General features: G+C 41.9%; 5 protein-coding genes and 4 pseudogenes across 8 annotated transcripts; 4 read left to right on the forward strand and 5 right to left on the reverse strand.

Annotated features, from left to right (window-relative positions):
- Window positions 1-5,974: 5,974 nt before the first annotated feature.
- On the reverse strand, window positions 5,975-6,119 carry LOC138993567 (small nucleolar RNA SNORA48; annotated as a pseudogene).
- Window positions 6,120-16,966: 10,847 nt separating this feature from the next.
- VXN (vexin) lies at window positions 16,967-49,383 on the reverse strand. Its single transcript, XM_070391833.1, has 7 exons — window positions 49,299-49,383; window positions 38,902-39,337; window positions 33,377-33,432; window positions 27,529-27,679; window positions 22,703-22,764; window positions 19,893-19,990; window positions 16,967-18,099 (listed from the first exon to the last, which is right to left on the reverse strand). The coding sequence occupies exons 2-7, from the start codon at window positions 38,966-38,968 to the stop codon at window positions 17,916-17,918; spliced, it is 618 nt and encodes a 205-aa protein (XP_070247934.1). The 5' UTR covers window positions 38,969-39,337; window positions 49,299-49,383; the 3' UTR covers window positions 16,967-17,915.
- Window positions 49,384-53,853: 4,470 nt separating this feature from the next.
- Window positions 53,854-83,945, reverse strand: ADHFE1 (alcohol dehydrogenase iron containing 1). Of its 3 annotated transcripts, XM_070391830.1 has the most exons (14): window positions 83,877-83,945; window positions 79,313-79,350; window positions 77,498-77,544; window positions 76,196-76,249; window positions 75,641-75,795; window positions 75,303-75,499; window positions 73,749-73,826; window positions 72,180-72,285; window positions 69,202-69,354; window positions 67,327-67,425; window positions 64,401-64,479; window positions 64,139-64,235; window positions 61,371-61,528; window positions 53,854-53,950 (listed from the first exon to the last, which is right to left on the reverse strand). In XM_070391830.1, the coding sequence occupies exons 1-14, from the start codon at window positions 83,930-83,932 to the stop codon at window positions 53,867-53,869; spliced, it is 1,401 nt and encodes a 466-aa protein (XP_070247931.1). In that variant the 5' UTR covers window positions 83,933-83,945; the 3' UTR covers window positions 53,854-53,866. The 3 variants fall into 3 exon arrangements, with proteins under 3 accessions (XP_070247931.1, XP_070247933.1, XP_070247932.1); XM_070391832.1 differs by lacking the exon at window positions 69,202-69,354; XM_070391831.1 differs by lacking the exons at window positions 77,498-77,544; window positions 83,877-83,945 and adding an exon at window positions 82,618-82,904.
- On the forward strand, window positions 71,417-72,044 carry LOC138992874 (small ribosomal subunit protein eS8 pseudogene; annotated as a pseudogene).
- Window positions 83,946-85,271: 1,326 nt separating the features above from the next.
- On the reverse strand, window positions 85,272-86,935 carry RRS1 (ribosome biogenesis regulator 1 homolog). The gene has a single exon (XM_070391841.1). The coding sequence runs from the start codon at window positions 86,839-86,841 to the stop codon at window positions 85,741-85,743; it is 1,101 nt and encodes a 366-aa protein (XP_070247942.1). The 5' UTR covers window positions 86,842-86,935; the 3' UTR covers window positions 85,272-85,740.
- Window positions 86,840-126,597, forward strand: LOC138993485 (large ribosomal subunit protein uL4 pseudogene; annotated as a pseudogene).
- On the forward strand, window positions 87,081-235,069 carry LOC138992989 (corticoliberin-like). Of its 2 annotated transcripts, XM_070392047.1 has the most exons (3): window positions 87,081-87,163; window positions 152,079-152,227; window positions 234,093-235,069. In XM_070392047.1, the coding sequence occupies exon 3, from the start codon at window positions 234,103-234,105 to the stop codon at window positions 234,679-234,681; it is 579 nt and encodes a 192-aa protein (XP_070248148.1). In that variant the 5' UTR covers window positions 87,081-87,163; window positions 152,079-152,227; window positions 234,093-234,102; the 3' UTR covers window positions 234,682-235,069. The 2 variants fall into 2 exon arrangements, with proteins under 2 accessions (XP_070248148.1, XP_070248149.1); XM_070392048.1 differs by lacking the exons at window positions 87,081-87,163; window positions 152,079-152,227 and adding an exon at window positions 233,130-233,307.
- On the reverse strand, window positions 188,365-188,812 carry LOC138993181 (large ribosomal subunit protein eL32-like; annotated as a pseudogene).
- A 44,829-nt stretch (window positions 235,070-279,898) lies between the features above and the next one.
- Window positions 279,899-281,389, forward strand: LOC138993077 (corticoliberin-like). Its single transcript, XM_070392160.1, has 2 exons — window positions 279,899-279,955; window positions 280,736-281,389. Exon 2 carries the CDS (start codon window positions 280,746-280,748, stop codon window positions 281,322-281,324), a length of 579 nt encoding a protein of 192 aa, XP_070248261.1. The 5' UTR covers window positions 279,899-279,955; window positions 280,736-280,745; the 3' UTR covers window positions 281,325-281,389.
- The last annotated feature ends 1,554 nt before the right edge of the window (window positions 281,390-282,943 follow it).

Consider the following 282,943-nt stretch of genomic DNA (forward strand, 5'->3'; position numbering starts at 1 on the left):
TGTTCTTGAATGTATCCTGCGCCCAGTGAACAAGAACACAAACCTTGGTGAGAAGTTAGAATTTAGCCTTTGTCGCCATTATGTTTTCTTGGCACCGTGATATCAGAAACTCCACTCATGTTAGTTGGCAGGGTAGTTGACTTTACAATATTAAATGTAGAAAAACATGGAAGTGGTAGACTTCAGTGCAGCCATGCTGGTGTCTTTTTAGGTTCTGTGATGAAAGAGAAGTTAATCAGCAATTTTCAACCCGAAATCCTCATGTAGACGGATGATCTGTGGCAAAGAACAAAAGGGGCCCATGGGAAAACAAGGCCCATTGCCTTCCCAGCAGCTGCATGGGTTTTCTTCTCGTATAATCCAGAGAAAATGGCTTTAAATGGCAAGGCGTTTAGTAATAACCACAAAGCTCTGTTTGAGTAGCTGGCTGAGGAGGTGGGATGCTTGGGTGAGAGTGATGAGAGGAACCCTAGAGGCAGAGCTCTAGGCCATATAATTAACAGATGTCAGCTATCCTCTTTTTCCCATTTTATAAGGAGAGCTATCTTCTCATTTATGATGATATTTCCCCCCTTTTCATGAAAACATAAGGCGGATTGTGTCCTGGAAAAATATATTAGTGTCATGCTCAAGAATGAGACCATTATTTTATAATTCCTGTTTATTAAGAGTTGAGATGAAGTCATTTTCTGAGATAAATTATTACCAAAAAAAATAGGGGACAGGGGGAGAGAGAGAGAGAGAGAGCGTGTATGTGTTAGGGAGTGTATATTTGGGGATGAAAATGAATACATTAAATAATCATTTTTTTAAAGAATAATTCTTTATTGTTGAAAGTATTAATCATTTTAATAGAAAGCTCAAGGTATGCGTAATTTTCCATTATATAAATGATGTAAGTATAAAATACACATAATAAGAAATAGGAAGATGAAATCAGCATAAACTTATTATCCAGAAATAACATCTTGGCATATATATCTTTTCTTCATACTCCCATACATGCAAACATGTAATTATACATTTATATTTATATGATAACAAAATAGAATCACATGGCACATATTTTATAACTTGCTTTTTATACTTCTTGTGGATTTCCTTTGGTGCCAACATACACAGGTCTCCAGCATCATCTCTAATCACTACTCAGTATTTGGTAGTGTGGATGTTTCCACGGTTTGACCTGTTCTGAATTGTTGGAGCCGTCTCCAAGTTTTGCTGTTACACGGAAAGATGGTGCTGCGGACCCCAGCAGCTCTGCCACTGGGCCTTTCTGAATTGCAGCCCAGGACTCGTTCTGAGGAGCTGGGAGCTGCTGAGTCATAGGCCCCACGTTTTAATTCATATTGTCAACCTTGATGGGTCCTAGGGCTCGAGCATCCGCTTTCTCTGGCTGAGGGCCAGTCCACCGACATCACCTGCCAGCCCTGGGCTGACAAAACGTCCTCGGGGCCAACCCCAGAGTGCAGGGACCCGGCCCTGCGGCCTGGGCTCAGCCTTTGTCCTCCTCCCCTGAGTGACCTTGGATGGCGCTGGGCCTGGTGCCTGTCAGCATGGGCCCTGTCCCGCCTGGCAGGGGGCGGTCACAACCTGGGCCCCTGAAAGCACAAAACGGCCTGGAGAAAGGCCAGGCTGGGCGGGCCTCGGCTTTGTGTGTGCCAGACACCAGATGGTGCACAATGAGGGGCATGCGAGGGGTCAGATGGCAGGCTCTCCATGGGCCTGCTGCTGTGGCTGGTAGTACAGACATTTTGGCGGGAAGAGAAAATTATGGGGGGAGAAGAAAGAGAGAGAACTTTTTATCAGTGACAGGCCCTTTGGACAAATGTCTTTTTGACTTTGTGTGTGCTTAGGGGCGGGGTTGCTGCTCAGAACTGGGCTCTTTCCTTCTGAGATTAAAGCCTTTTGCTCTGTCAGCTGTGGGCCAACAATGACCGGGAGTTTCCATATGGCCTTTCAGGGAGCAGAGAGCAGGGTGACGTTTGCACTCCACTGAGCATGCTGGCCATTGTTAGAGCTCTTTAATACAAAGGATGCCAGAGAGGAATGGGTTTGTGCTGGGTCCAGGGTGTGTGCAGGTGCAAAGAGAAAGGATGCTGGGAGGAGGGAGGGACACAGGACCCCCTCTCCACCCTTCTCCCCCAAGAGAATCCCCCAGTTTACATCTTTGCCCAGTGTTCCTCCTGGGCAGAGCAAGACCTGGCAGGTAGGAGATGTGGGTGGGTTCCTGACCAGGTGAAGATTTGTATCTCTTGTGTGTGTGTGTGTGTGTGTGTGTTGGTAGGACATAGGTTGGCAGAGCCATAGTCTATCTGTCACATGCCCCAGGGCCTCTGCCAACTGGGGTGGCACTATCTCCAGGTCTGAAGCAGAAGTGATTATAGTAAAAATGACTTACGCAAGCCTGAAGCTTGGGCACCATTTGGATGAAATGCATTTAGTGGTAAATGCCCTGATCAGATTTGAATGGAGCGCTTAGTTCTGGAACACTGCTTAGTTCTGGGCCATGTAAAAGCCCTTCTATCTCCCCAACATTGCCCTGCTGACTTGCCCTCTTCAGGTCTGCGTGTTCTCTCCAGAAGGCCCTCCCCCCTTATATCTACAGCGGTGACCCTGGGTCTAACACGGTAGCACAGCTCATCACCTCACAGAGAGCAGTGTATGCAGGTGGTGACACTCCGCCCAAATGTACTACAGGAACATGAGGAGCTAAGAGGTGTGTAGTGAGCATGAGAGAGAGGACAGACAGACCAGGTGAGAGTCCAGCAGAGGGTCCCTATTGGGGGGGGGGCGGGGAGAAGGCATTCAAGGCAACTCCAAGAGCCACTTCTGACATGCTTGCCCATGGCTGCCTGTTTTTATCCTGCCTTCCTACTAACCCCATGTTATCCTGAATAATACCCAGATGTCCATCTGTGTTGGGTGGTGTGTCATTGGTCTTCTCCAAAAGAGTGAAATCTGTATGAGACCAGACAGAACAGAGCCGCAGAGAGAGTCCTTTGCAATTTCAGGAATTGTCCCCAAGGCTCTCCCGGAGCCCTGTGTGGCCAGCAAGAGGGTCAGGATCCCACATCTACTTCTCACGGTGTGACCATGGACCAGCCCTCCATTACTGACCCTGTTTCCTTATTGCTAAGACAGGGTCAGGATACAAACAAGCTCTGTAAAGACTATGGTGATGATGACAATGGTACTCTTTTCAATACTTATGGTGACATCTTCCCCGAGAACCAGCCTCCCTCTTCTCCCATTGCAACAGGCAGGCTGCCTCTTTCTAGAATCCTGGTGTCCTTAGATTACCATTTTCATTTTTTTTTAATTTTTATTTTCCTCTTTCTTTTAAAAAAAATATTTTTATTGATTTCAGAGAGGAAGGGAGAGGGAGAGAGGGAGAGAGGGAGAGGGAGAGAGAGGGAGAGGGAGAGAGAGGGAGAGAGGGAGAGAGAGAAGCATCAACGATGAGAGAGAATCATTGATCAGCTGACTCCTGCATACCCCACACTGGGGATCGAGCCTGCAACCCAACACTCAGTCTGCAGGCCAACGCTCTATCCAAAGAGCCAAACCAGCGAGGGCTTTTTCATGTATTTTTAATTTTCTGACTCTGAGGGGTTCAATACTGTGGCCGTTAACTACATGTGGCTATTCAGCACTTGAACTGTGGCTGGTTTGAACTGAGATGTGCTTGAGTGTAAAATACGTACCAGGTTTCGAAGATTTAAGACAAAAGAGAATGTAAAAATACCTCACTAATAATTTATATTGGCTACATGTTGAAATGCATTATTTTGGATACATGGGGCTAAATAAAAATATTAAAATTAATTTCTCGGTTTCTTCTTGCCTTTTAAAATGTGGCTTCTAGAAAAATTAAAATTACATTTGTGGAATGCATTATACTCAACGGGACGCTACTGCCAGAACTACTAGGAGGGTGAGCACATTTTTACTGTCCAGCCCTCATCCGCCTTCACCAAGTTGGCTGGCTGGGGGACAGAACACTCTGGGGCACAGAAGACACTTGGGGAGCCCAGTCTTTCTGGCTTCTGTGTTTTCTGACATGAGGTTGCTTTGACACTGTGGATCTTGCCTCGCTTCTAGAAATCAGTGGCCAAAGTAAGCCTCTGCCCTCAGGTTGACCAACCTGTTCTGGAAATAGGAGCTCTGGCTTACGTGTTTGCAAAGCTGGCTAGAGGAAGTCCAGGCAGAGGGAGATCTGCCAAGGACTTGCAGAGTGCAATGCCCGATTCAACTGGCCATCTCCTTTCTCCTTTCTACGTTTAAATCAAAGCACAAGACAGTGAAGGCAAGAGGGGATATTTTGATGTGGTGAGACCTGTGGCCAATGACTTGGAGAGGGTGCCTGTCTTTTCCTCTCTGAGCGGCAGCGAGCCCTGAGCACTTTCTCCTCAGGGACTAGCACTGCAGAGAGAGAATGACTCGACTCCTTCTCACCTCCAATGGGAAGCAACTGAGCGTGTGGCGTGTCTCAGTTCCCGTCATCGAGAAAGTGATTTCACACCAACCTCTCTGTATTTTGGTCTAGGCCAAGCAGAATAAGTTGCATGTTCTTAAGTTAAAATTCTCTTCTAAACGGTTTAAAATGCCATGGCATTTTTGTTTTTTAGAGTGAAGACTGGATGCAGGTATGTCAGCTGCTTCTGCCATCAGAGGTGCTGGGACCCTGGCCCTCACTCTAAAGGCCCTCTCCCTCTGGCCTGCAGCCCCCAGTGAGGCTGCGACTGACTGGACACATACAACTTTGTAGACATGTGACAGAGAAGCCCCTACTTCCAAGGGTGGGAGTATGCTAGGGATCCTTCTCCAGCTTAAAAAAAAACTATACATATATACTAATACATGTTCTCTCTCTCTATATATATGCTCAATATATATATACATGATTATATATCATATATATATGAGGAAGGGAGAGGGAGAGAGAGATAGAAGCATCAATGATGAGAGAGAATCATTAATCAGCTGCCTTCTGCTTGCCCCCCTACTGGGGATTAAGCCCGCAACCCAGGCATGTGCACTAATGGGGAATTAGACCGTGACCTCCTGGTTCATAGGTCGATGCTCAATCACTGAGCCATGCCAGCCAGGCCTTCTCCAGATTTTATGTTTATATATTTTTCAAAGGCTCTATTCTAGCTTGGCAAGCTGCAGTTGGACAAGTCATCCAGCCTTTCCATTGAATGAGGGAACTGGCAAAATAGCTCTACAGTTCTGTCCATTTCCCAAGTCTGTGATGCTAATATGACAAATAAGAAACAACTGGCTCGGGGGAATCAGGTTCTCAGAAAAGGGACTGGATGGATGTTTCTTCTTATACTTGATCTTAGCCAAAAGGTGAGAAGCGATGGATGTTTCTTCTTAGAACAGCACATAGTCCTCTTCACCAGAAACAAGTTCAGGTGAAAGGAGATTGTTGTGAAATGGGCTTTTCTAGCTGGTCATCCTCTCCTTTCTGATGACGCTAGTCATCACCACCCCCCAGACTTTTTGATAAGTCTGTGGCTTTAATTTTTTCCATCATCACACACCCGTGCTCTGTGGCCATCTTTCTGGGAACAGGGCTTGTGCTGCTTCCCAGTCTCTGTTCACTTTGAGATGCTTAGTATCTATTGACCGTATGATGGTAGGAGGGTGGAGGAGTAGGGAGATGGAAAAACATGAAAGAAAAGAAAAATACCTATGTCTTCAACCGGGAATTGCCAGAAGCAATAGAAGGGTCTCATAAACGCTTACCTGTTCCCACTCCCTCCCTCACCTGCAAAGAATGCCTGGTGCATAACAACTCCAAAGGACAGATGTAATCGTGTCATTGCTCTACCCAGAACTCTTTGGTCACTCCCTGCTGCCCACATTTGAGCATTTGGGACTATCTTTGGCCTAACTCCAAGCCTTCCTTTCCAGATTGCTGTCACATTCCTCAGTCAGATTCTTTCCTTCTTCTTTTTTTTTTCAGTGTGTCCCAGACATGAAACAGCTCTGGCCACCAACACAGGCATCAAGCTAAGATAAACTAAGGACCGTACATCTGCTTTGCCCTGACTGATAAAGCGCAACACCGCCAATCAGGTGTCTCCTTTACAAATCGCCAGGGGGTATTCAGATTCTTTCATGTCCTCAGAGAAAGCATTCATCTCTGTACCTCCATACTTTTGCTTGGCTAGATGCTCTTTCTAAAATGCTCTAATCCCATATCTACCTCTTGAAAACCTAATAATTATCTAAGACCGAGCTAGTTCTGCTGCCTCCTTCATGAAGCCTTCCTGGATTTCCTGAGACAGGAATGCTCTCTCCCTTAGCTCAACATTCATAGTCTTTGGTTTGTATCTCTCTTTTGGTACTACTTGCTGTCTGTCTATCCTTACAATTATTTCTACGCACCTTTGATCACACCTTTATGCACCTGAGAGCATTTAGCTCATGTTATGCACTTAGCAGGTGGTCAATAAATGCTTCCCAATCCACATATAAAATGAAACCAGCACAAAAAATGCATGCCTTGGTGCCAAGGTGGCAGCACCGCAGGGCAGCTGCAAGGCAAGGTGAAATGGGGATCTAAGAGCAAATGCCCTCAGACCACCTCAAAGCACAAAGGCTTCATTTCCTAGAACTGAATCTGCTGGTAGCTTGCCAGCTCTGTCCCCTCCCAGAGAGGACCCATTCCCCCCCTTCTCTTTTCTCTTTTGAGCCACACACACCTGCATCCCTCTCATACTGAATAAAGGAAGAAAGAATTGGAAATATAAGATGCATAGTACTAATTTTGACAGATTATGTTGTGGTTAGGCCAATCTCACAATACAGGGAGTTTAGTTTTGATCACTTTCGGTTTATTGTTTCCTTAAAAACAAAACAAAAAAAACACCACCTTGTTTAAAACAAGCTTTAAGGCTGCATGGGCTCTAAATCAGTGCTTCACAAACTTGAATATCACAGATATCATCAGAGGATCTTATTAAAATGCGGATCCTGATTTCCGTGGGTCTGGGTGGAGTCTATAATTTTGCATTTCTAACAAGCTCCCAGGTGATACCTATACTCTGGTTCTGTGGACAACACCTTGGGAAGCAAGGACCAATACATAATTTTCAAATTGTGTGCAGTAACTGAGCTTTTCAAATCACCTTGAATTCCATTTAGCCGATTTCATTTTCTTATAGCTACGTTGTACATTAGAAGTCATCTCCTTGAAGACAGAGCCATCTATCTCTTCCTTATATCTCTATCTTTTCCCTTATAAACCTCAAACTGCTAGCATATAGTAGGTCTTCATAAATGTTTGTTAAGTGAATACGAGTAAATTCATGGGCCAAGCATATTCCAGGGCATGGTGATGCTACCTCAGAGAAGTCAGGGTCCAGGAAAAGATATCAAGGTGTTGTGTGAAAACTTGGTTCCCTCAGGATCTGACCTCATTGCCTAAGCCAGTGATGGTGAACCTTTTGAGCTCGGTGTGTCAGCATTTTGAAAAACCCTCACTTAACTCTGGTGCCGTGTCACATGTAGAAATTTTTTGATATTTGCAACCATAGTAAAACAAAGACTTATATTTTTGATATTTATTTTATATATTTAAATGCCATTTAACAAAGAAAAATCAACCAAAAAAATGAGTTCGCGCGTCACCTCTGACACGCGTGTCATAGGCTCGCCATCACTGGCCTAAGGAGAGGGACCATTTTGAATTGACTGGACCAAATGCCCTTTCGGTTGCCTTAGGTTCCCAGCCACACTTTGGAATGTGCCACTAGGAAGGACACGTCTCTTAGCACTCCCCGGTTACCATACACAGAGTTTTAGTATTATGAGTCCCTGGGAACGTCTCACTAGTATCCATGTCATTATTCGAATGCTAATTATGGAGCCCATGAGATATCCGGGCTCTTAGCTTTTCTCCCTTCCGTCTCCCTCCTCATTTCCTTTCGTAACTTTTCAACATTTTGGCACTCTCCAGTGTATCATAGACAGAGCTGCTGGCGAGAGCTTTCTGTAACGGAGACCTCTTCAGAGCACGCTTCTTCCTGTGAGCTCCACATACCTGCCCACTGCCAACCAGAAGCTAAAACATCTGCTTCGTATGGCATTCTAGGCCCTTAGCCACCTGCCCTGTTTTATCTTTCATCCTTTCCCACCAGAAAAATGGGCTCCCTGGGGCCTCCATTTTCCCCTGTTTTATTTTTTTTGCTTTTGCTGTTTGCTTTGCCTAAAATGCCTTCTCTCCACCTAGCAGCCCCATACTCCTGGCCTTGCCCAATTCCACCTTCCCCTGGGGTCCTCCTAACGCCCCAGAAGAACTAGTCAGTCTTCCTCAGGGGGCCCTACCTCTTTGCTCCTCCTCTGTTTCTACATTGCGTTATTGATGAACTCTACCTCTGTCCTGCCTGCCGGTTCTCCTTTGTGTCTTCAGTACCCAGTGGGCAATGAACTCATGGTTGTTGAAGAAATGAAGTCAACAGGGAAATATTTTAGCTTTACCACTATTCATTACAATCCCTCTTCCTCTCTCCTGGCAATCCGGAAGGAATTCACACTGATCCAGCTCCTAGTATGTGCCAATTTCATTACTTCCCTATCCTATTTATTCTTCACAACGTCTCTATATGGTAGGTATTGTTATCCTCAGTTTATACACAAAGACACGGAGGGTCAGGGAAGTTAAATCATGTGCCTCAGAGCTTCCTTGTCTGCAGACTTGAGTATCAGAATTTAGCCATTTGTTGAAAATTGGAGCTCTGGAAGCCTAAGTCCCATTAAGTTTACCCTGAAAGCATGTGCCCCCTTAATAAGGCTATTGGCTAGGTAGGGAGTCTGTCAGTGGCATCTGAGTCACTCATTCCTAAAACAAGACTTCAGATGTGAAATGGATTTCCCCCTTTTCCTGTCCCTGGTACACTCATATGACTCAAGTGGAGGGCACAGTAAGTAGGGAGCTGACTGATTTGGTAGGTATGACATTGAGGGTGAGGCAGTATTTCTTAACCACAAGTAGCCAAATTATTTCCCCTTTCATCAGAGGTTATTGCTGGTCAAGCTCAAGTAGCCATCATTTGAAAACATCTTCAAGAGTGTTTTTTTCTTCAATTTAAAGACAATCGATTTCATGCTTGCTTGTCTAGTTCTTCAGATATATTGCATGTGGAGTAATCAACTAACCTAGGACTGATGCAGACAGAAACACACTTAGAATCTGTGTGATCTTGGACAAGTTATTATTGTACCTCTCTGAGCCTCCACTTCTTCATTTAGCAAGAGAGGTTGCCAGAGAACATGTATTTATGAAAACAGGTGCTGAGCCTGTAATAACTGCTCACAAATGCTTGTGTGAGGAGGCCCCAGCTTGCCTAGTCTTCCCCGACACTGCTATCTCAATCCTGCTCAGGCATTGATTGAAGTGCGTAAGGAATCCTAGAAACAGGTTGGACATAAATTATAAGCAAATAGTCAGTGATGTATCTGAGTATTTAAGTAAGGGTGCCCTTTGGGATTCCCTTTCCTCTTCAGAAAAATGTGGGCCACAGTGAAATGAAGTGAAGCAGAAATAAATTTCAGGGGAAGAGATTAAACAAAGAACTTTATGCATATAGGCATAGCCCATGGACAAACAATAGGGGAAGGCCTGGAGAGGGGGTGGGAGTAGGTCAACAGGGGAAAAACGGGACATCTGTTATACTGTCAACAATAAACATTAAAAAAGAAAAAAAAATGAATGAAACTAACCCATTCACTAAGGATTTAGAATTAATTGGACCACTAGCCTCTGAATCCCTGCTTGTTTGTTTGGTTTTAATGCCCTGCCCTAACCTATGGTTCTGTCTTCCTCTGGGGCCCCTATCTCTTTGCTGCTCTTCTATTTCTGCCTGCTAGAAGCAGAGAGGTTCAGATCTGCGTGGACCCATCCTGGATGGGTATCAAGAAAGGAGATGTTGCCCTAGCTGGTTTGGCTGGTGGATGAAGCATTGACCTGCAGGCTGAAGGGTCCCAGGTTTGATTCCGGTCAAGGCCACATGCCTGGGTTGCAGGCTCAATCCCCAGTGTAAGGTGCAGGAGGCAGCCAATCAATGATTCTCTCTCATCATTGATATTTCTATCTCACCATCTCTCTTCCTCTCTGAAATCAATAAAAATATATTTTAAAAAAGAGAAATAAGTTGCTTTTCTTAATCTAGTAAAATTTACTAACAAAAAGTCTATGCTGGAGAGCTGTCCTCCCTGCTTTGGTCACAGCTGTTCCTTCAGGAGACCCCAGGCCCATGTTGTGGCATTTGTCATATCCCTTGTTGGTTTCTGCACCCCGTGAATGCCTCAACTGTGACACAGGTCATGTGGTTTATGTTGGTGCCTGAGTCTAGACTGTTGCTCTTTTCCAGAGCAAGGCTTGTCGTTTCCTTTTTGCATTCCTAGTGTCCAGCACAATTTCCTGTCTGAAATCATTCTGCTCTCTGATCCTAAGCTTCTTTAAGCTCCCCCCGTTTTCTCCTTTTCTCTCTGACTGCCTTCTCAAATCCTCACATCTAATTCCTAGCTCATTTCTACCATCTCATGCTCCCTAACCTCCTCTTTTTCTTGCTTGTCACATAATTCCCGGGTAGGCACTATTAACTGCTGTTTCCTTAGGATACGTTTTGCTTTTTGTTGTCTTATAGAGAGTGCATTTCAAAACACAATATTAAATGGTCAAAGAGGGTAGGTTTCTTAATCACTCACAAATCCAGGTGTGGGGGGCGGGCTCTCATCCTGGAGGTCTCCAGCACTACAGGAATTACTTAGGTGGGAATTAGGCCTGTGGTTTTATTAACTGTATTTCCAGGCAGAGCGAAGAGCCTGGCATGTCCCAAGGTTGGAAAATGTTCTCACATCAAGAATACTCCATAGGGCCCTCGGCGGTCCCGGCTCTGTCTCCTGCTTCAACAGACCCAGGGCCGCCCCTTCTTCCAGCCTCCAACCACTCTCCAGCGTCTTATCCAGTCACCACCTCAGAACCACTTCCAAGACCAGCCAACTCACTGTTTGTTTTTTTTTCTTTTCTACCTTAACTCCTTATTGCCGAACAACCACGGGCTCCCAAATTCGTCAGCATCATTCCACCGAGGTGGAGACTGCCGTCAACCGCCTGGCCAGCCTGCATCTGCGGGCCTCCCACACCTACCTCTCTCTCTGGGCTTCTAGTTCCACCTCCACAATGAGCCTCTCAAGGGCGTGGGCCGCTTCTTCCTCGAGTTGGCAGAGAAGAAGCACAAGGGCGCTGAGCATCTCTTAAAGTTGCATCTCTCCAGGACGTGCTGAAGCCTCCCCAAGATGAGTGGGCAAAACTCAGGGCGCCTTGGAAGCAGCCCTGGCCTTGGAGATCAACCCGAACCAGGCCCTTTGGGAGCTGCAGGCCTGGTTCTACCTGCGCAGACCCTCATCCTGTGACTTCCTGCAGAACCACTTCCGGGGTGAGCAGGTGAAGCTCATCAAGAAGATGGGCCACACCTGACTCACCTCTGCAGGCTGGTGGGCCCCCAGGCTGGGCTGGGCGAGTATCTCTTCAAAAGGCTCTCCCTCAAGCACGACTAGGAGCCTTTGGAGCCCAGAGGCCTTTGAGGGGCCCCTCTGCATGCCCTGGTGTCTGGCTTTTGCCTGAGCCTCTCCCCAAAACTACTAGCCATTTTTTTAACCACCCTAAAACCCTCTCCCATGCATTGGACCAAATGGAAACAATAAAGCTTTTTGCAAAAAAAAAAAAGAAGCCTACTCCAGAACAACAATGATGCTATTTACTTTGACTGTCATTACCCCTTTCTCAACTCTGCCTTCTGCATTCATAACTAATGCCTCTGTTTCTTTAGGGCACCCCCCCCCCCCCCCCCCCCCCGCCCAGGAAGACACTGTACAACTGAGACATGTGTTACATTCTAAACGGACATGGCATGGAGATAATCTGTGAACCAAACACTGAGTTAATATTTCAGTAAGCAGTTAAATTGTTGTTGTTTTTTTCCTTAAAAAGAAGAAGAAGCAGCCTACCTGCTTTTGCCTGTGCCCTGCCCCCTCCCAGCACACGTGACTTAGGGATTTACGTAAGGGAGCCCAGGGCACTGACCTGCACGCCTCCACACTGTTTGTGCTGTTGCCTTGGACACTGGGACACAACCACTGTCTTTCCAAATCAGCTCACCTGCTGAGTAATGGGCTGGCTGAGGGCCCAGCTGGCTCCTCCTAGCTCCCTGGAGCATCAGACCGCATTTCCTCCCTCTAAAAATTAGCTTTGGTTTTGGTCAGGAACACTGAAGGAGTTTCTACCCTTCTCTCGGTCCTAAGAATGAAAGACTACCCAACAAAGCAGTTAGGTCCTTAGAAATGGAAAAGACACCCACACCCTCTGCCCTGAGCCCAGAGGGGCAGGTCGGCGCAGACGTCCTGGTACAGAAGCTGTGTAGGGACGACACTCTAGGAGCCTAGACATCCCCAGGCTCCATCAGGACGCCACCGTCAGGTTGGCACTTTCTCACACCACCCTCCTTCCCACTGTTAGGTTAGGTGGCTCAGGAGGCGGCGCAAGAAATAGAGTCCAGTGAATCAGAAAAGAAAGGAAAGGAAAGTTTATTCTGCGTCCCCGGGAGACCCACGTACCCCCAAAGACAGGGCACGTGGATTCACGCCAACATGGAGGGGGGCGCTTTTTTTATACTGCGGTTGGGTGAGGGGCGGGGATATGAGCTGAGGTATTCAGTTGAGGAAGCTTCAGCTGCAGGGGGGTATATGGATTCAGGGAGAAGAAGCTGGTATCTGTGTCTGGCACATTGATCTGTGAGAAATTCCAGGGGGAGTCCATTGTCTCATCACATGTCTGCATGTATCGGATCCTGGGCTCTCTCCGACCTAACACCCACAGCATTAACTGGTGTCAGAAAAGCTCTGGCCTTGTGGAGAGGGAACCCAGAGTACAAGGACCATTTCTGCTTTAGAGTGATTTTCCCAGTGCAATCAATAAAGTGACGAGACCTCGATGCATTTTTGCTCTAGGAGTGGTGGGTGGGGCAGGGGTGTGAGCACCTAGGTGATGGAGAACCCAAAGCCCATGACACTGCTCTCTGTGTAACCTTTTCTGCTGGCACTTGTATGAGCAGCCCGGGGTGGGGGTGGGAGGTGGGGGGTGGGGGCTCAGGGCACCTGCTATTCCAGGTATGTCCTGGGGATCGCCAACCTAAGAAGTTTCTTTCAAGGTTCATGTTGTTTGTGCTCATGTGTGTGCGTGTGCGTGTGTGCGTGTGTGTGTGTGTGTGTGTGTGTTTCTTTTAAATTAAACTACTTTTTGAAACAATGCCAAACTTACAGAGAAATTGAAAGCATAGTGCAAAGAACATCTTTTTTTCTCCTGAACCATTTAAAAGTCAGTTGCCTATATATTTGTTTCCCCCCCAGTAACCTATATTTTATTAACCTTTTTTGACTTTAATAATCAATGTAATAAAAGTTTGATAATGCTATTTCTTATTTTATAGTGAGAATTTAAAAAATTTTAATCATTGTTTTCTTGGCTAATTTATTTTTTTTCTAGCTTTATTGCGATGTAATTGACATTTCTGGAGGACTGCATGAGCTAAAGCCCTTTAAGCACAGTGTCCGGCACATGGTAAACACCCAATACGTGTTTGCTCCGCCTAATACAGCTGCATTGACTTTAACGTAAAGAAGTCTACCACGCCCTGGCTGGAGGGCCCAGGAGGCCTCGTGGGGTTAGCCTGTGGCTTCAGGTAGCCCCTGGCACACAGTTCTGGGCACCTGGGGGAGGGGTGTTTATTCAGTTTCAAAGGCAGGGAATGGCTTTCTGCCTCTTTTCAGGCTGGAGGAGCAGGGAATAAACAGCCCGAACACCAGGCCTCCCTTCTCCTCCGACTTCCTACTCCTTCCCAATGTGCACCTCTCACCACATCCTGGGGAAGAACAAAGCAACACATGAGGGGAAATGAAGCAGGACCAGGCTGAGCCGTTTCCCAAGAGCGCCCAGCTCCCCGTGCTGCCGAGGCACCATGCTGGCGTCCAGAGCCCGGCCAGGACCCTAGAGAGCCAAGCTGACAAATGACCTTGGCTTTGTTCTGGTTTCTTTATGTCGTGACAAGAAGGCAGGACCCCAAGGCTGAAAATCTTGCCGTCCCAAACCCTGCCCCCTGGGATGGTGGTTTCTCTAGAGAGCAGGCTAAGCTTCATCCCGGCTCCCAGCCTGCTCCTAAACCTGCCACCTGCTCCTTCTACAGGGCATGGTGCTCTGGGGTTTTTCACGACACACTGGGTCTCCGGGGTTGTTTGGGAACGTGGGGTTTGTGTGAGAGACTGGAAGCCTGCTTTTCTGATGAGGTCACTGTTCCTTGGATTATTACCTCGCTTCCCTTGGTCTGAGCAAGCAGCAGGAATGCCTTGGAGTGGTGTTTGTTTGTGAAACATCAAATCCCTGCCTAGTGACGCCCAAGCAGGCCCACTTGCCTCCAAACCCCGGTCCCTCCCAAGTTCTTCGGCCTTCGGTCCTGTGGGTGCCGGTGTTACGTGCTGCAGAACCAGAGGCCAGCTTCCTTCCCAGGCCCTGGGTGTGTGGCAGGGCCGGTGGTCCCCTGGGCCAGCCTACGTCGTGGGTTTCATCTGAGGGCTAATTTTGCTGGTAGGGAGTGTAGGCAGGAGGCCAGGGCAACATTTGGCAGCCAGCAGGCAGCTCCTGGAGAGAGCGGGCCGTTTGAGTCCACAGTGAAGTCCAAGGATGGTCACCACCCTCCACTTCCTGCCTGCGAGCCAGAGCCAGGGCCGTTGGCTGTGATGACCTGGCCGGCAGTGTGGCCGCCTCAGGCTTCAGGCACCGGCCCCACGGCCACACCAGGGGGAGCAGGTAGCCTGGGGCCCTGCCAGCCTGGCGCCACTCTCTGCCAGCCACTGGTGGGCCTGGCTGGGGCGTCTGGCCCAGGGCTTTGAAATGATTCTATTTTCAGCGCCTGACTCCCTCTCCAGCCCCCACTCCTGCTGAGCTTCCTGAGCCACATCTCCCCACTCCCTGCCCAGCGTCTTTCTGAATGGAGCGGATTATCATAACACCATATGTTAGAAAAGCAGTTCACAATTCATAACGTTCTGTTATGCACCAGCTCTCTTCTGATCTTTCGTCAGTCTGGGGGTCCCAGGGCAGGTCCTTTAACCCATGATTCACAGAGGAGGGACAATGGAGGCTCAAAGAAACTCAAGCATCTCGACTAACATCACACACACACACACACATACACACACACACACACACACACTCGGCAAGTCTGCAAGTCAGTGTGGGGCTGAGTCTTAGAACCAGGCTTCCTGCCTTGAGTCTGGTGCTCATCCCACCACCCTTCATGTCCAGGTGTCCTATTGTATGGCACCAGCGAGTGGGATCCCGCAGGACCACCCGTGGTGGCCGTTTCCTGTCTTCCTCACAGAGGACATTTACTTCTGGGGAGTATTGCCAGGCTGGGCAGAATCCTGAGCTCTGCGGAGTCTGATGTGAGCAAAAGCTGGCTGATTCGAAGCGAGGCCTCTCCCTGGAGAGGGCCTGGGCCCAGATGCTCCAAGAGCAGGAAACTCAATTAGCTTTTCTGTGGATGGAGTCCGAAACGTTGCTCAGCACTTGGCCCGAGTTCCAGCCACCCCTCCCTGTTTGGGGCTGGGCAGGATCCAGATCCCCTGCCCTTCCTGCAAAAGCACAGGCCCCTCCTTCATCCAACTGGCAAAGGCCTGGCTGCTTGCCTTCTGGGGAAGGGGTTCAGCCTCGTGGCAACCTGTGCTCTGAGGGGCCAGCCCAGGGCTGGCGACCTCCGAGGTCTCCTGGAGTGAGGGGTGTGGGAAAGTAAGAGCTTCTCCACTTGGCTTCTCCATGACCCCTGACAAGGACTAGGAATCAGGTTGGCGCAGGCCAGCTGCCCTGTCAATGGTCGTGCTGCACGTTACATTTCTTCTGTTTCCACTCCCTGGGCAGCACACACCTTTCCCCAACCTGTATGATCCCTCCCAACAAAGGATATTAATAGAGAGAATCTCATCTCAGGTCCAAAGTAGCCCCACTCCCCTCCCATAACCCCCTCCACCCTTTTATTTTTCCCTAGGCACATGGCCTTGTCTGAAGAATGAGATCTCTCTCCCCAGGCCCTGTAGTGATGCATTTTCCAAAAACCTCTCAACAGAGGCTGACATTATTATAAGAAATTAAAAACTAAATGCAATTCGCATCCTTAGGAGATTCATCTTTTTTGTCTCTGTTTTTCCTTGCTTGTCCCTCAGTCTCTGCCAATTTAGAGTCAAGGTGTCACGTGATTCCTTTTAAAATTGGGCTCTGGCTGCTGCTGCTTTTCCTACCCACTGCCCATCTGCCTGCTCTAGAGGCAACCGAGTACTGGGAGGGGGAGCGGGGGCTGCCACAGAGAGCGCTCAAGTAAGAACTGAAATATTTGACTGGACTTGGTCCTAGCAGAGGCGATTTTATTACCCTAAATGTCCCGGAAACCCGGTTGCCTCTGCTGTTAGAAGACTCCAGGCTCGGCATTCTCAGATGGCCCTCTGTAGCTAGCCCTGGCATTTTCTGCAAGTGGCTGTGACATGAGTCATAGTGGGCAGTCTCCGGGGAGGCTGGCCATGAGGTGAGCCCAGAGGGAAAAAGCTGCATCTTCCCCCACCTCAGAGGCGAGAGGCCAGGCTGGGGATGGCCACTGGGCCCTTTGTGGTGGGGACGAAGGGGTCAGCCTCAGCAGGAAGGAGGATGAGCCCAGAGAGGACAGGCCAGGCCAGAGCAGGCCCCATCAGAAATGGTCCTGGTGTTGGCTGCTGGGCAGGGCCTGTAATATCAAAACCAGCTATGGCTGTAGGTAAAGAACAATGAGATCCAGATGCATAATTCTGTCCATTTGGGAAAGCCTTCTCTCTCATGCAAGGAGGGAGCCTCAGGCATACTCTTGTGGTGGTTTATTAATGTCACAAACGAAGCATATTTTATTTTTATTTGACTTGGCCAATAAAAATGTTCTGTACAAGGTAAACACTTCATCATGAAATATTTAAAGTAAAAATAAATAAATCAATTCCATCCTACAGAAATCTCCGGCTACCACATACAAATAGAGGACATCAGTTATAAATTAAATACGTTAAGATAAATAGTCTTAGGGTACTCCGATTGATAGGGTCAGTTTAAATCACCTGTTGAAATCATTATACCAAAGCAAGGTATTATTAATTCCACGAAACTATGCCATTTTAGAAAACATTAGCGCTCAACATTTGATTTTTAATTGCTTTTCTATAGAAAAACTGCACATGAAAGAATAGAGAATTCATGCAATCATGCCAAATGATCCTCAAAACCCATGTTGACGATACTCTGGATCAGATATTTGCCCTACGAAGTAAATATTTAGTGCCCTGTTATTGAAAAGCCTACCTCGTCAAGATGAAATAAATGCGATATCAGGAATAGTAAGAACCATCGTGTTCCCAGGTGCCTCAAACATCAAGCTCTTACATTTCCACAGAAATCACACATATGAGAATGACTCACAAGAAAGACAGAAGAATCACCTGCTTCCTTCCTTGGAGGTCTTTAAAATGGGTTGGGACAATTTTTTGTTGTGGTGGTTTTGCTTAAAAATGGGGACACAAACTTATGATCTTCCAAAGTCACTGTCAGACCAGGGGCGTAAGCGATTCTAAGAAGGAACCGTCTTCTTTTGCCTTCGAGGGAAGTTCCTTTTGTGCCTCCTAGGCTGGGTGACTGGGTAGTGAGGGACGATGCTATGATGTGTTTGTACCAGGTACTTGCAGAGGTAAATGTGTTAATTTTTAGCACTGAGGCTCCATTCCAACCCAGCGTTCTCCCTCTGGGCAGCGGCCTTTGGCACCTGGGAAGGTCACCTTTAGTCGGCCTCAAAGGCGCTGTTGGTTGCTCCCACGTACTCAGCCTTCTTCTTATGCCTCATCCACATTTTTCGGAGGATGCTGGGGATGCCGCAGGACACACTTCCTGTCAGTGGTAGGGAGGCTTCTGCTCCCTGGGGAAGGGTTGGGTACTCTTCAGTCATCTTCTTGAGATGCCTGGATCTAAAGAGAAGCCAGGGGTGTGGGGAGGGCAGTCACTTCCCTGAGCCAGACTTTTATGTTTTGCTCTGAAGAAGCATATGGTAGCCTGAGCTCTTATTCCTCCTCTGCTCACACATCCTGTGACCTGGAGGGAGGGTCACTGTTGGGCCCCATGCAGGAATGACACCCCCGGGGGGATCCGCCAATAGGATGAGGGAAGGAGGTGGCCTTGGCCACGCTGGTTTATGGGCCTCAAGTTCTGCTCTCGTCCCAAGTTCCACTTGCCCACCCCTCCCATCTCCACACGATGCTGACTGGATTTCCCAGAGCATTGGCTATTGGGTTGAATCTTGCCTCCCATGTGCTGTGTGATGTCAGGCAAGTGACTTAACCTCAACCAGCCTCAGTGTCCTCATGTGCAAAGTGGGGATGTTTTCATCTAACTCCTGGGGCTTTTGCGAGGAGGAAAATGAGGAAATAAAGCATCTGGCACATTGTAGGCCTCCATACATGTTCCTTTTCTCCTCACTTTCTCTCCTTACGTGAAAGAAATGGCCTTACTTGTCAATAGCCAGGGCCCAGGAGCAAATTTCGATGAGAATGTCTGAGCTTCGAGAAAAGAATCTGTTTAGAACCTTTGCAATGCAGCTATGTGGATTGGTAAGGTCGGCCTCTGTTGCATTGTAGTAATTTTTTACTGGTTGACTCCAGCCGTCACTAAGAGCCATTGTTGCTGAGAACAATTTGCTTCTAGTAGTTATACAATCCAAACGATTGTCTTAGTTTTCAACACTTAGGTCCCAATATGTTGAGTGACTTGGTTTTTATAGTTCTTCCTGGATGGCTTTCTTTCATCTAGAAGGGTTTTGAACCGGCCTATTTATCCTTGAACTCCCACAGCGTTCAAGGTGTGCACCACTGGGGTTGATATTTTAGCCCATGGCCCCCGACACATCTGCCCCTAAAACGGTCCTGAGTACGTGTCTTTCCAACTCCTAAACTGTAAGTTTCTTGAAAAATGATAGCAGTGGTTTATGCTAATCTCTTTATACATTATCTCATTCAATTCTCACAATACCCCTCCAGAGGGCTACATCCCCAGATTTTGTTTGCCTTTTTTTAAAAAAAAATAAACAAGGACATGGAGGTCTGAATAACTTGCCTGAAGTCACAGCAAGGCAGTGGCGTGCCAGGAAAGCAGCAGCACGTGACTGCCACCTGCAGCATGGAGGACGGTGGTAGGGACACAAATGGACAAGGTGAACCGAGTTTCAGGCTCCTGCCCACCACCTTCTTAGTGTACCATTGGAGGCGGGGAGGGGGCTGCTGGGGATTACTCACTCCTGGGACTCTAGCTGCTGGCCCCTGGATCAGAGGTAACAGTAACGTGGGTGGGTGGGGGTGGGGGATAAATTTGGTTTGAAACCTTTGACCTTATGTACTTTTTGACCTTTGGGCAAGGGCCATGAACCCAATTCAGGAGGCATTTCTGACCTCAGCCTGCCTAGGGGAGGCTCTGAATATGGCCTGTGATTACATTTATCTAATTAACCCCAAACCCTCAAAATGACAGTTCTCCAAGTCTAATGAAGTGGCGTTAATGAAGTGGAAACCATCAAACACGCTTCAGCTTCATCCTAGAGAAACAGTTACCCAGGGTTATTGTCCTCATTAAGAGGACATTTGCAGCTGGCATGGGTTTCGTGTTAGCATCCTGAGAGTCTGTCAACCAGGCCACCTGTTCCTCTTCTGCCACAGGGCCCAGAGCAGGTGGGGCGCCCTGCAGGCAGCGGGCGGGGAGGCCCGGCACTTACCCTCTTGTCAGAACAGCTCTGTTGTCAGAGCCTCCCGGAGCCGGCGCCTCCAGGACAGCTGTGGGGGCCTTCACTGAGATCCGGGCCACCGGAGGAATCTGGGTTGTGAGGAAGGGGAAGAGAATGTGAGGATGTGGCCATGGTCCCAACTCTGGAGCCACTGAAAGGGGAATGGCTAGACTGAACCACCACAAACCCAGAGCAATAGTCCTTACACTTGGGTGGGCATCAGACTCCCCTGGAGGCCTTGTTAGCTCCATGCTGGGCCCACCCGGGTATCGGTTCAGTAGGTGTGATGTGGGCTTGAGCATTTGTGTTTCTAACAAGTTCCTATGTGCTGTTAGTTCCAGGACCCCAATTTGAGAAGAAACTTGAGAGAGGAGCAACTCAATCTTACCTGAGAACTCTGTCCCCTCACACTCCCATTGCCTGTGTCCCCTTTGTTGTCAACCCCTGCAGGTTCTTGCTTTGAAACACTGCCTAGATTCCTGCCAGCCTCTCCATCTCCTCTGCTGCAGCCTTCAGGGCCAATCACCTTGGGGCCTCCTTGTTTCCAACCAGACCCCAGACCCCTCCTGGATTTGCAGGGCCTCCACAGCGGGGTAGACTGAGGCCAATTCTGCACCTGCTCTTGAAGGCTCTGCAGAGCCGACTCCACCTCATCTATGCAGCTCCGCCTTCTGTCATCCCCATGGGTGTCAGCAGTTTCAGTCCCAGCAGGGCCACTCCTGCCTTCCTCAACGCTCATGCCCAGCTCCTCATCTTCACTGGGCCTTTCCTTCCCTCTCTGGGCAGAGCCTCATCTCTGCCTGCCCTTCAAGCTCACTTCCTCCAGGAAGCCTTCCATCTGGCTGGTGGCCCATGTTGATTTCTCTTGGTCCTTAGGCCCCGCAGCACTGCATACCACCAGTTCTACCTTTTTATGGTTCTTTACTTGTTTCATATGTTTGTCCAGTATTCTTGTCCCCAGAAAGATTGCATAGCATGAGGCAGGGCCTGGGACTTAAGCCTTTGGTGGCCCTACTCACCTTCTTTAAAGGAGGTGGTGAGACATGTAGTGAAGTATAAATTAACTGGTGGCCTAACCTGGGCTAAGTCCAGAGTTTGCTCTGTCAATGGTCATACGCTGTGCTTTGTTCCTCCACCCCATGGCCCACTGAAGGCGCAAGGTCACCGTATTCCTGGAATTGCTGAGAGATTCCAGGTTGAGGACACCATGATTCACCTCCCCTTTCTCTCCTGAGCCAGCCAGAGGTTGTGGGCAGAGTTACTGTGCCACCTTGTGGCCTCTAGGGAGCTCTCCCTCCCCACCATGCCAACAGCCCCGGGAACATAATACCCACTTGCCTTCTTCCCCACTGTCCTTAGTCCCCTTTCAGTGTTGAATCCGGTTTAGCCATGCGAGCTCTGAATTGCTCTCCAGTCTCTGATGAGCTGTGGGACCCCAGCCCCACTGTCTCAGGCCCAGAGGAAAGGGCCAAGCCTGCTGCCTCTGTCCTCTGCATTATTATTGCCCCCCTTTTGTAACTGGGTTCCCATCACCGCCCTATCCCATCCCAACCTGCTCTGGCCTCCAGCTGCAGCTACTGTCCGAGCCCAGCCCCAGACCTGGGGGCTGGTGATCCAGGCTGTGAGCACCCTCTTCCCTTTAGCGTCAGCCTTCCCCTGGGCTTGGCTGAGCCCAACTGTTCGAACTGTCATAGCCTGACAGCCTTCCCTCTGTAGCAATGGCCCAGTCATCCTGTTTCCCTTGGTACTAGGTTGGGACAGGGGGCTCCTGACAAAATGGCTTGTCCCATCCCTGGCCCTTGTGTGGTTTTCCTAGGATAGGGGTGACTTAGATGAGCTACTCAGGTTAGATTTCCTCTCAGACCAGGAGCGAAGTACTCACCTCTCTGTACAATTTGTTCCATAAGGACAAGAGGCTGGGCCAGACAATCTGTCGGGTCTCTTGTCCTCAGATGGCACAGTCCACGAATCTTGAGGGCTGATACTCATTAAGCACAGGCTGCTTGAGCCAACCTGGCCTCCAGCCATGAACCCACCCCCTACTGTGCTAACCAGAGGGTGCCCGTGCTCATGCCCACAGGGAGATGCAGGAGTTCAGGGTGACTCTGAGCTAGACCTGGACATGAGCCACCCGATGGTCCCCCTTCATGAAAGGACAAGCTGCTGGATTGTGGGAGGGCAGGCGACAGAGGGCTCTCAGCTCCCTCAGGCATGTCTCAGAAGGGCGACATTGTCCGAGGTCATGCCCTCCTGGGGCACCCCACATGCTCTGACAGGGCGAGGAGGAAACATAAAGGCCTGGCCATTTGGACCAAACCAGATGGGCAACACTTGCCCCAGAGCTCCCACCGGGAGGGGTCACACCCGTGTGGCCGTGCCCAAGCCTGCCACCCTTCTCCTGTCACAGGTATTGGTCCCTACTGCACATCGCGTCCCATCCTGAGATGACTGGTGTTCGGTGTTTTCATGAAGCTTGAGACCTCTTATATCTCTTTCCCCTGTAGCTGCCCTTGGGAATTAGTCAGGCATTTCCAACTGGCAGGGGCCAGCATAAACATGCTTCTCTCCTCCCCTCATCCCCGCCGCCCCCACCCATGTTTGAAATGTGTGCTAGGTAACACCTTCTGTTTTCCTAAGAGTTGAATTTCTGGAAAGAAAGACAGCAGCAGCGAGACAGCAGGAACAAAGAACCCTCAGGCCTGCTTTTGTACAATCCTCAGAACTGACCCAAAGGACACTGGTCTCTCATCTTAGCACAGAGAGGGCACAACAGGCACAGCCATCCAGGCTGAGAGACTCACCAAAGACTTTCCATAGGCTCGGTTCCCACACAGATTTGATGATTTGGGTTCAGCAGTCCCCACTGCAAAGGTGAATGAAAGACATGTCACCCAGTGCACTCTGTCCTGCCTCCCTTGGGTCTGCATCAATTATCAAAGTCAGGGATTTCTTCCCTTAAAAAAAATTACCTTTTATATGTAATATTTTAAAATTATAGTTTACATTCAATATTCGTCTGCATTAGCTTCAGATGTACAACACAGTGGTTAGAAAATCATTTACTTTACAGAGTGGTCCCTCCAAAGTTTTAAGTACTCATATATAGTTATCGTGGCACAATATTATTTATTAATTTTTAAAATATATTTTTATTGATTTCAGAGAGGAAGGGAGAGGGAGAGAGAGATAGAAACATCAGTGATGAGACAGAATCATTGATTGGCTGCTTCCTGTATGCCTCTGTACTGGGGATTGAGCCCACAACCTAGGCATCTGCCCTGACCGGGAATCAAACTGTGACCTCCTGGTTCATAAATCAACACTCAATCACTGAGGCACAACAGCCAGTCATGGTGCAATATTATTGACTATATTCCCTATGCTGTAATTTACATCCCTGTGACTGTTGTACTTCTTAATTTCTTCACCGTTTTGCAGCCAGCCCAACTCCCCTCCCCTCTGACAGTTGTCAATTTGTTCCTTGTTTCTATTTTGTTTATTTTGTTCTTTAGATTCTACATATAAGTGAAATCATATGGTACTTGTCTTTATCTTATTTCACTTAGCAGACTACCCTCTAGGTCCATGGTTGGCAAACCGTGGCTTTCGAGCCACATGCGGCTCTTTGGCCCCTTGAGTGTGGCTCTTCCACAAAATACCACATGCGGACGCCCACATACAGTGTGATTGAAACTTCGTGGCCCATCCACAGAAGTCGGTATTTTGTGGAAGAGCCGGTATTTTGTGGAAGAGCCACACTCAAGGGGCCAAAGAGCCACATGTGGCTCACGAGCCATGGTTTGCTAAGCCGCAGTTTGCCGACCACTAGAGTCTAGGTCCATCCATGCTGTTGCAAAAGGTAAGATCTCCTTCTTTTTTATGACAAGCTGGGACTTTCTAAAGGCCCTGTACTGGGCAGTAGGATCAGGCATCAGGGCAACTGCTGAGAGGATCACCTGCACCCCTGGTGCTCCTCCAGGGGCAGGAGCTGAGCTCTAATAGATAGGTGCTCGGAGAATGTGCCCTCAGCCCCTCCTTCCTTCCTAAGGCGCCAGATCACAGAGGTTATCAAGAATTAAGTCTTTACGGCTGGGATCCCGGATCCGTCATTTACCCTGCTGCTCCTGGACACCCCTCTGTGAAAATGAGCAGAGAAGTCCTGCCTGTGGTGGAACGATGGAGCTTCTCCGAGTCCTGAGACATTGGCTATCTGGGAGGTACATGAGAACCTGCTTGCTATGCCTTTATCCCCAAGGCCCCACCTACTTCTGAGTAATTTCTACTCTGAAGCCTGCAGCTTCGGAAAGTCCAGGTGTTGAGCTGAAGGATCTCCTGGGGAGGGGAAAGGAATTGGGGTGGGGAGGGAATTTGACTTTCAATAGCTTCTTCCCTGGGGCAGCCGATGAGCCTGATCCTATCACCCACAGCATATAGAAACAAAGCACCTTCCTCAGGAAAACATCTCCACGCCAATTAAACAAAGTTACAAGACTACCAAGGTCAAAACCATGATGGTCAGTGCTCTGGCATCAGTAATGACAACAGCTCATATTTCTGAGTATTTACTGTGTCAGTCACTGTGCTGAGTGTAAAACACATACACATTGTCTGATTTAATCCTCACGGCAAACCTGACAGGTAGGTGTCATCATAATCCCCACTTTCTAGATGAGCATGTTGAGGCTTTAGTAATACATAACAGTTTGGACGAAGCCGGTAAAGATGATATTGGGAATGGCAAACTGCCCTCTTTGATTTTGCAGGACCCGGGGACCCCTTAACTCAGTCTGGGAGGAGTGTGCCAGGTGGGCAGACACAGGGAGGGCAATCTGCATCGAGAAGAGTGTCAGCGAAGGTCCAGGGAAATAGTGTATAAGGGAGTAGTCACAGGATCACACAGCAGCTCAGGGTTGCTCTGTGTATGGACTGGCAGGGACGGGAGTGTCACAGGAGGTGAAATTGGAGATGTCAGCAGAGGACACGTCCTGGAGGGCCTGGGCATGGTATGGGTGGTTGCAGGTGGCAAGGACGCAGTGTTTAAAGTAGAGGAATGGTATTGGCAGATTTCGGCTTTCGAAGGACCCTTCAGGTAACCTCTTGGAGGAAGGGGGAACTGAAGGTCAGGGTTGGCTGTTACACACAAGGGATGATGAAGGGACACCGAGTCCAGGTAGCCCGAGGTAGGTTCCAAGAGGGAGAGATGAGCCATATCTAGGAGCTGACACTGTCAGTGTTCAGTGTGTGAAGTGGTGGGTGGAATGGGGGTGGGGGAGGAAAGGGGTGTTAGGGAAAACATCCCAGTGGTTTGCCTGAAGGATGCATAGTGGCCCCAGCTGAGAAAGGAAGAGAGGTTTGAACGAGGAAGATGAGTTCCGTTTGAAAAGGTTGATTCTGAGGTGCCTCAGGACATCTTGGTGGAGAGGTTCCACAGGTGACCAGTTCTCCCAGGCTCAGGAGGTGGGGTGTCCCTCTCCAGGCACCTGAGCTCACCTGCTCAAGGCCTCATGGTGACAGCGTTTCTCAGCTGGGTCTCTGCCTTCAGAGTCCCCGCAATTTCCAAGATTCCTCAGGGAATCTTTCTCCCTAGTGAGAAGGCTACAGCATCCAGGAGCCTCCACTGTAGCTCAGAAAAGAAACAAGTCCCCAGATCTGAGATCCCTCTGACAGATCTTAAGATGGTAGTTTACGAAGAGTCTTTGCCCGAGGCTGGTGCCAAGCCCTCCTGTGGAGAGCACTGGGTCTGGCTTTGGTTCAGAAACCCTCCCTCTCTTCCACCCCCTCTAGAATCTATCAGATTCGGGAGCTGAAGGTTGAATCAACGCCCAGCTCAATCTTTTTTTTTCCCCTTCTGAACCTGACTAGCACATTCCCTGCATGAACTGAATGTCACATGTTAGGCAGATTCTCTCCATTTCATAACTTACTGTTCTCCTCTTTCTGAATAAAACACTGACTTGGGTTCCCCAAGCTTCCATAAGCTACTTACAAGGGAAGGAAAGTGTCCCCTCATACGAGACAGCTGGGAAGACATTATTCTTTGGGGGGAGGAGAGCTGAGATTTAATCTCAGTTCTATTGCTAATGAGAAGTGCGACCTTGGGTAGGTCACACAGTTTCCATGGTTTCATTGTCCTCTTCTGTGTGTTGGCAAGGGTGGGTGCAACAGACCAGTGGTTCTCTACCTCCAGTGCGCATTAGAATCACCTGGGCGGGGGATGTTGTTAAAACACAGATTGCTGGGCCCCACCCCAGAATTTCTGATTCAATCTCTAGGGTGGGACCCAACGTTTGCACTTCTACCAAGTTCCCAGATGATTCAGCTGTTCTGAGGATCCCACTTTGAGGACCATCCACTAAATCATCTCTAAATCCTTGCTAATCAATTTATTGTCCTCAGGCCAAAATCTTCAGCATCATTAGAAACATAAAATCTGGGGCCTTACTCAGTCTTACTGAATTGGAATTTGCATAACAACAAGGTTCTCAGGTGATTCTTTTGCACATTAATTTGAGAAACATGGTTCTAAATTCACTTGATGATTTTGTAGTGAAGATATTCTCTTTTTCTCCTGCTACACACATACTGCACCCACCCACCCACCTATATATAGACACAGAGAAAAATTGATCTTCTCTTAATTTGCAAGGCAGATTGTGGTTTTCCTAATGCTTTCACTCTACAGACATATGTATGTATGTAGTCACTTCACTAGAGAATAAATGCTTAATGCATTCCTATAGTAGAATCATAAAAAAAAATCAGGGTGTGAGATCAAAGAAGCCTTAGAGAAGAAGGATAGGTGAAGGGACATACTCAATTGAGTCTTATTTCAATTCTTGTAACATACAAAATTATTGACACACCAAGGCTTTGAGAAAGACATCCCAGACATTTTACTAGGTCTTTTTGGAGTTAAAATATGAATAACTGTAGGCTGTGGGCATAACAGAAATAACCTACACCAGCAAGTAAAGGCAAAATACCATCACAGACTTCAGTGAGCTACAGGAAGATGCCCGTTTCACTGGTTGAGGTGGAAGCCATTTATAAACAGTGTGAAAGGTACGACTGTACTGCTTCCAGCTTTCAAAACAAGCTTGTCCCTGAATTCTTTCATAGATTGTTGAAATAGCCTAAGTAATGTAAGATGGTGAGATCCTAAGACGGTGGTTTACGAAGAGTCTGTATAATGACACACACACTGCCTATAAAACCAATAACGCAGGCTTCTTCTGCTATGCGAGTCATGACTACACTGGTTTTCTCTCCCCAGAACATAAAGACTTTCATCTGAATCCAGCAGGGCTTCCTGCGGAGCAAGATGGTAGATGAAAGTATCTTTGCTCACGACACACACCAGAGCGAGTTTTATAAGTGGAAGGGAGCTGTGTGGGGCTGCTGTAGATGGGGTCTGAGAGCAGGTGCACTCAGAGCAGGAAAGCATGTGTGGGGGGAAAGCGTAGTCCCCACATCACAGGTGCTCTGCTCACCTGGCGTGACCGAGGACACTAGGGAGGCCCACGATGCAGTCAGACAAACCACAAGCCAGGACGCAGACACTGCAGCTGCTGCTCTCAGCGAGTCACTGTCCCCCAGGGAGTACCCCGAGCGGGGTCAGTGCACATACCCGGTCTGGCAGGAGTCTTGGTGGGGTGGGGTCCCTGCTGCCATGAGCTGTGGAGTCGGCTGAACCTGGGGCCCTCGCAGTCTCGGCGGTCAGTGCGGCGTGGCAGCAGCTCCAGGGGCCGCGAAGCGTACAGGTCCGAGTCAATCACCACCTGCGGGAGGAGGAAGGACAGTCAGCTTGTTCCCCAAATCAGATCCAGGGATCCATGGCCCAGGTCAGGACTACAGCTCTGCAGATGGGCCTTGTGCCGACATGCAGGTTTTGGAGCCATCCTTACACCACTGAATGCTAGGGACAGCGAGGAAACATGGGCAAACAGCCCAGACACAGCTGTTTACTGAACTTCAGGATGTCCAGGGGTGCAGGAAAACGAGGGCTTTGGAGGTTCCTTTACCAGCAGTCCCGTCACAGAGTTAGGGTCCTGGGCCATCAGGCCAAAAATCAGGGCTGCTCACCTGTACCCTGGCCTGACAACAGGACGGGTTATTTGAAAGGAGGCTAGCCCTGAAAACTGTCATCTTATGGTCTTTGCAGCTAAATGGATGCCTTTGTTCCCAAGAGGACAGAAGACTTAGGGAAAAGACTTGGGACCCAACTGACTCCCAGATTTGTAAATGTTTTGTTAAAAATATTTTTATTGATTTCAGAGAGGAAGGGAAAGGGAGAGAGAGATAGAAACATAAATGACGAGAGAATCATTGATCAGCTGCCTCCTGCACACCCCTCACTGGGGATCGAGCCCACAACTAAGGCATGTACCCTGACCAGGAACTGAAACATGACTTCCTGTTTCATAGGCTGATGCTCAACCACTAAGCTACGCTGGCCAGGCCAACCCTCAGTTTGACACTTTGTGGTAATGTGGGAAGGAGATATCCCTGTTTGCCTTGCTGTATTGGGGCAGAGTACGTAAGTGCCTCCTGTCACTAGTAGAAATTTTAATAGCATAGCTTGCTTTTTTAGTTCATGTCACATACAGGGGTGGGCAAAACTACAAATTAATAAAGAATAATATGAGAATAAACTCTGTGTTTCACATACTCGCAACTGTAAACCTACCTTTGCCCATTCCTGTATTTATCTACAGTGTCTGTGGACAGTTCATGTCTCCCACAGAGGAAAATAAGGGCAGCTGACACTCTTGGCTTCAGTTTACCACAGATAGTCCTTTGCTTAGAAAATTAATATATCCCAAATTTGATCTTATCTAGGGAAGGAAATGAACTGTTCGGGCCCTTTTTAGGACCCAGACTTATTTATTCTGTGCCTTTGGAGAAAGCTGATCATTCAGGAGCACTTAGGATCACTCCTCTTTCTGCTCTGGGCACTGCGGAAGGTGGTGCTTCTGTTTCAGCAAGCCTTCCGTGCAGGCTGAGAGCAGCACCCTGCACTGGACGCCAGCACACTGGGGCTGTGAGGCTCTGCAGTGGGTGGTCCGGCACGCAGCACCCTGCATGTACATCCCCTCTGCTCTCCTCCTTCTCTTCCTTCTAGCACTGTGCTCTGCCATGGTGTTGCCCGGAGTACTGGACTTCCCTGGAGTAATGCTAGCCCCACCCCCCTGGACACATGGACTGTTTGACCTAAGGGCCCTCCCCCAGAATATGAATTTCCGGGTTGAATAGGAAAGACCCGAGTCTCATTGTCTGACACTTGTAGGGCTCTCTGCTGTTGACCTCCCACTTTATTTTCGTTCTTTTGGTGTTCATCTCAGGAAGGAGAAGTGAGGACTGGTGTGTTTTCAGAGCCACTTTGCAGATGGAGAAGGTAAGGCAGGATGTGAAAGCCTGAGGAGTCCATGGGGGAGACCCAGCATTTCCTCCTCCAAAAAGGGGAGCAAATGTTCCCTGTCAGGAACAAGAACCGCCACCTCCGCAATCCCTTCTCTGCACTGTGGGCCGGGGAAGAGACTGGGGAGGGCGAGAGCAGAGAGGCATAGCGGCTCATCCCATCACTAGATGTAGGAGGTTTCCTGGGGGTGGAGATGAGGCTGGTTCCTTCCCAGGTTCTGACTTACGGCCACGTGCCTCTTCAGGGTATCTTCTCCAATGCCCCTGAAAGGATGCAGGAAAGGACGGAGGAGAGGGGCCCAGCTCAGAGCATTTCCCTTTTGTAGCTGGCCTTGTACTTGGTTCTCACTTCCCACAATAACAGAGGCTCTGAGAGGGCTCCAGGGCTGTGTTAGGCCCACACCAGGGAATGGACAGCTGAACGGATGGTTGTGTCCTCCTGACAGCCTGGCTTATTTTCTGGTCCGTAGGACACAGTCTGGGCTTTCTGCTGCTGCTATGGGTGGTGGTCTGAGAACAAACTGATCTGAGAGTGGGCTCTTTAGCACCCTGAGTACACAGGTAAGATGGGGAACTGGCAGCAGGGGGTGGGATGTAAAAACAGGGAGTTAGAAAGACAGGTAAGACTTAGGTGATGGAGAATCATCATGATTTGGGGCTGATGGAATCCATAGCAATGTTCTAGCCCAACTCCCTGATTTTACACATAGGGAAACCGCCGCCAAAAGAGGCATGTCCCTTTAAGGTCACGGATCCGTCAGGGGCAGAGTCAGGACAAGAACTGTAGTTTTATGACTCCTGAGTGCTCTTTGTCAGACCCACAGAAGTACCTACAGCCAGATAAGAATTTTCCAGTGCAATTGATTGCTCAGTGCATTTTGAAAAATCAGCAGATCACCAGACAAATCCCTCCTCCGCAAGGTTACAATCTGGGGAGAATGTGACATTTGCAATCTCATTTCTCCATCTTTCCTGGATGGTGCCCAAATGCTTATTACAAAGGGGCTGTGAATCACAGTGACTGGGCCTCCGTTGTCCTGGGACACCTAACTGACCCACACCTTCGTGTAAATTCATTCCTTTGAGCTACTCTTATAATGTTGGTGGCATCAGGTTGATCAGGATGTCAATAAAATTGCCTAAGAATCCAAGGGGGCGGGGAAAAGACCAGAGAGACAGTCTAGAGAAGGAACCATATGTGGCTGTGCCCTGGGTTCAGAAAAAAAAAAAAAAAAAAAAAGGAACTTCAGAGGAGTCCAGAGAGAGGGGAAACTGTAACACCAAGGATGGTGCAGAAAGGAAAGAAATATTTGTAAAGGAAGGAAGCTGACATCCACATGGTAGCCAAAGAGGGAGAACAGACACAAATAAGAACTTCAGGACAGAGAGAGTCGTAAACATTGGTACATCAGAGCAGTTGCAAGATATGAATCATTTTCTCGGGAACTCAAAGGGAGAAGAGGGCCAACTGGATGAGGAAACGAGATCAGAGCCAATTCTTTCTTCTTTGGGCCTCTCTTTCCCCGTCTTTGGTGGATTAAGAGACCTTTCCTGTCTTTCCTAATTTGAACGTTCTGTGCAGCTGGGGCTGAGTTTTATAAGCAAAGGATGAGTCAGGCTGTGAGTGGAAATCAGAAATTCAGAGGAGAGCTCAAAGGGCAGAGGGCACTGGGAGGCCATCTCACCTGGAGGAAGACTGTCTATTTGAAGACAGGACCCTAGCTTCTGATTTTTTTTAAAAATCAAAAGCAATTTTTATATGTATTCATATACTTGAGTCATTTTTTTTCTCTGAGTAAAAATATTTTAGAGAGGGGAAGTCAGAAACCATAAACATAGCAGTCTTTCTAAAAAATTTCCACTCCCAGGAAACCTGAGAGCATGGTCTACAGTGCCTGGCTGAAGTCAACGGGATATTCCAAGAGGCTGTGCCCATGCTTTGTTGGCTTTGTGTATCTCACGTCCATGTGGCTTCACCTTCACGATTGAGAATTGTCTCCTTTGTTTAGGTTCTAAGTCCCCTGAGAACTTTCTTCCCTAGAGCCCTAGAAAGTGTAGTGATTTATTTCCATTTTAAAAGTTTTTGTAACCAGTGTTCTGTCCTTATAAAGCCAGTTAATACTGGTGTAAGGAGTGATTCAGACAGGAACACCGTTTAAGGTTAGAAATCCAAGAACTTGGTTGAGAACGAAATATTCCTAATCCCCAAGGGATCATCCCTGAGTTATGAATGATTTGTGGTTCTCTCAAATCCAAGGCAATGCCAAACTCAAGGCCTTGACTGAAACGTCCGTTGTGAAACTTAAACTCTGAATTACCTACAAACAACTGCTACCCTTTCTATTCTTGGGTACACCCACTAATTCTTAAAAGGCAGGAGCATTTTTCTACTAGTGTGTGGGCTTAAGTTTTCAGGGCCCATGACAACAAAGAAATTTTCCATCCATTGAAATCCCCTTTCTTTCTTACTACATAAAACATTTGCAAAAGTTATTTTAAAAAGATATGCAACTGACAGAAAAAAAAATGGGCAAAAGATATGTGTAAGGAACCTGGAGTAAAAAAAAAAAACATTTATAAAAAGATGAATGGTATTAAAGAAATGCAAATTAAAACAACACGATATTTTCACCCGTTAGACAGTCAAAGATTAACAACATTGATACCATACAGTATTGGCTCAGGTGTTCTGGTAAAGGTACTTTTAAAACACAGTTGCTTAGAATTTGGCAATGACTATGTAACTTTTTTCAATGCTCATATACTTTGATCGCTTTCTTTTAAAAAGATATATTTTTATTGATTTCAGAGAGGAAGGAAGAGGGAGAGAGAGATAGAAACATCAATGATGAGAGAGAATCACTGATCGGTTGCCTCCTGCACATCCCCTACTGGGGATCGAGCCTGCAACTTGAGCATGTGCCCTTCACCGGAATCGCACCCGGGAACCTTCAGTTCCCAGGCCGATTCTCTATCCACCAAGCCAAACCAGCTAGGGCCTTTTTTTTTTAATTGAGACATAATTGATATATAAATTGTGTAAGTTTAAGGAGCACATGTGTTGATTTGATAACCCAGAATTTAATATCTATGAACATATCCTTAAAACATTTTCATAAGAATATAAAAAATATGTTCTAGATAGCTAGAAATGCATAGAACTAGAATTTAAGACCAGGCAGTCTGACTCTTAAGTCTACAGACCTAACTACTGTGTTCTACAGTTCGTCAGGACTTATTAATACTATATTTTCTATCTTCATAATGTTTCAATTTTTTAAAATTGATTTTAGCATGAGGGGGGGTGAGGGGGACAATAGGGGGATAAGGAGACATATGTAATACCTTAATCAATAAAGAAATTTTAAAAAGAGGAAAAAAATTGATTTTAGAGGGAGAGGAAGGGAGAGAGAGAAACATTGATCAACTGACTCCCACTGGGGATCAAACCTGTAACCTGGGTACATGCCCTGACCAAGAATTGAACCTGTCACTTTTTGGTGTACCGGACAATGCTCCAATCAACTGAGCCACACCTGCCAGGGCATAATGTTTCAATGGGGACATACTGCGCTGGATATTACAAAAATAATAAATGTACATAAAAACAACGACTAAATCCCATCTCATTCCAAAGACACTTAATTATTTTTAATGGAGAATAAGTTTTTAAAAATTGAGATACTTAGAAAATCAAAATGCTGTTCTATGAAAAATTGTGATAGAAATAGAAATTCCAGTGTAACCAAGGGGAAACAATTAGGAGTTAAAATAAATCTTTTACATTAAAGTACAGAGAGGTATTGACAACTTTCATATAAAGAAATCTGTAAATAAAATGAGAAATTTTCATCACCAGTATTCTCTAAAGGCATGTAAGCTAATTATAAGGTAATGCAGATGCTTACTAAAGTGGAGGCGGGAGAATGCAGCAACAACAACACGGGCTACAGGAAACCTTCCTGGTTATATTGAGAGCAGGAGAGAGAGAGTGAAGACGCTAGACAATGCTTTTCAAATAACAGTCAATAGAGATATCAAAACTGAAGTTTCCTTACATTCTTGGTCAAGAGGTGTTGAGAGCTTTTGACCCTTCTTCTGGCTGGACTGGACACTGTGAAGAGAGATAAAGGTATGGTTTTAGAGAATACCCGAGAGGCTGACATAGCTACAGTAACTGAGAGGGTTTGCATCTGGGATGAGGGAGGGGCAGAGGACGGGGCCTGGGAAGAAGAGGCAGGGTGCAACTGCAATTTTGGATGTTACTTGGTTGAGTGCACCAAAGTGCACAGCAGCATTATTCACAATAGCCAAAAGGTGGGCACAACCCAAATCCCTGTCACCAGATACTAGTAAATGAATAAAATGTAGTCTATATATTCAGTAGAATATTATTCATCCTCAAGAAAAATCAAATTCTGATACATGCTGCAACATAGATGAAACTTGAAGACATTAAGCTGAGTGAAATAAGCCAGACACAAAAGGACAAATGCTGTAGGAGTCCACTATATGAGATACCTAGAGTAATCAAATTTATAAAGACAGAAAGTAGAACAGAGGTTTCCAGGGGCTGGGAAAGAAATAGAGAGTTTAAGGCAGGGATTTTCAACTGGTGTGCCACAAGAATTTTTAAAACATGTTCTACATGATTATTTAGTCAGGAGCACTGACCTCTTTCCCCTTAGATTGTTAAATGAAAAAATGACAACAGTCATCTGGTGTGAATGCCCCCCCCTTTTTTCTTATTGAATTTATTGGGGTGACACTGGTAAACAAATTATACAGATTCCAGGCGCACAATTCCACAACACACCATCTGTATACTGTATTGTGTGTTCACCATGCCATTTATCCCCTTTCTACTTCCCCCTACCCTCTGTCCTCCTGGCAATCACCACATTGCTGTCTGTGTCCATGAGTTTTTTTCTTCCCTTTTAAAATTTTTTTAGTTTATTCTTTTTTTTTTTTTGCTCAATCCCTCCACCTTCCGTGAATGCTCTGTCTTGAACCAAAAATATATAGGTCATATAATAGAGTTGCATCTTATTGGTCCCATTGCATAATAAGGTTGCATCTGATTGGTTAATTCTTGGTACCAGAAATCCTTATATTCAAACTAGAGGCCTGATGCACGAAATTTGCGCAAGGGGCTTGGCCCTTGCAGCCCTGGCTTTATCCATAAGGTTGTCCGGAAGGTTGTTCTGCTGTTCAGTCTAATTAGCATATTAGCTCTTTATTATATACGATTTAAGCACCTGATTCTTTAAAAAGTCACTTTGGAGCAAAGAGTAGGTAATTACTATTATTATTATTATTAATTATTATTTTTGTAAATCATTCAAAACTATACCTATTTTTGTCATATTGGCAAAAAAATATGTTTTTTGGAGTGCCACAGAATTTTAGTAATTAGCTTATGTGTGCCATGAGAAGAAAAAGGTTGAAAATCGCTGGTTTAAGGGGCACAGAGTTTGTTAGGAATGATGACAAAGTTCTGGAAATGGAGAGTGGTGGTAGGTACACTCCAATCTTAATTTTCTAATGGCTACAGAACTGTATACTTAAAAATGGTTAAATGGCAAATTACATATTGTGTATATTTTACCACACACATAAAAAGCTTTAAAAATCAATTAACCATAAAAAAAATTAGTTGGTTGAGAGAAGGTGTGCATTTTGTTGAAAATGGAGACACCCAGGCATCTCTTTCCCACATTACTTCTAGAATGGTTTACTTGGAACCGAAATCCCACCCTGTCACGCCCTGCCTACACCTGAAAGGACCTCTTGCCGCCGGTCAGATCAGTGATCAGAGGAGGGCTGTGCCACCGTGACACCCACCACCAGGCATGCAGTCAGCAGCCAAGGCTCCGCACTCCTTTCGCTTTGGTGTGAATCTGAACTTGACCACTTGCCAGTTATGAGACTTGAGCAAATTACTCATCCTCTCTAAGCCCTCAGTTCCTCATCTGTGAGTTAGGGGTAATTACACCTACCTCAGAGGGCTGCGGTAAGGATTAAACAAACTAATTTGTACTAGTATATAGCCTTTGGCCTACCACCTGCCAAAGAGTAAGTTCCCAGGAATTAATAGCGGTTATTATGATTTTCCTCTTTCTCTGCAAGATGAAGGTTGGTGGGAGGAATAGGTGATAACTTGTAGAGAGCATTCCATTAGAGTGTCTCTTTCTGGAGTTTTCTCCATTTCCTCTTTCCCTTATGCCCCTCACTAACTAACCCCTCCCCATCATTGTTTATCTCCAAGTAGGTTATTCTGAACGCTGTGGTACTATTTACCCCAGAATTAAACCCAGTCTGGTATGCCCCAGGAAATAGCTGCTGGTATAACTTCTTGGTAAAACCACAGTTTTTATCTTTTGTATTTACTGTGAATTGTGGCTATGAAACCTTTCCTTGAAAGGTCTCTCTTTCTCCAGAAAGTAAAAAGACATACTTGTCCTTAGTTACATACAGATTTGTTTTATGTCCAGTGCCTTTAAAATTTTTTTAAAAACTCCATAATATTTGCTGTGGCCATAAAATACTTAAGTGCCTTTAAAATATTTTAAGAAACTTCATAACATTTTTGTGAGGTATTAAGATGGCTCAGCTAAAAAAAAATCACTATTAGGTTGAACCCAATACATGTGTGTTGGAAAGAGAGATATAATACAAAAATAATAAATGTAACAATAGCTCTGGCCAGTTTGGCTCAGTGGATAGAGTGTCCGCCTACAGACTAAAGGGTCCTGGGTTTGATTCCGGTCAAGGGCACATGCCTGGGTTGTGGGCTTGATCTCCAGTAGGGGGCCTGCAGGAGGCAACCAATCAGTGGTTCTCTCTTCTTCTCTGAAATCAATAAAAATACATTTAAAAAAATAAATGTAACAATAACTCCCCATGAAGTTTTACTAGGTGGATGGTTTATTTGCTGTATCTCATTCACACCTCCCAGCAACTCTGTGAGGCAGGTGCTCTTCATTTTTTAAAAAAGTATTTATTGATTTGAGAGAGAGAGAGATCAATTTTATTGTTCCTCTTATTTATGCATACATTGGTTGATTCTTGTATGTGCCCTGACCAGGGATTGAACCTACAACCTTGGCATATTGGGACGATGCTCTAACCAACTGAGCTACCCAGCGAGGACATAGATGCTCTCCACTTTATAGATGGAGATACTGAGGGTTGTGGTTACACAGTCGATGGTGGAACAAGGCCTATGCTGTTAACCACTAGGCATCACTGCCCACGTGGCTGAACTTGTGCTCTGAAAATGTTTTGGTCTTTGGCCATTGAATAAGCAGGGCTAAACACTAGCATTTGGGAAAGGGCATATCAGGGAGGGCTATAACCCTTGTTAGATGAAATCAAACCAACCTATATTTCTGCACTGTCTTCTCTCACTGAGGGCCCTCTGCCTGATGATGGCTTTAGAGAAGCAAGTTGCAAAACAAGAAGAAGGAAGAGGTAGAGTTCTTCCATTTCTGGTCTAATATAAACTACAAATACTCCTTTTCTAGACAACGACTTCCTAAGCAGTGACATGTGCATGAATACCAATGAATACTTGGTTTAGCATCACAAGATGGCCGTGAATAAAAACGGCAAGAAAGGAATATGGGATTAAGTATTTACCTTTGACCTAACATATTCATTGTTGTAAGTATGGAATAAAAATGGGAATCACTTTGTAAGTGATGTACTTAATGGTGCTCACTACATGCCAGGGGCTGTTCTAGATGCTTTATATAATTTCTCTATATTTCATACCCCCCCCTCCCCATCATAACCCTGGGAGGTGAGTTCTAGTTTCCCCTTTTACAAAAGTGAAAACTCAGGCCTAGAGAGGTTAAGTAGCCTGCCCAAGGTCACACAGTGCAGAAGTAGTGGCAGTTTTTGACCACTATGCTAAGCACATGAAGTCAAAGGTCCTGTTTTGAATAATTTTATTCATGGGAAGTATGATATTGCTCCTGAGCTGCATAATAATTTTTTAATTAAAAAGAGCCATATGGCTTTAATTTTTTTTCTCCCTTTAAAAATGTTTAAATGGAAAAAAAGACAGAAAATAGACATACTAACATTTCCTTCCAATTTGCTTCTTTCTCATGTAAAAATAATAAAAAATTAGAGGGCAAGTTTAGGTCCCCTCTGTCTTCCCGCCCTCCCCAGGGATACTAAGATCACCAATTTTATCCATATCTTTCCAGCCTACATTTTCACACTTTTCTCATAATATGTGCCCATAAACAATATATGGTATTGTTTTATATTTCCAAACTTAGTCCTTGTTATCATACATATGTAATTTTTCAGCCTGTTTTTTTTTTCCACTCAACATGATGTTTCAAGACCTATGTCCATACACACAGATCTAGTCCATCGTTGTTGACTACTGTGGAGTATTCCATAGTGTGATGACACCACATTTTACCCCTTCCCCTCCTCAAGGACACTTAGGTTCTTTTCAGTTTCACTGTCATAGCATCAGCACCACCGTGAGCATCTGCATCTGAGAGAGAAGTGGAATAGCTGGGTCAGAGGGTCCTGACCACCTTGCCTCTCCAAGTACTTTTCAGTCTCCAGAGAGAGTTCCAGCTCCTGCATGTGGACTGACTCCTAGCTTCTTTTCTCGCTAGCATTTTGGCAATAGATGTCTAAAGCTTAATTTACGTTCTGCTGGCTGTCTCTTTGTGGCCAGGCTGAGCTTCTCCTCCGTACCACCCCCCCTCCCCCCAGCAAGGGCCCAGGGAAGAAGAAAGGAATTGTTTGAACAGGGGTCACAACACCAGCAAACCCAGCCTGCTTCATTCAAGTCTGACAATGAGACCGGGGCTCAGCCGGAGTCCCGGACTCTCCCAGCACTCAGGGGCTGCGGGGACAGAGCAAGGGCCGCAGGAGAGAGGACAGAGGTTCAACAGACACCTGCCATCATCTGAGCTCTCACTTGAAGCTCCTCCCTCTACTTGACACCGATTTGACACCATTGGCCTTGGAGGACAAGGGCTGACAAAGTCACACTTCTTGGTGGCGCTAGTTCCAGGTTAAGTGTGGGAGCATGGCCCTGCGGTCTGGATAGAGGCCAGCCGGGGTTAGGGCATTATTTTGACCAATTTCTTGGACTTTGGGTCACTGAGGGGAGTATTTCTCCTCATATCTCACTGCACAGTTAGAAGTCAGATTTGTGAGGCAACTGGTTCTCGTTTTAGGACCCACTTGCTCACTGGAGGAGATGAAAGAATCTTTCTAGCTGCTCAGGGAATTTTGTCTTCACCTCTGTTTCCTCCAGCAATGGCTTGCTGTCACTTTCATTCGGCTTAGTGGGTTGCAGGATCGAGTTAAGCGAAACAGGAATATTTAACAGTCCTTCTTTTCCCCTCCATTGATTGTTTCTCAACAATTGATGTTTATCCATGTGCCTCCTTTTCAGAAACAACAACAACAAATATCATCAAAACCGAGAAGGGTCAGAGCTCAGAGACCTGAGGGGGAACCTGAGTAAAACAGCACGTGATGGCCCTCACCCTCCAGCAAAAGGTGCCTCATTAAGGGAACAGTCAAGGACAATTTTACTTACCCTTGGAAGGAATCACAGTGGTGAAAACTTCGATATTTTCGTCACTGCAGCTATAAATCTGATGCATCCTGTCAGCCTTCTCTCCCCTAACGTGCCTGGGAACCGGAGGCCTCTCTGTGAACCCCTAGTTGCAAGGTTTCCTATTCCAGTCTGGCTCGGGGATCATTGTGCAGGTCCACAAAAGACAGGCTGGTGCTGTGAGCTCATCTCGTTTCAGTCTTCGCTGCAACATTTTCTAATCCCATCTGTCTTTTTTTTTTTTTTTTATGAATCCTATTATTGCAATCCTTTGATTGAGCGTGGAGGCTTCAGTCCCCTCCCAGCCAGGATGTATTTAACATTTTTTATTTTGCCGTGTCTGCCTGCCGCAGTGAATTTGGAAGTCTTTTGTGAAGTGATGAAGTGAAATCGCCTACTCGGTTAGCGCCAAGCTTGGCTGGAGAAATTCACCGAAAAGGAAACGTGATCTTTGGTAACAGCAATTCTCCTTTTTCTTTCACTTTTTTCTTTTCGCTCCAGAAGAACTGGATATTCAATAACTTGTCATGTATCAATTTGGCTTCCTTCAAAATTTCTATGTTAAGCAAAAGGACTGTTTCTCCACAGCATTTTCGCCTCCCACCAGTGCACAATAAGGCTGACATTTCTAGAGAGCTGTGCTTAGCATCTCCTTGTACAACCTTTCAGGTGCTTGCAGGAACAAGCAGTGTCCCCACACTCAAGGTGCCCAGTTACAGGATGGCTATATTTTACCCTGTATGTTGCATATATTATACACAAAAATAAGGTTGAAACATATGTGTGTTATGTCCTAATGCACTGCCTTTCATGACAGTATAGATTTACTTCTTCATATTGATAATGATAATGATACAATAATATTAACAAAGAGAGTTGGCATTTCAACTTTGCTAAGAGCTAGGAAGCCCGACATGTAATCTCATTTACTGTCTACAACTACCCAAATAAGACTATTTTTGCCACCTTATAGGTGAGAAAAGGAAGACATGAAGAAATTGAGTAATTTGCCCAAGATTAAAATACCTAGTTCAGCCAGGCCATTGTGGGTCAATGGTTGAGCACTGACCTCTGCACCAGGAGTTCATGGTTAGATTCCTAGTTAGGGCATATGCCCAGGTTTTGGGCTTGATTCCCAAAAGGGGGCATGCAGGAAGCAGCCGATCAATGATTCTCTCTCATCATTGATGTTTCTATCTCTCACCTCTCTCTACCTCTCTCTGAAATCAAAAAAAAAAAATATTTTTTAAAAAAATGCTGCTAAATCAGCTCACCCTAATTCTGTACTTAATTTTTTAAAATGTAAAGGTAGATGTTTTTATTTAGTTCTGTTAAATTTCATCTTGTTGGTTTTATTACCTACAGTCTGTTAACGTAATTTCAGACTATTAACATAATTTTGGATCTTGATTTCTAATACACTGGATATTCCTCCAAATTTTACATTATTTTAAACATGCATATTTAACCACTGTAGAGGTTATAAAATTTATAGACACATCTTTTACACAGTACTCTTTTTAGCTGAAAATGACCAAAATCTTCTTAAACTTGAGCAAAAAGGAGATTGACCTGATGGAGACTGAGGGATCCCATTGACCACAAGACAGGAGTGACTCTAGGCCTGAGTGAGACTGGCAGGAAATGGGAAACTGTTAAGTCAGGGCAATACTCTTACCCTCCCTGATCTCTACCTCTTTATGCTCTTTCTCAATCCCCCATACCCACCCCTCTGTGTTGCAACACTACCCTCATCGCCAAGCCCTCATCTCTCCCACTGGCCCTCACCCACCTGCACACATAACCACAGACACACCACGTATGGGCTGAGGTAAGAGCACCTGCTCCCCTCTCCCAGCTAGAACTTTTACCCTGGATCTGCAGGGGGATAATGTGGCTGGGTTAGTGATGCTCACCTCCTCTCAGGTGAGCATGGAGTGGAGCTGGTCTTTTTCTCTCAATATTTTTTAATATGTTTTTGTTGATTTCAGAGAGAGGAAGGGAGAGGAAGAATGCCATAGAAACATCAATGATGCGATAGAATCATCCATCAGCTGCCTTCTGAAGCCTCCCCTCCCGCCCCCACTCCTGCCTCCCGACCAGGGATTGATCCTGAATATGGGCATGTGCCCTGACCGATAATCAAACCATGATCTCCTGATTCATGGGTCGACGCTCAACCACTGAGCACACCAGCCAGGCTAGCAGCAATTTTTAAAAAAAGAAGTCTGGGGTTTGGTTAACCACACACTTCATAAGAGGCAATATTATTTAAAGGGCTGGGACTAAAAGACACAAATATGGTTTCAAGGACCTGATACTAAATAGAAATTAAGACCCCTTTTGTGTACTCAGTAGCCAATCAGTTACCTGGATTAATCTCAAAGGGTCCAGGCTGGATTAGGCTTTTTCTAAGAAAGCCAAAATTTAATCAAATAGAGCATATTGTACTATGTTTAATGAATAAGCTTGAAACACATAACTAAATGTGTTAAAGTATACTCTGGTTCTCTTCAGATTGCATAAATCTTTCGCCTTTTAAATGGGTTAAAGTGAGGAAACACACCCAGAAAAAACAATTCCTAAGTCATTTTTACCTGTTTGAAATATATTTTAAATAACAAAAATAACACATACTTATTATAACAAATTCAAAAATTGTAGATGGGTATGTAGAAAAAGTGATATATACTTCCCCAATTCTAGTCTCACTTCCTAAAAGCAATCATTGCTCACAGATTCATGGGTGTATTGTGCATTTCCAGATTTTTTCATATATATGTATCTATACAATTTTAAAAAATAGAAATAGTCACACTACACATACACACATACACACATCCATGCACACACTCATGTGTGAATATACAGAGTTCCCAATCTTTAAATAGATGAGCAGAAAACTACATTATAATAATTTATTCATTTCTTTCTTGATAGGCCTATAGCTTACTTCCATTTTTTAAAAGTAGAAATAGCCCGAGCTGGTTTGGCTCAGTGGATAGAACGTCAGCCTATGGACTGAAGGGTCCTGGTTTGATTCTGGTCAAGGGCATGTGCACGGGTTGCGGGCTCGATCCCCAGTAGGGGGCCTGCAGGAGGCAGCCGATCAATGATACTCTCTCATCATTGATGTTTCTCTCTCTCTCTCCCTCTCCCTTCCTCTCTGAAAATCAATAAGAATGTATTTAAAAAAATAAAAGTAGAAATAATGGTGCAAAGTACATCTTTATGTATGTCTTCTAATATTTTAATTGTCTTCATTTCTAGTTGTGGGAGTGTGGATCATAGCATATGCATACTTAACATATTGAGGGCCCTGGCTGGTTTGGCTCAGTGAATAGAGCATCGGCCTGAGGACTGAAGGGTCTCAGGTTTGATTCTAGTCAAGGGCACATGCCCCGATTTGGGGCTCAATCCTCAGTAAGGGGCGTGCAGGAGGCAGCCAATCAATGATTCTCTCTCATCATGGATGTTTCTATCTCTCTCTCCCTCTCCCTTCCTCTCTGAAATCAATAAAAATATTTTAAAAAATTTTGAGGGATTTTTCTAAATTGCCTTCCAAAAATTTTTCATCAGTTGACACTTTCACAATAGGATATGAGGGGCTTATTCCTCCCACCCTTGGCAATACTCGATATTACTAATCTTTAAATTTTTTGCCAACATGATCCGGTTTGGCTTTTATGCTCTGAGTCCAGAATCTTGATCACATTACACAATTAGGGTCCTTTTACCCACGTACTTTACAATGTCTGGAGGGGTGAATGACAGAGTCCTCATTTTGGAATACAAAATCTATAATTCGTACACAATAGTAGGTATACATCACACCTATGAGTACTGTAACAATCTCTGTCCAGGACCAGACTAAGTAAGTAAGGAAGGTCTGTGTTGGCCTGGGGTCTTCTCTGAGATTTGGGAAAGTCACTGCTGAGAGTTCTACACTGTTGGCACATGGATGTTCACTTATAACCCTTTAAAATTTTTGCCATAAGACCTGACTGCCTTCCACTTACCTGCCCTTTCTGTTTGGGGGAAATCCTGCCTCAATTCAGATCCCATGGTAACAGCATTACCCCATCCACAATGATCAACAAGACAACATCAATACTGAGACTTCCTAGGAATGAGCCTTCCTAGTGCTGTGAGACCACACAATCTCACCAAAAGGTTGGTCAGTGATGCACCATTCGGATTGGTTTATTACCAAAAGGGGAATTATGGATAAAAAAGAAAAGGATTTCTATGTAAGGTTACAATAAATTCCTAACTGGACAGGATATGGTGGGAAGTCATGTCCCAGGTGCCTAACTTTTTAGTAAAAGGTTTGTCTTTGCCTCGAGCAAGCTCTATCCATTGTTCCTGTGCATCTATTCTAGGTTAACCCACCTTTTGAAATAACCACCCTCAAGAAAGCACATAATCTTGTTAACTATCCTGTAATTTCAAATGCATAGAAGAAGCTGAAACACTTATTCTCTGGGACATTTGAGATCTTGCTCCCTGGCATATGTTGTCCATTTGGCTCAAGTAAACTCATAAAAATTCAAAATAATCAAAATAAAAATCTGCTTCTGTACTTACTCCAAGGGCAATCAATTAATGTCAATGGAAGCCTTTATTTCTTTACTGTGTACTCTGCAAAATGCTTGGTTACCCGTTTGGCTAATGGGAAGAGCTGAGAGTTGCTAATTCTGTTTCTTTCTCCAACCTGGGAGCTCTGCAGATCCATTCTCTCAAAGGTGCTGAAGAAGTCCTCTCTGAGGAAGTTCTGTGTAGGCTTTAATGTGCATGGGAATCACTGGGGATCTTGTTAAAGTGCAGATTCTGATTCCACAGGTCTGGAGTGGGCCTGAGAGACCGAGTTTCTAAGGGGCCCCTGTGAAGCCCTCCTTGCTAGTCCCAGGGTGTACAGGGCGTGAGAGCAGAGAGTTCGCGTAAGGAGAGCAGATGTTCCTGACCTGGATGCATTAGAATTATGAGGCACTCAAGTGCCCCCACGCCTACCCCAGACTATTTAAATATGATTCCCTAGGGCCCAAGCCTATGTATAAAAAACACCCCCAGTGATTATAATATGCAGGTAGGGTTTAGATAGAGTGAGGCGGTTCTCAAATTGTCTCCAGACCGCAGGTCAGCAGCACCTGGCAACTTGTTAGACAGGCAAATTCTCAGCTCCCCGCCCTCCAACCACAACCAGAAACTCTGGGGTAGAGAGCCCAGCAATCTGTGTTTGAACAAGCGCTCCAGGGCTTCTGAGATTTGGTAGAGATTGAGAACCACTAGTGAACAGAAGAGGATTCTTGACAAAGTGCTCTTCCAAGAATTGGATCTGTTGTTCTTAAGCCTGGCTGCACATCAGCTCTGCTAAGCAGCTTGATAAACACCCCCATGCTTGGGCCCTACACCCGTTCCTTCTGATTCTGAAGACCTGGAATGGTTCCCAGAAGAATGTACTATACATGATTTTTTTTTTTTTTTTTTTTTTTTTTTAATATATTTTATTGATTTTTTACAGAGAGGAAGAGAGAGAGACAGAGAGCTAGAAACATCGATGAGAGAGAATCATCGACCAGCCGCCTCCTGCACATCTCCCACTGGAGATGTGCCCGCAACCCAGGTACATGCCCTTGACCGGAATCGAACCCGGGACCCTCCAGTCCGCAGGCCGACGCTCTATCCACTGAGCCAAACCGGCTTCGGCTACTATACATGATTTTAAAACCATTGGGGGGATGTGGATTTAGTGGCTGAGCAGAGGGGTGGTAGCCTTCAATGTGAATGGTGGTCTGCGGGTTCCTGGCTTGCACCTTGCAGTGTTCATCCATTCACAGCACATTTATAGAATTCATCATGTGCCAGACACTCTCCGGATAATTAAATGTTGAATACCTATTATGTACCAGGCACTTTATACATTCACCCTACAATAACCCTGCCAGGTGGGCCTATTACCGTTTTACAGAAAATAGTCCCTAACCCAGGTTAGTCATGACTCCAAAACCTGGACTCCAAACCATGCCACAGTGCGAGTCTTTGCAGACTTGGGGGCACCAGACTGTGGAGATACACTTGTAATTTTAGCAGGTATAACATCTAACTTTCAGTTCGTGTGTGTGTGTGTGTGTGTGTGTGTGAGAGAGAGAGAGAGAGAGAGAGAGAGAGAGAGAGAGAGAGAGAAAGAGAGAGAGAGAGGTGGTTTCGATCTTTAACTTATGCAAAGTGATGTTCTTTGTGGGTGAAGAAGACTCCTTATATGAGGGCAGGTGCTTGGAGTATATGTAGTCAGATAAAATATACATTACCCATTACCCAGTTAAGTTTTAATTTAAGAAGAATAACAAATAGTTTTCCTAGTATATGTATATCTCAAAGATTGTATGGGGCATACTTATACTAAAATTTATGTTGTTTGCTGAAATTCAAATCTAATTGAGTATCCTGTATTTTATGCTAAGTAAGGCCTCCAAATTGACCTCCTTCTTGGCGGCCACCTTGGAAAGAGGTGTCATCTTGGGCAAGGTGTTTCTCCTCAGTGGAGTGATGTTGGTTTCTGAAAAACCACAGTAGGTGTCACCTGATCTCCCTCTTGAAATGTGTTGCTTTCCTGTTTAGCAAGGATGGCTTATTTGCCTTGTTCAATGCTTGAACTGTTGTGTGAGCATATTTTTTCTTTTTCTTTAAGAAAAGATAGAATTAGGCAACAATGCTTGTACTATACAATGCAAGTTCCCGTTTTCCAGCTTATTCAATTTTTAAAAACTTTTCATTCTGAATACTTTTAAACATATACAAAAGTGAAGAATCCTATATAATAAAAGGCTAATATGCAAATTGTCTCCATGACCCGGAGTTCGACCAGGGGGCGGGCCGGCTGGCCAACTGCCCATGGCCCCTCCCCCGGCCAGCCCAGTGGGATCAGCCTGATCCGGGCGGGCTGGCTGGACCCCACCCATGCACCAATTTGTGCACTGGGCCTCTAGTATAAACCCCAGCTTTCCATAACTCATTTTTATCAATGAGCAACTGACAGGCAACCTTTTTTCATCTATATCTTGACTTACTCCCATTTTATTTTGAAACCAACTCTAGACATCATATATTTCATTTGCATGCATCTGAAAAAGTCACCCCCCCAGCCCCCAGGTAAAGTCATTGGTGTCTAATAGTGTTGTTGTTTTTTTTTAATAACTTAGAAAATGACTCTTGGCTTCCCTTGCTACCTCTGGTTTCTTGGTAAGATCCAAATCGCAAATCAGGTCCCCGTGCTCAACATTATGGTAAATTTTTAGGTATTTAAACGGCTGGCGAGTTAATGACATGAGCAATCAAAGTTGCCATTAGCTTTTGATTTATGAAGCCACATGTTCAGCTTGTATGTCGGATGTCCTTAACATCAGGCATGGTGGGTTCATTCATGTGTCTCTGCCCAGCGTTCTTCAGTCATGACTGCACTCAACAGATGGGGAATTTCATGGCCACAATGGAACTGTTTATCCTCTCATTGTTCCTATGTCAGCAATCAAACTAACTCCATTACCCACCAATAAAAAGATCAGCCTGCTGCCAGTTCAATGGAAGCAGTTGAAGCGATGTTGAGGGGATTTTAAGTTTTAGAGGGGATAACAAAGAAATAAGAAGCCACATAAAAATTAAGACCAGAGAGAAGAATTTGAGTCTCTCATTTTAAAGCTGAAGGGCTTAAGGGAGTTATTAGGGAAGGCCTAGACATTCAATCTTTTCTTTAACATAAAATACACTCTAAAACCCCTGATTATAAATATTGCATAGCTTTTTTGTGTGTGTTGATGGCTTTATTATTTCATTTTAAAAATGAAAAGCGCTCAAACTGGGCTTTGAAGAAGGAAATGTCAGATTCATAATGGAAAAGCTGCTAAGATGTTAATACATTACTACTGGTAGGAAGATTTTCTTTTGTATGGATAAACAGTGTCTGCTTTTTATAAAGTTGTCCCTCTTTGGCTCAGCTAGGGGGTTCTTTCTGCATTGATCTGTAAGAGGAAGCTCCTAAGTTCTGTGAACCACCAGGCTGCCCTCCCAACTTTCTTAATGGTCCAGGACTTTAAAAAGTAGATCCTAGAACACTTTTTGCTTTTTGCCAGGTTGTTCTTATATCAGGATATAACAAGTAAGGGATGTTAGTTCTGATATTCATTGGTTATAACTAAGAATCCAGGGATGCAGAAGTGCATTTATTCACTCATAAAGTTTGAGAACTTGGCCAATGAAAAATCAGATTGAATAAGAAAAAAATCAGAATGGTTGTTTCATTTTCTCCTTTCCTTTCTATCCTGCCAACTTCTGGATAACTTGCAGCAGCTTCTATATCAGCACTTGCTGCTTCATCTTGCACCTTAATATATATATATATATATATATATATATATATATATATATATATATATATATAATTTCAGAGAGGAAAGGAGATGGAGAGAGAGATAGAAACATCAGTGATCAGAGAGAATCATTGATCGGCTGCCTCCTGCACACCCCTTACTGGGGATTGAGCCCACAACCCGGGCATGTGCCCTGGAATTGAACCGTAACTTCCTGTTTCATAGATCAACGCTCAACCATCGAGCCATACTGCATGGGCTCACCTTGCACTTTTATAGAGACTGTTTTTTTCCTTAAACATCATGAACCAACCTCTGCTAGCTTCAAACTTTTCTTCTGCAGCTTCCCCACCATCCCAGCCTTCATAGTACTGAAGAGAATCAGGGCCTTGATCTGGATTAGGGTTTGGCTTAAGGGAATATTATGGCTGGTTCCATCTATCCAAACTACTAAAACTTTCTCCATATCAGCAATAAGGCTCTTTCACTTTCTTATCATTTATGTGGTCACTGGAGTAGCACTTTTACGTAATTTCCTTCAAGAACTTTTCCTTTGCTTTCACAACTTGGCTAACTGGCGAAAGAGGCCTGCCTAGCTCTTAGCCTATCTCAGCTTCCAACATGCCTTCTTCACTAAGCTTAATCATTTCTAGCTTTTGATTGAAAGTGAGAGACATGCAACTCTTGCTTTCACTTGAACACTTAGAGGCTGTTGTAGGCTTATTAATTGGCCTAATTTCAATATTGTGTCTCATGGCATACGGAGGCCTGAGGAGAGGGAAAAAGATGGGGGGATTGGCCAGTCAATGGAGAAGTCAGACACACAACATTTATTAAGTTTTCCATCTTTATGGCATGGTTCATGGCACCCCAAAATAATTACAACAGTAACATTGAAGATCACTGATCACAGATCACAAAAAATACAATAATGAAAACGTTTGAAATATTGTGAGAATTACCAAAATGTGACAGAGATATGAAGTTAGCAAATGCTGTTGGAAAAAAATGGTGCCACTAGACTTGCTCAACCCAGGGGTGCCACAAACCTTCAGTGTGTCAAACTGAAGTGCAATAAAGCAAAGTGCAATAAAATGAGGTATGCCTGTATTATTATTGTCTTTAGTTTATTATTGCCAGCTGTAATAGTATTCTACTAAATAGATGTCTGTGTTTCATAAGAGTTGATTTTTTTTTTCCTTAAATAGAGGAAGGGAGAGAGAGATATGAAAACTGACTGGTCATGCCCCGTATGGCCCCCACTGGGGATGAGCCCGCAACCCAGGCCTGTGCCCTGAGCTGCTGACCTCCCAGTGCACAGGCTGACACTCAACTGAGCCACACCGGCCAGTCAAGAGTTGATATTTTTAAGTGTCAATAGTTTGGTTAAAAATACTACTAAATGTCATGTTCCTGTAATTATTCTCTAGCCCCCTCCAAAACACCCCTGCCTGCAGAACCCCAATTCTCCTCCTCTCCCCAAATCAATGTTTGAAAAACTACTTTTTAAGGTACTGAGTTTATTGTAGTTGTTAAGTGAGATGTAAAAAATGAAAGAAACTAGCCTGTTCTTAATCAGGCTGTCACTCCAGCCTATTTTGACTATTTGGACATCTCTTCAATTATATACTACTAGAGGTCCAATGCATGAAATTTGTGCAAGAGTAGGCCTTCCTTCCCCTGGCTGCTGGCACTGGCTTCCCTCTGGCACCAGAGATCCGGGCTTCCCTCAGAGCCCCAGCTTCATCCGGAAGGGCGGAAGGACGTCTGGAAGGATGTCTGGTCTAATTAGCATATTATGCTTTTATTTTTATAGATTTTACAAGTATTCTTTTTTCATATGCAATGCTTAGTATAAAGTTCAGATTGGTCCCCAGTAAATGTTGCCAAAGCCACCATGGGACCACTGTGCACAGCTGCAAAGCTTTGAGAGATTTTGGATTAGAGAGCAACTTGGATCCTTGGAAGGGATTTTGTTGGGGTGGGGGTGGGGGGGGGTTGTTTGGTGTCACTCACCTCCCTCCCAAGTGCAGCAAAGCTTTCACTCACAGGTGCAAATGATTCTAGAACATCCTTAGAGAAAAGGACACTTATATTTTCATGTGGCTTCCTTGGGTCTTTTTTCTTGGCCAGCAATATTGAGGACCATGAATGTAATAACACAGATCATAGACTTAGGGGCCCAAAGAGGGTCCTAGAAAGAAAAAAAAAAAGTAAGTGACCAAGAAAAATAGACTTAGTGATCTATCTATAGTTTCACTTGAGTCAGTAATATAACACTAAAGTAAGCTTCATAATTTTATTTGAAAATTTTAATTTGTTCATGTGAATTGTTAAACTATGTTGACATAGTAGAAAAACCACAGCTGAAATGTGCAGGTCTACCTGGTCCTTTGTGAACTTTGTTTCATCACTTGTTGTTGATTTGTTCATTTAAAGTTTTATTTTAAATTACAGTTTACAATCAATATTATTTTATATTAGTTTCAGGTGTTTAGCTTAATGGTTAGACAATTATATATTTTATAAAGTGTTCTCCCTGATATTTCAAGTGCCTACTTGGTACCATACATAGTTATTATAATATTATTGATTATATTGCCTATTCTGTACACTACTATTGGTTTTGAAGAGAAGTAAGTTTGAAGGATAGGTAAGCAGCATTTAAGACAATAGTGAGCCCTAACCGGTTTGGCTCAGTGGATAGAGTATGGGCCTGCGGACTCAAGGGTCCTGGGTTCGATTCTGGTCAAGGGCATGTACCTTGGTTGCGGGCACATACCCAGTGGGGAGTGTCAGGAGGCAGCTGATTGATGTTTCTCTCTCATCGATGTTTCTGACTCTCTATCCCTATCTCTTCCTCTACGTAAAAAACCAATAAACTATATTTAGAAAAAAAAAACAATAGTGAGATGTATATAATTTAATAATAGAAATCAAGAGCCATAAAAATGTCCATATTCTACTGTAAAATTTCATTTGGGGATGAATTAGCCTCAGAAATTAATTTAGAGTCTGAAAAAATCTGTATACACAATATTCATTGCTATGGTATTGGGAGGGTAAAATTTGGAAGCAGTCTTGAAGCCCTATAAGAATAAATTAAATTCCTGTTCAATAAACTATCATGCACCTTTTAAATGAATGGTTATAAAGATTATATGGCAACATAGAAAATACTGAAAATGTTAGGCCTTAAGAGCTAGATGGAATGAAAAAGATGGAAAGGAAATATATCAAATGATAACAGCTGTGTTTGGATAATGGCATGGTGGTAGTTTTTTTTCTCATTTTCGCTTGTGATTATTTTAATTAGTTTCCAATTTATGAAATCAAGTAAAAGCACCATAATGCAAAAGCTTAATATTTAAAACCAGAATGAATAAGATGAGGTTATTTTAAAATTAGCTGTCCTCCTCATAGCTTCCTGTGGGATTTCACATGGGACAAAATCACCAACAGGATTGCAATTTGTGAGGCTTATACATTTATTTATTCTGAGAGTTGGTGGGGTGGTTGGAAAGACAGTGGAATAATAGCATGAGAAAGTAGACCCTCCTACCCCCAGCTGCCGGTCATTCAGCCTAGGGCTTCAAGAACCAATTTCTGCTCAAAGGGTGGCTTTTCCTGGTGCAGGCCATTGTGATGGTGATGGCTGGGATGTGGCCTGGCCTCCTCAGCAGGTCTCAGGAGATCATGCATTTAATGGAGGAGCCCCAGCCCAGGCAGCTGTCTCAGACGGGGGTTGCTGGTCATCAGAGACAGGGCGGCCTGTGCGGTATTGACCCAGAGGTGAGCAGTCCCCTCTCTCATACCCACTCCCCAGAGACAACAGTCCCTCATTAGGGTACAGTTTCTAATCCAAACAACCATTAATCTTTCTCAGGGTTAAAAGGCCAGAAAAGCAATTTTTTCTTGCTCTCTATTTTGATACTGTACCTGTCTGGATTTTACAAGAGCAGACTTAGTTCATTGACCACTGAAAACACCCTACAGCTGTGTCCACAGCTACACAAACAATGCCAAGCCCAACACAGCACTCCCTATGCATAGAGAAGGGACAGGAGTGCAAAACCAGTCAGTTATTTATTGTGGCACTTGACAAAAACTGTAGAAACATGACTCATTTGAAACAGGTATTTTGTATCATGAAATGAATTTGGATGTGCATGTATTTTAAGTGAAAATGCCACCATAGAGGATAGTTTTATAAAAGTAATATTTCACAAACTTTTGAATACTGTTCTTTAATGTTCCTTGTCCTTGCAAGTAAATTAACCCATATACGTGGAGCTGTGAGACCTGAGGACTTTTTGATTTTTTAATGAAAATAAAATAAAAAGGATTTTATTTAGAAAAATGCACTCAATTGTCTCAGAAACATCAAAGTGTTCGGTTTATGGAAATGGCCTTAATCTCCTACCTCATACTCTGTTAATAGCTGGTAAGTCAAGAAACATACCTTTTTCATATACTTAAATTGTGAGGACCAAAAGTGATCGGTATTAAGATAAAAAATATGAAGGCTTCCTAAGTCTGTTTCTTCATGCTTGACCTTTAAATCCTTCCTTTAGAGTCATCATCAATATGAATAACACACATTCCTCCTGGTGAATCACATTTAGACATCTGGCTACCGGTAGTAAAGGCATCGAACACTTAAGAGAGATAGAAAATGCATTTTTATATCTCAAATTATTTTATAATAAACATTATTTAAATGTTATTTTCAAAATCTCAAGGAAATAAAGATCTTTATAGAGATAAGGTGGGTCTGGCAAGGTTGAATGGAACAATGATGCCCTGATGTGATTAAATAAAAAGACATTACTTATGTGATTAAAACTTTAATTCAATTTAAAACGTGAATAATTCCACATGTGCACTGAGATCTAGACCCCAAAGCTTGAGCAGACAGACCTCAGTGTGGGAACCCTTGTGGGGAAAAATGAGCCGTAGAAGTTTCTGCAGGTCGGGAATAACAGGGAGGCAGACTATCACGCTCCTTAGATTCCATATGCAAGGCTACCATCTGCAAACTACAAAACTGCTCACTCTTGGATTAACTTATTCTGAGCACCAGGAACATTTTTCCAAAGAGGGAATTACCATGTAAAATGTTAGTGTTTTCTAATTTGAAAAGTTATGGGCACCCCTATGTTCATTGCAGGATTATTTACAATAGCTAAGATATGAAAACTCTTAAATGTCCATTGTCGGATGAATGGGTAAAGAAGATTTGGTACGTATTTACAATGGAATACTACCGAGCCATAAAGAAGTTGAAATATTGCCACGTGCAACAACATGGGTGCTAAGTGAACTATGTCAGCTAGAAAAGGGCAAAAACAATATGATTTCACTCATATGCGGAATATAAAACAACAAACAAACCAAAACAAGACAAAAAACAAATTCATGGATATAGACTACAGATTGGTGGTTACTAGAGGGAAAAATGGAGGAGAGCAAAATTAAAGTGGGTCAAATGCCTGGTGACAGATGGAAATTAGACTTTGGGTAGCGAGCAAGCTATAGTATACACAGATATATAATTGTAATGCTGTACACCAGAAACTTATGTAATGTTACTGACCAATGCTGCCTCAATTAAAAAAAAAGTTAGCGTTTTTCTCAAAAGAACGTTTTCTTTGGCAGAAGATCAGTCTCTAATATTTTATCCCTTTGTATTTGTTTTTACCTTTTAAATATTAGTTACTAGTATTTTTATAAAACAAGATGAATCTGACCTAACACAGGAACATGGTATTTTTCCTTCTTTTCTCCCCCCTCCTTTAAAATTACTTCTTTGCTCGTTGTAACAAATCCAAACAATATAGACATTTATAAAATAAAAAGTGAAAGTCTAAAATATAAAGTATTTTCTCTTAAGTCTCTATACCTCAAATTCCATTTCTCCAGTGATAACTTCTAATATTTTGATGTGCATCCTTTTTTTCTATGTACATATAAATATATATTTACATGTAATTAAAAACATAAAAACCGAACCATACTAATATATAATTGTTCAGCAACTTACTTTTTTCCAACTTAGCAGTATATCATGAACATATTTCCAATCATTTTACTTCATTCTTATTAATAACACAATAGCATTCTATTATTTAATATACTGTAATTTATTTACCAATATATTATTAATGAATATTTAGGTTCTTTCAAATTTTTTGTTAGAAAAAAATGCTGCCAGAAACATTTTTGCCATATTTCTTTACACATTCATGCTAGTACTTTTATAGTATAAATTTCTAGACATGGATTACTGCACATAGGATATGCACATTGATATTTTTGATACTGAGCTTTTACCCAATTGATACATGAAGCAGGGACAGTCTTCAGAATATAGGGAAGGAACACAAACCAGGATCCAATACTTTTGGGCATTTGTCTAACCTGTATTATGGAAGTAGCTTGACTTTTGAGCATCATGGAATCTTCTGCAGGATAAATTTATATCACATTCAAACTGGTAACAGGTAAGTTATGTGTGGAGCTCTGACTAGATCAACTTCTGATTTCAGAACTATCACAGCCAATGCTTTCAGTGAAAATGAAAATTAATACAGTTTCATTGAAGCTTCAAATAGGGCAGACAGATCCTCTTCTGACTGAGGGCGTGGTGCAAGTTTGGTGACCCTTTCCTGAAAAGGTAAACAAAAGGAGTTACTCAGAGCTTTGAAAAGGCAGTTTGTAAAAGCTACTAGGTTATGCAAATTAACTTGGACGCAAGAAACAATGACTTTATAATAGTTCTATCTTTAAAAGTCATATTTCTTGTTTGCTTCATACTAGCTGACTCCCAACTCAAAAGTTTATCAAGTGACGCCTCTTTCCCACAAAGTTTTCTCATTTTATTTTTCAATTACAGTTCACATTCAATATTATTTTGTATTAGTTTCATGTACAGCATAGTGGTTAGACAATCATATACTTTTCAAAGTGATCCTCCAACATTTCAAGTATCCACCTGGCACCACACATAGTTGTTACAATACTATTGACTAGATTCCCTGTGCTATACAGCTTTCAAACGCCTATGCCTTGCCTAATTGTCCTTGCCTTATGCCCTGCCAATAGTCTTCTGCTCAAATGTGCAGAACTAAACCAACCTCAGGAAAAACACCTCCTACAATGACCAAACCGTGTTGGTCAGCAACCTTGGCCAGTTCTCCGGGTGCAGGTCCCAGGCACAGCAAAGAAAAGAGAACTAGGTCATCCCTGACTTCAAAGACTGTATATTTTGCAACTTGGACTTCAGGGATAGTCAAAAGAACTTCATTAGGACATAATTTCAGGCTATGGGTAATAAGGGACTCCTTTTTAAATATTAACTAAGGTTTTATCTCTACCTTTGCAAACGAATTTGGTGACTTGCTTAATTTTTCCATTGATTATTGAGTCAAGTCGGCAGAGCTAGCCAGCACATGCTTTTGCTATTTATACTCTCACCGGTGGCTCCTTGATTTCTCTGGGACAGAAGATTAAAAGATATTATAATGACTACTCTGTGTCCAAATTTCTGGGTCTAAATAAAATTAAAAAATGTATCAGTTTGGGTCTCTCGGTCTGTTTTCTTGTGCTAAGCACTTGTTTGGGAGCACGCCTGGTGGAAGAGGGAAGCTCCGTGAGGGCAGGGCTGGGTGCACTCCATGCCCAGCACCTCCCAGAGTGCTTAGCACAGAGGAAACAGGTCCTCAACAGTTATTTGTTGAATTAATAAAGACGGGGTGGGAGGGGGGGGAGGGGGGGGAGGGGATCTTGGCATCTCAAAATTCACATACAAGATAGAAGAACCTTGCCTCCCTGCCTCCCATTTTCATCATCTCAGAAATGATACTGTTACGAAGGCAAAAACCTAGGAGCCATCTTTGATTCTTCTTTCCCTTCCCTATGTGTTAAATCCATCAGCAAGTCTGTCGGATCAACCTGCACAATAAATCCCAAATCCCACTTCTCACCTCCCATTCCACCACAGTCCAAGTCTAAGTCACCTCCACTCCTGTGTATCTACTTGAAAGGCCTCTTTTCTTTTTAATTTAATAAAAATGTCTTACCTTTTGCTCCACTCTCACCCCCTAGAGAGAGGCAAATGGCTAATGGCAGCATTTCTCCCTGTGCCCCCTCCTCTCCCATCCCTCCCTTTCCCCACACTGTTATAAATCTGATCTACCATTCCCTTGCTAAATGCTCTCCAATGACTTCCCATTGCAATTAGAACAAAACCATAGCCTTTAATGCCACCTTATCTGGCCCTGGTTTTCACTCCAGCTCTACCTCTTCTCTCATGGGTTCATCTCACTTAGCCCCACCATCTCCATTCAGTCCTATGACAATGCTGATCTTCACCCTGCCTTAGCCTTTCCCCTCTGCCTGGGGTGCTTCTCCCAGAACTTCACTTGGCTGCCTCCACCTCCAACCAGAGGCCTTCTCTGTCCACTTTTGTTGGAGTTCCCTCAACACTACACGAAATCACCAAGATTTCTTCCATACACTTATCAGTATCTAAAATGATTTTACTTGTATCTTATTTATAGGTTTTATTAGATGTCCATTGTCTGTCTTTCCTCACTGGGATGTAAGCTCCATGAGAAAGGGGAGGGACTTTCCTTCCCTCCTCACTGTATCCCATACAATGGGTTATATATATAGTATGACTTCACTAAGTCTTTCTTAGGTAACAGGAAGAATGAAAAGAATTAATTCAAAATGAACCTAAATCTAAGAGCTAACCCATAAAATTCTTAGAAGAAAATAGGGGAAAATCTTTATACATTGGATTTGGCTATGATTTCTTGGATGACCCCAAAGGCATAGGCAACAAAAGAAAAAGCAGACAAATTGGACTACATCAAAATTAAAAACTCTTATGCATCAGAAGACACTATCAAAAGAATGAAAAGATAACTAATAGAATGGGGAAATATTTGTAAGTCAGATATCTGATAAGGGATTAATATCCAGAATATACAAATAATTGCTACAACTTAACAACAAAAACTCCCAGACAACCCAATTCAAAAATAGGCAAAGGATCCCTGGCCAGTGTGGCTCAGTTGGTTGGAGTGGTCCCATGCACCCATGGGTTGCGGGTTTGATCCCCAGTCAGGGTACATATGGGAGGCAACTGATCGATATTTCTCTCTCTCTCCTTCTCACTTTCTCTCTCTCTAGAATCAATGTGAGCATGTCCTTGGGTGAGGATTTAAAAAAAAAAAAAAAGGCAGCCTGGCCAGCGTGGCTCAATGTTTGAGCGTCGACCTATGCATTAGGAGTTCACGGTTCGATTTTCAGTAGGGTCACATGCCCAGGTTGCAGGCTCGATCCCCAGTGTAGGGCATGCAGGAGGCAGCTGATCAATGACTCTCTCTCATCATTGATGTTTCTATCTCTTTCTCCCTTCCTCTCTAAAACCAACAAAAAAATATTTTTAAAAAAGGAAGGAAAAAAAATAGGCAAAGGACTTGACTAGACATTTCTTCAAGGAAGATAATATAAATAGGCAATAAGTACATGGAAAAAGCTCACCATCATTAGTCATTAGGAAAATACAAGTCAGAACCACAATGAATTTCCACTCACACCCATTAGAATGGCTAATTAAAAAAAGGAAAATAACTAGTGTTTAAAAGTGTTAGATGTGGAGAAACTGGAACCCTTGAGCATTGTTGGTAGGAATGTAAAATGGTGTAGCCACCGTGGAAAATAGCTTGGCAGTTCCTCAAAAAAATTAAACATGGAATTACCCAAACAAATTGAAGTCAGGGACTAAAACAGATACTTGTAAACCAATGTTCCTAGCAGCACTATTCACAAGAGCCGAGCTGGAATCAACCCAAATGCCTATCTGCAGATGAATGGATAAGCAAGATACGGTATATCCACACAATGGGATGTTAGTCAGCTACAAAAAGGAATGAAGTTCTGAAACATTGAAGACATCACGCTAAGTGAACTAGGCAAAACGACAGGACAAATATTGTATAATTCCACTTACATGAAGTACCTAAAACAGGCAAATTCATAAAGATAGAAAGTAGAACAGAGGTTACCAGGGGTTGGGGGAAAGGGACAGAGGGGGCAATGGTAATATTATTTACCATTACACAATAGAGCAGAACTTCTATTTGGGATGATTAAACAGTTCTGGAGATGGACAGTGGTGATTGTTGCACAAGATTGTAAATGTACTTAATGGCACTAAATTGTATATTTTAAAATGGTTAAAGTAGTTAATTTTGTTAGGTATATTTTACCATAATTAAAAAACTAATTTAAAAAAAAAGGAAGGATGGATGGACAGATAGGAGAAGAATGGGGGTCAATACTGGTGAGTATGGATAAAGCCCAGATAAAATTGTATATCCCAGCAGATCTCCATGGTAGCTCTTCATTTGCATTGAAACTCTGTAGCAAAGTCCAGAGACTTGGTCATAGTGACCTATGTATGCCTTTGTGGCAGGGTCAAGAAGTGAAGAACGCTGTCCCATTATTGGGTCGATAATGGAGTAAGTATTATTGGATGAGCCAAAAGGCCTTTAAAATGATCTTGTTCATCTTTGGTGAAGTAGTTCAGGACTCTCAGAAGTATTTCAGGCCAAGCTGAGCTGATTTCAGATTTCTACCCCCCCCCCCCCCCCCCCGCCAACGACTGGTTAAATGGGGGCAAGGACATAACGTTTGTGATATATCCCCACAAACATCATCGATGCCATATAAAAGCTAAACTCTCAGAATTAAGATGTGTTCTGCAATGTGCTATTATTTATAGACATGTAAGACCGAAGGACAACTGGTTAATATGGGCACTGAAATAAATCCATACTACTTTTAGCACATTCATAAAATAACAACATTTCAGCTGGCCTGTCTGCCAGGGAGTGGAAGTGCTCATTTTGGTAGACAGCTCTCCTCAGTAATGAAATGTTTTGATTTGAAATGTAAATGTTTCTTTCCAGAAGTTTCAGAAATCCAGCTTGGAAGATTAATTTATTCTTGCCCGCTCCCCTTGCAGCCTGGGTATGGCGGTTGGAAGCCTCTGCACACAGGGCTGCTCTTTGCCGCTGCCAGTATGAGCTGCGGTGTTTGGTCAAGAATACTGGCCTGGTTGTTCCTTCCAGAGAAAAACGATCCCTCATTGCTGAACATAAAAGGAGCTTTATCAAATGCTGACTCCATGAAATAACCTTTTTTTGCAGGAACCACTATATCCCCTTCACTACCTTAAATCCTGTGATACTAATAAGTGAAGATTAGTGTGCCCCATGTGTAAAATCTGAAGTTGCCACAGTATTCCTGTAAAGTGTTTACTGTTGCCAAACAAACAAAAAAACCCCATAGTAGTTCTTCATTTGCAATGTAAGTTTATTTCTAAGATTCCTTCTAAAGTCCTGTGAATCTCTCTCTCTCTTTATATCTATTTACAGACCTATCTCTATCTCTATCTCTATCTCTATCTCTATCTCTATCTCTATCTCTATCTCTCTATATATTATATATATTATACATATGACTTTGACTCCAAATGTGATAGTTAATTTATTTTATTACTTTTAAAAAATCTATTTTTATTGATTTCAGAGAGGAAGGGAGAGGGGGAAAGAGAGATAGAAACATCAATGATGAGAGAGAATCATTGATCAGCTGCCTCCTGCACACCCCACACTGGGAATTGAGCCTGAAACCCGGGCATGTGTCCTGACCTGGTTCATAGGTCAACACTCAACCACTGAGCCACACCAGCCTGGCTGATAGTTCATTTAAATTAACAATGTTTCTAACATGATCAAAAGAGAAAAAGGCAGCATACATGTTGGGGCTGCTTTATGAATACAGCCTGAGGGAATCCTACTTTATGGACATGACTTGTATGCCAAAGATTCCATTTACATTGCATCTTTTGTGGAACAAAAAAATTAGTTTTGTCTAATTAAAGTTTTGCTATCTGTATTTCCCAGTATGATATGTATGCTGAGGCATTCAGAAGAATACTTAATTAACTTGCTATTTTAGTGGATGGACTCAAATGTTAATCTGGAACAGCTTCTGAAAGTGGAAGTCTGAGCAAGGTAGAATTAAAACAGGGAACACTTGCCAATGTGTCCTGATGCCTGGAAGATGCATTGCCACCAGCAATTAAATGGCCAATAATATCATACAGTTCCATCAGAAAATTAGGAATACCACCCATAGAGGTTGACTAACACATATTACCAAACACTTTGCTGAGCTATGTAAGCAGAACTTTTCAGAAGACCCCCTGCAGAATGGACACTATCACAGGAATTATATTATAAGAGCCAGAACTACATCAAAATCCCAATAACCATTTGTTCCCTGGTGTCCCTGGACAATTGCTCATTGTCATTGGTTGATTCCTATTCAATCTAAGGAAATTTCTCAAAAAGTTACCACCATTCAGCCATTAAGCTCACCTGGTATAGGAGGAAAGGGTTGCATGTATGTGTTCATTTAACATGTTTTCTGGCCCATGCTAGATGCAATAGAGGATGGATGACCAAAACAGACAGGTTCCAGGCTTTATGGAACTTACAGTCTAGTAGATTTGGATAAAATAATTGGGATGATCATATTTTTTGGCCATTTAGTCCCTGGGATTGTGGGTTAGAACCAAGAGTTTGTGTTAGCGTGGGAGCTTTGCTACTCTATGAGACTCCTCTTTTCTCATTCATTTATATTTTTAGATACAACAGAGTCCACCGATTCCCAGTCTATATCAGGGAAACTGGTGTTCCATGGGCCATGTTTGCTTTGTACATTGGGACATGAGGGAATTCAATACAAACATCCAGACTGTGGATTTTTCTTGAAAACTGGAAGGTCTACCAACACTGGGATCTGAATTTCAACTTGGATATACTAAACTGTAGCTGAAAATAAGCCATGAGTTTTCCAGTTCACCAAAGTCCCCACCACTTGCCATTGCCTTAAATTACTTTGTTCACTGTTGCTACCTTCCTGGCTTCTGTGGATATGAATGAACCCGTACAAATATTATCTTAGATGAGCTGGGGGCTTCAACTTTCTAAGCATTTGCTAAGTGGGGAAGAAGCTAGTGTGAGGCCCTTGCTTAACGGGAGTGGGGTGAGCAGGATGCTGTGTGAGGGGATGTTCCAGTTAACTCTGTTCCCATTTCAGGGATAGAGCCATGAACACCTTTGGGCAGACATGCCTTATCTTCATGTCCTCACAGTGTTCAAGTGCTCCTGGCTTTCCCATTTTGGACAGGAGGACTAAGTGAGCACTCAGCATGGGGAGCACAGTGTATTCCACAAACTGAGCACTCCAGCTCTCTGTTTTATGGTATTGGCTTGTTAGGATCTGATGCTATAGCACAGGGGTATCGGGGTATCTGATCCAAATGGAAGAGAGGTCAATGGGGGTTGAATTCTCTTCATGTGAACCTTGGGAGGGGAAACTCTACATCTATTACAATCTTTCTACCAAATAAAGGATAGCAGTTCAGTTTAAATTCTTTACCAACATTTAAATAAATATGACGCTGATATGCGTATGACATATTTTATATGTTTATGTATAAAATATATAATCCCCCAAATATATAAAACAGTGATTTTGTAGTAGTCTTAATTTAAAGGCCATGTCTATTCTACACAAAATGGCAGGAATCTGTAATTCTTTATAATGGAAAACGGTATTAGTGGCTCTTTAGTAACAGCTTCGTATAGTTTTATAGGGGACTCTTAAAAGAGCAGAAATGGAGAAAAGGGGAATTTTGCCATACCTCGATGTAAATGTGGTTGTTTTTGCCTTGAATTTTTATAAAGGCTCCTTTCAGTTCCATCATAAAAGTTTCACACATGCCCCAGTTTTATGGAAGAATATAAAGGTGAGGGAGCCTTGGCCCCATGGGGGGGGGGGGAGGGGGGAGAAGGGGGTAGAAGGGGAGAGCCGCCATCTGGTGGAGGAGACCTGGGAGCCGCTGGAGGACCCCTGAGTCTTTATCTCCCCTAACGTGCCCCAGGTGGGAGCCTGTCTTTCCTGCAGCAGCTAGAAGGGAGTGAGGTGCTCTGCATCTCTTACCTGGGGCAGCGTTCCTTTCACTAATGCGGGGATGTCAGCCTTGGAGTAGCCAATGGCAGCTAGGCCATCATCCACATCCAGATCGAGTAGGAGTTTCCGGAGTGCGTCTGCCAAAACGGGCCCAGCATCTGCCATCCTGGCAGTGCGGGTGTCGGCTCCTGGAAGACACAAAGCGCTGACTGTAGACAGAGAGGAGGAAGCTGGCCCTGGGTGCAATTCAGTCACACGATAGCTGATATATAACCTACGGCTGGCTCCCTGACACGGAGGACAAGGGCACCAATGTGCCTCCGCATGGAGGCCGGCCCAGCGCGCAGCCCCACAGAAGACAGATGGGCCAGGCCAGTGCGGAGGAGTCCATTGGGGCGGCTAACCGGGCTCTCACCTTTCCAATGGGCTCCTCGCCCCTTGTGTGGGGGGAAGACAAGGAACAGAGCCAAGAAAAGAGGCCCAGGAAGGAGACCGAGAAAGAAGGCTGGTGTTTGAACGAAGAAGAAGGAGCATTTGTGGCAGAAAACACAGCTTATGTAACTTTCAAGGCCTGGAATTTGCTGACATCTAGAGGTATTACATGTTCAATGTCTTTTCTCATAGCGACCTTTAGGGAAGAGACAGACCCTTTGCAACAACACTTTGTGAGACAAGGATCTATGTAAGTACAAAAACGCCAACACTGACTGCCAGAAAGGAAGTAGATGACAAAAGTGGATTATGTGTGGCCAGGGAAGGAAAGTATTTCCTCTCTATAGCTATAGAAAGTTTTTATTTTGGACTCTGTTACCAATGGGCAAAGCAGGTTCCTCTACATATTGCAGAACTAGTCAGACAGAACCAAGAACATGAAGAGTCTCAGCAAACAGTTTTTAACATGTAGGTGGTGATAGTACTGGTGGAGGGGGAAGAAGGTTGACAAGCGTTGGAGATGTAAGAGGGCAGAACTTGGACATAATGAATAATTAATACACAAAACTATAGAGACATCAGTCTGGAAGAGCCAGGGGGCTCTGCCCTTAGGAAGGGTGGTGGTGAAAGCTCCCAGATGAAGGAACCTGATCCCCAAACCTTAGCACCCCTGACTCCATCTATTCCAGGTGAACACAGTCACTGCCTGGAAGTGAAGCACTTTACAAATGGAATGTAGCCTTAGTTATTATCCAGGATGCCTCAAGCTGTCGTCCAAGTCCACTTTCTCGGTATTGTTCAAAAGGAGACTGGAATGTATGTTTCACCTCCATACTGAAGCACATTATTAAACCAATCTTAACCTCTCTCTCCTAGGACAATGAGAACTGGTTTAGTAATCCTGGAGAAGGATAAATAGAACCAGATATGGAGCTGGTTGGTGGAGCAGCTGGGCAGGAAGGTAAACCTTGCCTGACAAGACCAGTGTATATTACACAGCAGCAGCTAAAATATGGAGTAGGTGGAGAGGCAACATACGATACGAGGTTTATGAGATCTTTATTTTCTTGGGATTGCTGCCATAAAACACACCACCAAAACCTCTGGGTTTTTCTATGAAGTGTTTTAGAAAAAAAAGAGAGGGTAGGAAAGTGAATACATTGGTATAAAACTAAGAAAACCTGAGATTACTTAGGGAATCAAAATATTAATGGCCACATATAGAATAATATCAATCAAAATTTCCGATGCAACGAGAAAAAAACTGGTGGGTTCTCCCGGCCTGGGTTTTGTCTAACAGAGGAATCGCTTTCTCAGTAATTTTGGTGGTTGCCTGGAATGTTAGCTGTAAGTTCTCTAAGATTTTCCCATTTATCATCCATGTACTATGTGGGATCCTGTCTGTTTACACTGTTTGCATATTTCCAAAGGCATCTAAGTCCCAACAAATGGCTGAACAACATCCCTAGTCCCAAAGGGAAAAGGAACATGAGATCCTTGGTAGAGGTGGCATCACATTTCCGACAGCACATGCTGGAAAACCAAGCCCTGGACTTCTTTCCTGAACATGCTGGAAGCACAAATGTCAGAGTGAGAGAGGAGTGAGAGTGAAGAGGCCCCGCGGAAGGATGTCTGTGGTCATTCCCACCTTCTTGGAAATAACCTCTCCAACGGCTGGTGCTAGAGGAGTATAATGAAGTTTTCTTTTAGACTTTCCCTTCCTATCCTAAACACAAGTAGGGGAATAAGATGTTTGTACAGTTAATCAAATACTCAAGTGTACTTAAAAGACCTTTTTGTCTTAGAAAAATACCAAAATTTTACTAAACTAAGCTATCCTTAAGTTGCATTGGTGGTATAGTGGTGAGCATAGCTGCCTTCTAAACTAAGCTATCCTGAATATAATTTTATTTCTTGTAAGATTCAAAAGGCACTGCTGGAAATTTATTACAGACATTACTTACTCTACAGAGCAGCAAAAATATTCGCCTTTGGGGATCTTTTTATACAGTTTCTAGTTGTTTAGACTCTCTATAATTGGGAATTAGATTCATTTTATTACCTATTAAACACACCAAAATCATTTACCACATTTGTAGTATGTAAAGACTTTCACTTTCATTGGGGATGAAAACTGGAAATATGATTACTTCAAAATTAACATAAGCAATATTTGGTTCCATTTCACTGTTACCAGAATATTAGAACATACAATTATAAAATTTTAGCACTAAATTGTCACATTACTAAACTACCTCAAAGCAACATTTTTTTTTTAGTATTATCCTTTATGGTTTATCTTCAGAATCAAACCTAGGAAGTGCTCCACCTATGTGGGTCACAGGATTACAAGTAATGATTCGTACCCAATATTTCTGCCGTCTCCAGGTGCCGCTCAGGGAACATCTGGGCTGTGAAAGTGAACACCGCTGGGGAGGTGAGCACCACAGAAAGGCCATGAGGCTGTGGAGAAACAAAACATGGTGACTGATGGGCAAAACTGGCCTCCAACCTGCATGTTCTAGATATTAAATTACCCTGTACTCCGAGCAATCAAGAATTGACAAATACATTTATAGCAATTGCAAGGAATATAAGACTTAATTAAAAAATGTATTATGATTTTACCACCAATGGGTGATCCACATTATACTCCTTTGCTTTATATGTCTTCACTAAGCCTGAAATCGGGTAAGACATTCCATGGCTAGAAAAGAAAGAAAGCCTTTATGTTGACATAAAGATACCAGAAATTCAAGATAATAGAAAGATACTCTTATGGGAGAGTTCTTCACAGTCTCTAGACAATACCTTTATCTCACAAAGTTATCCACTTTGTTTTCTTTACTATATAAAAATACTGTTATACACTCGATATTTGGTGTTATTCACATTAAAACCTCTGAACTATTCAAATTCAAATGCTCATAAAATTGTATACCATTAAACATGTTAATACAGAAGATTCTCCCTAAATACATTGGTTAACCTCATAATCTTGAAGAAATTGAGAATTCACTTTGAAGTTTCTTTAATACATTTCAGGGCATGCGTTTTTTATCTTGCTCTGCAATATTTTGGCAGCATGTCCCTGCACAAGCTAACCATGTCAGTGGGAGATTTATAAACCAAGATGTGATACATTAGACATGCAAGTTCGACCCATCAGTGATCTGTCCCACCAATGATCAATACATCCTTTAGAATGTTACATACTAATGGAGTTGAATCATAAATGATTATTCTAGTCTGAAAGACTTTCAAGAAACAGCACCATGATTTTTATTTATGGGAATATTTGAGGGGGGGGAATGGAAAAACTATTTATATCCTCTTGAGTTCTTAATGAACAAATAGGATAATATTATAGTTTAATAGATGATTCAGGAGATATACATTGTTAGAAGTTAGTATCGTTACAATTAACGTATTAAAAATAAAATATTTTATAATAGTAAAGTGGCCTGTAAGTCTATTGATATGGGTTATATTGGACGGCTTTGTGCTTATTCACCAAAAAATTTACATTTCATAGAAAGATGAAATATTTGGTGAAGTGTATGATAATCTATCAAAAAAAAGGGGGGTGGGTGGGGTGGGCCCTAGCCTACCATCTTTCATGAGACAGATTGAAGGCTATGGGTCGGTCCTCTGAGTTGTTGGGTATTTTGGAATATGTTTTACATTTCTCAGGCTCCAAAGTATTCAGAAAATTATTTCCCAGTGTGCCTTCATGATGTGAAAGTGTTCATGTAGCTTTCAAGGGCACCTTTCTAATTATAGCCAATATTTTAGTTAATTTTTTAATTTTAACAGTTGTATATGTTCTTTGTAAAAAATTAAAAGAATCCATAATCCTATTTCTTCAAGATAATCATGATTGAATATTTCCTTCTAGTCTTTTTATGCACGTCTTTAATATATGATCATACTCTGCATTCAGTTTTAAACAATGCTTTTGTTACTTAATATTCTTTGTAAACATTTTCCCATATCATTTTGTATTCTTCTAAAGCATTATTTTTAATAGACTTATTTTATTCTTTGAGTACTGCACTTTGGTCAACCATTCCTAATCTGTTGGAAACTTAGGTTGCTTCCACATTTTTCAATTATTAATAACACTTAGGTGATTAGCCTTATAAGGAAATTCTTTGATCATATGGTATTTTTTAAGGCTACATTCTAGAAGTAAAATTAGTGGGACAAAAGGTAAACACATTTTTCAAACTTTGGGGAGATTTTGTTCACTTGCTTTTTAGAAAGGTAGTGACAATCTGTGCTCCTCTCAGCAGCAGAGTTTGGGGGAGACCATTTATTTTATTGTACTCTCCCTAACAAATTCTTTTTTTAAAAAAATATATACTTTATTGACTTTTTACAGAGAGGAAAGGAGAGGGATAGAGAGTTAGAAACATGGATGAGAGAGAAACATCGATCAGCTGCCTCCTGCACACCCCTCACTGGGGATTGATCCTGAAACCAAGGTACATGCCCTTGACCGGAATCGAACCTGGGACCCCTCAGTTTGCAGGCCGATACTCTATCCACTGAGCCAAACCAGTCAGGGCTCCCTAACAAATTCTTAATTCTCCATGTTCACTGGTGTTCAATTTGAAGGCAATATACCAGTAAAGTTCTGATCAAACAGATTAATTCTGGGCTATTGGCAAAGACTCTGATCTCTCTTTTTGTGAGAGATTAGAAGAAAAAATTCTGCATTTGAGATTTTAAAAATCCCCCACAACACGTGCAGAGTATGTGGAGAAATCAGAACCCTCATCCACTGCTGGTGGGAATGTAAAATGATGCAGCTGCTGTGAAAAACAGTTGGGAAGTTCCTCAAAATTTAAACAATTACCAGCAATTCCACTCCCAGTCATATATAATCAACAGAAATGAAAAATGTTCATAACAGCATTATTCACAATAGCCAAAAAGTGGAAACAACCCAAATGTTCATCACTTGATGAATGAATAAATAAAATGTGAAAAAGCAACATAATGGAATGTTATTTGGCAATAACACAGAATGAAGTACTGATACATGCATGAATGAACCATAGGAGCATTATGCTACATTAAAGAAGCCGGACACAAAAGACCAGATATTATATGATCCTATTTGTATGAAATGCCCAGAATTGGCAAATCTATATAGAGAAAGTAGATTAGTAGTTGCTAATTTACTGGGGGTATAGGAGGATTGGCAGGTGAAGGCTAAGAGGTATAAAATTTCTTTTTTTGGGTGATAAAATGTCCTAAAACTGACTGTGGTAATGGTAACTGTGAATATACTAAAAACCACTGAATTGCACATTTAAAATAGGTGGATTATATAATGTGCGAATTATATCTCAATAAATTGTTACCAAAAAAAAAAATCTGTGACCCAATAAATTACATTTGAATTAAGAAAACATTCCAGGACCCTAAGTTAAATATCTTCTTTCTATAACATATTTAAATATCACCACCTGTCCTAAGTTATAAACATTTCAAAAATTTAAGAGCAGCAGCTTAGGTGAAGAAATAAAATCTCCAATTCGCTCACCACAGATGAACACCAGCATTTCCAAAGCCAATGCCAGCAAAAGCACTTGCCAAGTGCATACTGGACCTTGCTTCAAGATCATCGGGATTTCTGACAGCCCTGTGGATGATATAAATTCCTAACAATAACATATCAGCATTGGCATTTCCTACTGAATAAAGAGCCGCCTGAGGGAAAGAGCTGGAAAAAAAGAAATGGCACTTGGTAGGAAGAAAAATTAGGCAAGTTATTCACATGACATCTTGTCTTCTAAAGGAAAGCTGAGGGTAAACATATTCTCTCATCAATGGTTTCAGCAGAGGCATAATAAATACGCTGTCAGGCTGCTCATGTGATAAAAGTGCCAGGGGAGGCAGCGCACTGACCCTTGGATTGTGAGAGCTGCTCTAGCCAAGTGCCCTGAGACTCATTCTTCTTCTTCATTTGTCAATGACCTTGACTGCAGCTATGAATGGGCTTAGAGTAAACACACACTCGGAGTGCACAGGGCCCAGACGGGTTCCCTGCAGTGAGTCCTTGTCGCCTGGGGCTACCTGCAGCCCGCCCAGCCATCTTTCTTCCTGTGACACTGCCCCGATTGGACCCACTGGAGACCTCTTTTGTTATCTGTAGAAACTGCACATGTTATTTTAATATTTGTTATTGTGGAAGTGGGATGTTATTGTAGGACAAGCTTTTGCTGGCTCTATTTGTCCCCGGTGCCACTTCGGAAAAGCAAATTCTCAAAGGCCCCTTTCAGATGCAGCTCGCTGCTTGTCCTGGGGATGAAGCCTGAGACTGCCAAGCGAACCACTTCCCACTTGCTTTCTTTGCGATTTTTCCTGGAGTTAAGGGTTCCTGTTATGAAATAAGAGCGCCACGGGTTTCCCCCGCTTTCATTTGAAATGGTTGGGCATTTGAATCTCCTTTCCAAAACCCAGTTGTTCGCTCTGTGTCCCCCGAATAACAAGGTAAAATAGTAAATGATGGCGCTTCAGCCTTTCCTCTGTCCGTTTCACCCCCTCACCTCCCACTGCTGCTCCTGCCTTCCGCTCCTGCCCAAACACACCGCTGAAGTGATCTGTATGCTTCTGTGCTTCCCGACAGTCCCTGGGCCTGAAATAGTTCTGTGTCCCATCCCTGGCTCAGTCCCCTCTCCAGAGCAGCTTCCAGCTCAGGGCCAGAGGAGGCACCGTGCTCACATCTAGGCCTAACCTGCTGTGTGCTTTCCCTCCCTTATGCACAAGTACACAAGTGAGTCTGACTTTGCAGATGTCTTCATGTCTCCGAGATCAGCTTTCATCTCTAAGTATATATTTGCTCTCCCAGGAGCCTATTATGGCTATGTCATTCATAAATCTTTCATAACCTTTTAGGAAGCATTTTGTGTCTCCTGGGACAGACAACTCCACACATTTAATGCTTCTATTTAGCTCCTCCGAGTGTGCTCACTGGGCCGATTCCGTGTGCCTTTGCCCAGGGCCCCGATGGGCACAGCCAACATCTGCCTCTGTGGTTCTCTTGTCTGGCATTGGTAGCCAAATCTCAAAGGACATTTCTCCTCATCCTAGCTTAGGTTTTGAGGCGTCAATGAATAAACCTTGTAGCTGCATCTTTCATAAATTAGGGACTCCTATTTTACCCCTTTCAGACTGAAGGACCCAGTTTTCAGCTGTCTTCACATGTGCGCCCCCCCTTTTCCTCCCCCCCGCCCCTCCCCCCCTTCCCCCTCCAATTCCTCTCATCTTCCCAGAAGCTTTCTGAGGCTTCTCTATGTCCACTGACTGACCTTTTGGTGAACAGACTTAGGACATGTCAGGATCTGGCATGCTACATTTTACATGAGGGTGGAATGTGGTTTTTCTGTTCTATTTCTATTCCCTCTGGGTGGCATACCTCTTCAGATACTTAGCGACGATCCGCAGTGCGTGGACTGCCCAAATGTCACTGATTGGGTTGCTGCCCTGGTAGGCTGGCCGGGAGATGGGATTTGAAGGGCAGGGGCTCCGCATATGGTAGGGAAGGGCAGTGTAGGACTCCAGGGCATGGCTAACAAGAAATATTTAAAATACACAGATTGAAAACATGGTCTTCCTTCCCCCCTCCATTATGATTACAAACTGTCTTGGAAATGTACTCACTCCACTGTGGATATGCTATGTGGTACTGATAACCACAATGCATTTCACTAGTCAGTCCCACAAAGTCCTAACAAGGGGAATTGCCTCTAAGGTTGAATTCATGGGTGTGTCCATCTTCAGAACTGGCCACTGGGCCCCAGGGGCAGATTCCTCAGGGGAGGTGTCCTCTTCCTTGGAAAATACTTAGAAGGGCAACTACCATCATTCTTTCTTCTGAACTCCCTCCCCCCTGCTTTTGATTGACAGTGAAGTCTTTGGGCCTATGAGTTCTTCACTTAAAGGTGACTGCTTTGGTCCATTATAAATTTATTATGTAGCTTGCAGTTAGGGAGGGTAATCTTATTTCTAAGTTGTTAGGGGATGACTCTTCAAAATACAGACAACTTTGACCAGGAAGGAGTTGAACACAATTTTCTCCAGTTTTTTGGTAGGCAGCATAATGTAGTGAAAAAAACAGGCCATGGATTTGGAGACCTGGATTTGAATCCTTACTCTGTTGCCTCCTGCTTGTGTGAACTTCAGTAGCTATTAATTGAGTACCTATGGAGTGACAGTTGGTTTGCAAGGGGCAGGGACAGATAAGTGAGTAAGATGGTTCTGCCCTCACCAAGCTCACACTGCACTGAGGGAGACAGGCATGTGAAGAGAGGGGTGTGTCAGAAGCAATGTACGGGCCCCCCAGTGGGGGAGAGCAAAGGACAAAGTGGTCAGTTGTACTTGAAGAGAGGGAAGGTGAGGGTCAGAAAAGGTTCCATCAGGGAGAGAACGCTCCAGTGGAATTGAAAGATGAGTTATCCAAACAGATAAAGAGCAGAGCATTGGGAACATTTCAAGGCCAAAGGAATTTGGACATTGGATATCAGAGGTTGAAAGACTTGCAAGGTAGAGAGAGAGGTGTGTGTGTGTGTGTGTGTGTGTGTGTGCGCGCGCACATTGATTCTACAAGCTTGATGAGGCCAGCATGGAAGACAGGAGGAAGGACTATGGGATGGAAACAGGCTGACTGATGAGGAGACTACTACAACCGTTCAGGCAAGAGCTGGGGTAGGCCTAAACCAAGGCAGGAGTAATGAGGCCTGAGAGGAGGGAGCATATCTAAGAGAGATTCTGCTGGCTAGTGTGGGCATTGGAGAAAGAAGATGTCCATACTGAATCCTGATGCTCACTACATTAAGGGACTCAGGAGGAGAAGCCATGGGGCATGTTGGTGGGAGGCGGGGAGGACAGGGAGGACTTATTGGAAATTAAAAGAATTATCAGATTTTATCAAATTTCCATTTAAAAACTATACCTGCCATGCTACAGATTTTAAAATATTTTCTGATTTGAGATGTTAGAATATGAAAAAAATGTGTGTGTGAAAATGGATGAAATAGGGTAATTTGGGACATGCTGAATGTGAAGTGCCCATGGGACCTCCATGAAGCCACCGGAATGAATGGCCTGGAGCTCAGAAGCGAGGTCTATGGAAGAAGCCACTGATTAGGAAGCCATCGCACACGGAGCTGAAGCCCAGGGAGCCTGCGGTAGACTATGCGTAAGTTACTAAACATCTCAAAGGGAGTTCTCACCTGGCACAGAGCTGTGGTGAAGTGATATGTGTATAAAGTGCTGACACGGTGTGCACGGTCCAGTTCAGGGGATGTCGGCTCCCTTCCCTGCCTTCTTCCGTGTTGCGGCAGCCCTGGGAACTCCTTGGTTAGTGTAGCTACAAGGCATGCCAGCTCCGGCTTCTCCTTTTGCCATGTCCCTGTGGCCACAGCTGTGGCTGGGATGGTCCATCCTGAATGGAAGGTTTCTGGCTCACCCAGGGCCTCACTTATTCACTAACCTACTCACTAACAGTGTCCTTGTTTTCATCTAGGAAAGGGAATGATGACAGTTCAAGCTGGGGTTGCTGTGGCATGCTAATCAATGAATGCTTAGTAAGTAATTTCAGTAGGAAAACACTGCATTCTTTCCAGCTGGTGTCGAGCATGGGCATCTCTCAGAACCACTGGCACAAGCGCCGCAAGACCTGGGGCAAGAGAAAGCCCTACCACAAGAACTGAAAATATGAGCTGGGATATCCTGCTGTCGACACTACGACTGGCCCTTGCCATACACACCCAGTCTGTGTGCGGAGAGGCAACAAGAAGTAGGGAGCTTTGAGGCTGGACGTGAGCAACTTCTCCTGGGGCTCAGAGTATTATATGCACAAAACAAGGATTATTGATGTTGTCTAGAATGCATCCAACAATGAACTGGTCTGCACCAAGACCCTCGTAAAGAACTGTACCCTGCTCATTGACAGCACATGGTACCCACGGTGGTCCGAGTCCCACTAGGCACTGCCTCTGGGCTGCAAGAAGGGGGTCAAGCAGACTCTGAGGAGGAAGAGATTTTAAACAAAAAGCGATCAAGGAAAATTCAGAAGAAATATGGTGAAAGGGAAAAGAATGCCACAATCAGCAGTCTTCCAGAGGAGCAATTCCGAGAGGGCAAGCTTCTTGCATGCATCACTCCAAGACCAGACTTGGCTGAGGAGATGGTTATGAATTAGAGGGCAAGGACCTGGAGTTCTAGCTGAGGAAAATCAAGGCCCAGAAAGGCAAATAAGTCCCCCTCCTATCTTAGCTCATGAAATAAAGGTGCTTATTGTTATTTAAAAAAAAAAAAAAGAAAGAAAGAAAGAAAGAAAACAAAATACTGTCCATAGACCCAGGTACCGAAAATGCCCCTCCAGGTACCTACCAAAGCACATCGAAGCCACTGTTGGCGACCACCCGGTCAGGCATGTGCAGCGTGTGCAGAGGGTCAATCAGTCCCAGCGTGGGTTTGATGGCTCGGGAACCAATGCCTAGGACAGGGATTTTCAATGGAGGCAATAGGCATGGACTTCATTTAAAAACATTAAATAAAGTGAGGATAACAAATTATCCTAAAATATAAAAATTATGAGATAAGAGTCATCCTCATGTAGAGAGGCTGCAAGGAGCAGTAGAGAGAGATCTGGAGTCAGAAACCTGGGCTTGTCAGTGGAGAGGATGCTCTTTTCAGTTCACAGGAGCCAAGTACGTGTGTCTCTTCCCAAGGGCAGGTTGAGTGACATCACTGACTACCGTGGGAATATTTATACCACAGAAACTGGCAAGTGCTACAAACCAGGGCTTATTTAATTATTAAATGCCAGAGAGCTGGTTTACTAGCTCACTGCTGGTTTGGGTCTTTGCTCTGCAATTTACCCTGTGTCTTTGGGCAAGTCACTTTGTCTCCCTGAGTTCTCCATGAGATTAGACTATGCAATCACAGGGCCTCCATCCCTCACTGAGCTGTTGTAAGGATCACATTAGGTAACGTCATGGAAAAGTCTTTTAAAAATTGTAAGGTGGAATTTCGCTGTTGGTAACTATTATTTCTTGATGTCAAAGGATAATGTACTTTAATTTAAAAAAGAGAAATTACTATAAATATGTGGTTGAATGTCAATTTATTCTGCTACAAAGTCCTGAAAGAAGGATACTGAGCCAGGCTCAAGTAGAGGGACATTTTTACCACCTCAGCTGAGAGTCAGAGAAGAAGATAGGCTAAAAAGGACAAAGGAAATGAAAAGCAGAACAGTGGTGATCTGGGAATGGGGCTGGAGGGATTGATCTAGGGTGATGTTTTATATCTTGATTGGGGTAGATAGTAGTTACATGGGTGCCTATATTTGCCAAAATCCATCAAACCATGCTCTTAAAATGTATGCATTTTATTATATAAAAATTATATCTCACCCTAGCCAGTTTGGCTCAGTGGATAGAGCATCAGCCTGTGGACTAAAGGGTCCCGGGTTCGATTCCAGTCAAGGGCACATGCCCAGGTTGCAGGCTCTATCTCCAGTAGGGAGCGTGCAGAAAGCAGGCAATCAATGATTCTCATCATTGATGTTTCTATCTCTCTCTCCCTCTACCTTCCTCTCTGAGATCAATAAAAAATATTTTTTTTAAATTATATCTCAACGAAATTAATTTAAACTGCAAAAAAGATGTCCAAGAAAGGGAACAACTCTTTATCATTGACATACAGCCACTAACTTGCACAGAGAAATAGCCAATCAAGATTCATGGCATTTCAATATATTTTCTGGGCAATTCTCAAAAAGAAGTTCATTAGATTGTTTCATATTTTCACATATACTTAGAAAAAGAAAGAAAATGTGTACATGAATATACCATTCCCTTAACTATATAGCTCCTTGATTGTTAAAGATTAGGATTAAGTAAAAGGGGCTAGTTTGAAAGGTAAAATAACTTAACAAGTTAAGAGCAAAGTTCTTACCAATTTTTACTTTCAAAGGCTCATAGTCAAAAATGGCAACTCCGGTAGTTTCACTCCCAGTTCCTGAAGTAGTTGGGACTTGAACAAAATAATATGAATATCAATAAAGCATCTACGTAAAGGTCAGTGGCGACACTTAATTCAGCCTTAGGACATAAGGAACTAAGTTAGAAGGAAGCTTTGCTGCCCCCACTGCTTGTCTGGTGTGTGTATCTCTATTAACATGCATGTATACTTCACATGTATGTGTGTGCCTGCGTTAACATGCACGTACAATAATATGATGCCAGTGTCAGCATTAACATGCATGTTTAACGGTAAAATGTCCATTCTGTATTAACATGCATGCATGTATAACATGTGTGTGCATTTTGAAGTGGATATGTGATATCTGTATCTGTGTTAACATGTATGGATGTTGTCCACATTTGTATTAACACCTTTGCAGGTTTAAAGTTTCTGTATTAACAGTGTGGAGCTCTGGGAACCTCAGGTTCTTCTAGTGCCAGAGCTTCAGCAGCTGCAGTTGGATATGCAAACGCAGGCTGCGGGGCATCTCTAGGAAGAAGACTTGTATTTGCCTCTCTGAAAGATGTCTTTATTCCCTCTTGGCAGCAAGCACAGTAACGCTCTGCCTTTGCTGGGCTTGCGGTTTTGTAGTTCTGTCAAGTTTCTAAACTTTACTAATCACCCTTCTGTGTGATGCTGACACAGTTTCACCAGAGGGCTCCATTTGCCAGACATCAATTATGCTGCTCCCTGCTGATTGCTCATTCCCATCAAAACAGCTCATCTGCCATCAACTCACTCCTAATCCATCACAAAATTCACGGTAAGGGCAGAAGAGGGGAGCCGAGAGAGAACAAGATTTTAAACTGATATTTCCAGTGACCAGTCGGTACATTTTAGCTATAAAACTTTAAACAGTAATATGCTAGCAGCTATAAAATGAGAGGGAAGAAAAGTCAGAAAGATGCCAAGGCTGGTGTGACACAGACAAGCTCTGCTGATTTGGGTTTGTGTGTCTGTGCCCCGTGAGCAGATGTCTCCCAGAGCGATGCAGCCGCGCTGGCCACATGTCCCAGGGCAGAGACAGAGCCTCAGGTCAGCTGAAGAACCATTATGTGTAGGAAAGCGTTGAGTCAACACCAGAAAAATAACAGTGAATATTCCCCTTAAATTCCACAGTGGCTGGCAAAATGGGACAAAACAGAGAGGGGTTTAGAAGACAAAGCTGCCTATAGAGGGATCTAATAATACATAAATGATGAACCTTCCCTTCTCTTTCACATAGAGACTTCACAGCTTAAACCTGCAAACTTTCCTACCACTGACCCAATTGTCTATATTAGTGCATAATGAAGATCAGAATTTTAAACATAAATGAATTGCTCTCTGTTTTGATTGCTAAACAAGGTAGCACACTGAAATGAAGAAATCAGAAAGTTTTGGAACACATACCCTAAAATTCCTGGCTCAAATATTTCCTAAGGCCTTTTGCCAATTGCAAACCCAAACAAACAAACAAACAAACAAACAAATGACAGTCTTTACCTGCAATCAGAGGCTTAAGAGGCACAGACACAGGCTTTCCCTTCCCAATGGGGGCACTGACATAATCTAGGAAATCAGAGTGAGGGCTGGATGCATACAGATTAGCGGCTTTACAGGTGTCCATGGTGGAGCCACCACCCACAGCAACGTAGGCATCAAAAGCTCCCTTTTTGGCAAACTCAATAGCTTCCATGAAGCTGTAAGAAAGAAAAACAGAAGCCATTATGTCATATTTTTCAAACATAAACTGACATGCCACTAAGTAACTCTTGGGGCAAATTTTAAACAACAGTGGTATGTGTTGGCTTCCACTTAAAAAAACAACAACGAAAAGGTACCTTCTATCGGTTGGTTCCACCCTCACATTATCATAAACCTTAAAATTTATGCCATTCTTCACTAGAGAATCCATAACTATTCGTACAGGAGGGAGCTGGGAGAGGTTCTTGTCTGTCATCAAACAAACATTTTTAGCACCCATGTTCTGTAGGTCCTATAATAACAAAAATAATTTATAAGTTAGTTTTGATTACACTAGAAATATAATAGACACTTCTGGCCAACTTAATATTACACATTTTTATTTTAAATATATTTTTATTGATTTCAGAGAGGAAGGGATAGGGAGAGAGATAGAAACATCAATGATGAGAGAGAATTATTGACTGGCTGCCTCCTGCACATTCCCTACTGGGGATGGAACCCGAAACCTGGGCATGTGCTCTGATCAAGAATTGAACCCATGACCTCTTGGTTCATAGGTCGACATTCAACCTCTGAGCCACACTGGTCAGGAAATATTAAAGAACAAAGGCCTCGTCGCTTGTGCATTTTCACTTGTTTTAGAAGATATGTAACTTTTACAGTAGACTCTAGAAATCTTAAATACTTGCCATTCCCACTTCCTTTGTAACTCCTGCTCCATATCTAATATTTGAAACAGCCATCTGAAAAAAAAAAAAAAAAGATTTGGGGGATGAGTTGGAGATTGGCCATTTCATTTCTAAAAGCCGGAAATGGCTCCTCATTGCCTATAAAGTATATATATTCTTTATGCATACGTCCAAGTCACCCCATCTGGCCTCAGACTCATCATACTTCTTTAAGCAAGCCTTGGCACTAGTCACACTGGAATTACTTATATTTTCCCAAACATCTCATGAGCTCTCAATTGTTGCCTGCCTTTCCTTGCTCTACAAATAAGTTACTTCTCAAATTTCTTCTTATTTTCCAATTTAAATGCCGATTCCTCACGTATTTTTTCATCCCATACATTCATCCATCCAACCATTCATCTATCCAACTTCTTTTGCATGCACGTATCTATCCACCCATCCACCCACCCAGTCTTCCACCCACTCAACGCTACTAAGTGCCTGCTATACTCCAGGCATAGTGCTAGGCTCTGATTATACAATTAGGAACAAGAAAAATAGCTTCCTAATGTTTACAGCTAAGAGAAGAACTTTATACTGATTGGATGATGGGTCACTATTGGCCCAAAGACATGTTTTGTTTGATCCACATTATGTTTAGATTTTTTCTGTTTTGAATTGTCTCATCACTCTTAAAAATCAGGGTAAAAATGTCCAGTGTGACTGTCTGATCTCTCTTGAATAACTTCCCAGGTGGCAGCAATGGGGTTGAGTGGAGGTTGTATCCTTCAGATGGGCCTGTGCTCCCAGAGAACTCAGCACTGTCCTCACCCAGCCTGCTCATGGACTGGTTAACCTTCAGGCCACTGGAGACATTTAATTTATGAGTCCTGAACTAGGAGGAGACAGGGACTTAGACAAGTAATTCTGTAATTACAGTGTGATAGAAATTCATCAGAATTAATTGTTCCTTTATTCTTGTGTCAAAAGATTACATGGACCCCTTTGGGGATTATACTTACAAAGCTAAAGAAGATTTAATGTACAACATATGTAAAGCAGAAAGTTGCCTAGAACTGGGAATTTGTTCTATTTCAATGGCTGTACAGAAGACAGTATCTAGACATTATTCATGTTATCAGAAGATTTATAGTCCATTATTCTAACAAGGTACTTTTCTAAATAGGGCCAGATCAAATAGTGAGATTGAGGGACATTAATTAACAGCAGATTTAAAATGAGATAATAATGCATTAGCAAAATACTCTAGTATTTTTTTTAGGTCACCCATAAAAGAAAGAATGGACTGATTACATTTACCTCAAAAGCATAATCTGTTGTTTTTCCAGAAGGTGAAAGCCCAGGAGCTAGAAATGTAAAACTTAGGATCAGAGTAGGCCTCAAAAACAAGGCAAAATATTATTTGATAGTAAATTGATATTCTAGCAGTGAACATAAGCATCTCCCCTGAAGCCTTAGCTAAAATATATTTTTCAGGTTTCATTGTTGCGTATAAAATTAAAATTAAAACCTGCATTTTAAGAGAATGTAATGCTAACTTGATGCTGATGGTGTGAAAATAAAGTTACTTAAAATATTTTACCCATTGAAATGAAAATATACTTTTGAAAACATAATGTGTAAAGTTCTTCTAGAAAAAAAACTTCTATACTCTAGAGCTGGCTTATTGTTAGAGAGCAACTATTAGTAAATTCATTAATCAGAGTCTTGCTTACATTTCTTATAGCAACTGTGACCATTTGTTTCCGTTAATATTTTTCCATGGAGGTTACTTATCACAGTAAGATATTTCTATTTCTCAAGCTTATAAGTATAAAAATTTTAGTTTTCTTTGTGAAATTTAATAAAAATTTTTATAAACTGATACTCCTTTGCAACAGTTGTAGTTAGGGAAAAAATAATTTTCTGTCATATTGAAACAAGAGGACCCCACTAAATGAACTTTACTCTTGTTTTTATCTGCTTATTTTTAATCAGTCCTGGTTAGTCATACAATTGAAAAAAAGAAAAGAGATTACAACTAGTTTCTTGAGTGAAAAATCCAAAGTTCTTTGATCTCTATAAGTTTAAAAAATAATCTATTACTCTGTGACTAAAGTTTAGGAAAACACATAAATTGGATCCTATTAAACAATGAAATGAACTTTCCCTAAACTACTAATTTTATTCACCCAAATAGGAAATTCCTGAATCTTTGTTGAAACCCAGTAAGAATGGGATACAACCAGATGAAGACAAAATTCTGCACATGTTCACGAGGGCCTGAAAGTCTGGGCATGCTTTGTCTTGGTAGATGGCCATTAGTGAATGGGAGGTCCCTTGGCTTGTCCTGAAGGGTGAGTCAGTCCAAGGGCAGGCAAAGCACTTAGTTTCTGTATCTGTTCCACTCCCATTGGGCTTCTCTGGGGTTTCTGCTTTGGGTCCTGTTTGGTTAGGCCCCTTCTTTTTCATCCCTTGCATAACTGTTTAGATTTGACCTTTTCTTCTAAGTGGTGAAATCAGTGTTTGTGTCAATAATTCATGTGACATTCTGAGGACACGCAGAAGCTACAATGAGCTTCCTGCTGCTCCGTAGACAATGGAGTTGGTAAGGATTAAGGCGTTTGTGGGAATTGAAAACTTTGGTCATTATTTTTAATTATTAAGAAATAGAATGCTATTTTAAAAATTAATATATACAAGATTTTCCCTTCTAGGAAGCACCTTGGTCTTTAGCTCCTTTCTTTTTTTGAGATGTATTAGAAACTTCCAAAGATTTTATCTTAATGAATTCTGTTTGATTCATTCAGACAATCTTAAGATCCTATCTGTGGCATCCTTTTTAGCTTTGGCAAATAATTCTATTTAAAACAGAAATACATTAAAAATAGCATTAAATATTTATGTATATATGTATAAGTATGTGCCAAACACATAATCTGTAGCATACATTCAGCTAACATCATATAAGTAGAACTACATATTGCCAATTTCAAGTGAAAAGGCAGTCATTTTCATCAATTTCCTTCTTATATCCTTTGATTTTCTTGCTTTACCCTTTGACCAAATGTATTGGAGTGCCAACTGTGGAAATGGAAAGTGTGGTTAGTATAAAAACACAAAATATATTATTACCTTGGGAGTAAGTATGAGAATGAGTTGGACACTGACATCTAGGGAAAAGAAAGGAAAAAGAAAAACATGTAAAGTATAACTAGAAAACCAAAAGTAAGAAGTCTTAAAGTAATTTATTCTGTAGCCTTAGTGTTAAAATGCTCGCAAAGTAGTAGCTATTGGCAAACACTGTACATAGAAAAAAAATAGACATCACCATGGACAAAAAGTGGACTCAGAGTCTTTCCAGTGTTGTAAGCTCGTTCTTTCTTAATAAATCCCTGCAGGAGCCGAGATGAGCACTCTGGGACACAAGTAAGTTAAAAATGGGGTCTCTGGTCTGGGTGAGGTCTCAGCTCTTACTAGGTTAGGAACTTTAACCAAATTGACCCAGGGTAACTACTTGGGCATCTCATTCCCCCTTTCTCTGTGTTTCCCCATTGTCCTCAAGGTGTTTAATTTTTCTTCAAAAAGGTTCTGGGCCTGTTTCCCTGGCCTCCTTGGGGACCACCTCATGCCTCCATCCTTTCTCTGAGACCACTGCCCAGGCTCCCTGTGCTTGTCCACTCTTGCGCCCACACCTGTCCCTCTACCCTTGCCTTCTGTATCCCTTCCCTGTCCTAGTCACCTCCTAGTTCTTGGGCAGTCCCTTCTCTGGCTTTCTTTGGTCCTGCTTTCTGTGTTTGAGTGTTGTTGAGAAAGGGTTTTATTTCTATTTATTGTCCAGGGGGCCGTGTCATAGGTTCCCTATAGATAAGTGAGTGTATGACTTCCCCCACCCCCCACTTAAACATCTGAGGGGAAAGAAGGAGAAAGAAAGAAAAGGATTGAACTCAGTGATAGTCAAGATCTCAAACACTGAGAATTGCAGTCAAAAACTACATGGGAGGCGAGTGTGCGCGCTACTGTGAATCAAGGCTGCCATCTGGTGGGCACTACTGAGCACACCAAGTGCTACGGGGTTTCCTAGAGCAAGCATGTCAAACTCAAAGGCTAACACAGGCCAAATAAACAAGGTTTAAGTTTATGTGGACCGCAAAAAACCAAAAGCTTCAATTTTCATAGAAATGTAGTTTTATTTAGAAAAGTATAGTATAAAAAAAAGAGAACAAGAGCAATGATAAAATTAATGTTTTCTTCCTGACACTTGGCATCTCTTTTCTGCTACTCTCTTTCCTACTTCGGGGGAAATCTTGTTTGCAGTGATTACTTTCAAAACTGACCCAAGGTGAATGTCAGTAATTCTGGATCTGACAGGAGACTTATTTCCTTTCATAACTGTAAATAACTGTTCCCACCGTTATATTGGCTGGGCTGCAAAAATATTCCTTGTGGGCCGCATGTGGCCCGTGGGCCGGGAGTTTGACATGCTTGTCCTAGAGCATCCCAGCTGGTCTGATCCAGCCGCAGACTCCTGCAGGAGAAATGAAAGCAGGCAAGGCCAATGTGAGCTTTACACCCTCCAAGAAAAGAGAGGCAAAGGGAAGAAAAAAAATCAAACTCAAAGCTTTCTAATGCCCAGGATCGTGGGAGCACATGCTCCCCCCCACCCCCTTTTATTTTATATTTTTCAGGTTCAGAGGCTACCTCAATCCATCATTTCTACTCTGTATTTGTGCTTTGGATCCCATCTCATCTTGCTTTCTGGGGACCTCCATCTGTCCAATATTTCCTAGTCCTTCCCCTCACTTGATCCTTGTCATATCATGTTTAAGAGTTTCATGCTTAGAACTCAACCCCCTTGACTTGCCCATTCTCTGGTTCTCTGCTCCTGACCTACATCTGCTGGCACCATTTCCTTGCCTTGCACCCTGAAATCTGGCTGCTGTCTTCATAAGTCCCAGCTTTCCTGTTGCATCCTCACTTGTCTGACCTCATCCTAGCACCCTGCTCTCATAGCACGGAACACTGTGGGCCACCCCTCCCTAGGAGGCTGAAACGCTCTTCTTGGCTTCCAGACTCCCTCCTCACCTCTAATTATTCTGCCCCTGGCTTCTTTTCCACTCTGCCCATTGCTTAAAGGTTGGCTTCTATGCAGGGCTCACCCCTCACCTTGTATAGCCAACCACGCATCAAGCCCCCAAGTATTTCTCTAGCCAAATCCATCCACTGCTCCGGGGCCCTCTGCCACTCTCTGGTTCTAGTGTCATCTCTCATCTGGATTTACTACGACGTTCCTAACAGGCTTCTCTTCACTCGCTCTACTTTTACTACGCTGTGGTCAGGGGCATATTTCCAAGGATGCTGCTCCCTTCGATGGCTCGTCATGGCTCTTAGGATAAAGTTCAGATGTGGCCCTACCTCACTGGTCCTGCTTACCTCTCCAGCCTGGCCCCTCATCACCCTCTATCTTTGGGGTTGAGCTCTCAAAAAATTAACTTGGTTCTTTTCCTTTAATCAGCCACACACTCTCTCTCTCGCCTCCAGAACTCTCTCCATTATTTCCTCTGCCTGGAACTTACTTTCCCCCCTCTTCTGGGTAACTAGTGTTCTTTCTCAGGTCCATTCAGATGTCAATTTCCCTGGGCAGAGGCCTCCTGGTAGACACCCTCTCTCTGTGATCCCTGGTACTGCACCTCCCTTCCCATTAAAACTGTTACCACACTGTGTTGTTGGTACCCTTTTCCTGGTGGCATTTGCCTTGAGAAGGTAAATTTTGTGATAACAAGGCAAGAGCTATCCTTTTTCATAACTTTATTTGCAGTGGCTCGCATAGAGCCCTTTTCTCCTTTGCTTACAGTTTGCCAAGGCCTTGCTTCCCCACTCCTCAAGGGCGAATTCTCAACTTGCTCCTGAAATCCAGAAAAATATATTCAAGTCCCTGCTGGGGGGTCTTCATCTGGACGTACTTGAGGCATGTCCAACTCAAAATGCCCAAGTCTCAGGTCATCATCTTCCTCCCAAAGCGAACCCTCTTCTAGGACCTATCTTGGTAAATGGCCCCACTGCTTACCTGATGCCCCAGCCAGAAACCTCGATTTCTTCCTTGTTTCACTAAAAATAAACAAAATCTTGCTGATTCTAACCAACTCCTCAGTATTTCTCATATCGACCCCTTGCACCAGCTGCCGCCCCAGGGTGTCTGAAGCCATCACCTTTTAGCTGGAGCACTACGATTACCTCTAGTGTTTCTTCCCCACTCTGCACTGCCGCCCGAAAGCTCTCACACAATTCTAATTATGCCACACTCCTTTGCCATGCAACCACCCTAACTACATGTTCTACATGACACTGGTTCCAAGGAATGGTGTTGCTTGATAAAAAGTTCTATGCTGACACAGGTTTAGAATCAAGAGTTTAAATACAGCTAACCCACTGTCCCCCACCTTTTGCAGGACTTCTCAGAGCCCTTTCATGTGCAGACATGCATCCGGACTCTACAAGAGAGCTATGCAGCAGTGAGCAGTTTCCCAAATCTATGTGGCCATGTACTTCTTTTTTCGTGGAGCATTTCAAGGTGCAGCTTCACAGTGAGAATTATTGCTTCCTTAACTTTCCATTATCCACATGACACGATTCAAACGCCTTAGCAGAGGATGCGGACAAGGACTGTGAAGCCAGAATATTTGAGCTCATATTATGGCTGTGCCATTTACTTAGCTGTGCGACACTGCACAAACTCTTTTTCTCCATGCCTTTATTTCTTTACCTGTAATATGAGGATATAATACAGTATTGCATAGGGTTGGTGTAAGGATTAGAGTTACTATTAATAATACGTGTAAAATGTGCAGGACAGTGCCTGGCACGTGGTAAGTGCCCAGTACATTCTATTTTCTATTCGTGGTCTTTTAGCATCTGTCTTCTCCATCCTCACTTCCTCCCATGAAGGGAGGTCTAGATTTTCTACATTTCTTGTCTCTGGTGCTGCCCTCCTTTAACCTGAAATTCCTCTTTAGTCCCCCTCCCTCCTTATTTATCTCCACCTCTTTGCTTTAAAATTTCCATGTTTTTCCTGGCCCACTATTCAAAATACTTGCACATTTAACACGTATTTTATCAGGTGGCTGCTATGTACCCCACATTTCCTTAATGGAGAGTCAGGCATGTCAAAGCATTTAACGTACTGACATTTCCCTTCTATACCCTACCGGCTGCATTCCGCACAGGCCCCTTTTACAGACCTTGTCCCTGCATCCAATATCCTACTAGACTTTAAACTGCTCCAGAATCTTCCATCTTTGTGTCCCCAGCTCCTAGAACAACTTTTGGCACATCACATGCGCCCAGTATAAATGTACTGACTGGATACAAGCATTTGTCTCGGTCACTGTGCCAAGCCCTCCACTGCCTGGCACGACGTGGGACCAGGCGCTGTTGTCTCTGGGTCTTAGTTTCCTGAACGGCACACAGAACAGGGTAAAACCTGCCTCCCAGCGCCGGGTGCGGACGCGGGGCACAATCTGACTGCGCAGTCCCACCCGGCGCACCGTGGGCGCGCCCTGCGGAAGCCCCTTCCCCGGCTCCTGAAAGTGACCAGAGGACGAATGCGCAGGGCGGGGCGGATCACACCCAGGGGGCTGCGTGGGCACGGCGGCACCCTGGCACCCTCGGGTCCCTGCCCGCCCGCCGGCCCCGCACTCACGCTGCGCGCTGCAGCTGCTTCAGGAGGTGCGCTACCCGGGCGCGGGCGGCGGCCATGGCTGCGCAATCGCGTCCCGGGGCCCCGCCCCCCACGCGGGCCAATCACCGCCGCGTCCTCCTCCCCCCGCCCACCCGGCTCAGCTGGGCAAATCCCGTGGTTGGCACTTCGGGTGGCTCAGGGCCACTTTCCCACGAGTCAAAACCGCCAGTGCTCCAACTGCAGTCTCCCCATCTGCCTTGGAAATCGCCAGAGGTAACTGCTCCGAAGGGTCTTGGATACTTGAGTCTCTATTTAAAACCCTCTTTCTTATGCGGGGAAAGGGAAAGACAAGGGCATACTTTCCCCAGTAATTTCTTTAGCCCTAGCAAGTGTTGCCCAGTGGATAGAGCATTGGCCTGCAGACTGAAACGTCCGGGGTTGGATCAGGTCAAGGGCAGGTACCTCGGTTGCAGGCTCCTCCTAGCTCCCGCCCTGGTGGGGGGCGTGCAGGAGGCAACTAATTGATTTCTGTCTTTCCCTCTCGCTAACAAAAACAAAAAACAAAACAATATCCTCGGGTGAGGATTAAAGATTAAATGCTCCCTGAATGGCTCGGCTTTTGATGAAGTTGCTCCAGGATTCCATTAAATGGTACACTCTGGGAGGGCTTAGCAGCCCCAAGTGTACCAAGTCCACGTGGGAAAGTTGATCAATGATCAACTTGGAAAAGTTCAACTTTCACTTAATCAGAAAATATCCTAAGTAATGACTGAACAAGTGTATTAAATAACCTGTATGAAATCTCTTTTCTTTCATACCAATTTCTAAAGTAACCTTATTAAAATGAGACAACACTGAAAGAAATGAATTCCCAATTTTAATTTCCTATCAATTGTCAGACTAAACAGCAGAGAATAATGGCTCTCGGCTCTGTAATAGCAGCAAAAAAAGACCCCCTGGATTTGAGGTCTACTATGAATACTTTTCAGGAGATAATTATTAGGGAGAGATAACCAGAATGGCAATAACATTTCAACACCTAACAAACCAGCTCCAGGCCAATTTGACAAATGAATAAAAGATAACGTTTCAATTAAGGGTTTTGTAAGCTGTCTTCCCAAAACAGCTCCGATTTGAAGCTTTAAAAAAACTGGGGACATAAATGTTGAGAAAGATTTAAGTATTTTCTGGATTAATGACAATTACCACCGTTATTCAGTTATACCCAAACTTATCATTTACAGCAAGCAAATCAATATTTTGTGTTGAAAAGCAGGAAATCTGTTTTCAGAAAAACCAATTATACTATCCCTTCAATATTATATCTGATACTAAAAGTTTGGTTTTTTTTTTTACAGTGATGTTGCTAAAATCACAAGTTTGCTGCTGTTTTAGAAAGTAAAGGAAAATGTCATGTGCCAGATATCCAGGTCACTGACTTTATTTAACAATAGCCAAACAGTGAAAAGCAACATTAAATACAGACACACTTTTATTAAATAACTTCACAACAATTACTTTTAAGGTCAGTTCTGAAATCTTTCTGTGTGCTCCCAGCTACTTTGATCAATACAGAAGCTTGTTACAAAAATAAAGCTGAAGTCATACTATTTTGTCTCTGAAATATGAACTGTCCCTTACACCACATCCAAAGTTAATAAAAAAAAAATACATCCTTTAAATCTCCAGCCAAAAACATGATTGTAAAAACATTAATTTGTAAAGCCCAACATTTTCATAGTATCTTAAGGGGAGGGGAGGGCAATCCTTTCCCTTCAACCTCAATGAAGGCGGTGGCCACCTTCTTCTGCATCCCCTGCAGGACTCAGACCTTAACATGTAGAGTAGCTCTTGGTTTACAGGTACTCGGGTCAGAGGGTCAACTTTACTTCCTCTTCTTTCCTCCTTGGTGTTGCCCTCCTTTCCTCTTGCCACCCCAGCCGGGCGGCCCGGAATTCATCTTGCCTCCCAAGCCTCCTTTCCTCTTACCTCCCTGGCTGGGCGGGGGCCCCCCTTTCCTCCTGCCCCCAGGACCCTGCCGGCCCCCCTTTCTCTTGCCCTTTTGGCTCATTTTTCTCCTCTTGGCCGCCTCCTCCTGGTCTTCCTCCCTCATCTGCTTATTGGCGGCCCTGGTCACGTCCAGCTGAGGCTTTTTGCTGTTCATGAGTCGCAGCATCTCCAACTGGCTCTTTTTCTCCGCGGCAAAGTCCCCGAAAAGAGGCTGAAACTTCCTCTTCTTGCCGGAGCCCCGGGGGGCCTTCTCCTTGGGCAGGCGCTCCTGAAAGCGCCCCACGGAAGCGGTGGAGACCCTGGCCACTTGGAGGGCGCGGCCCAGCTCCTGCTTACTCTGGTGTCCCGTCGGGTGCATCCCGGCCGAGCTGGGGAGCCGCGTCTTGTGCGCGCGGGCTAAGTTACGCAGCCGGTTCAGCTCGTTCTTGGCCACCCGTTCCTTCTTAGCCTGAATCCGCTTGGCGAACTGGTCCTCCAAGGGGTCGGCACTCCCGGGCACCTCGATCAGCCACTCCTTGGTGTCGTCGCGGGCGCGCTGGTAGCCCCAGCGGCGTCGCCACTGGCCGCTTACCTCGTCCCACACCAGATTGGTCTTCTTTTTGGGACGGATGCCCTTGAGACGCGCAAACTGCTGCCACCGGGTAAGCGGCCGCGGCCGGGGCACTGGCTTCTCGCGCGGCAGGCGAGTGGTGGGCTCCGGCAGCCGCGCCACCAGCGCCTCCTCTACGCGCTCCGTGGGCAACTGCCACAGCTGGTTGATGAGCAGCTGCGTGTTGTCCCGCGCCAAGGCCCGCAGTTCGGCCTCCGGGGGGGGTTCCCCGCGCCGCAGGCCCGTGGGAGGATTCCGGTCCGAGGCCAGCAGGTTACCCAGGTCGAACTCCAGCTCCAGCTCCTTGTGCACCGTGATGCGTTGCAACTTGTCGGCTTCGTCCCGCTCCGCCTTAGCCAGCAGCTCCTCCACGCTCTGGCCCTCCATGGTCCCGGGTCCGCTCACCAGCTCCAGTAAAACAACTCAAATTCTCCGCCAGCGCCGGCTCAAGCCGGGGCAACACAACCACGTGCGAGAACCCAGACGCTCGCCCCGGAAGAGAAAACTTCACTTCCGGAGCAACCGGAACTGGCTCATCATCCGGGCGACTGGAAGAGAGGCCGGCAGAGGGCAGTGTTGGAGAGCAGATGGGATGCCAAGCGGTCCTTTGGGCTCGTGCCCGGACGGGGCGGAGCCGGTGCGAGAACCCGGACTACAAATTCCAGGGTCCAGTTGGGACCGCGTCTCCCCGGAGGCGGCGGCGGCGCAGGTGGGCGGCGCAAGTTCCTGGGCCCACGGAGTGTGGGGTTCCGGAGCGGTTGTGTCACGATATCGGTGAAAATGTGTTCTCAAGATGTTTAGCCAGTCAGCCCTTTTTGAGAGGACAGGTTATATTTCACCCGAACCCTGGCCCGCTCGTGGGGGTCCTGGGTGAGGGCCGAGGAGGACACTTTGCACAGGCACATGGCGCTAAGCGCAGGCTTGGTCTGCCCCGGGGCGCGAGCGGGGCTGACGGACCGCCCGCCGGCGGAGCCCCCGCAGCTCGGACTCGGCCGCGTGCTCGCCTGGCTGGCGGCCGGAGAGCGCCAGGCTCCGCCGCTGGACTGCCTGGTTCCAGCCCTGACCGTGCCACTGGTTGACTCCCAGCGTTAACGTCTCTGTGCCTACTGAAACTATATTTTTATTGATTTCAGAGGTGAAGGAGGGGGGGGGGGGGGAGAGAGAGAAACATCAGCGATGAGAGAGAATCATTGACCGGCTGCCTCCGCCAGGCCCCACACTGGGGATCGAGCCCACAACCCTGGCAGAGGACCTCCTGGCTCCTGGGTCCATACCCAACCACGGAACCACACCAGCCTATTTTAAAATCTGTGATCTTCTAGGGCTAGTATAAAGATAAATGAGTTAATATGCTTCCAAGGGAGATTCGACTAGGCTAGGCCGGGAACTTGTAAGTGCCCGATAAATGCTAGCTGCATACCAGTTGTTAATCTTCATACAGACTCTGGGAGCGAAGCTGCAGAGGCAGTTTTACGCGGTGATTAGACACTGGGATCTGGAGTCAGACCTCGGGTTACGGTAACCACCTTGGACAGGTTGTTTAACTAAAGTCTTAACTTAGTCCTCAGTTGATGACTGTGAAACAGTTTCTGGTACATGGTAAGCACTCAGTAAGTCTTAGCTGTTGTTATTCACCGTGTTCCTCTGATGACAACGGAAGGCTCAGGGAGGTAAAATGACTTGTCTAAGGTTGTACAACGAGTACGTCAAACGCTAAGGCGAACACGGGACAAATAAACAAGGTTTATGTTTCTGTGGGCCGCAGAAAAAACAAAAGCTTCAATTTTCATAGAAACGTAGGTTTATTTCGATAGAGACATGCTGAGTACAAAGGGCTGAAATAAATGAGTCATTGTTAACATAAAAATAATAGAACATTTTAATAAAAAATTAATATTTTTTCTTCTACATTTACTTAGCAGACACTGAATAACTGCACACATTAATAAGCGTCACACAAGCTGAACCGGTTTGGCTCAGTGGGTAGAGTGTTGGCCTGCGGACTCAGGGGTCCCGGGTTCGATTCCGGTCAAGGGCATGTACCTGGTTTCGGGCACATCCCCATTGCGGGGGCGTGCAGGAGGCAGCTGATCGATCTCTCTCATCAATGTTTCTGGCTCTCTATCCCTCTCCCTTCTTCTCTGTAAAAAATCCATAAAATATATTTAAAAAAATAATAATAAGTGTAACACAAACCTATTTTTCTTGTTCTCTGAAAGCAAAATATTTCCTGTTGCGCACACCAAACAAGTTAGTACTAGACTAATGACGTGGCAGTTGGCTGCTAAAATATTCGCTGCTGGTATCAGTGGAGAGAAATGGTGCGTCAGGGAAATGAATGCAACATGATAGTAATCAGTCATGAGCGAACATTGTAGTTTGTTATTAATAATTATGTATAACTGGATATTGTAAAAATTAAGTTACGAAATTTTTATTAAAACGTTTTTTACATACCATTATATTGGCTAGGCTGCAAAAATATTCGTGTGGTCCGCGTGTGGCCCCGCAGGCTGCGAGTTTGATATGCTTGTTGTACAACTAGGAAACGTGGGAACAGGAGGTAGCTTACTCACAGCTTTAAGACTGTTTACATTTTCTCTGTGATGTCTTCAGGCTCTTGACACTCTAAAAGAGTGGTCTTTGGACCAGCATCATAGCCCCAGCTGGGCGTTTGTTAGAAATGCAGAATTTCTGGCCTCACCCCAGATGTAATAATTCAGAGCCTTCATTTTAACAAAATCTCTAGGTGATGAGTATGTATAGTTGAGTTTGGGAGGCCCTGCTGATTGTGGGGTTGAGGTTTGGTTTTCCTTTAAAGGGAGTTTGGAAGTAGTGAAGAAGGGGTTACGCTGGAGAATTAATCCATAGAAATGGACATAATTGCCATTGGGAAGTAAATCCATTTGAGTTTCTGCTAGAGAGGGCTTTAAATACAGCCTCATCTGTCATGTATGCTCCCTGAGTTTGGTCTCTTCTTGAGCTCACTATCTTTCCTCAGCTGTCATTTGTTCATTCACTCATAAACATTTAATGAACACATTTAAAAAATTTTTTTTTATTGATTTCAGAGAGGAAGGGAGAGGGGGAGAGAGAGAGAAACATCAATGATGAGAGAGAATCATTGATTGGCTGCCTCCTGCACACCCCCTACTGGGGATTAATGAACACATTTTATGCTTCAGGAATTTTGCTAGAATCTTCTTTTTTCCTCTTTTCTAAAAGCGTTTTAGGATTTCCCAGGGTTTTTCTGAGCCTTTACCTTAACATTCAGCACCATGTCTTTAATACCAACCATCCCCTGGGCCCGTGGTCGGCAAACCGAGGCTTGCGAGCCACATGCGGCTCTTTGGCCCCTTGAGTGTGGCTCTTCCACAAAATACCACGTGTGGGCGCGCATGTACAGTGCGATTGAAACTTCGTGGTCCATGCACAGAAGTCGGTATTTTGTGGAAGAGCCGGTATTTTGTGGAAGAGACACACTCAAGGGGTCAAAGTGCCGCATGTGGCTCATAAGCCGCGGTTTGCTGAGCCGACCACTGCCCTGAGCCAAGACTTTTAACCTTAAAGCTTTTGAGATTTGCCTTAGGAGAGTGTTAAGAACATTGACAGTTGCTCTGGACTTGGCTTAGCTTCTGATTCATTCACACATATAACGAACATTTGAATGACTACCATGTTCAAAGATTATTGAGAACAATGGGGAAGAAAGAAAGGTAAAGAGAAATTTACCATGTGGCATAATTAGGCATTTAATAGGAAGTACACCTATATAGAATTTATCTCCTCTATCAATCTGAGCTAGGAAAAAACAATCAGATGTCAGCCAACATGTGCTGAATGGTATGAATCCTCATCGGATGAAATGCTACTTGGTGTGAATCATACAGGTCAGCTCTTAATTGAACATTAACTGTTTTATGCTCAATGGTTTTTTAGTCCAAGGGGATTTTAATTTTCTTGATGATTGGAGATTGATTTTTACTTCCACTTTGCTGAGCAGAGTACTGGATGTGTAATAGATACTCAATACATGATTGTTTGAAAGAATAAGCCTAACAGACTTTTCTAAATTATGAAAGGATTAATGTTGGCTGTGTTAGATTCAAGGTGAGCAAAACTGGTAAGGTGGGGAATTAGGGCCTTAAAAAAAGCCTTTATTGAGGCAAGAAGTTAAGTGGTGAACTCCAGCTTGCATTTGTATCATCTTTATATTAGGCAACACTGCAGTGTCAAGAAGAATAGAGCTTGCCAGGGATGTGCAAATGTATGTGAAATTATTTTAATAATAGAGCAAATGGTTGCACAGATTGTCATTTCCCTTTGTTGGTTTTTCCCTACCCGCCCCCCTCTTTGTTGGTTTCCCTTCCTCCTTTGGTCCCATATATCAGAGCTCTCAAGTTTGGTATTAGCCCCTCCTTCTTTTCTCTTTATACATGCTCTTTATGCCATGTCATCCACTCTCTTGGTGTCAGCTAACATTTTTGTGCAGATGGTTTTTAAAAGTATATCTTTATTTCTTTCCTTTTCAGAGCTTTAGGCTCAAATCTCCAATCACCTGCTGGGCTCTTCATTGTCTATCCATCCACTCTAATTTGTTTATAGAAGCTTTTTATGCCCAAGGTTCTGTGCAAGGCATTGGGAATACAATAGTTAGTAAAAATAGGTTCAATTGAGGTTATTGTCATTTTAGTCTAGTAACTTAGGCTTGAAACTAGGATGTCATTTTTGACTTTTCTTTTTCCATCTCCAAATCCATTCCGGCAAAGTCCTGTTAAATTTGTCTCATATTGTGCCCTTTCCATTTCTTCTACCATGACCTTACCCCTAGACAGGGTCTTTTCCATTTGCTTCTCTAGATCCTCCCTCCACTCTGCTCTCTGCCCCTGGCATCCAGCTGGGTGTAGCAGTGACAAAAGATCAGAGGGTGGGAAGAGAGGAAGGTGAAGCTCTGTATGCCTCCAACCCTCTGCACGTTGATGTTGGTTGGCTGGTTCTTCTAAAAGGCCGTAGCTTCACTCAGGCAGCTCTGTCCTTGCAGCCACCCTCACGCAGCTCCTCTAACTTCTCCCCTGCTTCCTCTAGGCCTGGGAGTGGTTACAGCTCTTGCCATTGTAGCACTCTTATTTTTGAGTTTTCTTAAACTCTGCCCACATTTTTGTAATATTCCCATTGTTGCTCTTTTTAAATTACCCAGGTTGACTACTAATTTTTCTTGCCAGGACCATGACTGATACCCAGAGATCTATCCCAGAAGCATCCTAACAGTTTCTTGCCTCGGCTCTCTCTACAGTCCAGTTCTGAAGATTTATCTTCCAGAGACCTGGCCAAATCACTTTACTCAAAAACTCCCTTCTCTACCCAACAAAATATGATTGTTCTTGGTGTTGGATATTTATGATCTAGCCCCAAACGACTCTTTACTCACATCGTATGATAGTGCTGCTTATGCTTACTTTCTAAATATTTCTTCCCCATTCCTATTTTTTATCTTAGCTTTCTACAAACTTAAGAACAGTTATCAAAAAAGGCAAAAATTACATGCAGGAAAGAAGAAGCAACAATTGCATTTTTGTAGCAACTATTGAGAAGTTTTCATTAACAAAAGTAAACCTATAGGGAGATTAAACCCTCACCTTCAATCAGGAACAGGAAAGTTAAAGACATGAAAGAAAGCAACACCTTTCACCTTTCCTCAAAACATAATTACTTTGGCCAGTAAAACATTTTTGTAAGCAATTTCTTCATTCTTTTGATATTGCATTAACTTAGTGAAAGGGTTAACTGGAGAACACAAGGCTTGAGCCTTACAAAATCTAACAAATGTCAAAGGGAAAGCTCGTTCTGTTAGCCTAAGCCTTGCACAAACATGCTCCCCTTGAGTGGTTATTTTACAGAAATTCCTGAAGACCATCACCCCTGCACGCCCCCTCTACACCCCCCCCACCCCGTGCGCACACACACACACACACACACACACACACACACACAAATGACGTCTGGTGCCAGCAGAAGGACAAAGGGCAAGGCCTTAAAACTTATGGACCTGATAACATGGGTCAAGATGAAGTCCCATCTGCAGCTCTCCCTGTGCGCATAAAAAGCCTGCTCCCTCCCCAATTCACCGCTGGCTCTTTCACCTGCACCCAGGTGACTGGAATAAATATCATTTGATTACACTGAACCTTGAGTCCGTTCTGTGTGACCCTGGCTCAATCCCGAACCTTTCACTTAGATATACATGCTAAATGTTTTTCAGTTGTCTCTTTTTGGTAGTGGAAATTTTTAGGGATAATTCAACCATTCTTTCAACATAGTTATTATTTTTGTGTGGGAAATTCAATGTGCCAGTACTTAGATAAAGTAGTAAAAAAGGACCCTTAAAATGCTTATTTTATTCACATAGTTTGGCAGTACCTGAAGGGAAAATTTAATTTAGAAATTTCTTTTAAAAAAATATACTTTATTGATTTTTTACAGAGAGGAAGGGAGAGAGATAGTTAGAAACATTGATGAGAGAGAAGCATCAATCAGCTGCCTCTGCACACCTCCTACTGGGGATGTGCCTGCAACCAAGGTACATGCCCTTGACCGGAACCGAACCTGGGACCCCTCAGTCCGCAGGCCGACGCTCTATCCACTGAGCCAAACCGGCTAGGGCTAATTTAGAAATTTCTTAATCAGAGACAAAAATCTGTGTATTCATTTGTTTTAGTTTTAGTCAGAAATCTGCACAAAATATAATTATTTTTAAAAGGAACAAAAAAGGTGTAGCTTTAAAATTGTGTGTAGATAGCGTAGAAGCAGATAACACACACACACACACACACACACACACACACACAACCAAACGTACATTTGCCTAGAAAGTACTTTGGATTTTAGGATAGTAAAAATGATGGTAGTATTTTCTAGTTGACTTAATTTGTTTTGCTCTCTGTAAAATACACAATGATTTCTGTTTGTGTGTTTTTTAAATTGGCAAATGCAGTTTTTTTTATTTGCCAAATCTTACCACTACCTATGAGATAGGTAAGCACCACGGGCTGATGGTTTTCATTCATAAGACTTCATCACCAAGACCCAAGGGAATGAGACTGGTGTTAGGCTTCAGATTTTACATCTATAAGGAATTCAATAAGAGAAAAGATTGATATAAAAAGGAAAACTGAAGTTTCAGAATTTTAGGGATATTTGTACTCAAAGAATCCAGTTATCCTTTTGTATTATATTTTAATTTTTGAATTTAAAAGTAAGATTTCTGAATTTTTGAAAGTAAGATTACAATGAGTAAGAAGTCCTTTTGTGTATTCTTAATCATAAAATATGAACTGCTTTTGCAAATAACTTTTAAGTGATTTATCTTCAATTAGGCAACTGAGTCATAAATGCCTTTCCTCTCAGGAAAGCGACTTTGTTGTCAAGCAACCTTCAGTTTTTCTTTGCAACCATAGACCATCTGTGAATATACATTAACCCCTAGAGTGCCGGGGAGCGCAATCGTGCTCCTCCTGTCTCTCGCCAAAAGTGCCAGGAGCGCTATCACGCTCCTCCTGCAGTGTCACTATTAGATGCTAGTAGTTCACTCTTTATTGACAGATGGCACCTAAGTGCAGATTACTTATGATGCCGAATGTTTGTAGTTCTAAAATTGGCCACTGGCATTTATCTGCCTAATTTTTTACAGGTACTATGATTTTATGAAGTTTACTCAGATTTTGTAGCCCTAAAGCTTCGAAATGGCGTCCAGTTCTAAGTCTGCTTTTATTAGTCATGATGATATTGCTAAATATGTCAATTCTTGCTGTGAAGATGACGATTTTGTGGTAGATATTGGAGAAGGGTGTCCCTCTATTTTAACATTATATGTTTTGTTCAAATTTTTTTTCTACTAGTATTTTATAATACAATCAGCAAACAATATATGTCAAAGATGAAAACAAATGTAAAGGTTTCCTTTAAGTTTTTGAATATGTAACTCCATTTACTTGCGAATCATAATTTTTTTCCCTAAACTGCTGTAAAATCAGCAAAAATGCCTTGGCAATTTTAGCATAGTTCCTAGGATATTGGTTTACACTCAAAGGGTTAATCACATTTTCTTTTAAATTTCCCACATAAGCAATATTAATAATATACAGCAAGTTACTGCTGTGCCAAATAAACATTAATTCTTAGCCTCTCTTAACCAAGCATTGTTTCTGAACACTATTGATCCATTATTTTTTTAGAATACATCTATGAAAAAATATTAATAGAAATACTGAAACTATAACTACACTAGAGGCCCGGTGCACAAATTTGTGCATGAGTGGGGTCCCTCAGCCTGGCTGGTGATCGGGTCCGATTGGGGCCGTCTTGCCCAGTCCCGATCAGGAGATTGGCCGGCTGCAGAAGGTTGGCTGTGGGAACACACTGATCACCAGGGGGCAGCTCCTGCATTGAGCATCTGCTCCCTGGTGGTCAGTGCGTGTCATAGCTACCGGTTGTTTGGTCAACTGGTTGTAATGGTCGCTTAGGTTTTTATATATACAGATGTAAGGTAAGTTCTGTAGCCAACACTTTCCTTTTTCTAGATATTTTTACTTGCCAAAGGAAAGAGCCTCTTATTGGCAAGGAGGTGTGTCATTGTATCCTTATTAGCATCCAAGAATGCACTGCAGTCTCATCTAGTTACCTGAGCCACTTGGTAAATGCACAAGATTCAGTTGCTTGTGGAGTGTACACTTTCCCACAGGCCTAAATAGAACTTGTTATTTAGAATCCTATGTAATAAAAGGACAATATGCAAATAGACAACCAATCAAAGAGTAATATGCTAATGATATGCTAAGGCTGCTCAACCGCTCACTCTGATGTGCACTGACCATCAGGGGGCAGTCAGTTAACTGGTTGACCAGTCGCTATGACTTGCACTGACCACCAGGGGGCAGATGCTCCAAATGGTAGGTTAGCTTGCTGCTGGGGTCTGGCCAATTGGGACTGAGTGAGATGGGCCAGACATGCCCTGGAGACCTACTGTGGTCCCTCCCCTGCCTGATAGTGCACCAGTGGGGTCCCTCAACCTGGCCTGCGCCCTCTTGCAATCCACGACCCCTCTGGGGATGTCGGAGAGCCTGTTTCAGCCCGATCCCGCAGGCTACTCCCCTTGGGAGGGTGCCAGATGCAGGGCTCATGGCTGGTGAGTGCTGCTGCAGCAGCATGAGCCTCTCCCGATCGGACCAATTGGGTGCGAGCCTGTGGCAGGCACAGTGGGGCTGGGATGAGCGGGAGTGGCAGGCAGGAGTTGCAGGTGGCGTTGGACTGTGGGTTTTGGCCTGATCCCTGTAAGGCCACCCAGAGGGAAGGCACCTGTACATGAATTCGTGCACCGGGTCTCTAGTGTATAAATAATGTTCCTGGTACTTTCCAGTGTTTATTTCACTTGCATCCTCATCCAAGATAGTGTTAATTTTCAGTTGGGAAAGCTGACATTGTGGTGGGTCCCAGGTTCCCTTCTCTGGAAAGCCTGTGGATTTAAAAGGAGGTACAGTTTAAGTCTCAGGCTTAGCTTAGTATTATATTGTAAATAAAAGGTTCTGACTAGATGGTCTTTTTGATTCATCTCTGTGAACCAGTATTATACTATTGATTCTTTTGTTAAAAATTTTATGCTCTTCAGGTGTTTCAATATTATCAATACTAATAATAGAGGAATATGCAAATTGTCTGGGACGCTGTCACAGTAACAGTAACGACTGGAGCAGCAGGCTGCATGGGGTGACCAGGCTGGCAGGGGGGCAGTTGGGGGTGACCAGGCCAGCAGGGGGGGAGTTGGGGGTGAGCAGGCTGGCAGGGGGGGCAGTTAAGGGTGACCAGGCCGGCAGGCAGAGGCAGTTAGGGGTGATCAGGCAGGCAGGCAGGTGAGCAGTTAGGAGCCAGTGGTCCTGGATTGTGAGAGGGATGTCCGGCTGCTGGTTTAAGCCCGATCCCTGAGGGGTCCTGGATTGGAGAGGGTGCAGGCTGGGCTGAGGGGACCTCCCCCCCCCCCCCCCCCTGCATGAATCTCGTGCACCGGGCCTCTAGTTTTCTTATAAAGTGCTTTACTGTTTTTTCTTTCTCTTTTTAAAATTTATTGATTTTAGAGAGAGGGGGGAAGAGGGAGAGAAAGAGAGAAACATTGATTTGTTATTCTACTTATTTATACATTCATTGGTTGATTCTTGTATGTGTCCTGACTGGGGATCGAAGCCCCAACCTTGGTTTATCAGGTGATACTCTAACCAACTGAGCTATCTGACCAGGGCTCCTGGTCATTGATTAAAGTTTATTTATTTTAAATTCTTTGATTAAAGTTTTTGACTAATGTATTTTATTTTACAACCTCCCCCACCCCTGAGTCATTTATCTCATTCCCCGGCTGGTTGTATGACTCCACACAGTGGAACAGCTCCCTGCATGCACAAGGAGACTGTGACTACACAAGTGTTAATCAGTTTTTAATAACATGGAGGCTAATTATTGTGTTTATAGGTTATTCATAATCTTTTCTTTTTTCTTTAGTTAATCATTAAACTACTTTGAGAATTGGAAGGTAGGGTAGAGAATGAGCAAGGTATAGTTCTTTTTTCTATTTGTTAGTGATTCTGGAAAAATGTATTCTAGGGAAAAAGATAGAAGACAGATTTATAAAATATTTATTAAAATATTTATATTTTATAAGGTCAGGTCTGAGAATGAAAGATTTTGGATTGGCTTTATCTGTGTCTTTCTGGGCTCAAGATGTGGAACTTGATGATGATATTCTTTGATTATTATAGTTATAGAAAAGTTTTAAATAAAGCTTCAAAGTTAACTTCCTCAAATAATAAAATTGGGGCAGTTTTGTTTTTCCTAGCTTGGTGTTGCTTCAGAGAAAACTAATGAGAGAATTTCAAAATACGAAAGGTAAAGTAGAATAAAATATAACATTTCTGGTATGTTTGGTAATTATCATTCTGAGAATGATTTTTGGTGATTTCTGGCCTGATTACCTGAAGACAAATTCCCCAAGGGATCATCACCCTATCTGAATAATGGGCTAACATTATTTCTCAATTTTAGAGCTCTGTGAGTTGGAGATAAATTATTCAAACACACTTTGCAAAGAATCCTAGAGGGGTAGTCAGGATACAGGTTTTGGCTCCATCTCTGTCACTCTGTAGTTGTCTGTGGCTTTGGTAAGTCACTTCATTTTTCTATGAATCAGTTTCCTTATCTTGAAGTGAGCTTCATTAGCTTCTCTCTATGCCTCTTCTAGCTCCATGTAGCATTGTGTGCTTTTGTTAAGATGGCCTTAGGAGAAAAGAGTGTGTGATGGTGAAACATAGACTTGACAACAGAGGATCTTTTTTTTTTCTTTCTTTATTGATTAAGGTATTAACATATGTGTCCTTATGCCCCCATTGCCCCTCACCCACCTCCACAGAGGAACTTTAATTGGGATCCCCAAGGTGAGCTTCAGAGAGACATGAATCCTCTAATGTTTTATGCAAACATATGTGGTGATGCATGTGTATTTTTATGAATAGAAGATTCCCACTCTCCCATAAGATTCTCTAAGGCATCTCTGACTCTCTACCTCTCCCCCACAAGGTTAAGAACTACTGTACTGTAGAAGAGGAAGATAAATGAAGGCTAGACAGAGTAATTGGTGAAGGCTTTATGAAAGAAAAGAAACTTGAGTTAACCGTTGAGCTTGAATAGAGTTTGAATAGATAGGAGGAGAAAGAAATGTGTTCCAGGATGATAACAATATAAATAAAGACAGGTAGCCAGTATTTGTGGAGCAAGTACAATGTATCAGGCATTGATATTCTTTATAAATCCTTAAAATAGGCCTAGATATTACCAATATCCTCATTTTATAAAAATGGCTGAAATCACAAGGGTTAAGTAACTTGTCCTAGGTCATAAAGTTAGTAAATGGTAGAACCAGAATCTGAACCTTTGTAGTCTACCAAACCAGGCACATAAGCACTATACCAAAGAGCTTCCTCTATCTAGTCCAGCCATGGGCAAACTACGGCCCGCGGGCCGGATCCAGCCCGTTTGAAATGAATAAAACTAAAAAAAAAAAAAGACCGTACCCTTTTATGTAATGATGTTTACTTTGAATTTATATTAGTTCACACAAACACTCCATCCATGCTTTTGTTCCGGCCCTCCGGTCCAGTTTAAGAACCCATTGTGGCCCTCGAGTCAAAAAGTTTGCCCACCCCTGATCCAGTAGAGCAGTGGTTCTCAACCTTCCTAATGCCGTGACCCTTTAATACAGTTCCTCATGTTGTGGTGACCCCCAACCATAAAATTATTTTCGTTGCTACTTCATAACTGTAATTTTGCTACTGTTATGAATCGTAATGTAAATATCTGATATGCAGGATGTATTTAGGCGACCCCTGTGAAAGTGTCGTTCGACCCCCAAAGGAGTCGCAACCTACAGATTGAGAACCGCTGCATTATAGGTTTGGTTTGCCTAGGATAGATGATTTGTATTGGGTATGACATAAGCTTGGCTAGATAGGTAGGGCAGTACCAAATGTGGAGTACTTTTAGGATCAAGTAGAATACTTTGGATTTGATGCCAGAGGCAGTAAGGAGCCATGGAAGATTGTTAGACCAGTGAAGATATAACCAAAATGGTATTTTCTTAATTGTTTCTTTATATCTTCCATGTTTTTACTAATATTTTATCTTCTTGATCTATCAATTACTGAGAGGTATGTTGAGATCTTCTGTTTTGATTATAGATTTATAAAGTGTAATTCTACCAAATTTTCATTCTATATTTTGATATGTTATTAAATAAAATGAACATTTAGATTTACTAAATCCTCCTGATGGATTTTTTATCCTTTTTATCATAACATAGTGATCATCTTTATCTTTAATCATGCTTTCAACAGTACTATAGCTATATTGCTATTTTTGATTAATATTTGTCTGATTTATTTTATTTTATTTTATTTTTTATTTCCAAACTGCATCTATCCTTTTGCTTTAGATATGTCTTTTGTAAACACTGCTCAGCTGGATTTGTTGGTGGTTTTTTTTTTTTAAATTAAATCTGACAATCTTTGATTTTTAATTAATACATTTAGACTATAGTCATTTTGATTGCTGATATATTATATTTATTTACATCTTACTTTATGCTTTCTACTTACCTGATCTTTTCTATACCTATTTTTCTCTGCTCCTGCATTTTATTAGCTTAATTGAGTTTTCTTTCTTTTTTTAAATTGATAAATAATTGACATATGACATTAGTTTCAGGTGTACACATAATGATGTGACACTTGTATATATTATGAAATAATCACCACACTAAGTCTAGTTAACATCCTAGTTCATCATAATTGACTTAATGAAAATGCTCCTGTGGAAGAATTCAATTATTTTCTCAAGTTTTTACTAGAGCATTTAGAGATCCCTTTGAGTCAATTCTGTGAATTATCTCATATAGCTGCTGTAAAAAGAATTATACAACATTAAAAATAAGATAATGCTATATAATTATATATATATATAGTTTGAAATATTTAGAGACTATTAGTTTTTTTGTCTTCATCATCTTTACCAGCTATAAAAATAAAAGGGAAATGGCAGCTGCTACTTTAACAAAGGATATTTTACCAAATATCCTTACCCTTTTCTTTCCTTCCTCTTGGAATCTTGTTTAAAGCTGTTTTACAACATGCAACAAAATTATTTATTCTCGACAATATATTTAATAACAGACAATTTAGCAGACACTATTGATACCTTCCAAATAGTAATTTCTTCTAGGCAAATAGTGTTGAAAACATTTTGTTACATTATATTTTTCTTCCTATTTACAGCTCACAGGTTAGCCATATATGTAAGCACACTGTAACTTTTCTAAGCTTCCGTGACAGCATCTCATGCTATTTGCAGCCTTGAAAATGGACACATGGTAGGATATCTTTAAAAAAATTTTTTTTATTGATTTTTAGAGAGAGAGGAAGGGAGAGGTAAAGAGAGAAACATTGATGTGAAAGCAAAACATCGGTTGGCTGCCTCCTACACTCCCCCTACAGAGATTGAGCCCACAATCTGGCATGTGCTCTGACTGGAAATCAAACCCACAACATTTTGGTGCACAGGACAACACCCAACCAACTGAACCACACCAGCAAGGGCTTGGTAGGATATCTTAATTTTTTCCCCTTTTTTAATTTGCATAGATCACGAATCAATAAATACTTGGTGGTTACCTAATGCAACAGAACTCCAAGTACTATAGAAAGACAACAGGATGCCTGTATTGCAGGGACTTGTTAATGTAATTGAAGAGAAAATGACATCACGGAAAGGCGTAGAGAAAGTGTGGTAGAAAGACAGAGAGAAACATCAATGTGAGAGAGACATTGATTGGTTGCCTCCTGCCTTGACTAGGGCCCGGGCCAGGGAGGGAAAAAGAAAGTACGGAAGAACTCCCCAGACATTGTAATGTTCCCTGGCATGGTATTTCCTTCCTTACCATCATATCTCAGTACTGGTCCTAGTGCTTTTCATGGCCATGTGCTTCCTACTTACCATGTGTAGAAAAAGAAAGGAAATCATGTAGTTTAATATTTTGAAATAAGATTCAGTGCCTCCCAGGAGGAAGCAAGATTTGAATGAAGTGTCATATGAACAAAGTGGAGGATAAAAGTTTGAAGGAATATCTCAATATTTATGAAGTCCTTTTTGATCTGTTTAGTAGTAACTGGTGGGAAATGAAAAAAAAAAAAAAAAGATGTAACTTACAAACTTGCTATCTGCCAGGACTGATAGCTCATGAATTTAATTAGAAAAAGTCAATGTTTCTCTATTTAATACTGCTGTTCCTTCTGGTTTACATTCAGGGAGGTGGAGTGACTTCCCCAGGAAACCCTGCTATCTTTCTACTTTATTTGGACTGGGGCCTCCATTTTGCTCTCCTCCCACCACTACCAGAGTCCAGGCCAGAATTAGTGCTTAGGACAGTGCCAGAGAGTCATCAGAGTCAGCAATTTCTCACTGCACCATTTTCCCTCCCCAGTCCTGGGCCCTGTCTTCTTTGGATTATAAATGTCAGTTCTGAGATGCTGTGGGACAGTGACCTCCAACTTAGACTCTCTCATAACCACATGATTGTGATTCCTTATGATCTCTAATTTCTGTTCTGAACTCTCAGTCCTTGAGCACTATTGCTGAATTTAGGTGCAACCTATCAATCAAATTTATTAATGTTTTAAGCAACAGAATTATAAAAATATATATCATTTTAAGATTGAGACAAGTGAAAGGGACAACTATATTTTAAAATGTAAACCTCTTGTCCAGCCAATAAATACTTGGTGGTTATTCTGAAGTCAGAAATACTTAGAATTTTGGAAAACAAAACCTAGAGATACTACAAATTTGGGTTTTATGATTTAAAAATGGCCTAAGTGCTTTCTAAAGATTCTCTAATAACAGATTCTCCATAGTATACCAAGCCACGTGGCTTTTTCTTTTTGACATAGATTAAATATATAGTTCCATGATCTTGAACCCATGAGAACAGTTGATGTAGGTTAAGAATGGTAACTCCAGTACCCAAAAGGACCAATACATGAATGAAGCCCACAGCTACCACGTATTCTGACAAATATTTGTAGAGATACTTGGGTTTATGGCTTCCCTGGTCCAGAAAATTTGAAAATATTACCTAGTTACTATAGGTTAATCTGGGACTAAAATGGTTAGTCAAGAAACCTAAGTGTGTTTGCATAGTTTTCTGGAATTAGCATTTCCCTGAAAGGGTAGGTACCTGGGTAATCTTTTCACATATCTGCTGTGTTTGTTTCTCTGAGTAACCAATTACTTTGTCAGGACTTTCCAGTTCATCAGACTATAGTATAGTCTCATTTACTCTTAAACTTCATCAGCAAGCAAAAAAATAGGAAAAGAAAAAAATCAAGATTACAAAGAACTGAAAAACTGTCATGAGCATATAGGTTTTTAGATATTGACCCCCGAGAATCAGATATGGCTGAGAAACAACAGCCTCTTTCCTGAACCATCATGCTCATCCGAAACCAAGTTGTTATAACTCATAGCAAGAGAGATCCATTTTAAAGGCTAATGATCAGGGTTACTATGGAGATGATGCAGGCAATGATTCAGAAGATTGCTCAGAAATATATTTCCTTGAATATTGATAAATCCCATGAAACATGTGTCAGTTTGTGGCAATTATAAAATGAGTTGGATATCAGCGATTCCTTTTGACTCTGCCCTCTGTGCCCATCATGTGTAGCCCATACTTAGATGCCATTATAAGGATGAAATTGGAATCTTTCAAATGACACTATGCCACATAGTTACACAGAGTGGGTGATTTTCAGATTTGATTATGTGTGAGAATCACTGAGAGTACTTATGACAAAAGTCAGTGTTATTCTTCTTTTTCTTTTTTTTTTAATTATCACACTCTTTTATTAAAAATACGTAACTTTTTCTTTCACCTTCTGCATATTATGGTTAGTCTTTTAACACTAATTAAACACCCACCATGTGGTAAGTGGTAAACAGAATAGTGTTTCTGTTCTTATGGTGATGGGCTGAGAAACTTGGTTGAAAACTCAATAGGAAAGATGAAGGTAAATTATCTGATGTTTTAATATTAATCTTATTGACATAGTACTTTCAGGGAAAGTTGTGAAACCTCTTGACTTGGAAATATGAAAAAGAGATAAACCATCTTTTGGCAGAAGGAGAAAATAAATGAAAAGTTTGTTTTATTCTGATTCAGGGGATCTGCAGGCCATGTTTTGAGATACTTTGCTTTAAAATGGAAGGTTAGGAAGCATCATAGAGGTTTTGACTTGCTTTCTTGATAAATGGTCTTGTTCATCTGTATAATTCATTCCTTCAGCTACAAAATGTTAAAGTTCCTTGAGTAAAGGTAAAAATGTTTTATCACTGTTCAGGGCCCTTTTTTCATATATTCATGATGACTCCAAAGTTTATACTCCTAATCCAGATTTTCTTTGAACTCTTAGTAGATCCAACTGTCTATGGACACCTCTACTTGAATGTCTGATAGACCTCTCCCACCTTACACATTCACACTCAAATCCTCCCCCTGAGCCTGGTCCACCTACAGTTCTTTCTATTTCAGTTAATGTAGCATCATTCTTCAGTTGCTTTGGTCATATAACTTGGAATCGTCCAAGGAATTATTTTCTTATTTTTGTCATTTCCCATATTCAATTGGCTGACAAATCCCCTTAACCCTAGAGACATTCAAAGTATATTTAGAATCTGATCATTTCCCCCATTTCTTGCTACATCCTGGTCCAAGCTTTTAACCATCTCTCATCTGAATTATTGCACATCTCTTTACTAGTCTCCCTATTTCCATTCTTATTCCTTTATAACCAGTTCTTAACACAGCAGCCAGAGTGTTCTTCTAAAATTAAAACCACAGCATGTCCCTCTTCTGCTCCAAGTCCTGCAATGGTTCCCCGTGCCACTCTCACTAAGAGTAATAGACAAAGAAGTAAGATTGACCTACAAGATTCAAGATGTCTGACCTCTTCTTACTACACTTAGTACACCTCTCTCCCATCTGCTCACTTTCCTTTGGGTTCAGTATCTTCAACACTATTTCTTAAAGCCACAGGGCCTTTGTACTAGCTGTTCCCTTATGTATTAGTTGCTTGGAATGCTCTTCCTTGAGATTCTGAACAGCTCCCTTGCTCACCACCTTTAAGTCTTTACTCAAATGTTGCCTTCTCCAAGGGCCAGCTCTTATTCCTTTATTTATTTAAAACTATGACCATCTTGCCCTTCTGCACATTTTCTCTACCTTGATTCCTCAACCCCTTTTGCCTTGCTCTGGTTTTCCATAGCATTTCTCCCCTGGTGACACACTGGGTTAGTTTTTCATCTTTTCATTGAGTGATTCATTAATTTAATGTTTATTGTTTATTTTTCTTTCTTCCACACTAGAGCTGAGTGTCACAGAGAAGGGATTTTTTTTATTGTTTTATTGCTTAAAGTATTACAAAGAGAAGGTATTTCTATCTATTTTGTTCATTGAGGTGTCCCCAGTGCTTAGAAAGGTGCTCAGTAAATGCAATGAAATATTTATGGAGTAGTTACTAAAAGTCAAGTACTGTACTGCTTTAAGTTCTGGGAATACAGCTGTCAATAGACAGGACATGTTGGCATGCGGACTGAAGGGTCCCGGGTTTGATTTCAGTCAAGGGCACATGCCCGGGTTGCGGGCTCAATCCCTAGTAGGGAGTGCCAGGAGGCAGCCAATCAATGTTTCTCTCTCATCATTGATGTTACTATCTCTCACGCTCTCCCTTCCTCTCTGAAATCAATAAAAATATATTTTAAAAAAATAGACAGGACAGCTCCTTCTCCTTGGACCTGACATTCCTAGTGGGAATTAACGGCAAAATAGCAGAACTGCCAAGTATGCAGCATTTTTAAAAAAATATATCTTTTTATTGATTTCAGAGAGGAAGGGAGAGGGAGAGATAGAAACCTCAATGATGAGAGAGAATCACCGATCGGCTGCCTCCTGCAAGCCCCCCACTGGGGATTAAGCCCACAATCCGGGCATGTGCCCTTTACCGGAATCGAACCCGGGATCCTTCAGTTCGTAGGCCGACGCTCCATCCATTGAGCCAGACCGGCCAGGGCTGCAGCATTTTGTGTAGAGGACAGCACGAGGGGGCTGAGAAAGCAGCCACAGCAGTCAGAGATGGAGAACACCTAAAAGTGGCCCTAGGCAAAAGACAGAGTGGTATGCAGGAAAGCTAAGCCTTCCAGAAAACAGAGTGTATCACAGTGTGGAAAAGTACAGGAATTACAGAAATGTGGGCATGAAGAATGTGTGTGGGGAGAGAAAGAAAACTATGTAAATAGCATATAACAGCAGCTCCAGATAATAGTGGCTTAACAATGGCTTATGCTCCCAAATAAAAAAAAAGAAATTCACAGGAGTGAGGCAGACCAAGACCCTGCGTTAAGATGCCAGGAAGGAAGGGTTGGTGGTTAAAATTGTATTGTCTGCATATTTTGATATCATTAGTTCTTTTCCCCCTCTTTATTTTATTTTTCCATCCCCATTTATCCCCCCTGTACCCTCTTTTACCTCCACTCTCTCCCTCCCCCTGCACTCACCATACTGTTGTCCATGAGTTCTTTCTCTCTTTTTTTCTTTTTTGCTCAATTTCTTCACCCCTTCCCCAAAGCCCCCTCTTTCTGCCAGAGCTGTCTGTCTGCTTTGTATCTATGAATCTGAATGTATTTTGCTTATTAACTCAGTTTGTTAATTAAATTCCACATATGGGTGCAATCATTTGGTACTTAGTTCTTTGTATTTGTGTGTTGAGAGGTGATTAGCAAGGATGGAGATTTCAAAACTGCAAAACCAATGTCTCCAGAAGAGATGGTTAGAGTTTCAAATTGAAAAGGTGCTTTGATAGTTATCTGACTAATGCTTTTGATATGGAATATTGACTATTTTTATGCCATTTGAATAAAAGGAGTGTAGAAAACCAAGACAATTGATATGTCTTTCAGATCACTTGTAGAGAATCCTTATAAAGAACATCAGGAGTCATTTGTTTCTAAATTTATTTTAATATTAGTATCCTAATATATAAAAACCCTGGATTTGTCACATCCGCAATGACCAGGAGGCTCCACCAACCGGAAGTCAGTCCCGCAGTCAGTGCTGGGTTGCTGTGGGGACCCAGCACTGACTGCTATGGCTGCACGCATGGTGACCCAGCACTGATGCTGAGGGGGCTCAGAATCAGGCCCAGAGAGAGGCCTGAAGAGAGAAGCAGGGTCTGATCCATAGCCTCTGTGGCAGCTTTTGATCAGCACTTGCCTCTCTCTTTAGCTCTGGGCCTGGTCAGCAACCATGCCTCCATTTCTCTCCAGGCCTCCACTGGGGCTGCTGATTATCCCTGCCTTTCTGATCAGACCCCATTGATAGGCCCAGAGATGCTGACTGGCATAGAAACAGACCAATCAGAACCAAATCCGGGTCAACTGTGAGGAGCCAATGGCTGCCTAGGAGGTGGAGCTTTGAATGCTGACTGGCATAGAAACTGACCAATCAGAACTAAATTGGCCAGCAGAGGAGGGCAGTTGAGGGCAAGATCAGGCCTGCAGGGGAGGGCAGTTAGGGGTGATCAGGCAGAGGCAGTTAGGGGCAATTAAGCCAGCAGGGAAGGGCAGTTGGGGGTGAGATCAGGCTGGCAGTGGAGGGCAGTTGGGGGCAACCAGGCCGGCAGGGGAGGGCAATTGGGGGTGAGATCAGGCTGGCAGTGGAGCAGTTAGGTGTTAATCAGGCCGGCAGTGGAGCGGTTAGGGGGTGATCAGACTGGCAGGAAGAAGCGGTTAGGGGCAATCAGGCAGGCAGGCAGGCAGGCGAGCAGTTAGGAGCCAGCAGTCCCGGATTCTGAGAGGGATGTCCCACGGATCTGGCCTAAACCAGCAGTTGGACATCCCCTGAGGGGTCCCAGATTGGAAAGGGTGCAGGCTGGGCTGAGGGACAACTCCCCCCCCCCCCCCCCCCGCCAGTGCACAAAATTCGTGCACTGGGCCTCTGGTTTCAAATTAAAAAGGAATAAGTGTACAGTTAAAAGTAAGTAATTTCCTACCCCAGGCCATTAGGTCCCTAAACCTGTAAAATTCCAGTGCCTCTCCCCAAAAACAACCACTTTTATCAGTTTCTTATAGAAGGAGTCATATAAAACTGGTGAACCATATAAAAACAAATATGTGCTTCTCATTAACAGTGGAAACTTTAATTTTTATGCATTAAAAGGAAGTGCAAGTTCAAATAATACCACTTCTAGGAACCCTCAGGTAGATTAAGCCAGGCAGATGTTACTGCCTCCCAAACTCTTTCATGTTTTTTTATAACTATCATTTTTTTTTATTGTGGAAAAACATACATAACATAATGTTGTCCATTTTAATTATTTTTTAAAAAATATATTTTATTGATTTTTTTTACGGAGAGGAAGGGAGAGAGGGATAGAGAGTTAGAGACATCGATGAGAGAAAAACATCGATAAGCTGCCTCCTGCACACCCCCACTGGGGATATGCCCGCAACCAAGGTACATGCCCTTGACCAGAATCGAACCTGGGACCCTTCAGTCCCCATGCTGACGCTCTTTCCACTGAGCCAAACCAGCCAGGGCTTAATTATTTTTAAGGGTAAGTTCATTGGCATTAAGTACATTCACATTGTTGAGCAACCATCATGGCTGTCTATTTCCAGAACTTTTTCCTCATCCAAAACAGAAACTCTATACCCATTAAACACTAACTCCTCATCCCTTGTTCCTCTAGTCCCTGGTAACCACCACTCTACTTTCTGTCTCTGTGAATTTGCCTATTCTAAGTACCTCACATCAGTGGAATCATACAATATTTGTCTTTTGGTGTCTTACTTATTTCACGTAGCATAATGTCTTCAAGATTCATACATATTGTGGCATATGTCAAAATTTTCTTCCTTTTTAAGGCTGATATATTCCATTTAGTTTATTCATTCATCTGTTGATGAGCATTTGGGTTGTTTCCACCTTTTGGCTATTGTGAATAATGTTGCTATGACCTTTGGTATAGTATAAGTATCTTTGTGTTCCTGCTTTTAATTCTTTTGTATCCTTCATGTCTTTTTATAACATGCTGTGACTTATTGTAGTTGATGCATAGATGCACAGATGCTTTAAATTCCTTGTTAGATTCTAATCCCTTGACAGCAGGGACCATAATTTTTTTTTTTTACTCAAAAACTGACTCATTTGGTCATTCAACAATTATATATTGAGCACTTATGGAGTACCAGACATTATGCTAGACTTTGGACTTACAGAATACAATGATGAACGTGACTTTCTACCCTCTTGCTATGAGCATAGGTCTAATGAGGGACATTTTCTTCCAATTCATCTAGAACAATGTTTTGCACATTGTAAATATTAAACAAATATTTACTGCTTGTGACTTATTGACTTCATGTGTCCTCAGTGGATCCTGAGAGTGTCATAATAGTGATTCAATAGCAGTAAACATATTTGGAACAAATAGCAGCTCTGTGAAATTAGGAATCATGCCTTTCTTGTTCACATGTATACTAGTAAATAGCATGGTGTTCAGCCCATAGTTTAAAAATGAATGCTGATGACATAGTTTGTTCTGATGAACTCAGACAAGTTCTAATGAACTGTGCCCATCTATTATGGATGGCAAAACTGAGGCATTTAAGAAAAGCAGTGACCAGCTCAGGAATAAAACCCGAGTCTCCTGATTTGCAATCTGATACTTTATGCTCTCCATCACACTAGTGTATAAAATTAGAACTGATGTCCTACCTTTCTGTGGAAGATGCAAACTTTAATGAGGTGTAATCACACACAGTATGGAAAAGATTTAAAGTCTTTACATTTTCTAAAAATGGTAATGAATCAGGTTCTAAAATAAGCTTGTTAAATTCTATTCTTAAGTAAAAAATATAGTAGCATATGATGATGAATTGCTATTTGTGCTGTGAGGGATGAGGTGTTACTGTGTTGCCTGTTTGGGAAGGCCTTACCAAGCTGTGTCTACCTTTATATATAATTTCTCTGTTCATTCAGCTTGACCCCATTCTTGGGGTTGAGTAATGATATCCAATTCTTGACTGTCAATGAATAATTTAGGCCTTTTGGATCTTTTTTTGAAGGACCTACTTTGAAAACATTCAAGCCTATGTTATATGAGTTAAAGTTCAAATAATTTTATTTCATTAGGAATTCTGGCTGAATTTTTCATGAGGGTGAAGGTTGAGACCTTTAATTATTAAAATGTTTTTGGATTATTTGTGGAACTTAAAGCCAAGATTTCTAAAAATTTCAGATATTTCAGCTTCAAAAAGGCCTCCAGTATTTGAAATGAGTAAATTTGTTTTACAATAAACTTAACACAGTTTGGCATCCCAAGGAGAGCATAGATTAAATTCACACCCAACTTTAGCTGATCAAATCCTAAAACTATCATAGGTCCACTGATGGCACAGGGAATAGAGGACCTTATTTTGTAAGGCAAAATCATTTATATAGAGAATTTGACATTTTGAGAAGCGATAACTGAGCAGAAATTATCTAGAAGAACTTAAAGAGAACAGTGCTACTAGTGCTGTTCCCAAAGTTACCGTAAAAAGGACTTGGATACTGTCCGAAAGAGAATAAGCCTAAAGGTCAGACTTGTTGCCCTTGTTTTTTATTAATTACTATTTCTTCTTTATGGTGAGAACAGTTAGGATCTAGTATCTTAGCAACTTTGAAGTTTATAATACAATATTGTTGACTATAATCACTATGCCATGCATTAAATCTCCAAAACTTATGTATCTACTAGTTGTAAGTTTGTACCTTTAAACAGCATCTCCCCAATTTTCCTATTTCCCAGTCCCTGGTTACCACCATTCTACTCTATTTTTACAAGCTTGGTTTTTTTCAGATTCCACATGTAAGTGGTATTATACAGTACTAGCGGCCTGGTGCACAGATTCCTACACCGGTGGGGTCCCTCGGCCTGGCCTGTGGGGATTGGGCCGAAACTGGCTCTCCAACATCCCCCAAGGGGTTCTGGATTGCGAGAGGGTGCAGGCCAAGCCGAGGGACCCTACCGGTGCACGATCGGGGCTGGGAGGGACTGTGAGAGGGCTCCAGGGCGTGTCTGGCCCATCTCGCCCAGTCCCGATCGGCAGGACCCCAGCAGCAAGCTAATCTACTGGTCAGAGCGTCTTTCCCCTGGTGGTCTGTGCACGTCATAGCGACTGGACAAACAGTCAAATGGTCAGACACTTAGCATATCAGGTTTTTATTATATAAGATTTTTCTTTTTCTGATTTATCTCACTTAGCATAATGCCCTTAAGGTCCATCTATATTGTTGCAAATGGCAGGATTTCCTTATTTCTCGTTGTTTCATAATATTTAATTCTTTATCTGTTCATCTACTTAATGGACACATAGGTTATTTTCATATCTTGGTTATTGTGAATAATGTTGCAATAAACATGGGAGTGCAGATATTTCTTCAATATCCTGTTTTCCTAATTCAAACAACAACAACAAAACCATAGGGAAGAAGCTCCTTGACATTGGTCTTGGCAATGATTTTTTGAATTTGACACCAACAGCACATCAATAAAAGCAGAAATAAACAACCAGAACTACATCAAACTAAATTGGTTACTGACTCAATTTTGATGTGTTGATTTCCTTGGTGCTGCCCTGTTTGTGTCCCAGAGAATGATAGGAGTTCTTCCTCCAGCAGGCCACCTTTACTTCCTACCCAACCACATATAATGAAAAAACAAGCCGAAGTGGGAGAACCTTCTTGTCAATGAGCTCCTCTCTTGAATATCTGAATTTTTTGTCTCATAGTGGGATTAGAATTATAGAAAATTTAGACTCCTATTGACCAGCAGAGATTGTGCTGTTAGTAGAGAAATTTGTCAGAGCTGTTCTTACAGCTCCACATATTCTTATGCAGTTGTTACTTTAATACTATAGTCGATCATATATTATGATAAAGCAAAACACACCTGACATGCTCATTAAAACAAATGTCACACTTGCATAATCACTGTCAATAGAAAGGTACACACACAGAGACATCTGGAAAACTAGTGAGATTTGTTCAAGCAGTAGTCACCCTCATGACATACATGTTCCAGAAACTGTCATGGGACTCCGAGGCTCCTCCAGCCTTTCTACCCTCACATTTCTTAGAAGTCTAGACTAGTATAGTTAACTGGAAAATTGTAGCGGGTGAAAGGGAGCAATCTAATGAAAACTGAAGCTAGTAGTGAGATAAAGTGACATTATTGGGAAAAAGAGTATTCAGAGGAGGTATTACTAAATAGGAATGAAGACAAAGGAGGGCCTTGGTGCGGGGCCATCATCTGATGATAACCATTTCATGGATTAGAAGGAGGAAATGATTTATTCCTAAGGGCAGAACAGAGTCTACCACACTAGGGTCCATCCACAATGGAATAGGCTGGAAGATCCCAGAGCCTACAGTATGACTGATGCTCAGGAATGGAGAATGCAAGGAAGTCTAGGATATGCAGAATGCTCCATGATTTCCAAAGTGTTTTTATTTTTATTTATTTTTATTTTTTTTTTTTTTTAAATATATTTTATTGATTTTTTACAGAGAGGAAGGGAGAGAGATAGAGAGTTAGAAACATCGATGAGAGAGAAACATCGATCAGCTGCCTCCTGCACACCCCCACTGGGGATGTGTCCGCAACCCAGGTACATGCCCTTGACCGGAACCGAACCCGGGACCCTTCAGTCCGCAGGCCGACGCTCTATCCACTGAGCCAAACCAGTTTCGGCTCCAAAGTGTTTTTAATAAGTGATCTCATTTGATCATCCTGACCCAAACCTGAGATAGGTATTATTACCCCACCTCTTATAGATAAAAACAAAACAGTAAACAACCTGCTTGAGCTCATATCGTCAGGAAGTATCCAAATGGGGACTGGGGATTTAAGAAGACCAAACAGGTGCACATTCTAGCAGGGGTACTGAACATTGTTTTGTGAGGAAGGAGAAGATTTACAGGCAGGAAACAGAAACCCAGCTATGGAAGTAGGATTTGGTGATAGATCTTGAGTCTCTAGAAGGACCCCTCTTGACAGACAAACATCCCAAGATCCTATTGCCAGAAGATCTTGGTGCCAAGGCAGGGAGAATGGGGAACAAGACAGAAGTCAGTTTGAGAAAGCATTGTTCTGGTCACTTTTTAACAATCCATTGAAGGTGGGATTATGATCTTCTTTTAGAAGAATTGGTTGAGCATTGGGGGCAGGGCTGGATCTACTACGGATAAGGTGGCCTCTGCCACAGGGACAGAAACATAAGAAGATCATCCCAGAACCAAGGAGACTGGTGGAGGTGGGTGCGAAACACCCTAACAGTACAGCTCAGCATGACCCCCGCTGCCTTATAAAACAAGCTGGATGCAGGGTATGCAGCAGAGGGGAGCCCTGTATTGGGGAAGTAGTAGGAGATTACATGACATTGAATGGCCCTTCTAAATCATGGCATCTGTAAGTGTAAATAAAGTGCTACTGGTAAGATCTTTATCAAGGGTTCTTAGGCACCTCCAGGTACTTCACCACATCCTTTCCTCATCCTCTCCACCCCCAGTTACCCATGGCTCCTCAGAGGCTCTCTCACTCTTCCCCACAAAAGTTCCCATAGTGGCTGAAAATTGACCCTGATCCTAAACATAGCCATCTACCAGTGTAAAAGGCTGATAACCCCATCCTACTCAGGCCAACACATCAAGAATAGGGACATCCTCTATCCAGTAAGTTTCTCAAGGCCAAGGACCATGCCTATCTTGCTCACCTTTGAATTTCCTGTGTCAGACCCAGAGCCTGGTACATAGTTGAATGACTGGAGAGTGATGAATGAGTGAATGAATGAATGAGCACAGTTGCCAAGGAAGACTTGAGAGAGGAAAGTGCTGTTATCTCCAGGATCATGTCATACAATTCAAGGAGCTGATTGAACCAAAATTCAATGCCTCCAATAAAACAGAATCCTCTGCTATTCGGTCCATATTATGAATTGGGAGGGAGTAATTGTATAGTCATACCCAGGAAAGCCCCCCAGGTTAGTCCCTTCATAGGTTTAAACTGACCTACAGACCTTTTCTTTGTGCTTTAGCACTCAGCATAGTCCTTTGGACATAGAATATGCTCTACAAACATCTGTGATAGTGCAAAAATTCCTTACAATAAGGCAGTTTCATGTATTCAGTGGTTTCCTCACCCAGACCTTGAGAGCTTGACATAGTAGGCCTCTAGAGCAGTGGTTCTCAACCTTGGCTGCACATTAGAATCACCTGGGAATCTTTTTAAAATCCTGATTTCTGGGCCTCATTCCAGAGTGAGCCACTGCTCTAGGGTTTGTTGGGACTATGATTCATGAAGGCTTGTCCTATACTCAAATGGAATATAAATTCTCCACTGAGGGGTACTGTGCCTGGTGGTGCACAAATGCACTGTAGCTTTATTTACAGAGTAGTTTGGGTCTTTAACAGAACGCTGCTCAAAATCCAATTTTTTTTCTTTTTAAGTATGACTCATTCAAGTATTCTTTTTGTGACTCCTCTTTATCTAAAATTCTTTTGGGATAAATTGTTATATATAAATAAAGTTTTAAAGACTTAGACCCTTCTTTGTCATCTTGCTTCTGAGCTCATCAGAGTTTCACTAAGATCATCAGTGACCTCCAGTCACTAAAATCAATATTGACCAGTCCCTCCAAAAACAAAACAAAACACTTTCCCCTTGTCTCCTGAAATGGTGAATTCTGGTTTTCCCCTCAGTTTACATGGCTTCTCAATCTTATTCATAATTCTTACTTCTATACTCTGAAGTCAAATTGTTGGAGATTCTGAGATTTTAGCTCCAGGGCCTCTTCTTTCTTAACTCTGTACTTGCTCGGTACCATGGCTTCAATTGAATTCCATATGCTGATGCATGGACCATCAACTTTTGAGCCATACCTTTTTTTCCCCTATTTTTTAATTCAGTAAATTCCAATACAATTTTTTAATTTTTAAAAATTTTAAATTACAGTTTACAATCAATATTATTTTGTATTAGTTTTAATTGTAAGCATAGTGGTTAGCCAATCATATATTTTACAAAGTGTTTCCCCAAGCCATTCTTTTTTTTTTTTTAAATATATTTTATTGATTTTTTACAGAGAGGAAGGGAGAGAGATAGATAGTTAGAAACATCGATGGGAGAGAAACATCGACCAGCTGCCTCCTGCACATCTCCCACGGGGGATGTGCCCACAACCCAGGTACATGCCCTTGACCGGAATCGAACCCGGGACCTTTCAGTCCGCAGGCTGACGCTCTATCCACTGAGCCAAACCGGTTTTGGCGCCCCAAGCCATTCTTGACAAGTATTTCTCCCTACCCTCCATCATAAAATCCTGTTGGTTTTACCTCCTAAGTATCTCTCAAGTTCATCCCCTTATTGTCATCTTCATTGCCATACTCTAAGCACTCACCATCAATCACCTGGGCTATTGAGGTAGTTTACTGACTGGTTTCCATGTCTCTGCTCTGATCTCCAATCCAAACTCCACAGTTGGCTTTCCAAAATACATCACTGATAACTTTACCCCTTGCTTAAATCCTTTACTGTGTTATATCCTACTGCTCTAAGGGTAAATATCAGATTATCTGAGAAGACTTACAAGGCATGGCCTGGCCCCGGCCTACCAGGCCAAACCTCATCTTTTCTTCTATGTGCTTTACTTCTCTCTCTGTGTTCCAGCTACACATGACTGGAGCCACATGCTTTCCTATTTAGCTCATAGATTACAGATGAGACAACGGACTTAGGGGTAGTAAATAAGTTTGCTTAAGATCAAAGCAGACTCTTGTCTTCCAGGTCACTACTCCTTTTATCACTTAGCCTGCACTGCTATACTTCATGAGTGTTACTCTATTCTAATGTGACCAAGAGAGCCCCACAGAAAAGAATTGTGGGTGACTGCTTATTTAACTCTAGTAAAACCATTAATTTTACTTAAGTTCTTTTATAAAACCCAGGATATAGTCAGAGTCTGGTAAAACTAATAACAGTGTCTTTATTTGGATGAAAAGTCTTTAGAACATCTTCAGTCCATGAAATCATATTTGAAAAATGCTCATGTATTATCCTTGGCTAATGATAGGATGATAATGTGAAATACAGATTAAAGGTCAGTTTTCAAATGTAGCCATTAGCCAAAAAAAAGTCTTCCAGACAGTGTTTCCTGAAACCTTTTGAGCCCTGACATGGTTGATGAACAGAGTGGGTTAGAGCTGTGAATTATCAGAGCCTTCTGTCTGACAGTGTTTCCTTGGGTAAAGCCTGGATATGTTCAAGTCCCAAGTTATCTGATGCTTCTTTGTTAAACTGCTTCAAATGTACTTTGTCACCCTATTATTATTGATGGAAGGCCAAAATGACAGTGCTCAACTGTGAGCTTTGGAGGCTATTATGGGAAAGTGCTTATTTCATGAATTAATTCTCTTCACTGCCACGGAGACCTGAGTTAATGCTTTTCATTCAGTTGGGAAGATATGGATAGTCTCTAAGAATGTCTTGAGGTGGGAAATGATGAAGTGATCATTGTCAGAGGTGTAATGGCTGTCATATTGTGAATAGCTGTGCTCTATTTAATGAGTCCCTGGTTTGAATTTGAAGAAAAAAAGCATTTTCAGACTCTTTATCCTCTAGGACTTTAAAAAGTTCTAGGATTTTTAAAAACAAGCATTAGAAATGAACACTCCAAAGTACTTTTCAAGTTACCAAAGATTACCATGGCAACTAAATTACTGCATGACTAAAGGAAATGTGTTTAATGATGTTTTTCAACCCATGTACAAGTTCCCTGTTTATTAAAGAGGAAATGCCGGGGGTTGAGACTGTCATGCTCTTTGTTAAGAAAGAGAATGAATATTCTCCCGAGGAGGTGTATACTCTTAGCAATATGAAGGAAGTGTGTCAAAAGCCTCCACATTCATCTTCACTAAAAGAATGAAATTGTTCAATGGAACACATTGCTCCTTGCAAGAGTCAGAAAGACAGAGTTTAACTATAGAAACAGCTTTGGGATGATCTGGTGGTAGCTTCTTTTCTATATATATTTTTGTGTTCACCTATGTTCTATGCATTTAATTTCATACCCTACTGGGGTATGATTGATTTTTCATAATTTGAAAGGGGAATCAGTAACCAAGTTCAAGCCTTGTTACACGTTTTCAGAGGATCTTATGTAATTGCCACCCTGGAGTATCACTTCAAGTTTTATAGACTAAGTTTTTTGTTATTTATATGTATATTCTTAGAAAACTCCTGTACTGTAAGCATTATCACTAGAAAACACTAACCTTTGGTGAAGAAAATAGCAAAAAATGTATTTTAAATGGAAGTTTTTGTTTTATTTTGAAAGTTAAAGTGTTTATAGCAAATGCAGGTGTGTCATTTCAACCTGATTCATTTATTTGTATGCGCAGGTGATTTTTCTTCCTTTACTCCATTTGAAATCAGCACACATTATATACTTAGAAATATAGATTCTTATGTTTGGAATGGACTTTAAAGATAATCTAGTTTGAACCCCCCACCCCACCCCCGTACCTACCTAGTCTCAGTTCTAGCACTTTGACTGATAGGGCCATCACAATCCCTAAAGACAGTCACTTTATTACTGGACAGTAGTAATTGTTTAAAATTTTTTCTTTTGTTGAACTAAAAATTGATACATAAAACTTCTATTTTCTTATTCCTGCTCCACTCTCTGGATAAATGAAAGTATAGTATGCTGACAACAGCAGAAATGATAGGCTTCCAATGGATTATTTAAGTGCCTCTGAGTCAGAGGCTGAAGGTTTGTGCAGAATGGGATGAAATTCATCTGGAAGGAAATTGGGCTTTGTTTGGGCTAGACATTGAAGGAGGTGATCATCTTATTTTCCCTCAAATGAGGAATATCCTTGGTTATTTCAGTTTTGTGAGATGAGAGAAGGGCAATTGGCACAGGAAACATAGGGCAAGGGTTCAAAGCTGAAATGATCCTGGGACTTGGAAATACAGGATTTTGGTTTTTGACTTTTGCAACCTTGAAGTGACTGGTAAGTTGATGAGATGTCCAGAGAGAGCCTCCACACAATAGAGGAGCACTAGGGGCTTTACACAGACTTATAAATTCTGAAGGTAGTTATAGAACTTCTCACTGCTGTGAAACTCATCACTTCATGTAGCAGCAGCTTAACTTTTCAACTGTTGATTGAACAGTTCTTCCTGTGTTGAGTTAAAAGCCATTTGTCTATAACTTGGACTTATTGGTTCTAGTTCTTTTATCTGTTACAACCTTCAAATATTTGAACATAGCAACCCCAATGTTCTTTTCAAGATGACCATTCTCCTAGCTAAATCTTCCCAGTTCTAGTAATAATTTTCATATGAAGTTAACTTAAAGAAAATTGATTGCCCTGTGTAATTCCTTATAGTTAAAAATGTTTCAGCTATTTTTTGAGAATCTTATCTTTTATAAGCATTGTGCTTAGTAATTTAATTTTATTTTTTATACTCACCTGAGGTTATTTTTCCATTGATTTTTAGAGAGTGGAAGAGAGAGGGAAAGGCAGAGAGAAATATCAATGTGAGAGAAACACATTGATTGGTTGCCTCCTTCACGCAAGGTACGTGCCCTTGACCAGAACCAAACTTGGAACCCTTTGGTCTGCAGGCCGACACTCTATCAGCTGAGCCAAACCAGCTAGGGCTAGTATTTTACCTTTAGAGTACAGTAAGTATTACTAGGTATTTTCTCACTTGATTCTCATAAAAATCCCATGATATATGCATTATTAATATCAGCATTTGGCAGAAAAGAAACTAAGCCCAAAGTGGTAAACTAACATGCATGAGTTGCTGGAGCTGATATTCCAGTTCCCATCTTTTGAATTCTGAATTCCATGTTCTTAATTACTATAATAGATTGGTTCTAATTTATTAGTGGGCCTTTTAAAGGACTTTATCTGGAGCCAAATATATGACTTTAGGTACTAACCCACATGCATGGAGCAGAGTAGAACTCCCTTTATTTTGGAGACTTTGCTTCTGAGAATGTGCCAAGATCTCATTAGTTTTTTGACAAGAACATCATGCTGTTAACAATCAAACAAACTCTTGGTTTTTAAAATATGTGCTCTTATTAGGATATGTCTTCCCAATTATACTTGTATGGTTTATTTTTGTAATATGGATGTAGAAATTTGTAGTTGTATTTATTAACTTTCACCTCTTGTTGTTATTGGCTCATCATTTAAGATCTATCTTAATTCTGGCATCCAAATACCATTAGGGAAGTGCTGGAGTAAAGTTAGGAATTTTTGGCCAACTGAATGATCACTCAGGGTCAACAAGGAATGGTTTACTCTGTGTAAGTTATTCTATATAATAAGAGAGGAATATGCTAATTAGCCATTACGCCCTGAAGCGTAATGACCAAGTGCATCATGACCAGATCATGGATCAGCAGGAGGGTGGGCCAGTGAGGTACAAGTGGGTGGGTGTGGAGAGCTACAGGAGGGGGCAGGGCAGCAAGCTATGAGGGGGGGAGTGGGAGGGGGGTAGAGGGAGCTACAGGAGGGGGCAGGACAGCAGATAGGCAGAGAGCTACAGGAGGGGCAGGGCAGCAAGCTATGAGTGCGGGGGTGGGGGGGGTGGAGGGGGTAGGGGTGGAGGGGTCAGGGGGAGGGGGAGCTACAGGAGGGCAGGGCAGTGGGCGGAGAGCTACAGGAGGGTGGCACCAAGCTACTGGCCCACGGATTCGTGGGCAGGGCTACTAGTGAAGACATAAAAAGTCTTAGAAAGATTTAATAAAAGAAACCAAAACATTTAAAGTTTTGTTAATAAAGTAAAATTTACATATGCAAAACAACTTGGTCCACCAAAATCTGTACCCTGCATTATAGCATACTTTCTTCGAAAGGAATCCTGAGGTATTCTAGTGTTGTGATTCGAAGGTATACAGCTTTAGGTTGGTTTCAGGCTGGCTGCAATGGTGTTACCAGCCTTTGCTCTGGATATTTCAATTTTATAGATATGAGGTGGGGTTTGGAAATTTATATTAAAACCAGAACTCTCCAAGTGATTTAGATGCATAGCCAAGTTTGGGAACCACTGGCTTAGACCATCTCCATCACTATATGACTGATTAGTACAATTCATAAACTATTTTCAGTTTTTGCTCCTTTCTGATCACATGGTACAGATTGCCATTCCTGGCCTTTTTGTGGCGCTGGCCAGTAAGCTGTGAGCAGAAATGAACTGTGCCACTTTAAACCAGTAACATTTCATTGGTGATACTAAATCCTTAGGGCTCTCTCTCTTTGCTTCTGGCATGGGGATCAGAAACATTGTCTCTCAGAACTCTGAAGGCACTTCTCCCCCTCCCCATTTTCTTTTAGAATCCAGTGTTGATATTGAGGATCTAATGACATTTTGATGATTTTTATTCTTTTGAATATGACTATGTATGGAACTTTGATTTATCCTTGATGTTCTGAAATTTCATGATGAGCTATAGTATAGAATTTAAAAATTCACTGTGCTACATACTCTCTGGTAAATTTATATCCAGTACGGGAAATTTTTCTTATAGTCTTTCTTTGATAATTTCCTTCCCATCATTTTCTTTTTGGGGAACATCTATTCGTTGTGAACTGATCCTCTGTTTCTTATTTTTTTAGTCTTTATTTCCAACTCATTCTCTTTTGGTCCCATTTTTATTTTTGGAGATTTTCTTCTTTTGACACTTCAATGAAAATTTCCACTTGGTTATAACGTTACTTCCAAGACTACTTTCTTAATCTCTCATGCTTCCTTTTTTTTTTTTTTTTTTTTTTTTTAGAATTTCAGTTTTGCTTAATGAATGTGATGGGTTTTCTTATTGTTTTGAAAATGATTTTAAAAGCATTTGTTTCATTTTCCTATATTGCTATGTTTTCTCTAGTCTTCTTTCCCCCTTTGTTTGCTTTTCTTTCATGTTGGAAATTTCCCTTAAGTGTTTTGGATTGTTCATTTTTACTTAAAAAGGAGGCAATGAAATATTGACCAGAAGTGTGTTTGTGAAGGACTTGTCAACTGATATGTTTCATTTGGAAAGTGATCTCCAAATACCAGTGTGTTAAAGTATTTTGTGAGGGGACCTTCAGTTCCCTATAAAAGAATACTGCAGCCTGGCTCAGTGGCTGAGTGTGGACCCATGAACCAGGAGATCATGGTTAGATTCCCGTTCAGGACACAGGCCTGGGTTGCGGGCTGGATCCCCCTAGTAGGGGGCATACAGGAAGCAGCCAATCAATGATTCTCTTATCATTGATGTTTCTAACTCTCCCTCTCCCTTCCTCTCTCTGAAATCAATAAAAAACATGTATTAAAAAAAGAATACTGCAATCTCTTTCTCTTCAGAGTGTGTGTGTATACATACACTAGTCTGTAGGTACTCTGGGAGTGTGTGGGAAAGAGGGCTTTTATTTGCCTTCCCTCCCACCGTTTTTTCTTTTTTTTTTCTGTCATAGCATTGTATCTAGTATACCCAAGATTAGAGCTTCTTTGGCTCAGTGTCTCCAGAAAATAATAATCCTGTTTTCCATGGGGGAAAGATAATCACTGAATTGGCTGTGCAGTGAAAGAGACTGGTAATCAACCAATCAGTACAGGTTTTTAAGATGTCTACCAGTTTTTTAGCCTTACCCCTTCTCTTGCTTTCAAGTGCTAAGCTTCTCAGGAGCTATGCAAGGCACATGGCCATATTCCCTTTCTGAAGGCTCTAAAGTTGGAACATCATCCACTCTTTTAAGACAGTTGCTTTTTACCTGATCTCCATTTTCCAAAAATGGATCTTTGAACGGAGTTTGGCATGTAGGGTATTTATAGGGATTGACTCCCATGGACAGAAGAAGGAGGAAGCAGGCTTGGGCAGAGGGAGAGTGGAATTGCAATGCTGGTCCAGCAAAACCTCAGCCCACCCCATGGGAAGCCCTGGAATGTATAAGACCCATTACAACTATCCCCCAGAGATCCCAAAAGGCTAGACTTTAAACCTCAATGATAATCAATGATTGAGTTTGGCTGGGAAAGGTGTATTCTTGGGAGAGCTGCTTTATACAATTGAGGAAAACTCAGAGGGAGCTGACTGCTTGAGGCTGTTGCTGATGGCACTCCCTGCAGCAAGGAAGGACAAATTCTTCTGTGAAGGATTCTCCATGACTGCCACACTTGGCTCCCTTTTTAGAAGCTATGTAACCTTAGTCATGTTACTTAAAACCTCATTGGGGACTTGGTCTCCTTATATGTAAAATGGGGATAATAACAGTACCCATCTCAAAGTTTTTGCAAGGATTTAGTGAATTATTGTAAAGCCCTTAGAACTGTGCCTGGCATATAGTGAGTATAGATAATAAATGCTAGCTATTATTCTATTTAGGTAATCTTTCCCTCTCCCGATGGTTTCCATTTAATGGAGAAGGGTTGTAGCATTTTCAGACTTTATAAAATATAGTTCACACTCTGAGAAGAAGGTCACGACAGCTCTTTTTAAAAGAAATAATAATTGGGACACTTCATGTCCTTCCCTTGTCACTTGATATTATGTGATCTATACTGCTAGCAGAATGTGCTAATGGCCTCTGAGTAATAGAATATTAACAACTCCTAATAAGCTGAACATCATAGTTAGAGAGCTATTTAGAAATAATTTGTAAATTACATGATTCCATTCTTAATGTGTATTCATTCCCCTTATAAAATAATATTTAAGAATTGACTATTAAGAGAATTGGTCTTTAACCCTCTAATGTTTCATAAATGCTCATTTCTACTGTTTTGTAAGAGTCTCAATAGAAATTTAAATTGGAGTTTTCCAGGTTCTATACCTTTGAATTTTTCAAATTTTCTTTGAAAAGCACTGAATATATCAAATAAAGCTTTCAAAATTCCATTTATGACTGAATTTGAAAGGATATGCTCTTATCTGAAAAGTGGCAAATTACCAATGATGATGATACATTAAATTATCAACTAGGGAAAACTATCGAAGAATATAAGTAGGTGATATAGAAATGGGAAAAGGAGAATCTGCTAGAAATAAAGACCAACTGCTTCTTTCCATATATCTGTTCACTGAAAAAATATTACTCTAGCACCCACTGTATTGTAGGTATGATGCTGGGTGCTGGGATGACTAGAACATGAATCCTTTTGAGGAGCTTATAATCTATTAGGGATTGCAATTGAGGGGGAATGGGATGCAGAGATTTACACAGTATTATAGATCCTTATAGATCCTATATAATAAAAGGCTAATATGCAAATTGTCCCTACCTGTGGGAGTTCGAACAACCAGGAGTTAGATGTGTGCTGACCACCAAGGGGCAGCATGGAACATGGTGGGTGTCGGTGACACAGCACTGGCAGCAGGCGGCAGTTGAGGTGCTGCCAGCCCTGATGGGCCCTGACGAGAGTGGGACTGCGGTGGGATGGTGGAGCAGGTGAATGGGTGGTGCCAGGCCAAGGCGGGTGTGAAGGGAGGTCCAGCTGGCAGCTAGAGGAAGGGAGACCTCGGCTGACAGCTGCTAGGAACCCTACCCATCCACAAATTTCGTGCACTGGGCCTCTAGTATTGTAATAAATATACAAGGTGACATTTAGATGGGAGGCCTACATTTAAGGATTGGCCTTGGGAATGGCAAAGAAGGAAATGATGTCAGAGATACCACAGATAAACACAAGAAGTGTCTGGCCATTAATTTATTGAGGAAACAAGACAGAGGACTACTCAACAAGTGTTGGAGTTTCAAGTCTGGTTGATGGGTGGAAGAGAATATCTTTAGGAAAAGTAGGCTATTTGGGGAAGATGATGGATTTGGTTTTAGACATGTCAGTTTAAACTACATTGGAACATCCAGGTGGAAGTACTTAGCAGGCAGGTGTACAGATTTGTAAGGAAATTCCTGGATCAGAAAATAAAACTAAGGTTGCATTGATAAAGTTGAAAACAAAGTATACATTTATTGAATTAAACAGTTTGAGATCAAATGTGTATTGAGAAACAAAGCAACATTTTCATAATTCAAATTGTATTCAGTTAAAATGGCTGAAACAAATCACAATGTGCTTAAAGCTCCATTTGCTAGCGTGTCTGTATTTGATTTGCTTAATTTTTCTCTTTCTAAGAGTGACTAAACTTAAGAGTATCATTTAAAAAATATAAAATATCATTTGCTTGTGAAAATTCAACTAATGGAGAACTACATACAGTAAAGAGTGACAGGTTACTCTCCTCAAACCCCAGCCTCCCTAATCCCAAGATCAAATGGCTGCTAGGATTTGGTGTGGATCATTCTGGTCTTTAAATATTTTTTTAAACACTGAAGATGTTTATGATGGGAAAAGCAGTTGCTCTGCAGCCCAGCACTCATCTTTCAACAAATCACCTTTTCACAAGGTTAGATTGCACCATGGCCATCTTTATATACAAACTAGTGGCCCAGTGCATGAAATTTGTGCACATTAAAAGGGAATTAATTAAAGGAAGTATTTTAATATTGCTATTTTCCCTTTCTCTATAATAGAAGTGTCAGAGATGAAAGAAAATTAATAAAATGTATGTGAAAATCTCCCCCCTGTCAGAGTCTGGGGCACACCGCGGGGCCCAGAGTCAAGTCCCCACCCACCTGCGCGGGCCTCACAATCGCATGAGACCCAGACCCAGCTGGCCCCACCGTTGTCAAGCCCCACAAGGAAGGAGGGGGGCACAGCCTCAGGTCCGCTGGCCCAGTGCTGGGTGGGGGGGCGCAGCCTTAGGTCCCCTTTCAAGCCCCTCTGGGTGGAGGGCACAGCCTTAGGTCCCCCGGCCTGGCCTCATGTCCCCCAGCCCCGGCGCCAGGGCGGGGGATGCAGCCTCAGGCCCCCCGGCCTGGCCTCATGTCCCAGGCCCTGGTTCAGGGTGGGGGATGCAGCCTCAGGTCCCTCAGCCCCGGCACTAGGTTCCCCAGCCCTGGCGCGAAGTCCCCCAGCCCTGGTGCGAGGGCATGAGGGTGCGAGGGTGTGATGACCATTTGCATATTAGTTCTTTATTACATAGGATATATCTCTGAACATGGCTGGAGTTAGATGGTAGATTTAGACAGCCTTTCCCAAGCATGGGTGTCCCCCTCTCTCTCTGGTAACAGGGCCTTGGTCACTGAAGGACTGAGGATTAAGAGCTCAGATCTCTTAGGTTCCCTAGTTGACCCTTCTGGGTGCTGCCTGGTCTGTAGTGCAGGAAGAGGAAGGGGAAAAGCATGATAGGAAGGAGGGAACTCTGTGGTCAGGGAACTTCTTGTTGAGCACAGCTGCGCCGTGCCATCAGAGTGTATATTTTATGTAAATGAGTTCATACCATATATACTGCCTTACATCCTACTTTTTTCTTCGTGTATATTAATATGTTGTGGACCTTTTTCCTTGTTGAACCACATATATCTTAACCTTTAAAAAATATATGCTTTTATTGATTTTTAGAGAGAGAGGAAGGGAGAGGAATAGAGAGATAGAAACATTGATGAGAGAGAAACATTCCTGATCAGCTGCCCCCTGCACACACCCTATGGGGATTGAGCCCACAGCCCAGGTATGTGTCCTGAGCAGGAATTGAACCAGGGACTTCTTGGTTCATGGGTGGATGCTTAACCACTGAGCCACACTGGCCAGGTGATTTTTTCCTTTTTATTCACTGCATAATATATACTTTAGTACAGATAAATTATAATTCATTAACCATCCCTCTATGGATGTATGTTTATGTTGTTATTTTTCAAATTACAAAGTGTGTTTGCAAATATTCTTGTATATACTAGTATATCTTTCCATTTGTTCTAAAAGTGTCCTAGAAGTGGAATCACTAAAGGGAATCCACATTTTAAATTTTGATGCATTTGACAGAATGCATCTAAACAGGTTCTACCAATTTATACACCCTTTTAAAGGCTTATTTTTCTTCAATAATTATAGCTGGCCCAGATTTGGTTCTGATCTTCTTGGATGCTAAAAAGTTCCAATTACATGGAACTAATTTTAAAAGCTTTTTTTAAAAAAAACAACAGATTGTTATTTCCCCAGCCATCTTGTCTTGATCCTGCTTGAGAGAAGCCATGTCAAAGATCCTTTATTGAACCACATCCTTAAAGACCCAAGTTCTTGAGGGACAAGAGCTCAGGCCAACATTGGCCACACTCCTGTGACTGTCTTCAGCATCTGCTGACAGAGTCACAGTTTGTGTTCATTATTCTGATGCAATAGGTTATCTGGGCAAGAGAGACAGAGGAGAGGAACATGGCCAAGACCCTCCGGCTCTTCTTGTGAATATTTAAAAACCATTTAAATAGATTTCTTTTTATCCCCTAATGATGACAGCACTGAAACTACTTGTCTCATTTTTCAAATCAAAGCTTCCTAAAGCAAAATGGCCTGGAGACTGAACAGCTCATGAAGCTCTATTAATCATAAGGGGGGAGAGGCAGGGAGCTCAATAAGTTGTTCAGGGAATGGAAAAGTACTTAAGACTCAAGACACCTCTCCTTTCAGCCAAACATTTCATATTGATGCTTTGAGACTGTTTTTATTTGTTTGGTTGGTTTCGGTATGTGTGAGAAGAGTCCTTTTGTGTGTTTTTTTCCTTAGAAATGATCCCAAAGTACCTTCTTTCAATACACACCTTTGCTTTCTCTCAAGAGACTTTGCTGGAGACAGGCAGCCTCTTAGCGAATGAGGGCTGGCAAGGGCAAAATGAGAAACAGTAGTATCCAGCGCAGGGGACCTAGCATCATCTATAATGAGGATAACAGTGTCATCAAAGCCTTCAGAAACATCCCTGGAATTACTCTGCTCAATGTAAGCAAACTGAACATTTTGAAACTTGCACCTGGAGGGCATGTGGGCTGTTTCTGCATTTGAACTGAAAGTGCTTTCTGCAAGTTAGATGAGCTGTATGGCACTTGGTGTGGAGCTGCCTCCCTCAAGAGTAACTACAGCCTTCCCATGCACAAGATGCTTAATACAGACCTTAGCAGAATCTTGAAAAGCCCAGAGATCCAAAGAGCCCTCCGAGCTCCACAAAAGAAGATTCACTGCAGAGTCCTGAAGAAGAATCCACTGAAAAGCTTGAGAATCATAATGAAGCTAAACCCATGTGTAAAGCCTATGCATCGGAACACCATTCTTCGCCAGGCCAAGAACCACAAGCTTCGGGTGTATAAAGCAGCAGCAGCAGCACTGGAAGCCAAATCAGATGAGAAGGGGGTTCCAGGCAAGAAGCCTGTGGTAGGGAAGAAAGGAAAAAAGGCTGTTGGCGTTAAAGAAGCAGAAGAAGCCTTTGTTGGGGGAAAAGGCTGCAGCTACCAAAAAACCAGCAGCTGAGAAGAAGCCTGCAGAAAAGAAACCCACCACAGAAGAAAAGAAGCCTGTGGCATAAACTTAAATTTCTTTATTCCATAAAGGTCAGATCACTTTGGACAGCTAATTTTGAATAAAAATATGATCAAAGGCAACCCTCCACTCCCCCCCCCCCCCCCAAAAAAAACACCCCTTGGTGTCTCTATTGGGTTAATACCTGTCTCCCGGAGTTGTTTTTAAGATGAGTGATAATTCTCTCTCTTTTTGTTATCGACAAATCCCACACCAGCTTTGTTCTTCATCTATTGTAGCAGTTGCAGAACTTGCACAGTGCAGTAGCTGGGATAATCATATGGTTCCCTTGTAGAGCTTTGGTAGGTGTTGGGGTTTTGAGGCTGCTCTCCTGAGCTTTTAACATAAGATGGAGAAAACACCAGTTACTCATTTCAAAGCTTGGGGTCGGGTGCTGATAGACATTCTATGGGGAGGGGGCCCTCAAGCCTCTACAGACTCCCTTGGTGCATCCATATTTAGTTCCATAAAACCTGGTCAAGTTACTGAGCCCTCTATTTCTCTCAAGTTATTTTAGATGTAAACAGAAGATAACTCTTTCTACTGCATACAATTGCTGTGAGGATTAATAAGAACTTCATATCACCATTGCCTGCTTTATTTTTTCATTTAGGTACCTTTCATGATTTCATTTACTTTAGTTTCCTTGTTTATTTTTTATAACTGTTCACCTTTCCCAATGTAAACTCCATAAAACCAGAGGTTTTGTCTGTTAATCACTGCTCTATAGCACCTGGCACATAGCAGATACTAAATAAATATTTTGTTGAATGAAAAAACATGGTAATGCGTAGAACAGTGCGTGAAACATAGTATGCACTCCATAGATTTGAAAAGTCATTAGCTACTGTCTATAACTGGATAATAAATAATTTACCTCGAAGAGTAGGATAAGAGATCATTTAAATAGTGTACCTGATACAGCACTCAGTAGGCCCTCAAGAAATGGTAACTGGATTATGTATGAGTGATTGTCGATCATTTTAGCTAAAGTATTTTGTGAAGAAAGCACTTGTAGTCATTCTCTTCAACTCTATGTTTGAGCTCATTTAAAAAAATTTTACTTCATCCTTGGGGAAGGGGTAAGAAAAAGGGGTACAGGGAGAGTCTTGAACAGCCAGTGGGTATTAGGAAATGGTAGCTATTTTAAAGTGAATTTAGTTCCTGCATCCAAAAAGTATTTAATGAGTTCTTAATTAAAGGGTGTCCCAGCATTCATGCAAGAAGTAATTTTGATAGAAAACACAGGTTTATAATTAAAAATTGTAATTTTTTTATTGATTCATAAAGTATACAGTACAGGGTTATGTATGGAATAGCATATTGAGTAAATGGCCTCCACAGCTTTGCTGGCACATAGCACTCTTTTGTTGAAATTTTCCATGACGGAAATGCAGCCGCTCAGGCCATAACAGTTAATGGTGCTCGCTATCGCGACATGATAATCCATTTTTTAATTTTTTTAAATTAATAAATCTTTATTGTTCAGATTATTACAGATGTTCCTCTTTTTCTCCCCATAGCTCCCCTCCACCTGGTTTCCACCCCACCCCATGCCCTTACCCCCCACCACTGTCCTCATCCATAGGTGTAAGATTTTTGTCCAGTCCTTCCCGCACCCCCACATCTCCTTCCCCCCAAGAATTGTCAGTCCACTTCCTTTCTATACCCCTGCTTCTATTATATTCACCAGTTTATTCTGACTTAATTTTTAGGTTCACTTGTTGATAGATACTTATTTGTTGTCACTTTGTTGTTCATAATTTTTATCTTTACTTTTTTCTTCTTCTTCCTTTTAAAGAATATCCTTCAGCATTTTATATAATCCTGGTTTGGTGGTGATGAACTCCTTTAGCTTTTTCTTATTTGTGAAGCTCTTTATCTGACCTTCAATTCTACATGATAGCTTTGCTGGGTAAAGTAATCTTGGTTGTAGGTTCTTGCTATTCATCACTTTGAATATTTTTTGCCACTCCCTTCTGGCCTGCATGGTTTCTGTTGAGAAATCAGTCGACAGTCATATGGGTACTCCCTTGTAGGTAACTAACTGTTTTTCTCTTGCTGCTTTTAAGGTTCTCCCTTTGTCTTTTGCTCTTGGCATTTTAATTATGATGTGTCTTGGTGTGGTCCTCTTTGGATTCCTCTTATTTGGAGTTCTCTTCACTTCCTGGACTTGTAAGGAAAGTTACAAGTAGTTACATCAGGTAGGGGAAGTTTTCTGTCATGATTTCTTCTAATAGGCTTTCAGTATCTTGCTCTCTCTCTTCTTCTGGCACCCCCATAATTCGGATGTTGGTACGTTTGAAGTTGTCCCAGAGGCTCCTTACACTGTCTTCATATTATTGGATTCTTTTTTCTTTTTGCTTTTCCAGATGGATGTTTTTTGCTTCCTCGTATTTCAAATCTTTGACTTGATTCTTGGGATCCTCTTGTCTTCTGTTGGATCTCTGTATATTATTTTTAATTTCAGTCAGTGTATGCTTAATTTCTGACTGGTTCTTTCCATTTTTTTGGTATTCTCATTAAGATCTTTGAAGGTCTCACTAAGTTCCTTGGAGGTTTGTAGAAGATTCTTGAGTAGTGGTTTTGAACTCTAAATCCAGTAATTTGCTTTCCCCCATTTCTTTCATTTGTGACATGTTTCTTTGTCTCCGCATTTTGGCTGCTTCCCTGTGTTGATAGAGTGGCTTTGTATGGTATGTGTCCTATTGGGCCCAGTGGCTCAACCTCCCCAATCACCTGAGGTGGACACTCTTGGTGCACCCCTTTGTGGGCTGGGTGCACAGTCTTGTTGTAGTTAAGCCTTGATTGCTGTTGGTATCCCTGGGAGGAAATGACCTCCAGGCCAATTGACTGCAAGGACCCGCTGTGTCTATAGTGGAAGAACTGCTGTGCTGGAGACACCTTTATGGGGCAGGACTTGCTTCAGTGGGGCTTTGGTGCTCACTGAGTCTGCCTCTTGAGTGTGTCACTTATGGATGTGAGGAGTTGAAATCTGGTATCTGACCACTGGGTACACTGGCTCCTGGATCTCCAAGGAGGTGCAAATTCAACCACTGTGTGAGTCTACCCAGCAGGAGCTACCACAAGATCTGCAGATTTCTCCCCTTTGTTTGGGGTTAGGAAATTTTGGAGCTCTCTGATCCAGCTGCAGTTTGTTAGGTTAGGCTGCAAAAGGACAGGCGATTCATTTGCACCGCTGCGCACAGCTTGGGTGGGTTGTAAATTGGGTGGGGCGGCGTCTCAGAGAATCACCAGGGCAGAGCAAACAGTGATGGCTGCCCGTCAGCCGTTTCCAGGTCTTTAGGTCTCTGCGTCCCCGCGTCCCGAGTCCCGCGCCCCCACAGTAACAATGATCCCTGCGAGCAGTTCTGCAAGAAAGCCGCCCTCGCTTTCCTTTCCGACCCGATGCCAAACAGTCCAGTTTCTCCCCATAGGAGTCTGGGTCCCTAGAGTCTCACCGGAAACGAGTTCAGTGCATCTCCCGATTGAAAAAAACCGCGCATCCAGGTGCAGCCCAGTTCGCGCGCCTTCGTACCTCTGCTCTTGGCGCCTCCGCACCTCCTACCCAGCCTCAATGCGCTTTCTTCTTTCCTTCTAGTTGTAGAACTTCCACTCAGCCAGCTTTCCGGTGGTTCTGGATGATAGCCGTTTTGTCTTTTAGTTGTAGTTTTAATGTGGTTGTGGGGGGCGGCACGTAGAGGTATATACCTTATGCTACCATCTTGGTTCCGAGCCCAGAGAGATATTTTTAAATTTAATTATTTTGTTTCATTATAATTTCTTAGATATGCATGGGTGTTAATTTAAGCACAGAGAAATCTAAAATGATACACACCCAAATGTTAACAGCATCAGAGTGATGGTTCTATTGTCTTTTTAGTGGTTATTTGTATTTTCTAATTTTTCTGAATGAAATATTTTTCATTATTTAAGAAATTTAAATAATTATTTTCCATTATTTATCTCTAGGAGGTTACATGAGAAACTGGAAACACTTGTTTCACCAAGGGAGGGGAGCTAGGCATCTGGGGAACAAAAGTGTGAGGAGGAGATTTCACTATATCCTTTCTGTACTTTTGAATTTTAATATTTATTAATGTAATGCCTATTGGGAAAAAAATTTAATTTATAGTTGATGGCCTGAGGGATGGCAGTGGGCATCTTGACTGGAGTCTTGATGTGGGTAAAGGAACTTTCTCTGATAAGTGGCAGCTCCTGCAGGTGGGAGATGGTGGCTAGGACCTCAGTAGTAGACTTGGGGAGGCCATACATACTCCTTGTGGGAGGAAAGACTAGGGAGACAGAGCAAATGCCTTGAGTAAAACTATGCTGCTGACTGTGCTAGTCTCTTTTTTCTCCCTGAAAAGTCATCCAGAACTTGGGTATCAATGAGAGCCTAAGACAGTGATGGCGAACCTTTTGAGCTTGGCATGTCAGCATTTTGAAAAACCCTAACTTAACTCTGGTGCCATGTCACATATAGAAATTTTTTGATATTTGCAACCATAGTAAAACAAAGATTTATATTTTTGATATTTATTTTATATATTTAAATGCCATTTAACAAAGAAAAATCAACCAAAAAAATGAGTTCGTGTGTCACCTCTGACACGCGTGTCATAGGTTTACCATCACTGGCCTAAGATATTTATCTAATTATTATTTTTTAAAGATAAAAAAGTACATGTTCAGTATACAAAATTTGTAAAGTATAAACAATGAAAAAAATTATTTGTAATCCAATTCTAAAAATACTCACTATTTACATTTTAATGATATCCTTAATTTTGTATAAAATGCATGTGTGTGTGTATTATACAATGCATATGGCTTTGTAACCTGCCTTGAACATGTTTGAATGCTGATGGAAATTATCCAGTGAGGGTTAGATAGGGAATAATCACAAAAAATGTTTCAAGATTTCTTCTTTTAATATTGCTCTTGAAAGATATATAGATTAGGATGGAGAATTGTTGTAATTGAACAAATATTCATTTATTTATGCATGTATAATCCAGTGTTCCTCCATACTGACTAGCCAGTGTCCATGGTCTAAAGTCTCATTTACTTAATGACACTGAGCCCCCAACAACTAGATTGGCAAGACAACAGACTTTGTGACCCTTGGATCCCTTAGGATTGATTTCTTCTTTGTATCTTTTATCATTTCCTCTCTACTGGATTATCTCAATTAGCATTAAAACACGTTCAAGCCTCTCTCATCTACCTATCACCCTCCTTTACCTGCTCTGCTTTCAACATTTTCCACTTCAGAAAATGTGTTAACACAATTGCTCATATCAAAGAGCTAGGAGTCATCCTTCTTTTTTTTCTTTCTCCTTCCACATTCAATCTATTAATAAGTCCTGTGGACTTTATCTCCAAAATGTAACCCTGATTCATCTACTTTCCTCCATCTTCACTGTTACTACTCTAGAGCAAATCACTATTATTATTTGCCTAAATATGTGAATAGCCTCTTTAACCCATCTTCTACACAGCAGCCAGTGAGACTGCTGACAAATCTAAATCCAATATCTCTTTCCTCTGCACAAAGTCCATGAATGACTTCTTTCATTTAGAAGAATACTCCATTTCTTATTGTGGCCCAAAATGACCCTTAGAGGCTACCCCTGTCCTGCCTCATCTACTTTACATCTTTAGCCACTCTGGTTTTTTCCTGTTCCTTGTACATGCCTATTTCTTTTGCTGCAAAGGAAGCTTTACCAGGGCAGAGACCATGACTGTCTTCTTTATTGATGACTTCCCAGCTGTAAAGCTCCTTGAGGAGCATAATAGGTCCTCCATATATATTTTGGAACAAGTAGATGAATTTATGAGCTAGTGAGGGTGATAAAAACAAATACATACACTTCTAAAATATAAAGCCAAATGAGGTAAGTTTGAACTAAGTGATCCGGAAGACTGCAGAGGGGCTACTTATTTTGGCCAAGGAGGTCAGTGAGGACTTATTGTTGAGCTGGACATCAAGGATACATAAGATTCTCCAGGCTAGAGAAAAGGAGTAGAGTCTGAAGAGAATGATGTGTAGTGATCCTATTGAATTGGGACATAAAGTATATGTAATGGACCTGTACAAATTAGGACTATAAAAATAATTCTGGATGTGATCATGAGGGATCAGTAGTGCCAGGTTAAAGTGTTTAGACAACTCATCTGACAAAAGAAGTGTTTCCCCTATCTTTCAGGGAGCAAAATGATTATGGTCATAGGATGATAAATTGATCCATGGTCTTAGGTAGTTGATAGTGGAGATGAAAGAAAAAAGAACAGACATGAGGATTTTCCCGAAGAAACCATCAATAGGAATTAAATTAATAACTGATAAAAAGGGAATGAGTATGAGATGAGAAACCTATGCAGATTTGATTTTGGGTGATTCAGAGAATGATGGTATCACTGATAGAGATAAAAAATAATGAAAAAATGATATATTTTTGAGTTAGGTTTGTAACCTCTTGAGTTTAAGGCACCAAGAAAACATGCCATGTGTGGTGGAAGTTTGAACTACAGGCAGGATCAGAGATGTTTTCACTCATTCATTCATTTGTCCAAATATTTATTGAGCAGCTAGCATATGCCAGTCTTTGTATCAATCACTGGGAATACAAAGATGAAAACCATAAATCCTGCCCTTGGGAATTTCCTTTTTCTATATCTAGCTTTTTAACCTGGGATCAATAGGAAGACATTTCTTTATCCTATATAATAAAAGCCTAATATGCTAAGTGTCCGGTTGTCCAGTCGGCTGTTCAACCAATCAAAGCATAATATGCTGATATGCTAAGGCTGCTCAACCGTTTGCTATGACATGCACTGACCACCAGAGGGCAGATGCTCCAACTGGTAGGTTAGCTTGCTGCTGGGGTCCAGCCAATCAGGACTGAGTGAGATGGGCTGGACACACCCTGGAGCCCTCCTGTGGTTCCTCCCTGGCTGGCCAACCTCCTGAGTCCCTCCCCAGCCCTGATAGTGGACCAGAGGGGTCCCTTGGACTGGCCTGTGCCCTCTTGCAATCCGGGACCCCTCAGAGGATGTCAGAGAGCCAGTTTCAGCCTGATCCCACAGGCCAGACCGAGGGGCCCCACTGGTGCACAAATTCATGCACCGGGCCTCTAGTTGATATGTAATTTTAAATGATCAAAATCAACAGTGTAACTATTATGTTTGTATTTGTCAGCTCTGCTATGCTTATAGGCTTGTATTAGAAGGAGTTTCATCATACAAACATAATTACTTATAATTTATAACCTAGGGTTCAAGGAAATTCTGATGTGATTATCAGAAGAAAGTTTGAGGAACTATATGTGTCTTTGACTGACCCATATTAGGTTGTCTTATCTGCGTATTTATCACAGTGAAATGGCACTGGAAGAAGAGCCAAAAATATCAATTCCAATGTCCTCCAATGAATTTGGAAGACTGTTTCTCACTGGGTGTAAATTGTGTGGGTAGTTTTAGCAAGGATGTCAATCTGGAGCCATCTTCAAAAGTAAAACAATACCGCCTACACTCAGCCTCAGAAGAAGCAGGGATAACTATTTCATGAGATTCTTGTTATTATTTTTCTGTTGAGAAAGGATGGGGTATTGCAGGCAAGGTGAGGAAAACTGTGGGGGAGAAATCAGGAGGCAGAAATGTGGACCAAATGGGGAGAAGTCTTGAGAAAAAGGGATGTGAGTTTGATTATAATTGTGCACATTAACTTTTCATTATCCTATTTTATTTGCACAACAGCATGCAAATGTGAAAATACTTACTGTTCCCACTTTACAGAAGCAAACTAAAGCTCAGAGAAGTTAAGTGACTAAGGTTACAGAACTAAAAGCTAGCAAATTTGGGATTTGACCCATGGCTTTGATTCCAAGTGTAGGATTCTTTGTACTGTACTAAACTGTCAGGAGTTGCTGTTTGCTCTGGTGCTCTGTCCCACTGTTACTATTGCTCAGGCTTTCACTGAGCTTAAATGACCTTTCCTCCCTCTCCAAGGTTCAAACCCTACTTATCCTCACATGCCACTTTCTCAGATTCTATCAGCTAGCACTCAATAGCTCTTTGTCTTTACCTGTCTTATGATGGCTCTTTTTCTCTATGAATTGTGTACACTCCTGGCATTATAGTAGTTATTCTGTGCATGTTTTATCTCTACTGATAGTAAATCCTTTCAGGATATGCCCTGGATTTGAATCATCTTTATTTTCTCACAGTATTTAGCAGAATGCCTTCTAGGCATTTAATAAATATCTATTGAATAAATGAGTGAGTGAGTCTTCAGGTCTGCAGATATGAATCAGTAGGATAACTACTAGGAGTCTCCTTGCCTCTCCAATTTAGGTCACAATTGATATCACCTGGGTGTTATGGAGGGGAATAACCAGATGAAAAAAGAGGGTAAGTTTGTTTTATGTTTCACAGATAAAAATTAGAAAGATATAGAAGTGAATGGATAGGCTTGGATTGAGATGCAGATGCAGTCCTTACAATGATTGTCTGAAGGTTTTAGGAAAAACCTTCCAATCCCTTAGCTCATGTAAATTGGAATAATTAGCACTCTAGGCTGTGTAGTTGTGTTATTTGGCACAAAGAACAAAAATGTATTATGTCAAGTGTGTTATAGGGAGGTAAAAAAGACCAAAAATAAATGGAGTCCAAGGCCTCTTCCAGCCATTTTACTGTGGGCTGATGTCTGACTTATCCATTTTGGAGTTATATGATTCTGTCTGCTTCTAGACTGTCCAGTGTGCTTGGAGCAAGGGCAATTAATTCAGTGCCTTCTTGGCTCACGTACAGCACAGTGTACTGAAGAAGTTTGCCTTAGCACTGAGAGAGAACAGACGATTAAGGATGAGGAAGCATATCACTGCCCTACCACTGGGTGAAATTATCCCTGTGCCAAAGAGATATTAATCACTCTCTCAACCATCAAGGGGAATAATTCAACCTTAGCCTCTTCTGTAACTGCTTTGAAGAGGAATTAAAGAGTGTTCAACTTTAAAGCGTGGAACCAAGTAATATGGATTTAAAGTATGAGAATGTGATGACATGTTTTTAAGGAATCCCTGTATATTGTCCAATACCCGTTTTGGCATTCTCTTTCACTGACAGTGTCCTAAAGAACCAACTCTAGTAACTAGTTCCCTTATTGCAATGAAGGCAAAAAGTGGCAATCAGGAAATTTAGACTAAAGTGTATTAATACTATTTTACCAGGTGAATTAAAATAAATAAGATTATAGAATTTAAAAAGCTAATCATTTGAAAGCAGTTGTTTTTTTTCAGCAACACATTCTTAAAAGTGACATTTTAGACAGATTGTTGTAAATCATATAATGTTTGTTAATGGGAACAATGCTGTACATTGGGGTTGCATAACAATATCATAAAAGCAATAGTAATATTAACTTTGAATCCTCTACAGTAATTGAATGTGGAAAAATTGTGGTCCAGATTAGAGCACATTGAATGATCAAGTGGGATTATATATTTTAAAATACTTCATAAAATATGAATTATTACATAAATTCTAGCTATTATTCTTTAAATGGAAATAAGGGTATATTAATGCAAGAGGTTGTTCCATAAAGCCTACACTAAATACAGCTGTATTATATTAAACATTTGACCTACCATTAATATGCTACTTAGAATGAACAATATTAAACATCTAATTAATGATAATATTTCTTGGTTTTCTAAAAGTTCTAAGATTGCTTTTTCTTTTCTTTCAAGAGGGGGTAATCTGAATGATGTAAGTCACTTCCAACAATTAGAATTTCTGTTTCCTTTCTTAAAAAATATATTTCTGATGAGAAAATTCATCACTTAAAGTAATTTGATTAGAGGTATAGTTCATATTATGTTTCGAGGTAAAAGATCATTCCATATGGTTACTTTTGGTCTGAGTTTCTAAGGCCTGCCATGTAAGCCTTCCCTGAGCTTTTCAGGTTTACTATGTGGCCCCCTTTTCATCTACAGGCTATTTATGCAGACTCATCTTAGTGTCATCTCCAGTGATGAGTCCTTTTTCTTTCCTGATATAGGAGAGGGGGTACCTTTACAAATGGATATTTCTTTATGAAAAGGAAATTTATGCCCTGCTTTTAGTCAGATAGGAGAACATACCTCCTGTGTCTGCTTTGTCTCAATTGCCTTCAGTTCAAAAAAATCCTTATGCCAAGTGGCATATTTTGATTCCCTTAATACATTTTATAATCAGTAAGTCTCTGCATCTTGTGGAATTCTCTTGGCAAGAGTTACTTGAAGTTTTAAGTCTTTGCCTTTTTTTAAGTTCAAGGCAATCTGTTGCTTGAAGCTGTGTGATTCCTCTCTTCCTTCCCCACCTATCGTACAACAGTTCTCCTAAAGAGCCAGTATTCAGAGCAAAAGAATGAAGTTATAAGAAAGGGATTTCACTAGTCTGTGGAACCTAATTATAAATTCATTCTGTCTTTTTGGAAAGTTACTGAATTATCTCAAGTGATATAAAAATCAGTTTCTAAATCAAAGTCGTGGTCACAGCCCACTGTCACTTTCTCGCCTCCCCAGCGCTTCTCCATTTGACTAAATTCCATCATAGGCACTGAGTCGGGAAACAATCTCTGTCAGTTTAGCTCCTGTTGAACACTTACGGTTGATTCCCTGCATGGGAACAGCTTTTTGTCTTAAAAGAGACATTTTGAGTCCCTGAGCCCTGCATCAGCTAATTATCAGCAAAAGATGCAAGGAAGGAAATCCTGCTCATTGGTTCATTAACTTGCACCCCTAGACCAGTGCTGCAAATGAGGAAAGCCTCTACCAAAGCCTAAGGCTCTAGGAAGGCTTTCCTGTCAGCCAGGAACTGGAACAGCAATCACAAGTATTACTAAGACTGCTCTGTGTGCCAGGGCTGAGCCCTCTCCTTAACAAGGGAGAGGCTCTTCGGCCCCTCATGGTGCAGGAAGGAGGCAGAGCCCAATAGACCTACATCCCCGATTCCTTTCTATATTTAAAACTCAGTTGGACGTTTCTTTGTGATATATATCACTTCTCCTACCAGCTGTGAGGGAAGGAGGAAAAGCAATTATGGACATTATTAATCACCAAGTTTCCACTGAAAAGGGTCAAGCTGCATCAGGATTTGACCAAGCAACAACAATTCTATCACCAATCTATATATATAAAAGCCTAAGCAACTGACTGGCCGACTGGCCAACCTGCTGGTAGTTATGATGCACACAGACCACCAGGGGGCAGATACTCAATGCAGGAGTAGAAACCACAGGCATGGGAACATGGGACAGACTGATGAATCTCAGAGGGAAAGGGGGAGAGGGGAGGGCAGGAAGAGGTTTACCAAAGATCTTATATGCATACTAGAGGCCCAGTGCATGGATTTGTGCACCGGTGAGGACCCTCAGCCTGGCCTGTGGGTATTAAAGCCATGTTAGCTGGTTCAAATGTGGGTTCTTCTACTCATCTGCTGTGTGAACATAGGCAAGTTATATGACTGCTCAGTACATGCTGGTTTACCTATATATAAAATGGAAATAGAAGTTGTATCTATTTCAGGGTTGTTGTGTCCCTGGTACCTAGTAAGAACATTGTAATTGTTTTTAAATTTAAGAAAAGAGAGAGAGGAGGAGTGAGAGTATGCAGACATTTGGCACCATGTAGTCACCAATTATAGTTGATATGAAATGACTTCTCCCTGAGTTATGGCTCCTAATCAAACTCCAAAGCCAGCCAACTTATGTGGCTCATTTATTAGCTGTCTAAACCTGCCACCAAATAGTTTCCAAGGGACCCAAACTTCATAACAGGATTCAGCCTGTTATCTAAGGAAATACAGTGTCTGTGAAGGGGAGCATGAGCAGTAGTGACTTTTAGGTCAGGATCCACATGATTGCTGTAATTTGCAATGTCATTAAACATGAATAAATGGCAGCAAGTGTAGAGGATAGGAGAGATTTGAAGGGGCCACTACAGGTGGGCTTTCCACAGATGTGAGGTTTGTGTGTCTGGGAACTGACAGGTTTTGGGATTGTTTCTGACAATGGGAAGAACAACTTGTCACACTAAGCCCAGTTCATTTACCTTGGATAGCACAGATGACCATAATTAGCCCCCAGTTATTCAACATGTGGCTTCTCTTCTGTTCTTCTTCCTGCTGTCTGGATTTTGACAGTTTCTGTACTGAGTAGCTTGTATATAAGAAGGCATCAAATTAAATATGTCCATCTTACTACCCACTGATAGTCATGGTGAAAGGATTTTGGGCTGGGAAAATAAAACCATTGGCCCAAACGAAGAGTTTGGACTAGCCTTTGTGGTATGGGTTGCATGGTGTCCCCCTAAAAGATATGTTACAGCCCTAACCCCTGGTAGTTTAGAGTGTGATCTTATTTGGAGGTAGGATCTTTGCAGAGGAAATCAAATTATAATAAGGTTATTAGAGTGGGCCCTTATCCAGTATGACTGATCTCCTTAAAAAAGGGAAATTTGGACACAGAGGTACATACACATAGGGGGAATACCATGTAAGGAGAAACAGGGGAAAACAGCCAAACATAAGGCAAATAGAGAGACCTGGATAAGATCCTTCCCTCACAGCCCTCAGAAGGAATCAACCCTGCCAAAAATCTTTACTTTGACCTTCTAGCTTCCAGAACTGTGAGACCGTACATTTCTGCTCTGTAAGCCAACAAGGAGGAGAGCCCTGCTGGAAGGACAAACCTGTGTAAATGGTTGAAGAGACACAGTATGTTTGCAGATACACAAGAAGCCTAGTATTGTTGGTACAAAAATATAAGAAAGACAAGAAGTAGAAAAATAAATGTAAAGTGAAGTCTGGGACCAGACCATCAGGAATCTGCTGTGTAGGCAAAGGTGTTTGCCTTTAAAAAAACACATTATATATATATATATATATTCCTATTATTTTTTGTTGTTGTTAACCTTCACCTGGGATATTTTTCAGTTGATTTTCAGAGAGAGTGGAAGAGATACACGAGAGAAACATCAATGTGAGAGAGACACATCAATTGCTTCCCACACAATTGAGCCTGCAACCAAGCTACATGCCCTTGATGGGAATCAAACCCAGGACCCTTCAGTCCTCGTACTGGTGCTCTATTCACTGATCCAAACAACGAGGATAGGTGTTTGCCTTTTATGGCCTGGCGTATTGGTTTTCTAGCTGCAAATAGAATTATCTTGGAGAACTTTTTTTGTTAATCCTCACCTGAGGATATATGTTTTGCATTGATTTTTAGAAAGAGTGGAAGGGAGGGTAGAGGGAGAGAGAGAGAGAGAGAGAGAGAGAGAGAGAGAGAGAGAGAGAGGAGAAACATGCCTGCAACTCAGGTACGTGCCCTTGACTGGCAATCAAATTGGGACCCTTCAGTGCATGGGCCGATGCTCTCACTGCTGAGCCATGCCAACCAGGACTTGACTGGATAACTTTTTATAAAAAACCAATGCCTTGTTCCAGTCCCAACGATTCTAATTCAGTAGGTGTGGGTCATATCTAAACATTATTATTGCCTTCAAACTTTTTATTGGAATAAAATATACATGCATACTCAACCTCTTCTTCAGTGATACGTGGCCACTGGCTGGTCTCCAAATGTGCAGCTTTTTCCAATTTTCCCTATGTCTCTTTTCTGCTTGATGTTCCTAGAATATCTTTATTTTTTTTACCCTGTTTCTCTAACTCTTAATTGGCTTTCATTACTCAAATACCATCACCTCAGGAACCTAACTTGATCTTTCTTGGCAGAGTAATGAATCCCCCCCTGCATTTTCATAGCACCATGTACATGATTCTCAGTTATTGTTGTGCAGGTGACTTAGTTTGTGTCTTGGGCAGAATACCATGACTGAACTATTCCACCCAACCTGAATTCAGTGGGAGAGGCAAAATCAGAAGGGGGAATGGATACTGGGCACCAAAATGGCAAATGTGTTGTCTTCACACTGGACTCTGAGATCCTTAATAGCAAACACTGTGTGGTGTTAATCTTTGAATACCTGTTCCAAGTCAAGTTCCTGGCTCAATAAGTGTTTGTTAAGTGAATGGCTCCTGCCTTTGGTTTTCAAGACATGGATTTATTCTGGAGTCTATTCTAAATGGCATTCATCTTTTCTAAAGTGTTTTTAATTTATTCTATCAGGCCCCAGTGCTTCAAGGATGGGAAAAGAAATTGCACAATGGCTTTTGAAATTATCATCAAACAAAAAATGTCATTGAAAATGTCTAAATCAGCTTCTTTCCACTTGACCTCCTGAGAAAATGATGCTAAAATGTGGAGTCAATAATGGGAGAGAGGCGGTCCAGGCAGCTGGGATCCAAACCCTTTGATCCCATGCACAAATGTCCTCTTATTAGTGATAAGGAGGAAAGTAGAGGTTTCTGGACTCAGGGTGAGAGGTGCCCAACACATATTGAATTGATTGGGTTGGAGGTAGAAAATGTTACTTTAATTCTGCCTTATCTGCTGAAGTTTCTCTAAGAATCTCTTTTAACTTGTATTTGAAAATCAGAGGAAGAAAAAACTGACAGTCAAGGAAGTTCATATTTAAGTGCTAGTTTATAAGCAATTTTCCCAATTCCTCAGTTATTTCAAAGTTGCCATTTAATGGGTATCAGTGTTTCCCTGGAGAGAGGAATGTGCTCCATTAAACTCACTACAACTGCAGGGGAATACTTAGGTTGGTTTTTATAAATAGTAATGATTTTTTTCATAAAGTGCACTTTACTTCATGCAGGTGGAATGATTCATGAAATATAGTTCTTATGCTATAATTATCCTTTCCATGAGTAGACCCTATTTCCTGAAGCTATACTTCCTATTGTAAACCAGCTAGGTCTGTGCTTAATTCTGTGCAATGGATTGTTATCTTGTGTAGCTGCATTAAATGTCACAAAATGCTATAAATGGGAGATGAAACAGAAGAAGGAGGATAAGTAAGAGGAAAGAATAGGTGGAGCTGAACCTTCCCCTGCTCCCCAAAGAGAATTTCTCCAACTCCCAGATAGCCATTGGAGCTCTGTGGAGATAGACAAAGCGGATGGCTGAACTTTTTAAAAATGGACTGACCATATCCATAGAAGTTTGCTTTGAGCCATCAAAGTCCTCTTCCCAGTGCTGAAGAATGAAGGGATTGCCTCAGAGCTGCTCTCTGCTTCCCCCACTTACCTCTTTCATTGGTCAGAACTTATCTGGGCAACTTGGATTACTGGACTACTTAACTAATTAAATAGAATGTTGTAGAGGCCTGACATCAATTTCTCCCCACCCCACCCCCACCTTCCCATGGCAGAAGCACCTTTGTTTTCCTTTGGAGCAAGGGGGGAACAGGTGACCAAGAATCCTACTTACCTGCATTTCTCCCATGTAAGACCTCACTGCTGACTTACAGGAAAGAATCCAAATTTTTTTGGCATGGGATATAAATAGAATAATAAGAGTGATATTTTTGAGACTTAAAATTTGGCATCAGAAAATAAAAGGCAGGGAATAAATTAGCAGCTGATTAGAACAGTCTGGCAGGATATGGGCCTCAACCAGTAAGGCATTGTGCCAGAACTATTATTTAGAGAGAATTGGCCAAAGAATACACATACACCAAGAGTCTATTTGAACCAAACCCTGTGCTGAAAGCTTTATATACATTATCTCATATGATAAAAGTAATTCCCCCTTTAAGAGCATGCATACTTTTCTGCTGTGGCATTATTCACAGCTGGTAATTATATATTTGTGTGGTTAATTGGTTTACCATCTGGCTGTACCCACTAAATTTCCAGCACTGTACCTGGCACATAGTTGATGCTTGAAAAGTTTGTTGAATGAATACATGAATGTTATGACTACTGTCGAACCTAGATTCATGTGAAGAAACCTCATGGAATTCTAGAAAACCTTAATAAGCAGTATGCAAGAAGGGGCTAAGCAGGGCAACTTGTACACCAGAGGACTTGCTCATTGAAATTTCAGCTTCCAATGCTTCTATGCTATGGCTTTCAGTTTACATTCTTGAGAGAGATATTCTGATTGAGTCCGTTGCCCACTCATGATTCAATCAGCTATGACCAAAAGGGCTGTCACATAGTAGATAAGTGTCTGCAGGATTCCTCCCTTGAGGGTAATGGGTAAGGCACTTCTCAGAGAAAGAGAGTTTCATATAACAACTTTACTGGGGGCTGAAAAGGGAACCCCAATGGTAATTACTACCACACAGGTCTGGAAGAAGACTGTGACATAATGTATAGAGATGTACAGTATGGCACAGTGTGTAGATGCCAGACTTCAAGTCCCAGATGCAACACTCACTTCCTATGTGATCCTGGGCAAATTACTTAATTCTCAGTGCTTTAGTGTCCTCATATGCAAAGTGAGGATCATGAAAGTATTATCCACTTAGACTTGATATGAGTTTTAAAAGAGATAATACATGTAAAACATTCAATAGTTCCTAGCATTGTAAGCACTCAATAGATGTTAGCTTAACATAATTCTTACAATGGAAGATGGGAAAGTTCCATTTAGAATATCTTTATTCCTCTTAGTAAAATAAAAAACCTCATCAAGATTCTTTTAGGATATTTAATTTCTGGGAGAGAGTAGGTCTTAGTGTGATGAATAATTTCAAATTTGGAGAGAGAGAATTTTAATAAATCCAAAGTATTCGTTAGATCATTCGATCCTCAATTTTAGCAGTTTATTAAAACAGCAAAGTAGATTTAACATAATCTCCATATAGACCCTTAAAAAATCAGTTTTTCCATACTTTCTAGTTGCACTGGAAGTGGAGGACAGAGATTGCACTTTTTAAAAATTTGTCTTTATTGTTGATATCTCCTTTCTTCCCCTTTATTTCCCCCCCCCCCCCACCCCCTCACCCCCACCCCTCACCCCTCACCCCATGCCTTCTCCACATTATTGTCTGTGTCCATGGGTTATGTATATATATGCATATAAATTCTTTGGTTAATCTCTCCCCCCACCTCACCCCCACCCCCACCTTCCCTCTGAGATTCCTTAGTCTGTTCCATGCTTCTATGTCTCTGGATCTATTTTCATTACTTTATTTTGCTCATTAGATTCCACATATGAGTGAGATTGTGTGACACTTGTCTTTCTCTGACTGGCTTATTTAACTTAGCATAATACTAAGAGATTGCATTTTAAAATCATTATTTCTTCACCTAGACCCAACATTTAAGGCCAGGATCCATAGGCCTGTGCTAATAGGGAAGTGATGAGTTAACATTTGGCTGTTCAAGGCTCCTGATCTAATCACTTTACTAATGTTTTAAGGATAAAGTGAAAATTTTGTAATCTGTAGCTGTTGTAGGAGGCAGAACAGGCAGTTGGATATGCTTATCCACCTATTTAAATCAAAGGTCATTGCATTGATTTTATTTCTTCACATTTAGCAACACTTTATAACCTGAAACACATATTACAAATGTCAAGCTGTGCTTCTTAAGCCTAATGAGTTTCTCCATGAAGAACCAGAGGGATAGTGAGGAGCAGTTTGGAAAAGGGACTTTCAGAAACTTTGTGAAGTAATTGTACTATCAAATTTATGGTTATCTTTTAATTTAATTATGTCCCCTTTTGGTTCCCTGAAGTCTGGATTCTTGCTTTATATGCTGAGGGATATATCGATAGCAACCTCCAGTTAAGGTCAATTTATGTAAGGAAATACTGTATTATGATTATAATTATAGAAAGTCTTTTGAGATTTTGATTGCCTTCTGATTCAAATATTTCCTTTGGTTGTCAGGTCATTTATCATTTAAATGCAGATTAATGTGCAGATTGAGAGTTAAGGTGAAGGGTTCTTCTCCTTTAAAAACATCTCACTCTAATTTAGAGAATCTTAGCACTGGAAAGCAATTTAGAGATCTGCTGGCCCATGCCCTATGTTTCAGAGAAGAAAAAACTAGAGACCAGAAAAGTTGCATGACTAGTTCAAGATCACTCATCTGTATAAAGGCAGAGATAAACTCTGTATTAATAGGTGAAAGATTTCTCCACTGAATATCATGAGCAAAAAAGAAGTTATACTCCCATCACATCCTATAGAAAAATTGGTTACTGTGAGGATTATTTTGTTTTGTTCTGTGGCTTTGATGTTGTTGTTCAGAAAGTTCAACTTTTTATATTTGTTTTCCAAAGTGCTTAGAGCTCTCACTAGTAGGTAGAAGGTTCTCAGTACTTCTACCAGATGCAATTTCATGCATTAACTTTTGTGGCTGAGATGTATGGTTGTGGCTAACTTAATGAGAGCTGTGAGTCCCATCTGCTAGTTTAAACCAAAGGACTCAGGATTAGTAATCGGACTGACCAATATAATCTCATTTGGTTACTTTTATTTCATGGATGGTATAAATACACTGTAGTCATTACATTTTTAAAAAAATATTATGAGCAAAGTGAAGCCCTCCAACCTAAGTATAATACTAAGAAAAAGCTACTGGATCAATGTATGCTGCTTTTAAGGTATTAATCTTTTAAACATTGGGAAAGGCTAAAAAGCTTCCCTGCAAGAAGGTCTTATGTGTCCCGCCCCCCCCCCCCCCCCCCCACACACACATTTCATATAACAATTTTATTGGAGGCATTCTTACTTTTAAAAAAAAACTATTTTTATTGATTTCACAGAGGAAGGGAAAGGGAGAGAGAGATAGAAACATCAATGATGAGAGAGAATCATTGGTCAGTTGCCTCCCGCATGCCCGCACTGGGGATTGAGCCCACAACCCGGGCATGTGCCCTGACCAGGAATTAAACCATGACCTCCTGGTTTATAGGTCGATGTTCAACCACTGAACCAAACTGACTGGGCCTTACTCTTTTTAAAAACCTTTTATTTTTTATTGTAAAGTTCATAATACATTCAGAAAAGTGTGTGAAAACCTATGTGTAAATCTTAAGTAATTATTGTAATAACCCCTTTGCTTTTCTTTATAGCATTGCCACCATTATGTATTCTTCAACAAAAAATAAAATATTATAAACTTTATAATGTTTTATATAATGGGATCAGACAGTGAGTAATCTTCCATTCAACACTATGTTATGTGTCATCTTTCATTCAACACTATCTTAGTGAAGTTCATTCATATTTGCATGTAGTTGCTGCCTCTGCCAGCCCTCTCAGTCCCAGCTTCGTTTGGAAGGTCATTCTGGATGGTTCTGCTGTTCAGTCTAATTAGCATATTAGCTCTTTATTATATAGAATTCTAAAATATATTTATCTATTCTTTTGAGGATGGATAATTAGGTTGCTTACAGTTTGGGGCTAATACACATGATGTATTACAAATAAACCTGTATGTGCCTTCTGCTGAACATTTTTTATCTTTTCTTCTTCCTCCTCCTCCCCCCTTCATCATAATTCTCCTCCCCTTCCCCCTCTTTCTCTCCTTCTCCTCCTCCTTCTTCTCCTCCTCTTCCTCCTCTTCTTCCTCTTCTCCTCTTCCTCCTCCTCCTCCTCCTCCTCCTCCTCCTCCTCCTCCTTTTCTTCTCCTTCTCCTTCTCCTTCTTCTTCTTCACCCTTTAACATTTCATACTGTTAAAGAGTGGTGATGAACTTCTTTAGTTTTTACTTGTCTGGGAAGCTCTTTATTTGTCCTTCAATTTTAAATGATAGCTTTGCTGGGTAGAGGAATCTTGGTTATAGGTCCTTGCTTCTCATCACTTTGAATATTTCTTGTCAATCCCTTCCAGCCTACAAAGTTTCTGTTGAGAAATCAGCTGATAGTCTATGGGAGTACCCTTGAAGGTAGCTAACTGCTTTTCTCTTGCTGCTTTTAAGATCCTCTCTTTGTCTTTAACCTTTTTCATTTTAATTATGATGTGTCTTGGTGTGTGCCTCTTTGGGTTCATCTTATTTGGACTCTGTGCTTCCTTGATTTATATGTCTATTTCCTTTACCAGGTTAGGACAGTTTTCAAATAGGTTTTCAATTTCTTGATCTCTCTCTTATCTTTCCAGCACCCCTATGATACAAATGTTGGTACACTAGAAGTTGTCCCAGAGGCCAAATGAAACACATTCTTGAAAAATTTATTGTCAAATTTTTAAAATTTTTGCTCATCTAGTAGATGTGCAGTAATATTCCATATATATGTTTTGTGATGAATTTTTCTTAATCTGTGACTTTCCTATTCATTTTTATTAACTGTATGTGTAGTTAACTTTCTCCCCTCACTTTTTCTCTTCCTCCTCCCTATATAATTGTAAGCTTTGTGAGGACAGGGGCTGAGTTTATTTATTAATTTATTAATTTTTTTGTTAATTTTCGCCCAAGAATGTTTTTTTATCGATTCTTAAAGTGGAAGGGAGGGGGAGGGACAGAGATAGAGAGCAACATCAATGAGAGAGAGACACATCAACTGGTGGCCTCCTGCACGCACCCCCACCAGGACCAGAGATCAAGCCTGAAACTGAGGTACGTGACCTTGACAGGAATTAAACCCAGGACCCTTCAGTCCATGGACACTCTATCCACTGAGCCAAATTGTCTAGGACAGGGCTGAGGTGTGTGTTTTTTTTGTTTTTTTATATATATTCAGATCCCACACTAGAGCACAGTGTCTTGAAGCACATACTAGTAATCCTATTTTAAAAATAAATGTCATTTAAAAAAATAGCCAATTTTGTTTTCTGTTTTCTATGTCTCTTATTTCACAAATAATTTGCATGAAACATGTTTTTTTTTTTTTTTTTTTTTTTTTACTCTGGATGAGTAGTTCCACCTGCATCTTTAATCCTTGTGGTGAAAGCCACATTGTTCCACTCACAGTACAATGAAGGGTATCCTGGACTGTGCTCCTGACCTCATAATGAAAATTACCAGCAGGATTGGAGGATTCCTAAATAATATGAGCCTGCTCTCCTGCAAATGTCTTTAACAATAAATGATGAGAAAGACAAAAGGTGCAATTTATATATGTTTTATTATGGAACATCTCTGTAGATTTTTAGAGTCCAAATTTAAACTGAAAATGAAAGAGAGCTTATCCTTTTTGGTCTTTGGTTACATATAATGGAATAATTTCAGTTAGGAGTGAGATGACTCCTTTGGGATCAGAGGGATTTCAAGAGATTATAGAGGTACCTTGTTTTTTTTGGCTTAATTGTAGACAGTTTCAATAAGGGTGATACATTATTTGTGACCAGTTGATTTAATGGGAAATGGATTATGATTAGAAATATGAGTTAAAGCCATGCCAAAAACCTTCAGAAAATTATAACTAAAGGTCTGTGTAGGAGAAATTACTTTTTACAACATGGCAGAAAACACTATTTAGTATCAGATTCCAGAAAGAAGGAGTGTTAGAACTGGAAAAAACATTAGTGATCCAGTCTCTTCATGCTACATGAAAGTGGGAACCAGAGCCATAAAAGGGCTTACTGAAGATTACATAGTCAGGCAATTAGTTGATTGAGGCATGCTTGCTACATTGGTCTTTTGACTTGTTCACATTCCTGTTATGGATATGTGATACTAAAGGAGTTTGTTGAACTGCTATTATCCCATAATTCCAACATGTTGCATCTTCTCTTAATTTGACTTCCCTGGGCCCTAGCTTACTTGTGTATAAAATAGGGGTGGGGAGACTAGTTGATATCCAGGTTTGTTTCTATTTCTAAAAATTTCATTCTTTCATGGATCTTTTTTTTTTTACTTTATTTTTTACTGTATACGCTATTGCAGATATTCCCTTTTTCCTCCCCTTGCCCACCTCCCCCCAACCCCACCCTTCTCCCCTTTCCCTCTGGCAATCATCACACTGTTGTCTGTGTCCATGGGTTATGCATATATATTCTTTGGCTAATTCCTTCACCTTCTTTCATCCAGTTCCCCTCCCCACTGACAGCTGTCAGTCTGTTCCACGTGTCCATGCCTCTGTCTCTATTTTGTTCATCAGTTCATTTTGTTCATTAGATTCCACATATAAGTGAGATCATGTGGTATTTATCTTTCTCTGACTGGCTTATTTCATTCATGCTGTTGCAAAAGAGTAAGAGTTCTTTCTTTTTTATAGCCATGCAGTATTCCATTGTGTAAATGTACCATGACTTTTATATCCACTCACCTGGCTTGTTTCCAGATCTTGGCTAGTGTAGGTAACTTTGCTATGAAAATAGCGGTGCATATATTCTTTCAAACTGGTGTTTCGGGATTCTTAGGATATATTCCTAGAAGTGGGATCGCTGAGTCAAAAGGCAGTTCCATTTTTGTTTCAGGAAACTCCATACTGTTTTCCGCAGTGGCTGTACCATTCTGTATTCCCACAGTACACCAGGTTTTCATTTTCTCCACATCCTCGCCAGCACTTGCTGTTTGTTGATTTATTGATGGTGGCCATTCTGGCAGATGTGATATCTCATTATAGTGTTAATTTAATCTCTCTGATGATTAGTGATGTTGAACATTTTTCATGTGCCTTTTGGCCATCTGTATGTCCTCTTTGGAGAAGTGTCTGTTCAGGTCCTTTGCCCATTTTTTAATTGAATTGTTTATCTTCTTGGTGTTGAGTTGTATAAGTTCTTTATATATTTTGGAATTTAAACCCTTATTAGATTTATCATTGGTGAATATATTCTCCCATTCAGCAGGATCCCTTTTCATTTGGTTAATGCTTTCTTTTGCAGTGCAGAAGCTTTTTAACTTGATATAGTCCCATTTGTTTATTTTCCCCTTGTTTCCTTTGTCTTAGGAGATATACTGGCAAAAATATTGCTACAAGAGATATCTGATATTTTACTGCCTATGCTTTCTCCAAGGATTTTATGGTTTTATGAGTTATATTTAAGCCTTTTATCCATTTTGAGTTTATTCTTGTGTATAGTGTAAATTGGTGGTCTGGTTTCATTTTTTTTACATTTATCTGTCCAATTTTCCTAACACTCATTGAAGAGACTGTCTTTACCCCATTTTATGTTCTTGCCTCCTTTGTCAAATATTAATTGACCATATAGGTCAATATTTTTTTGAGGATTTTAGCATCTATGCTCATCAGGAATATAATTTTCTTTCTTTGTAGTATCTTTATCTGGTTTTGGAATTAGGATAGTACAGGCCTCATCAAAAGAGGTTGGAAATCTTCCCTCTTCTTGAATTTTTTGTAATAATTTGAGAAGGATAGGTATTAGTTCATCTTTGAATGGTAAAATTCACCTGTGAAGCGATCCAATGCAGGACTTTTATTTGCTGGGAATTTTTTTTATTACTGCTTCAATTTCATTAGTTGTAATCTGTCTATTCAGGTTTTCTGATTCTTCCTGATTCAGTTTTAGAAGATTGTATATTCCTAGGAATTTATTTATTTCACCCAGGTTGTCCAATTTGTTGGCATATAGTTGTTTACAGGATTTTTTACAATCCTTTGAATTTCTGTGATATCATTTTGTTACTTCTCATCTTTTATTTCTGATTTTATTTATTTGGGTCCTCTCTCTGATTTTCTTGATGAGTCTGGTTAAATGTTCATCAATGTTGTTTATCTTTTCAAAGGACCAGGTCTTGATTTCATTGATCTTTTGTATTGTTTTGTTAGTCTCTATTTCTGCTCTGGTCTTCATTATTTTCTTTCTTCTACCTACTCTGGGCTTTGTTTATTATTGTTTTTTTTTCTAGTTCTTTTAGAACTAGGGTTAGATGGTTTATTTGAGATTTTTCTTGCTTCTTGAAGTAGGCCTGTAATGCTATGAACTTTCCTCTCAGAACTGCTTTTGCTGTGTCCCATAGATTTTGGGTTGTTGTGTGTTCATTTTCATGTAATTTTTTCTTTCTTTGATCTCATTGATAACCCATTCATTTTTTAATAACATGCTATTTAGCCTCTATGTGTTTGAATGTTTTTTGAGTTTTTTAAATTGTAGTTGATTTCTAGTTTTATACCATTGCAACCCGAGAAGATGCTTGATATGATTTTAATCTTTTTGAATTTGTTAAGACTTATTTTGTGTCCTAAAATGTGGTCTGTCTTTGAGAATGTTCCATGTGCACTTGAAAATTCTGCTGCTTTGGGACCAAATGTTCTGTAAATATTAATTAAATCTACTTGATCTAGTGTATTATTTAAGGTTGCTGTGTCCTTGTTGATTTTTTGTCTGGAAGATCTATCCGTTGATGACAGTGGGGTGTTAAAATACCCTACTGTAACTGTATTGCTGTTGATCTCTCTCTTAAAGTCCATCAAGATTTTCTTTATATATTTAGGTGCTCCCATATTGGATGCATATATGTTTACAACGGTTATATCCTCTTGTTGGATCAATTCCTTTAGTATTATGTAGTGACCTTCTTTGTCTCTAGTTATGGCATTTTTTTAAGTCTATTTAGTCAGATATATGTATTGCTACCCCAGCTTTTATTTTCATTTCCATTTACATGAAATATTATTTTCCATCCCTTCACTTTCAGACTGTTTGAATATTTTGTTTTGAGGTGTGTCTCCTGTAGGCAGCATATATATGGGTCATGTTTTCTTATCCATTCAGCTACCCTATGTCTTTTGATTGGAGCATTTAATCTATTTACATTTAAGGTTATTATTGATAGGTACTTATTTATTGCCATTTTTCTTTATACCTATGTTTCTCTCTATACATTTGTTCATGGTTCTTTAAAAAAAAGAAAGTAGAGATAGTTGTTTAAAGAACCTTAGAATTCTTTCCTTCTTCAATCTCATTTCTTGCCACTTTGTGCCCATCCCATCCCCTCACCTAAACTAAAACACCGCTTCCCAAATGCCCAGGTTCTCTTGTTGTCTCAGAGCATCTGCACATGATATGCCATTTGATGTCTTTGCCCTGCTAACTCCTATTTGTTCTTAAAATATATATATATTATGTAGTGACCTTCTTTGTCTCTAGTTATGGCCTATACTAAATATATATATATATACATATATATATATATATATATTCGAATATATATATATATTCGATTTCAGAGAAGAAGGGAGAAGGAAAGAGAGATAGAAACATCAATGATGAAAGAGAATCATTTATTGGCTGCTTCCTGCATGCCCCACCATGGGGATCAAGCCCACAACCCGGGCAGCCCAAGAATCAAACCATTACCTCCTGGTTTAGAGGTCAACACTCAACCACTGAACCATACTAGCCAGGCCTAGTTGTTCTTTAAGGCTCAGTTTGAGCACCAACTTCTCAGGAAGCCTTTCTTGATGTCTTCTTCTATACTTCCCCAGCACCTAGCACCTCCTGCTATTACAATGTTTATCACACTGTATTGTAACTGTCTATGTAGATCCCCCTCCCTCTCCCTTTCTAGGTTGTGAGTTCCTCAGCTCTGAAAATGAGTGCCTGCAATGTGTCAGAAACATAGGACAGGTTCAATAAATGTTTGTTTAATAATATATAGACAGATTGCCAATTGTTTATCTCCAGGAGATGATCAGCAGTTCCACCTTGATCTGTATCTTATCTTCCTGCAGATTTTGACATTTTGTCATTGGCTGATTGGCAAGGCCAGTTTGTGTCTTGGATTGAATAATGAAGTTAAGATTCATTTTCCATGAGCCACCTCTAAACATTGCCCTTGTGAAGTCCCTTGGTGCCACTTTGCTAATGGAAGGAGCTCAAGGTGAGTGACTTTTGAACCTTCATCATTAAGGACAGCTTGAAGCTAGGTTATTTGCCATCTGGCTGCACTTGAACATCCCAAACCATGTTTTAAGGAGGGGGCTCCAGAAACACATGTAGGCCTCAAAGAAAGTGTGGCTCCTGTGAGTTTACAACATCTCGTGTACACAGGTAGCCTCTTTAGAGTTCTGGGGATTTAGGTGTGATGTTTTTCTCTGCAGTGGGAGGATGAAAAGAGGTCAGTCTTTTAAAAAATTATCAGAGGCTTTCCCCTCTGAGTTTGCTAAGTGGTTTCTAACATGTTAACTCAGGTTGCTGCTTCTGATTGCTGGTTAATTGCTGGCAATAGCAAGTGGCTGTCCTGACAGCAGCTAGATATTAGAGGTAAGAATAGAATGGTTTAAATGGCAGTAGAGTGCCAAGACCCACAAGCCCAGATTGCCGTAGGCAGCTAAAGAAGCCACTTAGCAAGGGGAGCTCAGAAGGGAAAGCTTGCTTGGGAGTCCAAGGCTACCAGAAGTATGAAAACAGAGGACATGATTCTGGCAGGAACTGGGACTCTGCTGTGTTAATTTTCATGCTAACTGATAAAGTTGGTCACCATGCTTTTGGAAAGTTGCTTCTCAGTATCTCAGTGTGTTGGAATTCTGAAGGAATCCAGGATAAAATAAGAGAAGTATTACCAAATGGAAATCAGAAAATTTAAGATTTTGATAACCTGAGCAAAATTAATGCACATGACATGTAACAGAAAAGTAATTTCATACTATTGAAATTACCTAATAATTATTGGTAAAAGTTATGAAAGAGGCTTTCCCCCTTCACCTCTGCTTTTCCTTCTCTCCTGGGCTGGGGTGGGGATGTGGACAGAGGAAGTCCTTTCTGTCATTCATTTATTGAGCTCACTGACTGCAATGTAGCAGGCTTTAGGGATATAACATGAAACTGGATGGAATTTAAAGGGTATTTGTCCTTTCTGCTTTTTCATTATTCCTCTGAATGTTTAATTCAGCTATTGACCCTGCTGGATGCTATTTTCTTTTCTTTGGTTGGGGTGAAATGGCTGGCTGGCTATGTTTGTGTGTAGGTGAGGCAGATGGATGATAGTTTCAGCAGGAAGACCAGGGCACTTTCTTTGTAACTTGGGACTCAACAGCAGACACACAAGGAAGAAGGCTTGGGTTGGGAGCCTTTGGATCTCTGAGGCCTGATTGAATTTGTTACTCTTTGTCAGAGTGAAGTCACCACAGACAAACATATTTGATCACTAGTTACATCTGTTGAGACTTTAGCAGGAAATTGTTGGCACACTGAAAAGGTCTTTTGAAGAGTTTAATGAATGAACATTTTCCCAGAGATATGGGCAGGGCTAAGGAAATCAGCAAGAGATGAAGAAACATCCAGAGAGTAGCAACAGTGGACAGAGCTTTCTGATTAAAATTTGACAATTTCATGGAGCTGTCACTTGGAGACAACATATTAGCTGAGGACTCAAGCATTTGACCATGGTGATGAATCATTCCCTTCCCATTGGAACATCTACAGATATTTTTAAATCATTTTATAGATGAAGCATGTTAAGGAGTTAGCCCAATACCATACCTCCAGTGAGTGGAAAAATTGAGGTTTGAACTCAGATATCTCTGAATCTAAATGCCATGTCCCTTTTGGCTATAGTCATTATATCTCTCATACAAGGCAGTAAGAGATGGGGGCAAGGGGTGATGTCATTCTTACCTGTCCCTTTTATTATGAAAACAGAAACTACTATAGAACCCTCTGGAAGACTTTTACTTATTTCTCACTGCTAAAATTATGTTACAAGGCCTCCTTCCACACCCATTCCCACCACTAAACCTGCAGAGAAGGCTAGGAAGATGACAAGTATTTGGTATTTCATCTTATATAGTGGAAAGTGATAAGGGAGTAGCAGTTGAGAATGATTCCTGAGTCAACCAACTAGAGGCTGACTTCTGTATTCTACAGTTCTTATGGCACATTCTTTCTTTAGATAACTTTATACATTCTAGCTGGTTTGGGTCAATACTGCAACTATTTGCCCTCTGGGTATTTAAGGTGGCAGCATATTTCTGATCTATTATGTATTGATTTTAAGTTGAACTCTGAATGCATTTTTATATTTCCTGTCTCTGGTTGTATGAGAGACACCTCACAGGAATACCTGTGGTACCAACTTAGAGATCAAGCGTGGAAAGCCCTGAGTACATTCCCTGGCACATAGCAGATATTTGGCAAATGGTGGCTATTATCACTACTCATCATTTGTGCATTTGGATGGGACTTGATGATAAAGAAAGATCTTGGATAGAAATGGATGGCTATGCAGATGGTTTTGACAAATGGGGCTTAGATGTGTGAACTCTGGTTTAAGACACCAGGTGATTCATTCTTGGCTAAGTGTGGAGAATGGATGGAGGGGCAGAACGCATTTGTTCAGAAGCTAGCTAGAGTGCTTTGAATTGCACAGGGCAGGAGAAGGAGAGAAAACCACAGGCAGATAGCTCTTTAAAATAAGTTCTATAGAGAATAGGACTTGTGAGTTAAAAGAAAGGTAAAATGATGGTAAATTGTTGCAGTTCACATGAGAGAGGATTGGGGAGTGAACTGGAGATTGTAATATTTAAGCTTTGCCCTCTCATTGGACTGGTCCCGTTATATTACAATCATGTCATATTTACATTTATTTTGCCTTGTCAACATAATCTGAGATAAGACAAGCACCATTCTAATTTTCCTGGAGGGGATGGAAGTAGATTCCAGACCTCAGATATGGCATTAAGTTTAGATGATGGCTTAGATGAAAAAAGAGATGTTCTTGTGCTCTTGTATAAGGGTCGATGGGAAATTATAGTAGTATTGCTTATATAGCATTTCTATGTGCCCAGCATTGTTCCAAGTACTTTACTTACATTATTTCATTTAATCTTCACAATGATCATATGCAGAAGATACCATTATCATCCCGTTTACAGTTGAGGAAACTGAAGGAAGGGAGGGTGAGTGACTTGACTAAAATCACACAGCTCATAGTAGTTTAAACCCTGGCAGTCTGCTCTGGAAGCCAGGCTGATTCCCCATATCAGTAGTTATGCTGGCTTAAATTTCTTTCTTTTATAGCATTAATAAATTGGCAATTACAGTAATGTAGTTGTTATTCCTTGCTTTTGAAATATTCAATTCTGTTATAGAAGATGAATAAATTTATAAAACATAGGTGAAACATTTTAAGGTCTAGATAAGCAGTTAGTAAATAGAGTATGTTTGTGTCAAACAGAGATGGGAAGAAATAAAAGGACCAAAATATATTAAACATTCATGAGGTCCCGAGTGCCAAATATTCATTATAAACTAAATATATATGGGATATAAGATATACTAAATATTAAAAAGGCACAAGGTATTCTGTTTACTAAATGAGCACATAATATTTATGACACCCTAATTCATAGTCATTCTGACCACATGTGCCCCTTGTCCAAGAAACACAAATAAAGTCATGGCTATTTATTAGCTAAGAAGTGAGTTATAGCTGTGGCCAGAGATATTTGTCCCTACATCTCTCCAATGAAATAAATGTGTAATGGGCTGGGTACCTTCCACTTATGGGACCCCCTTGTGCAAATCTCAATTCCGGTTTTTGTAACCATGTCATCAATAGGAAACGTGTGTGTGTGTGTGTGTGTGTGTGTGTGTGAGAGAGAGAGAGAGAGAGAGAGAGAGAGAGAGAGAGAGAGAACACAAATGTACACTGCTAGCCCAGGATTTAAGCAGTGAGGCCTTTTCACTCTGCACCCTCTTAAGTGTGTTAACTTATCATGATATCACTTCCCTTCTTTCTATGTGTTATAAATGGATCTTTAACAAACCATTCTATGACCTCCTGGTAGTATTTTTGACATTCTGGTTACCTACAATGGCATCAAGGTAATTTCCCACAGAACAGTGGTAGATGCCGACTATGGATACCTCAACAAAGGCCCCTGACAATCATACATGGGATCCTTGTGGGAAAATATAAGCTGGGAACTACTACAAACTGAGGGACACCTGTCTGCTCCTGGTGGCAATATTTTGGGACCTGAAACCCAGGAAGAAGGTTTCTGGTGATGCTTCATCTCTGTGCTCTGTTCTGGTGATTAAAGACACAAGGTAAGCTAATCAAATTTAGAGACATGGTAAATATCTAAAGGTTTTCATGTTGGAATGGTGTTTCATCTGTTCTGATTCTATGAGTGGAGCCGTGGGAAATCAATTCCATTTTGGACGAGATTATGAGATGTGAGGTGAGGGGAAGGAGGAGTGTGGGAACTGGCGATGGACTTTAATGAGGTACAGTTGAGTCCACAGAATTTTGAATGAGGTGATATAGGGAAGAATGACAACAGGGTTCAGCCTCAAGCAAGAGGTGTGTATGACAGGAGGGAGATAGGAAAAAAGGTCCTAGGAGAGGAGTACCACAAAGCAAGAGGTGCCCAGTAGAGGGGACCAATGGTTTCCCGGGGAATATGAAGGAAGCTGCTAATCCCCAGCATCCTGGGAACTAAATCTCTCTAGTTCTAGTATCTAGGGTCTCCTGTGCCTGTGATAAGTGAGCCCGGCTCACTACATACTATTGATATAGGGAGTGTGGACACCTCAAACCTATAATGGCAAATACTGGGGTTCCTGGTCTCATACTGTTCCTAATGAGTTCTATCCCACTTGCCTAAAAATCTGAATTACTGTGCTGTGGGCCTTTGGGCTGGGACTTTGAAACCTGGTTTACTCTAAAAAAGTAGTTTTCAAAAATTTTACCTTGACCCACAATGAGAAATACATTTTACATCACAATTCAGTACATACATTAACATATATATACATATGAAACCAAAATAAGAGTTTCATGAAATTTACCTCTACCTCATTTGATAACTCAAATGCCATTTCACTTAAAAAATGCTAATCACAACTCACTAAATTGATATATATTCCACTAATGGATTGTGACTAATAGTTGGAAAAAAATGTGTTAAAGGATTCAGGCTTGACTTTTGCTCTTTTTGTTGTTAGAACCCTGTGCTATATTGGGTAACAACTCTTGCCCCACTTGATTCCATGGAACCTAATTCATGCCGCCAACCAAATGCCTTAATTTCTTCCTCACAGATGGGTTAAAGATGAGTGAATTTATTTACTGGGGAACCCAAAGACTTTTGACCCAAATAATTTGCATATATTTATTCATGTAATTCTCATAGTCATGCTATCTATCCATTTATATACTTTATTTCTCCTTTCACAAATGAAGAAATGAGGATCAAGAAAGTTGTGTGATTCATCATCAATGGTTACATAGGTATTAAGTGGGATAATTAGGACTTGAACCCAGGACTGTTTGACTATAGTTTCAAGATAAGATGCCTCTCTTTATATCAACAAGATTCCTACCCCAAAATCTCTTCTATGTAGCAACTCTGGAGCTTGAATTCCCTTTCCATTTTCCCTCCTGAATCCCAAGCCCTCTTTTTTGCTATATATGCCACTGGAATAACTTGAAAGTAAAAATTTTATGTAGCATTTTTTTGGTCTTGTACATGTATCATTGGTGACTGTCCTCAGCCCCCTGGGTAAGAATATATATAACTTTAACTTATCCTCATAAGTATTTCCTAAGAAACATTTTGATTGATGCAAAAATTGCCATCATAGAAGCAGCTGTCTGTTATGTTGTCTCCAATGACACATCACACTTTTCCTCCTTAATTAGGAACAGGATGCACGTATGATTTATATCCTTAAGTTATGCCTAACAGGTGACATCTCAGTTGTTAGTATTTGAAATATCCCTTATAAAGCCTAGATTTAGTACAACAAAATGTGAATGGCAAAATGGCAGATACACCACGTTCTGGGAAAATTTCTTATTACCCTGTGTCTTCTTTATGTGTAAAATAAATGTGCCAATACATGCCATCTAGAGATGTCTAGAACTGTAGACATCTTTTAAAGTTTTGATGATCTTTGTTTAAATATGAGGTTAATGTCTTTGTGCTTGAAGAATATTTTCAAATGGGTTAGGGTGGCTTTATTGCTAAAAAGAACATGAATCATGCACGAATAAGTAGAAAAAGATCCTAGAGTTATATCAAGACAATGGAAATTTGGTCAATTAAAAAATACAACTTTTTTTCTGATTATAAAACAAATACACATTTATTATTTTTTGAAACAAAAAATGTATAACCTGGGGGGCTGAGTAAGGGCTGGGAGGAAGGAGGTAAAGGGGGAAAATGGGAGATATCTGTAATATCATCAACAATAACAAATATATTTTAAAAATGTGTAAAGCAGAAAATGATATGCTCAATACCAGAGTTAACTGTTAACATTTTAGGTATAATTATCTCCAGTGTTTTTTTTCAACATGTCTCAAATAATAAACATATGTACTCATATGTTTACAAGATTGGAATTAAACACATTATATTGAAATATAGTTTCATATATCTGCTTAAGAAAATTAAATTAAAAATTTAAAAATTTTATAAAGAACTTTTCCTATGCCACCATGTAGTCTTTGGAATTATATATTTTTAAATTTATTTATTCCTTTCTTGGGCATTCTGGTTTGTTTTTAGGATATTAAAAGTATAGTCAAATATTGTTATGTTTTTCCATGCAAACTTATGAAATTACTACATACATGAAAAGTAATATGAGAAGGTGGAAAATATTGGAAACACAAACAGTTCATGTAAAAGCAATTTTAACATTAACATTGCCTGGTTGCAATGGTTTGACTTATGAGAGCCTTTCAGCCACACTGCTTTGTTTTGTTCTGTGTTTTGACAGCATAGGTATTTGTTAATTCTCTATATATTTGACTTTATACAGCACACTTCCTCCAAATACCTTCTTTCTTTGGAATGCTACACATGTCCCCTTGATGCTTGATGTTAGCTGATGGTGCTGATTAGTTAAATCATTGGTGCAACTTGAGAAAGAATGCCTTTTATTAATGACATTCTTTGACCAGTATATTTTTCATTAAATGTCACTGTTCCACAGAGAGATATTTCAATAAGACCTAAAATATTTCAATAAATTTCTATTTTTAAAAAAGGATATTTCTAAAGAAATAAGTTTGAAATGAAAAAAATCTCCTACTTTTTCCTCTATTACCATTTCCCTCATAGCTCAGTGAAACAAAAGTGACAGGAATTCACTTGGCCTGGGTTTGGTCTTGGGTGTGCCTAGGACTCTAGGACAGCCTATGCTGGCTGCCCTTTAATTATTCTCTGTGATTGAAGCTTTTGTTGTTGTTTCCACTTAATATTCCACATAGAGATCTGATTTTCTCTCTGTTGTGTTAACTATTAAATTAACTTTGTAATACAGTAATTTTAAATTGTGCTCCACAAGGCACAAAGGTGTTGATCTCCAATGTAACCGGGGAGGTTGCTATATGTGCTGATTTTGGACCTTAATTCTAGACATTCTGACTCAGTAAGTCTGGAATGGGGTCCACATTTTGAGAGCCATCCTTCTGGGGAGGGGACTGGGTAGTGATAGGCAGATGGGTGGGCTTTAACAATCCCTCTGTCCTACCAGAATAGAAGTTTTTAAAAAAGAATCTGAAAACAACCTTTCTAAAGAATGCTGTTCCTCCACCCTAATACAAACGTCAGAAAAGCAATAACTTTCAAAAGCTCATAGAGACTTTCAGAATCTTACAAGAGGTATCTCTATAACACAAGGAGGTTGCCAGCTGCTCCATTTCTGGAAAACCTTTAAAATGTTTTGTCCATACTTTTGCCTTCTTTCTGTTTTTCCTCCTGTTATTTACTCTCAGCAATTGAATAGACATTCTCTATGATGTGAAGAGTGATATTAGTGGATGTTTTCATGAAGAATGAGAAAAGGGACAGAAACAGCTACTAAGTTTTTGCAATAGCATAAAAAAATAGTAACATGCTTCTCAATTTTTAATGTGTAGGGGGTCATCCCACAGTAACATGTGACTATGCTGTTTCTTTCAAGTGGGTTGTTTGAGTAGTTATTTTTTAAAAATGTGTGCATATATGGCCAATAACTCTTGTTTTAAATAATTCAGTATAGACATATAAGTGGGTGTGTCTGAATTACTTAGAGTCCACTCAAATTTGGGCAATCAGTTAACCTAGGCTGCATGCATGTTTCTAGGGATGGTAGTAGATATTTAACCAAACAGACAGCCCTTCAAACCTTCCAGCCATCTTTATCTGTGATCTAAATGGGACTAGACATTTTGTTAATGTTATAAATTGGTTCTTATTGCTGAAATTAATGGCTTGATCTTTTGTACAATGGCTTTTAGAAATAGTTTTTTTTCGTTGCTGAAATTACCAGAATTTAAAATATATGGATTGTTCAATATATTTTACAGGCACTTTCCAACTCTTTATGAAAAAGTATAAGAGGCTAGGAAGTACATTTCCCTTCACATGTGGGGTTGATGCCTGAGGCTTCAATATGATATGATCTTGGGTTCCCACAATTTTGAAGATTCTGGTCCCTTGAGGCTGACTGAGAGGTTAACTGAATTTTGTCTGTATAATTTATGATTTTTTTATTATATATTTTTTGTGCAAGGTGTGGTCAGAGCACTTAAGAATACAGAGCCTAGGACTTCATCTAGCTAAGAAAACAGGTTGCTTTTGTGCTATCTGCTAGTAAATGCTTGTAGTTGTTGCAGAATTTTATCTGAGAATTGCTTTACCTATAACTTTCCACAAATATAAACATTTATTAACAATATGTTAACACAAATATACTTTCATGTAACCAAATTTGTTATCAAGATTATAATGTTTTGAACAATGTTTTGAATTATTAAAATAAACCATTCAACATTAAAAGAAAACTCCTATTTGCCTTAAATAGAAATCCAATTTTCTGATAAGAATCAGAATAAATGTACGTTTAATTTAAATTTTATGATAACTAGTATGTATTTATCTCACAATTAATAATTTACCTAATAATAAATATATTTATCTGACAAAATAATGGATAGCTAGTGCTTTGTCTTTTCAAATCATCTGTGCAAATAGTCTTTCAATTTTTTAAATTATTCTTCATCAAATAGCTAAGAAACAAGCACTTCTTCTTCTGGGAAGATGAAGTAGACATATTTTTCCCTATTTCTTCTGCTAAGTATAACCCTGGACAGTAAATATACAACAATCATAAGGAGATTCTGAAAGAAGAAAAGAAGAAGACAGACAAGCTAGGATCCTCAGGACCCAAGGAATACCAAAATGGTCAATGCCCTGGGTTTTCTTTTTGTCTCAGGTATCCCAGAATTAGAGCTTTGTGGGGAGCTGATATAGGGTTAAGCCTGGACTGACCTGTGGGCAAAGTCATAAACAATTCCCAGCTTAGAGGGCACAGTCCTCCTAGCATAATTAGGCTTGACCTTATGAGGCTCTCTAGATCTTACTCGGGAAGCTAATGGGCTGAGGGAAGTGCAACAAGAACAAAAACAAATGAAACTTACAAGAACAAAAATAAGTAAAACTTACAACAGTGTAACTTACTGTGTAACTATGGAAACCACTACCTTGTTTACAGCTCACTATAAAATAAAGGCTCAGCTTGCCTTGGGATCTCTCTCTGTGGCCTTAGCCAGGCACAGGAAGATCCACGGAGACTAAGGAAAGCTAGAGAGTTCTGAACACTGTCTCCGTGTAAAACATTCTTCGCCGACTCCGTCCACACCTTTGGGAACCCCTGGACCGCTGGGGCTGGACCCCAGCAGAGCTTGATAAACTGGTAACCTGGGAACACCAACAAATGGAGACCAAAAAAAAAAAAGCCCCAGCTCAAGCCTGCTTTCTCTAGCCTAAAGTCCAGGAAAGGGGCAGCTTAGGAAGGCATAAAACTTTTAGATAATAACTGCTTTACTCCAGCCAAATACCACAGAAAAATCATGGTTCCACTTCACCCCACCAGAAAAGACTTTCCATCCTCTCTGAGCTGTAACGAGGAAACCCTTCTGCTGGAAAGGTACTAGAGAAGACCTTCCATCACTGCATAGTCGTAATAGGACCACCTTCCTGCCATCCATAGTACTAAAAAACTATGCAAAAAAGATACATTAAAAATAATACTGATCAATCTAAATGGAATTCTAAAAATTGTTTAAGTTACCGATCAGATGACAGGAAAAGAAAACAGAAATGGAATACTGAGAGAACAAAAAGAAAACTAAAAATTTAAATGGTAAGTTTAAGCCACAGGATTTGAATGGTTTAAATATATCAGCTATAAGACAGAGATTGGCAGAGTATATTAAAAATGACCCAACTATATACCCTCTATAAGAAATTCACTTCAAATATAATGAAATAGAAAGTTTGAAAGTAAAGAGATGGACAAATCTCTATCATGCAAACATTAATCAAAATAAATCAGGAGTGGCTATATTAATATCAGATAAAATAGACTTTAGAGAAAAGAAATTTAGAGTCAGAAATGACATTATAAAATGACAACAGGTCAATCTACCAAGAAGAGATAGTATTCTAAAGGTGTATGCACTAAACAACAGAGCTGCAAAACATGTGAAGCCCAAACTGGTAGAACTAAAAGAAGAAATAGACAAATCCACAATTGTAGTTGAAGATTTCAGTACTTCTCTATCAATTGTGATAGAACAACTAAACAGAAAATAAGCAAGGATATGGAAGAACTCTGCATCACCAGCCTACGAAACCTAATTGACATTTTTAGAAAGTTTCACCCAACCTCATCAATATACATATTATTTTCAAGTGCCCATGGGACATATACCAAATAGAACATATCTTAGGCCTTAATACAAACCTCAACAAATTTATAAGAAGTCATTTAGTATGTGCTTTCTGGCCACAATTGAATTAATCTAGAAATCACCAACAGAAGCAAAATCTCCAAGCACCTGGAAAGTAAACAATACACTTCTAAGTAATCCATGGGTCAAAGATTATACTGAAGAAAAAGTAAATTGAACTGAATGAAAATGAATATACAACATATCAAAATTTGTGGGATAGCTAAAACAGTACTGAAAGGGAATTATCCTATACTAGAGGCCCGGTGCACAAAATTTGTGAAGGAGGAGGTGGGTCCCTCAACCCGGCTTGCACCCTCTCCAATCCAGGACCCCTCGGGGTTATATCTTACTGCCTCTCACAATCTGGGACCACTGGCTACTAACTGCTCGCCTGCCTGCCTGCCAGATCGCTCCTAACCCCTCTGTCTGCCTGCCTGATCTCCCCTAACCACCTCTGCCTGCCTGATTGCTTCTAACTGCTCCCTGCGGACCTGATCACCCCTAACCACCTCTGCCTCGCCCTGCACCTGGGACCTGGGCTTCCCTCCCTCTGGCCAGCCGCAGGCATCCAGGATTCGGGCCAGCTTTGCCCGGGCCGGCCACAGCCGCAGGGGACCGTGGGTGGGCAGCTTCACCCAGGCCACAGCCGCAGGCGCCTGGGACCACGGGACGTGTGGCTTATCCCTCTCCTGGGCTGCAGGCGCAGCCACTGGCACCTGGGACCGTGTGGTGGGTGGCTTGTCTCTCTCCTGGGTCACAGCCCCAGACACTGGCGCCTGGGACCACGGGGTGTGCGGCTTGTCCTTCTCCCCCACAGGCGCAGGTGCAGCCGCTGGTGCCTGGGACCATGGGGCCGGCAGTTTGTCCCTCTCCCGGGCTGCAGCTTGGCTGGTCCCCATTCCTCTCTTGTGAGCTCATTTGTACCTGGCTGGTCCCCATTCCTTTCTCCCCAGTGTTGAGTGTCTGAGCCATCACAGTGTGATGGTGTGACAATCATTTGCATATTAGCTCTTTATTATATAGGCTAATAAAACCCTTATATGCAAATTGATCGAATGGCGGAACAACTGGTTACTATGATGTGCACTGACTACCAGGGGGCAGACACTCAATGCAGGAGCTTCCCCCTGGTGGTCAGTGTGCTCCCACAGGGGGAGCGCTGCTCACCCAGAAGCCAGGCTCACAGTTGGTGAGCACAGCAGTGGTGGCGGGAGCCTCTCCTGCCTCTGCAGAAGCACTAAGGAGCAGCGAGCTGAGTGGTAAGAAGCAGTGAGCAGGCAGGTGGTAAGGAGTGAGGGGTCCCGGACTGTGAGAGGAATCCCAGACTGCAAGAGGGATGTCTGCCTGCTGGGGGTTTTGGGCCTAACCGGCAGGTGGACATCCCCCAAGGGGTCCCAGATTGTGAGAGGGCGCAGGCCGGACTGAGGGGATCACCCCCCCCCCCCCAGTGCAAGAATTTTGTGCACCAGGCCTCTACTATAGCATTAAATGCTTTCTTCAGAAAAGAGGAAAGGTCTCAAATTAATAATCTAGCATCTCACCCCAAGAACCTAGGAAAAGAAGAGCAAAATAAATCCAAAGCAAGAATAAAGTAGGAAATAATAAAGATAAGAACAGAGATTGAAGAAATTAAAAACAAAAATAGAGAATACCAATGGAACAAAAATCTTGTTCTTTGAAAAGATCAATAAAATTTACAAAGTGCAACAAGATTAATGAAGAAAAAGCAGAGAAGATGCAAATTACCAATAGTAGGAATGACACAGGGAGTATCACTAAAGACCCTGCAGATAAAAATTTTATTTATTTATTTTTTGTTTTCGTTGTTTTTCAGATACAAAATTTAACTCAAAATGGAGCATGAACTTAAATTTAGAATGCAACATCATAAAACTTTTAGAAAAAACAGAAGAGAAAATTCAGTTTGGGAATTCAGAGTAGACAGAGTTCTTAGGCTAAACCCTAAAAGCACAATTCATAAATGGCAACTTGATAAATTAGACTTGATCAAAATTTAAAACTTTTGCTCTGTGAAAGACCGTGTTAATAGGATTAAAATAAAACTACAGGCTAGGAGAACATATTTGCAAACCATAGATCTTACAAAGGACCAGCATGTAGACTATCTAAAGAACTCTCAAAACTGAAAGTAAAGAAACAAATACTCCAGTTACTAAATAGCCAAAAGACAGGATATACCTGATACATATGGCAAATAAAGACATGAAAAAGATGTTCAGCATCATTACCCATTAAGGCAAGCATGTCAAACTCACGGCCTGTGGGCTGCATGTGGCCCACAACAAATATTTTTATGGCCCAGCCAATATAACGGTATGTAAGAAACGTTTCAATAAAAATGTTGTAACTTAATTTTTACAATATCCTGTTATACATGATCTGTATATATAAAGAGGTAATATGCTAATTGGTCCTAACAGTGTCCCAGTCATGACTGGTCAACAGGCTGCACGTGCACAGGAGCTGGTGGGCAGGGACAGGGGTGGGGACTTCCACCCCCAGCACAGACGTGTGCAGGCCTGCCCATCGCTAAGGTCACATTGCCTCGGAGGTGGAGGCCGCTCCCGAGGGAGGAACACGCAAGCAGGAGTTGGTGGGTGGGACGGGACGGGGGTGGGGACTTCCACTCCCAGCGCAGGTGCGTGCAGGCCTGCAGCACCTCCTGGCCCAGAGGGGGGTGTCAGGATGGGGGCGGGGCCTTGGCAGAGAGCTCTCAGCACTCCTGCACCGGAGTCTGAAGGCGGGAGAGGAAGGGAGAGCAGATGGGCAGTTAGGGGGTTTAGGCCAGGAGGGGAGAGCAGATAGGCAGTTAGGGGGATCAGACCAGGAGGGGAGAGCAGTTAGGGGCATCAGACAGGCAGGAGAGCTGTAAGGGGCATCAGGCAGGCAGGCAGGTGAGCGCTTAGGAGCCAGTGGTTCTGGATTATGAGAGGGATCCCAGATAGGAGAGGGTGCAGGCCAGACTGAGGCGCCTCCCCTACTCCCATGCATGAAGTTTGTGCACTGGGCCTCTAGTTATTAATAACAAACTACAACATTTGCTAATGATTGATTACTATCATGTTGCATTCATTTCCTTTATGTGCCTTATGCTGAGGCACACCATTTCTCTCCACTAATACTAGCAGTAAATATTTTAGCAGCCAATTGCCACATCATTAGTCTTGTACTGACTTGTTTGGTGTGCGCAACAGGAAGTATTTCACTTTCAGAGAACAAGAAAAATAGGTTTATTTGCGTTACACTTATTAATTTGTCCAGTTATTCAGTGGTAAGTTAATGTTCAAGAAAAAATATTAGTTTTTGTTAAAATGTTTTATTATTTTATGTTAATAATTACTCATTTACTTTAGCCCTTTGTATTCAGCATGTCTCTATAAAAATAAACCTATGTTTCTATGAAAATTGAAGCTTTTGTTTTTTTGTGGCCCACATAAACTGAAACCTTATTTGGCCCATGTTAGCCTTTGAGTTTAACATGCTGCATTAAGGGAATGCAAATTAAAGCTATAATGAGATATCACTACATACCTATCAGAATGGCTAAACTATATATACATATATACTATAATACCAAATGTTAACAAAGATTCAGATAAACTCAATCACTGATATATTGCTTGTGAGAATGTAGACTGCCACAACCTCTCTAGAAAAAGTTTTGTAGTTTCTGTCTATGCAACTATTAAGTTATTTTTTTGTAACATCAATAGCTAGGAACCATAAGAGCTTCCACAACTGACCCATCTTTGTTTTGATTGACTTGGTCTTTTAAAAATAGCAGTTACTTTCAATGAAGTTATGGTCAATCCCACAAGCCTGGGAGCCATCTTGTCTCAGATGCTTTGGGTTTCTTTTGCTCTTTCTTGAGTATTTATTTTAAGCCATCCTATTGCCTTTATTTCTCAGTTCTTGGTTGAACATCATATCTCTGAAATTTTAACAACTTTTAGTTTTATAGTTGTAATCATTACTCTTTTCTCTGAAACATTGACTTTGATCCCATTTGGGACTCATAGTGAGGTTTTCCATGACTGGCCCTGAGTAACATTGGGAAAATGGCAAACTTGACTCACTTTCCCACCTGTTACCTCTGCATCCCATGCTCCAGCTGTGAAGCCAAAGGGAATGAATGCACTATTAGGCAAGTATGCACCTGTAACATGAAGTATCTCTGGAAGTCCCACTGAATTCTCAGTCCCAGACCCAATGAAGAGGACTTGAATGACTCCCATTAGACAAATGGCATGTGGCAGAGAGAAAATAAAATTCTGCTTGGGGTGTAGAGTGGCTGGACCCAGATGGTCCTTTGGGTTCTACATGTTTGGCTGACCTCCAAATTCAGTAGTGGTTCTAGGGGTTTCTTTGCCTGTTGAAGTGACTGCCCCAGAGTGATCCCTCCTCCATGGAACCCACAGTGTTATATTCATAGGGCAGACCTCCTTGGGATTTAACTAGACAGTGGTCCAAGTCAAGCCTCTAGCATCCAAAGCCTAAAATGATGCTGCCGCCCCATTAACAACATTTCTAACATGAGGTTGGTGGTTTTGAGGTAAGGGAGAGTATTTAGCATGTACTCTCTGCCTGATTCCTTTTCAGGTATGGGTATCTGGGCTCTTGCTAATTTGTCCAGCTGTCCCATTGTCTTAAAGACCTAGAGTGAGAAGTACTATGTACTGAGTTGGAGAGGTCAGCCTTGTTAGAAATAGATTCTGTCCTTGTTAGCATCTTGGCTTGATTAATCTCTGCTGTTTCTGTCTTTTCCTATAATTTTTGTTCATTGGCTCTTTGGTTTACCAATTCTTTTATTTCCTGAAATTTGGAAGGTAGAGATAGAAGAAGCAAAGAATTTGAATTCCCACTGTTTGGAGTCTAGCACATGGTGTTTGTTTGTTTTTGCTTGTTTGTTTGTTTGGAAGTGTGTGTATAAGGCTAAATTTTAATTTTCTCTTTAGTAGATTATCCTTGGTGTTTCATTTTATTCTATCATTTTTCCAATTTGCCCTGTCTGTATGTATCAAGATTGTTTTGTATTATAGGATCTTCAGATACAAGTGGAGCTTATTTAGCTTGTTGTAGTCAGCACACATAGATCTTCAGTTATTTTTTATGATAAAAAACTTCTTAAGATGTGAAGTAGCATAGCTGTTCATAATGAAAAATTCTGGTTGGTGGAAAATAAACTTCATTTTTGAGGCAATAAAATGTCAGAGACAATAACCACTTGCAATGCTTACTTATCATACAATCCCTTGTTAGATTCTACACTTAAACAATAATGAAAGGAAAAACCAAAATGAGAACCCACCTCTCCTGAGAGTTACTTTTTTTCAATCTACATTCCCTGGCCAGAAGCCTCAATTTTTTTAAATCATGAGTTTTAAAAAGAGCATCATTTTGCATTTCCTGACAATATATCATGCAGTGACTCACAGAGCTGTTTCTGTAGGACAGGCACATTGGGTTGCTCTAACTGAGAACAAGACATGATGTCACAGGGTCAGCTCTGTGTAATGCGTCATCCGCCCAATATTACCAGGCAGCACTTGCCTTGATTCTGAATCTCAGATGCTGCAAAATGCTGAAGGGAAATATCTGTCTTATGGGATTGTCTATTGCAGGCATAAAATAAAAATCAATTTGATCCATTGGAGGTACCTTTACTCCTAAAGGATCCCAATGTACTCAGCTCCTGCCCCAGGGGTATTAGTCATACATCTCTGAAACATTGTCTCCTCTGTGCTGGAGAAGGCAGACTCCTCTGAGGCAGCCCTCTCTGCAACAAGTTTTATTTTGAGTGAAATATTAAAGAGCACTTTTAATTAAAATTACAGAAGAAAGTTTGGGGAGGCAAAATGTAACTTCCCACGATGGAATTTGATCAAGACGTAGTGGTTAATAATCCTTTTTTTAAAGGATTGTATGATTTATGTGGAAAAGCCCCTCGCCCCTTTATTTCAGAGAACAGTGGGAGTTCTCAGGAAGATGGATAGAATGAAAGAACAGAAGGAAACAGGTCACACAGTTGGCGGAAGAGTGGACAGTACCCAATAACTTGGAGAGAAAATCTAACAGGTTTAAATGGGTGAGAAAGCTATTAGGAAATCATCTGTATAAGAAATACGTGTCTGGTGTTTTAGAAATGTTTGCTAAAATTGAACTGCCTATCAAATGACTAAGTATACTTTCCTCTTGAAGCTTTTGAATGCCCAACATCTTAAAGATGAAGAGTCCTTAAAAGACCATCAGCTCCATCTCTGCATTCAAGTTTAGTGGTTTAAAAGCATCTCAGAAGGATGAAAATACCCTACTTAAAAGAAATTCCAGGGAAGGAATATCAGAAAGGCAAAATATTAAGTGAAATTCCTCATGTTTCAACTAAAACAGTGTTCTCTTTGTTCTTCATTTGGAGTAAGTGAAAAATAGCTCTTCTCAAATGTTACCCTGAAATGGATTCTGTGGAACCCTGAGGAGAAATTAGGAATCAGATTATGGGCTAATGAGGGTCCATGTTAGGATGGCGAGAACTTGATTTGAAGAATGGGGTCAGGATGGGTGCATCACTGTGATGTCACAAACCTCAGAGAAGAATAGTTATTGTTAGTTTTCTGTTTGTGCTTTTTGTTTTTATAAGGGAGGGGGAGTGATGTCTGGAAGCAGCAGTTGAGAGCAGGAAGAATGTCTTCATGGTGTGTGGGAAGCAAGTGAATGAGCAACTTCCACAGAGAGGCCCTCAGGAAAGGGATAACAATACTATTCAATAAATATGTGTTGAGCACATGTAGGTGCTGGGAAAGCAATGTGTCCTTAGAGTCATCTGGGGAGATAAACATGAGGCAGTACCAAAATCAGCACCCTTCTAATCCATCTTTCAGTCAAGTCAAGGAGGGTAAGTCAGGTGGAGGTAGAGCTCCATGGAGTCTAAGAGGGTCCAGTAATTCATTTGCAATGGGCAGGGTCCAGGGTCAGAAGGAAAGTGTTGGAGGAAGAGAGCAGTGAAGGTTTAGGTTAGGGAACCCAGGAAGTCCCTCTCATATCTCTGTTATGCTGCAGCTGCTTCCTGCTTTTCTTCACATTGGCTTTCTCTTCTACTCTGTCCACTGGCTGAAAACGGCTGTTCTCAAAGCCCCTGGGTATTTATATCTCCTCTGTTCAAGGGGCCAGCCCAGATTGAAACTGCACACTTTTAGCCCTGATTCAAAATTTCCAACTATGGCCCAACTTAGGTCACCCACATTCGGGAGGGTGGGTCACAGAGGACAGATATGCCTAAAATGCCGAGCTTGGCAAGAGACATTTTCCAGAGAAGGGAGATTGTTGAGAACTGGGTGAGCAACCTAAAACGTGTCTTCCCTAGACTACTTTTTAGGACTCTAAGGGTCAGGGAGAATGTTGGGTGTGTGTCCTCCTGTGTAGAGTTTGCATGGGAATGGAGATTGTAGTAGGTTCACTGGCATGTTGTTGCTATTTTCCTGAAGCCTCCTCCAGACAACTCCAAAGGTAGAAAAATGCCAGAATTTCCTCCAGCCTAATCAGATTAACCTTAGTAATAAAGAGGCAGCTTTACTCCTCTGCTCTAGAATTAAAAGGAATCAACATTGGCTTTCCTTCTCCTGAGCAGGTCAGTGTTAATTAGCAGCATGTTTTTATTCATAACAAAAATATGATATATCTTTAATCCCAATGAAAAATGAATATACATCTAAATAACAAAGTAACATTTTATTAATTTCTCCCAATCAGCTAAGCTTCATATCTGCACAGTTCTCATCTTGTTGCACAAAAGCCCCCTTTGCTTCTCAGACATGCTCTTTGGGCATCCAAAGGTAATCCGTCAGAGCTGGTGCAGCTGCTGGTGTCCCTGAGTTGTGGTCTGCGTCACTCTTCTCACTTCCAGGTGCAGACCGCAATATCAGCCCCGTTATTGATGATGGCAGTCTTGGCCTTTGGAGTCTGATGGATGAAGCCTTGGCCCACGTTTATGGATTATATTTTTAATGGGACACATTCAAAATTCAAAGAACCTGAATAGGTCCTTGGTTTGGCACTCCTTGCTTGGACAGACTCTGTCAACAAGTCTACAGGGGTCTATTTTTAGAGCAGATAGAAGAGGCCTCTCAGGGGCAGAAGGAATAAATCAAGCTTCATCCCTGCATTCACTTACTCCATTCATTTATGAGTTCATTTTTTTCAACACAATATTGTCCACCTGATGTACAGTAATGATATGATCTAGACCTACCCCCAGGGAGCTTTCTGACTAGTAATAAGCAGTTTCAATCAGCATGAGTGCTTCAGTTGGGTGTGGAAATATTAGGAGACAACTTAGGAAATGTACTGACCGGCAACTCTAGCATCTGAGATGGCTTAAGTGGGAGGTAGTGAGTAAGTGGAGAGGTGAAGGATGAGCAGATGCCATCTGGTAAGGAGATGTGGGTGTGGGAATATTTTTCTAAGTACAGGGCACAACTACTTTGGAGATAGGGGAGCTAGATGTGTTAGAGAATCTAGAGAATTCTAGGAGTACAGGCCTGGTGTGGCCTGGGGCTGGAGTAGGAGCCATGCTATGCAGGCCTCATAACCATCCAAGATGCTGGGACTTCTACCCAAAGGGAATGAGAGCCACCGAAGAGCTTCAAGCAGTGGACAGGGATGAAGGCTCTTCTTCCTTAGTGCCTCCAGCTCCTCCGGCAGAGTCAACGATGCTTTCATTAAATGTCAGAAATCCAATTTTATTAATGTTCTCAGGCCCACACTTATTTTATCCACAAGCATGAATTAGAAGTGAATTAAAATGAAGAAAATCCATGTATTTGGTCCTGTTTCTGGTATCAGTGAGGCCCTTCTCAGCTTCCTCTCTCCATATACATACCCAGTTCCTGAAAACTCTTGTGACTGAAGCCCTGGACTCTCATCCAGCATGAGTTCTTGCCTTGGCACAAGAGTGACTTCTGTAGGAGCCCATGACATATTTTTATCTTTGCTTGCCCAATGTGAGCTGAGTTACTCTCCCTGTGAGGCATGCAGGAACCTGTGTCATTTTTGAAAAGTCTGTAGAAAGTGTGGGGACAGGTACCCAAGTCACAGCTGTTACAATGAGGCTGTGCAAGGATCCCCACAGGGTCCAATCTGCTGGAGCTGTACTTGGGCACAGGGAAGTTATTTTAATCTCTTTGGTACTGCTTCATTCTGTGCTTCCACCCAGGTGGCCTTCTTGTCTCATCCCACCATCTGTGTCAACAACTGGGGGCAGCAGGGAGTGGGGAAGACAAGTGACGAAGATTCCTTTTTTGCCAATAAGATTAGTTTATGTACTCTATGCTGGAAGTGTAAAAGGACAAAATTAAGTTTCATTCAATTCAAAGTTTTATTTCTGTCTTTGATTTCTGAAGCCCTAAAGGCATTGAAGGTGAGTTAGCCAGGGATATGGACTCCATTCTGGAGCCAATCTGGGCTGGAATGCTGGATCTGCCACCTACATTAAGGGTAAGCAGCCCTGCACGGAGGTGACAGCATCCCATTTCACAATTCATAAAGTTAGAGAGGAAGGGGTCAATACAGACATAATCTTAGGTGTGCCAGTTGTTAAAGGACAGCTGTGATCTATACTTCCAAATGAATCTTCAGCATTATTATGGTAGCCAAGGTAGAAGATAGTAGTTTTAGTTTCAAACTTACTTTGAGAAGACTAGGTGCTATGGGCAGGAGCAAAGGGCCCAGCACAAAGCAATACTTTTGGCTACTCCAGCCACAACAGGGATCAGGGCCAACTCCAGGTGGCCTTTGACATGGCAGGGAGTGTGAATGTGAAGAAGCAAAGACAGCTGAAGCCTCATGACTTTCCCACATATTGGAAGAAAAGTGAGTAGCATATTGTAGCTCTGAGTCTACTATTGATGATCCAGCTCAAGGGTCTTCATCTAAAAAATGGGTTCACAGGGCTTAGAGAGAGGTCATTAAGGAAAACAACCAGAAAAAAATCTGTCTTTGCTTTGTCAAAAATTCATGAGCAAAGTTGAAAGATGACATTGAGGACAAAGGTGTGGAGCTCCTGAAGTTTTACCCCATGGGTCCCTGTTTTTGCTGAAGTCTCCAGCTGTTGGGACCAGGATGGTATGAGACAAATGGACTAAATTTGGCAGCTCATCTAGCTGTCCTTGAGGCTAGAGCCCGCTGACCATGTGTTCCCTTATAATCCCGTGGTGAAGGCAGGTAAGGAGGCCAGCCACACAGCTTGTAAAATTCATCATCATCTGCATTCATTCATCAACAAACATTTGATGGCCACAATTTACCCAATACTGGGCTGGTAGAACTAGAAAACTAATACACACGCTTGGCGGAGGAAAAGGGAAGGGAGCTGCCAGCCAAGGCATGAGACAGGGACATTGTGTGCTGTTTGCTGCTACAATTGAGGCATAGGAACAGGAAGGATGGGACTGTGCAGGAATTGATGCAGGAGAGGGCTGTGGGGGCCCTTCCTATCATTTTCCACCTGGATAATCCCCAAGTCCTAGAGCTACAGAGGTGAAAGTCTTGTGTTGTTTTTTTTCTCTCAGAGTCATGGTCAGGTTGAGGACACAGACAAGTGGACTTTATAATGCAGTGTGAAAAGGAATAGACAGAACCCCAGGGAAGTGTAGGGGGATGGGCACCCAGCCCAGCTTAGTCAGGAGGCAGTGCTCAAACTGTGGCTTTAAGGATTGTTATGAGCTAAAAAGTGTGACCTCCCCCCCCAAAAAAAGACTTGTGGGAGTCCTAACCCCCAGTACCTCAGAAAGTGACCTTATTTGGAGTTGGGTCTTTTCAGAGGTAATCTAATTAAAATGAGGTAATTAGGGTGGGCCTTAATGCAGTGACAGATACATACACAGGGATAATGTCATGAGAAAATTGGTATTATGCTGACACTTTGACTTCAGACTTCTGGTCTCTAGAACTGTGAGAAAACACATTTCTGTCCTAAGCTAGCCAGGTTGTGGTACATTGTTATGGTGAGAACTAGAAAACTAATACACACGCTTGGCGGAGGAAAAGGGAAGGGAGCTGCCAGCCAAGGCATGAGACAGGGACATTGTGTGCTGTTTGCTGCTACAATTGAGGTATAGGAACAGGAAGGATGGGACTGTGCAGGAATTGATGCAGGAGAGGGCTGTGGGGGCCCTTCCTATCATTTTCCACCTGGATAATCCCCAAGTCCTTGTATTTGTTTCCTAGTTCCTGCCATTAAAAAAAAAAAAAAAAAAGGCCGGAGAAGAGGGTATTGCTTACATTGTGAAGATCTTGACCTAATGCTAAGAGTTTGGGATTTGTCCTAAAAGTGACCGGGAGCTACAAGGGAGCTCCATCATAGTCAACTTGCCCTTTGGCAGCATTACATAGCCTGAGCTGCAAGGGGTGGAGCTCAGAGAGGGAGGCACTGATCTTCCTCTGAAGCTGTTTCAGAGACTAAGAGAAGGGGGACCTGGAGAAGAAGTTGTTGAGGGGATGGTGACCAGCTGGCTGTGGGGGATGAGGAAAGAGCCAGGGAGCTGAATGGTCTAGGGAATTAATTGGGTGCTGGTAGTCTTCACTGAAGCATGGAACAGTTGCCTGCAGGGGAAGATGGTGCTGTTCTGGGCCTGCTGGGTTTGGGGAGCTGGTGAAGCATTTCAATAGAGAAATTCTGCATGGCCCTGGATAAATGTGAGGAATTTCAGAGACTCTGACCAGGCTCTTGCCTGGTGTGGACACAGTCACCTGTGAAAGTGTGGAGAGGAAGACAGGGTTGAGGATGGCTTACAGGTCTCTCTGGGACACTCCCCACTTCTTACTGTGCTCAAAGGGACTGTGTTGCAACCTGAAGAGGCCCCACTCCTTCCTTCCTGCTCTATGGCTGGGGCCCTGATTGGGATCCGGGTTCACACTGGATGGACCACAGCTGGCTACTTAATCCTGCTGACCCAGGGCTGAGCTAAGAGTGAGATGTGTTGGTCTTTGGGGAACCCATTTTAGAGATCTGAGTTCATCTGCTAGTATGAGCCTAACAACTCTTAATCCAAATTCCCCATTTTTCTGGTCTCACTGATCTATGCTGCACTTCATCATAGTCATTTTGAGATGTTGGTGGAAAGAATCCTGGGCTTTGAATCTGGAGCCCTCATGTGGGGTCTAACTCTTCCATAGTGAATTGTACAGGCAGTTTTATTTTGCTTACTTTCTCTGTGCCTCAGTTTCCTCACCTCATTGCCAGTCAGGGTCTCCATCAGATCAGACTGTGGAGGATTAAAGTGAGATGATACAGTAAAATACTTTGAGCTCTCTGAAGGAAAAGTACTTTGTAACTGTACTTTTTATTATACCTCAGTGTTGTTAATAATATCTTCTCTGCTGGAAAGACCGCTGTATTATTTTCAACTCTTTGATGGGAGATCATGCTCAGTATTTGATTTCTTTCCATTCATATCTCACCTTTTCCCAAACCTGCTCTCTTTTAAGACTCACTTTCAGGCCCCGGTGAATTCTATTAAACTCGGCTCAAGACCTGTAAGTCAACCATTCACAATGAGAGGCAGGAACTGGATTCCTAGTTAGAAGATGCTCAGAAGGATAAAGGGGAAGGCTTTATTACTATTAATATCAAGTAACATTTACCAGGTGCCTAACAGAACACAAGGCTCCATACAGCACAGAGAGTGGTTGCATCATTGACAATAAGGGAGAAACTCATCATGAGGATTCTAATCACCAGTAACCCTTCATATTGGATCCCATGATTCCCAAACCTGGCTCTGCGTCTGCTCCCTAACCTGGAAGTACAGAATCTGCAGGGTGAGATCCAGGAATCCATATTTTTAAGAAGCTCCCAGGGAGATTCAGGCACCTCTTTAAGTTAGAGGACTGTTGCAATGCTCTGAGAGCCACCGTCACCCACAGCACTGTCAGGAATCCCAGGGACTGGATTGCCTTCACCCATCTTCGTCCATATTCTTATTTATTGATGGCAGGCTCCAAGCCAGATGCTGTGCCTTAGGCTCGATGCCTTGGCCGACACACCAATGAGCAGGAAGAACATGATCCACATTCCCAGGGACTCATCATCCTCTGCTGTGACCTCACTGAGTCTTGGCCAGGTGAGAGAAGTCGTGGAGTTCTGCAGAAGAAGGCAGGAGCATGGGGGACTGTAGAAGTAGGGGAAAACCCATACAACCTCTTCCTTATACCTTTTCTTGCTTCTTGCCACAAATATTTATGGAGACAACACTTTAGGATGTGGAGCTAGGTTACTCTGGGTCCCAATGCCATACATAGGCAATGTGGTGCTGGGCCAGTTCCTTCTGTGACATGGGGCTCCCTAGAGTGGCATGTGCAGTGTGAAATTAGGGCCTGGACACAGTGAGAGCTTGATGAACTAACGGGACAAGGTCTTCCCTTCTCATGGCACTCACATTCCAATGGGAAGAGGCAACTTAAACCAGTGAGAAAGGAAGAAAAAGTAAGTTTGGATGGTGAGACTGCCATGAAAAGCCATCAGAATTTCAGGTTTAGCTTGAAACTGGTGACACTGGGCCTTGAAAAGCCAGCAAGATTTAAGGTAGATTCTTCCTTCTTATCACTTTGAAAACACTGCCTAAATCTCATTCCCTGGCCTTTCTTGGGACAGAGCACTAGGTACAAGGCTTTCCTGTTCCACCCCTCTCCTGCCTTGGGGGTGCTGGTGGCTGTCAGGCAGCAGTGGCCTTGTGAGCAAGCACCCCAGACCTCCTTTCAAGACTCCATTCACCCTCGTCATTGATTCTGTCATCCTGCCTGAGTTGTGCTGTTTTACAAGCTTGGGCTTCTAAGCCTCTGTTTCTTTACTGTCTCTGGTTTATCTGGAGCCTGTGTCTAGGGTGGCCGCTCATTCACTACTTCTTGGGGCAAGGTGAAGCAGTGTGCTGAAGGTTGGTTGTGGAGGTATGTGGCTCTTCTATGTTACTCACGTGACCCTCAGCTGGGGTTTGTGCTGGTATGCAGGGCTTCTGCCCCATGTTACAGCACTTCTGTGTGAAGGGAAGGGAAGGGGAAAGGGAAAAGGGGAAAGGGGAAAGGGGAAAGGGGAAAGGGGAAAGGGGAAAAGGGAAGGGGAAAGGGGAAAGGGGGAAGGGGAAAGGGGAAAGGGGAAGGTAGTTCTTTCTTGAATTTTCCAGGGCATTCAAGCAAACCCCCTGTAGTGCATGTTTGCTGGCTTTTTTAGCAATAAGCTTTAAGATATCTAACAAACATTTGTAAAATACAAATTAGAAAAAGTTGAGAAAGGAAGAAGAAAAACAAGACTAAAGTCAAAATGATATAGACATTAGGCCAGTTCAAAATACAGACTGTAAAATATTTTGCTTGCTTATGCGTAGATGACAACTTTGCTTCTCTCACAGCCGCATAAAGGGCAGTGCTGTCCCTGCCTGCCATGGGGCTAATGTCAGTCTCCACTGCTGACTGATTCATGAGGGACAGAGGTGCACTGGATTGCAGCCTCAACGTGCTGGATAAAGCTCCTCTTCAAAAACACGTCCCTCCTGGGGACAGTGCAGGCAGGGCAGGCAGAGGTTCCTGGGACAAGGCTTCCAGTAGCAGCAGGACTGAAGCAGAGAAATGATTGTGTGCTTCAGGGTGAAGTGCATCTCAGTTTTAATCCCACTGCTCTGCATATTAGCTGTGTGATGTCAGGAAGGTTTCTTAACCTTTCTGAATCTTGGTTTCTACATCATAAAATTGGGCAAGTAAACCTTACCTTGTGAGAACAGATTGATTAATCTAGACTCAAAATGTACTCTGTGAGTGTGGCTGTTAGCATTGTCACCACCAAGATGAGCATGTTAATTGACAATTGGATAATATTTATTGAAAACTGACTATATAAATAGCTAAGCTGCCTTATTTATCCCCATCAGAACCCTGGAAGAAAGGCATTATTACTTTTGTTTTAAGATAAGGAATAATAAATTCAGAGAAGTTAAGAAATTTGCCCTAAATACTGAGCCTCCATCTACCTTCCCTTTAAGAGATTACAAATAAAAAGTGCTTCTAAGAGGAACTTTAATCCTGCTCCAGGAGTGCTATAGTAATAACCATTGCAAAAATAATAGTAACCCTAATTGGACACTTTTTCATGTTAGGCATTGTGCCTATGCATTTTACATGAATTATCTTACTTGATTTTTAAAACAACTCTCTGTATAGGTATTATCATTATGTTTGCTTTATCAGTGATGGCACTGAAGCTTAGAGAGTTTACCTTAGCAAGTTGAGGATCCAGAATTCCTGAGACAAGCATAGGAAACTGTTCAATTGTTTTTTCAACAACTAGCCATTGAATAGCTGCCATGTTCTATGCACTGTGGTAGGCCCTGGGGGTTCCATGATGTACAAGAAAGACAGTGTGGCTGCCCACATGGAGCCTGGAAATCTCATGGGGAAGCAGGCAGTCATATCCAGCAGGATGGGACTTGGGCCTTGATCTCTTGTCTCTTATTCTGGGTTCCTTCTCCTACACACGATGCTGAAGGGAAGCTACAGGTTTCTGCCCAGCCTTCTAGGCCATTCTAATATTTGAAAAAGCTAGATGGAATTTCACCAGAGCCAATGGCTTCATTTTCTGGACTGGTGTTTTTGGTTTTTTGTTTTCGTTTTTGTTTTTGTTTTTTGCTATAAAACTCTTCCTCCAAACAGAATCTTTAATTTGAGCCCAACCTCAAAATAGAACAAAGCTGGAACTTTCTGGTTGAAGGTTGGGGATGGATCTCCTCTCTCATCTCCAGTGCCACTGGGGGCATCTTCCCAGACTGAGGAGAATCCACTTTGAAATTACTTGTACTTGAGGCTTGGGATGGGAAAACAGACATTGATAATTGTATCTGAGGCTTAGGTTGGGAAAACAGACATTGAGACATTTTCATTCAAGGCAATGGTCAAGTCATGAGAAAAACTGTTCTTTTTGATTCTCTTTCTCCCTTTGGTTTCACCCTTTTTACATAATTATTGCTCACTTGTATATTTACATGAAAGTTGACAGAGAAGGTCAATGTTATTAGTGAAAAACTAGAAAAAGCTTATTTGGGAGAAGGCTGGAAATGGGAAGCAGACATGGGGATTTTTTTGTTGATTCCTTTTATCTGGACTCTGCCAACCCAGTAACCATTTAGGCTATTTTTTATTTATTCTGTTATTTTCCCTCTTTGTTTTTAGTGTTTTTAGTTTTAAGCCCCCTTATCCTAAGATCCAGCCACTTGAAAACCATAGAACTAAAAGGATAAAGTGCTATTCCTCCCTTGCTCTGTAGGCATTAACAGTTGTTCTTGTGACTACATATACATAGTCACATAAATACATATATACACATATACAGACATGAGAGAGAGAGACAGAGAGAGAAAGAGAGAGAATGATGTGTGTGTGTGTGCAGGTGTAGGGGAGAAAAAACTTTTCCTCTACCCTCTTAGGTTTGGTTTGTGGGAGCCTGCAAATTAAACTGACAAAAGACAGATTAGCAAGAGCAAAGACAGACTTTTATTCATGTAAGTAAATACATGGAAGTTTATAGAAAAATGTAACTCAAAGGAATAATTAGAATATGGGGTTTATCTACCATCTTAACACTACGGTGTCGGGTGAATTTCCCGCCAAAATATAAGATGGCGCGGGCAATTATTCAGGTTTCCCGCGCAAAATCAGAGTTAGTTTAAAATGCCTATATCTTTTGAAGTATGGGTTCGATTGAAATGAAATTTTCGGTTTCTTGTGTAAAAAATGAAAATTTATTCAATCACAGACATTTTTTTATCTATTCAGTACATAAATAATTCGATATATATAAACTAAATACGAAAAACCCAAAAAATACTTATTACCTAAAAATATACACATATTTTTAAAGTTTAAAATAAAATTTTCATAATAAATCAAAACAAATAGAAATTAATAGTTTTTTAGCGTATGATATTTTTCAAAACACGCCCCTTTATGTAGAGGTATATTGCAAAATTTGCACATGTAGCGTGTCTCACTGCGCAATTTATGAACGGAACATACGCGACACCTTCTCAAAATGTTTTTCTTTTTTCCACTTCCGACAATTGCCTGTAACGTATGCTTTCTCATGTCCATCGATAGCCTGCATGGTGGATCAGATGTAGGTGGTTTAGCCCGCATTCCAGAAGTAGACGGTACTGGTTGAAGGTCTGGAACAATGTCCATGTCCTCTGGAATATCATCCGTCAACCAGTGGATAGCTGTTTGTTTCAAAAACATTTTAAAACCCATTTTTCTTTGCCTCACTGATTTGTAAACTGCATAAGAATTAAATAATGCACAATTTATCATATACATTGCCAACCTTTTTGTCCATTTGACCGTCCTCCGCAATATAGAATAATATGAAAGGTATTGGTCGGCCCGGTCAACACCTTTCATATGTTTATTGTAGTCAATGAGTGCATTCGGTTTGACAATTTTCTTTTTTGATGTTCTGTCAATATTCTGACTTTCTTCCATCTCCGCAGAATGAATCGAAGAAATCAGGTATACAGGCTTTTTTGATTGCCACACTTGTAACAATATATCATTTTTCCTTATAAATTTTGTTTCACCTTTTTTCAAAGAAATTGTTTGAAAATCTTTAGGTATACCTCGATTTTTCCGGATTGTTCCACATATTCTGAATTTGTTTTTCATAAGTGCTTCACAATTTGCGACGCTATTATAATAATTGTCCATATATATATGGTACCACGAATCAGTGTATGGAGACACTACTGTTTGTATCGTTTCCAATAATCGCTTTCCTTCGCCGCAATAAATTTCCATGTTACAGATATATCCTGTATCACTTTCGCACAACAAACGAACCAATATTCCATATTTAACAATCTTGCCAGCATTATATACCCTAAAGAATAATCTTCCCCTCCAAGGTACGATCCCTTCATCTAGTGATAATTGCTGATGAGGTTTGTAAATATTTATAAATTTAGGCACAAAATAATCTAGTACTGGTCTCACTTTGCAAAGTCTATCTGATTCATTTACGATATCCGCATTATTATTGAAGTGCCAAGCTTTCCATATCTGTCGGAACCTGTCTCTCGTCATCGTTTTACCAAAATATGGCGTCTCCGTCCATGGCTCCGTGGTCCAATAGTCATCTCTTCTATCTTTGCGCACCTGTCCCATGAGAACAATTAACCCTAAAAACTTCTTCATCTCTTGAGGGGTTATATCTTTCCACTTTAGGCTTTTTTTTGAAAGTTTGAAATTATTCCTATTTTGATTATAATACCTGTTTGACTCCTCTACAAGAAATTCAAAAAAATCATCTCCGATAAATAATTTCACGGCATCTTCTATATTATTTATAACAGCATCTGTGTTTAATCCTTGATGCCCTAAAAAATCTTCTAAGACCGGTGGATTATCAACATGCGACCATTCTTCTCTCCCGCCTTCTATATCTGACTCTGAGTCAGAGCTGGAGCTCGAAATTCTTCGTCGCCTCAATGTCCTGGGACGCACCATTACTTCATCATCACTAGAATCTTCATCACTGGTACTCGCATTTTCAAGATCGCTATCACAAGAATAATTGGACAACTTGTCTGCACAAAACTCATCATCACTATAGTCTGAATGCTGCGACATTCTAGGTTAAAGCAAATAAAAATAATACTAACTGAAAATAGCGGTACTCCGATAGATATCTGATATAAAAAAATAATTATTATGCGAACACTTTGCGGAACAATTTTATTTTATTTGGTTAAAAAATTCTATATGAATGTCTTTATCACAATATATTTAAATATTTAAACACGTAATAATATTCACAAAACTCAAAACTAAAGATGTCCGGACACAAGAAGTATTTCTCAATAACTATTCTCTTTGCATGGTGAGATATCCAGGGATATCGGTTATAAAATGAGAAAACAATACATTGGTACCCTAACGGTATTGTACTCGACCAGCGCCATAAAGTGTTCTCTACTTACAAGGGATTTTTATGATACCTATTACCCCAATGGGTATGAAACGGTTCGCATACGCAGGTAGGTATCTTTGTGAACGGCAAACAAACAAATATTTGGTAATACGCAGTTACAATCGGCCCGAGTTTACACGTTTCCCGCACTCCACCGCAAATCTATATGAACCGAGTTAAGACGGCTCCCGCGGAGTACGCGCAATTCACGCGAGCCGACTTAACTCGTTTCCCGCAATCCAAGTGTTAATAGGGGAAGGTAAGAAGAAGTAAGGTACTTACAGAAAACATATGACCTATTTTTAAAAATATATATTTTATTGATTTTTTACAGAGCGAAAGGGAGAGGGATAGATAGTTGGAAACATCAATGAGAAAAACATGAGAGAAACATTGATTAGCTGCCTCCTGCACACTCCCTACTGGGGATGTGCCCTCAACCAAGGTACATACCCTTGACCAGAATCGAACCTGGGACCCTTCAGTCCACAGACCAATGCTCTATCCACTGAGCCAAACCGGTTAGGGCATGCCTTCTTTTTTAAAAAAATATTTTTATTAATTTCAGACAGGAAGGGAGAAGGGGAGAGAGATAGAAACATTAATGACGAGAGAGAATCATTGATTGGCTGCCTCTTGCATGCTCCCACTGGGGATCGAAACCAAAACCTGGGCATGTGCCCTTGACTGGAATCGATCCCAGGACCCTTCAATCTGCAGGTGGACACTCTATCCACTGAGCCAAACTACCTAAGGCAAATGTATGACTTCTTAATAGGGGAAGGGAAGAGGAACAAAGGACACTTATGGGAAAAGAAATTACTTTTTGGAAAGATAAATGGGCTCTTAGGAGAATAGATGGGAGATAGGATAGTTTCTTTTGACACTGTCTATGTGTGGTGGTAAGAGTCAGTCTTCCTTGGTTACACCTGGGAACAGGATTTATGACCATTGAGTTCTTTTGGGAGGCTCTGCTTTTAGGCAAATAAGGGATTTCAGGAACTCAAATGCCTTCAGCTCAAAATAATTGTCATGTTACAGTGGTGTATTCTGGACCCCTTCCATGGCATATGTACTTCCATGATCCGTGCCCATATCCCATTAGGCACAGAGTTTACAGTTGGTGAGTGGGATCTGCAAATGATGATGTCATTTCCAATTTTTTTTTCTTGGTTAGGGAGTTAAGCCTACTCTGAGCAGAGGTCATTCATCTTCTTGAGTATGGGACTCACATGCTTCCATGTGCATGGAGGAGCTGGAAAATGCATACTTCTCCGATTTGTATCACCTCCTTCTGTTCATTGCATAAAGACCTCTTGATTACTTGCCAGGTGGCAAACATGGTGCTCACAACTGGGGATATAAGAATGGAAAAAAATCCCACTTTTAAGGAGCTCACAAGATACTAAAGGGATAGTCATAAAACTCATAATGAAATATGTTTTGATAAATACTGAGATAAAGAAAGGCCCACTGTTATGGGAACCAGTGGAGAGAATTCTCAACTGTGCCAGGGCAGGGTAGAGCCTGAGAGAAGACTTCACAGGAGAGATGTCTTTTAAACTGAGTTTAGAAAGATGGATGGGAGATCACCCAGGAGCACAGGGACATTGCAGGCAGAGGGAATGTGTACAAAGGCAAGGGGCAAGCAACCCCATGCTGTGTTTGGGAATTGTTAATGATGTCATTAGAGCATACGTATGTTACTGGGATTGGTGTTAAGGGGAATACAGATGATGACCCTGGAGTGCTGTCTAAGGCAGGCTAGGAAGGACCATAGAACACCCTGGAGGTTGAGTTAGAGGGAGAGATCACTGTAGGCAAGGGCCCAACAGCAGAAATGGAAATAGAATTATGAGAACAGATTAAGATTAATCCGGTGCCCTGGTCGATGTTGTTCAGTGGTTAGAATGTCAGCCTGGGCACCGACAGTTTTGATTCTCAGTCAAGGGCATGTACCTGGGTTGCAGGTTCGATCCCTGGCTCTGGTAGGGGTGTGTGCGGGAGGCAACCAATCAATGTGTCTCTCTTACATCAATGTGTTGTTTTTTCTCTCTCTCTCTCTCTCTCTCTGTCTCTCTTTCTCTCTCCCTCCCTTTCACTCTCTAAAAATCAATGGAAAAAATATCCTCGGGTGAAGATAACAAAAAAATACAAAAAATATAAAAAAATTTAAACAAAGATTAATCCTGTGAACAGCCTGCATAAAGACACTTTCACTGTCTTCCTAGCTGCATCAAGAGGAAAGCAAAAAGTTAAATGGCCTCCAATAGCAAGCTGGCTTCTAGCTTTCATTATTGTTACAGAATGTGCACAGCCAGGAAGGAATTATACATATGTATTTCCCAGGGCTACTGCTAAGTTAAGGGAAAATAACATTTGCATTTCTTAAAGAATTGATTGATATTCGAAAGCCACACTGTAAAGTTAATGGTAAAAATGCACAGCTTGAAAGAATTTGCTTTTGGCATGGAGAGTACAGACCAGATGGACTCTAACTATGGCATAGTTAGTAATTAAGTGTTTATAATGATATATATAGCCACTCAAGAGGCCTTTTTAGTCCTTTGGGGAGGAGTCATGAAGGAGGAGACGTCTGTGATTCTAGCAGAAATTAATATATAAACAGATTTTAATGTGTGTTTTAAAAGAACCAAGCAGGAGGAAGCACTTTGTGAGGTGAAACTTGTCACACAAATTAAAACAACACAATGGGGGAAACTTGGCAAATATTACTGAAGTTAAGTGATTTTTACTCCAAAGCATTTGCTACTGGAAACCAGCATTAATACTAAAGAGGTTCTGGTACCAATTTTAATGTGCGTGTATGTGGTAGTTTCCCCACACCAATAAGCAATTCTCAGACACTAAATTTTGACACTCTACCCCAGTGATTCCCAAAGTGGGCGCTACCGCCCCTTGGTAGGCGCTGCAGCGATCCAGGGGGGCGGTGTTGGCCACAGGTGCATTTGGGGGCGATGAGTAACTGCTATTAAAATTTAAAAAAAATTAATTTCCAGGGGCTGAGTAATATTTTTTTCTGGAAAGGGGGCGGTAGGCCAAATAAGTTTGGGAACCACTGCTCTACCCAGAGATAGAATCAGATTCCATTTCTGACCATAAATCAGAGGTTCCTATGACTCCCACCTTGGGTTTGATTAATTTGCTAGAATGGCTCACAGAACTCAGGAAAACCCATTTATGCACTAGATTACTAATTTATTACAAAGAATATTAAAGGATATGAATCAGCAGCCAGATGAAGAAATACATAGGGCTAGGTCCCCAACAAAGAGCTTTTGTCCTCATGGAGCTTGGGACTGGCAAGGTGGCTTCTGAAAAAGCGCCAGTGAGCTGTCCTTTTTTTGTTTTTTTTTTATTGAGGCTTCATTACCAGAAATCAGGGGCTGGGACTGAAAGTTCCAATCCTCTGAACACAAGGTAGGCTCCTATTGACAATCAGCCCCTATCCTTGGGTCAGGGCCAAAGTTCATTCATTAACATAACAAAAGATATCATTGTTGCTCTTATCACTTAGGGATTTCCAAAGGGTTTCTTCAGAGCTGTGAGCCAAGAAAAGGGGATGAAGACCAAATGTATATTTTTTATTACTAATCACAATATCACAAATACCAATTAGGAAATTAGATAACACTTTCAAGTTAATTAATATATTGATTTTTATTTAATAAGCATTATATTTAGTAAATACCAAATGTGTCCTCAAAGCAATAGTACTGGAAGTTAACTGTCATGAACAGATGAATCCCTATTTCTTATGGAGTCATTAAGTAACATCAGTGGCCTGATCTTGAATCCACAATGACAGGACAGGACGGTTAGACAAGGATTTATCTAAAACTAGACTCAACCATGTTACTCATAGAAGGAGTGAAATATAAAATAGTAGCTAAATTTCCTCCTTGCTTCATACCAAGTAAATGCTTTCAAGCTCCACTACTGCAATAATCTCTAGATATGTCTCATAAGGTGGGCTGTGTCTTTGAGAGGAAGGATTGGTATCTAATATCTGTGCTTTTTTAAATGTTTGGCATTTATGTCTAATTATTTGGGAATCTTCATAGTGTTGGCTCTGTTCTTGACAAGTAATACTTGATTGCCCTATGGAGATGTGAGGTTAAAAGCAAAAACAAAGGCATTGTTAAGGAAAACTGCTTAAACTGCGTAGACTAACTGATGTTTGTAACCATTACAAACATCACAGCAAGAAAAACACAGTCTTTAGAATACTTCCTGAGCAACACTACCAGAGTGAATTCCCATTTTGTACAGCCATGTAGCACTAATAACCTGGGAAATTGTGTAGACTGTGATTAGGTCCTTCTTCCTCTCCCCTACTCCCCCATCTTTTTTCCCCCAGAAGCAACCTGCCTACTTCTGGAGAGCTCCCAAGGCTTAGAGCATTTTTACTTGCCCTAACCTGCCATTTCTCTGCCTCCACTGCAGGGATAGAGTAGGACCCGAAAGCCATTAGGAAATGAACAAATATAAGTGAGATCATGCAATATTTGTTTTGCTCTGACTTATTTTACTTAGTATAATTTCTTCAAGGTCTATCCATGTTGTCTTAAATGGCAGGATTTCATTACTTTTTAAGGCTGGATAATATTCCATTATTTATATATATGTGATATATATGATATGTATTTTATTTATTTATCTATCAATGGACACTTAGGTTGTTTCTATGTCTTGGCTATTGTAAATAATGCTGCTATGAACACAGGAGTGCATATACCTTTTTAATTTAGTGTTCTAATTTTCTTTGCATAAATACCCGAAAGTGGAATTGCTGGATTATATGCCAGTTCTATTTTTTATTTTTTGAGGAACTGCCATATTGTTTTCCATAGTGGCTGCACCAATTTATATTCCCACCAACAGTTCACAAGGGTCTTCTCTTCTTCACATCCTCCATGGCATTAATTATCAGTTATCTTTTATAATAGCCATTCTAACAGGTGCGAGGTCATATCTCATTGTGGTTTTGATTTTCATTTCCCTGATGACCAGTGATGTTGAGCACCTTTTCATGTACCTGTTGTTTATGTGTATGTCTCCTTTGGAAAGATGTCTATTCAGATCGCCTGTCCATTTTAAAATCATATTCTGTGGGGGGTTTTTTGTTTGTTTGTTTTGCTTTTGAGTTGTGTGAGTTTTTTATATATTTTGGATATTAACCCCTTATCAGATATTTGATTTGCAAATATTTTCTTTCATTTGGTTGGTGACTGTGGGGAAGCACGGCACTTGGTTGGAATGTCTGTAAGGAGGATTCTTTGAAAGGTCAGGGCCTCTGAGGGGACTTTGCCGAAGGCAGTAGCCCCTACCTTGACTTTTCCAAACAAGTCAGGTGTTTTGCTAGAATCTCTATGTTTAGTCTTTAGCCCTATAGAAGCATGTGCTTTCTCAAGGATACTTACCCTGCTGATTGTATCTAGAAGTTAATTTGAGTTCAAGCTGTTGTTACAATAAAAAGCTAAGGAGGCAGGCAATCAGGGCTATTTGCTCCTAAAGTAAACTAGCCCCTTAGCCTCTCTTTCACAGAAATGTTTGTTGGGGTAATCTATTCATCTGTCGCTCAGGGTCTGCTGGTCAGCCCTGGCAGGTGACTTTTTCATTTTGTTAGTGGTTTTCTTTGCTGTGCAGAAAGTTTTTAGCACGATGTTTATTTTGCTCTTATTGCCCTTTGCTTTTGGTATCAAGCATGGGGCATCTTATTTGGTCATTTTGCTCTGCAGTATTGAACAGACGTGGGGAGAGTGGGTATTCTTGCTTTGCTTTTGAGCTTGTGGACTCTTTCTATTTCCCCAATGTCTGTATCCCAGAGGACATTTTTAACTTTCTATTCCTATGTTTGGGTTGGTGCTTCAGCTATTGCTTTTGATGACTAATGTTCCTATTTCGGAGATAATAGTCTACTGCATAATTCTGGAATTTCTACTAATAATATAGAACTGAGATTAAATATTTATGGAGCATTTTCTGATCACCCAAAACATAGTTAGAGGCTCCCTTCTATATATTCCTTCATACTTTTTCATATATACCTACTTTATAGCAGTAATCATATTGCATTATAGTAATTCTGGTAAGATAAAGAACTAAACTAAACTCTATCATTTTAAATGTAAAAGTAGGTAGCCACACTCATGGCAGACATAATTTAGTTACTCAGACAAAAAAAAATTATTTGTTACGTTGGTAATGTGCCTGTAAGACTGACCTAGTAATTCTTTTTGGCAGAATTTTATGATTTTATTAATACAAATACAATGTGTACACAATCTGTCTATTTTGTTCGCTGCACAGCCTGGCATTGGGATTGGTGACTCTGAGGGCCAGCTGTGCTACTCTTTCCACAATGGCTTTGAGGTTCTTTGAGGAGATATTGTGAGCAACCTCAGCACATTAAGACTTGTTGCACTTCAGCAACACTTCAAGCTCTTTGATGTTATGGACCAGAAACTTCCGAAAGCCACTGGACAGCATGTGCTTTGTTTCCTTGTTGCTCCCCTAACCAATGTTGGGCATCAAGATCTGGCCCTTGAATCTTCTATGCACCCTATTGTGTCAATGCCTCCGGGTTTCCGCCAGTTCCATTTAATTTTGACATATTGGTCTGACTGGTGCCAGATGAACTTCTTGGTCCACTTTTTGACAGTCTTGGGTTTCATGAGGGGTGTGAGGGCAGTCATGGTGCCAAGTATGAGATGGCTGCCACCTTCGTAGGAAGTGCTGAGGAAGAGAGGGGCCCTAGTAATTGTTAAATACAAATTAGAAATAAAATACAAAAAGGCTCTGGCCGGGTAGCTCAGTTGATTAGAGCATCATCCTGATACACCAAGGTTGTGGGTTTGATCTCTGGTCAGGGTACATACAAGAATCAACCAATGAATACATAAATAAGAGGAACAACAAATCAGTCTCTCTCTCTCTCTCTCTCTCTCTCTCTCTCTCTCTCGTCAACAAAAAAGAAATAAAAATACAAAAATAACAAAGTGAAAAATTATATTTTATAGGCTCATAGAAATTTAAAATGGATAGAGAAGTTAGATAATATAGCCCAAGTTCTCATTTTATAGATAAGGAATAATGGTCCAGAGAATTTAAGAGGCAGAACTGATATGTCCTAAGACTTTTAAAATATATATATATATATTGATTTCAGAGAGGAAGGAAGAGGGAGAGAGAGATAGAAACATCAGTGATGACAGAGACTCATTGATTGGCTGCCTCTTGCATGCCCCACACTTGGGGATCCAGCCGACAACCCAGGCATGTGCCCTGACTAGTAATCGAACTGTGACCTCCTAGTAAAGCAAGTATACAAGACGAGTGTGGATGGGAGAGTTGGAAGGGGTTGACTTCAGCGAACGTACCTCAATCAGATTGAGGACGTTTTTAGCAAAGGCCAGTTTAGGAATACCCTAATTAAGTTAATAACCATGTACCTACCTATATAGTTTAAGTTTAAAAATTTGGCTCTCAAAAGAAATTTCAATCGTTGTACTGTTGATATTTAGCTCTGTTGACTAATGAGTTTGCCAACCACTGTCCTAGTTCATAGGTTGATGCTCAACCACTGAGCCCTGCTGGCTGGGCATATCCTAAGACTTTTTATGCTATTGTGTTTTTCCCAAAAGAAGATAAAATTTTGATTTTAAAATATTGTTGTTTATGAAATTGTATATTATTATACAAGCAGTACATAACTGCATTTTTGTAAAAGACTCAAGCAACAAAAAGGATGTAGAATAAAATATGGTAGACCCCCTAACACAGTGGTTCTCAACCTGTGGGTCGCGACCCCTTTGGGGGTAGAACAACCCTTTCAAAGGGGTTGCCTAAGACCATCGGAAAACATATGTAATTACATATTGTTTTCGTGATTAATCACTATGCTTTAATTATGTTCAATTTGTAACAATGAAATTGGGGGTCACCACAACATGAGGAACTGTATTAAAGGGAAGGTTGAGAACCACTGCCCTAACACCTGCCATCACCAACACACACATGCTCACCCGTGCACACACATACATACATTCCCCTATTCACAATTAATAACATATTTTTCTAGTCATTTCACTGCTGTTTTGCATGCATATGCATATATACACACATATATTAATATAGTGGTTATTTTATCTTGTTTTGCTTTGCAAAGAAGCATCTGTGACTTGCTCTTTTCCACTCGATGTTATTTTAGAGATCTTTTATTCCAGTATCATTGGTCCACTTCTTTTTTTTTTTAATCCTTACCCGAAGATATTTTTCCATTGGTTTTTAGAGAGAGTGAAAGAGAGAGGGAAAGACAGTGAGAAACAGTGATGTGAGAGAAACACATTGATTGGTTGCCTTCTGCATGTGCCCCAACCAGGGCCCAGGCCAGGGAGTAGCCTGCAACCGAGTACATGCCCTTGACCAGAATCAAACCCAGGACCCTTCAGTCCCCAGGCTGACTCTCTATCCACTGAGCTAAACTAGCTAGGGCCACTTTATTCTTTTTAATAACTGTATAGTATTCCATTGTATGGATTACTATAATTTATTTAACCATCCTTCTATCAATAGTACTTAGTTTTAGGGCTCCTTCCGCCTTCACGTTCTTACTATTATAAACAGTGTTGAAATAAATATCCTTTTAAATATGGTGGGGTTCAGGACATGCTATCCCAAAATATGGAGCTCATACCCTTTGTCCTATTACATTTTCACACAACTTTCTAATTTTCATCAAATCTTCAATAAACTTACTTCTTCAGGTCTTCATTTTCTTATAAAGGCTTCTGTGTCATATAAAAATTATATTAAAATAGGTTCAAGCAGAATCGATTCTGATTGGCTTACCATAAGGAGTCTCTGTCTGTCAAATGGAGGTATATTTCTCAAGACTCACTATCTTTTTCTTCTCCAAAAGCTTCTCAAAGGGCATGCTGTCACCCATCCTCACACTAATGATGAACTTCTTTGTATTCTGTAGAAATCTCATCCCAGTCTTTGGGCCATATACCTCACCCTCTGAGTGTGAGCTGTGGGATATGTGGACAGTGATATACAGCAATGATGGGAACTTAGTTTGTTACAGTACATCCATCAGAGAAAGAGGTTTGAAGACGCTGGGTGGGAGCTCTTGGCTCTGTAGCTAATTCATTTTATCTATGGGCCTTTGAATCCAGTGAATTCCTATCTGAAGTTTTTGGAGCTGTACAGGAAAAACTGCCAAGCTCGACAGTGTTGATTCTGAATGACCACATTAGCCACTACCCACAGCTAGAGAATCCCCTGGGCTTCCTGAATGCATGTATGGGCTTCATCAACTCCTGAACTGAAAGAGTAGCTTCCCTGTATTACGTCCTCTACTCTCTTATCTATTGTGTATTCCATTTAGAAAGAAATGCCCCAAAGAGGTCCTGGCCACCAAACACTTCTCTCACAAAGGTCCACCTGACTCATATTGGTGAACAACATATAGGAAAAAGCCAGAAGAAGCTCTGACTAAGGGTGACCTAATAGTCCACCTCCCATTCCTTTGACATCTGATCAAGTGTATGGACTTGCCTTTGCCTTTGTGTTATTAGGAAAGTCTGATGAGCACTACTACTCGTGGATGCAGAAAGGCAGACATTCTTTTGCTTAAAAGTCTTTTAACATTTCTATGGACTTTTCTGAAGTATTTAGAAATGTTCATCTCTGGCCCAGCCCCAATTGGAATCTTATAGTAAAGAATGAGGAGATGGTGCCTGCTTACATCTCCTTGAATGGCTTTAAGGGCCCATGCTTTTGAAAGCATTCCATGTAGCACAGCTTCAAGGGAGAGTGAGTCTCCCCTGTCATAACTTTGGATTTATTTTCTCAGCTGCATCTAATTATAGACATTTTGTAAAAAATATATTTTGCTTTATATAATGCAGCATTCTAAGTGTATTTTAAGACTATGATTTACTTACATGTATTATTTATATTTTAGAGGGGTAGTAAACCAGCAGATACTCTGGCAAAGTAGTGAACCTTATTAAACATATTTAATTTCTGAATAAATTGAACTAAATACAAATTATTTACAACATTTCCTAAAAGTCACAGGACATTAAAGACCAATAGCATCTATGCCAGAGAGTTATTATTAGCTAAAAAGATGAACTCTAACAGCAAATAACAGTCTGACTCTTCATACTTCAGTGCTTCAAAGCACGTCCTTCACAAGTTAATGTAGAGGGGAGGGGAGTGTTACAGTCCAAATTACCCGGCTGAGTGTTCACTGATTCCTTTCATGATGATTTCTTCACTTCTCATTGGTTGTCCCAGATAGCTCTGCAATTCCTGCCCTTTATAGAAAGCAAAGTTCCAGAAACTGAAGAACAAATTCTGAAATGCCTATGAGTAAATGGTACTGACTACTTTTTTTTTTTTAAAGCCACAGTTTCATTGTTTTAGTTAAAACAGGATTATTAAATGATTCTTTTAAATTCTTTTTTAATTAGAAACCTCAAGTATGACAACTGAAAGTGGAATAAGTGTTTATTTTCTATTAGTAAAAATGAATTTTGACCAAAATAAAAAAACACTGAGTATTTGTTGAGCCTCATAGTGACTCTTGGCATGGGTGCTCTTACCCCTCCTTAGTCACAGTGAGCACACTGAGGAACACAGGCTGGGCTACAACCTGAACTCTGATCAGCTGATTCCAAAAGAATGCGTCTTTTCTCCCACAGAGAGGTGACTTTTTCATCCCTCCACCCCCACTCTGGTGAACAAGACACATCTCAGAGCCCTTTTGTGGAATGGGTCTCTGTGCTAGTGTCGTATTTCTGGAACTCGGCTAAAAGTCTGGTATTCAATTAGAAGGGAGATCAAATGACTCCAGGCTGCAAAACCAGCGCCTTGCCCCTCCTGAGTTAAAGATTCTCATTTACAGCTATTAATATTGAAAAAGATGAGATATATCATTGTATCAGCCATCCATTTCCCCCTGCCTTCATTGTCAGACTGCGGGATAATTCTGGGCACAATTCAAGGCACCTGAGAAAGTAAGGAGAAGGAGTGGAAGCAGAGAATTTGAGGATTTAGGAGCTGTAGGGCTCTTAGCTTTTTTTTCCTTCTTCCTCATTTGATAGATGAGAAAACTGAGGTAGTTAAGTCACTTGCTCAAGGTACATGAGACTGGAGCAGCTAAAATTTAAAGTGCACACAAAATCACTTGGCATCTTGTTAAAGTGCAGGTTCTGATTCTGTAGGACTGGCATGGGGCCTGGGAGTCTACATTTTTAACAAGGTCTGAGTGAAGCTAATGCTTCTGGTCTAGGAACTGTGCTGTGAGCAGGAAGGGAGAGTGGAGCATTCCGACAGAGGCATTTCCCTCAAATCTTTTGCACATCTAACCCCTGAAGGACCCAAACTAACACAAGTTGTGCCAGGAGTGGTCTGAAAAAGTAGTTAAGATGGGCTTGCAAAATGGGCTTAAGCCCATAAAGCAAAGAGGGCACCATCCTGAGTAGTTTATGGGAATGGGTAATGCCTGGCATAGGATGGAGATTCAAGTACTAAACTTTTCGTGAGTGGGGACATGGGAAAATGCTCTAGTGAGGAGAACTTTCCTTAGGGAGCAATTTGTCAGCATTTGAAATATGATGGGGGTGAGGGAAATGTCTACAAAGGCAGTGGACTTGGCTCGTTACTACTTACAGGCATCCTTGTTGTATTGTGCTTTGCTTTATTGCACTTCAGAGATGTTGCACTTTTTACAAATTGAAGGCACAAAGATTATGACTCGCTGAAGGCTTGGATGATTGTTTGCATTTTTTAGCAATAAAGTATGTTTTATTTTCTGTTTCTGCTCTTCAGTAGCTGAGATCATTATTTTAACAAACACTTTCTTTGCTCCCCCACCCCCACTCCCTATAGCAGATATTGCTGGTGTCCTGCTCATATCCTCTCAGACACAGATTTCTGCATGCAAAGGCTCCCCTACTATGCACTTGTTCTGACTGTAGCAACACACTAACTTTGCCCATAATGCAAAACAAAAGTGACAGAGAATCAATGTGCCCCTAAAAGTAACCTTTGACCAATGATAAGTGGGTTTTGGTGGATACCCTAACTTCCTTGCCCCTCAGGTGTGCTGACTGTGGAATGTCCTTCAGAGGTCCCAAATAGGATGAAGGTCTACTTGCCTTCAGCACTAACTTCCTGATGTAGAAACCTTAATGGGCTACTCATATTTATAAGATATACCAGCTGGGAAGCAGTGAGTAGAATGAACATAAGGTTATCCAGGGCAGTGAGACCATTCAGGAGGCTAGAAGTAGACTCATCAACTCAGTCTGAGGAGGAAGTTGGCTGCCAGACTTAACTGAAGATGGAATGTGTGGCTTATGGGTGTGGTGAGTTCCTGGACTGTGGCAGCATTTAAGGAATAACAGGTCATGGCACTGGGGTTTGAAAAGGAGAATAAAACAGCAGGTTAGAAGCTGTAACTCTAAAATCTCTTCCAAGAGTGAAATTCTTTAGGTTCAGTCAGCAATAAAGTATTTATAAATTAAGGTATGTATATATTTTTTACACATAATGCCATTGCACATGTAATAGACTACAGTATGGTGTACTTTTTAAAAAAATGCTCTTATACTTAGTTTCTCACCCTTTTAAAAAATATATATTTTATTGATTTTTTACAGAGAGGAAGGGAGAGGGATAGAGAGTTGGAAACATCAATGAGAGAGAAACATGGATCAGCTGCCTCCTGTACACCCCCTATTGGGGATATGCCTGCAACCAAGGTACATGCCCTTGACTGGAATCGAACCTGGGATCCTTCAGTCCGCAGGCCGACGCTCTATCCACTGAGCCAAACCAGTCAGGACAGCATGGTGTACTTTTATAAGCACTAGGAAACCAAAAAATTTGTGTGACTTTATTGTGCTATTTGCTTTATTGCAGTGATCTGAAATCAAATCTTCAATATCTGAGGTATGCCAGTAGTACTGATTCCCTGTTGAGAAGGAGATGGCGATGGCGGCCTTTCTAGGAGAAACTGGGGGCCTTTGCCAAACAGTTAAAGGCTAACCATAAGAGCCTTTGATAGCTTTCAAAGAGACCCTGCTGAGCAGTGTCTTTAGAAAGAATTGCAGAGCTCAGAGACACCCAGTGTTCACTGAGGCAAGTCTGTCACACTAAGGTCAGGGCCCTGGTTGAGAAAACCTGGTACCCTGAAACATGGCAGGGAGACATCTGAATGGCTGTCTCTGAAGAATTCCTCAGAGTTTTCCTAGTACAAGCTAGCACTTCCCCTGTGCTAAGAGATGCTGAAGAGACCTCATCTCCACAAAACAACAGAAGCTGCTCCCATTTCCTCACCTGGCTGCCAGGTGGATGACAGTTTAAATCTCAGCATAACCTGATGGACCATGGTGGGCCTGATAAAGGGGGAAAGATTATACACTGGAGGAGCTTTAAAAATTAGCTAGAATGTACCTGCCATCAGGAGAACAAGTACTCTTGGAACTAGATTTTGAGGGTGCTTGATCAAGGGGACTAGAATGTATGACTAGATCAATAAGAAGTTACTTTCTTGGGGGCACTTTCGAGGGACATGGGCGTTAACACCCTGGCAAGGACCACAGGTATGATGAACTGAATGTTTGTGTCCCCTTGCCCACAAATTCATATGTTGAAACTCTAATTCCCAATGTGATGGTATTTTGAGGTGAGGTCCTTGGGAGGTAATCAGGGTTAGATGAGGTCAATAAGGTAGGGACCTTATGATGGGATTATAGTGCCCCTATAAGAAGAAGAGACATAAAATCTGTGTGTGTGTGTGTGTGTGTGTGTGTGTGTGTGTGTGTGTGTTCACCTGAATGCACCAAGGAACGTCTTGCGAGGACATAACCTAGAAGAGGGCGCTTACCAAGAACCCCACTACCCTGTCACCCTGATCTCAAAATTCCATCCGCCAGAACTTTTTTGAAATAAATGTCATGATGAGAGATTGCAAAGAAGTGAGAGAAGAAGGAACAGTTCTACACCACAAACCCGGCTCCTTGGGTTAGGCCCCACAGAAGGCTTTGGTGCCTGGGAGCATGAAGGTGTTGGGTGCAAAGGATGGGAGGGAGGGGACATAGAAGTGCGACCCACTTGATCATTTTACTATTTTAAGGCCAGTTCCCATTCCATGTAAATCTTAGTATAAAGTGTTTCAAAGAAACATTAAAAGCAACCGTGAGGAAGAGAAGTGGTCCTGCCTCTCTGAGCAGCATCCACCATACCTGACTCCCTCTATGAGAGCACTTGCCTTCCCTTTAGGGCCCTTCAGAGCCTCACACAAAGGGCCACACATTAGATTCATGCTCCAATGAGAGCAAGTTCATGGAACAGAACAATGTGACCTGGAACTTTTTGAAGAGGCCTGAACATTTAAATTATTATGAACAATTTAGCCCATTTCAAATGAGGTTTTCACAATCCCACATACATCAGAATTACTTGAGAACATGAAATAAAGTTTTCCATGGCATTTGCAATGTGGCTGGACCCATGCTTATATTGGGCCCCACTATGACCAACATCTAAACTTGTCTACAGAAGATACATTCAGTGCATTTCCTCCCTGAGGTGTAGTTGAGGACAAGGGACAAGGGGATGGAAGGAATTGAAATACAGTAGGGAGAAAGTGGATGGAGCTCTAGTCATTCTCTATGACAGGTAGCCTTAAAAAGTTAAGAAAGTGAGACTGAATCACTGCTCTCATTTGGCTGATGTGAGGATTGGACTAACTGTGAGAACACATTTAAAGTATATAAAAAGTGGCTGGCATTTAAGTGCTTAATAGATACTTATTGATAATAAGAGCAACACTACCTTTTTGTGTTATCCTTCCACTTACTTATAATACCATCTCTCCTTCTTCCCACCTGCCTAATCTTACCTGTCCTCCTGCTTCCTCTTTGAAGTCTTCCTGACTTGGTCCAGATCTATCTATACCCTCATTGGGCACAGACAACATTTAACTTGTATTCTGCTCTAGGCACAGATCTTATCTCACTTGGAGAAAATAAAGGCAGTGGAGGTAGTGGTTAGAGCATGAGGTAAGAAGCCAGAATGACTGGAATTCCATTACTTCTTAGCTATGTGAGCAGGTGACTTAGCTTTTCTAAGTCCCGGTTTCCTTACCTGTAAAATGGGAATCTATAACTTATCTCATACATTTGTCATAAAGATTTAGAGAAAAATATGCAAAGCATCTGGTATTTATTTATTTATTTATTTATTTTCTTCTCTCTCTTTGTATCTCTGTTGGAGAATTTAGCAGGTAGGGCACTATTCAGTTCATAAATATTTGAAATAAAATTGAACCGTGTTTTTGCAATCATTTCTTAGATAAAGGTTATTTTGAAACTGGTACCTCCCAGAGTTTCCTGGACATATGAATCCCTTGGAAACTCTAATTTGGTAGATCTGGAGTAGTGACTTTGAGCATGATGATCTTCACACTTAGAAAAACAGCTATAAACTCAAAGGATGCTTTAAACGCTCCATTACTATGTAAGGGTATCTGTTGCATAAAAAGAATGGATTTAAACCAGCCTCTTAATAATTGACTCATATTGCTGTCCAACCTCTTTGGCAAAAGTGACCAACAGGAAGAGGTGGATAGTGTGGATAAGTAACATTGCCATCTTGCTATCATTGGGTTAGAGCCATTAGCTGCTAGAGCAGGTATTGCATCTCTAAGTGGGCTACAGTATTTTCTTAATTGAATAAAATATTAATTGAAATAAAATTTCAATTCATTTCAAGGCTGTATAATGGGATAACTTGAATCCTAGTTACATCTATTGCCCTAAATGGAGATCCTAGGGTTATCTCACAATAGTTAAGAGGCCTGAGCAGATAATTACAAGCACTTCACTGTGATAATTTCCTCAGAGAGCTCCAAGGAAAGAATGCCTGTAGAACCAAAGGCTTTGAAAAGCTAAAGCACTGCTTCAACATCAGGCATTGTTATCAATAAAGAGATTTTGTCTTTTATGAAGCCAGGGTTGTGAGAAAGAAAGTTCTTTCACATGTCATTGGTTTCTTTTTAATTCACCAGTCCACAATGAATTGGCTTTAATAAAGCATGGACTGGGCTGAGACCAAGATGAAAGAAGAGCAACATCTAACAGGGAAGAAAAAAGAACATTCAACCCAGGAGCATTTTCCGTTGTGCCAGGACGATCTTGAAGGAGATTTTCTATGGTAGCATTTGAAGCTTTAATAGCAGACTTGAAATTTAAGCTTAATCTATTTTCAGGCAGCGTAGATGGTATCTTTAGAGATATCCAGTATATTTTAATATACAGATAGATTCAGAACTAGTAGACAACACCTGGAATATTTCACAGGGTGCAATCCAAGCAAAGTCATTCCAGAAAAGTAGGTAGTGCTCTATCTGCTTAAACCTCAAAATCAAGTCCAAAATCCAAGAAGCTGGTTTTTGAATTCCTGAAATAGGAACTGAAAGACCAGCCCACAAAGCAAGGATATATATATACATGAGGTGCATATACTATCTCACAGAACATACTATTTGATATCACTCTTTATAAAAAATATTTCCTCATTTCTAAATCTTAAAGTAAATGGCATTATTTCCAAATAGACACTATATTATCTTACCTGAAAAAAGTGAAGGCCTTCCTCACTGATTGAACAAATATTGTCTTACTTTATAGAAAATGTTTTTGAAATATTGATGATATTGATGTCACATTTTTTAAAATATATTTTTATTGATTTCAGAGAGGAAGGGAAAGGAAGAAACATCAGAAACATCAATGATGAGAGAGAATCATTGATTGGCTGCCTCCTGCATGTCCCCAACTGGGGATAGATCCCGTAACTGAGCATGTGCCCTGACCAGGGATCAAACCAGTGACCTCTTGGTTCATAGGTTGATGCTCAACCACTGAGCCATGCTGGCCAGGCTGATGTCACATTCTTTAGAATCAGTGGTTTTCAACCTTCCTAATGCCACAACCCTTTAATATAGTTCCTCATGTTGTGGTGACCCCCAACCATAAAATTATTTTCATTGCTACTTCATAACTGTAATTTTGCTACTGTTATGAATCGTAATGTAAATATCTGATATGCTATATGTGTTTTCCGATGGTCGCGACCCACAGGTTGAGAACCGCTGCTTTAGATAGTTGTATATATGAGATTTGGATGGTACTGAGGTGTTTTATTTATGATGATAAAGTCATACAAGTGTTAGCTATAATTATATATATAAAAACATGTATATATGTAAACTCATATAAAGGTGGCCTGCAAATTGAGATATTAGATCATTTCAAGTTGGGGACTCAAGTTGGAAGCAAGTTCTATGATATGTCATATTTTCAGACTGGTATGTGAGATCAAAACCTTTAGGTACTGAGTTCACCTAGCCAACTGCCCAGACCTCCACATCTCATGATGGTATTCATGAAATAAAAAGAACTAGATTTTTCTGTGGGTTTAAAAAAATTTGAAAAGAAAGTTAACCCACTGCTGATAGAAGTAAAGAGAAAGTTGAGGTCGAGGACAGTTATAGTTCTTAACTAGAAAACAGAAGTTTGGGGTAAATCAAGCAGTGGAATGTGAAATTCAGCAGTGACCCGGTTCTAAGAATATAAGTAATTCACCATTTATTTTCCAGAAAAAAGTACTTTGTGAAACAGTTTCAGCTGGTCTCAGCTAGTACAAAAATTGCTCATCAAGCGAGAGATAAAATTTTAGTGGAAATTGAAAAGACAATTTGTGTTATAATGATATGCACAAGAAGCCTGTGCTATACAGAAAACTGATTTGGGTAAATTTCTAGAAGTTTCCATAATTAAGATCTTGGGGATTTGTGAAAAAAAACACACAAAAAAACAAAACACCAGATACTTGTCTTTCAAACGGGTCAGGTATTTGAATAAATGTCTATCATCTATCTATCTATCTATCTATCTATCTATCTATCTATCTATCATCTATCTATCATCTATCTATCACCCATCCATCCACTCATCCAGTCATTCTTTTTTAAAAACCAGAAGTGCTCTGTGTCGGGCATTGTGCTCAGAGGAGGGTTATAAACTTCAAAGGATATAAACTCCTAAAAGAGGAGATTTTTGAAAGAACACTTATATGGATTAAGGACTGATCTGGGACAGGATCAGAAAGAGCATAACCTTCATGGTTTACCTTTTCTTATCCATTTACTACTCACTCTACTTTTCTGCATTGAAGAATTTGACAGATCTGCAAATCCACTGAACCTTACCAATCCCTTGATACTTTTCTTACCAAATGTTTGTCAAATAATCCTTAACTAATTAGCCCTATAAATTGTACAACATAAGGCAGTTTGTTAACAAGATAGAGTTCTCACTTTGGTTTTCTGTGACTTCCTATAGGTTTCTGGTGATTTGAGAATAAGTATTAAGGGTTCTTTCTTGCTTCTGAGTGTGTTTTCCACAAGGATGGGAGAACCATCATCGATGCTAATGATTAAAGTGGTTTCTGAAGGAGGACCCAGAATCTGGGACTAGCTTTCTATCTTTCAGGATCTCAATTGCCTCACCTTATTCTCCCTTTTCTACATGAATACTATAATAGCAAACACATTATGACAGTTATTAAAGGGTCTTTCCTATATTAACTCAAAGTTACAGCTACCCTAGGAGGTAGATGCTATTATTATCCCCATTTTGCAGATGAGGAAGAGGGACCAAGAGAGATTGAGTCATTGTTTAAAATTACACAGCTGATAAATTGCAGAGCTGGAATTCAACCCCAAAATGTCTGGTCTAGAGGGCTCCAACTTCACTGCTTCTCACACCAAAGTTAATCCAATGAGGGAAATATCCTTCATCTGTCATATCCTCACTCACTATTAGATGTGACAAAGAGACTCAAAGAGGTCTTCCTCCCAATGGATCTTTTATCACCTGTCCATCCCAATCTCATTTACTTAACTCATGGAAAAAGGACAAATATTATTAAGAGTTTTAAAGCATCTCTCTTTGGGAAATGGAAGAATTCTAAAACCAGGTATGCTCTGGTTGTAGTCCTGGCTGCATATCCATTAGACACAATAAAGACAATTAATAAGGTGATAAAAGGTCTTCAAAAGCAGACATGGTATGTTCTATAGAAATATGTCTCCCTCACTCTGTACCCATTAGGTAATGAGTTGCTGTCTAGTGAATAGAAGCAAAGAAAGCTGTTTGGCTTTTAGAAATTTCAGTTTCCTCCATTTCTCACTGACAACTAATGGGTACTGGATGTGAGAGAGAGTCTGCATAAATTCTGGACTGGTGCAGGCCACTCCTTCCCTGACCTAACATCCCCAATGTCTTTCACTCTCTCCCTTTAAAGCTGCAATAAAATATACCAGAAATAAAAATTAAAGTTCTCATCTTAGCTCACAACATGATTGAGCCAGCTTCATGTAACCTTGAGCTTTTCTCTTTTCTGTGAAACATGTTTTGAAACTATTTTAAGTTGCTGATGGAACATTCCATTTGAAAAAAAAAAAGGTAAAGTAACTGTGACTAGGTTGAGGGGACAAAAATCTAGGATGAGCTCAAGTTCTAGGGACTTAATTGAACTATTTCTGCCAGTTTTGCAAAAGTGCAACACCCTCACCCTGGATTGATTGGATGACAGGGTGATCCATGACAGGCATCTTCCCTGTGTCTGGAATTCATTTCTCTACACATCTGCCCAGGTGACCACTCTGAGGCCGTGTGGTGAGCAGTAGGAGAGCAGGAGAACACCTGCTCCTATTGAACTTATTATCTCTGCCTTTTCCTCCTTTTCCCTCTCCTTTAGGACCTCAAAGTGTGCATTTTGATTGAGGGGAAAATGCAATTCAAAAGTGAACTCATCTGGATGTGGTCATAAATGTTTTTGTCCCAGCTGTCCTGGATCTGATCTTATCAGATGCCGTGTGGCACTGAGGGAATATGGCACATGGGACCAGGTCACAGCTGAATTTCACATTCCGCTTCTTGATTTACCCCAAACCTCTGTTATCTAGTTAAGAACTTTAACTACCTTTGACCTCAACTTTCTCTCTGCTTCTATCTGCAAAGAAACTCCATTGTTCCTTTTCTCTTGTTTGCTTTATTTTTCCTAATTACTATAGTTTCTTTTTAATTAATTCAACTTTGGACTGAATAAAAAGGAAAAAATATCTATTTGTACATCTGAATCTTCCATTAGACATGCCTTCCCTAAAGGACACAGTGACACAGAGCAGAACTCATTAATGTCCACTAAGTAAGCAAATAAACACTTGGGCCACTGAAAACTAGCTGCAGCACATCCACTTTTTTCAATGACTACACTTGACTCGTGGTGTCAGTTTCCTAACTGTGAATGAAGCCTATGTTTTGCCACGTACCAACTGTGTGACTTGGCAGGTCTCTTAATCTCTTAGTGTGTCAGGGTCCTCTTTTATTAAAATAGCCCTACTTCATTGGGCTGTTGGAAGGTTAAATGAGACAATCCATGTGAAATCTTATAGCATTGTCTGGCTTATAGTACCTGTTACTTCTGGCTCAATGCTCATACTTCCCACAGGACAGCCAGTTGAGTTCCTCTTTTTTGTTGATGGACACCTCTGATGCTCAGCACACTTTCAGAGTAGAGGTGACTGCTTGGTCCTTTGTATAGTGTAGAGTGAGGCACCTGGAAAAATACTCAATAACAACCATCTTATTATGTTCACATATTCTGTGAGGCAAGACTTCAGAGTACAGTGGGGATGTTGTCTATTCTACAATGTCTGGTTCCTCAGCTGGGAAGATGCGATTGGCTGGGGCTGGCTTCACCAAGGCTTCATCACTCACATGTCTGGCACCTGGGCTGGTTTGTTAGTTTCCTAGGGATGCTGTAACAAAATACTAAAAATTGGGTTGCTTAAATTAATAGAAAAGTATTTTTTCACAGTTCTGGAGTCTAAAAGTTTAAAATCAAGGTCTTGGCAGGGTCTTCCCCCCTCTAAAGCCTCTAGAGAAGAATCCTTCTTTGTATCTTCCAGTTTCTGGTAGTCTCCAGGGGTCCCTTGGTTTGTGGCAACATAATTTCAATCTCTGCCTCTGCCTTTACATGCACATCTTCTCTGTGTGTCTTTATCTTCACAGGGTGTTCTCGCTTTGATAAGGACATGTTAAGGTCCCACCCTTTTCCAATATGAGGTATTGGGGGGCGGGATTAGACTTCAACATATCTTTTGGGGAGATACAATTCAACCCCATAACAGTTGGGATGACTCAAAGGCTGGGCTTAGCTGGCACTATTGACTAAAGCACCTGCTTGTGGTCTCTCAGGTTTGGGCATCTCACACATTAGTCGCAGCGGTTCTCAACCTGTGGGTCATGACCCCTGAAAATACATCCTGCATATCAGATACTTACATTATGATTCATAACAGTAGCAAAATTACAGTTATGAAGTAGCAACGAAAATAATTTTATGGTTGGGGGTCACCACAACATGAGGAACTGTATTAAAGGGTCTCGGCATTAGGAATGTTGAGAACCACTGCTTAGTGGCTAGATTCTGAGAGGGAGCATTCTGAAAGCAAGCATTCCAAGAGAACCAGATAGGAGCCAAATTGTCTATTTATGACCCATCCCTGAAGTCATACAGTGTGATTTCTGCCATACTCAATTGGTCAAACCAATCACAGTCCCCCCAGATTCTATCACTTCATGGGAGGACTGTCAAGGAGTGTTGGAGCTATACTTTAGCTGACCCCCTCTTCCCCCCCTACCCGCCACCACACACACACACACACACACATAGCTTTGGAATAGTTTTTCTGAATTTGCTCATTTTGATTTCCATTTTAAAATATAGAACACAGGATACAGGATCTCTCTGAGGAAATAGAAAGGTTATTCTCTCCCACATTCCATAAAACATCTTGCAGTGTTATTTTGAGATAGGATACTAGGCTGAACTAGTGTATCTTTATATTTTAATTTAAAAATCACCAAAGAATTTAAAGAATAAAAAATTAGACTAGGAGGAAGTATTTTTGAAAACTTTTTTTAAAATTTTAATTTAAAAAAATTTATGTGAGCTGAAAATAGATGACATGACATGAGCTGTTGCCACGAGGCAGGATGAGTCTGTCAGGCAAGAACGCTGCGATCCCACAGCAGTGAGAATCAGGGCTTGTGGCATAAGCTTACTCGTTGCTGCTTGATTTTAGAGAACAAACTATCAAAATATTGTGGAGAGATTATGTGAATATCAAATCATCCTACTTTTTTTCTAATAGATTCCTAAATACACACAGCACATACTTTCTTATTGAGCTTTCTAAAATGGGGCCAGGGAAGGCAGACAGATACATGACCATCTATTATGGGGCCAGATATGACTGAAAAATATGAGTTGCTACATATATTCACCAAAAACATGTATCAGGATGTTCATAGCAGGACTATTTAAAATAGCCCCAAACAGGAAGCTATCAATATGCCCACCAACAGCAGAATGGGTACAGTGTGGTTATTAGCAGTGGGATACTGTAATATATAGTGATGAGAATAATATACAGCTATACCCAACAATGTAGATGAATCTCACAAATGGTGGTGAGCGAAATAATGCATACAAAAAAGAACATACTGTATGATTTCAGTTTCATAAAGTACAAACCCAGTAGCAAAACTAACCTATGCTGTTGTAAGGCTGGTTAATAATTACTCTTTGAGGAATTGCCTAGAAGGGATGAGGGTAAAGGCTTCTGGTGATTTTGTTTCTTGATCTGGATGATGGTTGCATGGCGAGTTCAGTTGGTGAGTCTCTACACTTCTGATATGTGCATTTTTCTGGATGTATATTTTACTGGAGTAAAAATAAATAAATAAAGTACTTGCACTTGCTCGCCCCATGTGGCTCAGTGGATTAGTGTCAACCCATGAACCAGGAGGTCCCAGTTGGATTCCTGGTCATAGCACATGCCCAGGTTGTGGGCTTGATCCCCAGTAGGGGGCGTGCAGAAGACAGCTGATCAATGTTTTTCTCTCATCATTGATGTTTCTTTCTCTCTCTCCCTCTCCCTCTCTCTCTCAAATCAATAAAAATATATTTAAAAGGAATTGTCTTTAAAAAAAAAAGTACCTGCACTCAATCATCAGGCTATGACAGAAGAGTGAGTACGTATTATTAGAGAACACACAAGAACTTGTGTCGAGACTTATAGTGCTCATATCCAAATGGCTGGCTTTCTTGGCCATTCGGGTGATATGTTTTATTTTAGCAAGATATTTTTATTTTTATTACAGTAAAATGGATACTGTCACTGAAATCTGTAAAAAAGGTAGTTTGACTCTGGTCCTTGCTTAAAGGATGAGTCAAGGAATATAGGGGCCTTTGAAGGCAGGAAATTGTTCACTCATCACTTTGAAGGGATCTAAGACTGCAGAACAATAGAACCATTGGCTACATTAGCTGGAGAGAAGAGGGAGTACAGAGGGGACAAAAATGCCCATTTAAAACATGGACCTTATTGGCTTTCCATTCACTTCCCTTCCCTTCAGATCCAGGGCTCTCACTGGTCAGGATCTTCCAGGATTCCAGTTTTTGCTCCACCTTCTATCCCTCATTTCCATTACCCATGTTCTACACCCCCAGTATATTCACATGGAATTCTGTAAAAATCCTTTCTCCTTTGGGTGTCCTCCTTGTTTACTTTCTCAACTGGGACCAAGGCCACCTCTCTTGGGCGGGTCTTAGTCTTTTGTGACAAACCACACTCAGCAGGTTTCATTGAGACCAGTTTGTTCAAGAGCCTTATCATCTTTGGGGAGGCAGACAGCTTCCAGATTCCCTTGCCCTGCGATAAACCAGTTACAGATAAGATGTGTATGGTATGAAGCATGTTCCCCATGCAATGGCAGGGAAGGAATGGGGTGCATTAGTAATTTTGTCAAGTTGGCAGCAGCTCCCTTGGAGAAAACTGTGCCACTTGTGCTGATTGAAAAGAGTACCTATTGAAAGGGAAAAGCAGTCACAGGTTAAAGCTGATCAATTCCTCGAATGCAGCCATAGAAAATGTTCTCCAGGGCACCGGGTCCACATCACTGACAAGGAAGTTTCCCCGTGGTTTGAGCAGCACTCTGCTTCTCCTGCCTTAGTGAGGTGAGCAGCACATTTAATTTCAGCTCCCGAAGCCTTCTGCAAACCACTCAGCTCTTCTCCACTCCTCAGCTGTGTTTGCGTTGCTGTTCTCGGACAGCAGCGTTTTCACTTGGTATAACATGTGAGGAACCGTCTGATCATGCAGATTGTTTACTAGTAAGGAAACTGGCACTGGCAGCTTCTCAGGCTCTGCTGAGAGAAAAGAAATGTCTTCACATCAGAACAGTTCAACTCAAAATGTAACATACTCACTGGTTGAAATTTAGAGAGAGAGAAAAAAAATTTAATTGTCAGGCCGTGGTGAGTAGTGTCACAATTACTTAGATTATGAGAAATATATCTTTTCAACAGTTTAAAGGCCACAGCTCATATTTTTTTCTAGTATGGGCAGCTCAGACAGGATCCAGAAGCCCCAGCCTATAACTCATAGTTTTGTCAAAAACTTAGCAAAGGAAACAGGAAGTATTTGACTGTAGTGTGGAGTGTTCCCTATTAGTCATATGATTCTATTAGCTCTGCTCATTCCTGTCAGATTAATAGATATACTAGAGGTATTTAGAATTAGAAGGGTCCAGAGAGAATCCCATGGTCCCATTAAAATTTCTTTAAATTAAAAACCGACTCTAGGGTCAGTGAGATTAAGTAACTTGCCTGAAGTATTACATCAGCCACAGAGCTAAGACTGTGGTTCAGTTTTGCACTCGCCTCCCCAATTCACTAAGGACTCTATTTACTGTGCCACTCTGATGACCCACTTCATGTAGAAGTTTTTCCACGTCATTCTGACTTCTTGCCTGAGAGGTACATGTGTCTAGGATGAGGTCCATTTGGGAGATAATAAGGAAATAAATAAGATGAATCTATTTTCCCCAGTCCTTTTTTTCTCCACAAATTGAGACTGTCCAGGCCCTTTCAGCTCCACACTGGGGCTGGGACTGAACACCAAGGACCTCTAAGGAGCCTGCTTCAATCTGTAATTGCTCTGGAAGAGCTGGTTGTACACTGAGCCATTGCTGGTATAAGGGTCCCTTGGAGGTCTTAGGAAACATCGGTAGATGGGGGCTGTTCTGACTTAAGCTCGGGGATTCGATTCTTTGTGGGACAGTCCCCACTGCCACCCCAAGTCTGTGCAATGATTCCCAAATACCCAAGAGAATAAAAATGTCTCCCCTACTCCTTAAAGTCCTTCTGATATTGGAAGACCTAAGACAGAGGCAAACCTCTCAGAGACTTTCAGCTAGGGTTTAAATTTAAGTCTAGCAGAATTTGAACATTAGGAGACTGTAGTGTTTATTTAGATAAATTGCCTTTTGCATGGCATTTTTTATCCTCAGAAGACATCCATAGTGAGTTCAAGAGAAGAGTCTGCTATTTTCTGCTCTGTAGATGACCAGAGTTTTGCCAGGCAGGGTTATAGGTAATAGCAGTAGAGGTAAAGGGAGTTGCAGCCAACACTGTGTGCCGTACTCAACCTTGCAAATCATGGCACAGTTAAGTAACCTGACAATTCTGAGTTTCTGAGCCCATTCCTGTGACTAGTGCAGCTATCAGAGGTACACGGCCCATGTCTGGGAATCCTGGGGATATTTTTGAAAGGTGAGATTTTAGACATACAAGCTCTTTTATTTGCTTATACACATTCTCAGTGTCTATTTCCCATTCCCTAATTTATTCAACAAGTATCCCTTCAACATTTGTTGGAGACTCTTGAAACAAGCTGATAAATGAGCTTTTATTAAGCTCCTACTCTGTGCCAAGCAAGCATTTACACACACATTGTCTCCGTTGCATTCAAAATACCATTGTGTGTTAGGTTCTCTTTCATACAGATCCTGAAATTTTGGTTCAGAGAAGTTAGGTGAATTGTTCAAAATAAACAAAGACACAGAACTGTGACTTGACCCTGGGCCTGCTGATTTGGGCTTCTGGGTAGTTTTCTACTATATTTGCCTATTCTAATAGTGTACCCTCAATCAGTGAAATTGTGTGTGATTATTTTACCTGAAAAAAAATCCACAAACTCAAAATCTTTGGTCAACATGCTAACTTAACTATACTCAACTATAATGGTGATTTGATATAATGGATAGTACATGCAATACAATTTATAGTCTATCCAAAAAAATGTATTACACATCTTTTTAATAATAGATTTAACCTTCGTTATTTGCTCAAAATTAATTGAAAAATTTGTTTTGTCCTGGGCTCATATCAATTCAAAAGAGAAGTTATCTGGATAGCAGCTAGAAGTCAGCCTGGGAGTATGGTGGGTTATAACCCCAAGAACCCAAATGTCAGCAACAGTATACAATCACAATAATATTAATGACTAGAACATCAAATTGGAAAACACACACACCAGTCATGCTGCAGAAACAATTAAGTTCCGTAAGAGTCTTGCAGTCCTAAATCTGGGAACCATCACAGCTAAGAGGATAGCTGTCAAGTCTGAGAAAGCCGGTTCAAAAATATCTCTGCTTGTCATGTACCAACTACAAGCAACTAGGAAGTGAGTTAAACCTGAACGAAACCTCAGTTTCCTTCTCTGAAAAATGGTGTGCATTGGGGTGGAGCACAGTAGAGTATGATACCTCCCTGATAGGATTGTTGGGAGGTATAAATGCCTCTTAGCACAGGGTGGTCACATAGAAAATGTACTGTAAGTGGCAGCTATTTTTATTATTAAATATGATGTGTGATGATAAGCAAAATAATAGCTTTACACATTTTCATTCAATACATTAAATTTATATCAGGCAAGCTGAAGAGCCTCCTAGATTAAACATCTGGTGAGAGCTTAGACAGGTTGACCTTACAATTCATTTTAATCCTGAGAGTCTTCATTTTATAAGCCTTTTTAGGAGTTGAATGGAAATTTTAAGCAAGATCCTAGTGTCCTGTTAATTTTAATTAGGTGGGCTATTAATGAATAGATAAATAAGATATAAATGAGAAAGAAAACCACATATTGAACACTTGTGCAAAACTTCACAGTAAAGGCATTTAAAACATACGAACCTATAAGAACAAGTGAAGGGGAGAGATGATTGGAAAGAAAAAACTTTGGAAGCTGGAAAGCAAATACTACTAAGCAGTAACATGCTTAGTAGATTAGGGACAGTTGAAAGCTGCATGTATGTGGAAGGGAGAAGCCAACAAGAAAGAATGAGAGAAAAGTAAGCAAATTTTTTTATTTAAAAAATTTTTTTATTGATTCCAGAGAGGAAGAAAGAGAGAGAGAGATAGAAAGATCAATGATGAGAGAGGATCATTGATTGGCCGCCTCCTGCTGCCTCCTGCACGCCTCCTACTGGGGCTTGAGCCTGCAATCTGGGATGTGCCCTTGTCTGGATTCGAACCCAGGACCCTTCAGTCTGCAGGCCGACACTCTATCCACTGAGCAAAACCGACTAGAGCAAGCAAGCAAATTTTGATGTGGAACCTTGGAAAGCCTTAGAAAAGGAAACACCTGGAATTGCTGAAGGGAAGGGTGCTGAGCAAGGCTGGAAGCAGGAGGCTTGGTTGAGAGTTTGCTGAAGGAGCACTGGGACCCCAGGTCTCGGCCTCACCACTCAGCCCAATGGCTACCTGAGCCCCACCACTTTCCCAGCTTTTCCACAATCACCTCTGGCCTTCTCATAAGAATTTTTCTGAATTTGCCACAGCTTTTTTTTTAGTCTACTTTACTCCAAAGCATGGATATAGAAGCGTCTCTTCATTCTCCAATACTTACTAACACAATACGAGGTAATGATGTTCAACAAACTTTATAACGAAAAAAAAGGAAAACCTAAAACAAGATACCGTATATCACTATTTTTAGATTCCGTCGTCATGTCCCTTTGAACATGGTAGACAATCTCCTACTGGTTCTCTCTCTCATCAGCCCCTCACCTCTTGCCCCTGGAACAAGGGTCTGCTCTTCTCCGTGCTTGGAAATACCCTTTATCTTGTGTTCCCAGATCTACAATCAAAGTAAGGGATAACCTGTTGACAGTGTAATAGACGATATAATAGTTGACAATATAATTGGCAGATCTTGCCCAATCAGAAGATAGAATTTGTCATTGTTGGAGTAACAAACATTATCCATTATCCATGTGAAACATCTAATGTTTCAGGACTCTTTCTATTCAGTGCTCTGAAAGACCAACAAGTAGCTACTTCTCTCTGTCCATGACTAAAGACAACTCACAAAAATGAGCCACCAAGAATAAATGGGAGATTACTTACCCTCAAGAATGTATTCTAAATTCTACCCAAAAAGCAGATGCTTCTAAAAACTATCTAGAACCATTTAAAAAAAAAAACTAACCCAGATATATCAAGATTGAGACACAATCTCTGAGCAACAAGAGATTGTTGAGGTCTGTCTCTAAAATATCATTTGATTTCCTATCTGATGCCCCCACACAATATTTGTTGTTCCCTTATTGGTGTTCTCATTCTTGTATATTTATACAAATAACAATACAATTTATAGCTCTATTGCAGCTTACTAATATTATTTGTGATTAGGACTGTGTGTCCTGGTAAGCTGTGAGCTATTTGAGGGCAAAAAGTATTTTATTCATCTTTATATTCCTGGCACATAGTAGGTACTTGATAATGCTGCTGCTGAATTGAATTAGCTGTGGTAAAAGAACAAAATACTTCGCAGTCAGCATTTGTTTTCTAGGATCCATTCCAATATACTTCCAACTCAAAAATGTGATTAATGAGACAGGCAGAAAGTGAATGAAACTGGATGTTTTGCAAAACAACTTCTCTTTAAAGGTGGAAGGAAAAGTCAGCCACCTTCCCAAGTTGGCTATTCTGTCCCATAGTTTGAAGCATGAAACAATGAGTGCTGTGTTCAGAAAGGACTCTCAGAAATAAATGAAAAATCCAACTCTTGTAATGCAGCCATAAGCTGGGAGGGAAATGACAAAGGATATCATTATTGTCCTGATATTTTTAGAAGTACTTCGGTGACAGGTCAGATTTTTGGGAATTGGAAAATGATAAAAATAATCTTGTTATTCCACAAAGGAAGATATATATATATATATATATATATATATATATATATATATATATATATACACACACACACACACACACACATACATACATACATATATCAGGCTGATTTTGAACACTGCTTGAGAATGTTGAGAAAATATTTTAAGTGTTAGTGATATGATAGGTTTTGGGGGCAGACCCAGGCTTGCTTTATAAAAGATTTATCTTGGTGCTGGGGTTGGTGGAGGTGGGGATGAGGGATTTTAGTGGTGTTGGCATCATAAAAAAATTAGCAGTGGATGTAGGTTTTATTTCCCAAATTTTCAGGAAACAGCTCCACATGGTAGAATATCATGTGATGTGTAGAAAACTGAAAGTTGCTTTTGAAGTTATTAGAGGTGCCTGTGGAGTCCTCCTGGCCCCCACCATATGACCATGCTATCCAGATCTTAAGGGGCCTTCATTTTTCCTTACTTTCAGACTGCAGGATTCTGTAGGATTCCTTCTGCAGCTTCCATTTGTAGCTATTGCTGAGCAGCCCATAGCCATGTATCTAAAGGGGTGTGGGAGTCCACATTTCAGGTAGAATGGACCCTCCGTTTATTTGTGATGTTTGTTTCTTTAAATATTTAGCCATATGCCTCTCTAATTGTTTGGGATTAGCCATAAGTTAAGTAGGACAGAAAAAATATCATAAATAGTTTATTGCATATTCATTCAAGAAATTTAGACTACGTTTATATGTCCTAGCCACTAAAAGAGAGAGCCTATGTATTCACTTAAAACATTTGGTTCCTATTTCATTTAGAATACACTATTCTAATAAAAAATGATTCTATAAGATTTATATGTAAGCTGCTCTTTTCCTCGTATTTACTTTGCTACAGTTTTATTATTATGTTTCTTAAGTCTGAATTTGAGCCTTGAGTTTTTTCCCTTTATGTCTTTTTTGAATATTTTTAAAAACATCAATTAAAAATATAAGTCCATATATCAAGGAGACTTTGTGCACTTATTTCTTTGTAGTGGAGAGGTGACCACTATCAATAATCTGAGTTTATTTTACTAAATGGTAGAATTTTGATAAATTGGGTCTTACTGGGGCCAAGGAGACCTGATATAAAACTGACATAGTATTAAAATGTAAAATTCAGAAATACATAGGAGCCAAAAGAAAAATATTCTATATTACTACAGTAAAGTGTAGCTGACAATAGGACCTTTAAGTGGCCTATGTCATCCATAGTGTGTCCCAGGACAGCTCTAGCATCCTGCCTCATTGTGGTGAAGTGAGGAGTTTTGAGTTGTTTGCTTCCAAGTGCCACTACATCAGTATACCTGCTACAGGGCACACATGTTCCTCCATCTGTCAAGACTTAGGCAATGAAGGCCTCCTGCAGAATGCAAACATGTTTCTGGGAGGGACAATACATCAGTACATAGCATCTGGTATCATTAGTTATCAAGTTAACTGGCCTGTCTCCTAAGTGTGGCTCAGAGAGAACAGGAAGGAGGAGGAGATCTGAAGGCATCTGTGTTCTGGCCCAAATGGAAGGAGTACTGCACCTCCTGTCTCTAGGCAGCCAGTGTTGGGGGAGGGGAAAGGAGAACACTAAGATAAGGAAGGAGGAAGGATCAGGTGGTGGAGGGGGGTGGGGGGGGGGGGGAGAGGGGGCGGGAACCACAGTGACTTCACAAAGTTGCTATGAAGATGCAGTTTCCAATTTGGCAGAGCCACATGGATTAAGTAATATTTCAGAGGAAATTTGTATAAGCTGTCTCCAGTTTCTCATGGAGTTTCCACAGGTCAAGGACTCTGCTGTTATATTAACGTAAAACATGCCCTCTTTAGAAACTCTGCTACCCTGTGGCATAGCAGGAGTTTGACACAGGTAACTTCAATGTCCCAGCTCCATGAAGACAGGTATTGGGAGCTTCTCTCTAGCAGCCAAGAGCAGCATCCCATCCAGAATCTTCCTGGAGTTCCCCACTCCAGACAGCCACTTGCCCTGGAAATATTCTCTCCACTACAGCATAAGCAAGAAATGCAGGAGTATCTCCTATGTCTTGGGACTTGTAAAAGATGTCAAGAATGAGGGTGTGTCAAACATAAGGAAAAGGGCTATAGTTGGGGTTCCAAAGGATCACTGTCAGAGTCCTTTGGAGGCTGTACACTACATTGGTGCCAGTCACTTAGGGTGGATCTTTCCAGGTTCCTGATGAGCCCTTAAAGCCTTAGTTAAATGTGCCGACAGATCACTGGTGTTCATGAGCCCAAGTAGAGAAGAAGGCTGTAGGTTGCCAGCCTCTTCCCAGGGATTCCCAGAGGAGCGAACCTATAACAGCAGGACAAGGCATTTATATAAACATCTCACTGGGGGATTGGCTCTGGGGCAGAGGATTTTCTGACTTTTCTTTTTCTTCCCAACAAGAAGCATAATCGGTGGGAAAGTAAAAACTTAGAGTGAGGAGGCCATACATCCAATCGCATTCTAGCAATTTAAAGCTCTTGTCATTTAGGACAATTAATTTAGCCTCATTGAATCTCATCTTAAAAATACAGATGATTAAAATAATTGCTTGATAGAGCTGTTGCGAATATAAAATAAGGTCAGGAGTGAAAATTTGACATTTATCAAAATGTTTGTGAGATTCCCAGGGGCAAGGACTGGCTTCTGATCAGATAGATAGTCAGCCTTTCTGAAGGGAAAAATTTCAGATGCCTCCTGAGTGGACTAAGCTTTGGGAGCCCTTTCCTGAGATTTTAGATATGAAAGAAATCTTAGAAACCATCTTGTCCAACCATCATACTTTAGTTTGTATTTAAATTTATTCTTTGTTAAAGAAATACCTCATATAGTTTTAAAATAAAATATAATAAAAAACAACAATGTCATACCTCCAGTGCACCTCAGATACCACTCTCTATAAGATAATGTCTTGACAAATTTAATTTTAGACAGTGTCTTGTATTTGTTGCTCTGATATATGAATATTTAGTTTATAATACCCACCATCTATACCTGTCCTCCCAATATAGTCTTATCTCTATTTTTAGTTTCTTCAAGGCATAACTTTGTAACTTCAAAAATTAACCAATTTTATTTTTAAATTTATCATGAGGCTATAATCCTTGACTTCACACTTTGAAAGATGAGGCCATTGGCACCCCTCCCTTCTGTTCACCCCTCTTCTCTGCTTCCCACTTCCTAGTTTCTATCATTTGAATTTTTATGTCTATGTTGCTAAAGTTGGTGACATTTACATTCTGTTTTATAATTAAGTGTCTCATGCCTTGTTTATAGATTTTATTAAAAAGCTTAAAATCAGCCGAAACCGGTTTGGCTCAGTGGATAGAGCGTCGACCTGCGGACTGAAAGGTCCCAGGTTCGATTCCGGTCAAGGGCATGTACCTGGGTTTCGGGCACATCCCCAGTAGGAGATGTGCAGGAGGCAGCTGATCGATGTTTCTAACTCTCTATCTCTCTCCCTTCCTCTCTGTAAAAAATCAATAAAATATATTTTTTAAAAAATAAAATAAAAAAATAAATAAAAGCTTAAAATCAGTAAACTGTTTACCTAAGTGGTTAAGTAAATGTGGTTTACTGTAGAACCAAGTGGAAGACAGTGATTCCACTGCCTCATATACAGCATTTTGTTTTTCCTGGAGTTTCTAATTGAACGTTTTTTCTTTCTTTTTTTTTTTTTTAAATATATTTTATTGATTTTTTACAGAGAGGAAGGGAGAGAGACAGAGAGTTAGAAACATCGATGAGAGAGAAACATCGATCAGCTGCCTCCTGCACATCTCCTACTGGGGATGTGCCCGCAATCCAGGTACATGGCCTTGACCGGAATCAAACCTGGGACCCCTCAGTCCGCAGGCCGACGCTCTATCCACTGAGCCAAACCGGTTTTGGCTGAACGTTTTTTCTTTATCACAATTTTCCCTTGTCATTTGCTTATTTCAAAATTTTTAAATTATATTAGCTATTCCTCGAGTCCTCTTTTCCCCCCAGGAAGCTTCCATTCTCCTCTGGTTGATTTCTATATTTGTGTTCATATTTGTTATTCTTAGACTTGTCTTTGCTTTTCTGGGTTGAATCTTGTGCTTTCTGGATCTCAAGACTTATATGTTTCTTTTACTTTTTCATTTTTGTTTTTATTTATTTTTTTAATATATTTTTATTGATTAAGATATTACATATGTGTCCTTATCCCCACGTTACCCCCTACCCCCCCCCCATGCCTTCACCCCCCCGTTGTCCGTGTCCATTGGTTAGACCTATATGCTTGCATGTAAGTCCTTTGGTTTATCCTTACCCCCACCCTCCCCTACCTTCCCTCCAAGGCCTGACAGTCCAATCAATGCCTCTCCGTCTCTGGATCAGTCCTTGTTCATCAGTTTATGTTGTTCATTATATTCCACAAATGAGTGAGATCATGTGGTATTTATCCTTCTCTGACTGGCTTATTTCACTTAGTATAATGCTCTCTAGTTCCATCCATGCTGTGGCAAATGGTAAGAGTTCCTTTTCTTCCTCTTCTTAAAGAATACCTTTCAGCATCTACACTAATAAAAGAGAAACATGGTAATTGGCGTACGACCGCTACCCTTCCCATTGGCTAATCAGCATATCCTTATGCAAATTAACTGTCAGCCAAGATGGCGGCCAGCAGCCAGGCAGCTGGAAGCGAACATGAGGCTTGCTTGCTCCAGTGACTGCAGACTCCAACGTTCCCCGCCTGCCTTGCAGGCCTCTGAGCTGGCAGTTTGAAACATTCTAACAAATATAGGCCAGGATCTCAGAGCTGGAGTTATACATTGTTTCGATTATAGAACCGAAACAAACCAGATACCTGCTCTCAGAGCTAGAGCCAGAGCTAAAGCTGGCCCAGAATAAAATTAAAAAAAGGAGCCGTTGGGAGCTTCAATCAACAACCGCCAGCCTGAAAGAAGCCCTCAGCCCCTCACCCAGACTGGCCAGGCACCCCAGTGGGGACCCCCACCCTGATCCAGGACACCCTTCAGGGCAAACCAGCCGGCCTCCAGGCCTCTATCCTATATAGTAAAAGGGTAATATGCCTCCCAGCACCGGGATCAGTGGAGCCGCGAGGCCTCCTGGCACCGGATCAGCGTGACGGGGCAGCGCCCAAACCCCCTGATCGGCCCTGCTCTGTGTGTGACAGGGTGTGGCTCCCACCCCCCCCCCCCCCACCATAGGCCCTGCACTGTGTGTGACAGGGTAGAGCCATAACCTCCCCATCGGCCCTGCCCTGAGTGTGACAGTGGCTGCGCCCCAACCCCCTGATCGGCCCTGCTCTGTGTGTGACAGGGTGCGGCGCCCCAACTACCCCCCCCGCCCCGCCCCACGGGCCCTGCTCTGTGTGTGACAGGGTAGAACCATAACCTCCCCATCGGCCCTGCCCTGAGTGTGACAGTGGCTGCGCCCCAACCCCCTGATCGGCCCTGCTCTGTGTGTGACAGGGGGCGGTGCCCCAACTCCCCTATCGGCCCTACTCTGTGAGTGACAGAGGGGAGCTCCTCAACCCCCTGATGGTCCCTGCTCTGTGTGTGACAGGGGGGAGCTCCCCAACCCCCTGATGGGCCCTGCACTGTGGGTGATAGGGTACGGAGCCCCAACCCCCCTGATGGGCCCTGCTCTGTGCATGACAGTGGGCAGCGCCCCAACCCTCTGATCCGCCCTGCTCTGTGTGTGACAGGTGGCGGTGCCCCAACTCCCCTATTGGCCCTACTCTGTGAGTGAGAGGGGGGAGCTCCTGAACCCCCTGTTGGGCCCTGCCCTGTGTGTGACAGGGTATGGAGCCCCAACCCCCCTGATGGGCCCTGCTCTGTGTGTGTCAGGGGGCGGCGCCCCAACTCCCCAATCGGCCCTGCTCTGAGTCTGACTAGGGGCTGCATCCAGGGATTGGGCCTACCCTCTGCCACCCGGGAGCAGGCCTAAGCCAGCAGGTCATTATCTCCCGAGGGGTCCCAGACTGGGAGAGGGCACAGGATGGGCTGAGGAACCCCCTTACCCCTCGAGTGCACAAATTTTTGTGCACCGGGCCTCTAGTTTCATATAATGCTGGTTTGGTGGTGATGAACTCCTTTAGCTTTTGCTTATCTGTGAAGCTCTTTATCTGACCTTCAATTCTGAATGATAGCTTTGCTGGATAAAGTAATCTTGGTTGTAGGTTCTTGCTATTCATCACTTTGAATATTTCTTACCACTCTCTTCTGGCCTGCATGGTTTCTGTTGAGAAATCAGCTGACAGTCGTATGGGTACTCCCTTGTAGGTAACTGACTTTTTTTCTCTTGCTGCTTTTAAGATTCTCTCTTTGTCTTTTGCTCTTGGCATTTTAATTATGATGTGTCTTGGTGTGGTCCTCTTTGGATTCCTTTTGTTTGGGGTTCTCTGCGCTTCCTGGACTTGTAAGTCTATTTCAGTGATTCCCAAAGTGGTGGGCACTGCAGCGATCCAGGGGGGCGGTGATGGCCACAGGTGCATTTGGGGGCATATATCTTTCTGTTTAATTGCTATTAAAATGAAAAAAATTAATTTCCAGGGGTCGCTGAGTAATATTTTTTTCTGGAAAGGGGGCGGTAGGCCAAATAAGTTTGGGAACCACTGGTCTATTTCTTTCACCAGGTAGGGGAAGTTTTCTGTCATTATTTCTTCAAATAGGTTTTCAATATCTTGCCCTCTCTCTTCTTCTGGCAACCCTATAATTCTGATGTTGGTACGCTTGATGTTGTCCCCAAGGCTCCTTACACTATCTTCATATTTTTGGATTCTTTTTTCTTTTTGCTTTTTCGGTTGGGTATTTTTTGTTTCTTCGTGTTTCAAATCTTTGACTTGATTCTTGGGATCCTCTTGTCTGCTGTTGGTTCTCTGTATATTATTCTTTATTTCAGTCAGTGTATGCTTAATTTCTAGTTGGTGTTTTTTCATATCCTCCAGGGTCTCACTAAATTTATCGGCGGTTTCCAGAAAATTCTTGAAAAACCTTATAAACGTGGTTTTGAACTCTATATCCAGTCGTTTTCTTTCCTACATTTCTGTCATTTGTGACCTGTTTCTTTGTCTCCGCATTTTTTATGCTTCCCTGTGTTGGTAGAGTGGTTTTGTGTGCTAGGTGTCCTATAGGGCCCAGTGGCTCAGCCTCCCCAGTTACCTGAGGTGGACACTGTTGGTGCACCCCCTTGTGGGCTTTGTGCACAGTCTTGTTGTAGTTAAGCCTTGATTGTTGTAGGTATCACTGGGAGGAATTGACCTCCAGGCCAGTTGGCTGTGAGAATTAGCTGTGTCTGCAGTGGGAGAACTTCTGTGCTGGAGACACCCTTCTGGGGCAAGACTTGCTTCAGTGGGTCTTTGGTGCTCACTGAGTCTGCCCCCTGAGTGTGTCCCTTATGGATCTGAGGAGTTGTAATCTGGATGGTCCCACTCTGACCACTGGGTACACTGGCTCTTGGATCTAAGGAGGTGCTAATTTAGCCTCTGCCTGAGGTTACCCAGCAGGAGCTACAAAGAGATCTGCAGATTCCCCTTCCTTTTTTGAGGTTTGGAGGTGCCCAGATGAGGCCCAGCTGTGAAGCAATGCAAGCTGCTGTTGGGCCTTGGGCCTTCTCTTGGAAATTCTGAGTCTGTCTGGCCCAGCTGCAATTTGTTAGGTAATTTTCAGGTTGCAAAAGGCCAGGGCATTCATATGCAAAAGCCTCTGCCGCAGCCTGGGTGGGGCGGGGTCTAGGAATCAACAGGGTGGAGCAAGCAGCTATGGTTGATCCTCAGCCCTGCCCTAAGGGGCCGCGAGTCTCAGTGTGGTGGTAATTGCTGCAAGCACCTTTGAGGGAAAGCCGCTCTCAAGTTCCGAGTTCTGCCTGCTGCCAGACAGTCCAGTTTCTCCCCAGGGTCCTCAGAGACTTCCCGGAACCGGAGTTCAGAGCAGTCGGGAGCTTGTGACTCCCTCCCGATTCAAAAAGACAGCTGAGTCCTCAGGTACCAGCCCCTTTCCGCACGCGCTCGAGCCTCCGTACCTCTGCAGTTTACTTCCGAATCTCCTCTGAGTCTCAGTGCTTTTCTCTTTCCTTCTAGTTGTAGAATTTCCACTCAGCCAGCCTTCCTGTAGTTCTGGATGATGTCCGTTTTGTCTTTTAGTTGTATTTTTTAAAAAATATATTTTATTGATTTTTTACAGAGAGGAAGGGAGAGGGATAGAGAGTCAGAAACATCGATGGGAGAGAAACATCAATCAGCCGCCTCCTGCACACCTCCCATTGGGGATGTGCCTGCAACCAAGGCACATGCCCTTGACCGGAATCGAACCTGGGACCCTTCAGTCCGCAGGCCGACGCTCCATCCACTGAGCCAAACTGGCCAGGGCTCGTTGTATTTTTGAAGTTGCTGTGGGAGGCAGCAATTTCCGGTGTTTTCCTATGCTGCCACCTTGGTTTCTCTCCTTGTTTTTATTTTTAAAATTTTACTTTATGGGTTAAAGCAGATCCTCCAGTAATTTCCTAAAAACAGGACTGCCTCAGACAAATAATTTTTGTTGGGCCTCTTTCTTACATAAATAACTTTATTTATTAAAATATTACAGAATTCATGGACTCATATGGAATATAATGTTTTTATTGGACCTAATTTAGAATATTGGTTATGGATGAGATACTTGCATATTTAATATTCAATCATTATATGTGAAGACTTGTTCCATGTTCTTTATTGTCAAATGCATTATTTCTGACTATTTCCCACCATGAGAAAAGAGTAGCAATACTATTATTACTCACAATGCCAAGCTCTTGAGAATTTATTGCATTGAAATAATATAGATCTGTATTTCTGCAATTCTGAAATACTGTTTATTGAATGCTGGTTCTATTTTTACTTAAGATGCTGCATCATCCATCATGCCACTCATGAATATTGGCTTCCAATTACTCTCTCAGAGGTTGTTGCTACATATCATTGATGATGACCACAAATGCAAGTCTTATCCAGAATATGCAGGAAAGTGTGAACAATAATTTGTTTCCTGCTTATGATAAATTTACCACTTGGATTTTTATAACATAAACATAGGACAGCATGTCTTCCAACTCTGTCTCTCTTAGATTCTTTATGTGCTAATCACTGTATTCCTAGAAAGGAATGATTTTTATTTTAATGTTAACTGTACTCTACCTTCCATCCACTACCAGCAGTGGAGAGGACTGTAGGAGGAATGAGAAGAGCAGCCTGACGGGCACAAGGGATGTCTGTCCTTCATAAGGCATGGCTTTGGCCTCACATTAAAGGAGACAGGAAAGGACATCATTTGGGGTCACACAAAAGGAAGGATGCCTCCTTCTACCCTGGGCTGCTCTTGGAGGCAGTACCAAACACAAAGCCGGGCAAGAATTGACAGACACATGGGCCCACACATACAGCTCAAGCCAAGGGTCCACAATGTTGAAGGTAGAACTTGTCCTGTATTCGATATTTGAGAGTCACTTAAAATAAGCATGTCAGTGCCATTCTGGCAGCCCAGTCTCACATGATTCGGTGAAAGAAAGATGACACCAGGCAGCAGGAGCAGTTTACTTGCCAAGATGCCCTTCTGGAACCAGAGTTAGTTCAGGATCTCGGGAAACCCCATGACATGAGTGCAGAACTCCTTGGGGTATCTGGACAAACTCAGGTTCAGGCTAGATTATAGGAGAGCACTGGTAAGGGGATGAAGGGGACTGGAGCCCATATGGATCCTAGGGTGTCCCACCAGGAGGGTTCTGCTGGCCCTGGCTGGTCCTAACCACCAGAGGAGGGAGGCCTTCATATATTTCTGGAGACTTCTGGAGACCAGCTCTCATGAAAAACCAGAATTGAGCTTGTTTTATCCAGCACTGCTAAGTCCCAGGCCCAGGAAGGGACTTAGAACTTGAAGAAAAGTACCCTCAAGAGGGTAGGAGTCTCAAGATAGCGTTGCTTACAAGTGTGAAATGTAATATTTTTCAGTTTATGCATTTCTAAAAATGGCTTTTCCCATCCACATCCTTGATTGTTTGGTTGAGTATGAAATTCAAGGTTGACAACCATTTTAATTCAGAACTTTGAAGGCTTTTGCTCCACTGTCTTCTCAGATCCAGTGTAGCTGATGAAGAGATGTCTGAAACTGGTCAGAGTTTTTGTTTTTTATAGTTAACTTTTAAACTTCTCTCTTTCCTGCTGAAGCTTCTTAGTTCTTCTCTTTATTTCTGATGTATTGGATTTTTATAATGCTGAGTCTAGATGTATATACATATAAATAACTTAGGTAACTCATTGTCGTGGACACTTAATTAGCATCTTAATTTGTATCTTCATGTCTTTTGAATCTTGGAAAATCCTTTGTGATATTCCTTTAATTTCTTTCTCTTTGTTTCCTTTCTGTCACTCTTTTGATTAGATGTAGGACCTCTTGGATTGATCCTCCATATATCTTACCTTTTATTTTTTCATATCTCTTAATTCTACTACCTGGTGGTTTTATTAGATTTTATAATCTATTTGAATTTCAGAGTCAGATTTTAATTTTACAATAGTTCTTACTGTTAGCTATTGGTAATTTTGTTAATGCAATAACTTTTATTCTTTCTGGGAATATTAGACAATCTTTTTAAGTATTCAAGCATTTTATTTTCATTGTATTTTACAAAAGTATCAAAGTTTGAAAAAAAAAAAAAAGAACAAAAAACAAAACTGGAAAACTTATCCTTTACTTCATATAGTTTGAGAATCATTGTAACCAAACATGAACCAGACCACAGGCTCATCTTGAGCTGTGTGTGTGTGTGTGTGTGTGTGTATGTGTGTGTGTGTGTGTGTGGGTCTGTCTGTCGGGAGAAGGGGATGCTTGCAGGCTGGCAGTTTCCACTGCCATTCTCTTCAGAGATTTCCTCTCTATAAAGGAAAAAATGCCCAACAAATTATTGGATTTCCCCCCCCATCATAATCCCACCACTATTTTATTTATTTACTTACTTACTTACTTATTTATATTTTTTGTTAATCCTCATCTAAGCATATTTTTCCATTGATTTTTTTTTTTTTTTTTAGAGAGTGGAGGGGAGGAGGAGAGACAGAGAGAAAAACATGGATGTAAGAGAGACACATCGATAGGTTGCCTCCCACATGCACCCCGACTAGGGCTAGGGATTGAGTCTGCAACCAAGGTACGGGCCCTTGACTGGAATCGGACCCAGAACCCTTCACTCTGTGGGCCAATGCTCTATCCACTGAGTCAAACTGGCTATGGCAAATTATTGGATTTTTAAAAATAATACACTATAGTAACAGCAAAAGCTTGAGAGAGGAACACAAGTCACCGAAAGTCTCCTGGTTGCCAAATCCAATGGATCTCTTTCAATCTTTGCACCATAGCACTTCTGTGCAGTATTTTACTTTTCTGACTACTCTCTCCTTCAAGAGCTCTCCTGCCCCCCCCCCACCCCCCCCCACCCCCCCCCCCCCCCCACCCCCGCCAATGCCTTCAGTTTTATGATACCATTCTTTCTTGGTTCTCATTCTCACTTTTGAATGACTCCTTCTCAGTCTCCCCCATTATCTCTGGCTACCCCTTAATGCTTGGCTTTCCTTAGCTCCCTCCCTGGTCTTCTCATCCTGCTCCTCGTAGGTCATTCTGAGCCATGGCTTCCACCTCTTTTTGAGGATTCCAGTTCTCCAACCCTGCTCAGACTTCTCTCCAGAGGTCACACTCCTGTTTACAACTGTTGCTTAGACATTTCTACCTGATTATGCCCCAGGTTCTTTAATCTCAGTATTTCCCATATAAATCTTGTCATCTTCTCATTCCAAACTGCTCTCCTGCTATGTTCACTATCTGCCCTATTGCCTAAGACAAGATGATGAGATTGGTTTGGACTTCCCCTCTCCCTCACAGCCTGCCTTTTCTTGCATTTAACATTTCTTGAGGCAATAGCTTCCATATCCAGCCCCTGTCATAGTTCAGATAATAAAAGCTTATAGAGCATGTACTCTGTTCTACAAGTTATATTAAGGACTTTACATACAACTCATTTAATCCTCACAGCAATAACTGTGAAGTGAATCCTATTATTATCCCCATTTCACAGAAGAAGAAACTAAGGCACAGAAGTTTTATATTGCCTATCCAGTCACACAACTGGTAAATAACAGATCTGGGATTGGAAATCTGGGAAGACAGGGTCTCACCCATGCTGTTTGACAGCTTTCCAAACACCGTGGACTGATCCCAGCTGAATAGGTCTAAAGATTTCTGACTGGTCCTCTGCTCTTGTCTTGTCCAGCATTGTACCTGGCACACAGAAGGGACCTAAAAGTATTTATCATCATCATCATTTTCCATGTTTTCCATGTAGTCCAACCAGCCTGAGTGTGTTTTCTAAAATGCGAATCTTCCCTTTTCATCTTCTTACTTAAAACCTCCGTGGGTCCCAATCAGCCCAGGATCATGTTTCAGGTTCAGAATCCTTCAGGAGCTGGCCCTTATTGGCCTTTCTAGCTTTGCCTTCAAGCACTTTCCTCTTTGCACATCTTCACACATGACAGGAAACCACCTGCATTCTTGGAACACCAGGAGCTTCTTCATAGCTCTGACCATTCCTGTTCTACCTTTCAGTCTTATCTCAGATATTTCCCCCTCCATGGAGCTCTTCCCAAACCCTTCCTCATGTCCCCATCAGATACACTTCTTTCTCTGTTCTCACAGAGCACTAACTACAAATGCTGTTGGTGTTGACATGTCTTCTTTGGTGAGCAAGTGAACACCTAAAGGCAGCAGGGGTTTTACAGAGGCTGGGACATAGGAGATGTTCAGTAAATATTTCGGGGACTAGTAAGAATTGTTTTAGTACTTTATGGCCAGTTGAGTTCAGTGGTTAGAACATGAATTGGAGTCTAACTCAAGGCATTGGTGTATCAGCTGAGGGACACACCCCTGGGGACAGTCACAGAAACAGAAGTCATTTGTGTCAGGTTGAATTTGGCAGTGTGATCTTGGCTGCCTGATAGTCCTTAGAATAATATAATTAAATAGTATGACCTGCCCTTGGCTTTGAGAATCTTACCAAATAGTAAGGAAATAAGAAACAAGACTTCCAACAAAGACAGCATGCTAATCAGCTCCTTGTGTCTTGTCTCATGTTGCAAGAAAAAAAGAATCATGCAAATGTTGTATAATTGTCTTCATTATGTGAGCTTGTTCCTCACTTCATTATGCACAGAATTTACAAGTTGCTTTCTGCCTCGTTCCCATTTCAGATAGATGATTTAAAATCTCAGGAAAGGTACATGTTAATTAGCAGGACTCCATAGAGCAAATATTAATGTAGAAACGGGTGTGAAGCATAAGCATCAATTTATATCATCCATTATAAAATGAGAAACTGTGCACAGGTTTTCAAGGCCCAGTGATTTGGGGAGGTTGGAATCTATTTTGAGGAAATTCATAAGCACAGTTGTGAGTAGATTGTCCCAATTGCTCCTGGAAATGGCAGCGAAGAATGGATGGAATGTGATGTTGAGCATGGTGTACACAAAAGAGGTGTGAGGATTAAAATTAAAGAGGAAAAACCCAAAGCAAACAGCAAATGGCCATGGATAATGCCTGGACAAGTTTTCAGGGACGTTCACTCAGGCCAGATATTTTAGTTAGTGTTCTCTTGAGTGACCTGAGCATAAACAGTATGGTTGGTTTTCTTCCATATCACACCTTGTGGTTACTGCTGATGGAAGAGACAACCCAGGAATATGCTGTAAATAGGGGACCTGTTCCTTCACAACCATGTGATGCTGCCCACTCCTCCCCAGAGCTCCTGGGGGACCTGAGTGGAATGAGGAGAGAGAGAGAACAGAGGAACTCTTTGGGGATCGCAGCACCTTTCACATATCAGCTGGAAGACATTAGCCAAGTTACTTGCCCATTCTGAGCCTCTGCTTCTTCAACTATGGAATGTGGATAATAATATCTACTTCCTAGCAGGGTTCTAGTGAGGATTAGAAATAAGGGCAGTAGGGTTTCTGGAAGGAGCATAAACAAAGCAAGCCACTATTATACTTTTCTTGACCAAAAGGGAGAAAGCTTCAGTGTCCCAAGTTTCCCAGAGGAGCAGTCTCAGTGGGTAGTTCCTGAGAACGTGTGCAGCCCCTTTCAGCAAACCCAGAAGATTTCTGATAAAACCCCAGCAGATACAAACATAGGTTGGCATTTTTACAGTTCATCAAAACCCCAAAGTCCCAATTTCCAGCCATTATGTATGTTTAATCTTAGCCTTATTCTTAATTCTTAGTGAACTACAGAGTTGACCCAAGAGGTGACATGGTTTCAGGGGCTCTGACATTGCTTTGGGGATGTGATTGAGACTTGGAAAGACACAGGACTCTGCTTTGAGCTGTCCCCTCCTTGATATGCCAAACACCTTTCAGACCAGTCTCACACCCCAGCCCTGAATTGGGGAGTCTACCTGTGCAAATGGGAATGGAAGTGCCAGTGGTACTGCACTCCATGATCAGGAGCTGCCCCCATAATTAGACCCAGAAATGGAAACAGAATGAATACAACAGATCTTTTGGAGAAATCCAAATCACCCAGCTCCACGGGGTTTGGTGAAAAGCCTACCCTTTCTCCATCTCCCCAGCAAAAAGCCCTATGAAAAGTTCAAGCACCCAGGAAGATGGCTTTTAGCAAAGCACTAAAGCAGCCAAATATGTATATATTTATGGGTTTTCTAAGTTTAGACCAGTGGAGAGACATCCTGTTTATAAGTACTTGAAAGGTCCAAACATTAAGGTAAGAGAAAGCTGAAAAGCTGCAGAAGAGACTATATTTTAGAATGTCTTGTGAAATAGGATGAGCATGAAATTATCAAGGAAATGAAGTCCAGAAGAGGCCTGCCAGTTGGGGGCTGGCCTTTGGGGAATGCAGGTAGGCAGTATACCTGTGCTCTCTGGCCTCTTCTCTCAGGTTGGAGGTTGGGCCTTCCAGGGATTGATTCACGGAGACAGACAAGATGAATAAAAGTCAAATTTTTTAAATGTTTGGTGAATGGTTATTTTCTATTGCCTGTCTTAAGAGCAGAGGCTAAGATGAAGCAATAGTAAGGTTGTCGAGGAGTATTTGGGGTGTGGAGAAAAATGAACTCTTCGCCAGCTTGAAGGCAGTGGTTATCCAGGTCACACTTGGAGAATCTGATAGATCCATAGCAGCCTGTGGGGCAACAGAGGCTTCCACGGGAAGTGGGGCCTATTGATCTTAGAATAGAAAAGTATTTTATTTTTAATTAGAAATGTTAATTAAAGATGTAAAATTCCCTTTTGAGTGACCTATTTTCAGTTAAATCAATAAAGATTTAGATTGAGAATAGAAGTTTCAACACAGAAATAATGCTTAAGTGAGCAGACATTTACTAAGTAGAGAAACATCAGGCAAAAGATACTTCCCAAGTCAAAATGATGCTATTCATAAGTAAAAATATAGGGAGACAGGAAGGAACCTAAAATGCATATTGTATTACTAAGTGAAAGCAGCCAGTCTGAAAAAGCTATAATTTGTATAATTCCAACTCTAAGTCATTCTGGAATACAGGGACAGTGAAAAGATCAGTGGTTGTCAAGGGTTGGAATGGAAGGAAAACAAAATGAATAGGTGGAGCACGGGGGATTTTTAGGCCTGGGATTCTGTGTGACACTCTCAGGGTCGATACATGACATTATGCTTTGTCAAAATTCACAGAATGTACAACACAGAGCAAACCCTAATGTAAACTATGGACTTTAGTTAGTAATAATGCATCAACACTGGCTCATCAATTGTAACAAATGTTCCACACCAGTGTAAGATATTAATAGTAATAATAATAATAATAGGGAAAAACTAGGAGGAGGATAGGTGAGGGGGAGAACGATTATATGGAAACTGCTTCTACTTTCTGTTCAATTTTTCTGTAAACCTAAGACTGCTCTTATGAAATAAAGTCCATTAATTAAATTTTAAAAAAATCAGCTGAATAGCTGAAAAACCTCTGGTATTAGAAGAAAAAAAATTAGTGATTACACTTATTTTATTTCATTAATAAACATGTATTAAGCCTAATAAATACTGGGCACAATGCTAGGCTCTGAAGAGCTGAGATTAGATAGAATCATTACCTTCAAACAAAGCAACAACCATATCACTAGCCCAACAACAGTGACTAATGTTAATTGAATGCTTCTTATATTCTAGGCCCTGAATTCACTATCTCATTTAACCCCCACAAACCTAAGAGGAACAAATAAGGAAACTGATATTTTATAATGTTTTGACAAATAAGGCAACAAGTTTGGGAAATTTAAATAACTTGTCCAAGGTCACCTAGCTAGTAAGTAATGAAGTCAAAACAGAACTAAGGTAGTTAGACAACTGCCATACTTGGAAATCTAGTGTGTCTCCACAGGGAGAGGGATCCAGGTAACACTTTATTTGCAAGGCTGCACTGAAAATTTTTATTCTTAGTGAAGTCTTTGAGTAAAGATATTAGAACAAATTCCATCATAAACAGGAATCACTTATGGTGTTCTGCTTTAAAAAGCTGAATAACTATTTTACTGAAGAAGCTACCAAATTATTTAATTGCATTTCTTCATTCAAATAAAATCCCTTCATTGCAATTATTGTTGTTGCTGATAAGATAAAAATACATGAAGTTATATACAGTAATATGTATGTGACTTTATATAAATAGGAGTATTAAACTTTGCTGCATCTTGAGGCCGTTAAGTCTTTTCCATTATCCTGGGAACATTCTTGCTCAGGTCACTTCTAAAATTTAAGCAAAAGGGAACAGTGAATGTGGCAAATCAGATGGATCCTTTCTTTCCCACAGGTTGGTTTCATATAACCATTCTTTCAAAAGTTCATTGACTCCCAGTTATGAAACCACCTTCAATTGATATAGTCTTTCTCTTAGGTCAGCAGATACATAGTCAATCTCCAACAACCAACAAACACTTATCACGTGTAAGCAGAGTAATAGAAGTTACAGCCTCAAAGAAGTGGGAAGTAAGCTCACAACAAACTGGGAGACAGACAAACAAGTGCACTCATGAAAATTAACTGTAGGTTTTATAATGATAGCTAACATCACATTTCCCCCGGATGAATGACAGAAGCCTCAGAGATAAACAGACCTTGCAGCAAGGTTCACAAAAGGTCTGAACCCACAACCAGTAGCAACATCTTTGAAAATCCACAGCTCCTGAAGGTTGGCAGGCCATCGTCTCTGTTTACCCCTGCAACCCTTATTGCCTACTGCCTCTTGAGTAACTGAATATTCTTTATGAAAAACCCAGTGTCACCCATTGCAATCATTTCTGTGTAGAACATTTCTGCCTTTTCACACCCAAAAGAGGTCCTCCTTTGCAAGATGGGCCCACAGATTTCCACTGGGCTAAATTACTGTAGAGACCAACTCCTTCCCCTGACTAGGAAGTGTGTAAACAAACCTGACCATTTCTTGGGTAGCGAGGGAGGGCTCAGCAGCTCCTTGCTATAAGGTGACTCTTCCCAGGGTAATCCTCAGAAGCTCTGGAAATAGAAGTCTCCCCATCCCTTGAAACTGTCTCTTCAAGAGTAAAAAGTGTCATTTTAAAAGTTTCTCCCAAAAGTGCTAGAAAATGATTCAATATCTCTTTGATATGGATGGCAAAGAAAAGATGTGTAGCTGGACTCCTCATTAGATGCCTTGGCTTATTATATTTCCCAACTAGTCCCACAGTAAACATGTTCTGTGGTCAAATAAGTCTGGAAAATTCTGAAAATTTGGGGACTTACACTACAGGAAAAGTATTTTAAAACACTAGAAAATTCTGCAGTAAAAAAATGTTTAACCTTTGTTTAATACCGCCCCCACACACCCTTTTTACCCCTTTGTAACACAAGTAACATTTCTAAGAGAGTTCTTTGGGAATTGTCTTTAGAGTTAAGAAATGTTCATGAATATAAATACCTGTTCAGGATGCTTGGATGATGGATTTCCTTCTCATGACCAACTATTGTAAGAGAATCTGTTTCTGCAAATTGCCATTCATGACAGAAAGTTCACACACATCCTCTCACTGCCCTCCATTCATTATCTGGAGCCTAAAACAGAAAATTTGATGTATTGCGATATAAACAGAAAGGTCAATCTTGTCTATCAAGACAAATGCTTGTTAGAGAAACAGAACTATGCCCCTTTTCTAATGCTCTGAGTCATCTCCTCAGAGTAGATTACTTCCTAACTTCTGGAAAAATAAAGGGACAGGTAACAAAGTCCTTGCCATTTACCCAGACAGGATATAAAGTACCCAATGATAATTTCTGGATGCTGAGAGATTTATTGACTGATGGGGAACTGAAAGGAAGCCCTGCCCCACAAACCCCTGAATAGGAGTGTGATTGCCCAAAGGTAGTGTCCTGGGCTCTTTGAGCAATCCACAGGAGACCCTGCCATTGTTTTGTACAGCTCCTATCACAACTGGCATTTGATACTCATTCTATAGAGGTCCATTGGTGAATGTTACCAGTGATTTTGGCTCTCAGTTCTTGAGTTTGGCACAGGAAGAATTCAGAGCCAAGAACTCTAGCACAAGAGGAAGTTTATTTAGCATGCAAAGCAAAAGCACACTCACAAATGTTTCAGTTAGCAACTTGAAGATTGTCTTTGCCATGAACTTTGCTAGTTGAAGCACACATTGGGGTACTCCTCTAAGGGCAAGGAGATGCAGACAGCAGGAATAAGTTCAACAGTTACCTATTATTTCTGATATTTCTTTATTCATTGGATTGCTGTGCCATCTCTTTCTTAATTTGAGCCATACACTATATTATGTTTTATTTAAATTGGTTCTCCAAAGACTCCTTTCAAAAAGTTATTCCTACATGTAAGATAAAATCCATCAGTGTCGATTTTTATGGTATTTAGCTTACTGCACATGTAAGTCCTCTACATCATGTTATTTCTCCAGTCACACATCTGTATAATTACTTTGAAAAGCACTTAACTCTATACTTTATCAAAAGATTTCTATTTTCCAAGGTGAACTATGTGGAACACCAAAGTAAGCGTATTAAGTTGGCAACATCTTTTGAAACCTAATGTTAAAATTACAAGATTCAGCTGAAAGGTAAATTGCAGTATATACATACAAAAACATATGTGTGTTTTCATGCCTAGGGAGATTTACATGTGATAATATTTATCAATATAAGGAAAGTCTAAGAAAAGATACCTTAGCATTGGTGTGTGAATATGACACTTTACCTAAATTCATCTTTGCACTTCAGTTTGTTCATGTGTCTCTGCTACAAAAGGAAGTTCAAAGGTTATTGTTTATACAGGCTTGTAGTCAAAAGAACTCCCGGTAACTAGTTGAGTAACGTCAGGTAAGTCATTTTAACCTTTCTAGTTCTCATTTAAACCAAATGATCTCTTCAAGTCATTTGTAAAGTGAACATTCAGTGATTTGATGAGATCTATCTTTTGGATAAATTGTGGGTAGGGACTACTCTGCATAGTCCCTGTTCCTCTGGGATATGGGCCTTTTGTTCCTCACTTGTAGTCAGAGCCACTTTATCCCTAACCAACTATACCTACTTTAGGGAAATCTCACTGCAAGGACTCAACAGCGATGAGGGAGCTATACTAAAACAACATCCTCCATCTGGCCCAATAAGATAAGCCCAAAGCATGTCTCTTCTCTGGAGGAACCTCCCAGGCCTCCCTAGCTTGATGCCCTGGTCTTATCCCTTTCCTCAGTCTTCTTCTGCATCCACTTATCTGAACTTTCCCCTCCAAATCTACTTCCACCTCTAGATTGACATCCAAGCTGATATTTTCCAATGCACACAGAGAAGGGTTCATGAAAGACAGTCAGCAAAAAACTTGAGACTCATTTCAACTAGAAGAAAAATTATGGTTCTTTATGCTCCCTACAACATAAAACACAGCTTTTCTCTAAAATCTCAACCCTTATTTATAATCCTGATTTCCTATTAACAACTCACATCTTTCCTAGAAACACATTTCTTTCTCTGTTCTCTCATGTCAAAAGTACATTCTAGCCCAGAAGGGTGTGGCTCAGCAGTTGAGTGTCGAGCCAGGAATCAAGAGGTCACCAGTTTGATTCCTGGTCAGGCATATGCCTGGGTTGCGGGCTTGATTCCCAGTAAGGGGCGTACAATCAATGATTCTCTCTCATCATTCATGTTTCTATCTCTCTCTTCCTTTCCCTTCCTCTCTGAAATATAGATATATAGCATGTTCCACAGTGCAATGATCTGACTATGGGCTGACTTCTCTGGAAATTGCCAGAATTTCTCTTTTTACCTTCCTTTTATTTCTAACAGCAGTTGTAGATTGGCATAGAGCCAAAATGGGAGTTGAAATGTGCATTGCATCATTTGTCATGTTAGCTACAAAGGAAGCAGCAGAGGTACCAGAAATGAAAACGAGGAAATTTCTGATAAACAACTCGGATGGTTATCTAGAAGGTGAATTGAATCATAGATATCAGAGTTTGACACTGCATTTTGAATTGCACAATTAGAGATAACTGCCTCCCACCTAGATAATAGTATCAATTTAATTCAAAATGTGAGTGTGGTTTTATAGTCATTCCATTCTGTGGTAGTGCCAGAGAGCATTTACTTATCAGGCTCCCATGGAGCGCATTTGAATTTGGAAAAAGAAATGATTAATTAAAAAAAACAACAACCTGGGTGCCCTTGATATGGGTACTATCATAGTATGTGGAAGTAAAATGAATGAATTTACCTTTTAATAGGCTCAGTATGCATCAGTGCAAACGTGCCCTGTTATCAAGTAGTTTAAACCTTTTCCAATATAGAATAGGAAGTTAATCAATGCTTTTCTCGTTGGGTTTGCAACTAGATAAAGATTGTTTAACTCAGGCACCTCTCACTGGTCCTTTCTCTAATTTGGTAATTTAAAAAGTCCACAATTACTGAGAGAAGAGACAATGGAGGAGAAGTAAGCTTCTGGAAGAACTTAAAATCTTTGCTGCACCCCAGACTGTCCCTGGTTTGTGCCCCTTCATCATGGGAGTAGCTCTTGCCATCATTTAAAAAGCTTGACCTGCATTTTAGGAGACTTACTGGTATTATTGGTTTTGCCTCTGCAGACTCATAATCCCATTACCTGTTATTGGGAGGAAAAAGCAAATAGAGGCTTAAAAGCTGAGTGCCTCTACACTACCATCTCCTTGTTCTTCATTCTTATCCAGGCAGGAAGGCCATGGGACACTTTGTCTCTTAGCAAAGGAATATTTTCAGATATCAAGGTATTGCACAAGACAACGGGTCAGAGAAGTTAGGACGGCAAAGGAAGAAGAGGATCAGGAACCACCCCCTATAAGTGGTTGCTGCTTTCCCTGCAGGACTGTGCATTGATAGACTTCTCTTTCCTCCAACTCTCCCTTCCTTTCCCCTCCCATTCGCTGCGTCTTTTTCTGATCCTTAAATTGGCCTTTCCTAGTAAAAGGTCAATATGTTTTCACGCTTGACAAATTTCATTCAAGAATTTTTGTCAATGGACAAGTCATAAGAAGCTCTTCCATTTTAGGACTGGTTGACGTCACCAAGGAGGCGATAAATATCTGTTGATATAATTGGATGTGAGATTCAGTGTTGAGAGAGCAAAAATTCTGCCCCTGGTTTCCTGGCAGGGCCCAATGATTTATGCAGGAGCAGAGGCAGCACGCAATCGAGCTGTCAAGAGAGCGTCAGCTTATTAGGCAAATGCTGCGTGATTTCTGAAGAGGATTGACGCTATAAAATCCCACTCCAGGCTCCGGTGTGGAGAAACTCAGAGCCCAAGTCCGTTGAGAGGCTGAAGAAAAAGAGAAGAGGGAAGAGGGAAGAAAAAACCCACAGTGGAAACAGAAAGGAGAAAGAAAGAAAACCCCTGAAAAAGCCGGGAGACATTAATCTGCAGCAGCGCCTCAGAAGGTAGGGAGCCTAGACGGAAACGCGGCTCCAACTTTGCACTGCCTGAGCTGCAACGGAGCTCACTGCGGCGCCCTGGCCCTGTCCTTCCAGTGGGGTGTGTGTGTGTGTGTGTGTGTGTGTGTGTGTGTTTGCTGACTGTGCCTCAAGATCCCGATAGTAGCTGGGATGTGGCAAAAGCAAACTTAGACGGCTACTCATCGTTACCCGAACTTCCAGTTATTCCTTTTTGGCTGTGTAGATGAGCACCCCATTGATCCCGATCCTCGGAAGAAGGGCGCTGGAGTAGGGATGGATGAGGAGGAAGACGAGACGCAGCTTTTCATTTGGAGGAAAAGGCTGAAACATCCGAAAGGGAGTGGGAGTTGAGAGCAGTTGAGGTCTTAAATTTGTAGATCCTCTCTAGAGCTCGGGAAATCAGTTCTAGAGATCGTTAGGAAGGGGATTCGGGGACTGTCCCTTTGGGGGTTTCCGAAGGAGAGGGGTCATTCCAGCCTGGCGAGGGGGCTGAGCTTTGGTGCCTAGCCCTGCAGGCGTCCGCTTTCCTGCTCCCCCTTTCACTCCAAGCTCTGTAAGTCCTACCTCGGGAGCTTCAGCACCACGGACAGCGCCCGCCCGAGCCCCCAGCCAAGTCTGAGTCCTGTGGGAAGACGACATCCTCCCCCCACCGCCCCCTCCCGCCACACACACACACACACACACACACACACACACACACACACACACCCGCACCTCCCAATTGAGCTAAACTGTGATCAACTCTTTCTTTCTCTCTTTCCTTCTCCTAGTGCCTCTAACATGAGACTGCCGCTGCTCGTGTCCGCGGGCGTCCTGCTCCTGGCTCTCCTGCCCTGCCCGCCATGCAGGGCCCTCCTCATCCGGGGGCCTGTCCCAGGCGCCCGACAGGCCCCACAACTTCCCCAACCCCTAGATTTCTTCCGGCCGCCGCGGCGGCAGGTCCTTCCAGTTCAGCCGGTCCCGCTCACCACGGGGGAAGAATACTTCTTCCGCCAAGGTAACCTCAATGAGAGCCCCGCTGCTCCTCTCTGGTCAGCCTCCTCGCCCCTCGCCCGCCGCAGCAGCAGCCACCTTTCCCCTGACAAGGCAGCCGCCAACTTTTTCCGCGCATTGAGGCAGCTGCGATCGCTTCCCCAGCGCCCTCTCAATAGCCCTGCGAGTCCCGCTGAGCGTGGTGCTGAGAGCGCCCTCAGCGGTCGCCAGGAGGCCCTGGAAAGGGAGGGGCGATCCAGGGAAACTACCACCTCGCTGGATCTCACCTTCCACATCCTCAGAGAAGTTTTGAAAATGGCCAACGCGGAGAAGTTAGCACAGCAAGCTGAAAGCAACAGGAAACTGATGGAGATAGTTGGGAAATGAAACGGTGCGTTTGGCCAAAGCGATTCTGCATTTAGCAAAAAATAAAAAAAATAAAGTCTTCTGTACCATAGCATGGCTCTGATACCATTTGTTTATTTTTATATAGCTTAAAACGTAGAGGATGTATAACAAGAGCACCTGTTCTCCTTAATTAGAATGCACAAAGTATATTCATGTGCAGTAATAGCAACAAAATGGTATTTGTATTGTCTACTTTTAGTTTTCATTTCCAGCTGTCTTTAATGGTGTTTAAAAGAGTATAGACCCAGGAGGAAACGTTTTTGAAGAAGCAGACAGAAATCACCCAATTGATTTTGCTGTGGTCTGAATTCTCTTTGGTGGGTGAGAGAAATCATGTAAGCTCTTTGAATCAACTTTTCCTTGTAAATGTTTCAGTAATAAAACATCCTTACAATCCTTGGTCAATTTGTTTGTGTAAGAGAATGTTCAATAGTTATCCTACATAATAAAAGGCTAATATGCAAATTGACCAAACCACAGAACCACCTGTTACTATGACGTGTACTGACCACCAGGGGGCAGATACTCAAAGCAGGAGCTGCCCCCCTGGTGGTTAGTTGCTCCCACAGGCAGAACTGGGCTCAGCCAGAAGCCCGGCTCGCAGCTGGCCAGCTTGGCAGAGCTCCCGCCTCCCCAGCAGTGCTAAGGACCCTTCCAGGGATATCTGACTGCTGGCAGGTGGACATCCCCTGAGGGGGTCCCAGACTGTGAGAAGGCACAAGCTGGGCTGAGGGACCCCTTCCCCCACAACCCCCCAGTGCACGAATGTCATGTACTGGGCCTCTAGTATTTTTCATAAACGCTGCAAAGGTAATCCTGACTTACTTTTGCTTTTCAATGATAGTAGTAGAAATAGTCTCAGCTATTGGACTCCTCCAAACTTACTTAAACACACGTAAAGACAAAATCCTTGCATTTTTTTCTACTACAAATACAAAGATAAACCAGTGGCTAACACAGATCCTGCAGTCTCCTTGGGTTCATCTCTGTACCTCAGATTACTCTTCTAAGATTGAGTTAAATAATTTGAGAAGTTGCTTCCAGCTCTAAGACTTGCTAATTCTATACATGGAAAATCTATTCATAATGGAAATAACATTTAGCCCTGATTAACTATAAGATGTAAACTAATTGGGGAGGGTTGGGGAAGGAGGAAAGGGAAAGAGGAGAATGGTTGAGGAAGGGCACTTCTACAAACTATAGGGCCAAATGCCTCATTTTTTTTCCTATGAGAAAGTCTCATACATTATTCAGCCATTATTTTGCTATAATAAATAATTTTTCTAAGCTATTTTCCAATGCCTACTTCTAATGGAAGCAACTTCTCAAATTATTTAACTCAATCTTAGAAGAGGAATCTGAGGTACAGAGATGAACCCAAGGAGACTGCAGGATCTGTGTTAGCCACTGGCTTATCTTTGTATTTGTAGTAGAAAAAAATGCAAGGGATTTTGTCTTTACTTGTGTTTAAGTAAGTTTGATAGCCTCTCCACTTAAAACAACTAAATTTAGTTGCCATGAAATGGCACTTGAGACAATTTCTATAAATATTTTGACTTTAATACCTCCACAAATACCCTCCTCATTTATGTTTATGCCAACACTAATCACTTTCATTTTAGTAATATAAACTATCTCTATTCACTTCTGAATTCAAACAACACATCTAGTTAGTTTTACAATGCATTCACCTTTTGTAGTTTAGTTACAACTTAAAAAATTCAATTGAGCCCTAGCTGGTTTTGCTCAGTGGATAGAGCATTGGCCTATAGACTACTACTAGTGGTCCATGAGGTCCAAAAGGTTGGCGAGCACTGGTATAAGGAAACCTTTGGAGCAGCAGTCACCAACCAGTGGTCCATGAGGTTCAAAAGGTTGGCAAACACTGGACTAAAGGGTCCCAGGTTCAATTCTGGTCAGGGTCACATGCCAGGTTGTGGGCTTGATCCCCAGTGGGGGGTGTACAGGAGGCAGCTGATCAATGATTCTCTCTCATAATTGATGTTTCTATCTCTCTCTCTCCCTTCCTCTCTGAAATCAATAAAAAAATATATATTTTTTAAAAATATATTTTATTGATTTTTTACAGAGAGGAAGGGAGAGGGATAGAGAGAAACATCAATGAGAAAGAAACATCGATCAGCTGCCTCCTGCACACCCCCTTCTGGGGATGTGCCCACAACGAACGTACATGCCCTTGACCGGAATCGAACCTGGGACCTTTCAGTCCACAGGCCGATGCTCTATCCACTGAGCCAAAACGGTTATGGCTCAATAAAAATATATTTTAAAAAATAATCTCATCCAAAATTTAACATCTTACACAATTATTAACACAAAATTAATCATGGAGTTAATTGTAAAATATAAGACTATAAAACCCCTAGGTAAAAAAAAAATTAATTGGTTGATACTTCAAAATTAATTTGGATGTATGAAGATGCTTCTTCCCTTGGGACCCTTTAAACAACTTGACTAATGGATTAATAAGATAAAAAAAACACACCAAATAAATCATTATAAGACTAAGTTGTTTAAAACAGCATTTATTTCAGAGTTCATACAGAGTAAAGTTGTATTTATGTTCTGAAGGAGGCATTATGGTGGGACAAATAAAACAATTTAAATATATATACATATATAAATATATAATGTAGTACATATATGTGTATATGTGTGTGTGTATATATATATACATATATGTATTTAAATACATGAAGTTGTGCCTCATTGGATACATGAGAAAATAGATGGTTCCTGTGAAAAAGTTTTTTTCCTCAATTAAAGTGCTTGTTATCTGCATATCTAAAACTAGATTAGAAAAATGTCACAAGAAATGTCCTAGACCTTCAGCCTTCTGGACTGTGAAAGTGTCACCAGAGTCAAAGAACATTTCTAGATATACGTCCAGCAACATATATTATGGAAAAGAGGAAACCTTTGTGAAACATATCTTACCTTTGGTCAATGATTTACCTTTTGTCCATATATTGATAAATCAGTCACTTCTAAATTAATAGTGAATTTCACTGACCATATGCATTGTTAACAAGGAAAGAGAATACGAGCTACTATTATATAATAACAAAAGCCAGTGCCTATTAGAGACAAGAATGTAGAGCCTACATTTTTCAACACTTGCCACTTGTTACTGACACATTCTCACACATACCATACTGACACATCCTTCATACTGTTTCCCACACAATAAAAGATTTGCATAAGATCAAGTTTCTTTTTCCCAATGCTTTCTGCAGCTGTTTTCCCTTAATGTGTTAGATAAATCATCTGGAATTAAAGATTTTTCTTTTGTTGCAGAAATCTTGTTCCGAGGTCCCTGTCATCATTTACATCATATTAGTTTCATCTAGGTTCCCTGCTACTTGTGTGCATTTCAGCCAGGCAGACAGAGGGGCAGCAGTTGGAATGAACATCATTTGTTCAGGTAGTTCAACCAGGAAAAGGAGAAGATATGGCGTGCTGACTCAGATTCAGCTCCATTCCCACTCCCTGAAGCTGCAGCTTGTTCCTGGAGGGGAGGATCCTCAAATCCAATCTGCAACAGAAGAAAATCTGAATGAGAGGAGGAAGAGGCTAGTCCTTTTTGGGTTGGTCCAACCACTTTTTTACTGAGGAGAAAGGATCTTCATCATAATAATTATCTAGAACATAATTATTATTAGAGACGGGAAGCAAGCTCAGGTTATTTTAGCCATTGGTCAAGAGCCATGAAAAATTCTCACTCATGATCCAAAAAGGGGCAACAGTAATGCATGCAGTGGGAAGTTCTTAGGAAAGAAGTCCAGGCTATTCTACATTTTTAAAAGGCCATTTGTACATTATTTACTAAAAGGCAAGCTATGAAGCTAATGGGAATTTGGATTTAGAAAAATCTGCAGAATAAATAAAATCCTGTTTTAAATGACATTGTTACATCACATGATATTGCAGGACAAATCTCTGCACTGCTAAAGTAAGAATTTCTACTAGGATGTGAATATATCCTATCTAATAAAAGAGAAACATGGTAATTAGCCGTACCTCCGCTACCCTTCCCATTGGCTAATCAGGGTGATATGCAAGTTAACTGCCAGCCAAGATGGCGGCCGGCAGCCAGGCAGCTTGAAGCGAACAGGAGGCTTGCTTGCTTCAGTGAAGGAGGAAGCCAACGTTCCCTGCCTGCCGCTGCCGGCCAATGAGCTTGCAGTTTGAAACATTGTTACAAATATAGAAGCTAAACAAAACTCCAGAAACCTGCTTTCAGCCAGCACAGCCTCAGAGGTGGAGTTGAAGCAGTGTTGCGATTATAGAACCCAAACAAACCAGATACCTGCTTTCAGCAGCCGAGGCCTAAGAGCTGGAACCAAGCCTCAGAGCTAAAGCTGGCCCAGAATTAAAAAAGAAAAAAAAAAAGGAGTGGTTGGGAGCTTCAGTCACCCACCAGCCTGAAAACAGCCCACAGCCCCTCACCCAGACTGGCCAGACATCCCAGTGGGGACCCCCACCCTGAAGGGGGTGTGACCAGCTGCAAACAGCCATCATCCCCTCACCCAGGCTGGTCAGGCACACAAGCGGGACCCCCACCCTGATCCAGGACACCCTTCAGGGCAAACCAGCCAGCCCCCACCCGTGCACCAGGCCTCTATCCTATATAGTAAAAGGGTAATATGCCTCCCAGCACCGGGATCAGCGTGACAAGGGGTAGCGCCCAAACCCCCAATCACCCTGCGGCTCTGTGTGTGACGGGGCGGGGCCACAACCTCCATATCCACCCTGCTCTGTTCGTGACAGGGGAAGGCACCCCAACCCCCTGATCAGCCCTGCTCTGTGCCTGATAGGGGGGAGCTCCCCAACCCCCTGATCACCCTGAGGCTCTGTGTGTGACAGGGTGCAGCGCCCCAAACACCCCCCCCCAAGAGCCCTGCTCTGTGTGTGATGGGGTAGAGCCATAACCTCCCCATCAGCCCTGCCCTGAGTGTGACAGGGTGCGGTGCCCCAACTCCCCTATCGGCCCTACTCTGTGCATGATGGGGGGAGCTCCCCAACCCCCTGATTGACCCTGCTCTGTGCGTGACAGGGTACGGAGCCCCAACCCCCCTGATGGGCCCTGCTCTGTGAGTGACAGGGGGCAGTGCCCCAACCCCCTGATTGGCCCTGCTCTGTGTCTGACAGGGGGTGGCGCCGCAACCTCCCCATCAACCCTGCCTTGAGTGTGACAGGGGGCGGTGCCCCAACCCCCCAATTGGCCCCACCCTGAGCGTGAATAGGGGTGGCATCGCAACCTCCCGATCCGCCCTGCTCTGTGCACGACAGGGGGCATTGCCCCAACTCCCCAATCAGCCCTGCTCTGAGCCCGACCAGGGGCTGCACCTAGGGATTGGGCCTGCCCTCTGCCACCCGGGAGCAGGCCTAAGCCAGCAGGTCATTATCTCCCAAGGGGTCCCAGACTTCGAGAGGGCACAGGCCGCGCTGAGGGACACCCCCCCCCCCCCCCGAGTGCACAAATTTTTGTGCACCGGGCCTCTAGTATAGTATAATTTTGCAAAAATGCAGGCTTAGTTTTGAGCAAGTCATGAATTAAAGGACTTTTTCTCTTTAGGCCATAAAAATCTAATAACATCAATACTTCTAAAGAAATATCTGTCTTTTATAGATACCACTATAAAAACACTTTTATAGATACATGACAGATACAATTTATAATTTTGAAGTAATTGTTCAATCTAATCTATAAGTGAAATTTACAGAGTAGGGCAAAAGTAAGTTTACAGTTATTTGTATGGAAGATAATACAATAATCAATAAATAATAATACAAGAATAAACTCCATGTTTCACATATTTACAACTATAAACCTACTTTTGCCACACCCTGTATTTATGTCCTTTTGAGTTTAAACTATAACTTGGTGAAATGAGAGACAATTACAAAGACTTCTTGTTGAGATGCAATTTGATGTATAAACTCAAATTCCTTACTCTTAAAGGGACCATGATAAACTCAGGTCTTCCTAGGAGAACTACCAAAGACAGGCTTTAAAACACCATTGATTTCAAAGCAATGAGGTAGGCACATGCATTCAACTTAGACACTCCTTGTGATTTTATGAAGCTGCTATATGAATGGACAATACCTATCACAGGAAAAGCAGAACTTGGATAAATACTATTATGTAGTAGATTTTGCCACTCAAAATACTTTCAAGTGAAAAATGAGTGCCTGTCCTGCACTTTACCAGATTTTACCCTAAATATATGTTTGGGGATACTATTTCAAGTTCAGCAAAATTACCCCAAGTCCTTATGACTTTGGAATTATCTCCCCATGGCTATGTTGCTCCCTAAGATGATGAAATCATATTAGCCACAATAGAATAAAACGGAGGCATGTGGTTTTCTATGAAGGAACAGTTGAGACATCCAGTGCATTTGGGCTTTTGCAAAAAGGTTGCTATTGGATTCTGTTGGTAATGGGCTGGCTACCTCCATGTGCTTGAAGTTGAGGTGGTATGAACATCATTTTGACAGAACCTGTGCCTATTTATACACAGCAAATTCATCTCCCCACCATAGTCACCTTACGCTCACAAATCCTAAAACAAAAACAAAAACAAAAACAAAAAACAACCACTAAGTAAACTGGGCATATAATTGATGTGTAAAATACTTTTTCCTAACCATTTTGAAGGAGTGAATATGAATTCTGCATGGAAGAACAGACCATCAAGTCCATTTTGTAGCTTCTTTTCCTTGAAGACAAATTCTAATCTAAAAAACTACCACAGTAGCTTTTCTAAAATATCTAAAGGATGATGCTAGTTGGGTAAGGTATTTTCTGCAGAGGGATATAGACTTTGTGAAGCTGCTGGTTGCTAACAAACCATTTGGGACTGCTTTCAGAATGTCCATATATTTTTGTGCTTTTCTGTACTCGAGTTTAAAATCTTTCATTTTTAATGTTGTTAGTTGCTAATACCCTACAGCCTTTAAAACTTGATATTAAACAGTTTGCTGCTTTCACACCCTCATATTCTCAGTCAGTTATGAGATTTCCTTCCAAACAATATGGACCTTATCTTTCAGATAAGCTGTCTTTCATGGAAGAAAGGCCAGGGCCAGAGTGGGGGCCAAGAGCATAGGTTATCCAGAATATCTTTGGGAGAAAAATATTTAAAAATCAGGGCCAAGGATGTGGAGAAAAAGAAACTCTTTTGCTGTTGATGGGAATGTAAAATGGTGTAGCTATGTGGAAAATAGTGAGATGGTTCCTCAAAAAATTCAACATGAAATGACCATATCACCCAGCAATTCCATTTTTGGTTATATACTCAAAAGAAATGAAAGCAGGGACTCACACAGATATTTGCACACTTGTGTTTATAGCAGCCCTATTCACTATAGTTAGATGGTGGTAGCAACCCAAGTGTCCATCAATGGATGAATAAACAAAATGTGGCATGTACATATAATGGAATATTATTCAGCCTTATAAAGAAGGGAAATTCTGGCACATGCTACTGAAACAGGAATTTTTAGGGGTGAGAAAATACAGGTTTATGAAATTTTAGACACTAAGGGGACCATGGAAGGAGCACAGGGCTGCTGAGCAGCAGAGGGGATATTTCCATAGAAAAGGGGACCTGAAAAGCTGCAACAGGTACATTTCCATAGAGTGAAGGAGCTGGAAACAGCAGAAGGTCTATATTTATAAAATAAAGGGAGGAAGCCCCTCATCCAGAAGGAGAAGAAGAAAGCCTAAAGGAAATAGAAAAACAATAAGAGAAGAGGGGAGGAAAACCTCACATGTCCCATGTGTGGTTTGACCTTGGAGCTCAGGAGTTACTATAGTAACCAGTCTAAGGGGATAGTGACCAATCAGAGGGGATATCAAGGCACAAAGATCTACAGCCTTTATAAACTGTGGAAACAGGGACTCGGTGGGACTCTTCCCCCTCCCCATGTGGGAGTCTCTACTTGTTCTTTAATAAATTTCCACCTTTGCTATACCACCTTCTGTCCAGAGACAAAGAGCCCGGGAACCATCCTGCCCAGAGGAACACCGGGTGTTCTGGTCCAAAAATTCAGTTTCACTACAACATGGATGAACCTTGAGGACACTGGCTAAATAAAATAAGCCCATCAGAAAAAGACAAATACTGTATGATTCCACTTATATGAGATATCTAAAGAGTCAAATTCATAGAAACAGAAAGTAGAATGGTGGTTGACAGTGGCTAGGGGTAGAGGGCAATGGGGGGGTTGTTTCAGTTTGGATACAGACTTTCAGTTTTGCAGCATGAAAAAGTTCTGGCAATTAATTGTACAACACAGGGAATATACTTAACACCACTGAAATGTAATTTAGAAATTGTTAAAATGGTAATCTTTATGTCATATATTTTTACCACAATTAATTTTTTTCAATTAGGAGACTTCACATTAAAATCTGAATTTGTAGGTTCTCTTGACAAAATGGAAATGTAGCACCCAGAAATAACCTGCATGGAGTGCTGAGCAGTGCTGCTCCTTTGAACTGAATTCTCTCTCTCTCTCTCTCTCTCTCTCTCTCTCTCTCTCTCTCTTTCTCTCTCTATCTCCCCGTCTCTCTCCCTCTCTCCTGCTTTGCTTTCCACAGTGCCCACAATCCCCGTTGCCTCCCCGATGCAAGCCTGGTTTCAATGGCTACTTATCATTGTGCTTGTACAATTGCTGTGCTCAGAGCAGAGTTAAGAGGAAAGCAAATTATATCTTGTATTTATGCATCTGTCAACATTTTCTTTTGCTTGACCTGCTTTTCCATTAATGTTACCTTCTTAGTCAGAAGGGCAACACCAGCTTGTTGCTCTTAATAGAAGGCTAGGTTTAGTAGGAAGATGTCAAAGAAAAGAGAGTAAAATGCTCAGTGGAATATTTGACTTGATTTTTATGCTAAGTGTGATTACTTTTTTTTTTAAAGCCAACATGTTTCTTGTGGCAAGATTCTTGAAAATCAAAGCATGAGACTGCTTTCATTGTTCAACTGAGGCCAGTTGTGTTCCTGGGCACTTAGCATAGGGAATATAACTGGGTGCAGATTGGTGAACATGCTCTTGCTTTGGCTTGTGGGCAATGCCAGCAACCCCTTTTTACCTAAATGATCCACCAACTGAACAAAAGTAAACAGATGCTTTCCTGACATTCATTCTGGCACAAGTCTGGGTAGCCACATTTAGGAGGAGGATTATTATATATTTTTTTAATATATTTTATTGATTTTTTTACAGAGAGGAAGGGAGAGAGATAGAGAGTTAGAAACATCGATGCGAGAGAAACATCGATCAGCTGCCTTCTGCACATCTCCCACTAGGGATGTGCCCGCAATCCAGGTACATGCCCTTGACCGGAATCGAACCTGGGACCCTTGAGTCCGCAGGCGGACGCTCTATCCACTGAGCCAAACCGGTTTCGGCGGATTATTATATTTTATATTCTTGACTGACCCAAAGTAAAAGGGTGAGCCCTGCCAGGTCATTTTGATCAGTAATCAGTGCCCCCAGGCTGCCTCTGAGCTTCCTAAGACTCCATGAGGTGCCAGCCTCAGCCCTTCCCCAAATGATCATCCCCTATATCACCCACGATCCTGATTAAAATTTATCAGTCTTGTGTCCCCTTCCCTCAGGCTTATCCAGTGATAGTAATTAATCTGATTAACTGAATTGCAAGTAATATATTAATGGGTGACAATGGCTTGATGTACACTCCTGCAAGATAACATTTTGCCTAGAAATGTCCATGTCTTATCCTATGAAACTCATTCACTTTTTCTTAACCCAGGAGAATGTACAGTGTATTCTGTTTGGTTTGTTTGTGGACTTTGTTGCCATGACTGTTGTGGACATGTTAGCCACCATGGTAGGCCACTGACAGGGATGCTAGGGATAGTGAGGAAGTTTGTGTCCAGACCCCTATACTTGGGCCTCTGTCTCCTCTCCGTTGCTGTGAGTGTCAACCACAAATCCAACCTGATAGCAGGATCTGGTAACCACTGCATGTGAAATGCCAGTCTTTCTAGGCCAATTCAGAAGAAATGTTGCCTGTTTATAATGAAATACATTTGCCTTAAAGCAGTGGTTCTCAACCTTCTGGCCCTTAAAATATAGTTCCTCATGTTGTGACCCAACCATAAAATTATTTTCGTTGCTACTTCATAACTGTAATGTTGCTACTGTTATGAATCGTAATGTAAATATCTGATATGCAGGATGGTTTTAGGCGACCCCTGTGAAAGGGTCGTTCATCCGCCAAAGGGGTCATGACCCACAGGTTGAGAACCACTGCCTTAAACGAATGTGGATAGGAGGGGTAAGGTTAGACTTGAGGCTTCTGAGTGGGCAACCACCCTGCACCTGCTAGGCTGGGTCAGAGAATCAAAGCCAGATGCTGGAAACAGGTGTGAGTAGGATCTCTGAAGTCACATTTAGAATGCTCATTCAGAAAGACTAAACCCAAGCATTGGCCTGCTCCCCTACTTAGCATTCCTGAACCTCAGACCCTTGGATAGCTCAAGCATTATGGATTCCAGACTGGAAAAGAAAGCACAGCCAAGAGCCTGAGCCAGTTGTTATGTCTGAGAAGTAACTGAGGCAGGTCTGTGACTCACACAGGCAAGAGTCTAAGCCCTGGAAACTTTCAGGTCTGACATTGTGGACATTTCTCTCACAGGAACACAGACACTTCTGCTTGGTGGCAGAGCAACCAAGATATGTTAGGAATGAAGCACAGAACCGAGAAAATATAGCACAGTCTCCATGAAAGCTAGAGGAAGAAGAAAATAGGTATTCCCCTACTCCAAAAGGAGTTCTGGAAGGAAAACACTCGCTAAAAAGCATTTTTTTTTTTCCCTTGAGAGGATTGATAACTATACACACTGAGGGGATGGGCGAAGGGAATTAATTTGGGAGCTTCGTTGCCATTAGCCACTTCCTTCTGCTAAGGAAAGATCTGAAGCCAGAGTAATTTCCTCAGGCTTATGAAACAAGCAGAAATTAAATTCACTCACTTTTTCTTAACCCAGGGGAAGATGTACAGTGTATTCTGTTTGGTTTGCTTTAAACATGGTATATAGGAATTGATGGGGTCAGGTGGGGAGCTGGAAGGAGGTAAAACACATGTGTCACAGTCTAGCAAAAACTTAAGCCAGCTGTTTTCTCAAATATGGACCTGACCATCGTGTGTCCAGTGTAGAGTGTGTGTGTCCTCACTGTTTCAGAAAGAACTGAATTTCAAAGAACTGCTAATTAGATAATTAATTCTTCAGTCAAGGGCTTCCTCTGTCTTGTGTTAGACAAATAGGTCAGGCAGGTTGTCAAAAGCTATGGGAGGTGATAGTATTATTATACCCAATTTACAGGTGAGAAAACTCAGTTTCAGAAAGGTTGAAGAACTTGCTCCAAGTAATTCTAAGATAAAGTGCTGAGAGTTGTTGATAGTGACCACAAATTCAAAGAGAAAAGGGGCATCTGGTGTTGTTGAGCAGATGAGACTCAGGATGGCCCACTCCACCCTGGAAGTCAGCTAGAGAGGCAGGATTGCCAGCAGCATGGGGTGCAACTAGAGTAGGGGTCCTCAAATTTTTTAAACAGGGGGCAAGTTCACTATCCCTCAGACCGTTGGAGGGCCAGACTATAGTTTAAAAAACAACTATGAACAAATTCCTATGCACATTGCACGTATCTTATTTTGAAGTAAAAAAACAAAACGGGAACAAATACAATATTTGTATTTGCATGTGGCCCGCCGGCCGTAGTCTGAGGACCCCTGAACTAGAGGATAGAAATGCTCTCATTTGCAATAGACAGTCACATCCCTGCAAGCAGTGGAGGCCAGAAACGCCCTCTGCCCTCTGGAGGCTGTGCCAATGTGTCATGAATAGTGAATCAAACCAAGGGAACCTTTGGTTACCCTATTTTTGCTTCAGTCACATCAGCCCAGGAGAAATGGGGATTCACCCACTTTTCCTAGATGTGGGCTTGGCCTCTATTGGACTGTACACACACACTCCATAGGGAAAGACGAGGCATCATTGGGCACCAAGCTCCAAGTGCTCTGTGATCTTGAGCAAGTCACTCATCCTCTATGATCCCTCAATATAAAATGGAGAAGTTTAGCAATTCCTTATGTACAGGGTGGTTGGGAGGTTTAAGTGAGAGAATCTCTATGAAAGACTTTGTAAATGATAAAGCAATATGTACACATTAGTTACAGCCATTGCCACACAGAATTGGTTTTTTAGATGCGTTAACATTATGGTGAATTAATTCTTATTTTTGTGGGCTGTAGTGGGGACAAAGGCATTTCATGGAAATCACTGAGATACATAAATAAGGACAGGAAAAAATTCACAGGATGTGCAACACCAATATCAATCTTAGATTTAATGAAAACAATAAAACAATTTAAAAACACAGGAAGCAAAACTCAATTAGCAATGTCATTACAACTTCCCCGGAGAGCTCTCTCTGGTACCTGTGTTAAAGTTTTCATGGAATTGTAGAGCTGTAAGCATAGGTTGCCAGGGGAAATGAATTCATTACATTGCTCACACATAATTTACATTATATTTTCCTTTTTAAAATGATACATCCATTTAGCTTCCTATTAGAGTTACATTTACTAAGGATGCTATTTGATCCTGAGAAATTTAGTCTACATTTTTAGTATAGTTTTTTTTTTTTTTGTCCTTCTAGAAAAGCCCCCAACTGACAAGTATTAGGATGTCACTTTTCCAGCAAGGGTTAAAAAAAAAATCTCAGAAAAAGAAAATTGCAATTATAGGATATAAATGAAAGAGCATTAATAATGTTAATGTAATGGCCTCACTAAAGCTTACTTGTTTAAGAAAAACCTTACTCTCTTCTATAATTTTTCTATGTAAAAATGCATGTATTTCATTATTATAACGTCTTATGATTTCCAGGATTATTAAATCCTGGACAATTTTAAGCAGCAAATGCAGGCCAGTCCTGACCACTGGTCAGTTTTCTATCTATTTTTATAAGCTCTGAAATTCCAGCACAGTCAGGACACAGGGCGTATCAGTGAGTTGTAAGCTTGAATCTCCTAATTCAATCACTCTCAGTAGGGATTTCTGTTAGAAAACAGTTCGACACCCTGAATTTCTCAATTAAATTTAGAGAACATAGTTACATTTTCATTCATTTCTGCTGTTCTGGAAAATTAAATAGATCATTTCAAAAAACACAGAACCTAGAGTCACACTCGTGGGAAATCATGTTTCTGATCTCCTGCTTTATTTTTTTAATGTTCTTATAATAACTTGTGAAATTAATCTTTCTCAGAAAAGAAGCTTTCCAGCCCTCTAGCCTCAGGTATCTCTCACCTCTCAGTCTCTGGTAGCAGCTGGAATTGATATTTGCCCTTGAAATCAAAGATCTGGTCGCAACGGTTATTCACATCAAAATGGTTTTATCTTTTTTGAGAGTGACACCTTGTGGAGACCCAAAACTCCCAAGGATACTTTGGCCTATTGCTCATTCTAGTTTAGGAAAACATGAATATTTTCAAGGGGACTGAATCTTGATGATAAAAAATTTGATAAGGTCTTAGGTCTCTGGACACATATTAGTTTCTGAGAGCCTAGGAACTAAATCCTGAGCTTTAAGAAGACTAAAGAATCTTTGTTAGCTCCCAAGTGTCTTTTTAACCATTTAAACCATAGGTCTTCCTCTTTCCTTACCTTTCCTTTTCTTTCCTCCTTTTTTTTCTCAATTGTTTAAAAAAATTTTCCTTTGGAAGTACCTTTATAGAGCTTGGGTCAGGAACTAAGATGGCCATGGGCTAGTTTTGTTGATGACATCTTTCATACTGGCCTTGAACTCCACACATCCTTCTGCTATTTTAGAATGAAGAGCTCACAGGTGTGGGTGACCCACATTGTTCCTCAGGTTCTGTCTCTGAGCTTATGATATGTAGAGAGGAACACTTAGGACAGAAGAGGCAAACTGCACCTTCTTAGATTTGGAACCTTGGACCTTCTTCACTAAGAAAACAAGCCCGGTTCTGGATGTCCCTGGCTCTTGACAGGGAAACAGGTTTAGACAAGACAACGAGTGAACTAGAGTGCTGGTGTGTCATGAAAGTGTACAGAGACATAAGCTCATAAAGCAATTTACATCAAAGCTAAAAATAGGAACCCACAGACCAGTGACAACTGATCACCAGATTGTAAAGTTCAGCCTAGTCACTTAAAAGCATCAGGAATCTCAGCCATCCCGGCCTTTGCTATATTTGACTTCGTGCATGGCTGGAGGAGGAAGGGGAGACAGACTTGTTAGATTTAGGCCATGAGGCCTTCGCTATGGCCAACCATTTGAAATGCCTTAAGGATTGTCAGCACCTTCCTCCTCCAAGTTCCATCCCACCTGCCCCCTCTCTTTTCTAAGCTGCCTTAAAAGATAGTATATGTGAATGAAGACCCCTCTTTATAGCCATTCAGGTAAGCAGACAGAAAAAGAGGAAAGGTCGAAAAGAAGTTATCTTTTTTTTTAACATTTACCTTGGGATTAATTCTTCAAGAAAATATAACAATATAGCAATGCTAAATGTGAAGACACCTAAACAGCATTTCAAAATTGATAGAATTTAGAAGATAAGTAGATAAATCCACAATTATAGTCAGGTATCTCAAAATCCCTCTCTCAGCAATTGATAAAACAAGTTAAATGGAAATCGGTATGGTTATAATACACTTGAACACTACAAATCAACTGACCTAATTGATATTTGTAGAACACACCACCCAACAACAACAGAAAATACAGTGTTTTCAATTGCACATGGAACATTCACTAAGTTAGATCATATTTTGGGCCATAAAACAAATCTTAATACATTTAAAAGGATTGTAATCATATAAAGGATACTCTTTCTTCACAACAGAATCAAAACAGAAATTAAACAGAAATATGTCTAAAAAATCACCCAATATCTAGAAATTAAATACTATTCATCTAAATAACGCAGGGGTCAAAGAAGAAAGCAGAAGGTAAATTAGAAAATATTTTGAATTAAATTAAAAATACAACGTATCAAATCTTGTGGGATGATCTAAGCAGTGATTAGAAGAACATTTATAGCATTACGTGGTTTTATTAGGAAAAAGAAAGATATTTAAAATCAATAATCCAAGCTTTAACCCTAAGGAACTAGAATGAGAAGAGATAAATGAACTCCAAAGTAAGCATAAGAATAAAAATTATGAAGAGCAAAAATGAATGCAGTAGGAAATAGACCAAAAATAGAAGAAAAAAAGCCAAATAAAACCAATAAAGTGGAAGACTTACTTTACCTGTTCTGGAGACTTCTATAAAGTTATACTAATCACAACAGTGTGATATTGGTAGATGGACAAGCATACAGGTCAATGGTACAAAATAGAGAGTCAAGAAGTAGCCCCACACATATGTGGTCATTTAAATTTCTACAGTCATTAAGTGAGGAAATGATAGTCTTTTCAACAAATAGTGCTGAAACCAATGAATATCTATATGGAAAACAAACAAACACACAAAAACTGCAAACCTTTATTCTTACTCCACACATATAAAATTTAACTTAAAATGATCTTAGATCTAATTTAAGAGCTAAAACTATAAAAAATTCTAGAAGAAAACATAGGAGGAAATCTTTTGATTTTGAGGTAAGCCAAGATTTCTTAAATAGGATACAAAATGCAGGAATCAAAAGGAGAAAAATGATAAATTGGACTTCATTAAAACTAAAAGTGTTTGATCTTCACAATACATTATTAAGAAAATTAAAAGGCAAGCCATAGACTGCGAAAAATATTTGCAAAACATTTTTGATAAGAGAGTTTTATCCAAAATACATAAAGAATTTTATAATTCTCCAAGATGACAAACACTGAATAAAAAAGTCAGCAAAATATGGGAACAGATAGTTCATTAAAGTAAATTTTAAAATGACTAAGAAGCACATGAAAAGATGCATCTTTAGTCATCTGGAAAATGCAAATTAAAACTACAAGAAGATACCATACAGATCCATTAGGATGGCAAAAATGTAAAAGATTAGCACAATACCAAGTTCTGTCTAGGATGTGGAGTAACTAGAACCCTCTTACATTGCTGGGAGAAACACAAAATTGAACAGCCAGTATGGAAAAGTTTGACCGTTTCTGATGAAGTTAACCATGAATTTACCACATAATCCAGCAATTCCATTCCAAGGTATTTACTGAAAGACACATTCACAAAGACTTATATTCATAGAAGTGAATGTTCATAGAAGCCTTACCTATAAATAGCAAAAACTGCTAACAACACAACAATCATCCATCAAGTGATGAATAAATAAATTGTGTTATATCCATTTGATAGAATATTACTCACGATAAAAAGAAATGAGCTTCTGATGATACATGCAACAAATGGAGAAATCTCAGAAGCATTATTTTACGTGAAAGAAGCCAGTCACAGAAGTCTACAGAATGCATCTTTTCATTTATATGACTCTCTAGAATTGGCAAAGCTATAATGACAAGCAAAAAATCAGCTGGGATAGAGAGTTGACTGACTGCAAAGACACATGAGGAAACTTTTTGGAATAACAGAAATTTACTATATCTTAATTGTGGTAGTGGCTATACAATGCTACATATTTGTAAAAGGTTCTTTACATAAAATAGGTAAATTTTTAAAAATCACATCTTTCATCTCTTCATTCACCTAATATTTTGTGACTGTCTCTCATGTGTACATTCTGTCTTTGCTCTACTGGGCAATGGATTCTATAAATGTCTTTTGGTGGACTTCAGAGTTGAGTCATCATGGGCTTTTATGGAGTTTACTAGAGGCCTGGTGCACAAAAATTTGTGCACTTGGGGGGGGGGGGGTCCCCTCAGCCCAGCCTATGCCTTCTTGCAGTCTGGGAACCCTTGGAGGATGTCCACCTGCTGGCTTAGGCCGCTCCCTGGGGGATCGAGCCCAAGCTGGCAGTCAGACATCCCTCTGGCAGCCCTTGGGGGATGTCCACTTGCCAGCAGGGAGCAGGCCTAAACTGCAGTCGGACATCCTTAGCACTGCTGAGGAGGCGGGAGAGGCTCCCACCGCCACCGCTGTACTGGCAGCCTTCAGCCTGGCTTGCTGAGCAGAGATCCCCCTGTGGGAGTGCACTGACCACCAGGGGACAGCTCCTGCATTGAGCGTCTGCCCCACCCCCTGGTGGTCAGTGTTTGTCATAGTGACCAGTCATTCCCACTGGTTCTGCTGTTAGGGTCAGTTTGCATATTACTATTTTATTATATAGGATAGAGGCCTGGTGCACAGGTGGGGCCTGGCTGGTTTGCCCTGAAGGGTGTCCTGGATCAGGGTGGGGGTCCCGCTTGTGTGCCTGGCCAGCCTGGGTGAGGGGCTGATGGCTGTTTGCAGCTGGTCACACCCCCTTCAGGGTGGGGGTCCCTACTGGGGTGCCTGGCCAGCCTGGGTAAGGGGCTGATGGCTGTTTGCAGCTGGTCACACCCCCTTTAGGGTGGGGGTCCCCACTGGGGTGCCTGGCCAGCCTGGGTGAGTGGCTGATGGCTGTTTTCAAGCTGGTCAAGCCCCCCCTCCCCCCAGTGGGGACCCTCACCCCATGGAGGTTTGGCCAGCCTGGGTGAGGGGCTGATGGCTGTTTTCAGGCTGGCCACACCCCCTTTATGGTGGGGGGTCCCCACTGGGGTGCCTGGCCAGTCTGGGTGAGGTGCTGAGGGCCATTTTCGGGCGGGCCAAGCACCCCCGGCGACCGAAGCTCCCAGCCTCTCTTTTTTTTCTTTTTTCTTTTTTATTCTGGGATTTATTTACCTTCTATAATTGAAATTTTGTAGCCTTGAGAGGAGCTCAGAGCCAGCCAGGGTGGGTGGGAGGGAAGCCTCCTGCTCACTCCAGCTCTGAGGCCATGGCTGACTGAAAGCAGGTATCTGGGGTTTATTTACCTTCTATAATTGAAACTTTGTTTCTTTGAGTGGAGCTCAGAGCCCAACACAGCAGCTGGGAAGCTTGGATTCCTCCATCATTGGGGCAACCAAGCCTCCTGCTTGCTCCAGCTCCATGGCTGCTGGCCACCATCTTGGTTGGGTTAATTTGCATATAGTCACTCTGATTGGCTGGTGGGCGTGGCTTAAGGCTTAGTGAAGGTACAGTCAATTTGCATGTTTGTCTTTTATTAGTGTAGATAGCATCTAAAGGGGTAGTAACAGCTGTGTAAGTATTCATTTAAATGGATGTTGGAAAAACAGTTTGGGAAATGGGTATTTATATAAGAGATTCAAGACGAGAAATATATTTTGAAAAATGCTATCAATTTTAGTGAGAATATTTTCTTGTTATTGTTACTGAGAGTGATTTGTATCAGTCCTAAGCCCATAATCCTCCCAATGAAAACATCCTGAAACAATTTATTAAAAATTTAGTAATAACATTGTGTAAATAGATGAATTTTCTCATTGATAGTTACTTTATTTTCCTGGTGAGCAAACTGAGCTTCAAAGAAATACCCCCAGAGTCAGGTGTAGAAGCAGAAAGTTTGGGACCTAAATTCTTACTCCTAATTTCATTGATCTTTTCAGTGCCTCATACCTTAGCAGAATGTCTGACCAACTTATTTGTCTATTTTCAGACTTGAAGAATGGAATGTAACAAGTGGATATTCTATTCTTGAAAACAACAAATAGCTATAAAGTTTTTTGGGTCTTGTATGACTACAAACTCTTGCTCTGGTAAAATATATGTGCTGTGGTTCTTTATTATTTTTAATTAAAAAAATACATTATATTGATTTCTTACAGAAAGGAAGGGAGAGGGATAGAGAGTTAGAAACATCAATGAGATAGAAATATCAATCAGCTGCCTCCTGCACACTCCCTACTGGGGATGTGCCCGCAACCAAGGTACATGCCCTTGACCAGAATCGAACCTGGGACCCTTGAGTCCACAGGCTGACGCTCTATCCACTGAGCCAAACCAGTTAGGGCTGAGCTGTGGTTCTTTATAGAGGCAGAAATTTTAATGTCAAAGTTCCTATTTCCAAAGTAATTAGCTGTTTGTGGAGTGTGTGTGTGTGTGTGTGTGTGTGTGTGTGTGTGTGTGTGTGTAGAGGGTGAGATGGGGCATCTTCTGACCTTGAGGTAGCTGCCATGGTCAAGCTCAAGTATCAGCCAGAGCAGCTGCAAAGTTAATCTACCAAATAAGGAGACATTTATTTGGAAATCCCTGTTCTCTGAACAGTTCCTATTAAATGGTTTAGACAAATTCTTCCACCCAAGGCCACTAAGAAGAAAGAAAGGGGAACAGAAACATTACAGCTCCCACTTCTGAAAAAATCTAATTGCCATTGACATTCCCATAAAATACCCAATTGTCCATGGGGGTCGGATGGGTGTGGAGGCAGTCCCTGTGTTAACACCCAGGTGTAATTTTCATGTAAGTAGCGTAGGAAGAGGAAGGGCAGCAGATGGAAGCAGATTGAACCAGGCATCCCCAGGAAGTGAGGCTCATAGAGACGGCTTTCCAAGAGAAGCCAACCTGTATCACAAAGTCTTCCCCACCTTATTATTGTCCTGTCTTCTGAGGTTAACTAGGGCCTGGTGTAATTTTTTTCAAAGTAAAATTTAAAATTAACACATGACATAGGTCAAATATCATTTCCACCAAACTCGTTTCATTGACTGAGTATATAGCAGTCATGGCCCAGAATTGTGGAACTTAGAGGGCAATTTTGTAGCTAAAGATCAGTTCATGTATAGAGGCTTTGCATAGTTTGACCTGTGATCCATCAAAAAGCAAAGTCCCCATTCCCCACTGGTGGAGGGAATTGATGTCTAGTTCTTGCCATGACCATCTTCTAACACACAATCTGCCTATGTGATTAGGTGAAGAGAGAAGGTACATGATAAAGTAGAGATTGCATGAAATCACAGGCAACAAAAGTAAAGGCAGGTGAATGGCCATGAGGAAAGCACCTGGTAATAGAACACTGGTCTTAAAAGCTTTGCAGTCTGGCTGATGAGATCTGAAGTGAGCTTACAGATGAGCAAGTGAGCTGACATGCTTCAGAGTTTCTGAGGCAACCTCATTCCCTGGCATGGGACCAGTGAATCAAGGAGAACTTTATATCACACTATAAATGTTCAGGGGAAGACTAATGATGAAGTATAAAATTCCAACAAGCTAACCTTGCATTGGACAAATACTGATTTAGTGAGGTGATGAGGGTGTATCAGGCCTGCAAAAAGTTCAGAGGACAGGAGTCTGATACTTTGGTGAGGTCTCTATCAATCTGTTCATATCTTCTTTCATGGATCAAAGAGTGGTACTCCATCATAAACAGATTTTCTTCTCTATGTGACAGGCCCTTTCTCAAACACCAAGGACTGCATGAGCATGGTTCTTTGCAAAACTGAATGTCAATTCACCCTACCTCCCCTCATCCCCACTTGCCTCACCCTCATCCCACCAAACAGGCACATGAATGTCAGTGTACATGACATGGGCTCAGTGGATGGCAGACAAGAAGCATGACTCTCCCCCTGCAGACTCAGAGAAGTATTACAAGGATGTATGGCAAGCAAGCCCCAAACCTGACTTCTCAGAATGTAAGCTAGACTCTGCAGACAATTATTCAGATCCACATTAGATTATTCCAGTAACACATGGAGTTTTCTCTCTCCCCTTTTGCTCCACTGAATCCATGGCCAATACGTCCTCCCACTACTCTTCCACATAAACAATGACACCAGGAGGAGGTAAGCACCTGAGCAGACTATAGGGGCGCAGGTTTCTGGCTAACTATTAACCAGTGGGGGCAGGTCCCACTCACACACAGTTAAAGACATGACAGGAATCCACAAAGATCCCACTGCCTTTGCTGAGAAGACAGCTAATGAGGCAAAAAGGAACTGTATGATGGGAGCTTCCAGAAGAGTCAGTGTCAACCCTGTAAAAAGTCAATGAGCCAGAAATAGCTGAGGCCTTTCAGCACAGTCCCCCTGAATTGCTTCTGAGCTATAGGCACAGGGAGCTGGGTCTCAGGTCCAGCAGGGTCATTTACTAAAAGTTCATGGGGTTTGAATCTTTAAATATAATTAATTAAACTGGTAACATTCAAAGGATTATTAAAGGAGTAAGATGTCAGTCCCTGAGCAAACCTCCCAACAGTAATCAAGAAAAGGATTGACTACGAGAGAGGTGTCTTAAAAATAACCTGCTGTTTGTTGGCTTTATGACTTTTCTCTGGTTCTAATTCTTTATGGCTGGTAAGTGAACATTGATCTCTGACTCTTCACTCATTCGGATCTCTCCTGGCTGCAATCCCCCTGATATTGCTGTACCCAGGGAACCTTTCTGTTAGGGCCCCCCTCTCCCAGAACAGACTGTAGAGTCTGAGGGTTCAAAGACAACTGAGAAACCACCTAGTCCAACTGCCCACCAGACCAAGAATTGCCTATGTATCCCCAACAGGAGTCATCTGGCCACTTTCTGGGCCCCTCCGGTGTAAGCAGGTGAAATGCTGCTACTTAATCTATGGAAACCCTACAGAGTCCTTTGTTACTCCTCCCTGAATTTTGAGAGCAGTGAATTCCCACAGCATGGTGGATGCCTTTTGAAACTGCTCCACCCCACTTACCCTTCTCCCCTGTCCCCTCCCCCCCCTCGGTTAATGGCCATTTGGAGGGCCCATTGTCACTGGATTACTGAATAATTGCCCACGGAGTCACTTCTGAATCAGGATCCCCTCCATGCAGGATTAGATAATGGAGCAATGACTTGGGTCATCTCATTCTTCCTCTCCTCCAGGATGCCATACAGGTAATCAAACTTCTCACAAAGTTCCTGTTTCTGTTTTTTGCAGCATTCCTATTAGTTGGGTTAGCTAATGTTAGAAAGTGTTTGAAAGAATGTCTATTTGGAAAAATCACCTGGACATTTTGGAAGATAAGAAACTTTATTTATGTAGGATACTTTTCCCTTAAGCTATCACTTACAGATACTTACTGTGTTGATACTTTGGAAATCCCACTTTTATCAAATTACTTGGCCAATCCAAAAGTAATCAAATTAGCTAAATCAGAGGTTCTCAACCTGTGGGTCTCGACCCCTTGGGGTTCAAATGACCCTTTCACAGGGGTCGCCTAAGACCATCGGAAAGCACATATATAATTACATATTGTTTTTGTGATTAATCACTATGCTTTAATTATGTTCAATTTGTAACAATGAAAATACATCCTGCATATCAGATATTTACATTATGATTCATAGCAGTAGCAAAATTATAGTTATGAAGTAGCAACAAAAATAATTTTATGGTTGGGGGTCACCACAACATGAAGAACTGTATTAAAGGGTCGTGGCATTAGGAAGATTGAGAAGCACTAGGCTAATTGGATCAATTTTTTCCATCTTCTGTTCTTTATAAATGGATAATTTCATACAAATGAAGTCAGGTTTTATTTTGAATTATATATTGGTTATATAGCTTATAGGTTTATATTTTGCTTTGGAATGAGTGTGTGTGTGTGTGTGTGTGTGTGTGTGTGTGTCTGTGTGTGTGTGTGTGTAAGGAAAAAACTATGGTACTTCCTGGTTTGTACCCTCAGTCTTTCTCTGTCCTGTCTATACTGCTACTGTTGTAGTTCAGTCATCCCATGTAGATTCTGAAGTTTCCAATGGTCTCAGCATCTGGCTTGTCCGCTTCAAGCCAACAAACATGCTTCTGTCAAATTCATTTTCCTGGGATACAGTGCTTTTTCTCTTTTATGACTCCCCATTGCCTAAAGAATAACACTTTAACTTTAAAACTGGCTTTCAAATCTTTTTATTACCGGATTCCAGCTTTCCTTCACCATATGTTACTCTTCTCCATCACATACCATGCCTGTGTCCAGCAAAAATTAATCACTCACTTTGTTTTCTCATGTTCTCCCTCTGTTTAGAATTTTCTTTCCCAATTCACAGTTGCAAACGCTAAACTATCTTGAAGACTTGTTGAAATACCACTTCTTCCATGAAGCTTTCCTTGATCTCTATGGTTGAATGTCATTTTTTAATCTTTTGAAATTCCATAATACTTATCATTTATGGCATATACTTGCATTCAGGTGCTCTATTTATGTAATACCTTCGTAAGAGAGTGAAATATTGAATCTAGTCTTGAATTCCTGGAGGGAAAGGCTGTATGGGAAGTCAGCCTTGTCCATTTGCACTGTGTGACTACAGCATCTCCAGTATCAACCAGCTCACTTTATACTCTGAGTCCGTGTTTAAATCCAGTTAGGCCTGTTGGTGTTTCAAACTCCAGTAAGCTTGATGTGTGTGTGTGTGTACCTGTCTCCTTGGACCTGACCATGTGGGTCCAGGACCTTTATGGCTGAGAGCAGGTTTTGAGCCATGATGATCCAACCTAGCTCTCCTGCCTGGTGGGTGCTTCCTAGACCCAGCCAATTGATCTCTGACATATCCGACCTTTGTACGATCTTTATTACCTATTCTTTTATTTTAGTAAACATTATTCTCTTTGACATCACATATTTCTTTCTCTACATGAGTTTCTTAAATATCTAAATTATAGTCTCCTAGGGGATAGAATCTGGGTCTTCCTAGGACACATACCACCTTGGACAGATGTTCAATAAATATCTGCTGAATAAACTTTTTTTAAAATCATGTTTCATTTTCCCCCAATTTCTCTACTATTCTCAGACTAAGAGGGGAAAAGGAATGACTTAAAGGAAATTGTTAATTATGAAGATGCTCCACAAATGTGCAAGCAATACATCCTGCACTCCACTGCCTCCATTGGATAATATAGTTAGTTCTCATAATAGTATTGCTGTCATCCACCCATCTATTCATTCATTTAACAAATGATTCTTAAGTATGTCATTTGTGTCAACCGCTGTGCAAGGCTCTGGGGACCTAACAATGACTTAAACATAATTCCTGTTGTCAAGGAGCTCTCAGTTCACTGAATGAGAAAGACTATGGACCAATAATATAATATAACTTAGTAGGTGAATAATTGAAATATATTAAGGATTTATATCAGGCTTCATAGAAGCATAGAGGTGGGGCTTTAATCAACCCTTTGAGTGGATGGGGGATATCTGAGGGGAACAGGATGAGAGTGGTGAACTTAACTCAGGAAGTGGTGCCCAAATTTGGACATAAAAGATGAACAGGAGTACAGGAGGGGATGAAAATGTGTAGTGTCTTGGTAGCTGTCAAAGTAATAGTACATGGGCCCACACAGCATGTCCAGACATGAAAATTGCTGGACTTACCAAATTCCCATCCGTTTCCAGCCCTTTAGCTTAAGATTTAGACTATTATGCAGCCTAGGAACTCAAGCCTGTTAGTAGCTTCCCAATCAAACTTTCTCTGTCTTACCTCCTGTTCTAAGCTTACAAGCAACTGTGTGCCCATGGCATTCCTGAAATACGCCTTTGATGTTCAGATGCTGTACTGCTTACTCTGACTATATGATGGTTTCTAGCTTAGTTTTCTAAAATGAATTGTGCACTTAAAACATTCAGAATAATAAGTATTATATTAGTATGTGATACTAGCAGAATGTCTTTGTTTCATAAAAGTTTTCTCCTATATGATTTAATATGTGTGAGAAGTTTGTGAAAACCGAATTCTTTTCAGTGAGGCTAATCTGAAGTCATGTGTCATGGCTAGTGTATTTGCTCAGATCAAAGATTAGATCACTTAGTTGGCCCATATAATTTTTACTTAGTGGCTTAAGTGGAAAACCAAGTGTTATTTTATTTCTATTCTGGTTTTTTAATGATTTGCACTTTATTGATTTTTTATAAATTTGCTATCATTTTAATAGCAACTATCATTTGCTTATACTTTACAGTTTAGGAAATGCTACTTCATGGCTAGACTTTAAGCAGCTCACTTTTCCCCAGGCGCTTATTGCTGTCTAAATGATCTTGTTATTCATGTGTTTATTATCTATCTCTTACATTAGAATAACATCTTTCTGGAAAGCAGGTGCCTCTTCTGTTTAGTTCACCAATATTTTCCCAGCATTACCTGTGCAGACAATGCCCACATGAGAAATATGGTGTGAATAATTGAATGAATAAATGAAATCTAGGAATGGTCAATCCTCACTCAAAAGTTTCTATTTTGTTCTGTTCCAAAGAAATGGGTATTTAACTGGATATCCAAAGCCTCTTCTTAATTCAGTGCTCCAAAGAAAAAAGCCAGAAATAGCTATGCAACCCCAAAGAAACCATTTTACCTCAGGATAATTTTTTCTTAATCTGTACATTAAAGGATGGGTTTAAATAGTTGCTCAGATCCCTTCTTTCTTTACAGTTCCAATATTTAACAGTTTATGAAATGCCTCGTTATATGTAAAATGCCTCTTTTGGTTCCTGGCAAGTTTCAAAGTGGTCATTTACAACACTAAGATATAAATTGCATGCTCTAGCCCTGCAATGTCAGCTTGGCAATGTGCCATGGTCACGATAGGAAAAAAACTGAGGCAGTTGTGACCACTGCTCTTACCATGTAAGGAGCGTGGCTCTGTGACCAAAATAGAGCTGAAGATAAGCTTTTAGCCCCACCACTTGTCATTGAGCAACTGGCTCTGCCAAGCCTCCCAGTATTCCTATGTCTATCATGTTCCTCCATTCGAGATACACTTGTTTAGAGCTGCAGCTCTGGGTCTCTAAGTGCCCACTCAGCTTCACTTGAAATACAGAACTTCAAAATTCCCTTCAATAAGCAATACTAAAGCTGTAAAAAGTAGACAGTAGATTAATAATACTAGAGAAAGAACTCTATTAAGGTAGGAAGATTCTCTCAAGGAAATCAAACCCAACTCCTCACTTATAAAGGCCCATTAGAAGCACTTGGAAGAAGTCCCAAGAGTGCAGAGCAGGGTGAGAGCCCAGGTCTCTGCTAGGCTGCACTAGAAAAGAGACCAACACATTAGAAAGACACTGTCTCTCCAGGCACATGGCTGGAGTTCAGCCCCTCTCTATCCATCCGGCCTCTGTGCTGTGTTCAGTGGAACAACTCTATTCAATGGCCTTGGGACTCAAGACTCCCAAACTCATGCTTTTTTTCCTACCATATTGTATCACCCCCACTTCATGTTAGAAAAATAATGTCATAATTTATGAAAATTCTAATGCTTACTCTTGGAGTTCTTGGCATTAGGGGTTTTGCGGATTGGTTCTGTCATTTAAAAGCTCCTTGAGTAAACTCCCTGAAGGTTGAGGGCCAGGTGAGCCCATCCTGACTCAAGCCCCATGGTTCAGTAAAAGCCATGAGACCGAGGCAAGCTGAGCAGATGCTCAATTCATTCCCATATGCTCTGGGTAGTCAGTATGTTCCCCGGAAGAGGTTCAGTCTCCCTTGCTTACCAATATTTCAAGTTACCATAAAGCTTCCTAGAAAAAGATAGAACTTCCATTCATTCTCAAATATTCCCTCTGCAGGGAGTTGCTTCACCCTCCTATCATAATCAACCAAGAGCCTGACATGCTCATTCTGACTCCTTTCAAAAGTTGCTCCAGATGCTCCAGTGGTTTAAATGACCATGAACATCATTAGAATAAAATGACTCTGAGGATGATACAAGGTGATACTTATGGAGCGCCTGGCCTGTGCCTCTTACACCAATTTAGTCATCATGACAACACTGTGAAGAAGGTATTATTATCCCCAGTGATTGTTACAGAAATTAAGGGACAGAGAGCTGAAGTAACTACTTGCCCAGGGTCCTATAATTCAGTGACAGTGCTCTAATTAAACTCTGATATGCACCCCTATGTTCACTGCAGCATTATCTATAATAGTCAAGATTTGGAAGCAGCCCAAGAGCCCATCAGTAGATGAGTAGGTAAAAAAAGCTGTGGTACATTTACACAATGGAATACTGCTCAGCCATTGAGAGAGAGAGAGAGAGAGAGAGAGAGAATCTTACTTCTTGTGACAGTATGGATGGACCTGTAAAACATTATACTAAGTGAAATGAGCCAGTCAGAGAAAGACAAGAATCATATAATTTCACTCATATGTGGGATCTAATGAACAAAATGAACTATTGAGCAAAATAAAGACAGATTCATAGATAGAGAGCAGGCTGACAGCTGTCCGGGATTGGGGGGTAGGGGATGGGGGAGTAGGGAGATTGAACAAAAAAGAAAAAACTCATGGACACCGATGTGTGGTGATTGCTGAGGGGAGGTTGGGAGGTGGGGAGGTGTAGAAGAGTGTAAGGAGGGATAAATGGTGATGGATGGAGAATTGAGGTGGTGAACATACAATACAGTATACCGATGATATGTTGTAGAATTGTGCATCTGAAACCTGTATAATTTTGTTAACCAGTGTCACCCTCCCCCTCAAAAAAATACAATAAAAATCAAACTCTGAAATCTGTTCTTTTAAGCACATGTTATATTGCTGTTTGAATACTGCCTTAAAAATCAGGGAATGCTTATTAAAATGATTCTTATTATAGTCACGGACAATGCTTCAAAGCTGTTTGGGTAAAATCACTATTTTGGAAATACAGTGGATTTTTTCTCACTGCAAAATTATTGGAGAACTTTATTAAAGTTGACATTTTTCAGATATTGCAAATGCTCAAAATTAAATATTTATTATTCAACTTGTAGCTATTTCCTCTAGGCAGGTATCCAGGAAAACAGGATTATTTCTAGCCTGCCTGCCTACTAGCCTCAGGAAGGCCAATACTAATTGTCTGCTCTCTTGGGGTCCAGTGATATAGGATAAGTGCCATTTACAAAGACTATATGGGGGAGCTTACATTTTCTGGAGATGAAGAATGAAAGTCAAGCACATTTTTCTGGAAGCAGAGTGCTCCTGAAGTACACTTCTCCACTCCCACTAGAAGCCCCCCTCCTCAGTCCCAGCCTGTCCCAGGACATTTCAGGGCCTGGTAAGGTGAGGGAAGGTAGCCCCAGACCTTGCCCTTGCAATCCAGAGCCCTGGGAATGCCTCAGCCTGAGCCACATCAGCCAGGGTGGCTAGAAGGCTCTTTCATCCGTCATCAGAACACAGCAACAGGGAAAATGCCACTCCCCTCACACAGCTCAGACTGCCCTTCTGTGACTCTGCCACTCTCATCATCAATGGGAACTCACCTCAACTGAACACATTACTTTTAAAGGGTAACAAGGAGTCCACAATGTGATTTCTCCTAAGCTCAGCAGCTCGCCAGGGCCAGTCCAGGGCCAGGTGCCTGGCCAGGCCAGCTCTGCAAGACACTGCATGATTAGGGACAGAATTAGACATGTAAAGGGAATGGACACTTGACCAAAGGGCCGATGTCAGGCTTCTCGTGGGGAGAGGCAAGTAATTAGGGAAGGACAGAGCCCACTCCAGGGGCTGCTCCATTTCGTGTCCCTCAGGGGTTCCTCACCAATCAGAAAGGAGAATTCTTTAGCAACAGCTCCCCACTCCTGGTCCACAGCCACCAAAGGCTTTCCAGCAGGTGGTGAGCAGAGCCTGAAAGGGAAACAACAACCCCAGGCAGAACCAGGGACACAGGAGCTCTGGGACCCTGACCTGGGTACAGAATTCACCTGCTTGGCAAGGTAGGATAATTTCACTCTGAGCCAAGGACCCAGTGTGCTTCACTAGCTGGCTTCTGGGTCAGCAGGAAGTGAACCGCTGGTGCTTCACCCACTGATAAGGTCTTACCTGTACAGGAGAGCACCTTAGTGATTACAGGCGTACACAATGTTGCCATTTTGTGGCAGTATCTCTGTCCTCGGGCCCCTTCACATGGGGGATATTGGCCTCAAGTGGGAATCCTAAAATCAGATACTTCCATGGCGCTCTGAGCCAATCCCTGCATTTCCTGATAAGCCACCTAAACTGGTCTGAAGGAACTGTGCTTATCTGAGCCATATTCACTCATTCATTCACTCACCCTTACTTATTTTATTGGATATTAAAATGTCAAGCTTGCTTTAGAAAAATGTGGAATGCAGAAATATATAAGGAAGGCATTGAAAACGTCTGTGGTCCCCCTATTCACTGCTCTAAACCTGGAGTTTTTCCCCCTATGGATGTGGGGTTATTTTTTAATATATACATTCCATACTGTTTTATATACCACTTTTTCATTGGATTTTCTTAAGATAAAACCCCAGAGTTGAAATAAACAGCTAAAAGAGATGGGCACTTTTAAGACTCCTGCCACCCTATCAGTAGATAGTCTGCCTGTGGACTGAAGGGCCCCAGGCTTGATTCCAGTCAAGGGCATGTTCCTCAGTTGCAGACTGGATCCCGGGCTCAGGTGGGAGGCAGCCAATCGATGTGTCTCTCTCACATCAATCTCTCTCTCTCTCTCTCTCTTCCACTCTCTCTAAAAAAATTTTTTTAAAAATCAATGGGAAAATATCCTCAGGTGAGGATTAACAACAACAAAGACTCCTGCCAATTTGCAGTCTCATCTTGAAGCCTTCCAGGAGACAATTATACACCCTCCTCTAGTAACCTGTGAAAGTACTTATAAAAGTACTATGTTTGAGGAATGCTTTTATCAGTAATTATAGAGATAATAATTCTGATGGTCGCTTCCAAGAAGTTCTTCCTGACATCTGCACTAAATCCGTTCTGCTAACATAACTGCACACCTGTTCCTTCTAGTCTTGTTCTCAGTGGAAATAAAAACAGCCACTTCCTATTGCACCTGAGCTCCCAGGAACAAAACTGTTGTCTAATCTCTCCACACCCTCTCAGTGTCCTCTGACACTGGCTTTGCTCAAGGCTAACTGCGACTCACAGGACTTTTCTCCTGTATGTGTCCCCAACCTAACGTCCCTCACAGAAAGCCCTCCCATGATAGAGGTATCTCTGATGAAGGCCAAGCAGAGACAAGTATAGCGATTATCTCACTGGCCCACAAGCAACACACTCCTATTTATATACTCAAGACTCAATGTGGTACTACACTGGAGTGCTGATTCATGGCTTATTGATTGAGTTGTATTTGACCTTTACTGTAAATTAAGTTAATATTTATGTAGAAACTGGTGTGAAGCATAAGCAACAATTTATATCATCCTATCTAACAAAAGAGAAACATGCAAATTGACCATACCCCCTGAACGCTTCCCATTGGCAAATCAGCAGGATATGCAAATTAACTGCTGACCAGGATGGCGGCCAGCAGCCAGGCAACTGAAGTGAACAGGAGGCTTGCTTGCTCCAGTGATGGAGGAAGCCAAGGTTCCCCGCCTGCTGCCGGCCTCTAAGCTTGCACTCTAAGCAACTATGTTGCAATTATAGAAGCTAAACAAAACCCAGAAACCTGCTTTCAGCCGTCAGAGCTGGAGCGAGCAGGACCAAAACAATGTTGCAATTATAGAACCCAAACAAACCCTAGATTCCTGCTTTCAGCAGCTGAGGCCTAAAGCTGGAGCCGAGCCTCAGAGCTAAAGCCGGCTCTCAGCTCCAGTGACAGCTGTAGAAGGTAAATAAATCCCAGAATAAAAAAAAAGAAAGAAAAAGAGGAGAGGTTGGGAGCTTCAGTCGCCCGCCAGCCTGAAAACGGCCCTCAGCCCCTCACCCAGACTAGCCAGGCACCCCAGTGGGGACCCCCACCCTGAAGCAACAAGATGGCGGCTAATTTGCATACTGAAGGCGGGTGGCAGCGGGCAAGGCTGTCTGCAGTCCGGGACCCGGATCCGTGACCTTGCCGGGTGGGGGGCAGCGCTTGAGGCTGTCCGAGGTCTGGGACCCAGATCCGTGACCTGGTGGGCGGGGCGGCAGTGCTTGAAGCTGTCCGCGGTCTGGGACCTGGATCCATGGCCTCGTGGGTGGGGCGGCAGTGCTTGAGGCTGTCCGCGGTCCCGGGACCCAGATCTGTGACCCTGTCGGGCGGGGGGCAGTGCTTGAGGCTGTCCACAGGACCAAGACACAGATCTGTGACCCTGCCGGGTGCGGGGCAGCGCTTGAGGCTGCCCATGGTCCCGGGACCCGGATCTGTGACCCTTCACAGCGGGGAGGCAGCTCACACAGGGGCGGACCGGCTGGGGTTTGGCAGGGCAGGACGCCTGGCTTCTGCCCAGCCCCAGTCACTCTGTGCAGGTGAGCAGCACAGAGAGCCTCTGGACAGGGGAGGCAGGCCGGCGGAGGGCGGCCTGTACTCCCACATGGCGGCGGAGCCTGCAGGCTGAGCTGAAGTAGAGCCTGCAGGCCATCAGAGCCCAGGAGTGGCTGCGCAAGATCCGCCTCCTGGCCCAGAAGGTGCAGGATCGCAGGGACAGCCACCGTGGCGGGCCAGACTGACGTCCTCCTGGCCGCACCACGGGGGTTTGCGGATCTGCAAAGCCAGAGGCCTCCCGTGTGCACATCCCCTCCTGGCCTGCGAACATCCCCCAGCACACTGTCACCCTCCCATGCCTGAAACAGTTGCAAACCAAGGCGTGCACAAGTTCACCCCGCCTCTCCACCGCACTTCCATCAACCCAGCATGCCTAACACCCCCACAGGATGTGCACACATCCCCTCTGATGCGCTCACGTCCTTTGGAGAGTGTCTGGGTGTTCTGGGTGCTGAGGGTGGGCGCCTGTGAGATGACAGTGAGAGGGCGGAGTGGTGATGCCCTGTTCCCACAGAGGCCAGTGCAGCTACGAGATCACCTCTGGGGGGTTAATGCAGGTGCTGAGGCAGGAGCAGATGCAGATAGACACACCTGGTGGGCGCGGGTGGTCCTCTCTGAGGTGCCTTCGGTCAGCATTCAAGATTAAGAACCCAGAGGCAGAGAGGAATTCCGTCCTCTCAGTGAAACAGTGGGATAGTCGGGGCGACTGTAGAGGAGGAATGTGCACTTTGGGTGCCAGCACCCATGAACGAAGGCTGCCCTGACTGAGCCTTGCTTGCTTGGGGCCTAGCGCACTTCTGCTGGGCAGCAGGTGACAGGACATGCTTTTCCGAATTAATGAGAGAAAACGTTGATTCTCCTGCTGCCCACGAAGGTGGAAAGTGAAGTGGGGAGACATGTGGGGAGTGAGCAAGGTTCCCTGTCTGGGGGTTCCAAATCTGCTGTTGGTTTCTTTCACCACTGACTAGAGATATACAGGGTGTCCCCCCAAAATGTATACACACTTTGAATACCTACTAATTCCAATGGTTTTAAGCATAAGAAAGAAACAACAATGGAGCTGTTATCTGTTAAAAGTGTGGGCACAAACAGGTAGTTGGACATTCCCTGAGGGGTCTCAGATTGGAGAGGGTGAAGGCCAGACTGAGGGGCCCCTTTCCCCCACCCCCACCCCAGTGCACAAATTTCGTGCACCGGGCTACTAGTCCTATATAATAAAAGAGAAACATGCAAATTAACCATCCCTCTGCTATGCTCAAGCCACACCCACCAACCAATCAGAAGCAAGTATGCAAATTAACCCAAGTAATATGTCAGCGGCCACGGAGCTGGAGTTAGCAGGAGGCTTGGGTTGCCCCCTGCAATGGAGGAAGCCAAGCTTCCTGCCTGCCCTAGCCAGCCCTGGGCTCCGCTCGAGGCTACAAAGTTTCAATTATAGAAGATACATAAATCCCAGATACCTGCTTCCAGCCGGCCGTGGCCTCCGCTTAAGGAGGCACTGGGTTGCCAGTGTCAACCCAGGCTTCCAGCTGGACCTGAGCTCTGCTCAAGGCTACAAAGTTTCAATTACAGAAGATAAATAAATCCCAGAAAAAAAGAAAAAAAGGAGAGGCTGGGAGCTTAGGTAGCCGGGGGCGTGGACAGCCTGGAAATGGCCCTCAGTCCCTCACCCAGCTGGCCAGACATCCCAGTAGGGAACCCCAGCCTGAAGGAGTGTGGCCAGCCATAAACTGCCATCAGCCCCTGACCCAGACTGGCCAGGCACCCCAGCGGGATCCCCACCCTGATCCAGGACACCCTTCAGGGCAAACCAGCTGGCCGCCACCCATGCACCAGGCCTCTATCCTATATAATAAAAGGGTAATATGCAAATTCACTCTAACAGCAGAACCACTGGGAATGACTGGTCACTATGACACACACTGACCACCAGGGGGCAGATGCTCAATGCAGGAGCTGCCCCCCTGGTGGTCAGTGTGCTCCCACAGGGGGAGCTCTGCTCAGCCACAAGCCAGGCTGACGGCTGCCAGCATAGCGGTGGTGGAGGGAGCCTCTCCTGCCTCCTCAGCAGCACTAAGGATGTCCGACTGCAGCTTAGGTCTGCTCCCCACTGGCAAGTGGACATCCCCCTAGGGCTCCCGGGCTGCCAGAGGGATGTTTGAATGCCAGTTTAGGCCCAATCCCCCAGGGAGCGGGCCTAAGCCAGCAAGTGGACATCCCTCAAGGGGTCCGAGACTGCGAGAGGGCACAGGATGGGCTGAGGGACCCCCCTGAGTGCACAAATTTTTGTGCACCGGGCCTCTAGTCCATTATAAAATGAGAAACTGTGCACAGGTTTTCAAGGCCCAGTGATTTGGGGAGGTTGGAATCTATTTTGAGGAAATTCATAAGCACAGTTGTGAGTAGATTGTCCCAATTGCTCCTGGAAATGGCAGCGAAGAATGGATGGAATGTGATGTTGAGCATGGTGTACACAAAAGAGGTGTGAGGATTAAAATTAAAGAGGAAAAACCCAAAGCAAACAGCAAATGGCCATGGATAATGCCTGGACAAGTTTTCAGGGACGTTCACTCAGGCCAGATATTTTAGTTAGTGTTCTCTTGAGTGACCTGAGCATAAACAGTATGGTTGGTTTTCTTCCATATCACACCTTGTGGTTACTGCTGATGGAAGAGACAACCCAGGAATATGCTGTAAATAGGGGACCTGTTCCTTCACAACCATGTGATGCTGCCCACTCCTCCCCAGAGCTCCTGGGGGACCTGAGTGGAATGAGGAGAGAGAGAGAACAGAGGAACTCTTTGGGGATCGCAGCACCTTTCCACATATCAGCTGGAAGACATTAGCCAAGTTACTTGCCCATTCTGAGCCTCTGCTTCTTCAACTATGGAATGTGGATAATAATATCTACTTCCTAGCAGGGTTCTAGTGAGGATTAGAAATAAGGGCAGTAGGGTTTCTGGAAGGAGCATAAACAAAGCAAGCCACTATTATACTTTTCTTGACCGAAAGGGAGAAAGCTTCAGTGTCCCAAGTTTCCCAGAGGAGAAGTCTCAGTGGGTAGTTCCTGAGAACCTGTGCAGCCCCTTACAGCAAACCCCAGAAGATTTCTGATAAAACCCCAGCAGATACAAACATAGGTTGGCATTTTTATATTTCATCAAAACCCCAAAGTCCCAATTTCCAGCCATTGTGTATGTTTAATCTTAGCCTTATTCTTAATTCTTAGTGAACTACAGAGTTGACCCAAGAGGTGACATGGTTTCAGGGGCTCTGACATTGCTTTGGGGATGTGATTGAGACTTGGAAAGACACAGGACTCTGCTTTGAGCTGTCCCCTCCTTGATATGATGAACACCTTTCAGACCAGTCTCACACCCTAGCCCTGAATTGGGGAGTCTACCTGTGCAAATGGGAATGGAGGTGCCAGTGGTACTGCACTCCATGATCAGGAGCCGCCCCCATAATTAGACCCAGAAATGGAAACAGAATGAATACAACAGATCTTTTGGAGAAATCCAAATCACCCAGCTCCACGGGGTTTGGTGAAAAGCCTACCCTTTCTCCATCTCCCCAGCAAAAAGCCCTATGAAAAGTTCAAGCACCCAGGAAGATGGCTTTTAGCAAAACACTGAAGCAGCCAAATATATATATAATTATGGGTTTTCTAAATTTAGACCAGTGGAGAGACATCCTGTTTATAAGTACTTGAAAGGTCCAAACATTAAGGTAAGAGAAAGCTGAAGAGCTGCAGAAGAGACTATATTTTAGAATGTCTTGTGAAATAGGATGAGCATGAAATTATCAAGGAAATGAAGTCCAGAAGAGGCCTGCCAGTCAGGGACTGGCCTTTGGGGAAGGCAGGTAGGCAGTATACCTGTGCTCTCTGGCCTCCTCTCTCAGGTTGGAGGTTGGGCCTTCCAGGGATTGATTCAGGGAGACAGACAAGATGAATAAAAGTCAAATTTTTAAATGTATGGTGAATGGTTATTTTCTATTGCCTGTCTTAAGAGCAGAGGCTAAGATGAAGCAATAGTAAGGTTGTCGAGGAGCGTTTGGGGTGTGGAGAAAAATGAACTCTCTGCCAGCTTGAAGGCAGTGGTTATCCAGGTCACACGTGGAGAATCTGATAGATCCATAGCAGCCTGTGGGGCAACAGAGGCTTCCACGGGAAGTGGGACCTATTGATCTTAGAATAGAAAAGTATTTTATTTTTAATTAGAAACTAGAGGCCCGGTGCACAAAAATTTGTGCACTCAGGGGGGGCGGGGAGGGGGGTCCCTTAGCCCGGCCTGTGCCCTCTCGCAGTCTGGGACCCCTCGGGAGATAAGGACCTGCTGGCTTAGGCCTGCTCTCAGGTGGCAGAGGGCAGGCCTAATCCCTAGGTACAGCCCCTGGTCAGGCTCAGAGCAGGGCCGATTGGGGAGTTGGGGCGCCACCACCTGTCATGCACAGAGCAGGGCGGATCGGGAGGTTGCGATGCCACCCTCAGTGATGCTCAGGGTAGGGCAGATCAGGGGGTTGGGGCGCTGCACCCTGTCACACTCAGGGCAATGCCAATGGGGAGGTTATGGCTCTACCCTGTCACACACAGAGCAAGGCCTGTGGAGGGGGGTTGGGACGCCACCCTCTATCACCCACAGAGCAGGGCCGATCAGGGGGTTGGGGCGCCGCCACTGTCACACACAGGGCAGGGCCGATGGAGAGGTTATGGCTCTACCCTCGCACACACAGAGCAGGGCCCGTGGGGGGGGGGGGTTGTTTGGGGCACCGCACACTGTCACACACAGAGCAGGGCCCATCAGGGGGTTGGTGCACCGCACCCTGTCACACACAGAGCCGCAGGGCAATCAGGGGATTGGGGAGCTCCCCCCTATCAGGCACAGAGCAGGGCTGATCAGGGGGTTGGGGCACCTTCCCCTGTCACGAACAGAGCAGGGCGGATAGGGAGGTTGTGGCTCCGCCCGCTGTCACACACAGAGCCGCAGGGCGATCGGGGGTTTGGGCGCTGCCCCCTGTCATGCTGATCCCGGTGCCAGGAGGCCTCGTGGCTCCGCTGATCCCGGTGCTGGGAGGCATATTACCCTTTTACTATATAGGATAGAGGCCTGGTGCATGGGTAGGGGCTGGCTGGTTTGCCCTGAAGGGTGTCCTGGATCAGGGTGGGGGTCCCCACTGGGGTGCCTGGCCAGCCTGGATGAGGGGATGATGGCTGTTTGCAGGTGGTCACACCCCCTTCAGGGTGGGGGTCCCCACTGGGGTGCCTGGCCAGTCTGGCTGAGGGGCTGAGGGCTGTTTTCAGGCTGGTGGGTGACTGAAGCTCCCAACCGTTCCTTTTTTTCTTTTTTTTTATTCTGGGCCAAGGCCTCTGCTGCTGAAAGCAGGTATCTGGTTTGTTTCGGTTCTATAATCGAAACACTGTATCAACTCCAGCTCTGAGATCCCGGCCGGCTGAAAGCTGGTTTCTGGGGTTTTGTTTAGCTTCTATATTTGTTACAATGTTTCAAACTGCCAGCTCAGAGGCTGGCAGCGGCAGGCGGGGAACGTTGGAGTCCTCCTTCACTGAAGCAAGCAAGCCTCCCTGTGCGCTTCAGTGCATGGCTGTCGGCCGCCTCTTGGCTGGCAGTTAATTTGCATATCGCCCTGATTAGCCAATGGGAAGGGTAGCGGTCGTATGCTAATTACCATGTTTCTCTTTTATTAAATAAGATGTTAATTAAAGATGCAAAATTCCCTTTTGAGTGACCTATTTTCAGTTAAATCAATAAAGATTTAGATTGAGAATAGAAGTTTCAACACAGAAATAATGCTTAAGTGACAGACATTTACTAAGTAGAGAAACATCAGGCAAAAGATACTTCCCAAGTCAAAATGATGCTATTCATAAGTAAAAATATAGGGAGACAGGAAGGAACCTAAAATGCATATTGTATTACTAAGTGAAAGCAGCCAGTCTGAAAAAGCTATAATTTGTATAATTCCAACTCTAAGTCATTCTGGAATACAGGGACAGTGAAAAGATCAGTGGTTGTTAAGGGTTGGAATGGAAGGAAAACAAAATGAATAGGTGGAGCACGGGGGATTTTTAGGCCTGGGATTCTGTGTGACACTCTCAGGGTCGATACATGACATTATGCTTTGTCAAAATTCACAGAATGTACAACACAGAGCAAACCCTAATGTAAACTATGGACTTTAGTTAGTAATAATGCATCAACACTGGCTCATCAATTGTAACAAATGTTCCACACCAGTGTAAGATATTAATAGTAATATTAATAATAGGGTAAAACTAGGAGGAGTATAGGTGAGGGGGAGAACGATTATATGGGAGCTGCTTCTACTTTCTGCTCAATTTTTTCTGTAAACCTAAGACTGCTCTTTTGAAATAAAGTTCATTAATTAAATTTTTAAAAAATCAGCTGGATAGCTGAAAAACCTCTGGTATTAGAAGAAAAAAATTAGTGATTACACTTATTTTATTTCATTAATAAACATATATTAAGCCTAATAAATACTGGGCACAATGCTAGGCTCTGAAGAGCTGAGATTAGATAGAATCATTACCTTCAAACAGAGCAACAACCATATCACTAGCCCAACAACAGTGACTAATGTTAATTGAATGCTTCTTATATTCTAGGCCCTGAATTCACTATCTCATTTAACCCCCACAAACCTAAGAGGAACAAATAAGGAAACTGATATTTTATAATGTTTTGACAAATAAGGCAACAAGTTTGGGAAATTTAAATAACTTGTCCAAGGTCACCTAGCTAGTAAGTAATGAAGTCAAAACAGAACTAAGGTAGTTAGACAACTGCCATACTTGGAAATCTATTGTGTCTCCACAGGGAAAGGGAGCCAGGTAACACTATTTGCAAGGCTGCACTGAAAATTTTTATTCTTAGTGAAGTCTTTGAGTAAAGATATTAGAACAAATTCCATCATAAACAGGAATCACTTATGGTGTTCTGCTTTAAAAAGCTGAATAACTATTTTACTGAAGTCTACCAAATTATTTAATTGCATTTCTTCATTCAAATAAAATCCCTTCATTGCAATTATTGTTGTTGCTGATAAGATAAAAATACATGAAGTTATATACAGTAATATGTATGTGACTTTATATAAATAGGAGTATTAAACTTTGCTGCATCTTGAGGCCGTTAAGTCTTTTCCATTATCCTGGGAACATTCTTGCTCAGGTCACTTCTAAAATTTAAGCAAAAGGGAACAGTGAATGTGGCAAATCAGATGGATCCTTTCTTTCCCACAGGTTGGTTTCATATAACCATTCTTTCAAAAGTTCATTGACTCCCAGTTATGAAACCACCTTCAATTGATATAGTCTTTCTCTTAGGTCAGCAGATACATAGTCAATCTCCAACAACCAACAAACACTTATCACGTGTAAGCAGAGTAATAGAAGTTACAGCCTCAAAGAAGTGGGAAGTAAGCTCACAACAAACTGGGAGACAGACAAACGAGTGCACTCATGAAAATTAACTGTAGGTTTTATAATGATAGCTAACATCACATTTCCCCCAGATGAATGACAGAAGCCTCAGAGATAAACCGAGCTCGCAGCAAGGTTCACAAAAGGTCTGAACCTATTCAGGATGCTTGGATGATGGATTTCCTTCTCCTGACCAACTATTGTAAGAGAATCAGTTTCTGCAAGTTGCCATTCATGACAGAAAGTTCACACACATCCTCTCACTGCCCTCCATTCATTATCTGGAGCCTAAAACCGAAAATTTGATGTATTACGATGTAAACAGAAAGGTCAGTCTTGTCTATCAAGACAAATGCTTGTTAGAGAAACAGAACTATGCCCCTTTTCTAATGCTCTGAGTCATCTCCTCAGGGTAGATTACTTCCTAACTTCTGGAAAAATAAAGGGACAGGTAACAAAGTCCTTGCCATTTACCCAGACAGGATATAAAGTACCCAATGATAATTTCTGGATGCTGAGAGATTTATTGACTGATGGGGAACTGAAAGGAAGCCCTGCCCCACAAACCCCTGAATAGGAGTGTGATTGCCCAAAGGTAGTGTCCTGGGCTCTTTGAGCAATCCACAGGAGACCCTGCCATTGTCTTGTACAGCTCCTATCACAACTGGCATTTGATACTCATTCTATAGAGGTCCATTGGTGAATGTTACCAGTGATTTTGGCTCTCAGTTCTTGAGTTTGGCACAGGAAGAATTCAGAGCCAAGAACACTAGCACAAGAGGAAGTTTATTTAGCATGCAAAGCAAAAGCACACTCAAAGGAAAGATTAGACCAGGTTGCTCAGAGAGCGGCTTTGGTCTTTTACAAAGAATGTTGGGGAGATAGAAGTAAGCCAGCTGGCCTGCATGGACTCAGGAAACAAGTTACAGAGGCGAAAGAAGGGCCCTTGGAGACAGGTTTCGGGGGTTTTCCTGGAGTCAACTGCACTACCCATTGCTCCCCCGGTTACAAGTTTCCTGGGGACCCTTACAAGGTAGGAGAAAGCAAAGATAGCGGCCTGAGGAAAGAAGGCACTTGGGATGCTCTAGACTGAGAGAAAGTGTGCACTAGGTCCTCTGTCTTAAAGGTCTTTAAAGGCAGACATTTTAAGGGAGGGTCTCAATAGAATATTCATCAGCTTTCCCTATGCCCTTTAATATGATGATTCATAAAAATGAGCATATGAGATCAAGGTTGTGGTCTCTATTGATTGGTCAGTGTTAGGGTAGTGGGTCATTAGTCATTAAATCTGGTCCTGATGTCAGCCATGGTATCATTTCCTCTGGTTTTGCTGCTTTTCTGGATCTGGAACTGAAACACAACTGAAGCCTAGATGTTATCTCTAGTTTGACCAAAATTCTGTCTCTGTGGTCAACAGACCTGAGGCTTTGTTCCTAAGATTATTTGATGCTGATCAGAACCTCATTGTCCTGAGGACTTGCTTAAAGGAGTGGATATGCAAGGGAGAAGGTGGTAGGTGAGTCAGGGTGCCCATTTTATAATCTGGGAAATTAACAGATATTGTTTATATTTGAAAGATCGGGAAATTATCCTATGGGAAGATTACTTAAAGGTGCAAGGATAAGATAGGAAAGAAAAATTTTAAAGCAGGTTATTAGGATGGTGATCAACAATGAGGAATGAATAGAAATTGTGATATATCTCTTGATGGAATGCCATTCAGTCAATAAAATGGATGTCATTTAGACATAGGAAAATGTTTGAAATATAATTTTAAGTGTAAAAAAGTAGGTTATAAAATTTTTGTTATAAAATATCTAGTTATTTCTGGATGATAGACTTGTGGATGGTTGTTTTATACTTCATTCATCCAACTAATTTTTATAGTTTAGCCATTCAAAAGGTTTATTGGGTGCCTACCATGTTTTAACATTTGCTATGGACTGAAGTAGTGAATATGACAGTTTATAAATACAATCAAATCTCTGTTACACAGTTTACATTTCAGAAAGGAAGATATATATTGAACCAGTGATAATTTAAAACTGTGATCTTAAAAAAAATGTGATCTTTATGATGGAGGACATTCATGATATTAGGAGAACATAGAACACAGGTCCTAAATCTAATCTAGGAATCTGGGAAAGATTCCTTCAACCAATTAGTTTTCTTTTAATTAAGAGAGGGTTTTTTTTTTTATTTGTGGTGGGTTTTTTTTGTTTGTTTTTGTTTTTTTACTAGAGATTCACAATTAGGAGCAGTGTTACCTCAATTACTAAAAATGTATGAGCTCAGAAATATTTCTCAAGGGAAACAACAAAATGTTAATTGAGATCATCTTTAGATTCTGGAATCTGAGTAATTTTGTATTCTTCTGTAATTTTTCCAAGTTTCCTACAAAGAAGGTGAATAGCTTTGATAATCAAAAGAGAGTATTAGAAGTGACTGTTACCTGTGAAGCAGTTAGATATTTGTGCTATTTAATATCTTCCTATGGAAGCAGAAGGTAGTTAGTTACTAATCTATCTATCTAAAGCAGGGGTCCTCAAACTTTTTAAACAGGAGGCCAGTTCACTGTCCCTCAGACGGTTGGAGGGCTGGACTATAGTTTAAAAAAAACTATGAACAAATTTCTATGCATACTGCACATATCTTATTTTGAAGTAAAAAAACAAAACAGGAACAAATACAATATTTGTATTTGCATGTGGCCCGCGGGCCATAGTTTGAGGACCCCTGATCTAAAGCAAAATTACAAGCAGTTACCAGGTCACCTATCCAACCTGGCCTGTCATTGAAGATGTAGATTCATTTCAACAAATGTGCCAGCCAGCATGGCTCAGGGGCTGAGGCCTATGAATCAGGAGATCATGGTTCGATTCCCAGTCAGGTCACATGCCTGGGTTGCAGGCTTGATCTCCAGTGTGAGGCATGCAGGAGGCAGCTGATCAATGATTCTCTCTCATCATTGATGTTTGTATCTCTCTTTGCCTCTCCCTTCCTCTCTGAAATCAATAAAAATATATATTTAAAACAAAACACACACACACAAATGTTTCAGTTAGCAACTTGAAGATTGTCTTTGCCATGAACTTTGCTAGTTGAAGCACACATTGGGGTACTCCTCTAAAGCAAGGAGATGCAGACGGCAGAAATAAGTTCAACAGTTACCCACTATTTCTGATATTTCTTTATTCATTGGATTGCTGTGCCATGTCTTTTTAAATTTTAGTAAAACCCTGTATTTTATTTAAATTGATTCTCCAAAGACTCCTTTTAAAAAATTATTTCTACATGTAAGATAAAATCTGTCAGTGGCGATTTTTATGGTATTTAGCTTACTGTACATATAAGTCCTCTACATCATGTTATTTCTCCAGTCACATATCTGTATAACTACTTTGAGAAGCACATAACTCGATACTTTATCAAAAGATTTCTATTTTCTAAGGTGAACTATGTGGAAGATCAAAGTAAGAGTATTAAGTTGGCAACATCTTTTGAAACCTAATGTTATAATTACAAGATTCAGCTGAAAGGTAAATTGCAGTATATACATACAAAAACGTATGTGTGTTTTCATGCCTAGGGAGATTTACATGTGATAATATTTATCAATATAAGGAAAGTCTAAGAAAAGATACCTTAGCATTGGTGTGTGAATATGACACTTTTCCTAAATTCATCTTGGCACTTGAGTTTGTTCATGTGTCTCTGCTACAAAAGGAAGTTCAAAGGGTATTGTTTATACTGGCTTGTAGTCAAAAGAACTACCAGTAACTAGTTGAGTAACTTCAGGTAAGTCATTTTAACCTTTCTGGTTCTCATTTAAACCAAATGATCTCTTCAAGTCATTTCTAAAGTGAACATTCAGTGATTTGATGAGATCTATCTTTTGGATAAATTGTGGGTAGAGACTACTCTGCATAGTCCCTGTTCCTCTGGGATATGGGCCTTTTGTTCCTCACTTATAGTCAGAGCCACTTTATCCCTAACCAACTATACCTACTTTAGGAAAATCTCACTGCAAGGACTCAACAGCGATGAGGGAGCTATACTAAAACAACATCCTCCATCTGGCCCAAGAAGATAAGTCCAAAGCATGTGTCTTCTCTGGAGGAACCTCCCAGGCCTCCCTAGCTTGACGCCCTGGTCTTATCCCTTTCCTCAGTCTTCTTCTGCATCCACTTATCTGAACTTTCCCCTCCGAATCTACTTCCACCTCTAGATTGACATCCAAGCTTATATTTTCCAATGCACACAGAGAAGGGTTCATGAAAGACAGTCATCAAAAAACTTGAGACTCATTTCAATTTGAAGAAAAATTATGGTTCTTTATGCTCCCTACAACATAAAACACAGCTTTTCTCTAAAATCTCAACCATTATTCATAATCCTGATCTTCTATTAACAATTCACATCTTTTCTGGAAACACATTAGTTTCTCGGTTCTCTCTTGTAAAAGGTACATTCTAGCCCAGAGGGTTGTGGCTCAGCAGTTGAGTGTCAAGCCAGGAAACAAGAGGTCACCAGTTTGGTTTCTGGTTAGGGCATATGCCTGGGTTTCGGGCCTAATCCCCAGGGAGGGACGTGTTGCGGGTAGCCAATCAATGATTCTCTCTCATCATTGATGTTTCTATCTCTCTTTGCCTCTCCCTTCCTCTCTGAAATCAAATATATATATATATTAGAGGCCTGATGCACAAAAATTCATGCAAGAGTAGGTCTTCCTTCCCCTGGCTGTCAGCACCAGGTTCCCTCTAGCACTCAGGACCCGGGCTGCTTCACTCTGGCTGCCGATGCCACCCACCCAGTGCCCCCTGGCTTTCCATTCACCATGCTGCGATTGAAGCCTGTCGGTCAAGGGAGAGAGACCAAGAGGTGGTCAATGCACCACATAGCGACTGGTCGTTCCGGCCATTATGGTCACTGGCCTTTTATAATATAGGATATTTAAAAAGCATGTTCCATAGTGCATGATCTGACTATGACTCACTTCTCTGGAAAGTGCCTGAATTTCTCTTTTTACCTTCCTTTTATTTCTAACAGCAGTTGTAGATTGGCACAGAGCCAAAATGGGAGTTGAAATGTGCATTGCATCATTTGTCATGTTAGCTACAAAGGAAGCAGCAGAGGTACCAGAAATGAAAACGAGGAAATTTCTGATAAATAACTCTGATGGTTATCTAGAAGGTGAATTGAATCATAGATATCAGAGTTTGACACTGTATTTTGAATTGCACAATTAAAGATAACTGCCTCCCACCTAGATAATAGTATCAATTTAATTCAAAATGTGAGTGTGGTTTTATAGTCATTCCATTCTGTGGTAGTGCCAGAGAGCATTTATTTATCAGGCTCCCATGGAGCACATTTGAATTTGGAAAAAGAAATGATTAATTAAAAACAAAACAAAAAAAACCTGGGTGCCCTTGATATGGGTACTATCATAGTATGTGGAAGTAAAATGAATGAATTTACCTTTTAACAGGCTCAGTATGCATCAGTGCAAACGTGCCCTGTTATCAAGCAGTTTAAACCTTTTCCAATATAGAATAGGAAGTTAATGCTTTTCTTGTGGGATTTGCAACTAGATAAAGATTGTTTAACTCAGGCACCTCTCACTGGTCCTTTCTCTAATTTGGTAATTTAAAAAGTCCACAATTACTGAGAGAAGAGACAATGGAGGAGAAGTAAGCTTCTGGAAGAACTTAAAATCTTTCCTGCACCCCAGACTGTCCCTGGTTTGTGCCCCTTCATCATGGGAGTAGCTCTTGCCATCATTTAAAAAGCTTGACCTGCATTTTAGGAGACTTACTGGTATTATTGGTTTTGCCTCTGCAGACTCATAATTCCATTATCTGTTTTTGGTAGGAAAAAGCAAATAGAGGCTTAAAACTGAGAGCCTCTACACTACCATCTCCTTGTTCTTCATTCTTATCCAGGCAGGAAGGCCATGGGACACTTTGTCTCTTAGCAAAGGAATATTTTCAGATATCAAGGTATTGCACAAGACAACGGGTCAGAGAAGTTAGGAAGGCAAGGGAAGAGGAGGATTGGGAACCACCCCCTATAAGTGGTTGCTGCTTTCCCTGCAGGACTGTGCATTGATAGACTTCCCTTTCCTCCAACTCTCCCACTTGCTGTCTCTTTTTCTGATCCCTAAATTGGCCTTTCCTAGTAAAAGGTCAATATGTTTTCACGCTTGACAAATTTCATTCAAGAATTTTTGTCAATGGACAAGTCATAAGAAGCTCTTCCATTTTAGGGCTGGTTGACGTCACCAAGGAGGCGATAAATATCTGTTGATATAATCAGATGTGAGATTCAGTGTTGAGAGAGCAAAAATTCTGCCCCTGGTTTCCTGGCAGGGCCCAATGATTTATGCAGGAGCAGAGGCAGCACGCAATCGAGCTGGCAAGAGAGCATCAGCTTATTAGGCAAATGCTGCGTGATTTCTGAAGAGGATCGACGCTATAAAATCCCACTCCAGGCTCCGGTGTGGAGAAACTCAGAGCCCAAGTCCGTTGAGAGACTGAAGAAAAAGTAGAGGGGAGAAAAAACCCACAGTGGAGAAAGAAAGAAAACCCCTGAAAAAGCCGGGAGACATTAATCTGCAGCAGCGCCTCAGAAGGTAGGGAGCCTAGACGGAAACGCGGCTCCAACTTTGCACTGCCTGAGCTGCAACGGAGCTCACTGCGGCGCCCTGGCCCTGTCCTTCCAGTGGGGTGTGTGTGTGTGTGTGTGTGTGTGTGTGTGTGTTTGCTGACTGTGCCTCAAGATCCCGATAGTAGCTGGGATGTGGCAAAAGCAAACTTAGACGGCTACTCATCGTTACCCGAACTTCCAGTTATTCCTTTCTGGCTGTGTAGATGAGCACCCCATTGATCCCGATCCTCGGAAGAAGGGCGCTGGAGCAGGGATGGATGAGGAGGAGGACGAGACGCAGCTTTTCATTTGGAGGAAAAGGCTGAAACATCCGAAAGGGAGTGGGAGTTAAGACCAGTTGAGGTCTTAAATTTGTAGACCCTCTCTAGAGCTCGGGAAATCAGTTCTAGAGATCGTTAGGAAGGGGAATCGGGGACTGTCCCTTTGGGGGTTTCCGAAGGAGAGGGGTCATTCCAGCCTGGCGAGGGGGCTGAGCTTTGGTGCCTAGTCCTGCAGGCGTCCGCTTTCCTGCTCCCCCTTTCACTCCAGCTCTGTAAGTCCTACCTCGGGAGCTTCAGCACCACGGACAGCGCCCGCCCGAGCCCCCAGCCAGGTCTGTGTCCTGTGGGAAGACGACATCCTCCCCCACCCCCCGCCACACACACACACACACACACACACACACACACACACACACACACACCCCGCACCTCCCAATTGAGCTAAACTGTGATCAACTCTTTCATTCTCTCTTTCCTTCTCCTAGTGCCTCTAACATGAGACTGCCGCTGCTCGTGTCCGCGGGCGTCCTGCTCCTGGCTCTCCTGCCCTGCCCGCCATGCAGGGCCCTCCTCATCCGGGGGCCTGTCCCAGGCGCCCGACAGGCCCCACAACTTCCCCAACCCCTAGATTTCTTCCGGCCGCTGCGGCGGCAGGTCCTTCCAGTTCAGCCGGTCCCGCTCACCACGGGGGAAGAATACTTCTTCCGCCAAGGTAACCTCAATGAGAGCCCCGCTGCTCCCCTCTGGTCAGCCTCCTCGCCTCTCGCCCGCCGCAGCAGCAGCCACCTTTCCCCTGACAAGGCAGCCGCCAACTTTTTCCGCGCATTGAGGCAGCTGCGATCGCTTCCCCAGCGCCCTCTCAATAGCCCTGCGAGTCCCGCTGAGCGTGGTGCTGAGAGCGCCCTCAGCGGTCGCCAGGAGGACCCGGAAAAGGAGAGGCAATCCAGAAGTATTGAACTCTCTGTGGATCTCCTGTATATTTTGCTCCGAAAACTCTTGGAAATAGAAAAACAAAAGATGTATGCAGAGCAGGCTGAAGAAAACAGGCAACTGATGGAGAGTATTGGGAAATGAAACGGTGCATTTGGCCAAAGCGATTCTGCATTTAGCAAAAAATAAAAAAATAAAGTCTTCTGTACCATAGCGTGATTCTGATACCATTTGTTTATTTTTATTTAGCTTAAAATGTAGAGGATGTATAACAAGAGTACCTGTTCTCCTTAATTAGAATGCACAAAGTGTATTCGTGTGCAGTAATAGCAACAAAATGGTATTTGTATTGTCTACTTTTAGTTACCATTTCCAGGTGTCTTTAATGGTGTTTAAAAGAGTATAAACCCAGGAGGAAACGTTTTTGAAGAAGCAGACAAAAAACACCCAATTGATTTTGCTGTGGTCTGAATTCTCTTTGGTGGGTGAGAGAAATCATGTAAGCTCTTTGAATCAACTTTTCCTTGTAAATGTTTCAGTAATAAAACATCCTTACAATCCTTGGTCAATTTGTTTGTGTAAGAGAATGTTCAATAGTTATCCTACATAATAAAAGGCTAATATGCAAATTGACCAAGACCAGAGGCAGTGATCCCAGCTCCCCAGCAGTGCTAAGGACCCCCCAGGGGCTATCTGACTCCTGGCAGGCGGACATCCCCTGAGGGGTTCCCAGACTGTGAGAGGCTGAGACTGGGCTGAGGGACCCCTTCCCCCACAACCCCCCAGTGCACGAATGCCATGTACTGGGCCTCTAGTATTTTTCATAAATGCTGCAAAGGTAATCCTGACTTTTCCTTTTCAATGATATTAATAGAAATAGTCTCAGCTACTGGACTCCTCCAAACTTACTTAAACACAAGAAAAGAAAATCCCTTGCAGTTTTTTCTACTATAAATACAAAGATAAGCCAGTGGTTAACACAGATCCTGCAGTCTCCCTGGGTTCATCTCTGTACCTCAGATTACTCTTCTAGTATTGAGTTAAATAATTTGAGAAATTGCTTCCATCTCTAAGACTTGCTAATTCTATACATGGAAAATCTATTCATAATGGAAATAACATTTAGCCCTGATTAACTATAAGATGTAAACTAATTGGGGAGGGTTGGGGAAAGAGGAAAGGGAAAGAGGAGAATGGTTGAGGAAGGGCACTTCTACAAACTATAGGACCAAATGCCTCATTTTTTTTTCTATGAGAAAGTCTCATACATTATTCAGCCATTATTTTGCTGTCATAAATAATTTTTCTAAGCTATTTTCCAATGACTATTTCTAATAGGAGAAACTTAATAGCCTTTCCAGTTAAAACAACTGAAATTAGTTGCCATGAAATGGCACTTGAGACAATTTCTATAAATATTTTGACTTTAATACCTCCACAAATACCCTCCTCATTTATGTTTATGCCAACACTAATCACTTTCATTTTAGTAATATAAACTATCTCTTTTCACTTCTGAATTCAAACAACACATCTAGTTAGTTTTACAATGCATTCACCTTTTGTAGTTTAGTTACAACTTAAAAAATTCAATTGAGCCCTAGCTGGTTTTGCTCAGTGGATAGAGCATCGGCCTATGGACTACTACTAGTGGTCCATGAGGTCCAAAAGATTGGCAAGCGCTGGTATAAGGAAACCTTTGGAGCAGCAGTCACCAACCAGTGGTCTATGAGGTTCAAAAAAATGGCAACCACTGGACTAAA

Source organism: Myotis yumanensis, unplaced genomic scaffold (assembly GCF_028538775.1).
Source record: "Myotis yumanensis isolate MYYU_CA2020_CCGP unplaced genomic scaffold, mMyoYum1.0.hap1 SCAF_15, whole genome shotgun sequence".
In the NCBI taxonomy this organism is placed as follows: Eukaryota; Metazoa; Chordata; class Mammalia; order Chiroptera; family Vespertilionidae; genus Myotis; species Myotis yumanensis.

Bases quoted from the DNA above. Each gene is read 5' to 3' on its own strand.
- LOC138992989 (XM_070392047.1), top strand. From the start codon at position 234,103: ATGAGACTGCCGCTGCTCGTGTCCGCGGGCGTCCTGCTCCTGGCTCTC.
- RRS1 (XM_070391841.1), bottom strand. From the start codon at position 86,841: ATGGAGGGCCAGAGCGTGGAGGAGCTGCTGGCTAAGGCGGAGCGGGAC.
- VXN (XM_070391833.1), bottom strand. From the start codon at position 38,968: ATGCATCAGATTTATAGCTGCAGTGACGAAAATATCGAAGTTTTCACC. The intron at 27,680-33,376 runs GTAAGGAAACTT...CTCCTCCCGCAG, and splicing joins AACACCTCTTGACCAAGAAT to GTGGTGATTGACTCGGACCT. The intron at 18,100-19,892 runs GTAAGTGCCGGG...GCTTCTCTTTAG, and splicing joins AGAGCTGTTCTGACAAGAGG to ATCCAGGCATCTCAAGAAGA.
- ADHFE1 (XM_070391830.1), bottom strand. From the start codon at position 83,932: ATGGCCGCCGCCCGCGCCCGGGTAGCGCACCTCCTGAAGCAGCTGCAG. The intron at 79,351-83,876 runs GTGAGTGCGGGG...TCTTTTCCCTAG, and splicing joins AAGCAGCTGCAGCGCGCAGC to ATGTCAGTGTCCAACTCATT. The intron at 77,545-79,312 runs GTAATAATATAT...TTACATTTCTAG, and splicing joins TTCTCATACTTACTCCCAAG to CTCCTGGGCTTTCACCTTCT.
- LOC138993077 (XM_070392160.1), top strand. From the start codon at position 280,746: ATGAGACTGCCGCTGCTCGTGTCCGCGGGCGTCCTGCTCCTGGCTCTC.